We start from the raw sequence: 269,276 nt of genomic DNA on the forward strand, positions 1-269,276 counted from the left end.
ATTCCATGCAGGTTTATTTCTATAGTGCAAAATCACAAAAGTCACCTGGTGCTTTGTCCTCTAAGGCAAAATCCTTACAATGTTCTGGAGTAAACAGCAATCAAGTGAACCCACTTTGTGACAGTGGGAAGGAAAAAATCCCTTTTAACAGGAAGAAACCTGCAGAACCAGGCCCAAGGAGGGGCAGCCATCTGCCGTGACTGGTTGGAGGGTGACGGGACAAAACGCAGTCTAGCGGGGGGAGAAAACAACATTTGAATGACATGCTGCAGTGGTGCTTAAACACACGGGGAGTGCAACGAGATGAGTGGAGAAGAAGTGCTCAGTGCATCAGATGAAGTCTGAGTCTATTTTTCAGGTCTTATTGGAATCTGCACATTACAGCAGTTTCCAAGGGAATTGTGAACTCATAACCACTGAAGACTTTCACTCATTCAGTTGCTGAACCAGTTTCACCCGAGAGCATCAACAACAACAACGAAAAAAAAACTTGGAAAATAGGTGTTTTATCTTTCTTTTTTTACTGGAAGAAATATGAGTACCACTGTCCATGTTCCTTCCCAAAGTATATCATCATAACTGCAGGATAATAATACACAAAAAGTATATATTTTTTTGCAAAATGCAGAAAATATCACAATGTAAAGATTTTTTATGTAAGACCCCATTTTCCACCAAAACTAAGATTTCTGATCATTCCTTTTTCACAGCAGACTCTTGTCACCTCAGCACAATGTAGAACAATTATCATCATATCGCTTTATATTCTTGCTGTTAACGATAAAGAATTGGTGTTAAAAAAAAAAAACTTTTGCAAGATTGTGCTGAGATTAAGGTTTTTCCCTCAGAACAAGCTGCATAAAACAATGTTACCTCATGAGGTCACCACAGACTAAGGTGCACTACGAACTTCACTTGGCACACCAGACTATGGAAAACCTTACTCTGGATCTAATTGCAATAATCCAGTAACCTAATTTGACACATGTGCTGTAGTTCGTGAAATACTTTATATTTATTACTCTATGTAAAACTAGCATTTCGATCAAGCTGTAATATTAAAATGTTAAAGTCAACAGGTTTATGGTCAAACTATGATTCAGCAGTATGCACAAAGCTAATGAGCAACATCCTGCTTTCAGCAGCCACTAATACAGACCTAAACCAATTAGACTTCATTTACATAAAAGCTCTGACTCATGTTTCAACTTCCCTCCTTCTAATGCACATCGTCGAGGAGGAAATTACACAGCATACTTGCTAAGTTTGCAAACAGTGAGACAACTGGCAATTTAATGTATTTAGCTATCAGTTGACTATGAAAGTTTGGAGATTTTAAATTGCCTACATGTGCCCAGAGTGAATATTGTTGCTGAAAAAGGATGACCAGAAAGCATTAATGCAAAGCAGTGTGTTGGTGCAGCAGCCAGCCCATCTGGTGCCATGTTACTCTTTATGTTCTTGGAAGGATTAATGAGGCCATGCATATATTTTACAGACAGTTTAATGTTCACATGTAAAATCGACATCTGCAAAGTAGCACATAGCTGCAATCAGTTATCAGTGCAGAGTAAAACTCAATTTAGGATCTGAAACAAGTAAGTATGTTAATATAGTAATATATATATTAGTATATAAAATTGTCAGAAACTGTTAAAGACTGTATACAACATAGACCAAAGCATCCAATTATTGCTTTTCTTCCAATTATATGAAAATGAAAAGACCACCCTGAAGATGTCTAAAGCGTAGCTTGTAAGAATACAATAGCTATACACAATAACAGTGATTCGGCAAAACATTGTGGACAGTGAGGCAAGCTTCAGCTGATATTCACTGGACACTTTTGGCTTGATTGCAGCATTTTAGGTTCTGCAACTTTTGGTCCACCTAAATAAATAATGGATTCTTCAATATTCTACAACAGATTTATTCCTGGTAATGTGGAAAGAGCTTGGGCAGATTTTGTAAAACAAATACCTTTGTATGGAAAACTAATCTCAGTCCAAGGTCCATTCACTACCCTCGCTATGGTTCCAATAGCTTAAGTGAAATTAAATCACACGATTTAATTTCACTTAAGCACCTTAAAGTTTCATTTTAGAGTTCTCTTCTTTCTACATATATTCCCAGAAGGCTTCTGGAAGAAAACACAGACAGCTGATTCACTTCCTCTGGATTCATCTCCCATCCAAGACTGCAAGTTTCTCTAACCAATCATTAAACTGAGCTCAGGCCTCAGTGTTAGGCAGTGGTGCTAATTTTGGCATTGTGCAACTGTACTCTTTATAAGGATGGGAAAAACCTGTATCCAGCTGACTTAAGAAGGTACTTTTTAAGACTTTTCAGACAAAGTTAGAGAGGCAGAGCTTACGATGCAGAGGAGGGATGGTGGATATAGTAGACAAAGGATATTGAAGATAGAGCTGCTTGGCAGGAGGAAAACCTCAGAGGAGCGTGTATCTAGAGAAAGAGGATATGCACAAGTTTGGTGTGACAGAAGAGGACCCCATTGATAGGGTGAGATGGAGGCATATGATCCGCTGTGGCGACCTCTAAAGGGAGCATCCGGAAGAAGAAAAATTTGAAGTTTTAGAGAATTTCACACTCCTTAAACTAAATGCTTGCAGCTTGTATCTCTAGCATCCTGTCATGTCCATGAGGCATGCACACAGAAATGAGAGCAGAAGAAAAGAAGCGGAGGAGGAAGGAGGGGTAGATCTGGTTTGTTCTCCGCTGCTGATCCTTCCCACAGATGACCTCATGCGAGAGAAGGAGGAGTCCGACGTCCCGTAGCCTACCTTGGTGGAGCAAGTGGGGACTGAACTCGTGTGGAGATACGCTCAGAGTGCTGGTGAAACTTTTAGGACTTTAATATCCATGACATTTATCAGGTAAGATTTAGAGCGTAATCACAGATTGTTTGTGTGGTCGTTGTTGTTGTTAGTTTGTTCACCAGTTGGGAGAAGTAGTGTTAAAGCGTGAGAGTTTTAGTGGCAGTTTGTTGGGAGGAATGTCGGGACATGCCCATTGAGCAGTCTTCAAAACCAACGGGACTGACAGCAGTCATTGGGTTTTTATTTTCAGTTGCACAGACATATTCAGTCTCTTTGTTCGAGTTGGTTTCTCTGCTGCTTTTACTTTACGTTACTGAGATGCTAAATGAGGTCAACTTTAAGGGAAGTTATTCGGTTAGTAGGTTAAAAAAAACGCTTTTTTAGCATGTAAGGTTTCCATTCATTTGGATGTTAAAATCAAAGGAAGCAACTTTAAAGTAACTAAAGTAAATTTAATTAGAGTAATTAAAAAGATTTGTTTCATAAACACTTCGTACTGACTGAAGAGGTGGCCATTTAATCGATTAGTCGATGGCAATTTTTAAAATGGCCTCATCCTACAAAAATCTCTAAAAATACAATGACTCCTTTGCAAAATTCTGAGCACAGTTTTCAGTAAGTAGTAGTAGTTGTTGTTTATTCCTGTTTTCGTGTGGAGAGAATTATAGAAAGGTAGGAAAAGCATCACTTTCCAGGCAGGTTTTATCATGTCTAAGAATTTTAAACTTTTCTGGTGTCATTCTAAGGCTTTGAATGAAATACAGTATGAGTCAGGGATGGGATGGCCTTGGTCCACACCACATGGTGTGTTCAGTTGATATATGGGTGGATCCCTGGTATAATAATCCTTAAAGTCAGTCATGCAAATATATAAGAAACGGGAAACTAGATGTAAGGATTGCAAAATTAATCGGATACAGCAGATAAAATTCATCCACTGGGGGAAATCATCCAACTGCCCACATGTGTGTCAGAATAACTGGGAAAAACTCATTTCAGAGTTGGACTATTCATTGAAGGTGAAGAAAGACCAAAAGTGTCAAATGAAAATAAATATTTGGAATTTAAGATTTAATTGGTGCAGATTCGCATGCTACACAGTGTTGAAGTGACCTAAATTACTTTATCACCAGTAATCCGATAAGAAGTGAGGTGAGGGTAGCTATGGACCAGATGTGGCCATCAGTGTGTTGTGTAAACACTGTGAGCAATAAAATACAGCGCATCATCTTATGCACAGTCAATGTTATTTTCCTCTTTTAGAGGAAAGGGCTCGTGGGCATTAAAAAAAGATGGAGGGAGGAGGAAAACTTGAATTCAGGGTTCTATTCATAGAGATTTCCAGTGATAAGATCAACTCATATCAATGTTCAGTGGATTGTGTTTATTTTTTAGACTGCATGTCTGAAAGTTTCATATAGTGGTTAGTGTCTGTTATCAGCTTGCTAAGGAAGAACAGTGATAATTGTATTGTCCTCTCATTAGGACACAGATGATTTCCAGAAAGGTCATTACTTTTCTTATGACTGTGTGGTCTTGTTTGATGCTAATGCTCTGTATTCTCTGATTGGATGCGGTGGTTTTGAAAGCAAAACCAAATCCAGATATAGCTGTAGGCCTAAGGCTAAAGGACTGTAATCTTTTCCACCCACATAAATTGAGTCATTGAAGTTTGACCACTGGCTGGATATGAGTTCTGCTGCTTTCAGCATATTTCCAGTGGAGGAATCCTCCTGTAACTAAGCCAGGTGCTTTGAAAATCAAAGTTCCAGTTTTTTGTTTTCACCTCCTCGGAAATTGCTTGTAAATGTCAGGATGAAGCTTTGATCGTTGATCGCATGTGAAGTCATAGATTCAACATGCTCTCTGATCACCGTCTCTGATAAAGTCTTCATAACCTTAAAGCCTTCAGGCGTTCAGCCTTGAAAGAAGCTGCCACAACATTTGCTATTTCCTCCACTCAGCTGCTTGTTTCAATTTAGCTCTGAGGGCACTTTGCCTCTCTAGTGTTGATTTTTTTCCCCCCATTGCAGACTCAACAGGTGGGACAGGCTTTGCTGCTGACAATCATGCTGATGGTCAGTTAACGGGAATATGCTCTGTATTAACTTTCCAACATAATTTCAGGCAATTTTACGCTGATTATGAAACCATTAGAGAGGATTTGCATGCCTCTGTGCCAAGGCTAGAACTACCCCAATTGTCTGTTATGAGGTGTTTGAATTGCAGGGCAGTCATCTTATTGAAAGTCCCTCAAGAGTCTGCTTCCCACTCTCTGCAGAGCCTGGTTCCCATGGTCCTCAGCCAGTTGGCTTATAACAGATGCTGGCATCAGAGTCGTATTGTTATGGCTGAGGAGGGAAGGTTACTGGAGCCAGTGACCTGACAGACAGCACACACTGAGCTGGTGCTGATAATAAGGATAATGGTTTTGTCCTATTGAAAGGACCCAGTCCATGGTTCCAACAGGAAAGCCAGATTTTTAGCGGCTTGTAGGGTTCAGGACTCCGTATGTGAGCCTACCGGATGGATTCTGAAAGCCTTGGTGTGAGTAAGGGTCTTACTGCACATTAGCTTGTGTGTAGCCTTATGGGAGTGCTGTATTTTGTAACTACATTAGCAAAAAGTTTAAGAGTGCTACTGTGTTACATAGAAGTCTCCATGAAACTCCATCCGTTGTCATGATTAATTGCAACTTATTTTCTGTTTAGCTCTTCCCTCACGTGATTTACTTGCATGCTACCAAAACCTTCTGAAATGTGATTGCACAGATTTACTATCAGTGCAAATCAGAATGTTTCCTGTAGCAATAATCTTGTTTCTTGCTTTCAGAATCTGCATCTTCATATGCAGATATCTGATTTTAGAGATTACTTTATCCCTAACCTGTTACACATACTTGTCTGTTTTGGTTTGGTGTGTTAAGACGTGCCAAAGCTGTCACTCAAACTGCTGGACAGCTTCCAGTCGGCTTGTTTGCAGTTGAAAAACGAAGGCCAATTGCAGGATTTTGTGACCGTAGCCATATGATTTCCATCTACGTTTGAAAAGCTTAACGATGGTTTGTGTCTGATGAATGTGGAAACTTTCAAGGAAGGAATCTCCTCTGCATTATATATCAAGAGGAAGATTATGATGCGCATTGTGTGTGGAATTTACAGAAAACACATGCGAGACACTTTTGCATCTCAAAGCCATTAAAGTGGTTTTAGGGCATGTTGTGACATAATGACATAAAGCAGAAACGGTTACCCCCTTGAGCTCTTGGAACCTGAACAAAGCACAAATTGTTACAGGCTGTTATGGGGTTTCGTGCCACCCTGTGGGGTAGACGCTCTGTTGAAGTTATCATAAGAACCTGCGAGAGTATTATACTAGCCTATTTTATGTTTACTCCTTAAAAGATGTGCATGTGTCATAGACACAACATTATAACCATCAGGAAATATTCTGTCGCATTCTCAGTGCTGGGACGACAGATTATGTACACACCTTTTGGCAAAGTGGCAAAGCTGTGTAATTGCATTAGCTCAAGTTTCATAAAGGGTATGGCAGCTTGTGTATCAAATTACTTTCCTTACCATTTAATTGCCACATTTCCCCTCGGGTCATCTAATAAAACACTGCAGAATCACAGCCATTTATTTGGAGTTTGTCTTGTATTTCAGTAATGCTGTTGACATTTGCAGAATTTAATAGCCATAAAAAATGCCCGGCGTTTCCTGCAGTATAGGTTGAAAATCCAGGTGTGAGAGCGAGTATAGTGTGTATGTTTTCCCAGATCTGAGCATGTGGTTAGGCTGTGTGTCTAAATCACGTGATTGTTTGGAGGTGCTTCTTAGTACCAGCTGTTACTGATTTACATTTTCAAGCTATTTTTGAAAACTCCAGAGATGCAGTGATAAAGAGAGAGAGGGTCATATATATATAAACCAAAAGAACATGTGTAAAAACTGCACAACACATTATTTGGAGTATTCACTTTATTTGTAATTCAAGTGAATTGGATGATTATTTAGTTGACACTGGTTTAGAGTCTGTGGGAGGAATGTGCGATGACCTGTGTGCAATATCTCCTTTGCATGTGTGACTGGTGTCTGCAAATTGCACATAGTTGTGTGAGTTGTACTCTCATCTGTGTGCGGCTTGTTGCTCTCCTTCATTGTAGAGTGGGCTGGACCAGTCTGCAGCAAGCACCCGTGAAGGTTGCTGTAGACGAAGAAAGTAGGCAAAGCCAAACTTGATGGTTTGTTAACAGTTTTACTGTGGCCATATGTCGCCATTGTGGAACGTGTGCTGTTTTCCACTTGCTTTTATGTTCTCCTGGTCTACATAAATACATTGGTTATGTTTGGAAGTATGGAAGTGTTTGGGTTCCCACAAACCGATGAGCCAGTCGTCAACAAAGAGCTGCTGTGTGCAAATGTTTTGTACCCAGACCAATTGTATTCCTGTCATAACAAGGACTTAGGAAAACAAATCTTATTTGGATCAGTGAGATGTCAGCGTTTACCCATCTTTGCTAAAACGCACACCTGAAAAACCTCGTCATTTTGGAGCCATAAAGCCAACTTACAGAATGGTAACCTGTCTCAAGTAATGTGTGAAAAGTGTTTATTGATATTTGTTTGTTCATTATTACTTTTTTTATGAAATATGAATGGAAATACAAAAGTACAAAGACAGCGGTGAAGATCTATCATTTGTAATGCGCTTTTTTTTTTTTTTTTGGTGCACTGGCGCCTTGCTATAATTCTTTATGTGACTCACTGATTGATAAAACCTTAATAGAGTTGTGTTGCGTGGACTTCCTGTAGACTTTGCACACTGCTTGTTAATGTTTTACTCTTACTCAAATACCAGTCTCTCACAGAAGTGAATACCAAACTGAGTCTAAGTAGCAACGATTTGTCTTTATTTATTTTTACTGCAGATTTTTATTTCCACTTCACTGCTGCAGCAATTTAGTATCAGAGTGATAAGAGAGTTTAGTCATAGTTGATAAGAAGAGATGAGGACGGAAATTGACGCAACATTGTTACTCAGTGTGGAGTAACATCAGAGGTGGTCTAATGTGGGAGCGAAGAGCGGAGACCATGCCGGCTCATCCGTAAATTCATAGTACCTAGTGATCTGTTTATCTAAATTAGTGCTGTTTTATGCAAATTCACTGCATGGTCTTGCCTTATTCTGACATTCCCACGCCGGGTTTAGTTTCCAGACCCCGAAATGTAACTCTATATTCAGAGTACTCACTAGCCCATTAAACATGCCTTAACGCTTCTAGATCAATGGTTCATGGATAAAACCAAACAGGTTTACTCATTTTCACTGCTGACACAGGGATTAGGGGTATAACCGAACACAAAAGGCACTGTTTTTACTCCATTCTTACTAACTGTCCCACTTATTGACTGATGCTAAAGTCAGTTAAACACTGATTATTGCCATTATATAATCTCAGGTGATTGACAAAAGGACAAAAGGGGGTAAAACGCGCTCTTGAGTTTGAAGCCTAGCATGCACCTGAACTTTCTGTTAATGAATGGTTACTTCAGCTGCTGTAATAGATCAAGTTTCGCTTCTGCTAGTTTTTTTTTTTTTGCCTGTTGGGAATGATTTTCTTCTATTTTGAAGCTTCCCATGCCAGTCTTATAAGTAGATCAGATTTGTTATCTTTTTAAGTTTTGCACTAAGCCATTTGGCTCGTCATCCTCAATAAGAACCAAGCTTATTTTGCCCCAAGCTCGAACCTTGGATTTGCCACGGCCTTTGATGAAATGATGATTTTCTACTGCCTAAAAGTAAACAAACAAAGGAGTACTGACCTTTTTTCTCATCGTTCAGTTTTGAAATGTTTTCCCATGATATTTGTTAAATTTGCTCAAATGATCAAGCCACATGATATTACTTACAAGCCATGTAGTAGTTGATGTGATGGTATTACTTTGCCCTATTATTATTATTAGAAATGTAGTCCTTCATTTCCTGTAGAAATGCACGTTGCCGAGTTCTTCAAAGGCTTCTTTGTGTTCTGGGAAAGTTTATGCATCGGAAAGATGATACTATAAACCACTGCTTTTTCTGATGCTTAAAGGCATTTCTTGACTACAGAAACTTGAACATTAGCTCTTATAACAGGAACATGAGAGCATTTAAGTCCATTTCAGCTACAGAGAGGTAGCAGGTTTGGTTTCTAGTCCATTTCTTTGACACTGCTGTATCCTTAAGGCTGCTGCAACTTGTACACATGATTCATTCAGACTATGTAGACCTTTGAATCAAATGGTGACCAGAGAGTCCTCATTGGTTTTGCTTCTGCTCTTTCTTTTCTCACATAACTTGTTTGGCACAAATGATGTCGCCTCTTTCGGTTTCTCATTATTTTTGTATACTCATTTGTCATACTGGCTTTCAGAGTACCAAGATGCATACATGCATACTGATTTGTTGACATTTGTAAGTTGTTTGATACCACATGCCCATTACAGAGACATAACTTTGATTAACTTAGAACAGTTTTTGTTCATAGCAGAGTGATGCGGTGACTTTTACAGATAGAAAAGTAGATGATAACCTAAAAAGTAGACCACTTTTGGGGCTGAAAGGTGACACCAATACAGGAGTGTCCTAAACTGTAGTTCCTTGAATATCCACTTGAGCCTGGGTGCAGTAGTGAGGCAATTACTATAGACGTCCTGGTGAAAATGTTCAACCTTAGAACAGTAAGTATTTTTTTTTGAAACTTTAACTTTTTAAATCTCTTTAGTAGTTTACTGCTAAAAGCTGTCAGAGGGGTGACTTTTTCTTTAAATAACTCAGCTATTATAATGACAGTAATCCTTAATCCATGGCAGTTTTGGCCCTACTTGTCTGCTAGACACCATTTATGCTATTTCGAATCCCTGAACTAGATGGTTTTGACCATGTATTTGGTATCTTTTGGAGCATTTTTAATGCTATAATTTTTTAATGCTATAAAACAAACATAGCCAGCTCTATTTGTGACATCATTTCTGCATCATTTCTCACAAATTGCATGTGCTCATATATGCTTAATGGTACAGACCATCAGGCTAACAAAGCATGCTAGTATGTGCTTAGTACTCCATTTTCTTCTCCAAATATTATCACCTTTAGCTCAGAAAAACCTAGATGGCAGACCATATGATCACCTGTGTATTTTTTTTGTGTGGGTTAATCACAATGTTTAAGTCATCCATTAATATTTCAAGGTATTTCCCACTAATTACAAGATGAAGGCCTGCTTTCCATAGGCTGGTGCAGGGAAAAGGCTGAGCAGGAAACACTTGAGTCAAACCGGTAGAGAAGTGCCATAAAAATATCTGTTCTTTTGTTATTTCTCTTCCACTTGCATTAGTGTGAATAACAACCTTTTGTTTACAGTGGCTGACACTCAGACTGCGCTTTCCTCTCTACCTACTTCCAGCACTTCCTCTTTCAAAGGTTTGTTAGCTAACTTGCCCCATTGTTTATGGACCCTTGAACTCACAGGCCAGGCTAGGCCTGTTTCCTGCACCCAGCGAACGGACAGCAAATAAAAGAGATAATTATGGATTTCACATGAGAATTTTGAAGTCTCACTAGTTTGCTTCTAGGCTAGCTTGTTTGATAAACCAGCTTGAAGGTCAGCCCAAAGTGAGAATTTCCATGTTGCTATGACAACAGGGTGGAAAACTGAGAGCAGTCACTCATGTAGAATCAGTTGATGAAGAGAGCTGGCAGGGCATATCAACAGGAAAGAGATGAACGCATGGGGTGGAAAATAGCTGTTTGCTCCAATGCTGGAAGCTCATCTGAGCTTGAGGGTGCGCTCTCTATTGTTTGCCACTTAATAAAGTGCAAAGCAGGCTAACTCACCAGCATCAGTGTTTGTTAAATGCTCCCCCACCAGATGTAATCAGGACAAACAATCCCCTTTCTGTTCTCTATATAGGCATCTTCTCAGATGACTATGGTATAGTGAGCTGGCCCCATTAACCACATGTCACGTCGGCATTGTGCAGGTGTGGATCTTTCCTGTTTCGTAACCTGTCTGGATTTGAACTGTGTCACATTGAGAATGACCTGGAAAACAAATATATGGATAACCTGAGGCTCCTTTTAACCCACCCAGGCTCCAATTTCTTTTTTTTCTAAAAGGGAAGCTGCCTTGACATTACACCGCAGATTGGAGTCAGTTTTATTTTTGCCTTGAGCTTTTACAGAGTAACAGACAGATCTCATGTGAAGGTCTTCGTGCTGACATGTATGTTTGGTTAAAATGCTAGCAGTGGGAAAATCATGATGAGGTCTTTTGTGTGTATCCCTTTAGATGGTCTGTTGGAACTTTATGACAGTTTGCCTCAAATAAACAAGAGAAGCAGCAAATTAACTGCTTTTTCAATGGGTAAATGTGAAATATTCACATTTACCAAGTGTGTTTCTGCAAAGACCCTTGAGCCTTGATGGGACTTGCACTGCTCTGTTTTAATTTTGAGAGGCCCCAAGTAAGGGGCCATGCTAATATACAAACACAGCTTTGTGCACTGGGATGGACCAGACCTTGAAGGCTTAAAGAATATTGATTCCCATCGCTCTGCGTAGCATGCGGTTCGTGCTTCTTCTCTGAGGGGACTGTCTTACAAATGTCAAAGTTATAGCCCCACTATGCTGATCGAAGTACTTCTGCTGTTGTGGGGATTAAGCTTTGATTTCATTAACCTTTTTCAGGATTCCCCACAACCACTGCCAATAAAAACAATGCAAGGCTTAGGCGGCATTAACACAAAATGTTGTTCGTGATTATCCAGAAGACTTAATGAAGACACTTAGTTTGTCATGAAAATCATCCTACTTTTTTGTTTGTCTTTTTTTAAAAATTTTGATCACAGTGTATTCACCGGTCACTTTAGTGGGTACATCCCATTAGTACTAGGTTGGGCCTTCAGAGTAGCCTTAACTTTTCATGGCGTAGTGATAGTAGAGCACAGTTGCTGCACATCCATGATGAGAATCTCCTGTTCCACCGCATCCTAAAGGTGCTCTATTGGATTGAACTCTGCTGTCTGTGGAGGCTATTTGAGTCCAGTGAACTCATTGTCATGTTCAAGAAAACATTTGGAGATAATTAGAGCTTTGTGAAATGATGTGCTTTCCTGTTTGAAGCAACCTTCAGAACATGGGCACACTGTGTGGTCTTAAAGGGATGAGCATGGTCAGTAACAATATTCATTTACCCCACTACTCCTAACCAGGGCCAACACCAGCAGCAGCCTGAGCTGTTGATACAAGGCGGGATGGATCCGCGCTTTCTTGTTGCCAAATTCTGACTCTACCATCTGAATGCTGCAGTGGAAATTTAGACTAATCAGACAAGGCAATGTTTTCACTATCTTATGTTGTTCAATTCTTGTGAATATGTGTGAATTGTAGCCTCAGTTTCAGTGTTCTTAGCTGAACATTTGCTTTAAGATGTGGACTTCTGCTGCTTCAGGGTTTAAAGTGTTGTGCAGAGCTATGCTCTTCTGCATAGCTTAGTTGTAAAGACTGGTTAGTTGAGTTACTGTTGCCTTCCTATTAGCTCAAAGCTTTTTGTCCCTTTCTCCTTTAACCTCTGACATCAGTAAGGCATTTTTCTCCCAGAGAACTGCTTCTTTGTTTTTTTTTAGTGTTTTCGTTGAAAAAAATCCCAGTAGATGAGCAGTGTCTGAAATACTCACTCCACTCCATCTGGCACTGATATCATGTCACTTAAATCACCTTTCATCCAATGGTGCTCAATTTGAACTTCCCAGTAAATATGGTCATCTTGACTGTATTTATAGTTTGTATCAGTTTCATGGCAGCAAGTCAATTAATCGAGTTCTTGCCTCATGATTGGACGATTACCTGTCCACATTTATCAGTGAACATGTGAACTGGCCAATGAGTGTATATCTAATTGGCACCAATATAATTTTAAGGTTTTTCATTTTTGATGCTTTGGGGAGTTTAAACAAAGCAGTGTTTGTAACATAGTACTTTAGTTTACCAGATCTGGTTCCGTGGCTATTGCAACCTTGTGTCATAGTTGTGTTCTGTTGGTGAGAGTGTATCTATGCCAGTGTCTCGAATCACTCTCCATTACACTGTATGCAGCAATCTTTCTACGTTTTCCCTTCCCGGAGCTAAAATGCTCATGGACTTTTAATAATGCTGTCATCATTGTGCTTTTGTTAACCTGTCATTACGACAGTGATGACACATGGTTGGCTTTCTTTCAAGTAATATGTACATTGTAACTCCGCACCTGATGCAAACAGCTGATAGACGCATAGCTCAGAATTAGGAATGATGAACTGTATATGATGCCTGAAGAGGTGAAGCCTCATTCTCTCACTGGGTGCTGACTTTGTGTGTGTGTGTGTGTGTGTGTTTGTGTCCAGGCTGTGATGGGGGGGATGGAAGGAATTTGTCATGTTGGCTTTTAGAGTTTTAAGAGGGCGTTTCTCATTTCCTTTGGGTTCACCTGCGTAATGTTTATTGTTACTGTGGCGATGAGCAGCGAGCTCCCACACAGAAACTACCAACTCCTCCTAATTTTGCACTGTGATGTCATGAACTGCAATATCTCTGCCTCTACACATAAAAGCAGTGTGCACATGTTTTATACTATGACAAATCAGGTGCATTTCTTGTTAAGGTTTGGTTTTGGGTATAAAAAGGTAAAGGATTAAAAAAACAAAATAAAAAAAATGGTGTATACAGGGGGAAAAGGGTGATTCAGAAGCCTCTTTCAATAAGCAGTAAGAGGACCTAGATTTGTGAAGCCTGGCCTCTGGGTTAAGAACTATGTTTTGTTTGCACATGGCATATCCTTATTTGGTTGAAACCATTCTTTTCTCTTCATTGGAAAGATTGCTCTGCTGCTATTAATACAGTACTGTAGGAGCCTGTAATGTGTTCAGAGGGATGGTAACCAAAAATCCCACACAATTAACTGTTCTAGGCAACGCTGTGTTATGAATGTTTTTACTGTCGTCCAGCTACGTAAAGACTATAAATAATCCCAAAGTAAGCAAGAACATCCAGGCCAGACCTTGAGTTCATGTTATACCGTTTAACTCTAAGGTTTCAAAATGAACACAGGGTTGGGAGGAACCATGGATATCAGTTGTAAACACCCAAGTGCAGCCCCGTAGCGTCGATTGCATGTGGAATTCAGGGCATTCGACCGACTGTTTTCCTGCATAACAAGATAGCAGAACTTGTCCTTTTCTGTTTAAATATTAGAGCATTCTTTCCATGCTCCCCTCCACTGATGACCTGCAGGAGTGGGAGTGCTGTGGGAACACTCCCGGGCGAGTGCCAGCTAAACAGATAGAAATGCAGATATACAGTACACTGTTTTGCCATTGCTGTGTTCCAAGCTTGAGGACACATTTGGCCTGTTTTTTTGCTTAATTCTTGATTTAAAAACAACAAAAAAGGCCTCGTGTGTTCAATCTGTTTTCTTATTTGCGCGTGAATACAGAAAACGGCCTCTGTTTTGTTAGACTGACAATGGATGCATCTCAGTTATCCAGTTGTGACTGTGGGTTAATGAATATTTTTATTTGCTTTAACCCCAGGGGCTCTGCAGAAAGGATTCCAGGAATCTTGCCATGTTCAAGGCAGTGCTGAGGAAGAACAGAGATGGAGGCAAGGGGAGCAAGAAGGATTCAGGTATGTGTAAAATCTGGAAGAAAAACAGCTAGGATCCAGGAATCAGATACCCCAAACACCAAGACCCTAAAGCTACATTCAGAGTTTATAAATTCATTCCTGACTAAGCTTTATGAAGTACCCTTCACAGATGGCCTTCTAGTTAAAGATTGAGAATGTGATAACCGAAGTGAGTTAAGTGAGCTGAAGAGAACAGAAGAGAAAGCTAAATCTGAAGTGTGCTCTTGGCAAGTATACAAAACTGATGGTGGGGGGAAAAAATCACTTTTTCCATTTGACCTATAAAAAAAAACAAAAACAAACTAGTGCTTCATTTCTAGATATCTGTAAACACTGTTGCCATAACTAGAATGGTACTTGAGGAAAAACCTAAGATGTGCACTTGAACTATAAAGCTCTTCCTGTACTTGTCCTCTATGCAGGGAGTTTTCCAGTTTTGGTAAAAGATGGTGTGGGAAAAAATGACAGCTATATGATCTCACGCGTTGTAGGTCACTGGTGACACAGCGTGCCATAGACGGAAATCACGCAGCCATTGCTACATCTATAACTGTGAGATCAGAGCAGGATACCTTCTTTCTTTCTTTCTGTCTTTGATTTGACTGGAGATGCAATGTGACCGTTGTGTCATAACAGATGTTTCACTTTGGAAGCTTGCATCGGGCCTTTCCAAAATGACTAATCATGAGTCAGTCTCAGCAATACATTGTTTACTTGTACGTGCAATGGCCTTCTCCGAAGACGTGTCTTTAAATAGCAGGTTGACCATTTATGCTTATACTGCACCTACCAGCCTAGACCTGCTTTAGCACCTGAGGGCTTGCCTCAGAAGTCTGGTTCAAACAGTCTACAGTGTGCACGGTAGATGTCTCATAGCTCCATCTATCGTGCTCTATCATCCTTTGTCTGATGTGATTGTTTCACTCAACAACCGGTGGTAAAATTAAAGGGGAAACAGTGACTTTCTTTCCACAGACACACACACAATACTTCACCACATCACCTCGACTGCTTTCCAGTACAGTGAGATCTGAGCACTGCAGCTTTGTATACATTTTCCTTAATGAAGGTGTTGCAACCTGTCTAGCCTGTATGAATCACTCAGATAGCGTAATTTTCTTGTTATTCCACACTTAAACACAGAAGTTACTAGGTGTGTGAAAACCAAGAGCAGCAGAGTTTTATGGCGGGATACAAGTCTTTATCCCCAGCCTCACTTTCCCAGTTGGAACCCATCCATCAAGCTGAAGTGGCTCTGCCTCCTTTTCTCATGCTGGGACAATAAAAGTCTTGCCACTCCTTTCTGTTGTTTAGGGCTCTTACGGTTGAGAGGTCAGCTACAACTGCTACCTTTGCCCCACTGTTGTGCCTGCATGGGGCCTATATATCTGTTATATATCTTTATTTTCTGGGCTTTAACAGTTTATTTATTTACTTGACCTCAATGAAATGTAGGTAATGTCATAAAAATTTGCTGTCAGATCATCTCTTTATAATCTTGTCCTTCCTGGGACTTAAAATGTAGTTGGTAATACTTATGTATAACCTGATGATTGGATACACTACGCATTATGTACATGCATTTTTTAAATGATTATTTATTAGTCTTATAAGTCTGGGGGGGTTTTTCTGGCCCTCACAGCGTCCTTAGAGGCTGGACTCTACAGACTTTCCTTTCTCCAGAAGATCCAGAAGGACAAAATGTCTGTAAAATCTGCTCAGCAGCATATAATGGAAATAAGTGGGAGGAACGACCTTGATAATCGTATAATTGCACGAGAGCTCAGCATATGTTGGTCATGACTTGGTGGCTATGGACTGGAGGCGACTTTAAAACAGTAAAGGAAACTTGGCCCCCATGCCAGATACCACTACAGTCATTAGCTCTCCTTTGGGATCTCCCCATTGCCAAGACCACAAAAACACACAGCTTGCTAATTTAGTCTCTCCATCTTGTGCTCCTCCTAGGTCCTTCCTCCTTCGTTTCCTCCTCCTTCCCACTTGCCTCTCCTGTAGTCAATCTGCAAGGAATCTGTTTGAAATTGACCATGTGAATCCCTTTTAAGTACTTTTTTATGGTCTGCCATTCCATGAGTGGGCACTAGTTTGCTGTGGGTAGTTGCCTTTTGATGTTCTCATTTTCTGAGAGCTGGGTAATTGTAGCAGGGACATGCTGTGTATAGGAATCACTACAGTTGATATTTGGGAGGCTGGGAAAATTATTGCATTATAAAGATTAAAATGTTGTTGTAGCTGGTGTTTGCTGGGAGGGTGCATCCCTCTATTTAAAGATCAGGTTGGTAGAAATAATGATGCTGTCTCGCCATGACACGAGTTTATATGAAATTGCTCTGCTTTGTTCTTTAATTTTTAATATAACAGCAGTCGGACTTAACAAAAATTAAAAAGGAGAGTTATGTTCTCAAGATGCTGTTGCATGGTGGTGACTTTCCTTTGGGTGAGTTCCTTGGAGACAACTTTTTGTCTTAGTTGGAGTTCAGTCAAGTAATTAATCAGCTGGTTTTCTTTAGCAGCCTGTAAAGTACATAGTTTGTCACCATGTTTTTTAGATCATACCAAGGACCTTTGTTAAGACATGTGAGTCTACATTTTTCCACCAAGATTTAATGCTTTTTCTGGCAAACTGGCCTTAGTGGCCCATTTCTTTACCCTTCACAGAGGCCCCAGTAGCTTTCTCCTTTTGAAGCCTTACTGTACTGAGAGGAGTAAATAGTCGTGCTGTTTTTGTTGCTTTCTTCAGATCAGTTCGTGCTGATAAATCCAGGAAAATTGCATTTTTGGCTCGGCTTTAATTGCTGAGTGTGACCGTGTGTTACCGTAATACCTGAATGAGAGCCCACTTACTTAGGCTTACAGCTCCGTGTGCTGCTTGAAGCAGCTGTCACACAGTTGTCTGTCTGTTGTGGGTGATGTAGTGTTAATCTCACTAGCTGTCCACTCTTTGAGGTAACAGTTTCAGCTGTTTATTCCTCCGACTCCCGACACATTCACCAGCCTTGTACACACAACGGATATGCACTTACCAGCAGTTGCCAGGACTTTTCTCCCTTTGTTTGTCAGTATGGAGACAGAAGCCACACATGCACCTGGCTGGACCGGGAAGAGCTACTCTGTTGTTGACCTGAGACCTGGGGTCAATCCCTGCTTTATGTCCCCACAGATAATGGCCAGCCACTTGCCCTAGTTTGCAAATATTGGGAGGAATTGTGGGTCTAATCATTGAAATGTGAAGGAAAACACAAACCTCCAGATGTGGTTATATTTTCCAGTTAAACCAATCTACGAAAATGACTACGTCCCCTATAAAACGTGGCAACTTTGTTCTTTTTTTTTTTTTCTTTTTTTTTCAAGGGATATCAAGGGAATATTTGGTCACATTACTTTTATTATCATCAAGGTCTGATACGGCATAGAACGTGTTGGCTCTTCAAACACATGACGATAAGCAGCTTTACACAACAACAAAAATTTGTCACCGGTTCAGTGACTTGCAAAATTTCTAAGTCTTTTAATTCCATTTCAAAGCGATTCACGGCCTGAGCAGCCTCTTTGAATTTCAGGAAGATTAAGTGAAAAATTTATGGAATCTAAGTGATCTAAAAGACCCGCGTTCAAAGTACTGGTCATTCTATGTGTGTGTGTGTGTGTGTTTGAGAGAGAGAAAGAGAGGGCATTAAGAACTTTGTTGCCTCAGCTGTGGCGGAGAATGGTACGTGCTGTCTCTGCACTTTCTGTGCGCTTCTTGGGTGTTTTGACATAAAACAGTGATTTGTTGCTAAAGGTCAGACAACAGCAAATTGGTTAACAAAGCAGGATTTTTGTTTAGGTATCTTTCTGATTTTTAAATACTGCTGTGATGATGGAATAGATGAAATCTTTTAAGGCAGGCGCCAGAAAAGCGAGTCATATTTTAGGGGAAGAGTTTTTTGGTTTGTTATGTTGTAAAATTTCACATCTATTGTGAATTTTATTGTAAGCTCTGCTCTGCATACTCGTGTATCACCTCTCTGTTGAGGTACAGTGTTAGAAGAACAGCTGGCATTGCAGAGATTCCAGGGAGTTCTTTCTGTTACAGCTGCCGCATTAGGATTATTTTACGGTTAGGGGAAGACTTCCCTCTGTAAACAATAACCACAGGTGGCTGAGTTATTTGTCCAAACATAAAGGAGCTTTTGATATAAGGTTCTTCATTCAAACAAAGGCAGCTTTTTTTTTTTCATTACAGGGAAATGTAAAATCCCGCTTGGTTGTATGTTATCTTTGCTCTGAGATGGCGTCGGTTCAGAATGAAAACACTCAAACAGACTTGCTTTCGCCCCACAATTTTGTTTCATTGTCTGGTTGCAGAGGATGTGTGTGATGTCAATGCGTGAGGCCCAGGTTTTGAGGCCTTTGTTCTTTGCTGCTTTGGGTGCAGTCTTCATGTGCGAGTTTAGGATCACAGTAAATTCTTTCACCGTCTCGTGATGTCTAACACTCCACTCAGACATTAACAAACACCACTAGGTGCAGAATCTGCCACAAGTTCCAGTGCCTCACTGTCTGTATTTTTCTCACTGAACAGCTGGGTGGCAGGCTCTTCTCTATACATATTATCCGCAGACATTTGGAGAAACGCTACCTCCTTGGCCTGTGGTTGTGAGAAAACTTAAAGAAAACCTCTGTGAGTATATGTAAGGTTAATCTGTTGAACAAAAAAGGTTAGCTACAGGAAGTGTAGTTTCCAGAGCTCATTCGCTGTGTGACCATTACAGAACAACCACTTAACAACCAGAAAATAAATGAGTGTCAAACAATCTGAAAATACATTGTTAATATCCTTGGATTAACCCATCATCTGTAAAGCTCAGAACATTACCATTCTCTCTTTTGTCATAACCTCTTGATTTTACTGCTTAAAAAAAAATCCTCTTCCAGGTATGAGACTCTAGATTGCCTATAGTGATAACCTTCAGCTTTTGTCTGAATAATCTGTGATAAATAGGCTTTTAAAATCACCTCTACAGTTGTGTTTGAATTCCCCTGTAATGTCTTTTTTTTTTAATTTCAAATAGAACTGGTGATAGGTGTGAAATGGGTTTTTGTTTCCCATTTTGCTCCCAGTCATGTTTATGTAGTTTTTCATGTCCAGGCAGTTGCGGTAGGACCTGAAATGGTGGAGAAAGAATGCACCTGATTTACAAAGGAGACCATTCAGTGCACAGACCTACACGGCTATCAAAGCACTGCACAGCCAGCAGGCAACGATTAGCAGGGCGTAGCTCAAACCACATCTTTCACTTAGACACACACACACTCATGTGCAAATGCACAAACACTCAAACACACATGCAGACTTAGATGCCCACAAACCTCAGGTGTATCCACATTAGACACTCCCTGTCTTTCCTTCTGAAAAGCAAAATATGGACTCCAGGGAAAAGCAGTGAACCTGGTTGGCCCACCTCGAGGTTACTTTTTGCTACAACAAACATTAGGAGCAGGACATTTAGCGTCACATAATGAAGAACTTTTAAGAGTGATGGTTGTAATCATTTTTGATCACATTCCATATATATACATTTTGGACTGTCAAGCTATTTTTGATTGTTAAAGCTGTCTAACATTTTCCAGGAAAAGCACATATTAACAACCTGTACTTTGACAACCTCAAGTCTGTTGCTTCTCTTTTTTCCTTGCCCTAACACTGAAATGCACAAAATGTAACATTTTTTGAAAGAACAAAAAAAGAAAGCTCTCACCTGCTTCTCCTTTACAATAACATTTTCTCGTAGATCTTCATTAATCCTATCACCATTTAGTGGAAATTACTATAAGTAATAAACTGTTGTGGTGCACGTGTGATTGTGGTCAGAAGAAAGACTTCTAGGAACAGCTGGAAGACACAAACTAAGTTCAGGTCATATTAACAGCTAAACAACGTGCATAAGCAAATTATAGCACTTGAGCACAAAGAGTGATGATGTTCTTGAAATTTTGCATTTTTTATTTTTTGTTGCTTATGTTAGATTCATGTTGACACGTTGCCTTTTTTTGGAGAGATACTAAAAAAGTTTTTTTTCAGCATATAAAGATCCAGATCGGAGGCACAGACAGTCATAGTCCCATGGATGTCTACCCATGCTACTTGCGCCAAGTTTAAAGTGATAAGAGGTCATGGTAGTATGGCCTTTGTGACTTTTACATTCATTTGTTCACAGCTTTTCTCTGAAAGAGGATACAGATTCAGTCATTATCAAAAAACATGGTGACAATCTCCAGACCGCTCCACTCACGACTTCAAAATATGACTTCCCAAACTAGGAGGCGACGTCACAGTAACTTTGTTTAAATACAGTCTTTTGCAAAATCGGTGAGCGATGGCATGTACAGCATAGCAACAGTGTGTGGATAGCGCCCCCCCCTTTATCCCACTCTCTTTCTGCTCACTCCTCACCCTTCACCCATCAGTCGGCAAACAGTTTTTTCTACTTCAAAGACTAGAAAAAACAGTTTATCAGTTAACATGCCCGCGTGTTTTCACATGGTCTTTGAAGAGGTGATAGTGGCTGTCATGACAGTTCATTGGCTGGAGAGGTCAGCGGGCCACAGGTTTTTCTAATTACAGCGTGACCTTCCTGGGCAGACACATTCCTTCTGTCTGATTTTTTTTTTTTCCTCTCCTCTGTTTTGCTTTCATACCTTCCTCAGCCATTGTCTGTGATTTAAATAAGTACCTAAAGTGTTCCTTTTATGCAGTAGATGATCATGTCACCCATAGGAGATACTACAAAGTGCCAGCTGTTCGTTGCTTCGCTTTGATATTTTTCCAAGCGTTTTGAGGGTTGGGTTCCTTCTCATCTGCTGCCATCTCTTTGCAGACACCAGCCCATGCTGTCACAGTGTCTGACTCTCAGAAAAGTCTGTGTGGGTGTCTGTTGAGAACTCTGTTCAGTCCTGGGCTCGGGGCCCCCCTTTCTTTCTCTTTAAACCTACTTTGCTCTGCGCTGCTCTGTTCTGCATTTCTGAACACAGACTTTTTTTTTTTCTTTCCTTTTTTGTAATTGTGCCTGCAGATGAATGTCTTGCCATCCTTAGCTCAGGAGGGTTTGCAGCAGCCTGAACTAATGACCTTGGTTCCTTTGTGCCCACCCTCAAAGGAACAGAGGATAACTGCTTCAAGTAGGAGCAGTTTGCATTGAGTGCTTCCTTTTCACATTTAAAAAGTCTTCTAATAAATGTGTTATTTTTGGATCGGTTTTTATTTGAAAACTCTGTCTGCTCAGAGTTTGCTCAAAACTGACAAAAGCATAGAATTGAATTTGGAAGTATATGCAGTTGAAGATCTTCCTAAAAAAGACCTGCTTGGTGCCCGAATGGTTTATCTACTTTTAAATATATTATTAATCTTTAAAATAAATGTGCTTGTTGAAAAGTTCCTTCTGTTCTGAGAATGAATTGAGGCAAGATTGATTGAAGCTAAATTTGCACAGATTTCCCACTGACCATGAAGAGTACAAAGCTGCAAGCTTTTCGCTGGTCCTTGTTTGCTTATGGGATTAGGCTCTTTGCAAGGATTTGGTGAACAGCCTTTGTGCCGCATCCTTGTCCATTTAACATTACCGAACAGGCTGTTGTCCAGAGGTTACTGGTGTTCTCATGACCTCACCTGGCCCCAGATGAAGCTGTGCCTAATGGTCTGTGCTAATGGCAAGCTAAATCTGTTGTTAAACCACATCTCCATGGCAACCTAGGTCTCCAGACCACATTTTGCACTTGTGTCTGAAAATAAACCCCACTTTTGTCTCAGAGTAGCTTCTTAATATTTCTAACAGATAAAAGTGAGAAATTGTAGGTTTTTGCAGAAGTATCAAGGGGGAAAAAAAGATGCGGGACAGCTGTAAAGTCATGTCCATCCCTCATCAGACAGCATTGTAATTCATCCACATTGCAGCGGTGTGGCTCCCCGAGCTCTGTTCACAGTATTAAAATGATTGATCATAGCTTAGATGCGTGGGCTAGGCTTGTCCATCTGTCCTGTGTGACAGCTGTTTCCGTGAGTTGGAGAAGATGCCGTTGCAATTAACCCCTATGTAAAACCCATGCAAGAATTTTTTTATGGTATTACTGTGGAAAGATTAATGGGTCAGTTGCTCAGCAGCACCACAAATCAACCCTTTTTAATTGCATCAGTAAAAAAAATAAAATAAACTTCTTCTGTACCTAGACCATTGACCAGAGAGAAACATAAAAACACTAAAGTCCACCAGTGTTTCAGTAGACTGAAATTGTCTATAATCATTAACCAGTTAATTCTACATTTTGTTAGGTACACTATCTGCTTGCCTTGTTGGCCTAAATTGATATTAGACATTAAAAGCTTGTATTTTCAGCATTATAAATAATTTTTAAATTGTTGTTTGATGCTGAAATAATGTCAGCTTTGTTGGTTTTTCAAGTTCAAACACACCGATCTTCTTCTTTTATATAATGCCAATTAGTTTGAAGCCAATGCAATGTAAACTTAAACATTAAACTTAGGCTCTTAACAGAGTTTCTGAGTATGGTTGACTCCAAAGTTGCAAAAAGGCAGGGGAGTTTATAAAATGCCTTCTTTTTTCTTCTAAAGGTGGTCTTTTCCTACTACTGCCAAAGATATCGGTTCAGTCTTACACAGCTATCGATTTAGACCTTTTCTGACCACTGAGAATTTTTTTCAGGTGAGAGTCTATTGACCAAACAATTGACTGGTCGACCCTGACACTACAGCTATATTCTTTACAAGTCCTTTGCTGCACCTATAGAATATAAATAATTCATTAAGAATGCACCTCTTGCTGGGTTAGTGCCACTCAAGTTAAAAAATTTAAAGCACAGAAAACAACTTACTCCCTGATGTTCACTCAAAAGGCTGATTAGTGTCATACGAGGATGGATAGGAGGCGAGAGGGATATTTACCCTGTAGTCTGGCAGTGAACAGTGTCCCACTTGTCTAGTCTGGGTACTGAGGAGGCCTGCAGAGAGACATTCAAACATGATTCTACCAGCATGAATATCAATAACTCTCCAGCCAAGACTGTCAACAGTGGATGTGCCATAATTTATTCTAAAGCTCTGATGAAATGAGGTCAAACCCTCGACAACTCAGCATGGACACTGGGTTCATTTGGATTTCCATGGATGGTAAAACATTTGCATTTGTGTCATGTACATCTTTTGTTTTCTTTTTTTGTCTTTTGGCTGCATTATGCTAATCTGAAAGAGTGTAATAATTTTTTTTTTCTTTGTAGGAAACGCAACCAGCTGGAGCACCTGTGAAATAGATTGGTAGCATCCTTCTGCATTCTGTTTGTCTAATTAGAAAACTGCAAGTGGTTCTGTTGTTGTTCTTGGCAACACAATATGTTTCACATCGCAGGATTTAGGTTTGACTTAAATACCCTTTTATTTTCTATGTGCTACCAGAGGTCCTCAAAGATTTTCTGTCTGTTCTTTTTAACTCAAAAACACTTCTGCCCCACCCACCACACACACACACACACACACACACACACACACACACACACACACACACACACACACACACACACACACACACTTTGCAGAATCACACCATCATTAATCTGTCAGATGCATAAATCTATGTGGAGACCCAGACTTGTGCATTGTATTCATAAATTCTAGTATACCCATTGTCATCTTCTATAAATCTTCATTAATGTGAAATTGCCTGCACATGCGGAGGCTGATTTCCACCCCTTTTCATATATAGGCAGGTAGACACACATTGGGGAAAGGAATAAAGGGAAATGTGCTGTTTAATGGAACAAAAGCTTCTAAATTGGGGGGAAAAAGATAATCAAGACTGTGAAATAAGACCCGTGATCCCTGTAATGGGCATGTAACTCTTAGGGAATGTGTCAGAAGGTGGCAACTGTCTGACACTTGTCACGATAGCCATTGCTGCTTACACATACCAACCGCTACATGGTACAGGTTTTGGACCAGGCAGTCACAGGAAGATCACGTTCACCTGTAATTTGTTGACTTTAAACATGATTTCAGACATGCAAGTAGTGCACCATTATCCACTTAGTGTGGCCTCCCTACTCGTTGTTGCACTATATTTAGAATCACTACCACTTTTGTGTCCTTAACAGGCGCCTTTTTTCTTTATTGCATTAACTAACAGATAACACTTGGTAAGGAAAATATTTGGTCAAGGCAGGCCTACTGTCAGCACTATGAGTTCAGCTGCAGGTGCGGGCAACATGAGAGACTGGGACTGTTGTGGAGGGCCACACCAGTAAGCTAAACTCTGTTCTGCTCAATATTCATTTTATCTCTCTATAAGCTTCTTGGTGTGACCCTCCACAACAGTCCCAGTTTCTCCTGTGGCCACTTGGGTAAATTAATTTCACCTCCCTTGGTTCAGAGCAAAGATCCCTGGCAGAGGTGCAGAGCAGACCATGCACTCATGTACGTGCACGCACATAAGTGCACACTAAAGTAGGCAAATCTGTCTTAGATGATTAAGGATCTCTATAAGATACACCTCAATAGATATTTTTATTGCTAATTTCTTTGTGACAAATAACAGAGCAGTACAATCAGCTGCCTTCCTAGTGACCCTGCAGCGCCTCAGCCTTTAATTACCAGCTACAATCTAACTTCATGAACTTGTCCTGGTGGCACATGAAGAAGTCCTGCACCTGCTGAAGGTTCTAGTTAGTGTTCCCTTCATCCTCAGAGCAAATCAGAAGAGCAGAACAATGAATAAACGCTACAATTATAACTTTGTCCAAAATGGTAAGAGTTAAAGTTTGTCCAAAGACTCTTGACTGGTCAGCCTGTCTGTAGGAAAGCACAGGGTATGAAGGGCCAGAGTTACCCGGTGACTGCACTATCAAAATAAGAATGATTGAATTTTCCTTTAGTAAACTGACCAGAGGCTGTTTTTCTGTGGTTAGATGATTTAAAATTGAAAAAATGCTTAAAAAACTTGGCTGTTGTGTTTATGTCAAACATTGTTTGTATTTTTGATTTCCACTTCAGCATATCAGACAAGCTCTGAGGAAAAAAGTACATTGTTGGTATTTGGTAGATTTTGGTTATGGCTTTCCTATTCAGTGAGAAATGTATAATTTAATATCTACTTCATTTTAGTGTTTCTGCTAATATGTGGGTTGTTGTCTTTCTGCTCTGCTTCTCAGCCCCTTTATTGGCATTCTGGTTGCTTCCCTGTCACAAATCTTAAAATAAAACATGGCAAAGATATTGTCTGGTTCATATCTTTTTCCCATACCCACTTAAATTGGCAATTTGTGAAGAGGAATGGGAAATGTCATGGTGCCTGCCCAGTGCTACCCTTCACCTCCTCCTCCTCTTTTCCCCCAAGACCCACACATACTCCTCCCTTTCAGTCACACTTCCCCAGGGGCCAGTGGGGAAGGCATTCCAGAGCTCGGGCTACTGCAGAGCTGTGTTTCAGAGGAAAGAGAGCGAATCGCACAATCTTAGTGTTTCTAGCTCCAAAACCCTTTGCAGTCTTACTTTGCCTGCAGCATCTTAACATTGCATAAAGCACCTAATTACCAAGTACGTATGCATTTAAATCAAAGCTTTCCTGTTTCTAAAAAGCTAAAACTAAAGACACTTTCAGAGTTGCTTTCTCTCCTCAGGGACCACACGGATAGATAAGTAATCCTGTGAAAACAAGTAAGAGAAGAATATCTCTAGAGAGTTTGAAAACTTAATGAAATTTGATGGTTGCAGGCAAAATTAAAATCTTGCGGCATGGCCGTTGGGAGGATGTTAATGCCTTACTTTAATTGTAGCAAACAGGAAGTCATTGAAATGGGAAAAATCCTGCCAAGATGTCACACATGACACTATTTCAAGAATGAACCTGGGCTGAAACTGGAAAAGCCGAAACAAAAAAGCCATAGAAAGAGAGCTAACAAGTCGGTGGGATTTATTATTTATCACTTTATCAGTCTATGTTTTACAGCCTTTTCTCAGGCTGCCTTGTACAGTATTTTGACCGTTTCTATGGCTACCACTGACTGAGTAAAGTGGTCTGAAATGAGAAGGGCCTCATGGGGAAAGCAATGATGCCTCCTCAGTGTTTCCCAGATTGGTTGCATTACTTTGCCGCAACAAGTAATTTTTTTTTTTTTTTTTTTTGGTATTGGAAACCAGACAGCTTTGCGTCTTATTAACATATTACATCCAATTTGTCCTTCGTCACTATAGATGACTCGTACTGAGGACCCTCCCCCCACTCTGTATTCTTTATTGTCTGTCTCTCTCTCTCTCTCTCCTCTCTGCGGGTTTCTGTGTGTTAACCATGACAGCTTTTGTGAGACTGTCACCTTGGTCTCGGAAGTACACAGTAAATCCACATTGGCACTCAGTCTAGCGAAAGAATTCTCTTCTTTGGCGGATTGTTCCATGGTCATCGTGCTTTGTGTGCTGACTGAAAGAATCTGCATTAATTATAGTCTTTCTTCATTTTGTGTGTAGGGCTTAAAATTAACTGGTGAGAAGCTGATACTTGACTGAGTTTGTAGTTTGGTACAGTATGTGTGTGCAGAGGGGGGAAAAATATGTATTGTGGCTTGTTATCTCAACAGACTGCATTGAGTTATATCATAGTTTGCACTGTAAACTTTATATTTTGGGGGCAGGCAAGTTGATAAATTAATAGAGACAATGCTGTTTCTTTGGTAAATTGGTTATTTTGTGTGTAGCATATATAGTATACTAACTGTTCACTGAGATTTGTGTCAGTCATAACATAGTATCACAAGCCAATGAGTCAGTATGAATCCCTCCCTTCATTAGGGTTTAATCTAGTTCATTGTCTGTGAATGGTGACAAGGTTGCTGTGAAAATTTGAAGTGACTGGTGTGGAAATGTCATTTTATAGAAAGAGAGGTAGGTGTAGGTGACAGAATGTCCTGATATATTTGGGCATGCTTTTAATTTGGTGTAAGAGAAAGGGTGTTGGCACTTTGTTAGATAACTGTCCAGTTATTCTGTTTTAACAGTGAAGTGAACTACTGGATATTACAGAGTAGAGGCAAATAAGCTACATAAGCAGTATACCTTTGTAGGACAATGCAAAAGGCCCGTGTCTTTCACAAGGCAAATGCATTTGCTTACAAGGAGTGACGGATCCGATTTGTTTGCACAGATTTAAAAGGAGAAATGCACTACACAGACTCACTTCAGGCAATTACAAATGAGTCAGCAGTGAGATGGGACACACGGGGTGGGGGAGTATTAATTTGAAGTTGTAGTGATACGACTTTGTATGGATAATCACTTTGCATACTAGCCTTTGTGCATGACTATATAATGTAATCAGTTTGCAGCAGAAAGAAAAATGAAGGTTTAAATTATCCACATGCATAATTAAAATACTTTTGCCGTTTTAACCCATACTCATATCAGTATTTTATTTATTCTGTTTTAAGAGTTTCCTTTTATGAAGTTTTAATGAAAATGATAGTTTTTCCATCTTTATGGCATTCTTGCAAACTTAGGAGTCAGCCAGTTGGAACATTTGTTGGAATAAGCATTAATGGTTGTCATAGTTTGACCTGGTCAAATAATTGATTTGTATGCTAATGTATATTTATCTAAATCAGTATCTTGAAATAATATTGAACTGTTTTTATGGGTTGGGCATGTCCTCGTGGGCTCTGGACCTTCACTTTGATGAGGACGAAAGAACATGCAAGAGACTGTAATCATTTTTACATCATCCTGGGCCAGCATGGTATAATTAGAAAGGGCTGATTTCTTGAACCACAGCAGGGGCTGAAATTGCAGGCCTTGCCCCAACCAGGGTTTTGGAAAGTAACTGAAATAGCACTGGCGAGTTTCTGTCCTTGTGTCCTCCTGCGTTACTTGGTATCGCTCAGATGGCAGCGCAGTCACCATGACACGCTGCTGCTTATCCACCAGCACTGGGATGACACGCTTTTATGTGGCGCTTCTTGTTTTCAGAACCAACTACCAAAATTACAACTTTGTCATAATCTCTTTAACATGCATTATGGCTGAAATCTGTATCGGCCACGACCTGCTGGCAGCTTTTACTGCATAACCAGGAGCGGACTTTGTTGGAATAGGGCTTCCGTCTAAATAGGGGCGGGCGTGTGCCTTGCCCTGCTGCAGTTATCATTAACCAGCACAGAATCAGAAATGATAGTTCTTTCATTATTATTTAAAAAGTAAAGTTTTATTACATGCACTGCAACCCTAAGGTTTTCTAGACGTTATGTAATTGGCTGCACACAAGAACGCAAATGTTATGAAAAGTAGTTTCACATTAAAATCTTCTGATCACTCACATAGGGGCTTTTTTAAAATGCATCTTATGCTTTAACAGTCAAGTTGAAGTTGAAGATTTTTATGAGGAAAGACAATAAACGATAGCTCTGTGGTCATGTATGTGGTGGACATGGTCAGTGCCTTAACCCCAGGCACACTGGGGTAATTAATTGATGTAGGATTAGCAATAGAAATGCAAGGCTTGTCATATGGTTTGTGTTAAATGCTCCCCACTGGGGAGAAATCAACTTAGTTTCCTTGCATCGTCTCATCTCTGTTTGCATAACCCACAGTCACAGTTATATGCACAAACACACTCCCCTAAGGACCCTTTAAAGTGTCTCTATCAGTGTGCGTGCAGTGGGTCCCACTCAGGTCAAGGTAACGACAGGTCCTGGCCTTCACTGGGTGACCTTTGAATCATTCACAGGTTTTTTCCATGTCTGCAGGCATGCAGAGGTGTCATTGTGGCCTTTCTGCTTCCTGTCTCTGGGATTCTTCTTTGTTTAGGAGCCCTTTAAAAAACAAGACAGCTTTGTGTCCCCTCTGGTAAGGCAGAGGCGTGGAGAAAATGGGTCCCTGTTTCTGATTAGCCCAGCAGACCAGCGGAACTCATATCCCCAAAGAGAGACATGGGTTGCTAATAGTAGTTTCCCTCTCGCAATCGAGTCTTCTGTGATTTCTTCAAACCTCAGGCTACAGACAGGAGTCAGCGCTAATTTACTGAAGACTTGAAAACTTAACCAAAGCTAATTGACATTACTGTGGTTCACCACAACGGCAGTTACTATTTCGTTCGGTGTACTGACGTATGATCTGTATTGCTAGTTGGGTATTATCTTGAGGTTGATAAATTCATACATATTAATTTGTGGCAATGATGAGTGGGCGACTTTAAATCTGCAAAATAGATTACATGGCTATTAGCCGGCGCTGTGCCTAGATTGGTCTTTCCATGCAGGATTGGTTTTCACTGAAGCAAGACTTGTTTTTTTCCATTTAGGGATCAAACTCTTACTGAGGTACTGAGCAAAGTCATGGTAGAGATTGTGGGAAACAGTTTTTGTGTATGATGCACAGTATTACTGTGCTTTGATAGGTAAGGAAATATCTAGGCCTTCGTGTGAGTTAGAAAGCCGTAGGGAGAGCAGTGACATTGCAAACCAGCTAATATTAAGTTGTGGAGTTGTGTGGACTGCAAAAATTATAAAAATAATTAGATTATTCTTTAACTCAACAAAATCGTGCATGTTATTGAACTTTTTACAGGGGTTTTCCTTGATTTAAAAAAAAAAAGTTTTTATTTTTATCTTTTCAAAAGCTACTTCAATTGAAAAACTAATAGTAAAGTGTTGTGGGTGCAGGCAGTGGACAGATTAGGAAAGAGTCTTGCTTGGCAGCCACATGGAGAGTTGAAGCTCACGGCCAATCGTCACACGCCACTGAACGGGATTGCGAAGAGAGACCCTGAGCACGCAAACAGCAGCTGCAGGTGTTAATAATCTGCAAGCTGAACTAAACAGGCAGTGAGTTTGTGCTTGTGTGCCTCTGTACGTGAACTGAACGTTAACTGTTTTGATACCTTTGAGATCAATTTTAAATTGTGATACTTTGTTTTAAAGGGAAACAGAAAAATGTGCATAATGCACTTTCATCAAGATTAGAGGCAGCATAACATGTACAGTCATATATTTTCAACGAGGATCGTGTTTTTAATATTAGTCATCAAAGAGCAGCTCTGTTTTTGCACCTATGAGGGCCCACCTGTGCAGGCAGATGTACTCTGGTAAGAGTAAAAAAGCCTTATGAACGAGGCTGCGACACGGTAACTGAAGCTCTGTGGGTTAAGTAAAAAGTATCTGACAAGGCTGGATATTTTAAAACAAAGATGAAATACAATGAAATGCATAATGCACTAAAACCTTTTGAGAGCAGAGTTTTTCATTTCTTATGTTACCACAGCTTGAAATATAGTCCTTTTCTTCAGCCTTTATTCCCCTGTTTGTGCCCGTTGTGATTTAGTACAACTGTCTGCCTAAAAACAACATCAATAGATTCGGCTTCCAGTTTTAAACGTTTTATAGTCTTAGGTCAGAGACACTCAGCTGACATAGCTGGTTTGGGTGGTGGGCAACAAACAAACACTGTAACTAGCTGAGTGGCAAAATGAAAGGATCTCAGCAAGATGAGGGATGCAACCCTTGTTTTCAAAATAAACATATGAAAAATAATAAGGGCTTGTTGTTTTCCCAGCTTTGAATTCATCAGTGTTATAGTCTTGCAGAGAGAAAAAGGAAACAGTACAGATAACGAGCTGAAAATGAAACTCACCTCTTGAAGTCACAAGCTTTTTTCCACAAAATACCTAAAATACCTGCAAACAACAGACCGTTAGTGTAGTTGGTGAATTGCCTATTATCTCTACTCTGTGGTCAATGACACACAACAGTGTTTGCACCACTAACGTAATGTTCTCATCTGTACCGGGGTCGTGAGAAATTCTAACAGGCCCATGATCCCTGGTTTAAATATACATTCTATGACCTTGTTTTTCAGACATCCAGGTCTGTTTTGACTTTTTCCCCCACCTCTACCAGACATCCTTGTTTGTCGTTCCAGCAACCTTGTGAGAGACTTATCTATGATGTCCTTTTACTGAAAACCAACAGTTTTCACTCTTTTCCTTAATGTCTCCAAATTTCTGCAGTCATTTTTTTCACAGCTATTTCTCCTTCAGTCCTTACTATGGCCTGAATGGACCCCAGAAATCTCTTGACTGTAAGAGAAAATTGGGGCCAAGTTCGGCAAAACTTACTATTAGTGGGGATGTTGTTTGTCAGTGGAGAGAGAATTATCAGGAGCCTAACCAGCACATTTTCCGATAGGTTGTAACTGTACGTATATTTTTCCTGGACTGTTTGATATGTTCTATGCATTCTGTATCCTTGCCAGAGGCCTCTGAGATAGTTGAGTTTTACAGTTCCACAGAAAAAACGTGAATTCTTTTAGCCCTGAGATGCTGAAGCCTCTGCAGGTTGTTGGGATAGCTCAGCTGACACGACTCTTAAGTGTTGCTTGTAGGCTGGAGGCCGTGCCTATTGATTAACAGATGTGGTGGTTGTCAAAGAGAGGGCTCGAAGGTGGGCTACACTGCTCAGCTTCCTGGGTAAAGCACATTCCAGGGTGCTGGCATGGAAGGAACACTGCACGATGGTTGTGGAAGCTTGGACGTGCACTTCAACCTTGCAGTGTTTGTCCATCCATGCTACATGTGTCTTTCAGGTTTCCAACCTTGAGTTCCAAGGGAGGGTTTTTTGTTGTTGTTATGAAATATCCATTAGCATGTTATTGGTCTGTTTACAAGTGACAGTAAAATTTAGTGAAAGGCTGACAGCCGAATGGGTCATGAAAGCCTTTTAATGACCATGTTTTAGGCGTTTTTTGGCATTCCATTTCCATTCCTTTGATGTAATTTCTAACAGTATTTGAGTCTTTGAAACCTCATTCATGTTCAATATTTTAATTTCATAAAATATCAGTGAGAGACCAGAACATTTTCCTATTCAAACCTGTGGTGCTTACCTGTGTAACAAGGTTGCACAGCAGTAAAATGATTGCCCAGACACTAAATAGATGTAAAAGACTCTGTACTGTAAAGTGGAAACTCATTTGGTGAACTGAAAATTGTGCGGTCATGATTTTAAAAAAAGGGACTTTTGCTTTTCTTGTCAAAAGCTGAAGGATTTGGATGTCTTTTTTTTTTTTTTTTTTTTTTTTTTTTTTTTTTAAACCTGATAGCTGTATGTCTTTTTGACATTCAAAAATGCCATCCTGAGGGAACCAAACTGCTTTCTGCTGCAGGAAAGGTTGCCAAGGTTTCCTCTGAGGTTTTTCATTTCTGGCATTCAGAGTCAGGAAGGTAGTAAAAGAGATGTTTTGGTACATGATTTCATTTGTGTCAGCCCCAAGGTCTATTTTTTAATCTAAAGTTTACACTAAGGGTTTTTTTCATTCTAAGATGCTTTTTTTAAAATAGTAAATTATAACTAGAACTATAAAAAAAGCATTTATTGAGCTGTCCTTGTAAAATTTTGCAAAGTTGAGTCTTTAAAACCCAGGAGACATGTACTTTCTAATGGCAAGACACCATTTCACTGGCCCAAAATAAATTAAATAAGGGTGTTTCATGTTTTAGCAGTGAAACGGGGGTATATTGAAGCAGTATAGTTTAATCAGATGAATTTAAGAAGATCAAAAGTTCAGACATATTGAATATTCAGTGGATTCAGCATTTTTTCAGATCTAAGAGCAAGGTTTTGCCAGATTTGTTTAATGACCGTTAATTTAATTATGTGTATAGTTTAAAACAAAAACGACTACATCTACATGTGGTCAACCACAGCAACCTGTGGTTCTGAGTAAAGCCACCCAAGCTCAGAAAGTGTGAATTAGTGAGACAAGATGAAGCAAACCAATTAGTAAACACAGCTAATAGTCAGTGTTAAGAGTCATATTGCAATACATTGGTTGTTTAGTAGCCCTCAAAGCTTCAAATCTTTTCCTACACAAAAATCCAAAAGACACTAGCAGAGTAAGAAAATATGGTAAGCCTAAAGTCAGTGGGTCTATGTTAGGAGTGTCAAACATAAGGCTCAGGGGCCGGAATCGGTCCAGCAAAGAGTCCAGTCCTGCCTGCCTTTGAAAAACTTGAGGCAGGGCATAAATTTGAGCTTTTTAACTGTATTTCTTTTTCAACTTTTCTTATTGATACAGACGTCCCCCATGGCTGTGCATACTAAACCAAAGTTTAAAAACAAAAACCGAGCACTTTCTGTTAATTAACCAAATCTTTGTTTTATAGTTACAGGCAGTCTGGGCAACAAGCCAGCTGTAATTTTACACATTTATTTTTACAGTTTAATCGTGCTGACAGATTTCCTCCATTTACTACAGCAGCGTTTCTTTGTCTTGCAGAAAAACTGAGAGGTACAATTGAAATTGCTCTGCTTTTTCTTATATGAAGATATATCAGGGATGAAATGTGCAGCAAATCCTCTTTACACTGACAAAAAGGGCAGTTTCACTGGTCCATCCCACTCAAGATTAAGATTTGTGCTGATTAGGCTTGATGAATATTGAAAAGGGTTATCAGACTTTGCCTAGATCAAGTCGTTCTTTCTGTCTCATGGCATGCAGAAGTGGTCGTCCTTTGTAAACGCAGTAACAAGGTTGTGGTTCTCCTCAACAGGTGACGTTCATAGCCATAGTGTCCAAAGAAGATTCCCACCTGAGGGAAACCCCCAGCCCCAGGGGCCTGGCAGTGGTCTCCCTAATGCACAGGATGAAGTTTTCAGATTAAGCCTTGCCAAGGGAGTGTCCATGTCTCTCCCCTCCTCACCTCTGCTGCCTCGGCAGTCCTACATGATGCCCTTGCGCAGTAACAAGCGATCACCAGGTACTGCTTGATTAAATTTAGTGCTTGCTTTTCCCCCTCTACCGTCTAATTCTCTTTCCTAAAAGTTAACTGCATGATGCTTGCCATTTTTCATATTATGAATATTTTTTCAGATCTGTTGTAACCTTTATTGTTCCCAAGTTGAGTGATTTTGGTTATTTTTAGTCTTTCTATTTTTTGAAAACCCATCCAGTCACTTAAAATAGATCACACGTCAGGTTCCTTTGCATAACTGCTGACAGCCATCCAGGAGTGCTAGTACAGCTTTTAACATATTTATCTCAAAATATAGAAATTGTGAGCTTTGTCACTCTTGGAAAACTAAGTCACACTGTATCGAAAATAATGATAGCTGGACCACTCTGGATCCCAGCAGTTACTCTGTGGGCGCAGTCTGTTTACAGAGAGTTGTTTTTTCCACTTCACCCTTGTATTTGATCGCCTTGTGTCGAAGGGGAGGCCTCCTGCGACTTCACTGTGTGTTTACACTTTGCTGGCTGATAATAGGTGTGTGTTTACATTTGATCTAAATCCTCCAAAGCTGCTTCTGTCCATCGCGTTGAGGGCATCTTTGTCAGCAGTTGTGGAGAGCTTCAAAGCCAGGAATACCTAATTGTGGCGGAACTCGTTTTAACCTGAGTCTTTGTATTTTGGAGACTTTGCAAAAGGGAGAGAAATCCTTTAAGTGGCCATTGTGGGCCCCACTCGCATGTGGCACTCATCTGTGGGCTATCAAGCCATTGTTTAGAGTGGTTACAGCTTTGATCTATTTAGTGTAAAGATGAGGGGATAGGAAGTTTGTAGGTTTATAGGTTTTATCCAACGTCTCTGTGAAAAAATAATTGAATTAGTTCAACTGCAGTTTTAAGGATTGAAGATCGCATCGTATTTCTTTGCATTTCTTAGGGAATCCTGTTTGCTGTAGCATTTTTCACTGTTATGCACATTTTCTGCAATTCTCCCAAATCCCAGTACTGAAATAATCCTGAGACCGTGATGCAGTGCATTATGCAGATGTTCAGTGGAAACTGAAAACAATTGCAAATGTGCTTTCTTGTTTAAAAAACACAAATGCCATGCGAAGTAGAGTTTTGTTTGTTTAGCTGCCACTCAAGTTAAATGTGTTCATTTTCCTCAGATGACTCAGGATTTGCAATGAGTGCTTGAAATGAACGAGCACGAGGGGATGAAGAGAGCTATGAGGCTGGGTTTGTGAAGGAGAAAATGGCCCAGGGGACAGGGGAAAGGGGACACTCATTAAAAGCATATTCCCTCTTGGGGTGCTCTGAGGCATGAAAAAGGGGGGAAGAAAGTGGAGGGACAAGATAGGATTTTATGGAGGACCACCAGCAAGAGAGGGCTGGGGGAGGGTCTGTTGATTCTCCTCCACTGTCCTCGCAGATAACTGTGAAAACCAATGGACGGGAGTTATTAAACACGCTGCAGGAAGGGTCTCATTTGTGATGATAATGCTGAATTTACCTTTTTGCTGAGTCATCAAGGTGTACATTCATTTAGTACGGATCACTCTTGAAACTAGCACGCGTTCATCTGAGTTACAGTAATCCGTATGCAGATGTTTGTAACAGCGAAGCATGAATTATTGGTAAATTCTGACACAAACATAAAGTTTACAAGCGTCTGGTCCTGTTTAATCAGAGCCAGAGGATGTTTTCATCCAGCAAACACATGTGGAGATCAGTCACTTCACAACAAACGAACAGTGTTTTGGAAATGTATGCTTGACCTGCGAGTTCACTACAAGATACAATACACAATATACAGACATTTCTAGAAGGCGAGGGGTGTACTGCAAAGTGAGATTACTAATTTACAGCTGTCACCTTAGAAAAAACCAGCAGCACTCAGTGATAAAATTGTTCACTTGGATCAAAATGCTTATTTTAATACTCCCAAAAGTAAGAATTTTCTGTAGCATTAATCTTTTGTCTTATCTGTAAACTGTTGCTTTTTACTGTTGTATTTTTGTGTTATTTACATATTTTTATCACCAAGTTATAACTTCTCTCATTTAGGTAAGGGACACTCATAGGGATCGTTTTGTGCAGAGGAAGAGTCACATGACCCGAGAAACACCTATTTTTATATGAGAGTGCAAAGCACTGGAACACAAAGCCTGGCTTAATTGAAAAAGTTGCTAACCACCGTTGTGATCCCTGTTATCTCCAACTGGGGTTTAGGTTTTTTCAAGTTAGCTTGACAAAGAAAGGCAAAGAAAGCCTGACTGTGTTGAACTTCATTTGTAGCATGGAATATTTCCTGCAGCTTAACATCTCTTACAGCAGGGGTGGGCAATTCCAGGCCCCGAGGGCCGGTGTCCTGCAGGTTTCAGATCTCACCTTGGGTCAACACACCTGAATCACATGATTAGTTTGTTACCAGGCCTCTGGAGAACTTCAGGACATGTTGAGGAGCTAATTTAGCCATTTAAATCAGCTGTGTTGGTTCAAGGACACATCTAAAACCTGCAGGGACACCGGCCCTCGAGGCCTGGAGTTGCCCACCCCTGTCTTACAGAATAAACTGCTTATTATATCCAAACCTTGACAGTTCACATGCCACAGTTCAGCTTGTAATGGCTATAATCTTAGTTTTGAAGCTAGATATTAATTATTTTCCTCATCAGAAAGTAATAGAAACAATCCATGAAGCTTCTCTAAACAGAGAGAGTAGCTTTTATTCATGTGGCACAACAGTTGTAATTTCATATAACATGAATTATTCAGTGGGGAGAGACTGGACTCGATTAGATGTAATAGAAAACGATATAGCTTCAGACAGGTGAGCCAACACATTTGATCACCCCTTTAAAAAAAATTACAGTTTCATGTTTTCTGATCGATTTACTAAAAGAGAATAAAGATATGTTCCTATAACTACATAAAAGATGTTTAAATGGCTATCAACATGTAAGTGCCATGTTAAATAAAATAAAGCCCGACCTGTTATATTAGGTCCCTTTACATAGTTGACTTGATGCAAAATGTCCCCATTTATTCTTCCTTTTTCTGTCACTGTGGGATTGTTTGATTGAAGTCACGAGGAATATTTACCATATGTGTGGCCTATATCTGAATACAGAACGCTGCCATTTAACTGATTGATGAATCCAGCGATGTTACCTATTAGAAGACTGAAAAGGGCCAGTATATCTAATTTTATTGATATATACATGGTGTGTCTGATAGCAAGGGTTAGTTGCTTAATATGCTCCATCAAAGATCTTCTTGCTTTCCTCTGAGAAACATTTCTCTACAAAACAACAACTTGCCATTAGTGGAGAAAAGCAGTTTATTAATTTCTAAATGGTTTATTTATTTTTTTAATGATTTGAAACTACTCCTGTCAGCTAGTTCAGGTACACCGCATTCATTTATACATGCAATAAATCCTCAATTGCATTTTTTCACACATCTGTTTGGTCTCCCTCCCATGCTGCACATCAGCGTTGCATGGGCAGGGGAAGTGGTTTCACAGATTCAGAAAGCATTTTGTGGCTGGCCTTCATTTCCTGACACATTGGATAATCTACTGCAGTTTGGAAGGCCCCGGCTAAGTGGTTGTTCTTTTCATGAAAACTTCACAGGGGACAACAGAGAAACATTGAGTTAATTAGGAGTGTGACGGATGCCTGAGCCGCAAAGTCTGGTGGCGTTGAGTGGCACGGCTTTGATCAGCTAAGCCCAGAGCTTAGCCATGAAACACCGCGCTCTGACATGTGTTGTACAGCACCTAGACTTTACTGTCTGTTTAAAGAGCCACTCGCAGGCCCGTGAGGTGATTACGCTCTTTTGAATGTACCTGTCTTGCCTGTATCCCTCTTGCGCTACACGACTGTCTTCTTTTCATTTTTATTTTTTTAACTTGCTGGTTGAGATAGAAAATTGGGTTCAATTTTGTTCTTGGGTTTTCGGGGGAGTTTTTTGTTTGTTTTTGTTTTAGTAGTTATAAATTCTTTGTGCCCCACCTCGTGACATTCTCCTGGGTATCTCCACAGTGACCTCCTCTGGTTGTAGAAGGTTATTGTCCCATTTTTGGATTAAAAAGCCTAATGGGCTGCTGATTGAGTTACGGGGGAAACCCTGCACCCTTGTTGCATATGCAGCAGCTTGCAGCATCTCAGTGTTGGTCACAGGAAGTGTTTGAAAAATCATATAAAGCTCCTGAAATATTTTAGTCCCGATGATTTCCACTGAGAGGCTGAGGAATGATTGAGGCTGAGTTGATATGGACGCTCTTGTTGTACGTGCGGTAGCTGTGTGACCTTCCTGTAGGTAGATCCGTGCTTTACCTCTTTGTCAGCCTGCACTGGCTCATAAAACAGCTATTCGCATTATTGTATTGCTTTTATGGGCAGTGGATCATTTTAATTGCCAAATATGCACTGTGGTCCCATGGGGATTGGTCTCTGGTAGGCTCTCGTGTGTATCAAAATAGGTTAACAGTTCTGATGGAACGTTGCCTTTTGGGGGCTTAAGGGATGATTAATTTATTGATTAGCTGAGCAGGCCTGCAAATCAGCGCCAGAGAGTATGACATGCATTTGGCACAATCTCTCTACCTAGAAAAGCTTGGAGACTCGTTATTTTCTAACATCCATGTGCGAAGGTCACCTTGCTGATACCATTCCTGCTTAGACTCCTTTGTTTTCTCTTTCTCTACTGAGGAACAGTAGCTTTTGGCTTGCCAGACTTCGCCATGTTGCATGTGTGTGTGTGTGTGTGGGTGTGTGTTTGTGTAAACTGATGACTTCATTGCTAGTGGTCTGATCCCTTGGCCTCATTGTTGCTTATCTCCTCTTTATTTCTATTTTGTGGCAGTAGCTGTGCATCAACAGCATCCAGGCTGCTGTCTCTGAGTGGTGGCTAACCGTTTGAGTCATTGTGCAGTGTGTATTTTTGTTCCTGTTTTGGTTGGTCCCATAACTTTAGCTCTGGCTGTAAGCGATAATAGCTCTACAGGCCACATAAAAATGTTCTGAAGATTATCTTTAACGTCTTTTCCAGAAAGATCTCAAATACCGCAGACATTAGGTAATGGTAATTTTGTAAAAGACTTCAGGATGTCTACATAGATTTGCACGTTTTCGCAAAGCCTCATTGATAGGAAGCAGTCATTAACAAGATGTTCAAGTTCAATTTCTGGTTTAGCTAAAACCACCTCATCTAACAGGAGGCTGTTGTTTGCAGTTATACAGCTGCGGATTATTTTGAAACAGTTTTCACATTATTTTCAGCTTAACACAAATAATATTAAAGGAAACATGAAGGCGAGTACAGGTTTGATATATCAGTCTTCTGTCAAGAGGGTAGAAACTCTCTTCAAAGCCAGTTGTAGCCCTTTTGAGGTGAGCTCTCCTGAAGTCAACTCTGGGGTTTTGACAGTTACCAGACAGCCCTGGGGGAATATTGATGCCTTTCCGAGAGCTGAGCTGTAAAAGACCTTGTGAGGCTACAGGGATCCTTTGAAATGTTCTTCTGATGAGCACCCTATAAGAAGCACTATCCAGTCCTCCACCTGACTGCACTTGACTACACCACAGCTTTAGTTTCTTATCACATGCAGTCCCCTCTTTCTTTCATCTGCAGTGAAATCTCAGCTCACCTACTGCCCCAGAAACCAGTGCTGGATAAACTGTCATAGCTTCCTCTGCTGCTCAGTAGTGCTGAGATGTGTGCAAGATGTCGTTGTGTATTATGATAGATTGTGTAATGGTTGCTAAAAAGGAAAAGATATTTGAAAATGTATGCACAGTTGAGACTAATGTCTGATTTATACTTCTATATATACTTCTTTTTATTTTACTCATGTGGCAGACACTTTTATGCTGCCAGTATTTATATTTTTGCCTGCCGTGCCTTCGTTCCACTACAGATATGGCTCCAGAACACTAGTTGGCGGTAGAGTGTCTTTTCAAGTTTATCCGTTCTTGACAGATAGAAGTAGATAGACATGCAAAGGAAGAACTGATGGCACGACATGGCACACCAACCAGTTGTTGCCTGCTGCACTGATGCATTGATTACGCTGTTAAGATGAATACTGATTTAAAAAAAAAAAAAAAAAAAACTATTTAAAAATTCAACATAATCCGACATAAATTCGACTAATATCAGCCAGTATATCAGTTGGGCTCTAGTTTGTGGTGTAGATTTAGCACAGAGGCATAAATTCCAGTTAATGCATATTTAAAATCACTTTGTGAAACAGGATATCTGAGGGTGGTGATGATTAAACATGCAGTTGTGTAGTACAATACAAAAATCATATTAACCAGAGAGTACTAATATTTCTGACTGCTAAAAGAAAAAGGAATCATAAGTTTGTGATTTCAGTTCATAAAGCAAAATGCTTTTAATACTCTATCAGCTTTTTTGGTTGAGATTTTGGTACGAATATTAAAAATACTATATTATAAAAGACTGGGTGCATTAGACATGGAGTAAACATGCAGAATTCAGAATACCATCTAGCATCATCTTGCCAGCATATATTAGTTTTCGCTTTTGAGTTGAGCTTATCGTCACATTTGGAGCATAAAGACGAACGTTGTGGAACTGAGTTCATTCTCCTCGGCTGCACAAAGAAGACACACTGTCTCATTGATAAGTTGAAATGTGAAGAAGTCAGAGTCCATCTTGAAGAATGCTGGGAAAGCTTCTTGATCACTTCCTAGCTATGAACAATCCTCCCTTTCAGTGGTGTTGACTGGACATTGTAAGTTGTTGGTGATAGGTATTTGACAGGCTGGTATGTGTATAAATGTGTGCATGCGCCTGCTGACTGATAGCTTTCTGGTTATGGATTCCTGTGTCTGATAGTGAATACCAACCAGTGGGTGCTCTGCACTCACAGTCTGCAGTCTGTATACTTTTCCCTGCTTGTTTAACATTCATTTATGTCTGTGAAGGTTCTCAGTCATCCAGGTCATCGTTCGAACTGAAGAAGCTTCTCGGATGAGAGGTGAAACGCCTTCAATTAACTTAAAGAAGTCCAGACGCCTTTCTTTCCAGGCTCCTTAGACAACATTCATTTATATTTATTCAGAGGCATCAGTGTAACTTTGTGCTGAACATTGGGGGGGGTCAAGATCTCTGTGTAAATAAATAAATATGGTAATACCTGAAATGAGTAAACAAATGACTAAACAAAATCAACAGCCTATTTATGCAAGATAATTCATAATTTTATTGCGGGGGTTATATTGGTTGGGTCTGATTATTTGGGGGGGCAATTTCCAGGGGGGTTATGAACCCCCCTGGAAATTGCCCCCCTGTTGAGAGGTGAGCTAAACCTGGCCTGGCAATTTATATAATATAGCAAATTAAACTGACATAACATGTTTGCCAGTCAACAAATAAGCTTGAAGTAGGGAAATTTTGTCAGTGTGGTCGTATTTGTTCAATGAATAAATTGTTAAATTTATTCTTCAGATTTTTTTTTTCAGACTTCAATCATCCAAACAAATAAATGGCACCAACAGCAGAATGAGCTGTTTGGCATTGACAGAGAAGATTTAGCAAGTTTTTCATTAGCAAAAACTCAACTCTGCTGCTCAACCCACAAAGTAATTTTCTTTACAAATGTGGCACCATTAAGGGGAAATAAAAAGGCCAACGGTATAACATTTATTGGCTAGAAACAAATTTCCTTAGTTTTTGTGCTAGTTTTAAAGAAGTTTTAAAAAGGACTCTGTTCATGTGCGTGGGCTTACATTCATCAAAAGGAGACGCAGGCAAACTCGTTCTCTTCTTCTAATCAAATGAGACTTTTGTAAGATGCAAATACCTTAATAACCACATACTTTGTACTTGGATACACAGTTTTAAAAACAGTTAATAGAAGTATGTGTCTCATGAATATGCTCCAGCTCCATAGCCTTGGACTTATTGTGCAGATGAACCTGTTGTGGAGGTTCTTGTTGTTAAGAGCTTTGTTCACTGGTTGTAGACTGAATCACCTGTAACTTAATGGATTCAAATAAAGTATTGGTGTGAGATATTACCAAGTACCCTCAGAGGTCTTGTGTAGTCCATATCCTAATGGATCAGATTTATTTATTTCTTTTTGTAATGTGTAGGACTATTATGGTTTTAAGCAGGAATGCCTTTGTGTCAATGTCATAATAATCAACCGAGATACAAAGAAAAAGCACTTTTAACATGAAGAAATGAGGGTCAAATGTTGTCATCCTGCTTCTGTTTTATACATAGTTATATTTGGGTGCTGTTGGCCACATGCTACTTTCCACACCATTCCAGTTTCTTTTTTCTCTCCCTTAGTCGCAGCCTCCTTTTGCACCAGTCTGCTGGTTTTCCCTGCTGTTTTTCGAAGGCATCGGAATGAGATGGCTTCATTTTGTCCAGGGTTCATGAGGTGTTCTGGATTTGTTGTGTCTAGCTCTGAGATGTGATGTGGAGATATAGCGTAGTTGATAGCTCGGCGATATCGCTTCCTGGAAAAAATCATCACATCCTCCCTTGTTATGATTTCCTGTCCATTTCTTTTTACAATTAATAAATTTACATTTGTGATTAATCATATACCCTTTGAAATTGATGCAAGTAAGAGTGCAACTCATTTCTGCCTTTCTCTTGTTGTCCTTCATGAGGTCATATATCAAAGGGCTCAATTTCTGTGACCTTCTCACGCCTGTTATAAATGGCAATTGCTTCTTCATCAGTGCAGAGCGTTAATGGAAACCTGTTAAATCTTGAGATGAGATTTTGAACCGAGAGGAAATTCTTCTGTGCCTTGTCTGATGCTCAGACATCTGAGTCATGCCGGAAGACCTTTTGCCATTTCTCTGCATTATCAGCCCTTGGATGTGGCCTAAAATTATCCATGATGGCCAGCCACATGTTTGTCATTTCTCGTGTGGATCCTGTGCTCCTCTTGGCAGTTTGTGTAAACTGAATCTGAACTTGAGCATATGGTTTAGATTACTCAAACTATGCCCCTTGTTGTTTTATATGAAATACAGTCAGTGGAACATGTTAGCCAGTTCACTTTTCATCCAAGATATTTACCTGAACTAAGTGTGTGTCTCGCATACAACGCTCTCTGTCCCTGTAGTCCAATTTTAATTGGAGCCATGTGACTCCCGGGTAATAGGTTGTGCCTGACCATCTGCAGATGAATGGAGGTTTTCAGGATACTCTTTGGCTGTGTCTCCCAAATAACAGGCTGACTTTGATCGCTTTTGTAAATGCTTCACTAACCCAGTCCCTTCAGGCTTTAACCCATCTGTCTGCACAAATCTGTAACATCCCATTGCGTTTGAATGCCAATCCTTAGATTATAGTGCTTTTAAAAAAAAAAAATCATCACCTTTAAAACAGTTTCTTTGCTGCATGGGACAGCTTCTGCTCAGCTTCTCTGAATGGACGCTCCATTTGGTTTTGGGCTTTTACTTAGAGTTCTTTAACTCCTCTGTCATGGCTTCTAGTGACAGACGAGAACACCCAGATTGCACATACAGAAGCTCATGCGAGGTATCAAAACCCACCGTTTTTCCCTATGCATTTCAAGTTGCATATCCATAGATGGCACTGTGCATCAAGCAGAAGCGTTTTTATAAATTGCTCCATTTGATTCACAGGAATTGTTTGGGGTTGGGAGTGACTGAATGTGGTTATGTGGAAATCGCAGTCTCTGATCTCCTGTCTATTCTCTATATTATGACTGGGGTTACACATACAGTTATCTGATAAGAGCCTGGAGGAGGAGGAGGGGAGGGAGGAGGTTTTACTTGCAGGAGGTCAAGGCCAAAGTAGTTGCAAAGAGTGGGGGCATGCTGTTTTATGGATTTGCAGATCTAAATAACACAGTCACCTCCTGCTGTCAGATTTTTTTATTTTTTTTATTTATTTAGTTAGTTACATTTTTGATCTGCTCTTAAGAATCGGTAAAATGTGAGTTCCAAGTAGAGAACTTAAAAATGTGTTTAAACAAGTGAATTGGCACTTTTAGGAAAGATCAGTAGGCCTTTGCTGCAGTGCTGCTCCACCAAACAGCATGTTTATTCTCAGCAGGGCTGGTTAAACGGCAGCTTTTACTGAATATCTTTATTTTTTTTGTGCAAAAGTATAAATGTTGCACAAGCAGCTATGCATCTATGAGGATGGGTATGCCAGTGGTGTACAACATTTAAAATTGTTACATTAAATATTATAATAATTTAGTTATTTGCATTTCACACGTTGTCCTACCTTTTATGGGAAATGGGGTCGGAGTACTGTCATGGTGTGAGTGCAGGGAACAGTGCAGCTAGCCAAAGTCATCGCCTTGTGCTCACAATGACGTTCCTCTAAGGGCTGTACCATTGTCCCAGATACATCATTAGAGTTGGACACTTTGCGGTCAATCTAGCCAAAAGATGCAACTGTTGTTGCCACAATAGAAGGACACACTTTCAGATAAAATAATTGGGGGGGGGGGTGCTTTGTCTGTTTGGCAATTTTTTTCTCTTGCATTTCCAACAATGCACGTGTGCGCTTGAGCAAGGATCTTTAGTTCACTTAGAGGCTAATTGTTGTGGTTTCCTGCTGTAGTTTACATTCCCAGAGCCAGCTAGCCACTTTTTTACCGAGAGTCTCCAGCAATGCAGACAGCATTCTGAGTTGTCAGACAGACCAGATCTGCTATCAACGCAGGGAGCTGTCTGAGAGTGTGTGAGTGAGTTTTATGTAAGCTACGGAGTGCAGCTAAGCCTGTCCAACTAAGACACCACTACCTCTCATCTCCAGTGCCATCTGGAACATATTAATCCTGTGAGAACTCTCTCTCTGTTTTCCCTCGGTCTCTTTTGCATTTCTTTCCCTCTCTCTCTCTCTGTCGGATGCACGCGCTCTCTCACTTTCTCATTCTCCCTGTATCTTCTGTTCGTGCTGGCAGGTCCAGTTAGGAAGCCCAAATATGTAGAGAGCCCTCGCGTGCCTTCTGATGCCATCGTGTCAGCTCGGAGGAAAGCGACCGATAACAAGGAGTCGTCCCACAATGGTGAGTTTTACTTTTGTAAATTTTGTAAATGGCTGTTTTTGCTGGGGTTGAGGGGAAAAGTGCACTTAAAAACTGCCGTAAGAGAAAATTATGCATGTCGTTGCCTGGGGTCCTCATTGTTATCAGTGGCTTTTAAGAGCAGGGCTTTGTTATTTAAGGGTAGCATCAGTTACTGATGACTCAGTTTAAGTACACAGTACATGTGAGCCCCATGCAAACACTCGGTAGTGCCGTGTTTATTCTAAACTGTGTGTTTAGATTACAGAGGAGTCAGTTTTCCAGTTTGTGGGGACATATTGTCTGAGCAAAGCGCTGGATTTGCAGATTTCGGGGTATAATGGGGACAGGGGCTTTCATTTCTCAGGAACTATACATGAAAATTCTTGTGCTTCCACATGTTTGTGAGATGTGCTTTCAGCGTTATTACTGCCTATTCTCACTTGTGTTGGGCGTTGTGTTTGTGTTTAGGGGTAATGTTCCCCTAAGTGCTCGGTTTAGATTTCCAGCAGAGAAGACTGGGCTCAAATTCCTCCCATAGGCTTAAGTGGAGATGTAAGATGTGTTATCTTTAGCAAAAGGCAATGCACAAAGAGCGCTCTATTGTTATGCATGGCTCACATAACGTACATAGAATTTAGTAACTCAGCACAGCTGACTGTCGCATACTAAGGCACGAGGGTGTGTCTGACGTTCAACTAACACAGAGCTCAGAGTAGGCTACCAGCAGATAGCAGACAGTAAATAAATATGACCTCGTCAGTTTCCGTACCGTTACTTTTATTTACTAATTACAAAAGAGAGTCCTTGCTTGTGTGACTGAGCAGAAATATATTACTGGATAAGTCCTAAACCAATGTTTTTGAGCACAAATGCAAATGCCGTTCCAAAATCAACACCCTATTACTTTTCTCAACACCTTTCCACTATTCCCCACGCCTCCTTATCTAATCTTACCCTCCTTCCTCTTCATTGCTTAATGATGCAGTGAAAAAAAATGCTCAAGGGGAAGTGATGTTAAACTACTTCAGTTTACAGAAAGGACTTGTGTGTTTTGTATGGACTTGTCTCCAGTTTCATGGGAGAATAATATGACATTTATTTTAGCGCACTTTATGTTGTAGATGTGGAAGTTGGCCTTTTTCCTCTTAATAACCATTCAGTAACTTAAAAAGAGAGAGGAAAAAGTGAAAACTTGCTAAAAATTAAACAGTAAAATCTATTTTTCATAAAAGCATTAAGGCCCTTTGTTGTGGTTGTCAAAATTATGGTCATGTCCTTCCTTTTTTCTTCAGTTATTCATAAGTGTGTTTAGATCTTGGCTGTAGATTTCCTGGCCACAGCTTAAAGATGCACATGTGTATATGAACACCCCACACTTCACTTCATGCAAGAACAAAAACCTTTAATAAAGTCTAAGTATGTCTGTGGACGACTGTGAGAAAACTGCTTCCAGAGATCTGCATGTTTCCAGGAGCACAGTGAATCTCAATATGTTTTAAAAAGGACAAATTTTGGAGCCATCTGGACGCTTCCTTGAACGGGCTGTCCCACCAGCCTTGGACACTGAGCGTGAAGGGTCTTCTTCAGGTCATTTGGCAAAACCCACAGAGCTTCAGCAGTCCTCTGCAGAGATCGAGGGGGGAAAGGATGACCATCTTAGCCGCAGTTCATCAATCAGGCCTTTATTGTAGAGCAGCTGCACTTTGAGCAAAGGCATGACAGCCTATTTGGAGCTTGTCAAATGGCATTTAAAAGACTCTGAGAGCATGAGGAGAAAGATTCTCCCATCTGACAAAACAGACACTGAAATCGTTACGGAGAACTCTGAGCACTGCCTGCCGAACATAATCCACAATCAACACCCCATCGGGCACTGTTCATCAGCAGACAAATACCTTCCGTGTGGTTAAGCATGAAGGTGGCTGCATCAGATTAGATTGGGTGTTCCTGTTAGTGGCAGGGGCAAGAAGAGCTGAGGAAGGTATGAATGCCAGAAGCGGGCACCAGAGACTCAAAGTACATCCTTTCGGCACATCAATGAGACGAGATGAACCTTTTGATGCTTCCAGACCATAAACAGTATAAAAGATGGATGTGTTCTTGCAGTTCTTGAACTTATCAAAATCATCCACAGAGGACAAAACTGTTTTGGTGTAAAGAAATGGGGTCTATAGGAATTGACTCTCATTTGAAGCAGTGCTGGAGGAACTACACTTTCTTTCTCTTCCACAGCTTTTTAGCTCCAGAGGTTGCCCCTCATTCCAGATGCTGAGCTTTAATCTGTTTGTAATATCTCGTAATAGAGTTCTATCAGAAGTGGATGTGATGCTTGTGGAGTGAAACTATAGCATAATGCTAGGATTAGATTAGGAAGTTGGACATTTTGTTTATTGGCTTTAAACCTGTAGTTCTCTGCTTGTGCTGTATGGTTCAAGTCTAACTCAAATGCTAAGGGACCGCTCACTTTGTCCTCTAACAATTTAAAATAAAGTAGTATTAAAAAAATATGGCTGTGGCAAAATGAAAGAGAGATGGGATTCATTTGTGTAGTTGTAAAACTGATATTGCTCTGCTGTCTTAAAATGAATCAGAAATATGCTGAACTTTTTAAAGCCTTATTTTTTTTAAATTGTCTGTATATTATATACACCCTGGTATGCATTTGACACTTAGGGAATATGCCCATTAACATTAAAAAAATGTAGTTGTTTTCTGCAGCACAGAAAATATACTCAATACGAGTACTGAATAATGGTTTGAACACTTTCAAGAGTTTGTTGTTTTTTAGGACCCGGTTTTGATTTTAATTTGATTGAAATGTATATTAATGACAAAAATACACATTTTAACCATTAAAAAAATATCTGTGATGCAATAACAGAGGAAAACTGTGATAGGGCTTTCTCTACTGAAGCTGTTATCTCATGCATGTGGCAGATGTACATGTACAGGCCTCCAAACTATCTTTTTGCTACTAGATATGCATGTATAGAATCATTTTACTGCAAGAAATGAGGTACGACTATCTGATAATTTAACTGAATTTTGCATTATGTTATTTTTTGGGTCTGCTCCTAGTGATAGAGATCTGGTCAGTTTCTGACAAATTAGAAATGACTGCTTCTAGGACACTGCCCAGTTGTATGTAGTTTATTTTTATTGCACCACATACAACTGTTGGTATAAAAGCTCCCAGGCATTTAAGGCATTTCTGTCTTATTCTGTTCTCTGAGAGTGATATATATATATATTTTTTAAACATGTTTTTCAAATATTGACTCAGCTTTCAGGCAGCTGAAGAAATAACCACTCCATTTTTAAGGTCAGACATCTACTTACTTCTTCCCTTTATTTGTTCTGCGCAAAATTATTCAGTAAATGCTGCAGACAATCAGCTGATAGGAAAGAAGAAACTTTCCATCGGGTTCTTCTCGCAGCCGTAGTTGGCAGGTTAAAAAATGTTATAGCTGAGAAATTATAAGAATATAACAGCTCATCAACTAATCGTGCATAATCAGGCACTAATGGTGGCTAATTCTGATAGCCCAGATGCAGCAGAGTGAGGCCCACCTTACAGTCTTTTGAATACTTTCTCCCATGTGGACAGAATCATGCATATGCACCATGGGTCACATGTGACAAGGACATACCCACTATTGCTTTTTTTTTTTTTTTTTTTTTAAACAGAGCATCTTTCAGCTTGTGTTGTCCTCTACTTCAGACCGAGTAAACTGTTGAAGCAGGATGTGACAACTTTGCTGCTTTAATAACAAGGTCAGCATCACATTGTTGAGAGACTGCCGGAAGAATCTGAGTCAGAAAATCCATTCAGAGTTTTGCAGGATGAAGACTGTGTGTCATTTACGGCACAAATAAAGTGGGAGCTCTGAAGAGGGGCTTTTACTGAAGGACACCTGTCCTGAGTGTCCAGAACCATGTCCACATCTGTAGACAGAGACAAGTCTTTAGTGCAGCTGAGGCTGATTTTCAAAAAAGTTGAATATAATTTTCTTTTGACAGTTTTTAATGCAGTGTGAGTTTTGTCCCTGTGTTGCATGGTTACTTCACTTGTTCGTCTTTTGGGTCGGGCTCAAAGCATTGTCATTTTTCATGCTCTGCATTGTGGCTGAGCAGGATGGGCTGCAGGCTAAGAAAGGAAACATGCTTTTGACCTACTCAGGAGTCATCTCGCATGGCACTGTCTTTGAGAAAGGGTTATGTTTCCTGTGCCTGCGTGTAACTGCAGAGGGTATTTTTATTTTGCCCGAGTGTCCGCAGTTGCCTTTGTCTTTGTTTATGTATGTGTGTGTTTGCATGCTTGAGTGTGTTTGCAACAGGCAGCCAACAGTCTGGTTGACAGAATTGTTTCAGCTGTGCTCTCGGAGTCCCGTCTCTGTCTCCGTCAGTCAAGACTGAACCGCAGGTCCTGTCCTCTCCTACAATTATGTCTCTCTTCAAATCCCTCATTTTACAGCTCCAGTAAGACCAGTGTCTGAACACTTAACACCTGTTTGTTCATGTATTTATTATCTTGTCAGTGTTAAAACAATGGTCAGACTTATCAGGCTAAGCATTCTGTGAATTTGCACCTCCTAAACCATCTGGCTATAATATTAAGCTTGCTTAACCAGTAGTAATCTTAGTCTCATTTCATCTGCACTGTATGTGTTACTGATTTGTTAACACTTTCTGGAGGCCGTGTCACCCTTTGTGGTGCTCTTTGCACTCTATTATTACTAAACCAACAAATCCCAGCTTATGCAGTGGCTAAATTTAATCAATTATGAATACACTCGTGAAATTGTATAATCATGGCCAATTGTTCCCAGTTCATAATGATATTCAGCCTGTCTTTGTTCATAATTTGCTCTTCAGGAGAATAGTAACTTTGAGGCAGCAGAAATTAATGCGATGTGATTTTTGTTTTGGCTGGCACAGAGTGATAGTTCTGTGCCTTTCTGTAGCCGATCATGTTAATTGTTCATTCACTCTTTTTGATTAAAATCACCTTTTCACCGTATTTTTGTTTTTTGTTTTTCCTGCACTAAATCGTAAAGCTTGATTAGATTGGTCTGCTCATCACTGCAGGATCTTTACAGCACAATCTCTTTGGCCCAAGGGGCCGAATCGCCGCGTGAGGAAGCTTCGGCTCTGTTGGTCTAATAGTTAATGAAATGCCATCTGTATCTGCCATTGCAGCAACATTAATAACAGCTGGCGTATGGTGTCCAGCTGAGATGTCAGTCACACTATGATTACTACCTCTATGCCGTCTCCCGCCCCAGATACGTTGTTATCTATAGTCTTGACCTCATGTAATGTCTCGCTGGACGCTCCATCTGCGCCTGCAGCAGATTCTAACTCTGGAATGTGCAATAAGACCGCTCAACTTGCTTCAGGGGGGCACGTCACCTTGTACTCCTGAACTCAAATGGGGAAGCAGGATGCATGTTCTCATTGAGGGTTCATTAAACGGGCTCCACTGTTGTGGTAATGAAACTCCAGCTGCTAATGAGCACCGGCTGGATTGTTTTCTTGGCAGCGAGTGAGCTAAGGCAGCTCCGCAGATCCAGTCTGTTCTACTGATTCCCCCCCCATTCCTCTGCTTCTCCTCCTCCTCCTTCCGTCTTCATTCTTCTATCACGGAACCACACGGCTGCTATTTCACACCTGCTCATAAACTTCCTCCGGCAGCAGATAACGATGTTGTTTTGTTTTTGCCTCCATTTGCTGTACAGTTACCGGAATAACAAAGTGGTTCCAGCTACATCCCTGGTTTTCCATAACTCCAGGGTAGCGTAAAAAGTAAAGGACAAATCTGATGCTTTACCTAGAACAGGGAGGGTTTTCTTCGGCTAGCCATTTTACTTATTATCTGCCTTCCATTTAGATAAATAAAACTATTTCCCCTAATGTGTAACTGACAAAAATGTCAGCTGTCATATGACTGGAGAGCTAGTGTGGCTCCCCTTTCGTACATAAAATCATAAACTTAGATGAGGTCCATCTAGGTGGTACCAATTAATAAACTAGGTTAATCAAGGCGAGGAGTTAATAACAGTCTTGAGAGTAATGTTCCTGACTGACTACAGTCATCATTTGTGGATGTGATATTAGAGCCAGTGTGAAATTACAGGATATTTGCTATATTACAGCCAGTTTTATTCCGTCTTACCAACTATTTTACATCTAGGCACTCTATAGCCTTGTTAGAAAAGTTAGAACTTGGACTCTCCTAATAGCTTTTTATTTTCTTTGTATATACAGACTTCCAATTAGGACTGTAATGTAATGTAGTGTGAAGAGGTCCCATCCACTGGATTACCCCAAAGCCTTTTTAAATTCTCCCTTAAAGTACCGTAGAGTTGATGGAATAAATAAAATGTCCATATTTGAGGTGTGTGTGTGTGTGTGCGTGCGTGTGCGTGTGTGTATGTATGTATGAGTAATGATAATTGAATGTGAATAATTGGTTCCTGCTCTAATTATTTGTTATATTTTAAAGTTGTTGTTGTTTTTTTTAAAGCACATTTGTCACCCTAGGGTTTGACTGCTCCTGTAATGTGGGATTATTAGGGTGTTGCAGAGGTCTGCAAATTGTTTCACTCTTCTAGGATCTCATTATTGGAATATTATAGCACTCTGAAACAAAGTAGCTAATTATCATTTTGTTTACCTCTTTCGAAAGGTTTTTCTTGCCTTTGCACCTAAGTTATAATTGGCAGAGCTTAGTGATTATTAAAAGTGTCCTGATAGATAGATAACCTGTATTACTCTGGCACTTATCTTTAAAAATACATTTATTTGACCTTTCAATTACTGATTTATACCGATCAGACGTGACATTATGTCCACCAGCCTAACATTGTGTTGCTCCCCCTTGTACTGCCTAAACCACTGAGGGATGGACTGTGCGAAGGTGTTCTTTGGTATCTGGGACCCAGATGTTAGCAAAAGATCCTTTAAGTACTTTAAGTTGCGAGGTTTGGCCTCCATGGATCAGACTTGTTTGTCCAGCAAATCCCACAGATGCTCGATTGGATTGAGATCTGGGGAATTTAAAGGCCAAGTTAACACCTTAAACTTTGCTGTGCTCCTCAAACCATTCCTGAAGCATTTTTGCTTTGTGGCGGGGGCCCACAAAGGGGGCGGGGGCGGGGTCTGCCTCTCTTGGCTCGCCTTCTTCCCATAGTGCATCCTGGTGCCAGGTGTTCCCCAGGTAAATGGCGCAAATGGTCATCCACTTGCTGTAAAAGAAGACTTGATTCATCAGACCAGGTCACCTTCCTCAATTGCTCCATGGTCTATTTCTGATGCTCACATGCTCATTGCACACTGGGACCACTACAGACCATGAACAACCCACAAACACTGTTTTGGAGATGCTCTGACCCATTCTAGCGATGACAATGTGGCCCTTGTTAAACTCAAATCGAATCCTTACGCTTGCCCATGTTTCCTGCTTTTTACACATTAACTTTGACGACAGAATGTTCGTTTGCTCCCTGATATCTCCCACCCACTAACCACAACGAAGAGGTAATCTGTGTTATTCATTTCACCTGTCAGTGGTCATAATGCTATGTCTGATTGCGCCGTGTTGGCATATCTCTGTAAGGAGGAGGAGAAAAGAATAACTCCTCTATGCATTTGTACATCTTCAGTATGTATTTGGGATACATGTGTGGTTAACCTGGTGTACCCAAATAACAAAACCAAGCAAAAGAGCATTAACACGACACAAGACCATACATAACATTTGAAAATAGCAAAGAAGACCAGCAACAGTCCAGTTATCTTCTAATTATATCAACTTGACATGGAAATCAGAAGAACTCTGCTGCTGATAGCATTTAAATAATTAAGTCATAGCAGTATGTTTTCCTTGAGAATCTGCCAAACCACATTTTGACCTTCTAAACTAGTCAGTAAAAAGTCCTTTGTGAATTCAATAAGCTTCATGATATAATTAACAATGAGATACAAAAATTGTCTGTGTTTCACGGATTTTAAGTATCTCAAATTGAAAACCTTTGGCAGGGGTCACAGAGGATGTGAACCAGGAGTTATTTTGCTCTTCACTTGCTGTCAGACTAGAATGGAGTGGTTGTCAGATTTCTCACTACTGCCTGGGATCAGTTTCCTCAGGTGTGCCGTGCCACCAGTTTCTCATTATCTCATAACATTGCTTCAGCTTTTTGCATTCTTCCTCTCTTCATTATTTTACAGATACTACAGTAACACTCAAATGAGCTTAATTCTGGATTGTTACTGAACAGGAGATGTTAATTAACTTCAGCTAGTATCTAAGTGCATCCTACAGCTGTCACAACAATCCACTGCCTAAACTTTAAAGATATTTCATGTGAAATGAATGGGAAATAATCAGTAGTAACAGTGGTTATTTAAGTACTTATTATGCCTCCAATAACATTCCTTTCAGGTTTATTTATTTAGTGTCAGCTCATTGAGACTCTAGAGTATATCACGCTAAAGGAAACAGCTGTCCTGTAAGGCTTTAGTTGCTGTCACCTTAGAGCCATTGGAGAATGTAGTTTATAACTGAAAGGTGGCTCATTGCATCCATGAGCAGGCTTGACAAATCAGGAAGAAAAACCAGTGGCACAGCTGAGATGCCCTGCAGCAAGACACCCAGCAACAGATAGTACTTCCCTGTAGCTTATAGTTGAGCAAGTAAGGGCAAAACAGCACATACGCCGTTTTTTCTTTTCATGAGCTGCATCAAATTGTTTGTGGTTTTTTGCCTGCCTGTCACATTCGTTGACATTTTTTCGTGTATCCATGTATTCATCTGTCACTTTGTCAATGGTTAATTGACAAAATGGTGAGCATGATGAATAGGTGGTGATGACAACTATGAAAATGAAATGGAGCTGGGATTTCCTGTTTCGTATTTAGAATGAAAAGTGAGTAAAAGAGGCCATTCAACTAGAATCCATTTAGAAGTTGTTGACACGCTAGTATAATCAGCAAACCTTCAGCTTTATTAATGCAGTAAATGTGATATGTTTATGTTTATTCATAGATGCATGCACATGATGGACGATGTTAAAACTCGCTTGCAAAGTGAAGGTTTTGTGTCAAGCTATGGGTGAAGTTGGCTGTGCAAGTAAACAACTTTTTGGCACAGCGTATTGATTTTTCCAGAGAGACCACGGGTTAAAAGGGTGTTATTGATTTGGCCCGTGAAGTTTTTATTTGTATGTGCTATGTCGTATCATTATGTCAGTCTTTCTGTCTCTTATGATGTATTCATGTCAGGTCTTTAACAACCCCGGCGCCATTCTGGAGCTGCTGATTGGTCCTCAGAGGCGTGTGGTTTCAAGTGGCTTTGAAGAACCTGTGATGGAGTGGTCTTGTCAGGGCACAGTAATAAAGAGCTGGGTGATCGATTTAATCCAATGACGGAAAAGAAAAAGTTGCGAAGGAAAAACTGAGTCAACAAACTGGATTAGTTTCTGCACTATATTGCGGTTACGAGAAAACTTTGTAAACCCTTTGGAATTGCCGGAGTTTCAGCGTTGGTCACTCATAACATGTACTCTGTTCTTCATCTCACAGTTATGGACAAACAATCTCACTAAACTAAAAAGCACACACGCACTCTAACAGCTGTGCTTTTCATGTCTGTATTAAATACAGGAGAGTAATCATTCACAGTGCCGGGAAAAAGAGCACATGAAGGGACGATGTGCCGTGAACTAGGCAAAAGTCAAGATATTTGGCCAAAACAATGCTAAACATTTCATTTGGATTTGTTTCTACACACCAACAACCAAAACCTCATCTGAAGTGTTAAGCATGCTGGAGAGAACATTTTGGTTTGGGGCTGTTTTGCTACTTCGGGGCAGGAAACCTTTGGAGCGATTGAGGCAACAACAAATTTAAAATTGTATGAAGAAATTTTACAGGAGAATGTCGGGGGAGAAGTGTATGAGATATTGGATTATGCAACAAGTCAGTGACCCTAAGCATACAAGAAAATCAATAACAAGAAGGTTAGAAAAAATATATATTTTACAATAACAAAGTCAGGGTCTTGACCTTATCCCATGAGACAGATGAGTGCTGCATGACCTGAAGGCGGCTGATCAATAACAGCATATATTGAAAAACTGAACCATTTTTTGTTGGTAGCGATGATCCAAAATTGGTCATCGTTATTCATCTGGAAATTTCTGATGGAGGTTGTTGCTGCTCAGGGAGATCCTACAAGTTACTAAATTGACGAGTTTTTCTCAAGTTTAAGTCTCTGACTGATTGAATAAGCTGGTTTGACAGATGCATGTCTGTAATTATGAGTAAAAATCAAACCAGATTTTATGAGAAATTAATTAGATCCTATCAATTCCAAAAAGAAGCTACTTTCGGTTCCTACCTTAATCGCAAGAGGTTACCACAAGGGTTTGTATTTAAACAAAGGAATTTGTGTCTCCTCCTGGAATTGACCTGAGGATCTCTCCCAGTCCACAGCTTACATCATTAAAGCCAGAGCGCACAAAAATACAGTTTTGCCTCTTTTTTTTCAGCAGACAGACAATGTTGCACTTATCTCCAGAAGGCAAAGATTTCAACTATGTTTCACAGTTGTTTTCTCTGGCATGTTTCTAGTTTCCTCACATGGTTTGCACCTGTAAAGCTGTTAGTCTCATAGCATCTTATTCCTAGCTGTTGCAGATCTGTGTTGATAGCCACTATAAAAGCAAAAGACAAGACTCTGACAGGCTAATAATAAAAAAATCAACAACCTGTCACTGCCTGCTAATGTACAGTAGCCATAAATGTGTGATATGCAAGGTGCCCCCTTTTAAAGACCCCAGACCCATTACCATTTTATTGCCAAATGATTAATATCTGTAACCATCTACTAAAAGTTGATGAAGCGCATACAATATGTGGATGCATACTTGAAATTATTCGACCACAACAGGCACTCAGCATTGATGATACCCGTTCAGAGTGGGGTTATCAAGTTGAATTGTGGATGTTGTGGTAAGTGGGAAATGATCTTGTATGTTATTTTCTTTACACTTGATAATATTCCTGGGTGAAGGCTCAGAATTGACTTATATAATCATTGCGATGTGCATTCAGGACTGAGCGGCGTCTTTGCCTGAGCGATTCTAAAAGGCTCCCCTCAAGCATTTAAATGAGCTGGGTGACATTCCCTATTAACAATTGATTTTCAATGCATAGCGTTCCCACTTCATGGCATTTGCAATGGAGATGGGGTGATGCAAGTACAGCACGCATTAGGTTAGCATTCCTTGTCTGCTACTATGTGGACAAAAGCTTGAATTTATTCAGTATAGAACTTGTAGGCTTGTGGGATGAGAGAATTTTTATTTATATTCATTTATTTATTTATTTTAAGGCTTGTAGAATATTTAAGTTTTTCTAAATTCAAAGTAGTTCTAAAGGACAGAGCAACTTCTCCTGAAGGCAGTGCCAATAAATAAATATATAATAAAATAAATAAATTGATAAAAGATAGATACACTTTAAAAAAGACAACCCGGTGGGCAGATGTGTCAAGGAGGGTAACATAAATCTTCTGCACAGCCTAAAGTTATGGATACTGTATGAACTCGTCTGGCAGTACTTGCGATGCATATATCTTGTTTAACACGTTTTGTTCTTGGCTGAAGGAGGCAGGCACACGACTAAAGTGCCAGGCCATAAGGGCTAATTCGGTTTCGTACCGAAGCCTTTGATAAATTGCTGGCATGGGGTGTTCTTTGACTAAATCCTTCTTGTAGTTACAGTAACACCAGCTGCTTGCATTTTAATTATGATTACATTTCCAGGGAAATTCAAGAAACTTTAGTGTTTATTAAATCTGTATTCGATCTGTTGCCGCGGTTTGTGCATTTTCCTTAATTGGGCACGCTTGGCATGTCTGGATTAAAAGGTTAGCCTCTTCTCAATGATAAAAAGCCAATCCAGCTAATGAATTAGAAGTAGTCATTACTTACATTATTGATTAATCTACTGATGATTTAAAAAGAAAAAAAGTGAATGGTTTAACATGTCAAAAACAGTGAAAACTGTCACAAATTTGCAGAATTCGGGTTCATTTCTTCAGGAAACTTATTTTGTTTCACTGAGCTGAAGCAGGATCATGACATCATTGAGTTTTTAGGAAAACAATGAACTCTCACTGAGGGAGCTGATTATTTTTCTGTCGATCGACTAAGCAGTAAAGAGTTCCTCTAGTTAAGTATGTAGTGGGTATGACTTCAGGATTGTGTGACTGTTTATAAGGCTCAGTGCTTGAACTTCAAATGAGATAGAGAGAGAGTGAATTTAGGGTGTTTATTGCCATCTTCAAAGCGGATTTGTCAGCCCCACATTTCACTGATTAGGCCTTTTTCCAGTTTTATTTTGGGTTGCATGACCCAGTAATTTCACCAGGTTGGAGAACTGTATGACCTTTTGATTGCAAGACTGGCAATTATGACAATTTATTTACTTTAACAGGTAATGCATTATCTGTGTATTGGCATTTGTATGCTATTTGCATGCCAATGATGTTTGTCTGGTGGTCTGATTTTGAATTGACTCGGGCTTGGCAGCACATTATGCCACTGGACTTGTTTGTATTTAATCAGATTTACGGTCAACATTATTAATAGCTTCGGAAGAATGAAGGTAAAGGAGAAAATGAAGGCGAGGAGGAGGAAGAGGTGCTGCCAGAGAGATGAATAATAGGCTTTTTGTACCTCGGACATTCTCTCTCTTTCCCACCATCTCCATCATCAGAGTATGCTTGCCTTTTTGACATCACTAAATTGCAGCATCCACATTTGAGTTGCTATCCACAATGGATTTTGACGATAAACCCAGTATTTTGCATACACTATTATTATTTGTCTGCTTTGTTTTTGGTTTAATATGTAAAAAAAAAATGGTCGGTTTGTGTAAACAGAAAATAGATTACAAGTTGTCTCTTCCTTGTTGATGGCACCCCAAGCTTGAAATTGCAATCTAAAGTAATTTTAAGGCTTGAGAATAAAGACCACAGACAGTTCAAGTTGTGTTGCAGGAAGCCGAGGTTCACTCATTGATATTCAGAGGCTCTATGAGTGAGAGCTGTAAACAACCCGAAAGCCCTGGAATTGGCACTCGAGGCATGTTGTAGGGCGCGTACTCACTCACTCACTCACTCACTCACTCACTCACTCACACCCAGTCTCCGCTTTCTTACAATGCTGGATATTCACATGTATTCACTTTCTTTTAGAACACTCACACACCAGCCGTGGCCGCACACGCTCACTCTCTCTTTTCTCTCTTTCTCTTTCTTGCACTCTTGCTCTCTTTCCTCACCTTCTCTGGGTCTGCACCACATCAGCAGCAGCTGGGAGAGTGCAGCATAGCATTTCAGAGCCGTTCCGAGGAGGGTAGGGCCAGCAGCGTGGCCCTGTGTGGGGCATCCAGTGTAGAGAGGGAATCAGCCTGCTAGTGTTAAGCATTTCTCTCTCTCTCTCTCTCTCTCTCTCTCTCTCTCTCTCTCTCTCTCTCTCTCTCTCTCTCTCTCTCTCTCTCTCTCTCTCTCTCTCTCTCTCTCTCTCTCTCTCTCTCTCTCTCTCTCTCTCTCTCTCTCTCTCTCTCTCTCTCTCTCTCTCTCTCTCTCTCTCTCTCTCTCTCTCTCTCTCTCATCTGTAGATCTGCAAGCGGAGAAACAGCCAAGCTCCTCCTCCCCTGCCACTCAGGAACTGATGACAAGACTGGGCTTTTTACTGGGAGAAGGGATCCCGGGTACGACACGCATACCTATGGACGACAAGAATGAAAAGAAGGTATTTCATTTTCTCCCTCCCCTCCAGCTCCCCACCGCACTACCAACAGCAGCTGCTGCCATCGCTGCAGCACACACAGAGAGATAGAGGACAGAGAGAAAGCACAAGGGGAGAAGTTGTGACAGTGTTTCACTTGAATGGATTTTTTTTCTTTTTCTTTTCTTCTTCTTTTTTTTTTTTTTTTTTGCAGCTTGATTTTTTTTTTTTTTTTCGTGTTGATTATGGATGGGGTTTTAAGAGGCACCTCTGGAACTTGTTTTCTTGGGACCTCAAGCAACGGTAACTGTCACACTGTTTTGTTTGAACTGTTCAATCTGTCCTGAAGAAAAGTAACTGCCTATTCAAAATTGGCTGCATGTGATTTTATTCCTGTGCATGCTTTTCAGCGCGGCATGCTAGTCTCCCAGTAACTTGAGTGCTATTCCAGGGGCTCTTGAGTGTGTAACAAGAGTGTCTGAGTCCGGGTACAGAAATAGAGTTGTGTTAGGTCTGAGCCTCAGTTTGTTTGGCTTTACTAATTAAGCTGGGCTGTGTGAAGAGCAGAACCCAACACGTTATGTTTTCATCTCGTGCCTTGGACCGTTTTTGACACTGAAGTAGCAATTCTAGGAATGCAAAGACTTAGAAAGCATTTTATAAATTGTGTTCAGTAGTTGGGATGTGAAAAGAGGAGACGGGCGGTCTGACTCTATGTAGATCTGTGTTCTCAGAGTTCATGTGAAGAGCAGCATGTTATTGTCATCTGTCAGCAATTGTCTTTTCCACCATACTGCTGTTTTACAATGTGCCTTTAACTGTGTTTGTTTTTAGTTTTGCCTCACAGAAAATCAAATGTCAGTCAGGTGTTAGACTTACTGTGTTTATTGGGTGGGACACAGCCTGGAGACTGGAAGTTGACTTAGAAAATTTTATATAGTTATATTAGCATTCCTCAAGATATTAGTCATGCTGCTAGTCATTCTCCATATTCTTCATCCCTATCAGCTTGCCTTTGCACTAGCCTATGGTCTAGAATGAATCAGTCACACTTGGATAAGCATAGGTGAGCTTACTTTTTTGTGAACTCATGTTCATGTTTGACAGCACTGGTTTTTTTGGGGTTGCCAGTCTGCCACACCCAATCTTTTCAGTAGTGCAGGAACATGTATAAAAAACCTGTTGTGCTGTACCAGTACTGATGTTAACCAAATATTAACATTATGTTAATGATAAACATATGATATTATAAATGATTGCTCTTTTTGTATGGTTTTTACAGATCTGGTTACATTGCCTTTACATTGCCAAGTCATTAATTTGCCAAAAAGACAGAAAGTAAAGAGTTAGTTGTGAATTTGACCAATAGCATTATTCTGCTGTCAACAGATATCAGGAAAATACTATTATAGTAAATATTTTGGCCACAATAATTGTGTTGTGTATAAATATTGTGACAACCCTAGTTGGGGAAATGCACATGTTATTAGCACCTACTTGCAGTAGCATAACGGTAACATAACTACAAGTAGTATAAAAGTCGACTAGCAGTCTATTATGCTTGCGAAACCAACTATGGCTGAAAGCCACCCCACCCCCCCAGGCAACAAATAAATCTCCAAAAAAAGGGTTTGGTTTATTCTACATGGGGAATAAACCAAATTTAATTGTATTATTTAATTCGAGCAGTGAATGATAAAATGTCTGCATGTAATTATTTCTCCGATTTGGCTTAGAACCCAACAAACTTTGGAGCTCTACTAAGCTGTATTAGGGACCATCTTTTGTGTGTTTTCAATTGTAAAGTCAGTGCTTTTGTATGCTAAATTAATGGGCCTGTGGTGAGAAAAGTTCAATTTTTGTAATTTTGTTATGAGACTAGGGCAAAAATTGCTTTAAAACCTACTAAGTCATAATCAGTTGTTGGAAGGTGTTGCTTTGCATCTCATTGGGGCAATGATAGGCTGCACTGTATTGTGTTTGGATCCAGTTAAAGGAAGATGGGGAAACTGGACAAACCAGCTTTAATTTGGATTTCTACGGTTGTCGGTTATTTCAGACAAAGATTTAGCTGTTGTATGGTTGTCAGACAGGCTGGATGACCTAAAAAAAAAAAAAGGGTGTCTATTGTGTTCACACAAACTAAAGACTACTTCCCTTGTGAAATACTCTTCAGACTTATTTTGGTTCCTCTAGACATATGAGTGTGTAATTTTTAAGCCTTGCTCCATTTATAGTGCTTATGGCCTTCGGCTTGTGTGTCATGCTCACATGTAAAGTGCTTGTTTATTTGCAAAGGAATTTTTTGCATTGCTTTCACATGATCCAGGTCAAAGTAGACAGTGATTTTTCTCAATACTCCTTCCAAATAAGGTTGGAAAATTATTTTTTGTTGCTTTTTTTTTCTTGTCTTTTCTTGTTCGGGCTACAAAAAAATGTGAACTTGTTGCCAGCTGACTTCATTCTTCATTGACATATTTGATTAGTAAAGTACATTCTTGGTGTACCTTAACCCCCTTTTTTCATCTCTCTTCTCCGCAGTGCTCTCTGACTAGCCAGGGCATCAGCCCCTGCTCCACACTAACAAGCAGCACGGCGTCTCCCAGCACTGACAGCCCATGTTCCACCCTAAACAGCACCACGAGCCGTCCCCCACTCAGCCGCTCCAGCCCCTGTGGGACCATCACCAGCCCCAGTTCCACGCTAGAGAGCAAGGACAGTGGGATCATAGGTGAGGAAGAAAAGACTGTTTAATAGCTCCCACATTATTCTCAGATTTCAACTTTTATGGTACAAGAAAAAGGTTTAGTTTTTAATAACAATGCACACCATGCATGTCATCTAGAAATATAGTTCAGTTTATTTAAACTAATTACATTTTATTTAAGTAAAATGTAAGTCTCATTTTTGCATTTTTGATTTTTCTATCATCTTGGGATATTTAGACTTTAGATTAGCTGTTTATGTTGTCAATGGCGAAAATGCTGAGTGTCCATGTTTCTGTGCTCTGTAGTGAACAATGGGTAACCCACCATTAGTAGATCCAGTCAATCATTTCTAAACTGCTTGTTTGAAAAGAACCCCTCGTGCTGTTTATCCTGCAGTCGCATTACCACAGCTAACTTTTCCCCTTCCCGTGGAGCAATGACATCTTGTTCAAGTTGATTGAATTACTTGTTTCTTTCACTGTTTAGTTTGAGAAGATTCACTGAATTCTTAAAAAAAATACATAACTTTGTTTAAAAATAAAAGAAAGAGTGTTTCTTTGGTGAAATGCTCTAATGGAGTGCAGTACTGGATAATACTGAAAGTACATGTTCATCACCTGTGTTCCCCCTTAAGCAATGTTAGTTTAATGTGAACTTTCTTTTTAAAAGATGACTGCTGCTTGTGGGTGTTTGCCGTTCCTACCTACTGACACAGCTCAGGTCCTCAAAGGTGGCCTGTAGAGTTTTGACCTGATGCTGATCTGTGAAGCAATGTTTACATAAGTGGTATTGCACTGATGCCTGGCTGCACTAATGTACAAATTAATATAACATTGCTCCAAAATGTGTATGCCAGCTAAAAATGTAACACCATTGTAGTTATTGAAGATGACTGTTTTTTTAAGGAAGCAAAAGAAGATCAGATCAGATGAGCATGATGTGTCTACTGGAAACAAGTTCAAAGAATTGTCTAATAATGAGTTGCTGTGCATCCACACTGCCTGACATATTTTACCTTTACAAATAAAGCAGGTACAACAGATTCATATACCAAAACAAATGTCAGGAACTTCACCAGATCACAGGGCATTGATCCTTTTTCTCTTTTTTACTCATCTCTGGAATTTTCCTTTTGTGTTGATCTTTGCTCATACCAAGGCTGCTGGCTTGGGGCTGGCTATGAGCTCTGGATAGCTTTAACATTAACAACATCTTCTTCTTCCTTACCTTCTTTAAAATATTCAATGTTCAGCTGGGTGAGGGTGATTTAAGGGTCTGTGGAGTTTGATGTTGGAAACACAGTGAGGCGGTTTGCCTCTAACAACATGTTAGTGTGTGTCTGTGAGTGTGTGTGCCTATATGTCTGTGGCACTGTGCACATATATGAAACTAGCTGGCTTGTAATCAGACATACTGGAAGCTGATCAGCCAGTCACTACTCCATGTCGAGAAGTTGAATATCGTCTGATTCCGATCCCTGGCCAGTTGATCGGTCCATTTGTACTTTGTACTAAGGATCTGACAGATTAAACAACATTTAATGTCGGCTTTGAAGGATATTTGAATACTCCTTACGGGGTAATGTCTATAGAAGATCAGGGTTGCGCTGTATGTATTTAAAAAATGTCTTACTTTGTTCATAATCTAGCAGCTATACACGGGTCAGAGGTGGAAGTAGGTGGCACTTAAATTTCATTTAAATTAATGGTCTTAAATCATTTTTCCTAGCTATGATTAAACTGCTACTTTTCTTATCTATTTTAATCCAAATTACATAAATCTAAAAAAGAAATTTTCAGTGAAAATAATTTCTTTTGTGCATAGCTCAGAAATATGGCCTCACCATTGCCTCCTCATTTAGTTTGCATGGATCTGTGCAAATTAGTCCCCACCTCACCCTTTCAGCCATGTGCCCTGCATGACTGAGCAGCTTGGTGCTAGATGCACTAGTAGCACAGCTCATAGCAATGACAAAAATGTAACACCAGCCTCCGATTTATCACTTGTAGCTTACCAGTGCCTGCACTGGTTTCTGGGTTTGATGAGAACATAAATAATACCAACAGCTCTGCTGATTCCTTAGTAGTCTATTAGTTTGCACTTTAGCATGGACACCCAGTCCCCTTTGCAGCATTGCTTATAATCACTAATCACTTCCTGTGAAGCTCTTCTAATTTTAATTTGCAATCTGACTTGCTTCATCTGCACTACGAGTTAGAACAAAGAAAACACACCTGTGCAGTGTCAGTAACTACTCATTTTGTGAAACCTTTTGGGATCGAATACCATCTGTGTCACATTATATTCATCCTTCACCATGTACGTCATTGGGTTTAGACAGAGCTGTTTCGGTATGAGACGGCGTTAAGGTGACAGTTGCCACAGTGTGACGTTGTGCTGTATCTGTAGTAATAGCCCTGTAAGACGTCAGGGGATTTACTCAAGCTGACAGGAAGATGGCATAGTCTATTGATGCATTAATTCAACCACCGTTTCTACTCACAAAGCCTCCAGTGCCTATAAAAATGCTGGGATTCCGTTCTGAGTGAGGAATGAATAGCAAATTGTAACTCTATGATGCTGTATTTATCCATTGTTGACACCCCCCCCTTTAGTTTTTTTCCCTGACTGCACTGCTAGACTAGAGGACAGGGTGCCAGAGTTTTAAACTTTTCCCTTGCCCTGATATTTGTCTGATATTCTTGAACTAATAAGAATATCAGACTTGCTGATGAAAATGATAGTTATGCAGGAGAAAGTAATGCATGCCAAAGCAAGATCCAACACAACAGTTTGGATTTCCAATACTCCAGAGTTGACATAAATGATTACCATGATTCAGTCATTCTGCCCCCCAAAGCAATATCATTGCTAACGTGCTGAATAATTTATGTAAGCTGCGATATAGTATCTTCCAGCTTGCAGCTTTGACACCACCCAGGATAAGACGTGCATTGGTGCCAAATGTGTTGCTGTCAGTTGCACGCAATTACGTTACTTTAGTTAACTCAAAATTAGTTTTGTGAGAGAATGCCATCTCTGCAAGTGTGGTTGTTAACTTCAGTAAGCAGGTTTCAGGAAAGTTAGTGAAACGAGATAGTATGAAGTAAAGTCATGCTGCATAAAACCCAGTTCTTAATGGAAATCGGTGCCTCTGTCTCTCTCAGCTCTTTGCTGTGGTCACAGACAGATTGCTGGGAGGGTGCATTAGCTGCTCAAACCCACAGACCCACACAGACATGCAGAAAGTAACACTAGTTGTGCATCAAAATCTGTCAGTAATGAAGACGTTATGAGCAGCTATCAAACACCTCAACTTTTAAACAGACAGAACACAGTTTTGCAGAAATGCAGCATGTGCTATAACTATGGTCAGCTTGTTTTCCTTTCTTGATCCCTAATTCTACGACCCCTTTATTGCACACCCATTACAAACTATGAAATGCCATGTGCATGTAATTTTCGAGTCTAATTAGCTGTGTATAGCTATCCTTTGAAGCTGTGACTGACTGGCTGCTTCACTGCTAACAGCAGATTCTTGAGCTGTATCTGCAACAGAGGGCTTTTAAATCTGCAGCAGAGCGATGTTAAATTAAATTGTTACATCGGTGACTATGGCATGCTAGTCTGCTATGTACTTGAGTGGGCGGGTGGAGTGTTTTTGGGAAGGGGGTGTAAAGTACCACTGGTCTACAACATCCCACCCACACTCCTTAATAAAATTGTGCAGGAAGGAAAAGAAAGAACAAAGTCACAGTGCGTCCACAAGTCAGACTGATGCCTGTGATTAATGTTCTCTGTTCTTTGAAGTTTCACTTTGACTCTGATTTCAGAAGCACATTAATTTGGCTTTGTTTTGCATTAAAAGCTCCTTGATGGAATTAGTGAGACTTTGCAATGTCTTAACATTTACAAAACAGCTCCCTCAGAAGGTCCTTCATGAGGGGCCTGGACTTGACTGCATGTAGTTGTTTATAAAATAAAAATTCAAATTTTCACTAAGCTTAAATAAATAATTACATATTCTTCTTAGCAAGGTCCTGCAGTTTAGCCAGTTAAGCAATAACTAGAACTTCGTAGAGATCATGATGACTTTTAATGCCGTGGTCCGAGCAGGGTTTGTCGTGACTTCTGCCATGAGAGGACTTCATGTTTGCCCAGGAAACCAGCGCAGGAGTCACAAGGTCCAAGATGTGTTTGTTGTATTAATATTAGTGGTGATGCAACGTGCTGCGGCATTATGAAATCCAGATTAGCAGTGTGTGATGCAAACATGGCCAGCTGGCTGGCCAGCTCCAGTCCACTAACAGTGCTGATGTTCCTGTATCCAGCTGCCTGTCATCATGGAGAGTTAGCCCATTCCTCAGCTTTTAAGATTGTGGTAGGTTGCTGTGTTGGCTCGAGGGGAGATTAAAGGATTTCTTCTTCTAGAAGAGACACCTGTCTAAACTGAAGGGGTAAAAAAATGTCCATGTTTTGTTTTATATTGTTATTCCTGCTCTTTTGCATTTTCCCCTCCGACTAGTTGTTGCAGTTGCTGTTTGCACTGGGTGATTCCAAATCATTCAAACGCTGATTCTTAACAATAACAATATATTACGTTCTACAAATCTGTGCAATATTACTTTCCGAGTTTCACGAGTATAGGAAGACGATCGCTGTAAATATAAAATGAGCTTCTGAGCACTGTTGATAGGGCAATCAGCAAAACCACCAAGCCACTCAAAGCTGAAAGTTCCATTACAGCTCGGTGTCTCACTAGAGATTAAGACGGATAAATGTTCATCGCACATAAAGACCATTACTCAGATATATCTTGTGCCTCTTCCCCTCATTTCACCTCCCTCACTTGCTGAAAATCCCTTCTCTCTCTCTCTCTCTTTGTTTTTTTTAAATTTAAATCTGCTCTCAGCCACCATCACTAGTTCTTCAGAGAATGATGACCGCAGCGGCTCCAGCCTGGAGTGGAGTAAAGATGGCAGTCTAAGAGGCAGCGGTCGCCATGGCCTGGCACAGAGCGTGCGGGCGGACACCTGCTCTCCTGTGGCCGAAGAAGACTCCAGCAGTGCCACAGCAACACCTGCAGACACCCCATCCAGGACAGACCAGCAGCACCCTAACATATCTGCGGGTGCTCCAGGGCCACCACACCCTCCGAGTCACTCACCTGAGGGACCCATTGCATACCCACCACAGACATCAGCTTCCCTCATGATGCCGAGGCCAAACTCTGTAGCAGGTAAGACTCCTTGGTTTTTGAGGTCTTGACATCTGGAGCTCAAGAAGTATACAGGAAATGCTTTGTATACTTTTCATCTGTGACTGCATTGTGTTGCCTGTCAAGATTGTAACCCTGAGATACGACCTGTGCCAGAGGCTGACATGTGGCATGTCAGTTTAATCCAAGCGAGTGACAGACACCGAAGGGTGAGAGCATCTGTAGTAGATGTAGAAGAAATAAGAAGTCAATAGTTCAAAGAACAGACTGTGCTTTTCAGAACAGGAGTATCAAGGCAGAAGTTTGGGATTAGACAGCTGCTGTGTGGTGTGGCTCGGCACTGCCTCGCCATGTCAAACCTAAGCACACGCTCCGGTCTGGCTGATCTGTTCTGCATTCCTGCCCTGGAACCTCCCTGTTGTGGTTCAGCTTACCATATCCACACAGCTGTCACAGTTGTTGATATTTCCCCCTTCACCCCCTTTTCCCTTATGTCTTTTCACCCATTCTATTCCCAGGTCTCCTCATACCTTATTGCTTTTGACCTTGGCCTATTTTTGGTGAATCAAACAGCAGTACGTTTGGTATTTTCCTATATATAATTTTGCCTAAATGCAGTTTGTAGCTAAGCTGACAGTATGAGTCATGTACAGCTTTTATCATCCACTCACTCACCCACCTCCCTTCTTTACTCCTTATCCCATTCAGGGTTGGAGGCATTGTCTGGAGTTTATCCTAGTGGGGTACACCCTGGACAGGTTTGACTAGAGATGCGCAGATTCTCCCCCCCCCCCCCCAAAAAAAAATTACCTTTCAAATGCGAAATATTATTTTTATTACAAAAGAGATGATCAAACTTTCCCTCAAGCTGCAGTAAGTTGCAAGATCTTTTCACACTGAGTTGAAAATAAAGTGCTCTGCTATTGCAAAGAAGCACAAAGAATTATACCCAACTTTCCCTGACATACTTCACACTAGCAACATATTAGCATGTAGCTATAAGTTTGATTGCGACTATTTGCCTGCACCGCTGTGTACATGTTACGCATGGACATAGTGGAGACTGACGTTTAAAAAAAAAAAGATTTGCAAGACTGGGTGCATCTGTATTTTGACATGTAAGTGAATCTTGAACTAATCAGGAGTATATTTTATGGCTCAAATGTTAATGCAAGCTTATGCTAATGATTTTACTCCATAATCAGCAGGACTGCCCATGCTTATTGATATAATGAATGTACACTTGAATAAGCATTGATGGACCAGAGTGGTATGTTAACTGTAGGGCCGTAGAAACAAAAGCTGTCTTCTTGGGAAGACTGAGACTGCATTAGAGTCCCACTCAAAGGAGCAAACAGAAAGAGAGGAAGAGACAAACAGTTTAGAGCACAGATGAAATGTTTGTTACATTGAATTTTGAAAGCAGACAGTTCTGCCAGTGAGGGAAAATCACAGCAGGGGTAACCTGTGCTGAGCTGTGAAAAGAAGCATAAAACCACAAGTGACTCAGGTCAAACACCTGGCCTAGACAGAGATGACTCAAAGTTTTAAAAAAAAGACCTCATAAGACTTTTTCCTCTAAAATCTTCCTTGAATATGTTGTTTTGCTTTACCTCTTTAGTCTGTATGTAGCAGCTGCCAATATTTTGAAGTTCAGATACTTGACTCCTGCCTCCCTTGCGTTTATTCTTGATGAAATATAGTAACAGTTCCCGTGTGTCTACTTCTAGACTGTTTTCTCTCTTTGATAAAATCTAGTCCCAGTTCCTATTCAACATACCAGAGAAATGCAACTGTGTAATGTCCATTCTAGGCCCTTACAATTAGAAGCAGGTAAGCAATTTAACTTGTGAAGGTAGTAATAGAGTAAGACAAGCTATAGAAGAAGTAAGGAGTAGTACATGGTAGGCTCACGGTACTGATATTTCCTTGCATACCATAGCTTGCGCATGTATTTTACACAGTGGCCACTGCTTTGATATTTTCTGCAGCCCACAGTTGAATCTGTTGTTCCCTGATGATTCTATTGTTCCAAGAGTCCGTACCATTTTTACATCTCATCATTATTGTGTGTGACATAAACCTGGATGGTCCAGGCGCACAGTGGCTCATAAAGCTTAACAGACCAGAAAATGTTTGGCTGTTTATGTGTGTTGGTTTGCGCGTGAGCACCGGTGTGCTTGTGTCTGTCTGTTCTCCCAGAGTTTATGGGCTGATGTCATAGTTATGCAGTATTGCCCTCTGAGACCGGCAGAACACACACCTTAGATTGGTTCAGGCCATAAATGAAGTTGTCTCATCGCGTCCTTGATGCTCTCTCCCAGGGTTTCGTCACACAGTGTAAAATCTTTCTTGGGGTCACAGCATAGCAGAGACGGCGCTTCTGTTCAAGGAAATTGTATTCAGTAAAAAACCCCAAAAAGTAACGAGTCTAAAGAAGCAATGAGAGAAAAGAAGCTACCACGGTGAAACATAATATGTATTCATCATTAGTGCATTCATTCTGTGTGCCAGAACCTTGGTGACTATTGTTTGTCCTGTGTTTGTGAAACAGCATATGAAATAATGAGCTGTCTGGTTAATCTATAAATTTCTCTTTATTTTATTGATAGATATTAAATAGGAGCACGGAGATTAAAGGCAGAAGCAAACAAATAATCATTTAGGGCATAATTGCTTCATGCTACAGTATTGCTATTAGTTTTTAATTTTATCTTATGATTATCTCCACCAAAAAGACATGGTGCTGGAAACATTCCTCAGAGTGATTGAAATTATGGCATGACACAGTTGCTAAAGAATTGTCAGCTGCACATCCATGATGTGAATCTCCTGTTTCACTACATCCCATAGGTGCTCTATTGGATTGAGATCGGGTGACTGTGGAGGTAGAGTGAGTACTGTAAACTCGTTTTTATAGATAGAAGATGAGCACACTTTGGACACAAGGGATCGACATGGTTAGCAACAATACCCAGGTGGCCTGTGGCATTTAAAACCATGTTCAGTTGGTACTAACAGGCTAAAAAGTGCAGAGAACCACCACCAAGAATGGATCAATGCTTTCATGTTGTTTAAGCTAAATTCTCACCTTAAGCATTCAAGTGTCACAGCAGAAATCAAGACTCACCAGACAGTTGTTTGTAAAATTGCTCGTCGTTGGACAAAGGTCACACTTTCTTAGTGTCAGAGTGTATTTTGGCCATCTGTCTGATGCCAATCAACAGATGCATTGCTGGGCCTCTTGAAGTCTCCGTATTCATGTAGAAGGAATGTCTGCATATTGCTGAGAACTGTCGTTTGCACTGCCTTGATGTAGCATGTAGCGTGGGTGTCCCTAGGTTTTGGTGGGAGCACCACTTTTTGGTGCCAACATGTTCTGTGAAAAATTGCACAAATGTTACAAGAACAACATGAATTCATTTAGATTTGTCTTTAGCAGAGCTTTATATTAGGGATTGTATATTACTGTCCACCTCCTAAAGGAAACTGTTTGCTGCTGAGGCAGATTTAAAAGGTTGTTAAAATTGTTACTGATTTTCATCTGGCATCAAAATATTGCATTTAAAGATCAGAATATATCACATCTTTCACTAATACATGAAATAATCTACGTGTAATCATGTTTTCAACAGCTGTTCATTAAATCTAACAAACGTGGCAGGTGCATTGGATGTAAGATGCACTAAGAGCCTGAAATAAATGGGAACAGCTTTTTCCCAGGCTTCCAGGTGCTTTGTGAACTTCTGTATTTCAGCTCCTGTGAAAGTGAAGCCAGTCCTCTTTTCAGAGTCAACCATTAATAGTCTGCTGAGACGGCTTAAAACCAACAACCAGCATTTTCTCCTAACTTGCTCCTTAACAATGATGCTAATTTGTACTTGTGGTTTTCGAGTTGTTGATATTGAATTTTGGGCTAAATCTTATTTCTCGTCATTTTGGTGCAGGATTATAAGTTACATGGTATTACCGTCAGTAGCAGATGCCAGATGAGGGGAAACATAGCGGTTACTTTAACACATTTTTTGATAAACTGCCCTGTTTCCCCCAAATAGTTCCATCAAACCAAAAAGCAGTGCTGTGGTAAATTAAACTTGATGTTAAATTTCAGCATCAGAAGTAGTAATAAGCAAACTTGTAAATTAACTCTAAATTGCTCTGGTGTTTTCTTTGTTTAATTATTTGCAGTCCACTATTTACATCTATCTGTCGCCTCTATTGTAAGATCTACTAAACTAGAGTTGTTGATGGAATTTCACCTCATCTCTGAGGTGATATACTCAGCTTATAAGAATCCTAATTTTGAGTAACTGGAGTTGAGCTTTTTTCTTTTTTTCTCTGTAAAGGCTTACAGAGTCAAAGGGCCATATTAGTGTTGGCCACTTGAATTCCATGGTTTGAAATCTTAGCCTGAGCCGCTTGTGGTTGGGTTTCTCAGACAGGGAGATTTGAGTGAGGGTCACTGTGGCGGAGGAATGGTGCTACAATGCTTGTGTGGTGTTTAGCTATTCAGCAGAGCTTTGTGGTTTGAGACAAAGTCAGGTATGGCGCACTCATTGCTCGCTTGTACTCCAAAGTCATACATTCCTCTGGCAAAGCTCGTGCGCCAGGCTCTCTTCACGAATGATAACAGAGCCAAGACTGTGGACTGCTGACAATCAAATTCGAGGATATGTTGTTTGTCTACTAAAACACTGATGAGGTAACATCTGAATGCTTTTGTGTTTTATTAGAAAGGCTAAAATCATCTTAACCTTTTCCACATAAATACAACCTATGATTTAAAGATGTTTGCAAAGGTCACACAGTAATTACAAACTCATAAAGTGGCGTAGCCCTTAAATTTAATAATCTCACACTGATTTATCTCATTTGCTGTCTTTTCCGGTAGTTTCTGAGACCATGTGGTCTATTGTAATGTTTTAGGCTGTGTTATCATGTTTAAAGACATGCCAACAGTGTGTGCGATGTCTCCAGGTAGACACGGGAGTCACTTCTGCTTCCGGCTTTATGTATATATTGATCTGTTTAGTGCAGAGTCTAAAATGAAAACAAAAAGAGGAAAGAAAGCCCATTCACTTTCTCGAGCATTCTGAAAAGGTCACAGAGACATCTTCTAACGTGCCCTTTTTTCAGAGAATTGTTTGGTCCAGCTGTCACAGCAGGAGAAAAATAAAATCTGTTACAGATCAATCAGTTTGAAAGCCCCTTTTAAAATTGTGCTCGGTGGCACTCCATAGACAGATTAGGGCTTATCAAATGCCCAATCTTAAAAGGAACAGAGCATTAGCTAACCACAGAGGCATTTATACATATGAAATAGCTTATGGAGCAGTTACAGTGGTGGTAGTACCACTAGTAGTAGTTGGTAGTTGTTTGTTTTTTTTAAAGTAAATGTTGTTGATCTTAGCATAAGGCTATGCAATTATTACAATAATAACTAGAAAGTGCATTTTCTGAAGAAACTGCAGTGTGAATGCTTGAATCTGAATGTATGCACTGAAATGAATTAATTACTGAATAATAAGCTAAAAATGTTGAATGAGCTGGAAAATACAGAGTTTTTAACCTGAAAACAAAAGTGCTGAACTGCTAAAAGCTGACAATCACACAGAAGAAGTTGGAAAATAGCTGAAAAGTTTTTAAATAAAAATTAGAAAAACCTAAGAAATGAGAAAAGAAAATTTAGAGCCAGAAAACCTCTGAATGAATATTAAAAGTTCATATTCGTTGAATCACTGAATGACTAAAATGTGAACCCTCCACTTGGATCCACACAGTTTAAAAAGTTTGTATCTATGAGTTTTGAAAGACACGGTGTTGGAAAGAGAAGAACGATGGCGACGTTTTGAGGGTAAAATGATGGCTGTAGAGCAAACACTGTGGAAACAGCAGCAGTTGAAAGAGAAGTGTTTAAGATGAATCTTGGCACAGTGAGAGACAGAGCTCGTTAGGCAGGCAGGTGTGAGCCTGGTTGCTATAGTGACTGCACCCAATGGCTCCATACACACACACGGACAGACATGCACCTCACTTTTGCTGCTTAAAATGAACAGAAAAGTCAGGCCGAAACAAATCGTTCCCAAATGAAAAGTACAAGTCGTATTGACAAAATTCTTTCACCGTGAGCGACGGCAACGTCTAGTCTACCTAATTCTCGGTTTTCATGGCGGTGGAGTTTATTATATGGACGTGGTGACAGTGGAAAGACACCATGCTCTTCTGATTTTCAAACGAACCTTCTGAGCCATTTTAACATTGGAGTCTATGGAGCAGTTGGAGGGAGTAGGCTGCGCATTGGTGACATTTATGAAAGAACCATAACACCTAGTACAATAGTAAACACATTGGATGAAAGAGGACAGCGATGGCTACGTTTTGAGGGTAAAATCATACCTGTAGAGCAAACGCTGCAGACACAGCAGCAGTTTTAAAAAACATTTTAAGATTAATCTTTTTGCTTCTCTCACTGTAGCAGTTGAGCTGTCTCACTCTAGCCCCAACATTCCGTCCCATACACACCCATTATAAACTCTGAAACGGGTGAAAAAACATCATGAAACTTAAACTGGAACTGAAGAAAAAGTATAATAGATATTGAAAAGATAAATACAAGTTGAATAGTTGAATGTCTTGTCTTCGTTTTAAAGTTTGAATGGTGGCTCTATGTCAACGTATGTGGAAGTAGTAAGAGTTTAAAAATGAGTGAGTTGAAGGAGAATTTGAAGGGTCTCCCCATTGAAATACATGGGAAATTTTTGTTGAAAAAAGTTAAATAAAATTAAAAATATAAATGTTAAAAATGAGAAAAATAGAAGCACACCATTCCAAAAGAAGAGGAATCTAACGGTGTTTGAATGGTTTTTCTAAGTTGAACGGTTTTGAAGGAGTAGGAGTACAAAAAACGTACGGAATAGATAATAAAATAGAATAATAAAGATTACAACAACAATACTGTGAATGCTTTTACAAGCATTCACACTAATTATCCCTTAATATTTACCACAGTGGGAAGCAGATACTGTGTAATAAAATAGTAACCAAATATTTTGCTTTAGACTAAATGTGCAGAATTAGTCTCCATAGCGCTGTCCTTAAACTAGCCTCTTTGCAAATAAAACAACGTTTACCGATATGAGTGATCCGGTTTTCTCTTTTGTGCCACATAAATGCTGTCTGAATGTTCAAACGTTTGTCATGAAAAGCTATTAAGGCGTGTTTATACCAGCAAAATCAAACCAAATAAAAAGAAAATGGGTATTTGCATTGGCTATCAGCCGAGAACAGCCAAGAACTGATTTATTCATACAAAATCACAAAATGGGTAAAGTGTAACTGGCTACTATAAAAACAGGAAGATATGTGAAGGGAGTATTTGACTCCCTTCTCCTCTTTAGTAGATTCACCTTGTAAGGAGGCGAGAGGGAGTCAAGTTGGGGAGGGAGGGTGGGGGTGGTTAGAGCAAAGGAGCTCAGTCCTCTTCTCTGTTCTGTCATGGGAAACACAGAACAGGAGGTTTTCAAAGGGCAGATCTGCCCGAGGAAAAAAGAATCCCATTTTCATCAGAATACAGTCTTGACACATTTGTGCAGCTTCAAAGTGACTGCAAGTGCAGACTTCAAGGTATCATATGTATGTTTTATCAATGAGTAGAGGTGAGGAAGAATAGGAGGGAACTCGGGAGTAAAAGGAGGAGAAGAAATGAAGGGGAGGATTTGAGGGATGAGGAGGAATCGTGTGGGAATTCTTGGCCTTGGGAAAAAATGTTGATAACAGGCAATACGACTCAACAAAAGGGAAATGTAGTTATGGTGCTGGGTGCGCTGTCTGCCACGGACGCGAATCAAGGAGTCTATGCAGCTATGCAGCTCCTTTAGCAAGTCAAATTTGGTATTACGTGTCTGTTGAATAAAGCTCTACTGTGCTATTTCTTTTATTCCATGCAAAACAAAGAAGGAAAGGGAAGGGGGAAAAATAGACTGACATCTTGCGGCCCTCCTATGTCAGTATGAGGATTTAGTGGCGATTTGTTGCATAGAGCTGGTTTTTCTCTTTATTCTTTTGAGTCTTGTCCATACCTCCCACAAAATCCACGTGATGCTCTTTGTTGCACTCATTTATGAGTCTGCTGCTTTTTCGCCTTCATTTTTTTCCACATTCCCCTCTTTTAACCCCATCTCTGTGCAGTCTGGATTGTTGATTAATACTGCAGCCGTTAGATAACAAACTTTAATCAACCACTACGAAGTGAATCTCTTGGTTTTCCGTTTATATTTCCTCTAATATTCTCAATTTCCCCCTCTGCTGCTTGCATACCAAGTTATTTATGTGTGTGTGTGTGTACGTGCAGCATGTGGACAGAGATGATGTACGCATACGTGTTAAAATTGTAGGGAGGGTGATTCTCTGTTGGAAAGCATTGCATTCATTTAGCAAGTGCCTAATGCTGTGGGTGCTGTGACTGACTGAACACTAGAGAGGAAGCAGCCAAGCACTCTGCTCGGCTGCCAGAGTGCCGGCATGGGAGCACCGGGGTAGAGGAATCGCTTTTGTGCCCTCATCCACTGGGAACTCTCTCCAGAGATTTAGCTGCGAGTTTACACCCTGCCTACTTGACTGTATGCCTGCCCAAGTATCTCGTCACTGGGGAGAAGGAGAGGGCTTTGAGAATTCCCACCATCCTTTCTGGCTTTGGTCTTAGATGTAAGTAGTTGTAGCTGATGAAAAGTGGCATTTGCTTTACAGAAAAAGGTCTTCCAGGTCATGCGCGTTTGCTTTTATTGTTTTCTTTTCTCTTTGTTTCCAATTCCTTAAGCTTTATCCAGTGTAGATGTTTGTGTATGCACAATGCACTGCAGTAAAAGTAACATCAGGCCCTTCGCCTGTTCCAGTCAAAGTTGCGTTGATGGCAGCTTCCTCAGTTCCCGTTGCCAGCAGACCAGTTTTAATTAGTGGGACATTCCGGAGAGTAAGTTAGCGACCGAGTGAGGGAGTGAAGTGAGCGCTGTGAGTGTTAGTGACAGTCTTTCCCAGCTGATGTTGATAAAGAAGAAGAAGAGAGGCTTTGATTCTGCTCTTCACTAAGCCCAGGAGAGCGTGGATCGCAATGGCGATAGCATAGTTGAAAAACGAGCAGCAGTTGGAGGAGAGGCCTCGCCGCACTAATGCACATTTTTATTATGTTAACAGACCGTGTCTTAGACTTCAAATTAAAAGCTGAGTTGTAATCACTGGCTCATCAAGTGGTTTTAATCTGTAGACTGTAGTTTCAGGAGATATCCTGTGTTTGGGGATGGAAATCATTGCCTGCTTTGAGACTTGTGCTCTCTCTGCTTCAAAATGAAGCTAAATCCTAATGAAATCTCAGTAGATTTTAACTCCATAACAACTCAAGTTGTGATCTGGTTTTAATTAATTTTATTTTTTCATTTCAAGTCAAATGATTTACAGATATTGTAGTTTGTAGTACACAAAAGTCCTGAGATTACACCTGTACGTCCTGTAGATTGACAGCGATAAGTGCCAAACCCGCGGTGAAGCATTTCTATAACTCGTTGCAATTTTATGAAAGGTAAAGGTAATCTGCCCTCTCCGTACAGCCTAGCAGGCGTGCTTGTGGGGATGGACCTCTCATTGCTATATCGTGTCCAGCTGTCAGCTCAAATCAAAGAGAAATGGTGCATATTGCTCTTGACTTTAGAATACTGCTATTCTTCCTGCCACAGTATATGCTGGTAGCTGCTCACAGTGCCCCTGCAAATGTCAGAGGGCACTGGCTTTGTTCTTTCCTCACTCATCCACCCTCAGACATGGCATAAGTGCCACAAGGTTTTACTCTAGTGTGTGTTTCTGTCTTTCTCTTTATAGTTGTTATGACAAATGTACTCGAGAGGTACCAGACTGTCAGCTTCACTCTTTGTGTGTGTGTGTGTGTGTGTGTATGTCTTCTCTCTTGTCTACAGCCACCAGTTCCACAAAGCTTGAAGACCTGAGCTTTCTTGATGAACAGCGCAATACCCCCCTCCGGACATCCATTCGCCTACCCTGGCATAATACAGGAGGAAGACCCCCTCAGGACGCTAAAGGTGACTGGGCTATTCATACTACTGCTGTAGGCACTCAGGGGAGATATTTGTAAAATAAACGTGTAAAATATCGCGGTACATAGGATAGTGTTATCTGGTACGACTCTGAAAAACCCTGAAATTAATAGGCAGCCTATCAGTAGTTCTGAAGATTCCAAAGTACCACGTCTGAGTGCAGAGCCAACAACAAAACTGTGCAAATACTTGAACACTGCAATGTAAACAATGCAGCACTTATGGGTATTAACATTATCCTCAAAAGCCTTTTTCTGGCTTTTAAATCATGCCTTTTTTCCCCCAGCTAACTTTTATCCTGGTTATGTGTTTTGAATCCTCCGTGTGACTGAGAGAGATCCTGCAGATTAAATATTTCATGGGAACATGAATTACTGAATAAGTCATCACTGGATATATACTCAGACTATTTAGTCTTCCTTTTGAAAATGTCCTCTTCCATTTTCACTCGGTCTCAAACATTAAGTTGATACATAAGCATATGGTTCTGAGCAGGTTTTTTCAATATGAATTCGTACATACGGAACAATCTTAAACAATTGGATTCTTTTCTATAAATTTAATATTAACATATGGGAGAGTCAGTTCAACTCAATTCAGTATTATTTATGCAGCACCAAATCACAACAACAGTCGCATCAAGGCACTTTATATTGTAAGGTAGACCCTACAATAACGCATACAGATGAAAACCCAACAATCATATGACCCCCTATGAGCAAGCAATTTGGCAACAGTGGGAAGGAAAACTCCCTTTTAACAGGAACAAACCTCCGGCAGAACCAGGCTCAAGGAGGGGCGGCCATCTGTAGCAACCGGTTGGGGAGAGAGAAGGAAGACGGGATAACATACATGCTGTTGAAGAGAGCCAGAGATTAATAACAAGTATGATTCAGTGGAGAGAGGTCTATTAACACATAGTGAGGGAGAAAGGTGACTGAAGAATAAATACTCAATGCATCATGGGAATCTCCCAGCAGCCTACACCTATTGCAGCATAACTAAGGGAGGATTCAGGGTCACCTGATGATTTATGATTTATGGTATTTGTTTTTCAGATTTGGGTGTGATGGCACCACCTTTACCTAAACTTTGCAGCAGTAGGCCAACATTTCAGTGCAGTTTATTGCAATTGTATTCACATATTGCAAAAATCCCAACATGTGCCATCTTAGGAAACTCTACCTAGTACGCTGAGGACCTTACAGTTCTGTTTTGAGCAACATTTAGTGACCTCCTTTTTGACTGGGCGAACCCTCCGACAGAACTAGACTCGGGATGAGCAGCATTCGTTTGATTGCCATGAGAGGAGAGTGAAAAGAAAGGAAAAAAAGATGAGAAGGAGAAAAGCTTAAACTGTGGGAGAGAGAATACACAAACTGACATGCATGAACAATGAAATGGAGAAGAGGTGAGGATGTCGGTGCACCATGTGAGGCCTCTTGAAAGCAAAGGCCTGTCGCAGCATAATAAGTAAGGGGTGATTCAGACGTTAGCTGAGTGAGCTTTAACTATAAATCTATGAAAGGTTTTGAGGCTAATCTTAAAATTAGAGATTGGGTTTGGCTCCCAACCCTAAACAGCCAGCTGGTTCCACAGGAGCGAAGCAGCTTTAGCCTCTGCTTGTCATTCCGGCTTAGGATACTGAGAAAGCAAGTCATGGTCATTAGGGGCTTTATATGCTAGAAGATGGATTTGAAATCTAAGGGGATCCAATAAAGAGAGGTTAATAAAAGACAACTCTTTTTCTAGTTCCCGTCGATACTCGAGCTGGCGCTCCTTTTGCTCAAGTTAGAGTTTTTCAAACACTGTACTTATTTTGCTGGTATAGTAGAAGGTGGTTATCATTTCAAGTGTCTCTGAACCAGCTCGTTCGCTTTTCGGTTTCATTGTAGGGCACTAGAAACATAAACAGACTACACCTGCCAATATAAACACTCAGAACTGCCCCTCCAATTACAATAGGCGTTTGTGAACACAGGCAAACTCACAAGGTGAAAAAAATAGCAACAAACAGCAGTGATAGTTGTAGGGTTGAAAGGCGCATTAGCACTGGAGGTAGCAGTAATTTAGTGATGTTAGTTAACAAGTGTTATGAGATCTAATTAGTGCTGAAGTAGACCAGATAAGAGTCCTCTTTCAAGTCTTCACTCTGATTCCACTTAAATGAAAATGTATCCTCTACAGTGTTCAGGGTTTTTCATGTATGTGGCTCCTTCTGTGAAGAAGAATGCAGGAGATGCTCAAAGCATTTCTTACAAAATCAATCAACAGGGTTGCATGGCGATGTTTGTAGGTTAACTGCAAGGGAAAACGATTTATTACAGTAAAGTTGCCAGCATTTAAAAGAAGTAATAATTTGTTAACTTCCTGGAGACATGGAAAAAAAAATAGAAGTAGTGTAAACAATTTTAATCTGTTTAATTTCTTTTCCTTTTTCCTTCAGCGCGTTTTGCTCCCTACAAACCCGTGGACATCATGCTTAAACCTTTGCTGTTCGAGGTTCCCAGCATCACCACAGATTCTGTGTTTGTGGGCCGAGATTGGCTCTTTCAGCATCTGGAAGATGTCCTGAAGGCCGGCGAGTCCACAGAGAACCACGGTGCTGTGGTGGTGGGCAGCGTGGGTTATGGGAAGACGGCCATCATCTCCCGACTTGTGGCTCTGAGCTGCCATGGAGGACGCATGCGTCAGATCGCCTCCAACAGTCCCAGCGCCTCCCCGAAAAGTAATTAGTTTTAGTATTTGCCTTTGGATGTGAGCACTATATTAACTGCTTGTGTTTAGCTAATGTTATTATAATTTCATTTCAACATTAGCTTGCAAAGTGTGGGTGGGAAGTAATTATATATTCGTTGGCAAAAATCAAGTTGACTAATATTAAATTTACCTTACAAAAGAATGCCCTCACACACACACAACTAATGTTGTTAATGCTAGCATATACATATATATCTATATATAGATGTTAGTTTATATTAATGTAATAACTTTATATATTGGTGACCACGTGCACATCTTCCAGCTGGCCCAGGACAAAGCACAGAGCTTCCTCTCAGCCAACCTCCACAGCCCACTCCACCATCCAGTGCTGCCAACACACTGAGGACCAGCAGTTGCCCAGGAACTCCCGAGATGCAGCGGCACAGGGAGGAGGCTGTCAAACGCCTGGCTGCAAAGGTACGCCTTTCAACATTCAAGAGAGCTCACAGTAACAAAGAAGCAGGAATCAAAGAAACTGAAAAAAGATTGCACTAGTTATGGTGGTGTTTACTCAGGGAAAAAATGTTTGGTGTGTGCACTGGATCAAAAAAGTAATTTTAACAATTTTCAACAGTGAGTAGATTTTTTTTTTTTTTTGATGGATGGATTTGTTGTTTCTTTGTTTCTTTCTTCTTTTTTTTTCCTTCTTTTTTTTAAAAAGGAAAAAGAAGGAAAATCGACCAAAAAGCATCTCAGGCTTTGTGGCACCAAGTGCTTCTACAACAGCTTCAGTCTGACTTCTGAAAACTCCTCTTTAATAGTGACTACAGATAAGTGTGATATATTCTGTTGAATGATGCATAAAATTATACATAACAGTAAGATAAGATAAGATAAGATAACCTTTATTAGTCCCACACGTGGGAAATTTGTTTTGTCACAGCAGGAAGTGGACAGTGCAAAAGTTATGAAGCAAAAATTAGAATAAAATAAAATAAGAATAAATACAGTATACAACTGTACAGAATAGAATAAAATAAAATACTATATACAGTAGAATAAAATAGAATAAAATATGAAATAAGATAAAAATAGAATACAAGTGCTATATACAACTCAGTAAAAATACAACGATGCCAGAAAAGATTATTGCACATTAGTGTTATTGCACATGTGTGAATGTGTGTGTTGATCAGTTAATAATATAGGTTGCAGGTTGCAGTTTACTAGTCAGTGATTAGAACCTCCTCAGGGAGGAACAACCCACAGCGAGCCCTCGCTTTGGAATATTTTGCCCTGTCAGCCATGACCTGAGAGCACAGAATGTAAACACACACCAACGTCAAACAGAGCCAGCTTCATCAATATTACACGTCATTTAGGAATTTGCAAACATCAACACACGTTTCAAATAGCAACACCATTTATCTAGGCGGCTATCAGTTATACCGACATGTATGGCACTACTACTGCTTAATTACTGGTTGGTATCCGTTCCTGTGTCAACTTCAAATAGGTGCTTAAAGATATTGTAAGGCCGCCTGTTCAAGTGTTGAACTGGGATGTTTGAACATGATAAGGATCCTCAAAATGAAGCGGAGCAACACTGACTACTGAGGACAGTGCTTACTTTTTTGACAGATGAATATTCCATCTGTTGATTTTTCTGCCGTTACAAGGATCGCAAAATAAATTCTAAATACTGCCTCTCTGGGAAATTTACATGTCAGCGCTGTTGAGCAGAAGATTAAGTGTTTTCTTGTATAAGAGTGTCAACATTTTTCACAAGATATAAAGTACTGCACGGTAACAGCTTTACATGTGTTCTGTTACTCCCCCACACCGTCAGTAATATTGTTAACCACTTGTCTGTGACCAAAAAACCCCCAAACATGCATACCAGACACTGAGCATATTTCTGCACATCTTTCTCTTTCAGACTTGTGAAGTGGACAGACAAGTCCTCGATGTTCCACTTTAAAATGTTCCACTCTCGATGCACGCCGACTAGCAGTGTGCGGTTTTTGCCCACGGCTCTTTTATTTTAGTTTTGGAATTAGTTATTTTAGTTCGCTCTGTTTCCGCTGAAATTTCTCTGTCGATTTTTCACTCCCTTTACTCGCACCACCTCTTCTTGTGTTGCTGAGGGTTCAGTCACATAGCTGGTGCGCGTTCACGACATTTTGGAAGTACTGTTTGCTAAAAGCATCAACACATTTGATGACTTTGGCACTGCTATTGCCTTATAGCAGGTCTAATAAAGATGACTGGGGGCCACCGGGATTCAGTGAAGATTTGTGATCCACTATAGTATTTAGTTGAGTTTGAATAGTGCTGTGATGGTAGGTTGTAAGGTAATTTAATGGGTGGCAGCTTTGTGAAGGACTTTCTCAGTGGATGTGACTTCTCCTACTGATTCTGCTGCGTTTAATGGCACTGATTACAACCTGTTGTCCTTCTAACACCTTTAGAATTTAATACTCTTATCCTGTCAGGGAGGCCTCCTAATTAGTGACCCTGTCAAAGGGGACAGTTCATGCACCAGACAGCTAGGGTAATGCAGTGAGCTTCATTTAAATGTCTGCGAAACTCAAGCAGTATCTCTTGAGCCAATTATGGTGAAAAGTGTTTCCAATAGGCGCCTTCACAGGGGCTCTGTTCCTGTGATGTGTGATGCAACGCTGAGCAGCTTCTGTCAGATTCTGCCAGTGCTTTTTAATCATTGATTTAAAAGTGGTCTCATAACAGGAGCACTGAGGCTATTACACTTTCTGCTTTATTCTTATTATCGAGACGTGCCTTTAGGTAACATTTCTGAAAATGCATTTATTGTTTTGCCAGCAGATGAGCTACCGAGGTTTGACTGCAGAGCGTTGCATCATCGTGTGTCGAGATTCGTATTGCTCATTGATGAGGCGGTAGTCTGCGTGACTTGTATGCTAAATTAAATCATCACTGCAGTAGGGGGCTTATTAAGAGTTGTGTTCATGCACACAGCAGGTTACTTGACTTTGATATATTGAATGCCTATTATTGTACAGTTTCCCTCTGTTGCTTTGTTATGTCACATTTATGATGAAGCTCAAAAAACATGTGACGCAAAAATGACCGAAAGGAGTGTTCGGACTTCTCTCAGACGTTTGCTGCTTTTAGGGTAAAGCATAACATCAGAGAAAAATTCTGGTGGTCGTGATTTCTGACAGTTTCTGGAGAAGATGTGAATCAGTGGTTGTGTTATTGTTTCAGTTGGTCCATCTTCTGACTGAATGTCACATGTTTTCTTTACTAAAGATTGGTTATATACATCCAGGGAGTTCAGCTATAATTTTTAAAATCTTACCTCCCTCTTTTCTAATTTGCGCTAGCTTTAATTGTGCCTTTATTGGCATGTGAGTTATATGTCATTATTGGAAAAAGAAAGAACCATAAATATGCATTTAGATCTGTCCTCTGTGGAGAAGTCTGGGTCCAAAACATTTATTGATGCTAAATGTAAAAAAAAAAGAAAAAGTCTCATACCTTGAGGCTTTAGTCATTTTTCTAGAAGCTGGTTATCGGTTTTCTGTGGAGAACTAAACGGCAACAGCTGAGGTTGAGCCGTCAGAGGAACCGATCACCTGCTCCTCCTCCTGTGGCCCTGGAAGTGTGTCAGCTCCTCCAGGTTGGACTGTAATTAGTACAGTCATCTTCCTTCTTCTCCACCTCTGTCCCTGCATTTTCCTTTTAAATCAGACCTCCTTTGAATGCTGCGGAAACCTGCTCAGGTACAGAAGATTCTACCTTTAGATATCCACCTGGGATCTACTCACTTCTTTTTATAGCTTTTCACTCGTTGCCCAATCTCTTCATCATCCCTTCTGTGTGAAATAATGAAAGGATAAAATCATGTCTTCAACATTGTAGAGATAGTATGTAGTTTTATGGAGGCTTGTTGGTATCAAAAGCCTCACTTACTTACTTTGTCATGGTAGTTTTTCAGTCACCAGAGATGTTGGTGTTTGTAAACGCTTTAAAGTTATCAAATGTACCCATCAGTTAGTGAATCATATTTTTAATTCTTCCTGATTCTCAAAAAGCAATGGGTTCACTCGCGTTTGTTCTCGTTCCTTTGTCTTCCAGGTGGTGGCTTATCATTATTGCCAGGCAGATAACACGTACACTTGCTTGGTCCCAGAATTTGTGCACAGCATCGCAGCCCTTCTGTGCAGAGCACATCAACTGAGTGCGTACCGGGAGCTGTTGCTGAAAGAGCCCCACCTCCAGAGCATGCTCAGTCTGCGCTCCTGTGTCCAAGACCCCATGGCTGCTTTCCGGAGAGGAGTCCTGGAACCGTTGGCCAACCTTCGGAAAGGTAAAACACTGTAGTTGTGTATTGCACTATTTCATTTTCGTCGTGTATGAGACCTCTATTCTCATTTCATAGTATTTTAATATTTAGTTTATTTGTAAATGTCTTTGCAGAGCGAAGGATTCCAGAGGAAGATTACATAATCTTAATAGATGGGCTGAATGAAGCGGAGTTCCACAAACCAGACTATGGAGACACCATTGCATCCTTCATCACAAAAATCATTGCCAAGTTCCCCTCCTGGCTAAAACTGGTGGTCACTGTTCGAATCAACTTGGTGGTAAGCAAGAACTTATAAAGCATGGCTCTGAGTTCACTCAGATGACAAAATATTCACTGTTATAATCACCTCGAGTCAGAATTACAGATGTCACATTATACTGGTGATGAGTTTTAGTTTTAAAAAGTTTAACACTCTTTCTTCCCTCTCGGTAAATACTCGGCTTATCCGCGCACTTTACGGCTGATTAAAGTAACTACTGCTAATGGCATTCACTCTTCTGTTGCTGCAGCTGCTTCTCTCACACACTCAGAGACTCGCTTCCCACAATGAACTCACACAGGTGCAGTTTGGCTGTTAAGCTGTTGAGTGAAGCACTGGATACGGGCAAGCTGTTGAGGGCTTGATTCTTAACTTAATTACCAGTTTCTTGTCTGCTCTTATCCTCTCCTATCTGCTTTCGAAGCGCTCTGAGCTGAAGCTTATCAAAAAGTTTGAACACTCAAGACTTCTGTCGTTATATTTTTTATACAAATTGAATGAAATTTGCACAGGCTGGTTTAACTAAGCATCTTTAACTAAGTGCTTTTACAGTCTTACCTTTTAATATATTTTAATGTTATTAGTGCTAGTTTTCACTTATTTAATATACTGTATTTTTCGGACCATAAGGCGCACTGGATTATAAGGCGCATTAAGTGAAACAAAACAGTCAGATAAGTCAAACTTTACTCAACTCATTTTTCTTGCTTCCTCCACTCCACATTGATTCATAAATGCTGAATTCTCTTGCAGCTGCTCCCATGTTGTTGCAGTATATTAATGACTAACCTGGTATTGTCGATGGATTACCTCAGTTGTTCTCCTGATTGAAGTTTGGTCCGTTTACAGCATCCTGCCATGCGATTGCATTTGTCCCTAACCCTCGGGAACCCTCACATTAACTTTTATGAGTGAAAAAAAGTTAGCATTCATCCTCTAGCTTCACTGTGTTTATGTTATGCTAACATAGCTGTGTCGCTAGCGATCACGTAGCATATCATTTTATACCAGCTAGCCCAGCTTCAGTAACCCTATAAATGTCACTGCTGTTTAGTTTTCTGTCTTCATTTATGTCGAAAGGGACGGCAGAGCTGTACATTTTAATTTTTTCAGAAATCTCTTAGTCATGTATATCATGTTTAGGTGGAACTAGCGAGCTAACTTCTAACTCCGTTAAATTTAATAAATTTTGTTTTCATGGATGCCTGGATGTTGAACTTAATTGTTACACCTGGTAAAGCAGCAACGCTGATCATTTTATTAAAGATGAAAGAATTTAGACGGTTTTTAACTTTCAGTGATGCCGCAGTGTTCATTTGACTTTGGGACCTGAAGAGAACGGAGTTTTGGACCCAGATTACTCCGAGTCCGCGAGGCTCCTGATTACAGTAGCTGTATTGCTCCAACAATCCATCAAGCTGTGCGGCTTCGTAGCTTACAAAAGTCATACTAAAACATTTTTTGACAGATTTTTGAGCGCCGTGTACCACATAAAATCGATTCGAGGTCAGTAAGGACAACCAGAATTCATACATAAGGCGCACCAGTTTATAAGGCGCACTGTCGATTTTTCAGAAAATTAAAGGATTTTAAGTGTGGCTTATAGTGCGGGAAAAAAAAGTATGCCGGTTGTAGCCAACAGTCCTCCTGCACTTACAGTTCACACTGACCCTCCATAAAACACTGTAAAACACATTTATTGATGACTTTGACCGGAACATTTCATATCCTAAATCTGAAAATCTAACACTGTGGCAACCCTAGAAATGAAATGAAATGAATCAAAATTCTCTCAATGCCATTTTAACAAATGTCTAGCTGGATATGCCGTCACCAATCTAGGCACTCACTCACTGTCACCAGACCCTGCACATTTTTACATTTTGACAAGTGTTTCCTGAGCTACTCCCGCTTGTTATTCTACTCTTTACAGAGTCAGGCATATCCAGCAACATTCAGGAAAGAATTGAGACACATGACCTGCAGGGCAGGAGAGAGATGAGTCAGTCACTTTGAGCTGACACTAGGTTGACCTGTTTCAGAAATGCTATGGACTTGGATTAAATTCACGCTGCTGACAGCTGAGGCTTTGACACTACTGATGAACTACATGACAACTTATTTTCCTTGCTGGGGGAAAAAAAGAAAGCACTAAGCCTTGGATAATAATGTGGTTTTTGATTGACGTCTGGAATTTGAGTTATTATTGCTCAGTCAGAAGCCAGGCCTCGAGTGTTGTCCATCAGTGTGGGCTGTACTATATAGTGAATTCAGCCTAGCTATTAAGAATTCAGGCAAGGCCCTGTCAGTGTGGTGAATCAATATATTGTAGCGCTGATATTTTGTATTCACCTCTTATGCTCTTCTATTAATGCATTAGAATTGGTTTTTTGACATGGAAAGATGTTCCAGGTGACTGCACTTAAAGTAATACATTTCGACTACACTGCAACATATGTGTTGTAATGTCTTCTGACAAAGCAAAACCGTGTTTAATGAGAGGGAGTTACTGTTTGTGTGAATTTGCTAGGGTGACATTTTTAGCCACCTGGAGGCTGGCAAAGCAAGAACAGCAACAACAACAAGGTTGCAGTCGGTTATCGGAGATCTGTTTTTGTTGTCCGTGTGGTAGATTTCATAGTAACAACTGTGCTGGAAAGGAAACGTGTGGTTTAAGGCATATGTAACACAACATTTACAGTAGCTATTTTTTTTATAACCTCTGTTAGTGAATCCTGTGCACATGCTGGTCTGTGGCAAAGGATAGCACATTGTTAACCATGCCATATGTGTCTTTTACATTCTTGTAATCTTATTTTTCTCGTTATATTTCTGTTTTTGTTCACATTCCCACTGTAACCAGTTAGCAGTAATGAATCGAATGGCACTGTTGTTTTAATGGGAGCTATATGACGACTTCACATGCGAAAACCTCGGAGTCGACTTGACAATGTTTTCGTAAATCAGGCTCCTATGATGTTCAGTAAGTTCCCTTGAAGTGCAATGGAAAGGCTATTAGTCACTGACTGAAAATGTCTCATTTTCCAAAAATGTAACAGAAGTCAGTTTAAATAGTTTTTAAGAGAGTTGGCTGTCTTTTGCAGAAAAACCCTGTATGTCCTCCCTTTTTATTGTTTATTTTTGGGGGGGTAAAGTCTACGAGTCCACATATTTGGGTAAGACGCAGGAAATGGTTGCAAAATCACAAAAAAATTCCAAAATTGAATTCTCTATGTCCGGTGGGACGTGATGAGAAATATTACAAATGGTGAAAGCAGAATTCAAAATGAAAACAATGAACAAACAGGGCTGCATACAACCACATGCAATGACACAAAACGACAGCACAATGCCAAATAACAGAATAAATGATAAACTGAAGATATTCTACGATAACTGGACCATGCACAGCATTCAAAATACAGTAAATAGAGAAATAAATAAAGAAAATGAATAGAAAATGTTGTTTTGACATGATGGTTGTCAGTCCTGCTCCATGCAATAGACTATAATGACCATACACTTGCATTACTCAAAGGTTCTTGAAATTGAAATATGAGCTAATGATGATGGTTCCTACTTCCTTCAAAAGTTTTTAGAGCAAAAAAAAAAAGTTCCTACAAAAGATCAAAAGCACAAACTGTGTACGCTCCATGCTGTATTCTCATACTGTTTCCCCTAACATTAAAGCTCTGGACACAGCAGTCAGCAGCATTGCCATTCAGTGCAGACAGTGGTTACATTCGGCTTTGTAAGTTATCTGAACCGTTTGGCCATCATTAATATGCAAAAGCCATCAGTAAACCTGCGTCTGTGTGTGTAGGGCTTTGCTATCTAAGCTTTCGGATACAAGTTCAGTAACTCTGCAGCTTACTGTTTGTATAAGCTGCAATTTAGCTTGAAATTAGAAGCACTAAATGATCGACTTTAAAGCATTATCACTTCATACTTGTAATATTATGCGTGTACATTTGTACTTGTCGCTTGTACTCAGGTGTCTCTTGCAAAAAAAAACCCTCAGTGAATAAATAAAGCTTATCTGCTTTACTGCCTGACTAACTCGGGGCATAGCAAAAATGAATCATGGAAGAATAATCAAGATAGCATTGTTGAGGCAAGAAAATATGAAGGCATGAAATGTTTCTTATTTGCAGACAGAATCCGAGTTGTGCATAGAGATGAAATTGTCACGGTATTGTTTTGTGCTTTGAACAGACAAATAGGATCTCACCTCAGAGGAAGGGTTCGATATATTGGCCCTTGCCTGCTAGACTAATATCTGGACAATCTCTGAGGTGTTGTTTGCACCCCCCTCCCCCCAATCTTGTGGATTATGTTCAGTATGTTTTATTGAGCGTGTGCATACATGTGCTTGTGTGTATTTGTCTGTTTGTGCTGCCTTCTCATGATGAGGAAGAGGAAAAATGTTATCTTGCTGAGGCAATGTTTCTCTAGCCTCAGACAGGCAGAGGATTGGCGGATTAAGGTGCATTGATTTCGCCAACCCCTGGGACATAGATTGAAATGTGAGCTCTAGTTCAGACCTCTGCTTGCCCGCTAGCTACCATCCCATCCATCCCCTGCCTCTTAATACTCAGCTTCCCCACTCCTGTTTTCCTCACAGCCACATTTCGAACAGTAACAAGTGTCTGCTTTGGCCTGATAGCTCAGCATGCTTGCTTCCCCACTGCTCAAAGAAACTCCTCTGATAATACACGTACACAGGCAGATTTTTTTTTTTTTAATGGCAGCTCAGGATGCAAAGAATATTTTTGCTTTTAAGTAATTAAATTATTTATTTATTGACTGTGGTAATGAGTAATACAGCTGTGTCTGTAATGCAAACACTGCACAAAATTACTTTTTTTTCATGCATTGACACTTTAATAGTACATTGAAGCTAAGATGTATGTTTTTATGTCACGGTCTGTCTTTATCTTGTCTTCAATAGGAGATCACCAGCCTCCTGCCCTTCTCCAAAATCTCCCTGGATGACTTTTCTGACAACAAAGAGATCAGCAATGACCTCAACGCATATATCCAGTATCGTATCAACGGCAGCAAGGACATTATGAACAATATTAGCCTGAATGGCAAGGCCGATCCTATCACAGTCGGCAAGCTAAGTAGCCACCTGATCTCTCGCAGCCAAGGGTCCTACCTGTATCTCAAACTCACCCTGGATCTGTTTGAAAGAGGCCACCTCGTGATCAAAAGTGCCAGTTACAAAGTCGTGCCTGTTTCACTGGCAGAACTGTACCAGTTACAGTGTAACATGAAATTCATGACCAATTCAGCCTTTGAGCGCTCACTGCCGATCCTCAACGTATCGCTCGCCTCGCTGCACCCCTTGACTGACGAGCAGCTGTTCAACGCCATCAACGCAGGGTTTGTCCAGGGGGAGCTACAATGGGAGGACTTTCAGCAACGCATGGAGCTGCTCTCGTGCTTTCTCATCAAACGGAGGGACAAGACGCGCATGTTTTGTCACCCTTCCTTCAGAGAGTGGCTGGTGTGGAGAGCTGATGGAGAGAGTACGGACTTCCTTTGTGACCCCAGGTCAGTTTTCTGCTAATGCAATAACTTTGCAGCTCTCAATTTGGTTTGCAGGCTTCTGTAATGCATTTAGAGTTTGCGTATGTTTCTGTAATGCATTTAGAAAAGGTTCTTGAATTGCACAAATAGGCATGTAGGGCAGTAAGAAAAATACAACTAATGTTGCAGAATAATATGATAAATGTGTCTTCATGTGAATGAAGTTTTGCATCTCAGAGTGCTTCTGAATTAGTTGTTTTAGGTCTCTGACAGCTTTAATCATGCCTAAATTTGGTGTCCATCCTGTCGGTTGTCGCAAAGTTCTTACCTAAAATGTTTAAAGCAGTGTCCTGCTTATTTCCGGTCCTCAATTTTAATGCAGGAGAGCAGAATTTAACATGGGATATGTCTGCAGAAGGGGAGAATAGTTGGCTCTGGATGTATTAGAGGCAGTAATTCAGTGTTTTCCTTCACATATCTGTGCAGAAGTCGGTCCATAATAAACACTGCAGACTGCACCAAAGCTTCCATTTGTAAATAAATGCCTTTAGTCAGCAGTTTGCATACGCAGCCCTGCAACATCATAGATCAGATTTCAAGCAGGCTGTTTCACTTCTTTGAGTCGTCTTCTCTTGCATAATGACTCCATTGCATAACATTTTGAAATGTGAGAATACAGCTGTGGAAGTGAAGCATGTTAGATTAATGCTCAAATCTTGCAACAATGACATTCAGGCTTCACTGAATGTAATTTGAGATTTTGCAGAAACATTAGAGTCCCTGAAGTCCTGTTTGTTGGTGTCAGCTTGTTGCATGCCAGAGTCTTTCCTTTGTCTCGGAAAAAATACACACGGCATGCAGAAAAAAAAATGAGTGTGAGGTGATGTGATGATGTGAGCATTTACAGACACATCACAGCACTAAATTCATTAGCACAAGGCCTGGTTGCGACGTACAGCACTACACATTCAAAAGGTCATCTCTTACAAACAGAATGCACCTTTTATACAGTGAAGCTGTTTGTAATAAAGCAGCACCTCTGCAGATAAATCCTGTGCTCTTTTGGAGTTGTCGGGATTCATCCGAGTTCAGATGCCTGACTGCAGACTTCACCCTCATATCAAACACATCGATTCTCCTTCCACTGCCTCTCCCCGGTCTGAATTGTTCACATGTGCTTGTACCGCATTATAATTGTCAAATTTCAAATAACAAGCCGCACCAGCGTTGTTAGTGGATTACTCGCTCCCTCATCTGCTTGTTTGCGACCCACTAATTTGCGCTGCTGTTGGCAGCTTCCATTGGTCATCGGTAAAATGAACTGCTGCGTCTGTGCTCATGAATTTGTGCTTTGTTAGTAGATCACCCGTATAACTTTTGACTCCCGATCAGTGCTTTTTTTCTTTCTTTTTTTTGTCTTGCAACCTCACACTGATTTGCCCTGTTTTAATAAATAGTGCTTTTTGTGAGGGAGGGGGGATACTGACCTATGCATTTTGTAGATATTGCATGTTGCTATGCGAGGCAGGCTTATCTCTTTTAGCAGTACTTGCAGTGCTTACCTAATTGAAATGCTGGAGCCGCACGTAAATGAGAGATTTCAGTCATTCACACTTCATAAATTGAATGATGTCACTTTTTCCCTCCCTGTTGCTCACCTCTGCTCACACAGCGATGCCTCCAAATGGACGAGAGCTGAGCTTCGTATTCTGGTCATTCACAGCCTTCCAGCTCCATCATTAAAAAAACAAAGGCTTGTAGTCTGGCGCAGGAGATGCACAGAGAGACAAAAGCCTCCTGCACTGCCTCTCTGTTTGTGCCTGGGCACAACTAGAGAGGATTTTTATCCAGATCAAAGTGATTCGCAATCATGCATGCCTTTTTAATGAAGTTCTGCATTAATTAGTGCCTCAGTGACACTCTTCCCCCCTGTTGTTCAGAGGGTCATTGCCAAACATTTTTAGCTTATTCACACTAGCACCAGAATACAATAGTTCTCCATGACAGTGCCAGGCTCCTCATCATCAGCAGAATGAATCAGTACTTTCATGTTGTTTGAAGCAAAGGAACAATCATTCCTAGTGTTGACGACTGAGTATCCTATCTGTTCCCTTGTTTTCTAACCCAGGACCGGTCACGCTCTCATGGCTTTCATGTTATCGCGCCAAGAGGGGAAACTGAATCGGCAGCAGACAATGGAGCTGGGACACCACATACTCAAAGCACACATCTTCAAGGTATAGATGTGGAACCTACGTGGTCTATGCATTCATCTTTATTTGAAATCCATCCCTTGCAGGAATTTCTTGGTGTTCACTTTCTCTTGATTTATGCACTGTGACAATGGTTCACCAGAGGATAAGCCATGGGATGTGGAGAGCAACATTGACAGCTTATGCCCCTCAGATTCGCTGGTTTTACACATGTGTGTTTGTGTATTTACTCATGCATTTATGCATCGGCGTGCGTGCAGGGTCTGAGCAAGAAGACAGGCGTGTCATCCAGTGTCCTTCAGGCTCTGTGGATAAACTGCAGCACTGACGGCCTTTCTGCAGCCCTGGCCTCCCTGAGGAACCTCTACACACCTAATGTCAAGGTAAGCCTTTGCTTCAGGTTTGCTCCTGCGCGTCTGTTGAATGCAGAACAATCGGCTTATTAGCTAACGATGAAAAAAACAGAAATACATTATTGATAACCTGAAATGCCTAAATGCAACAGGTTGCTTTTGTAGAAATGCAAAGCAGAAGCTTCTTGAGGGGATATAGGAAACCTTTAAACACTATTTTATTAGTTATGCTATGTAGTATGTATGTATCCAATTTTTCTGCATTTTCATAACACTTTTATTACATTGGAGTAATATAATCATATACACTGGTTAGATCATTTTAAAGCAAATGCATCTCTAACTGCAACTTTTTTTAGATTTTAGTTACACTTTTAATCCCCGACTGTTGCTCCACGCAGAGAATGTTTTATTATTAACCGCTGTCCTTTTATATTGTTAATGTGTCCAATTATAATTTGACAGGTAAATGTTAATAAGCTTTGCTCACGAGCCAACTTCCTGTGTACTGCTTTTCAGTCGTGTTTCGAAGGGCGATAATCATTTGGCCTTTCCTGGAAAGGCTGTTCTGCCAGCATGATGCATTCTGGCTCGAAGAAAAATTATCCTCCGTATTTCTTTGCCGTTAGTGTTATTGTTTCAGAGGGAGTTCCATCACCTGGTGTCTGTTTGTGAGTTATTGTATAAATGTGTAGTATTAGTCAAACAGACATTTACAAAATGACCTTATTCTGTCCTCTGGGGGAGGGGTGGGGGGGTTAATTTATGCCACAGAGGATCCAGGAAATAACACACACTTTCATCTCCTGTCGTCAAACACTCATTTCACTCTTTGGTTCTGTTTGACTAGGCCTTTATTGTTGATTTACTCGTAATGAAAGTGAATACCACACTTGATAATTGCATTCGCTAGAATGTGGCCGTTTCATTTGCCGTCTGAAAAATCTGAAGATGAGAATAAGAAGTTTGATCTCTGTATGAGCCATAAAATGAGTAATGGAAACAATTCTGCTGCTGCCTGAATCAGTCTGTTTAAATGGAGATGGGTCAAACATGGGTGGTAATTCACATTTTTAAGTGTATAATTTAGCCAATAAAGAGTAAAATAGTTAAACAGTCATCTCTTCTTAAGGGAACAACATTTATTTTTAATTCAGATTTCTTTCACCTTTAAGTACATGCAATAAAAAATTCACTTCTTTGCAAAGACCTTGAAATAAACATTCAAACGTGAATGCTTTCTGCATTTTATTTTTTGCTTGTATGATCAGGTAAGCCGTCTCCTGATGCTGGGAGGGGCAAACGTGAATTACCGCACAGAAGTCCTGAACAACGCACCAGTGCTTTGCGTTCAGTGTCACCTCGGTCACCAGGAAATTGTCTCGCTGCTGCTCGAGTTCGGCGCCAGCGTGGATGTTGTTTCGGAAAACGGCATGAGCCCCCTCTGCTTCTCAGCTGCTGCAGGACACTTGGGACAAGTCATGCTGCTCTGTAAAAAGGGGGCCAAGGTGAGGACTTTTCATATTTTGACTACTTGACAACTCTGCTGATGTAGTTTTCTTGTGATCATAGACATTTGGTTTCATTTGGCCATCTTTCTGGATATCTGGCTTTTGCATACACAGGGTTCGTACGGGTGCTTGAAATCCTTGAAACGGCTTGAATTTAAATATTGTCTTTTTAAGGTTTGAAAACTGCTTGAATTTTAGATGTGGTGCTTAAACGTGCTTGAAACCGTATTTCATTCACCACAAATAACCATTTGACCGAATAGTTTTCTTATCAGATAACAAAATAAAATGAGTCACAAAGTGTAATAGCAAAATTTCTCCGTCTGGTCTGCCTTGCACCTCTACATGTCAGTCTGTTTGAATGTGTGACCCCGCCCCTCCCCTATCACAGATGATAGACTAAATAAATAGATTTTACTTAGATGCTTGTTCATTCTGAGTATGTCATCTGTTCAAAGCTTCTCCCAGTCAGTGCTGTTCTCCATGCCTGTCTTACTGTACATGATGTTATTAGCACAAACACTTTAAAAGTTACTGTGACTCAAACATAGAAAACATTTTTTTTTTTTATTTCCCTCACCTAATATATTAAGTAAGTATTTTATAGCATATAACACCTTTGAAAATATGCTTCGGGTTACATTTAACTCCAGAAAATCATAAATCAAAATATGGATGTTACCTGTCCACAGATTCATGGTGACGTAACTGCTCTTTTAACTGTTTGGTGTCTTTGCTTTGTTTGGTGTTTGTAGAAATGGTTTATATGAGATTTTAGCTGAGATTCAGAGGTTTCTGTGGACACTACTCATGTCGACACTTATATTTCTGACCTCTTAATTTAAACTGATTAAACGTGATCTCCTCCCTTTTGCCCCCATTTTTGGTGGTGTGGATACAAATGATCAGGCATGACATTCTCATAATAAATCAGATAAAATACTGCAAATACATATTTCTGCATTTGTGCGATTGAAATGAATTGAAAATTTGTATGCAATGACACCGTTTTAAAGATTTGGCCTAAATAATTCTGGAGTGAATGAGCCTAAACATGATGACCTGACTAATGACACCGTATCACCTGTGACACACACACGCGCGCACACACACACGTATGACTTTGCCAGTTTCAGCTGAAACAATTTCAGTGTTTCAAACTATGTTCCAGGGTTTTTAGTTCACCATTCATGAGGTTTCAAGAAGAAAATAAAAGACAGATCTGAATGTTTGAAAGTGTTTTGGAAAGATTAGATGAACAATACTCAAAGGATAAATTTAATTAGTTTATTTTGTTCGATAAGTTGAAAAAAAAAGTTAACAAGTAAATAAGGAAACAAGGTAAAATGAAGTAAGAACAAAAAGTTAACAAGTAAATAAGGAAACAAGGTAAAATGAAGTAAGAACAAAAAGTCAACAAGTAAATAAGGAAACAAGGTAAAATGAAGTAAGAACAAAAAGTTAACAAGTAAATAAGGAAAAAAGGTAAAATGAGGTAAGAACAAAAAGTTAAACAAATAAGTGAATAAAGAAACAAGGTAGAGGAGAGAACCCCAACAATCCCCTCTGAGCAAGCACTAGGCGACAGTGGGGAGGAAAAACTGCCTTTAAACGGCCAGAAACCTCCGGCAGAACCAGGCTCAGGAGGGGACAGTCAACTGCCGGGACTGGTTGGGGGGGTGAACAGAGGTGGAGCAAGACGAGGCTACATCGGTTGAGAACGCAGTATTGTCCCTCTTCCGGAACAAGCGGAAGAATTTTTTCTTCTTTTTCATGGACTTTTCCACGAGCGCCTTCTTCTCCAGGATGAGGGTTCTCAACTCATCGATTGTTTCTGTGTTTTGCTTCTCTAGTTTCTTGCATGTTTGTTCCACCTGTTCTAATGTTGCTTGTTTTTCTTCAAGCTTTTCTATGAGGTCTTTGGATGTTGCCTCCTGTGTTAGCTTTGCCTTCTGCAGGTCTGCATTTCTCAGTTGATCTTCTTTGTGCATGCCTTCTAGCTGCTCATTTCTTTTCTGGATATCGTGGAGCGTACACTGCAGGTCTTCATGCGTTTTATCTTGTTGTTGCTTTTGGGCCTGCATTTCTGTGTTTTCCCGCTTCAAGTTGTTGAATTCCAACAATATCCCCTTAATGAGCTCTGAGTTGTTTTTCGCCATTTGATCAATCCTTTTCTGCATCTGTGAGCATCGTTTTTCCAATGTTTCCCTTTCTCCTTCCAGCTCACTTGTTTTGACCTTCAGTTCATTACAGAATTCTTGCATTTTTTGATTTTTACTCTCAAAGTCCTTGATAATGCACTTTTCTTCTGCCAGTCTTTCTTGCTGTTGCTCTTTCTCTTGAAGGAGGTCTTTATTTTGACGCAGTGTTTGATCCAACCTTACCTTCACCATTCTGTAATTTTCCTGCATGCCTTGGAGTTTGCGCTGCATGTCTTTATGCTTTGTTTCCTGTTCTTCCTTCTGTTGGAGAACTTCTTTATTTTTTTCTTCAGCTTCATCAAGCTTTCTTTGGAGCAGCTGATTCTTTTGGTCCATGTATTGGAGATCCCACTCTATCTTATCAATCGTCGCTTTCCTGCCTTGAAGCTGCTCGGACATTTCTTTAAGTTCAGCACTCTTTTGCTTGTTTTCCTTGATGAGGAATACAATCTGCTCTCTGGCTTGAGCAAACTTGATCCCCCAGCCCTCATTAATAATGTTGATGTCGGGCTGGCGCTGTAGTGTTTCTTGCAGGTGTTTATTTTGTGCTTCCATTTGTAAGCACTTCTTCTCCAGGTGAAGTTTTTCTTCTTCAATTTGTTGAATTTTGTTCTGGAGATGCTTGTTTTCATTCTTACTCTCCTGTAATGCCCTTTGGATGGATAAGAGGCCATTTGGAGAAACTGGCCGGCCACGGCAGGAAGGAGAGACGGCATAATCTTTTTGTCTTGGTTGCCGTAATCTTGGATACATGTTGGTGTTTGTATACGATGACTCTGAGAGGTTTCCAAATGTTTCTGTAGTGAACGTTTGAAGGCTGCAAACACAAAGGCTGCGAAGAAACGAACTAAAAATTGCTGTTTCTCACCCCTATTTAAGGAAAAACTTCAAAGGATCAAAGATCCTTGTGACATCATCACTCCTAAGCCAATCAGATTGCCAGATGACTTTTTGGAATGGGGATATTTTTTTTTAAACCGTTTTCAAATTTAACTTAACACTTGAGTGTTTCTTACTTGACCCGCTTAGTTGATTAAAAAGTTAATTGCCATGAACACCCCTAATGTTATATAACAGACCACAGAAAAAAGACAGGTTTTTTTCTACGTGATAGAGCTATAATAAATGTTTAATTTTTTTTAATTATCCTACTTTTTTATAAAAGGGAACATTATTTAAAGAATATGTATTTAATTAAAAAAACTCTGTATTCATCTAAAGGGTATAACAAAAAGGGTGACCTTCCTGCTCGAAAATGAAATGACCAAAATAAATGTATTTCTCTGCAATTACAAACTCTGTGTAAACAGTCTTGGTATCAAAATAAAGCTAACACTGGTGAGATGTCATCAGAGCGGTAAATATTACTGCAGATGTTACTATCTCAAAGTTACTGTGACTCAAACATAGAAAAATTGATTTTTTATTTCCCTCACCTAATTTTATAGCATATAACACCTTTGAAAATATGCTTTGGTTCCCATTTAACTCCAGAAAATCATCACTCAAAATCAAAATCATTATTACCTGTCCACAGATTCATGGTGACGTGTTGTTTTTTTGTCAAGTGGAGATGATTTTCTCTAAGAAGTTGATTTGTTCATATCTGCACAACTTACTTTTTTAAGAGAAATGTGTTTTTTGAGTTTGTACACTATATGCATATAAAGCAACCATTTCCCTTTTCAGTATTTTCGTGTGGTGCATTTTTCTCTGTTTTAACAAAAGGGGAACAAAGGACATTTAAGTCGATCTAAGATGATTTGTTTCAATTTTTACATGGTCTTACTGAGGTAATGCAAAGTGAAACATGCACTCTTTTTTTTTGTTAATGTGCTTGGACCTTGAAAGTGCGTAAAAAGTACTTAAATTTGAAAAATGCGCATGAACCCTGCATACGGTACATTTACCTCACAGGTTTTTGCTGTTTCTGTTTATTGAAACCAAGAATCTTTTGTTTTTGCCAGGTTGATCATGTAGATAAGAGTGGCCAGTGTGCTCTGGTCCATGCTGCCCTACGAGGACACCTTGAGATTATCCAGTACCTGCTGGAGCTAGAATGGAGTGCTGAGGGTCAGCAGCAGGACTGCTCTCTGAAGAGCAAAGCTCTGCAGCAGGCTTTGATTGCAGCCTCGAGCATGGGGCACACACAGGTCTGACTGACACACATGCATATATTTTACCAGATCCATAGACACAAATGCCCTTTTTTTTTGTACTGTTTCTCGCTACAAAAGAAATGTATTTGAAAGAAAACATGGGCATACAAAAACCATACGTTAAACCACACAGGATCCTGGTTTTTCCAGTTTTAATAGTGAGACAAAACCTTTTCTTTCTTGCATGGTTTCACAACAGCCTTCCACAAAGAATTTCTGATTTATTTTTTTTAAAGATCAGAAGGAACTATAGATATAAAAAATAAAAATGAGCACACAGTGTTCTCTGTAAATATGACTCAAAGCTAGAAGTACTGTTCAGAATTGCATGTAGATTCACAATCGATAACAGTGCAGCGCCTTCAGCTGCCCAGGTGAGACGTAGACTCAAGGTTTAGTTTGGCTCCCTCGTTAGCTGGAATTGGCTCCCAAGGCCTAGATTAGAATAACATAACTGGGCCAAGTGAAGTCAACCTGCATGCAGAAAAGACCCTGTTGAAGTTCAACTATTTGAACCCGCGTTTTTGTTAATGTTTTTTAAGATTAGCATTTTGTATACTGTAACCTCTCAAAGGTTTATTTGATTTTTTTTTTCTGCTGAAACAGCATGTCATTAATCTAAGTTTCTTTTTTGGCAGGTTGTGAGAGGCTTGCTGGCGTTGAATAATGAGCATGCTGTGCAAATTGATAGTCATGACACACTGTGGGGAGAGACAGGTATGTTCTCATCAATCTTTTTGCATTACACGGCTCTTTTGTACTATCACCAGCTGTTTTTGCATTCTGAACCACACCGCTGTAATTGAATGCTGCAGTGGAAAGTCCTGTATCTGTGCTCTCCACAGTAATGCTCTCTGTTTGATGCAGAGGTCGCTCAACCCAAATGTGGGTGCATTTTAATGGCTGTTGTAAGTCCTCCTGTGCTGTACTTTCTGGTAAAAGCATTACTTACTCTTGTCGTGTAGCTTTCTGCTTGGAATTCAGTCCACACAGTATTTTCTTTTTTTTAGAAAAATTGTCCCACTGAATTTTAGGAACAGTATTCCCTCGGTGCTTTATGTTAAAACAACAGCTTCGACCCCACAGTTGGTTTTATACGCTGCTAGTCCCACTCGGATTTAGAATGAGTAGTAGTTTCTGTTTTGTTTTTCCTGAAAGGATTATTTTGGACTTTTTAAAAGTTTGTCCTTCCCTCTGTGGGACAGTTTGTTTTCATTTGAAAGTGATTGAGGAGTCAAAGCAAAAAGCCATGTGGTGCTGCAGGAAACTGCATAAAGTCGGAAAAGCAGAAGGTGGCTGTCAGATTTAAGACGGGTTACTTGAAGGTTGTCTGACAGAAATGATACAGCAGACTGCAAGGCTGCATCGGCCGGGAAGCGTTCATGCATCATAATTTTTAGCCATTAAAGCATTACTACTTTGTCTCTAATGCAGTATTTTAACGGTAACTCATTACTTTTGCTGAACTCAGTAATCGCATTAGAGTGAGTACTTAATCGTGTTATTACTTGTGTTCCATGAGTCTTCAATCTGAATAATGGCAGGGAAAAAAAATCATTAAACATACAATTTCATCACGTGCACAGAAACCACCTGACGCCATGTTTAAAATACGAGACAGAAACGAGGCAAAACAGATTGTCTTCAGTTTTTAAGTGTTTGACTTTTTTTCGAATATCTATAATCTGTGATGGAGAAAGGGAAAGATTTTATGTACTACATAAGATTTCTATTTTTATGTCACAGTGCATTTCAGGCAATGTCACTGTCAAAAGTCATGTCATAAGCAGTGTAACTAATTACTTTTTTGTTCACAGGTGAAAAGTAATATATTACTTTAAATTGAAACTGTAATATCTAAAAGTATATTTTCCGGAGATCCAAATGTTCAATACAGATGGTTAAAAAGCACAGCTACGCTTTATTTTTCATTGATCCTAAAAATACTTGTGATGCATTATGTAAGAATGAGACACATGTGGTGTTAGAGCTTCAATATCCATCACAATTATTAGTGCAGGTTGTGTTAAAACATTGGCCACATTTTTGTCATCATCATTATGAACATCTACCCTGAGTGTCCAGATAACATTAGACAACAGTATTAGATGTTGCTGCAGGCACAGTAGAATATGTATAAAGAAGAATTCTCTTTGTGTGTCTCTCAGTTCTAACCCAGCAGGATTTAGCATTCAAAGTTGGCTGCTTTAAGAATGTAGGTCAGCTTCTTAGTGGAGAGGTTGTCCAAAGTGTGGCTAACTGCTGCTTGTTCTCTGTTACATGACTGCTCGACTTCAGATGATTTTGCAGTGCTGGCCTGGGACAAAGATCTTTCCCTCTGAAATATAGATTAGATCCGCTTCGAGCAAAGTAAAATCCAATAGTACATGTGGCTTTCCGGTATTTGACTCTCAGCTCTTTTTAACAAAGTGGATGTTTAATCATTGCTATCACCTCACCTCTTCCTTCTAAAGTAATAACATAGTGGGTCACAGGTGGCAGTAGTCAGAGCTGTGGCTCCGCTGACCTGAAACACAGTGAGTCTTAACCCCTTGACATGACCTTGAATTAACATATTTTTGCGCCCACCTGGCACTCATTAAAAATGTGGTTCTGGCTCATCTGTATTCAAGGGGATTAAATCAGTAAACAACAGTAAACACAATTATGACCACAATGTAGATTTGTCTGCACTCAGTCATGCTTGGGGGAAAAATAAATAAATAAAAAAAGCTGGAATTTTGCTGCAGACATAAATTGAATATTTAGTGGTGGAGTGGCTGCACTGTCTAGAAATGACTAGATACAAACACCAGAAATTATTAGCGATGAAGTAATATTTGAAATCCCTTTGCTGCTATTCAGCTGCAGGTTTATTAATCCAATTGTTGTGCTGTGATGCAGAGAAGATCGAAAGCGAAAAAGAAAATTCAGAAATATCCCCTTGAAAACCAGCCTTTTGTCGTTGCCTCAGAAACGCTCCTCTCATAACGATGTGTGAAATGTTATAGCGTGTTTAAAATTCATCGGAGTATTAAATCTCACTGCAAATAGACCTGCTGTCTCTTGTGTTTAAATAGAAGAAGATTTGATTGTACATCTGTGCAAACTCTATCTTTTAAAGTCCCCTCTTAGGATGCAAGACACCTCCCTGTTATGCAAAGAAAGGCAATTTACCTGCAGAGAGTCATTCTAGTTGTTGTAAGTAGGACTGGCTTATGGCAAAGAGCCAAAGCATTGTTGTTTTGCATAAAAGCAATTTTGTTACATATTTTTGGTCTTTTTCTATAATTGCAAATGAAGTAGATGCTACTGTTTATTTGAGAAGTGAACCCCAGTTCCTTGGGTGAAAGTCTTGCGAGATCCACCATGACGTTGACCCTATGTCGACTTTATTCAAATACTTTTTTGTCTAGCACAAGCTTTAGTATTTTGTGGTCTTAGTCCCTGAATTGCAAAGCTATGATCAAACAGCAGGATTGTTGACCCCAGAGGAAGATGTTGTAGGGGCAAAGAGACCAGGACAATATCAGTTATCCAAGAATCAGGAAGTTCGGTTTACTTAAAGAAATACAGCCAGGAATTAAGCTACACTTTCAAGCTTGGTCTTCATGAAGAAATTGTAATCATTTATTTTCTCTAAATTATGAGTAAATTTAAATACAGTCACTGGAGTAAAGTGAATTCATTTTCATTCTTCAAGAATTTGAAAATAATTGAGCTTTGTGACACAGCATGTCATCCTGCTGGAAGCACTGTGATCATAAGGGGATGGTCAATAGCAATACTCATGTTTGCTGTGTTGTTACTCTTGTACGCTGGGTTGGGTCTCACCATTACACCACCAGCAGCTTAAACTGTTGATACAAGAATGGATGCATTCTTGTTGTTTATGCCAAATTGTGACCCTGTCATCTGAACGTTGCGGCAGAAATCAAGACTCCTCAAACCAATTTTAGTGAGCATCTTGAACCTCGGTTTCCTGTTCTTAGCTGGCACCTAGTGTGGTCTTCTGCTGCTGTAGCCCATCTGCTTCAAGGTTTGACACCGTGTGTGTTTAAAGATGCTCTTCTGCATACCTTGGTTTTAAGGGGTGGTTATTTGAGTTGCAGCTGCCTTCCTATTAGCTTGAAGCAGAAGTGCATCAGCAGTGTCCGGTTTGAACTTCAGCAGGTCAACTTGACCACATCTGTATGCCTAAATGGATCGAGTTGTCATGTGATTGACAGATTAGACATGTGCATTAAGAAGCTGTTGAACAGGCAAAACCAAGTGATAACTGTTCAAAACCATTGTCTGGATTGTCTTTCATCATTTTCCTGCAACCATGTTTTTTTCTTAAATTGACAGTCTGTCAGTTTTTTTTAATGAAACTCTGAACACTTCTTGTTCTGAAACTATTACAGGCACAAGCATGGACAAACTGAAATATTCCTTACTGTGGTTAGAAAGGCATTTGGCATTTTTTGGGAAAAAAAAGAAAGAAAAAAAAAAGAGTTCCAGCTTTTTTCTTTCTTTTTTTTTTATCTGCAATGCTTTGCTTAAAATGTCAGGTCACGACCTCTCTGTTGTTGGTGTGTCTTGAGCTCCGCCAGCCTGGTTGCAGAATAGGGCTATTATACGTTTACCTAGTCTATCAAAGTGATTTAAAGACACTTTGAAGGTGGCTTGTAGGTGGTCTGCACGAAAAGGAAGAGGAGAGGTGAAATGCAGGAGAGCTGAGATGAATAGCTTTCAAAACACAAGATAAGGAAGGATATCTTTGCAAGTCGCACTAAAACAATAAAAGTTAGAAAAGGAGCTCCTTATTCTGTAAGTAGGAATGTTGATAATCTTCTGTAGAAGCTCTTACTTTGAAGGTTCGAATAAATACCCTCATCAATATATGGAAAGGTCTCTGAGGATGAAGAACTTCTAAGAATAACGTGTAAAAACATGAAGAGTACAGCTCTTGAGCTGCTGATTATATGTTCATTGTAGGCCACTACCATCCCCACTCTGGCTAACGCCGCTCCCTTGAGAACAAGCACAGCCTAAGTTTAGTTCCTTAGAGTCATTGTTCTGCTCTGTGCCGTGTGAGAGGATATCCATATTTTGAGCAGATGGAGGCTGGGATTGGTTGGCTCTGATGACTGTTCATCCAGATGGATGATGTCAGAGAGACAAGAAGGCTTAGCGGCACCTTAAATCTTTGCGAGAGCAAAGCTGCTCCGATTCTTAATGTTGGATCCCTCTTTGTTTGGATAACCAGCACTCATTTAAGACCAGTCCATCTGCTGACGAACTGTAAGCATCCAACACTTGAAGAATCTCTTTTCTTTACAAGCACCAATTAATACAGCATTTGAGTTCCTTTTCTTTAAAATTAATTGGCTAATTCCAGTTAATCTCGGTTTGAGGAAGATACAAAACGTAAACAAGAACGGGTATTTAACACAGTTGCTTGATTTTTCTTGTCTAATGTTTGTCTGCTGATGCATGAAATGACTGAATTCTCATCTCTTTGTACAAGGCCGGGGGAACTTGAGGCAGGAATTTAATGAGTTTAATAAGCATAAACATAATTATCTGATTTAAAGTCAATTAGTAGCACACTGCAGCTTACACTTCTCGGCTGCTCCTTATTTTTCCAGAGATTCTGGAGTCACTGTTTCTATCTGAGCCGTACACAGTACTTCAAGGGTACTAAAGACATTGGATGCCTCTTTATTAGCAGCAAACATACACTGTGTATTGGACACATTTTGTTCACTTTCAAAGTGTTTCTTGTACAATATATTAATAAGTAAATGTGTCTGAAGAAGTGCCTATGTCCCCTTTTCTCACTTTAGCCTTGACGGCTGCAGCCGGCCGTGGCAAGATGGAGGTATGCAGCTTTCTGTTGGAGCAGGGGGCGGTGGTGCAGCAGGTCAACAGGCGGGGGGTGTCTCCTCTCTTCTGCGCGGTCAGACAGGGACACTGGCAGGTGAGAGTTTCTGAGCGGTTACAAATAACAACACTGCTTCCAACTACAGTTACACAGTGGCATCTTTCTCCAAACGTGTGGCATTTGATTGCACTATGTGTCCTGCCCTCACAGTCTCCTGCTTTCTTAAATAACGCTGTGCGTGAGCTCTGTATAGCTGAACCTTATTCGCCTGTGTGTTAGATTGCAGAGCTGCTGCTACAGAATGGTGCTGACATTAACATCAGTGACAAGCAGGGCAGGACCCTGCTCATGGTGGCTGCTTGTGAGGGTCACCTGAGTACTGTGGAGTTTCTGCTTTCTAAAGGTGAGCTAAATCCACCACTCAGTGCACCAAAGCATCATATGCCAGTTAGCTAGTTGTAATCAACAGTGTGTTCATATGAAAAAACTGTTTTTTTCCATTGGTCTTAAAGGTGCATCTTTAACGTCGATGGACAAGGAGGGACTGACGCCCCTGAGCTGGGCATGTTTAAAAGGACATAAGAATGTGGTGCAGTTTTTGGTAGAGAAGGGTGCGGTCATCGACCACACGGACAAAAACGGACGAACTCCACTGGACCTCGCTGCCTTCTATGGAGACGCAGAGATTGTGAGTGAAATTGTTTTAAATTTGCTGAAACACACACACACCCTCCAATATCCTTAGAGACACAAAAACACCACACGCCCCAGTCTTTATTTAGTCTTAATTAACATTCCACTAAGGTTATTGAACACATACTGTTGTGAGTTAGCTGCACTCTTGACTGTGGATGCATTGTTCATGTTTTCTTAACCATCCGTGGCCTCCTATAGGTCCAGTATTTGGTGGAAAGAGGAGCAGTGATAGAGCATGTGGACCACAGTGGGATGAGGCCTCTGGACCGGGCCATAGGTTGTAGGAACACGTCGGTGGTGGTGACTCTATTAAAGAAAGGAGCAAAGCTGGGTAAGAACTCTTAAAAAATGCCTTGACTAAGGGTGAAACTGCTAAAAACTGTATTTTGTATATTTATTACCAACATGTCAAATTGAGACTAGTAAGGGAAACCAGTACCAGTTTGTACAACACCCTTTGGACAGCTTTGCGCCTGTGGTTTCTAAAAAGTGCCCGCAGAGTACTGTCACATCTCAGTAAACACAGAAAGACAGAGTATTTTGTTACGTTTCTGTGTCGGGTTTGTTTCTGCCCTCTTCTGTATCTCATGGTACTAAAAATACGATCAGACAAAATTTGTGGAATGTCGTGGAAAAACTGTTTCCATTCCTGCTTTTCACTCACTGTGTGCGTGCGTGTGTGTGTACCCTAACTATAAAGAGTATGTCGGTCCCATTTCTCCCTGATGAGCTGCTTGGCTAATTTAAGAATGTGACTTATCACCCAAATGACATTCATAAAGCTACGTGTCTGCAGCTTATCTTCAGCGCACTCTGCTGTCTTAGAGAAAAAAATAGAGCTGAACCTTTAAATTTTCCTCGGCGCAGTCAGCATGCATTTACTGATGAGAATGTGACATCATTTCAACTTAAGTGAGCCATAATTGTATATTGTCACACTGCACTTTGTAACACAATTTCCTTTCGCTTCAAATAACAACCCTTCCTGTCGCATGACCTCTCTTCTCTTCGCTCTCTCTTCCTCCTAACTGTTAACTGGCCTCAATAAACTTAAGGCTACAGAACGTCTCCTTATGATCGATCAGGTACAATCTTTAGGTAACTTTACCTTGTACCAAATTAAAGAGAATACGATGTCCGTCTGTTCAAGCTGAAAACGGCACCATGAATTGCCTTCTGCTTCCACAGGGAACGCTGCTTGGGCCATGGCTACTTCAAAGCCTGACATCCTCATCATCCTCCTTCAGAAGCTGATGGAGGAAGGAAACCTGCTTTACAAGGTATCTGAAATAGAAACTGTTTCCTCTCTACAGTAAAGATGATTTTCCTGTTTTAATGAAATGCTTAAAAAAACACAAACATGGCTCCTGCTATTTGTTTTATAAAAAGGAGTTGAAGGATGTTTTTCTTCTGCACAGTAATGTTCTTTTTTCTTGCTTAGATAAATGTAGACAATGAATCGATGTGCATGTTTCATAGCACTCAACAAAGGTGCCATGATCGATGTCTGACATTTAACAGATTGAGTTTGCAGCAGAAAGGACAAACCTGTCATGTGTAACTTGTTAGTGTGTGTGTGTGTGTGTGCGTCTTATCTGAGCTTGTCTGTTTGTTGTATGTGTGATTGATGAGAAGGGAGGACTTGAGCCAGAGAACAGCTATTGTGGGAGTATCTGGTGGATGCCTTGGCCTGCTTCTCTCCCCTACATTTTTCCGCTTTTCCTTCTGGTTCTCTCCTCTTCCTCACCACGTGTTTGCCCTTCATGTGTCCTGCAGAAAGGGAAGATGAAAGAGGCAGCCCAGAGGTACCAGTACGCCCTGAGGAAGTTTCCCAGAGAAGGCTTCGGTGATGAACTGAAGGCATTTAAAGACCTGAGGGTCTCCCTGTACCTCAATCTCTCCCGCTGTCGCAGGAAAACCAATGTAGGTCTCTCAAGAGACTTTGATTTCTTCTTCATTCATATTTATTTATGAATGTGTAATAATATTGTTATTGATATACTGTGCAAATGTCGTGAACCCTTAATCGATATTTCAATTTTGGGCTCAAATCAATGTAAAGATATCTGTGGGAGGTCAGGATAAAGGTACATTAGTATCTAGAGTCTAGTGTCGAGAGCTATTTGTAAAACACAGCGAAAGCTGGGTCGTGGTTTAGGGCTGGATTTCAGTCAGTATTTTCTTGTCACAACAAGTTTTCATCCACTATGTAAACCATGGCAGCACCTTGATTTTTCTAGCATGACAATGATCCCAAACACCTTACTAGTGCAGTAAAAGCATGCCTAGACAGAAAAAAACACCCAGTGGAACTCAATCAGTCGTGGATTGGCCTCCCCAGAGCCCAGACCTCAACAATACTGAAGCAGCGTGGGATCATCTTGAGAATGGACCAAAAGTCAACCAACATCCAAAGAAGAGCTTTGAATGATCTTCAGGAAGCCTGGAAACTGCATTCTTCAACACAACTTGAACCTAAGAAAGTTCAGGCTGTGTTAAAGAATAAAGGTGGTCATACCAAATGTTGACTTCAGTGCTTGTTTCCTTGTGTAGTTGCACATGTTTCAATCAATGTGCACATTTCTCTATTAAAATATTTTTAAAAAAAATAAGGCCCCACTCAAGACCTTTGCACAGTATTGTGTGCATATATTACTGTATAAGTATTTCACTGACATGAAATGTTATAGAAAGGAGGAAATCTGTGACTCTGCTGTGGTTTGAGTATGTGCAGACACAAAAAGGCTTGTTAGTGTTTAGCTGGTAACATGGGTGGTAGGGTGGGAGAAGGCTGCAGATGTGCTCAGTAGGTGACTCAGACCCAGACAGTTCTAATGTCAGCTTCTCTGCTCACTCATGTTTTACAGAATGATGGAGTAATATTTAAGCTGGGATGTGCATTTTGAAAATGACATCAAAGAAAGCCTCATGAAAATGTGAACATATGAAAGGTTTTGGGTTATTTTCCCCCCAGATAATAGTTTCTGCAGATTTAGTTTTGTTTACAGTCCAAAGCTCAAGTCTAGCAGGAAGACGTTTGTAGTGAGCCAGCTGTTTGTGCAATTACATGCCGCAAGCAAGAAGATATGAGGGAAACAGGCGGCACAAGGTTGTGTGTTTTCTACAATAAACTCTAACTACCTGGGGTGCCTGCCAGGCATTTTATCACTTCACATAGGGAGTATAAAGTGTGAGAGAGATGTTGAGAAGATCGCAGTCAGCCGTCATATAGTGTTTGAAAATATTGCTTGTGTGTGTGATACAAAACAGACTTAGAAATGTGTGGTGAGAAAAAAAGGGGAAAAAATGCACTCAAAGCAAGAAAACGGTGACATAAAATGAAATAAGTCACAGATGTTTTACACTGTGACAGAAACTAAGTTGTGTATACTGGTTTCCATTATCACTATAGCAAGAAGAGAATAACAAGTGGTTCAAAATCATTTATCTGTTTTGTTTTTTGCCTCGGCTGTAGGATTTTGGGATGGCTGAGGAGTTTGCAACAAAAGCACTGGAGCTGAAACCCAAATCCTATGAGGCCTACTATGCCCGTGCCAGAGCTAAAAGAAGCAGCAGGTAAGCGGTTCAGTAACTCCAGACCAGCGTTGTGTTGATGTTTTTATTTTATTTATGCCTCTGGTTACAATGCCTCTCTCCATTCACAGGCAGTTTACAGCAGCCTTAGCTGACTTACATGAAGCAGCCAAGCTGTGTCCCAATAACCGGGAAATCCGCCGTCTGCTGGCTCGAGTGGAGGACGAATGTAAACAGATGCAGCGAACTCAGACCAAAGGAGGCCTCGGTGGGGCTGCAGCTGCATCCAGCCAGGCATCAGGAGGCCACGAGTCTGACCAGGAGCAAGACGAAGGGCAGGACGATCCCTCAGAGCACAGCCTTGCTAGGAGTGTAGAAGGCCAAAGAGATATTCTTGAAGAGGAGGAAGAGGAGGAGGATGCCATGCAGCATGACAGGACAGGTGAAGCCTGCTGGTCCCAGAGCAGTCACTCTTTTAACAAAGTCTTACCCTCTGAGTCAGCGACCGCCAGCAACAGTGTGGGACACCAGAATCAGAGTCTGAGCCCCAGCTCACCCCCAGGCCCCAGCAGGCTTCCTCCTCACAGGTACCCTCGTGAGCACCGGGATGCCCTGCCTCAACAGGGGCTGGTCCTGCAGCCAACCAAGCAAGCCCAAATTGTCAAGACCAATCAGCACATGAGTTCCATGCAGACCGGGGGAGGAGCCGTGGGGGGTCGCTCGGCAGGGACCAAATCTCAGTACGCTCCTTCCAGTCCGTTACCCAGCCGACACATGTCCAGCATGCTGAAGCCGGGCCCAGGTATCGACATCGGCCCTCTGCCCCCCCCAGCTGACGAGCCCATGTATGGGAACCGCATGCTGCTGGCAGCTGCCTCCTCTTCCATAGGTCACAGTTGTGAAAGTGAGAGTCTCCACTCCTCTCAAGCCTCTTACTCATCCTGCAGCAACTCTAAAGGTCTGGGCCAAGACAGGCTGTCTGCCCACTCTGCATCGTCCTTGGATGGCTTGGCCTGCTCTGGTCCTGGATTCCAGGGGAATCACTCTGAGTCTGGAAAGGAAGGCATGTGCGCTGCAGCGGGATCTCAGGGAGGCGGCAGCAGCAGCAGCATGCGTGTGTCTAGTTCCACCAGCAGCCTGGCATCAAGCAGCAGCCTGTCAGACAGCGGCAAGCTAGGTCCTGACGTTCGCACCAAGATCACTGACAAAACAAAGCACAGCCAACAGGGCAGCGCCGCAGCAGAGTACAAACCCAGGCCCTTCATGGGTATAACCGACAAGACAGCCCGCTTTCAGCAACAGCAGCAGCAGCAGATTCAACAGCAGCAGCACCACGGCTTGCAGAGTCACCCGAGCCTGCAGTCTATCGGTCGCAGCTGGCTGAACCACTCCTCCGACGGCCTCGTGTGTCACAACATGTCGACAATGGGCCTGCAGTCTGTCGACGGCAAAACGGCGAGCTCATACCAGGAGCAGCACAAACCTCCACCACCTCAGGGTGGTATGGCGATGAGTAGCTTACAAAATGGCATGCATGCCAAGGAATTTGCAGAGAAGTTCTGCCAAGCTGCCAACTGTTACAAAGAGTCCAAGCCAGCCCTGGCTATGCCACACACGTTAATGGACAGTAAGCCCAAGCAGCCTGGCCTAGCTCGAGATAATCCTGCCATTCACGTAGCTTCAATGAAACCAAAGCGATCATTTATAGAGTCGAATGTGTAGACAAGCGTCTTTTATCTCTCTTACAGTCCTCAACGCACACGTGCACAGACACAAGGAAAAGTCTGAAGTGAGAGGGACTTGTTTCATATTTTTTAACCAACCCCAAACAGAGTGCAGTCTGACGTTAAGTCTTATAAGGAGAACAGTTTGCAAGCTGTTTGTTTTCCCGGGAATTCAGGCACCAAGCAGTGTGCAGAAGGCTCCAAATTTTTACTCGTCCCAATCTGCCGCTTCTGGCTGTCAGCTTTTGTTACATGACATGTCCATCGTCGTTCAGCCAGGCTGGAGACAAAGCACTGAAGGAAGTATCCGGACATGTACTCTACAGTCCTGATCAACAAAACGGTGGCAATGAGCACTTTACACAGTTAGCAAGTGCTTAAACAACATATTCAGTCACAGCTTAATGTTATTACAGAGTAGTTCATTACGTCCATGGTGCTGAGAGCAAAGAAATACGGTCTCTTTAAAAATGATTGAGAACCCTTTGTTTTCTGCACACTTTGCTGCAATTGCTTTTAATTCAATTTGAATAAAATTGTCATTTTACACTCAGTAGCCCAAAAATGACAAAGTGCAAACACATTTGCTGAGTTCTTTGTAATTTCATTGAAAATCAGACACTGAAGCCTCTCATTCATCTGTTTAAATTTGCAAAAGAGCAAAGTGTGCACAAAATAAATGGATGTGAAGGAAGACGTAGTCCCCGGTGAAACGTTCAGAGGGTTTAAGGGACGGGCATTCCTGTGTTTTACGAAGGACGTTATAGATCCTCATGTTGTGTATATTATATAAATATGTACTTTTCCTTCTTTTCAGTGAAGGTCCATGTTAAGTGTATTGACAAGTTCCGACTTGTGTATCTCGAGTTTTAGGCACAATGTTGTTCAAATGGTGTTAAAGGTTCTAAAACAAAAAACAAAAAAGCATTTGTTAAATATGTTTGTACATTATATAAAATCACCATTAACACTGAATTGAATTCCTTTCTGTATCTGCTTGTTGTTGCTGTCTAGTTTAATTTATTTACAGCGCCAATGGCTTGGTTAATTGTAAAAGCAATATATTTTATATAGTTATTTTTGCACAGCTACTAAGACATTTTATGATTCTCAATGTTGAGATTTAAGTGCATGCTTCAATTGCAGTTTATATTACAGAGTGGAAAAAAAGTCTATAAAAGCAGAAAAATGGTTTGGGGGCTCAGTGCCATCAGTTCTATTTTATTATGTACATTAAATGCAATTGTTGCCATGTTTTCAGTATTGTGAGCTTTATTAGCTGTGATCACATACTGTAATTGAACATTTTTGCCATAGCTACCATGGGAGAGAGAAATAAAGACCCACTGAGGAAAAAAAATTGCTCTGTTCACTTTTATCCTTTTTGCTGATTTGGTGAAGTATCTGTCATAAAGATCTACAGGAGTGTAAACATAACTCTACCATGTGGTCACAGTTGAAAGCAGCTCAGCAGATTAACATAGCTCGACTTGTCCTGGTTGCACTATACACGTCATTTTCCACATACATTAGCCAAAAAATTAAAAGCTACTAGAGCCAGTGAGACTATTTCCATAGAAGCTGGAGATTTTTCCTCTTCTGAATTTCTGCGGTATTTGCTTTAGAAGCTCCACACTTTATCAGCCTAATCAAAGACTGAAGCTGCACACGGGAAATACGCAGTGTACGGTTTTGTATGACGATACTGAATTTAAAGATAACGTATAGAAGACGTTTGCAAAAAAAGATTCTTCAGGACGGTAAGTTTCTTCTTCTTCATGCATTCTTTTATTGCAGCATGTAAGATTTTAGCAGTGCTCTAATTGGAAGCTACTGTACACAAAGGGTAATTGCACATTCATGTATTCATTTCAAAGTATTTCTTTTTATATGTTGAGTAAATTTAGTGAAATATCTCTGAAATGCAATGTAATAAATGGAGCTAGGATTAGCTTAGCTTTACCTGTAATGTGTCACAGTGTCCATCAAGTGTTTCATAGATGCGTGCGTAGGGCTGGTGTGTAATGTTAGAATAAAAAAGAATTTTTAAAAGACAGGATGGGAACCTAACTAGAAAAAATTCCCGGTTTCCCAGTGATGGTCTTAAATTGCAAGCAACTGGCAACCAGCCGGTCGTCCAGAGATTGAGAGTGTTGCATGCTTAACTTGAGTGACCAAGGCGATCGCACAGGTTTCCTGGTGGGAGACCAATTATCTCCAAACAATTATGGTCCGACTCAGACTGATTGCAATCTCTTCAGACAGACTGGCAAAAGTTTGCAAATAACTGCAGTCTAATTTATAAACGCTGACAGATTGCCAACACTCAGTTGCTTGTAATCTGGTTATTTTCCTATGTAATAGCAAGGTTGCTCAGTGAGTGTCATTTTGCAGTAAATCACCATCCTGAAACAGCTAAGTCAATATTTGTGCAGGAATTCCTGTTTTAGCTCAATTAGGTTCTCGTTGGACTCTGAATTTAACCGTTCATGAGAGTTTTTGTCCATGTAGAGGGCAAAAGATTGATAATTTTTGCTGATTTATCACACTTGTGGACACTCTGTGATCACAAACATATCGCATACAAATGCCAACTTGGCCCTACTACGTTGCAAACTGATAACAGGCTGCTACTAACTTTTGATGGCCGTTTTATCACCTTCTTGAAATCACTTTGAGGACGTCAACTGACTGCAAGTGGGTGTAGACCTGGCTCCTGAATCCAAACAACCATTTCAAACTCAAAAGATTTTTAAGTTTGTTGCACACAATTGCAATAAATTTTGGTCATGCCACGGCCTCCAGTGGCTGTTTTCCCTATGGTGACCTAAGCTTGTAAAAGTACAGACATTCTGTACAGATAGTAGTGTTTAAAAGCCTAAGTACTTACATGTAAGGTTTAAATTTCCAGTTTATCAGATACCATTGAGCAATCTTTACCTTTAAAAAGAAAATGTAGAGAGTAAATGTGAAAAGACGCCAGAAAAAGAACTAGTCAAGTAAAATACAGATACCTGAAAATTGGGCATTACAACTATTGCATGTTTAAGATGCACCATCTTCACCACTGAAACCAAGAAGCTAAGTCTATGGTTGTTAGTGTGGGGTGAGCTATTGGTTTACCCTCGTGGGAGTTTCATTATGACCCAAAAATGATTTTTAAACAGTATCGTTCAGTTTTACATGGCATCTTCCAGGATTACTGAGCAAGAATAAACCACTGCAAGCTGTTAGTAACAGACCATGTTGGGCTGTAGCTACAAACAGAGTAAAGCTACAGTAGGTTTTAAAATGTCACACTATAGTACTTAGTAAGTAATTAATAACTGGAGTAAGATTATATAAAGGTTGCTGAATATTAGCCAAATAATGACCGATTTTTGATAATGTTAACTGCTAAGTCACGGTCAAAAACACATGATGCCAGTTGCACAGATAAATGCTGTAAATCTAAAGTTCTAGCATCAGCCTCCATTAGCGATATGCTAATAGTCATGCCAGTCCAAATAAGGCTGTGAAAGCAAACCCATTTTATTCAATTTAAATGGGGATAAAAAAAAAAAGTGGATTTTGAGTTGTACTTCACTTTATTTTTTTAAAGGCACATTAAAATTGCACAGTTACAGTGTTGCTTTAGAGATTCTCTCTTTAAATACAAGTATATTTGACAGTTATGTAAAATATAGCTAAAAAAATAGTTATTTACCGTATAAATATCAGTCAACTTCTCTGGGATCTCAGATTCTGATCATTTCGCCAGATGTGACTCTTGAATGGCACCCTGAACAAATTCATAATTACTTCAATCAGCTTTTGTTATCAGATGTTGAGCTACTCTGAGCTGCTGTCTCCTGGTTCGACTTCCACCGCGTTATAGCCATCTTCAGAGACCTGTTGGGGGTGAGGAGTGTTGTCTGCAGAGGTAGGTTTGTCATGGGGCTGGTTTTATTCTTGCCTCTGATCCAGCTCTCAATAGATTCCCGCTCATAGGAATAGCCATCTGTGGAGCACACATACAGTGAAATCCCAAATACACTGAGATAATGCAAGTAAAAATCTTTATAGTGAAGCTGTCCCCATCTTTGGCTCAGTTTAAGACGCTAGGGACCAAGTGCTTTTAATTTGTAAACTAACCTGCAGCAATGACTGGATCCTTCATCAGCTCTCTGGTGATTGGGCACAGGAATTCATCTGGGGCTTCTGAACCATTCTGCTCTGCCTTCAGGGCCTCGATTTTCCTCAGGAGACGACCACGAAGGCCCACCGACTCTAAAAAACCAAAACGCCGTTCAGTGTCCTTTTTAGCCATGATGGTGATATATATCGAGTACAGTGCACCTTTTGTTAATTTTCAAATGTAGTGAAAAGGCTGGTCTCAACATTTCATTTAGCATTATTTAAACCTCATTATCATTACCTTACAAAGACCAACCAAAGACTGTTGTACGTTAATGGTATTCAATAGCGATTTCAATGAATTTGGGTTGACGCAGCGAGGCAGCAGGCACTGAACACACTGACTTTGTTCTCTCTCAGAACAAAAGGGAGGATAAATCTGAACCTGCAGATGATCACTCTGTACTGAGACACAAAGAGCCAGACACCTCGCTGTGTCATGATGGCTGCTTAGCTAACGTCTCTCATTATCCTACTCGGAAATAAAACTCCAACAGGTCCAAAAAGAGGAAAAATCACTCTGCACGCAGCTGCATGTCTCTGCCCATTGACAGCACCCAGTGAATTTATCATCAGCTGCAAATTTCACCACCAGCTAAAATGGAGTGATGACCTATACAGCCGCACTTGATTAGTGGTGTGTCGGCGTATAATGGCAGTGCCATGGAGGTGTAGGTCTCATTCAGACAGAGAGAGCAGCTGCAGTGACATTTTCTTTCACAAGTCCTGAAGATTTTATTCGCATATGGTGGCAGCCACAACAAAAAGAGAGGAAAGCTCATTTATTCCTTCCTATAGCTATAGGTGACTGCTAAATCATAGGATGCATCCAAAACAACTTAACCTAACGTCACAAAAAATACATTTTCAGGAAATTTTATGCAGCCTTTATGGTTTAACTTACACCAAATTTATTCAGTTATTATTTTGTATTGTATAGACTAATTCCTTTTTAATGTGGTACGGTGGTTAGCACTGTTGCTTCACAGCAAGAAGGTCCTGAGTTCAATTCCACTGGGGTCTTTCTGTGTGAAGTGTGCATGTTCTCCCCGTGTTTGCGTGGGTTCTCTCCAGGTACTCTGGCTTCCTCCCACAGTCCAAAGACATGCAGTTAGTGGGGATAGGTTAATTGGAAACTCTAAATTGCCCATAAGTGTGAATGTGAGTGCGAATGGTTGTCTGTGTCTATGTGTTAGCCCTGTGACAGACTGACGACATGTCCAGGGTGTACCCAGACAGCTGGGATAGGCTCCAGCGACCCTCAAAAGGATAGGCAGCAGAGAATGGATAGATAATTCCTTTTTATATTAATGCTTAATGTGAATTTTTAGGGAAATTACAGTTTTAAGTGACTGGTAGCTGCAGACTACCACACTCTCTGCTAATCTGAGCCATTGCACAAGACCACTCGGTCATGTTTGTGTTTCTTTAATCCAGTTGTTTTACAGACAATATTGCCATTGTGTGGCACAGACAATCCAAGAAGTGTAGCATTTTATTTGTATGTTATGTAGCACAAATTATAAATAATATTCATCTGTGTGATTTAAGTCTAGAGATGAACATTACTAACTAAAACAAACAAACAAAAAGTAACTCCAAAACCCATTGCTGCGTTGGTTTTGTCCATCTTTGATATACAGTCTATAATAAAACTCACTTTCAAACAAGTTGGTGCACTGTGTGAAATGGAAATAAAACAGATTTTAGTGATATGCAAATCACATACACCTTGTATGAAAATGAACCAGTATGAAGACAACATACCAGACATATTGTTTCAGCAAATTTGGAGAATATTTTTTGTTGCCATCAATTCCGCACACTGGAATAAGGTTCTGTTTGGAAAGTAAGATTTTTTTATTCATATAATTCAATTCAATTCAATTTTATTTATATAGCGCCAAATCACAACAAATGTCGCCTCAAGGCGCTTTATATTGTACAATAGATCGCACAATAATAAATACAGAGAAAAACCCAACAATCATATACTGGCCTGAACTAAATATATATACTATTTTTTATAACCTATGCAGAGTGTTCTCTTACTTAAGAAAAAAATTCAATGACTTGACCTTAGTGTCTTCACAGGGAGATACAGGCCTGGATGAGTGAATAAATGTTTTCATGAGCTGTACTGAGGTTTATCATTGATTGATGTGCCAAGGTCATGTAATACTGAGTTTCGATGGCAAAAATGCAAAGTTGCAAGGATTTTTGCAACTTTTATACAACTGTGGCTTAAAGTTGTTTCTAATGATTGCACTTCTAGATAGTTTGTGTGTAGTTTGGTTTGCAAATAGCGGCGTGTGCAATAGTTGAAATTGAGTTCATACTGATATACAGTATGCGCTCTAAATTTTTCTATCATACATCATGATGTACTGGTGAATATTTGATCCATTTATAGGATGCAATCAGCCTCCAACAAACTGGAGAGGTCTTCACAATCAGCTAATGCTCACAGGGGACCAGTCACTTCACTTACTGGGGAAATTAAATGTTGTGAGTATGTCTTAATTTTGCACTCATTCACTGAGCAGGAAGCAGAGATGGAGGGAGGAAAGAATTCACACTCACATTATACAGACTGACTCGCCTTTACCATTAAGTCTGTGCCTTGAAAACGTTGCATTTAAGTTGAAACGCAGACGAAACAGGGAAGACGTGCTGTCGGAACTACAAGTAGTTCAGATCCTATTGGAAAAATTGCAGCGTCCAATCAAACGCCTTCTCACAATGAAACCCCCCGAACCAATCTGAGTCATCCAATAAACGACTCTTAGATGGAAAAACTACACTTAACAGGGTAATGCTTCATTTAAGATTTCCATAAGTTCCCACACATCTTTTTCATGGAGACATAAGCCATTAGAACTATAGCGTCCACTTTACATTTAGATAGATAATTTGATGCAGGGCTACAATAAAAGTGCAGAATGAGGCTGTCTCCACAGAGATATGCCGAATTATATTGGAGGAACTTTTTTCCCCTCCCCTTACTCAAAGATTCATGAATATTTCATCGAGTAAAGTGCGCTGGAATCCAATTTGCTCTGTGTGTGTCTGCAGCATGTGTGAGCGGCTGTTTGTCTATGCATGTGCACACATTTACACAAGCAGCATGGATGGAAAATGATAGTTCTTGGTTGTGCAGCACAAAAAGGCCAGGAAATGTGGCAATCTGCCGTTTCCTCTGTCCTCATTCGTTGGTAATGATGAGAGCTGTCCTCCATACCAAACACATGGAAAAGACATAAGGCATGCTTTGCATTACTGAACAGCAAGCAGGGGGAAAGTTGGCTTTAACGCTGCTGCTACTGTCCAATTAAAGCAAACCCAACAATAGGCAAGAGGGTGCTTTTACTGTGATTAAGGGAGAGATTGTGATTCAGCTGATTACAATTGGCACAACAAAGTACTCGCAATTAGGCAAGAGGCAGGATTTCTGGGCATCATGGCTCCAATGCAGCATGCAAACTGCAAATTTCCTTTAAAACTGTGTGTTTACAAAAAGAACTCAAGATAGGACTTTACTAAGCTGACATACACCCCCTCCTGTAGCTTAGGAGGGAAAAGGGGAAACAGGTAGCCTGACTCTGTCTGGCTACCTATTCTAAAATATTGTATTAACCTTACAGTGTGTGAAAAAGTATTTGCCCCCTTCCTGATTTCTTATTTTTTGCACATTTGTCACACTTACATGTTTAAGATCATCAATCCAATTTCAATATTAGGCTAAAATAACTTCAGTTAGTACAAAATACTGTTGTTTAATGATGACAACCAAACCTACCTAGTCCAAAATTAAAAAGTAATCACCCCCTAAACCTAATGAATGGCTGTGCAACACTTGGCAGCAAGAACTACAATCAAGTGTTTGAGATAACTGGCAGCCTTTCACATTGCTGTGGAGGAATCTTGGTCCACTTTTCCTTGCAGAACTGTTTTAATTCAACCACACGTGGAGGGTTTTGAGCATGAACGGCTCATTTCAATTCAAGTCTAGACTTTAATTGGGCCAAAACCTTAATTTGGGGTTTTGGTTTGTTTTGGTTATTTTCAGTTTGGATCATTGACCTGCTGCACAATGCTTGACCTTCATAGCATGGATATTCTCCTTCAGGATTTTCTGATACAATGCAGAACTCAAGGTTTTATCAATTACAGCAAGTCGTCCAGGCCCCAAAGCAGCAAAGCAGCCCTACACCATTGACTACCACCATCATGGTATGATATTCTTTTTACTAAATTCTGTGTTAGTATTACACGTGTAACTGGACTCAGACTTTCACCTTGAAACTCTCCCAAGGATCCTATTTTTCTTTTGAGTTGTCCATACATTGCTGGAGTAATTTTGGAAGGCTGGCCACTCCTGGGAAGGCTCGCTGCTGTTCCAAGTTTTCTCCATGTGTGGCTCTCCCTGTGGTTCGCTGATAACACAAAGCCTTAGAAATGGTGCTGTAACCATTTCCAGACTGATAGATGTCAATGACCGTGTTTCTCATCTCTTCTAAAGTTTCTTTTGTTTGTGGCATGATGTGTTGTTTTTTAAAATCCTTTAGCGAGAAAGCAGAATTATTTTGGGTGATTTCTTGATTCAACAGATCTGACAGTAATGAGATCGGTGGCTAGTGAACTGGGGCAGGGTGACAACTACTTTATCGCAAAGGGCCAGATAACTTTTTTTCTCTTAATAAATTGAAATTGTTCACAAACTGCATTTTGTATTTACTCATTTGGGTTATCTTCGACTGATATTCAAATTTCTTTGATGATCTGAAACATTTAAGTTTGACAAATATGCCAAAAAAAAAAGAAAAAAGAAATAAGAAAGGCACTATAAATGTCATTTTTGAATTTGTATGAATGTTCAATTGCTTCAGTGGAGATAGAAATGCTGACATTTGCACATATTTGCAGCTCTACTGTGATACTGCTGCCTACATGTGTTGTGATTTCTTTTTTTCTGGCCACAGTTTGTACGGAGCCTTTCTGCACTGTGACCTTGGATGACCCTGAGGGGACTAATCTTGTTGTCAGCAGGATTATCATTGTTCCCGAGGTAAAGGTCATCCAGCAGGGTACTGTCATCCCAGCGTGATTTGTGATTGTATAAGCAGACAGACATGCTGCTGCTTCACGCCCTTAAATCACATCACTATTTGGGAGGAGTTTTTGGAGGGGAAAAAATAAATCAGAGCATCAATAAAAGGAGCTTACATCATGCTTTCTAATTCAGTCTTGTTATGTGTTAGGATCAGGGAGTAAATCCTCACAAAAACACAGAATCCCAATGTGTGTCAGTGAAGTGTACACTAATGTTAGTGGTTGCTTTAAATTCCATCCTCACCAATTCCAAGCTCAGCTGCTGTTTCCTTGTTCAGCTGGCTAAGCTCTGGTCCATCAATGTTGTTGGCTTTAAAGATACCGACGAGCTCCACTAGTCCCTCGTCACGCAGCCAAGTCTGCACATCGTCCTCTGACCAATCAGTGAGCAGCAACCCGGAGTGACCTGGCAACTTCCTTCCTGCAAAACACACAACAGGGAGCCAGGAAGTGCTCTGTGATTATTCCCCTGACTCCTGCAACAAAACATACCCGTTGTCAAACAAACAGATTCCATTCGCACTCCACAGTAAAAGGACATGTCCCCTCTGCGGTGATATGGGAGTGATAATTACTTTGATGCACACTCAAACATGCTGAGGACATTTACATTAATCCTATGCTAACCTTACACTGAGTCGTCATGCTGTAGTTGAGTGGGGACTTGCTTTTTCCCCACAGTGTTGCTTAACAGTAGCCCCACATTATGAGTATTCCAAGCACACACACCTGACCTCACACACAAGTATGTGATCTCCCAAAGGAAAGAAAATGAAACCCAGGAGTGTGTTATTTCAGGCTCTGCCAGCATGTAGCTCGTCAACCTTCACGACACTATGTGGCTATCATTCATCATACAACGTGGCAACAAACTGGCCTGTTGTGCGTTGGCCCCATTAATGAAACCTCACAGCAGCTTCATAGTTCACATTGGCAGTCATTAGCCAGGATAAGCCTGAAGACTTGAGATGTGTAGCTCATTACTACCTTAACCATGTGTTAGGTTTTCCCCCCACCTCTTGCTGTCTCTACTACCCTCTCTTTCCACATAAAATTCTGCTCTTTAATACCCACCTGAAAACATGTCTGTTGCTTATGTTATGTTTAACTAATCTAATCAAAACCTAGACATTTAAAAAAAAAAAAGTAGTTAGTTACCCGCTCTGGTAACTAACTACACCAAACGGAAGATTAATTAAAATGAACAAATGATAAATAAATAAAAATATTAAATTACTTCAGCTGTGTTTTCTGTCTGACTGTGGGAAAAAAGAGGGCTTTCTCCTGGAAACTGAATTTTAAAATCTGAGGTGATGCAAAACCTTCCATAGACCTTTTTCAAAGCTGAATTCTTGACTCGTCACAGTAGTGAAAGCACAGGTGGAATTAATGATAGCTGAGCTCCATTAAATTCCGAGTAACCCATGACGGTCAACCAGCGTGCACAAAAGCAGGAGCTCCTCTCTGCAGCCCTGGCAGCAGCACCTCGAGTCTCCAAGTCTAAGGAGCTGGTAACACTGTGTCAAAGCATGGCAGCTGACTGAAACAGCTCAGAATGCTGTGTTTGATTACTCAGACAGATTCACATATGAAGACTTCTTCATCATTTCCATTCTCTACACCTTAAAGATTGGTGAGCTTCATTTCTTCTTCTTGTCAACAAATCCCAACAATAAATCAGTCCTACATAAGCCTGCAAAACCATATCCCGAAGGCACGTTTTTCTGCAAAAGAGTCTCATTGTTACTCAAAAAAAACCCAAACTATCTACACTTGGTGACACATTTCTTCGCTTCCAAAAACCTATTGGTTTATTTTCAGGTCAGTTCTCTAAAGACCTTCCTGTTCATTCATTCATAATGCTCATTAACCAAGAGATGAGACAAACACAGACTAATTACTCTAGGAGCAAGTTTTAATTTTTGACCACTACTATAGTTTTAGAAAGTATGCAACACCATACACTTCACTCCAGGCCACTATAGTCAAAACAACAGTTCTGTAGTTTTAGCATTATGGCTCTGTTTTGTATCCGACTGTGAAAAAAAAAAACACTCGGGAAAATAAGCTGAGCCCAGCTGCAGTGAGAGCAACACAACAGAGCAGGCATCAGTGATAACAATGAAAAGGTCAGAAAGAAAAGAAAAGGTGAAGGTGGGTTGCAAAGCAGCTTGCAGATGCACGGAAACAGTGGTTATGTTAAACCACCTTAATAAGCATACAATATCTGAATGCATACAAAAGGTATCAGTTGAACTATCAGGTGATTTGGGCTAATAATGTAATCAGGGATCGCATGTTCATTTTATAATCAACTGCTACATAATCCACTAAAATCACATGTCCAGACACGCTTCACTTATTTTATTATTTAATTTGATCTTTCATTTATTTATAATGTTGTCTAAACCTCAGCCTGCAGTGGCTGTGTGTGTACATGATTATTTTATTACATTATAATGATCTTTCAAAATCACAGTTCAATGTTTTTGTTTTCTGAACTACAGTATATCAGAGTGATTAGCGTTAGATATGTGATGTCCATGATTCGTTTTTTATCGTTTTGTTTGTGTTTTATATTCTTCATCGTATCTAAGCTCGTCTTACTGCCTTTTAGGTCTTTTATAAAAACACTGCTCTGTTTAAAAAAATGCTAACACCATGACGATAACCTTAAATTATGTGCTTAGCATTAAATGCACCAGACATACTAACATAGTCACAGTGATAGCACTGTTTACCATCTGAGTTAAGAAGAGTTAGCATGCTAACATTGGCTAATACACAGCAGAGGCTGATGGGATTGGCATTATTTTGCAAGTATTTGCTCAAAAACCAAACTATCTCAATCTTCAAGGCCCAGACATCTGCACCAAATTTCAGCACAGGGATATTTCAGTCTAGCATGGCTAAATACTACGGAAGCTATTTGTTCTCATGAATTACTTAGTCTCTTGTGAAAATTAAACAATATTTTTATTTCTATAACTCAGTGGGATGAAATGAGCTGCAAACATTAGGAAAAACACTGAATAATGTCACGCTTATTCCTTCACACAAGACAGCCATTACTGAATTATATTCTTGCTTTTGGATTCCAGTTACATGCATGTGTTTTGGGGCACAAAATATAAAATACAGTACTGTGTAAAAGTCTTGAGCCACTTATTTCTTTGTACAGTATTTTGTTTAGAAAAAGGCAGACTTTAATTTTTAAAAATTATCTTCAGAAATAGTTCTCTGGGCTTTCTGAAGGGTTTTCAAAGATTTTCTTGGGAGATTTTTTTGGTTAATTTTCAGTCCAGTCCTTGTATCTGACCATTTTCAAGAGGAATGCTCTGGTTTTTGTTTGGTGTTTTTTATCAATCATTCAAGCGTTTTTAAAAAAGCACCTAATTCAAGCAACGGATCAATGTTGTATCTATACCTAACAAAGGACACATTTTAAAATGCATTTTTAATCTTTCCCATTTCTTTGGTTGAATATATGAAAACTGTCAAAGATAACACCATTTGATAGGCATAACGTAGCATTTTTGCACCAACAAGGTGATCCCCAAAAAGCTATTAGCCAAAAATTGGGCAAATCTCAGCTTGGTGCAAAGTTTGTCCTTAAACAGTGGAGGACAAAGGAAGTGACATGGCTAAAAAAAACTTTCGACAGCAAATGAACAGTATCTGAAAGTCATGTCCTTAAGAGACAGGAAAATGACCTGACATAGTACCTGAGAGATCAAACTTGTCCTGTAAGGGCGATCGTGGCTCAAGAGTTGGCAGTTTGTCTTGTAATCGGAAGGTTGCCGGTTCGAGCCCCGGCTCAGACAGTCTCGGTCGTTGTGTCCTTGGGCAAGACGCTTCACCTACTGCCTACTGGTGTTGGCCAGAGGGGCCTCGCTTCTGTCAGTCTGCCCTGTGGCTACAGCTGTAGCTTGCCTCCACCAGTGTGTGAATGTGAGAGTGAATGAATAGTGGAATTGTAAAGTGCTTTGAGGGTCTCCAAAAGCGCTATATAAATGCAATCTATTATTATTAGTTGAGCTGTCTCCTGTTCACTCATCAAAAATGGTCTCAGCTGGCTGTCATGAATTCACCCTTAAAGAAGGGGAAAAGGGGCGACATTACACAAGAAATGGACTAAAAATCAGTGGCAACAGGTCTTATGGAGTGATGAATCCAAAAATGACATTTTTGGTTCAAACCATTGTCAATTTGTACAGAGGAGGTCGGGAGAGACAACAATCAGTGTCTAGAGCCACCAAAACAACAGTGGAGGCTCTTTCTTGGTTCTGGGCTGCATTTGAGCCTGTGTTGTTGGAGATCTTGTGAAAATCGATGGATTTTCGATGGAATTATGAACAAAAAGAAAAGAACCATCAGATTTTGATTCACCATGCAATACTATCTGGGAAGTGTGATTGAAAAGAGATTCATTTTTGGCATGACAATGATCCCAAACACACCGCCAATGCAGTAAAAGCATACCTAGATATAAAACACACACACAATGGGACACTATCAGTCAGAACAAAAGGCAGCCAGCATCCAGAGAACTTTGAAAGTCCTTTGCATATGTTTAATAATTCTAAGTTTGGGTTTACTAGCAAAATATGGAAAAATGAGGGTCGGCTCGAGACTTTTGTACAGCGCTGCACAATAAACGACAAACAAAAAATCACAAAAAACCATCACAAGTTAAAAAAAAACAAAACAGTAGATCCACAAATTGAATTATCCAAGCAGCTGTACTAGATGCTGAGACCTGGACCATCCATAAAGCATGTGAAGCATTAAAATAAATCAGCACTGGTTTAAGCTGAAAGAGTAGCTGAATAACTGAAGATTTCTAAGGGCAAAACAGTGTGATGCATTTATTTACCTTGGCACTGTGTCTCCTTTGATTCAGCTGCTGCCGAAAAACATAAAAGGGAATAGGTTCAATGTGTGAAACGAGAGAAAGAAACAAGATTAAAGGGGAGATAGAGAGAGGCATAAAAAAAAAAGGCAGATCTTCATGGAGATGGAATTTACTTTGTCAACATCAGCCTGACTAATGGCAGATAGGGAAGCTGCAATGATGAAGCTTCAAGGCTTCCAGATGTCTAACGATTGCACCTTTTCATTTAGTATTCCAAATATTTTCTTTCATGTTGTGGTATAACCTTTTTTTTGGTTTTAAGCAGTGTTTGCCTCCATAGGAACAGCCTTCCAAGGCTCAGTGGTACTTTGCCCTGCTGCACTAATAAACATCAATCACAATTCCTCCTCTAGACACTGCAGCCAGACAGGAGTACACATGTAATAGGAGCTTCTCTGGCTGGACAACTCCCAAAACACTCTTTTGGGAATCTTTGGCGCTGCAAATGGCTTCTGGGCTTTGTACCACTGCTAACATTTTGTTTTAAAAAGAGGAGTGATTGTGCATTTGCTGGTGCCAACTTAAACAATTCTCTGCTGAGTATTTACCAGTGCTGTCATCCCCATCTCCAATTCTCCACACGTTTACCGATCTGTCCATAGAGCCGGTTGCAATCCAGGGAAAGGTGGGAGATAGCGCAATGGCGGTTACATACCTGCAGGAAGGAGCAAGAGGAACGGGAATGTGAAAGGTGTACGTGTGTAATTGACTGAAACTGGCACAGGGAGAGAGCGGCCTTAAAAATCTGGTTCCCTCGACACTTACGAAAGGAAAAAAAAAAACTAGCCTTAGATCGTGCAGCATCTTAAATCCTTTCAAGGACATCAAAGCGGTGTGCTGCTTCTTACCTGTGGTGCCACATCAATGACGGTGCAAAAGCAGTGCCGGGGAATATACTTTTGCACCACTGCACCCGGTGCTTCTGGGAAAAACTAATCAAGCAAAAATCACACTTTTTGATCTGAAACACCAGGACTCCTATTCTGCTGTTTGTCTAATAGCTGCAGAGATTGCATTGCGGTGGGAGGTCAGGCCGGGTCATTTACCTGTCGTGTTGTTTCAAAGTTTGGAGCACGGTTCCCAGGCTCTGTACACAAAGTCCAAACACACGGAACGGGAATGTTTGACATCTGTGTTTATGGAGGCTGTGATTTATTGTTTAGAAGTCCTCGACCACAGTTAACTATAGCAGCAAACAACAACAAACCTTCCCCCAACCCCATATTATGTGTGGCGTGTTTGCGCTTTACTTACCGCATCATATACTGCGACACTTTTATCCACGGAGCTGTTGAATATTTAGAGTAAACAAAGTCAACTTCATTTGCGGCGCGCATATGCGTGCATTCACATTATAGAATAATGAGCAGAAAAAAGGGATTCTTTTCTAAAATAAACACACACACACACACACACACGAAAACCCACCACGCTGAGCACAGATTAACCTTCAGCGTGTTTGAATTTCAGCCAGGAACAACAGAAGGACCGAGCAGAAGCTATATGATAACAAAATGCACTCCTCCTGTGGTCGACTGAGAGAACAGCACGATCAGTGCTCACCATGGCACGGCCGTTTAAAGCACAGAAAAAAAAATACAGACAGAAAAAAATGAATTTGAATATGAATTGTATCAAATTATGAAGCAACTTCAAAGGAACTAATACCACAAATAGAATATTAAACGTGACCTGAAAGGTACAAATATCAATAATTAGTTGCTGAAGCAGAGGGAATTATGGGATGAAAACACTGGAGGAAGTGATTTTCATGTGTGTGTATGTTTGTGACAGAGAGTGTGATTAGCGTCTTACCCTGAGACAACCAATTCTCCATCAGAGGAGAAGGCACAAGACACAACTGGGGCCGTCTGGCTGGTGAGAGTCTGAAGCAGCTTCATGGTACAGGCTGGGGTTCAACACATACAAGCAAGATGAGACCAAAGTTAAACTGTGTCTGTATTCGATCTCAGCAGTTGACTGAAGTCCAGAAAAAGAAGTAGAGGTAGATGACTTTTTCCCCCCTTGTAGCTGTGCCCCCTGCTGACAACTCCTTGGAAACAAATGATTTTTATTTTTGCCAATAAACTCACATCCACTGTGCATTAATTCTTCGTGCCAAAACCAACTGATCTGCAGCAGCATTTATATAATCATCCTGCAAATACACATGTATTAAATAAAACCTTCCCCCCTTTTTCTCTTCAGCAATAAAACATAAACACACCATTTTCTCTGGGAGGTTAATGTGTTATTTCCAGGCATATTCCTGATTGATGTGAAACACCACAGTGGAGTAGAAAACCGTAACGCCTGATTAAACCTGACAATTTAACTATACAAGTGAGACCAAAATAAACTAAACAAATGTGACGTGTGGATTGGAGATGTCAGCAAGTGTTGATAGGTGACTTGAAGGGAATGCTTCAGATCTGACAGCATTAAAGGCTTGACCCATGGAGCTAATACGCAAAGCTGGAATGAGAGATTTTTCCGTGAACATATGGGGCTTGTACACACTCACACGCAAAAAAAGCAGGGACTAGAAAAAATGTTCCATTTCGACAGCAATCTCAGCTTTGAAATGTGCCCCTTGCTTCCCTAAATCACCTACACTTGAGTCTCTTTTTCATAAAATAGTGGAAGAGAGGTTCAAGCGCATAGTCCTCATGCCAAGACAAGATAAGTGCACATTTCAGAAAAGGCCAAGCTCAACCTCCTTCACATCTGAGGGCAAAAAAAAAAAACTAAAGCATAATGAAATGAGGACAGACATTGTCTGGTGTCCCTCGGAGATAAAAGAAAAAAAAAATCTCCACGGACTTGGGTCACCACGTGGGACACATCAAATCCTCCCAAGAAATGGCTGTTACCATAGCAACACACCTTGGAACCTAACAACATGGTGTGTTCACATACATAACGAAAAATACAGTCTGTAGCCGGGGTACGTACGTGTGAACATACACAAATGTTCCTCTTCTGCTGCTGCTTGTACAAGATGTAAATGTCATCATGGATACATGCACCTGATTTCCTTCCAACTCTTACACACACACACACACACACACACACAGTCATCTGCTGCTGCTTCTGTATTTCAGCAGAATGTCTTAAAGTGATCCATTATTAATGAGTCAGTCTGCAGCTGATTTACTCCACACACTAATAAAATTCTTCTATTCTGCAGAGAGGTTTCAAGGTTGAAGCAGTCAGCACACTCTCCCTCCCTGTCTCTCCCACTCGGCAATCGAGTGAGGGAGCACTCAGGTGGGGAAGCTGGGGCAGAGGGGTCGGCCTACCTGCTCCTTCACGCTGGGAAACAATCCATATTTTCAGCTGGCTGTCCTGTCCGCAGGAGGCCAGTCGAAACTCCACACAGCAGCCATCTGCAGAGCGAGAGAAGCCACATCCCCTTTTTGTTAAGATTCATGCTTGAATGGGTCTGAAAGCAGAGGGCAGCAAATATCATCTGACGGCCTGTTTTTTAGGTGTAACCCATTCATTACAGCACATACAGCAGTAACACTAACATAACGAGTGTCTTTATTGGAGCCAGGTACTTTGCTTCTAGGAGTACATGTAAGTTGCTTTTAAACTGAAAACTGATGACGGATTCAGTTTTACTTGTGCAAGATGAACCTAATGCAAAAGGAACTAAGGAAGGAGAGCAAAAGCCATAAAATTGCAAAAGAGTTTTGATGAGGGAAAAAGCCCCACAGAAAATGAGGTGAGTAACTGAGATGCTCAACTTTTATTTTGAATAGGAATCTGTGTTCTAAAGATTATTTGACTCAATTTACCAGCACCATTTAGATGAAAAATGTGAGACGATAGCATAAAGAAATCCCATTTAACCCTGACGTAAAACCAATAAACGCAGCTGATGTCTGAATTTCTACACCAGTAGTAATAAATGAAGAGAACTTACTAACTATGAACTGGGGTGCAAAGCAGCAACAGGTGACTCCCAGGTCGTGGGCGTCCTTCTCAGCGTGCAGAAGGCTGGTGTGAGCATCCCAGAGTTTGAGGTCTCCACGGGTGCAGCCAGTCACAAACATCTGGGCACACGGAGAGAAGCAGCAAGCCACGACGCTGGCCTCGCTTACGGTGGCACATCTGCGAGGGGGGAGGGGGATGTTAGCACTAACTTGAGTGTGACTCGTTTTAGACTTCAAGGTTTATCAGGAAGTGTGTAAAATTCGAAGGAGGGAAATTTAATTTGTTTAGGCTGTGGAGTCCCGCACTGAGTTTAATGATTTAAACCACCTGTGGGTTTTAATCAGAGACACACAGCAGGCCTCGGGGTGCTCAGAAAAGCTGTTCCAGAGCACAAAAGTGAAAAATCAGAGGATTAAAAGACAAAATAATCCTGATAAAATGCTTTTTTAATTGGCTTATTTAATCAGAATTATTGAGTTGGCTGCTTCCGTGTTTGTCTAGCTGGTTCCTCTGTGATTTCGTTCCATCTGTCTGTGATGACAGAGCTGTAACCTGAAGACGAACCTGCAATAACTTTAAGACAATTACTCCAGTCTGTTGAAGATTAACAAAGCAAGTTTCGAAACTTTATTAGAGCTCAGTTACTTAAAGATCCCGTAGAAAGATGTTTTATGTATTAAGAGATCATTTCCTTTATGTCAAGATCATTTTTTTAGTCTATTTTCTATTCCCTTCTTATCGTTTTGATTTGTGTGTCTAATAGAAAATTCAAGTTACATTTTGTGCAACATGAAGTAAGAGAATCTGAAGAGACACTGATGTGTGCGATGACTCCATCTGCTGATAATGGCTGAGAGATGTTTCTAAAGGTGGAAAGAGTGATTCAGACTTTCCAAGTTCAATTATTAACCTCCAGTCTCAACTTGTACAACTGTTATGTCAAGACGGCAGACAGAAGGGTTAAGAAAGCACTCCATGTTCAGATAGCTGACATTTATCAGTAAACAAATATTTTATTGACTCTGTTGTTGCTTTTGAACAAAATACTGAAAATCAGTTTTCACGTGTGAAGATGCAGTTTGTTTATTGTTCGAGTCACGTGGACAAAAAATTATTTGGAAACACAGAGAAAAATGACCTCGGATTGGATAAGAGTCTGACTACTTAGCTCTTAATAAATATTAACTAAGGCTCATGTTGACATTCATATTTGGAGAAGATTACATTAATAATACTAAAACTGTCACTGTGACCCTGTGTGATGCTTATTATGCCGTACCTGCGTAGCGTTTTGGAGCGGAAGTCCCAGAGGGCCGCGGTGCCATCGCAGGCTCCTGCCAGGAGGAGAGAGGAGTCTGGCGCCAGTGCGCAAACTCGGAGAGGACTGCGGCCGGGGTGCTCGAGCGTAGTCTTCACCTCACCTGTTTCGGCGCTCCACACGATGACAGAGCCGTCTGTGGAGCAGCTGAGCAGGAAGCTGCCGCAGGAGCTGAAGCAACAGCAGTGGACCCCGTAGCCGTGACCCCTAAGAGGAGAAAAGGGAAGCTCCGAGAAGTCGGCCGTGGTATAAACACGGATCGTTTTATCACCGGAGGAGGTCGCCAGGAGGGATGGAGAGAAGGCACAGCAGGTGACCTCATCTGTATGGTGTCGGAGAGTGCAAATTAAATACACCATTTTGTGACAGATGTGCTGTTGGCTTGGAAGAGGTTCGCTCACAAGGTGGCGCAAAATACTCAGATATTCCTGCACGAAACCAGCTGATTTCGCCTCTTCTCCCTGCTGTCCTACCCGCTTCGCCCAAAGAGAGCAAAGCCACAAAGCTGTCACCACAACCTGTTGCTCCTTATGGCTCAGCAACTGCTTCTCGACTTCCTCTTTCTACTCGGCTGTAAATCTGTGTTATCTCTCGCTGTTATCGGTCATGTGATACAGAGTTACACAATGTTTACAGTCAAGTGTTTTCATTTTGTATGATTGACTATAACCTGAGATTTTATATACATGTATATAAATAACATTTGCATATAATATGTATGCAGTGAGGTAAGTTAGCATTTACTTGAGTACCTCCAATAATAAAATAAAATGAACATGTAAACACTAGTATTTGGATGCATCTAAATCCATTTACATTTAGTTTAAGCACTTTTCCTCTGCCCTGTAGTGCTGTTTATATGACTGAAAGATTCCATACTTTTGACTCAAAATAGTATATATATTTAAACATATACACATATTTATGTATGTTTACATATCTCCTGTCCTCTGTTGCCACATAAAGGAGTGTAGAGATGTCTTCTTTGTCCTGGACTAGAAATAGCACATGCATTGTGGTGCTCAAAGTGCACAGAAAAAAGAAAAAAATCCTGCAGCTTCCTTCCAGAAATGACCACGTCACTTAAATAAATCTGCAAACCTTGGGAGGATTTTCTTCCTACCAAGTGACACTTGCCAAACAGTATGACTCTACAGAGATAGTCCTCCCAAGTCCTCCTCATGCTGGTGACAGCCAGGTAATATAAATTGCAGGTATATAGATAGCCTTCTCAGTGATCGATTTATCTCCTTGTGTTCTATTGAAGCCTTATCTTTATTGTTTGTTTGTTTTTATCAATGGAGAGGAAGTAAAGCTGAACATATAAAGTTTCTTCTCTTTTTTGTGAAAAAGGAGTAGGTCTCAATATGTGTTAAACTTCCACCTACTCCTGTTTGGGTAGAGTTTGTACATAATATGTAACATTTAAAATGATTTCATGTTGTTTCTCACACACACTGTACATTGAGTGTAAGCATTTTCACGAAAGACACTTAGATTTTCCTTTGTTTTCTTGATATGAAAGCATCCAGCTATGCATACTATACACAGAACAAACCAGCTGCAGATGTAACTACCTACAGGTTTAACAGATTTTTGGGGGTTTCTTTTGTGTTTTTAAGTGAGTAATAAGGTCATGACTTCAGACTGCATTATATAAAATGACATCACTGCACTGTAAACATTGTCCACCTCCTCATCACATGACTGATAACAACAGCGAGCGATACAGAGATTTATAACTATGTAGAATGGGGTCACTTATGTAACAACTTTTGCTGGTTTAATAACAATGGGGAAATATATAGCCATTTTAACAACAAAATATCGACGAACTTTCATATTTGTAACAACAATTAAAACATATCTTGTCATTAACACATTTCATTGTAACTTTGGACATCAGGTATAAGGCTCAATGACTCTACAGCACTAAATCTTGCTTATCTACCCCATCCATCTATAATCATTTTTTAAAAATGTAATTTTTTTCCTCCCTTTCTTTATAATATAAATATACAGCTGAAGTCATAAATTACCCCACAGTCACTTGAACATAAAGTTGCAGGTACATAAAGAAAAGAACACTCTTTATTTGCCTGTACCTCTTGTTTCCTGCTCTGTCAAAGACATGATAATCCTCAATTCATATCTATCTGCCTCTGTGATATTCAATGTGGCTCCACAGTCTTCTGTGTGTTCTTTCAATCAGGAAAGCGGTCAATACCCTCACAGCAGGGAAGCAACAGAGCTGAACAGCTGGAGGAGGGAAGGAAAGCAGCGAGGGAAAATGAAGTATTAAGCCATCTGTGATAGGAGAACTCATCAGTGAGGAGGATGCCAGCAGCAACAGCGCGCCAAACAAACGTACCAAGGAGGTCAAAAAGAGGAAAAGGAGAGGACAGCCTACCCAGCTCCCAGGCAAAGTTTGACAGCCCCATCTACTGTGCAAAAAAAGCCAAAACCTACAAAGATGACAAAAATGTGCTGGCAATATGCCGGTACAGATGTGTGTATTCAGTGCATGCATATGACTTTTTATTATAGCTGTAGCAAACTGATGTAAATAAACAATTAAAATATCATGAGATATTAATAAAAGAAAAATGTACCTAAGAAAAATATTAACAGCAGCAGCAGTGAGGGCTTAGTGTTGCTATTTTGAAAAACAGGTTTATTTAATCCATCCACACCAGTGTTCAAAAATAATATTCCTACAAAAGTCACTACTCATTTCACAATTTTCATAATAAAATGCAGTTACTTCAAGTCTTCTGACTTCAGCTGTTTTGAGATGCCTCCAGCGGTCCGTGACACTGACTCCCCGATGGATTAAAGCTCCAATGCAGGTTTCACGTCAGTCCACGGGATGTCTGACAAGGCTCTGTTTGAAGGAAACGCTTGGAGATGAAACACTATGCACCACATTTAAAAGGAGGAAAGCTCCTATTACAGCTCCTGCAAATGTTTCCTACGATATACTGTGCAGGACACATACAGTACACACACTGCATATAGAAAAAGAAAAACATCCTCCTCAGAGTCAGGCACTATAATTCTGAGGAGTGCTTTGAGTGGATATTCAGATTAAGTGCTACGACCATCCTTATGCAACGATATCATCTTCATCAAGACCGTGCAGTAAAAATACACTTAACATGTAATAACTATGACTTGAGTGAAAGAATTAACACTTCATGTGTCAGTGATCCCTCTTTGCATTACTCAGTGAACTCGCGAATGCATTTAGACAGAGGAACTGTTGGTACTGTTAGTAATGCTTTTCTCATTTATTCAACAGTTGATACATTTTAAGTCTCGTGCCTCTGCTTTGAAAAGATTGCAATGTAAAGTAGTTGAGAAAATAAATACACATACAGCACACACAGAGATATAACTTAGTACCGATGATAAAAAAGTAAAGTCCCTGCTCAATATTGTATTTCGCACAAACAACATTGAGCCGAACAGTCAGTGTGTTTCAATAAACAAAACAGTATTGCACTTGAAGATACAAATCCGTTAAGTGTTTTGCCTACACTTGCAGACAGACCACAGTCCTGTCCTTCAAACTGCACATTGATTTATTATAACCGTGTAGTCACTTGGGGTCAGAGGTGAAGAGAAGGCCTCCAACACCCGTGAGAAAGTTGGACATGTCCACTTTGGAATGTGTTCACTGCAAGAGTTCAGTCCATCGCTTGTCGAAGAATCTCCTCATCCTGTGGCCGGCTCGTCCGATTTCAGAGTCATCTTCGTTAAATCTCTCACAGTTATCGAAAACCAGGTTCACGTCAATGATGAACGTCTCCAAGTTTAAATACCTGTAACAATTAGAAATGCGTTTAATTTCAACTCATGAGCACTGTCCAAGTCATAAAATGTAAAATTAAGAATAAGATATGGTATGAAAACATCCTAAAAATCTTTAAAAAAAAAAACAAACTACAACAACACATACTGGTTACTGGTTAGCTTCTCCTTGATGGTGGAGAAGTCCATCGGTTTCTTGATGACTTTTCTGTATCCAGGAACAGCTCTGTGGTTGACTGGGGTGAGAAAAGGCCAGGCATCCTGATGGGCCTCCAGCTCAGCCAGCAGCACTCTGCAGGGAACAAAGAGCAGACACAGCTGAGCTTTTTGCATTGCAAATATATGACTTTTTAAACACACTTTCACTACAACGGTCTGATTTGTTTACCCTTTAGCGATTTAAAATGTGAATTCTATTTTAAAAATGTGTCACAGGAGCCTAATAATTTTAAACAATGACATAAGCTATATTAACAAGCTTCTAGGATCTAATTGCACAGTAAGTATATGCATGTGCGTACCGGCATATTCCCAGCTCATCTTTGTGGGTTTTGACTTTTTTTGCACAGTAGATGGGGCTGTCAAACTTGGCCTGGGAGCTGGGTGGGCTGTTGTCTGCTTTCCTCTTTTTGACCTCCTTGGTACCTTTCTTTGGCACGCTGTTCCTTCTGGCATCCTCCTCACTGATGAGCTCTCCTTCCACAGATGGCTTAATGCTTCGTTTTCCCTCGCCACTTTCCTTCCCTCCTCCAGCTGTTCGGCTCTGCTGCTTCCTACTATGAGGGTATTGACCGCTTTCCTGTATGAAAGAACACACAGAGGACTGTGGAGCCACATTAAACATCACACAGGTAGATAGATATGAACAGAGAGCTGAAAAATGAATAGCAAAAAAGTCCAGAACAACAACACACACACAAAATAGAATATTGGCTCTATGATCAATCCCCCAGGGGACGCCGATGTACCTTTGACTCACAAGCTGGACAAAACCAGTCCCCATCAGGCACTGTATTGATCTTGGGTTTATGGCAGTAAGTGTGGCAGCCTCTATCACAGCCATCACAGAGTAAGAGCAGCTCCTCATTATCTCCTTTTTGACAGAACTGGCAGTGCTGGAAACAACAGCAACAAACGGTGCAGGCAAATGAGCATCCCGCTTTAAAAATTGTAATAGATTACCCCAACTGGTTTAATTAAAGCTAAAACAGATTAGTGAGATACTGAAAAAGATTATAAAAAATAGTGATTTATTGTGAATGAGGTATATAACTGCTACCAAATCTTTCCTGCATTTAAACCTTCTCCAGAGCTTTAACCAGCTATCTGTGCCATCCTGCGTTGATATCCTTGACTGTTTTTAAGAAGGCTTGTATATTTTTAAATTAGTTTTCTTGAAACTGAATGAGAAGCTATGCAGCTTATAAGACTGGTATTCACAAGATGGTCACCTTTAGCATGGTGACTCTTATTATATGTGATCAAATAAGGTAAACAAATCTGTGATGAAGAGAGAGAGAGAGAGAGACGGGCAGTGAAATCAGGTGACACTAACCACTTTCATGATGGCTCGTTCCCAGGCAATGGATTTCTGCAGCTGCTGAATGCAGAGTGACAGCTGAGCTGAGCTGCGGACTTGACCGAGGGATTTGCGCCACAGTCTCATCCCAGGAGCCACCTCCTCCTCACTGCTTAAAAGGTCATGGAAAGTAAGACCACTTGTAAAATTAACTTAGAAACATGAGAACAAGTCAACTGTACAAAAAAAAAGTTGCAAGTTCTTCTTTCTGGTGTCCTGAATCTTGCATTGTTATTTTCTACTTCTAATACAAAGACAGGCAAGGTGGCCTGTGTCTGACAGGTGGTATTTTAAGATCTCGTAAAGTACCTTCGCTCAATGTTCCTCTCAAGTTCTGCCAGCCTGGTGACCGCTATGTCAAGGGGATTGTTGGGCCGCCGCGCCATAGAGCCAGGAACATCTTCTTGACTGGCGTCTCTCTCTCTTTTGTTTTCCTGAGCCAGGGAAGAGAAGGGCTTGTGCTCATGATAGACCAGATCCTTACTGTCAGACTGGGGCTCAGGGTGCATCCAACCCTGACAGAGACATCAGGGAAATATGGCCATCACAACACCTTATTTTAATCACACAGGTATATATTAAAGAAAATTGAAATGGCCTTTCCGAGCAAATAATTAGAATAAACACTGAGGTTTTCTCAAAGGCTCGTCACTACCTTGACCTGCAGGCTGGCGGAGATGACTTTCCTCTCCAGAGCTTCAACCTGTCGCAGCAGGCGAATGTCCACCTCCATGGCCTTCTCCTCAACACACCAGCTCTCCACTGCCTCCTTGCTTACCTCCTGCTTTTCCATCCCTGTCACACCAATAGCTGCCACCAAATATGTATTAAAACATTAAAGCAAACTGCTTTCTAAGGAACGCTTAAAAAAAAGAAATTCCATAGCCAAATGTGTCACATCACATTAAAAACTCAAATAACAATACTTTTAAAAATCATTAAACTCTGAATGTCTGCTGAATCTCGAAGGAAATGTGAACCCACCATCTTTGCTGTTCTCACAGAGCTTGGTCATATGCTCCATATGTTTTTGGATCTGTTTCTGCAAGGCCTTCTCTCTGATGCCCCGGCAATGGAGGGTCTTGACCAGACTGTGCAGGTTCTCCGTGTCAGACACACTCCACCAGCCATGCAGCATTTCTGGAAACACACACAAATTGGAGAAGTGACTGTGCTTTTCAATTTTAGCAAAATTTGTTTGTTCGACTGACAATCGCCACGGCATATTCTGTTGCTGTCTGGGCAATAGATATGTTCAGTCCAGCATATCTGATTTGTGCATACTGGCAGCGTGCCGTTCTTACCCTCTGGGATGGGCCGAGGATAAGGGTAGTCTTGAGTTTTGGCCCCCTCTATAGCAGCATATGAGGCACAAGTGGACTTGTCACTTGGGGACTCTGAGGTCTCGCTCTTGTTGATAGAGTTATTTTCCAGAAAAGAAGCCTCGTTTCCATGACCCTCTGCATGCTGCGAAGCTAGATCCACCATAGGGGGTAGAGGTGTGCCAGAGAAGGGCAGGCTGGGACTTGCCACTGAGCTAGACATGTCATGCTGTGTCAGTCTGCCTTCATGAATGCCAGACTTTACTTGCTGAGAATAAAAATGCATACACTCAGAATTATGATCAGATTACAGTTTTATTCCAATGCCACATGCATGGTCCAACAAAGGAAAAATTGTGATGAAATATGGAATACTTTTATCAGTGCTCTAAAAACACATGAACTGATCCTTCTATCTGAGATGGAGATGCATTATTGTTATCCACCAACCTGAAAGATAGGCAATTCTGTGTTACTGATCCCGGGAGTAGTGTTGTAGCTATCTGTAGCTGAGGGATTAGTGGAGAGGAAAGAGGGGGATTTGGTTCTGATGGGTTGTGGAGAAGAGGAGGAAACTGGTGGACTGGAACCAGAGGTCACTGAAGACTCGTCGCAAGGAGAGCGAGGAAAGAGGCTAAACCACTGGCTGCTTTTTTCAGTCAGTGTCTTGGACAGCTGGTCATAATGAAGGCTGGACTGAGGACTCTGGGTAACCCAGTGAATGCTTTTCAGCTGAGTAGCACTGAGCAGAAATGGCACCGCAGTGTCCAATTTATCCATCAGACCCTGCTGAGTAGGGACTACCTGTGAGGCAGGATACGAAGGATAAGAAGCAGTGGTGGGAACTTTAACAGAATGACTGTTCTGTGTATTGATGCCTGAATCTTGACCCATTTTGCCTACTTCTAGAAGTTTGCCGAGCTTAGATAAAGAGCCAGGTTTTTGAAGGAAGAGATTGTCTTTGTCCTGCTGGCTCTCTGGCATGGTTGTATCATTGTCTGTGCTGTGTGTGGAGCTGGAGATCACCGGCTTTGTCTGTTCCAACTGCTCCTCTTTTACTCTGATCACCTCAGTAGCCCACTGTCTTCTTCTCTCCTCCTCCTCCACTTCACAGCCTAAGTAACATGAAATGAAAATAATGTCAAAAATAAAGAAGAAATCAGTAAGGATTTTGATCCTAAACACTAAAGGAGACATCGGTTTTGTTTTGCACCTTCACTGCTCTCAGTGCCTTCAACAAAAATGCCACCGCACTGTGAAAGGACCCAGTAGCGCCGCTCGTATCTGTCCTGGCCAATCATCACAGAGCGCAGTAAGTGGGAGGAGTCAAACAGCTTCTGTCTAATTTGACTCTGTTGCTAGAGAGACACAAAGTTCAGGAAGTTATTAACCCACTCACACAGAGCCTGGGAGTGGTAACAGAGAGAAAAAACATTATGAAGGCCACATTTTACTACACTAAGCACACAAATTCCAATTGCATGTGTGAATTTCAACAGGACTCTTCTAATTTGTAACCACAAACCAAGTGTACAAGGAGACCCATGTTCTAATAGGAAACTAAAGGCTAATTTATGAAAATTGTTTTGTCGCTCAGTACTTATCTTACTAACAGAGTTTTGCTTATGTTGCTTATGAGTCATTGCTGTGTTAAGTTTGAATCACTGAACATGTTTGAAGTTCAGTGGTCGATGCTGTGCACTTCATGCTGGTTTGTTATAATAGATCCTCATATTACATCTTATTTCTGGCAAACAAATCAGTCAAAATATGAGAATAAAATGCATCATGTGACTGTTAAGTACTCAAAATATTAATCTGTAAATTGTAACCAATTATTTCCTGGGTTCACCTAGTAGCATTTCAATCACTCAGTGTAGTTAAATGCTACCTTGATGTGTGCATATCTTTTTATTATTATTTTTTTACCACTCCTGGGCTTTACGTTCATGAGTAATTCTTGAGATTGGGGTTTCATTTACCTTGTATGTTTTCTCAATCTGTTTCTCAAGTTCCTCGATGCTGGCAGAGCGTACACTGTCATCCTACATGAAAAAAAGCAGACAATTGCCATAATCAGCACAGATTTAGTCAGAGGCTCAAGTTAACAGCATTATGTTTCCACTGACCTCCTCTTCACATATGTCTGTTTTCTTTCCTCTTTTTCCACCTGCTTCTTCTTCCTCCTCCTCCTCGTCATCTCTTTGGTCTTCACTGTCATCGTCCTCATCTTCCTCTTCTTCACTGTCCCCTTCTTTCCTCTTGGATTTGTTTTGAACACTGGGGAGCACAAAGGCATGGTTGTTCTCTCCTGCCCAACTGTTGTCTTTCTTCCCCGTCTTCTTGGTGTGGATACTCCTCAGTCTTTCAAAAAAAAAAAAAAAAAACAACAACATAGGAAAAAAGTAAGTGCTGGTCACAAAATGTCCAAGTGCATGCACAAGAATCTTTGAACAACAGCCGAAATCATGTATACTTACTTCCGAAGCTTTCCCTCAACAACCCACTTATCCTTCCTCAGGTTGTTCATATAATCTATGTTTTTGTCGATCTCGCTGAAAAACATAAAAAAAAAATGTCGAAACCGACATTTCGGTGACCTTTTTGTGCAAGAGGATGAGGCATTTTCAATGCATTGCAGTGTGCACCAGATGTGCTTCAAAGTGTAGAGCTAATAAAAAATTGATGCCACGTAGTTTGATGCAACCTTGTGAAACTGTCAATCAGGCCACGATTTGTCATATTCCTTTTAATACTTCAGCTATTCCATTAAAACTGAAGACTCCATGAATAAAACAAGCCTGAATGTTCCACTCTCAGGCACAGAAAGAAAATTAACACACAACTATATAAGATGCAAACCCTTAAAGGAAGCATTTACTTCAGTGGTTATTAAGGTTACCATTTATGATTATTATTATTTTTTTTTAGGTGTGGTGAAATGAAAACACTGACATGATGAATATTAGTTGGAGGCAGGGCACTCACCTGATCACAGCCTTACTGCAGCAAAGCTCATTTACCAGGAATGCTAAAACAGAGGCCTTCTGTGATGGACTGTGGGCTTGGAAAGGCTTAGTCCTGAGGCTAAAAGCCAGTATGGCCACCTCTTTCTGTTCAGAGTGACCCTCCATGTAGATCTGCAGAATCTCAGACACATTGTCCCGGTTGATCTCCACATTAGTCAAGTGGTCCCCCAAGATGGTTTTGCTCTTAAAAAAAAAACAAAAAAACAAAACAAAATAGTAAGCTTACATGAGACTTCCTTTTTATGTTCTGTAGCCTTACACAAAAAAGTCACAATATTGTAGGTGTCTGATAGAGAACAGTCCTTTCAAGCAATTATCTCTTCCTGATGTTAAGTGCTTAAGTGTCTCACAGGATGTGTCACATCTGGGATGTGCAGATTATTAAGACACACTCTGTATATCTCTCTTGGCATGCACACAACAGCTTCTTAGGAGAACATTTAAGTACAGTCAATCAAAGAAATGTTTATATCCAACTACACAATAATGTGGAATGGTCTGGGGAGGAATTAAAAATGTGATTTAAAACTAAAATGGGGCATAAGTACAATAATTAACCACCTAAAGACTTTAGATCTCTGAAGTTAGCTGAAGTTAAAAACACATATGGAGCAAACAGCTTGGGTCTTGTTTACAAGGTAAGCCGCTGCCAACATTTCCTTATACATTTATACGTGTCTACTGTCACTGCTGTCAATTCTTTAGTTATTACAGCTCACTCAGCATTGTAATAACCAAATCAGTGAGAATGCAATATTTAAAAATCAGAAACACCACATTTTAAAGGGACAAAGTAGCATGTCTGTGCTGTATGTCTGTGTGTGTTATTTACACCACAGGAAGCGTTTACACTTCCAAAAATCCAAACTGCAATCACAACAACAGATTCACCTTGTGACCTGCAGGTACCCCAGGATCACACACAGCTGCAGAGAGCATGGTCACCAGCAGGTCCTGCACCTTTTCCATATTTTCCCCAATGTTCAGTAACCCTTCTTGAAGGTCACCTATAGTGAGCGGGTCTGAATTTAAATCCAGTCCCAGCACCTTTCCAAAGCTGTGCAGAAACTGCAAAACCATCAGGCAGTTAGAGAAGGTGCTTCCTGCTAATACCAGACCAGGGATACGGGACAACTCTGGAAGAGGCTGTAAAGAAATGCAAATAAAAATTTAAAGTATGATAAAACCTACACAGAAATTATACACAAAACTATACAACTATAATAGTTACTGGATTGCAGTTTATAAAACATTATTGCAAACTGTTCTTATTTTGAAATTAAAAATGGGGTGCATGTTCCAAGACATTTCAGTGAAGGACTAGTTTGAACACTTGGTCAGTGTTATAACACGAGGAGCCACACGGTGGCACTGTTTTAACCCTTTTCATGAATTCCAGATGCTTTAAATTATCTTAAACATCTGTTTTGTTACAGATTGTGAAACAATTATACCATAAATCACCAAAAGCAGTTCTAATCTTTAAGGATGTGCACAGCTCCAATAATGATTATACTGGTTGATAACTATATCAAAATAATCACTGGACTGGTGGGAAATCTGATCTTTCAGACAGATGGACACTATTCAAGACGGATATATGAACTCTTATTTCTATTTGCCAACATCTCAGCCAACATTAACACAGAGTGTATATACCTTATGATCCACTAAACACATGTCCTCATTTGGCTTCTTCAGCTCCTTTGCTTTTTCCAGTTCTAGTCTTCTGAGCTCCAGTTTCCTCTCCTTGTTCAACTGTTTCTCATCTTTCTTTTCTTTTTTCAGACGTTCCTTCTCCTAAAGGAAAGTTAAATCCTTACAAACAATATACTTATATTTACACTGATTTACAAAGTGAAGAACAAAAAATAAAATAAAAAAGAAATGCTTTTAGGATCACCATGTGCTTTCTTGTACTGTATTACTGAATGAATGAATTTGTAAGTTTATTTTCACGTCTGGTCATTTACATGGCCAGTTCCTCATGAAATTATTCAGTCATAAACAGACCGCACATGATGTTCTACGAGATGCTCAAGAAAACAACAAGCACAAACACAATACACAAATCCATCTTACAATCCAACAAACACATGAGTCTAAGAATGAAATTTATTTTATTCTTCACCTCTTATATTCAGTCACACCTCATGTTATGTGCACATAGAGGTACCACAACACCATATTCAACAGATTTCCTCAACCCATCTTTGTGTGCAGTTAGTTTAACACAGCATTTACACTTCTCCACATCCTTCTTCTTAAGAACATGTCTATTCTGACAGGAGTGGTCTCTTCCAGGATGATAACACTCTCAGCCATAAGTCAAAAAGGGGTTACTAAATAATTTAACCATGATGTAGACCACATGGTAAGGCCTTCAACAGATCTCAAAATAACGGGACACCTGTGAGAGATTGTGCACTATTATTTGAAACGATCAGAAGAAACTGGAAATAAAGGATTTTTTTTTGATTTCTCTAAAAGAAGAACAGATTTTGGGAATCAGTTGCAAAACTAACTTTTGTTTTAAAGCCCTTCTGGCGTTATGTGATACCCCAACACGTTATGTTGGTTTTTCCTTTAATTTGTCACCCCTGTACATATGGTACTATGTCCCATCATAGCAGACTGCTGAACTTTCCTTGTTTCACTCATCCTTCCTTCAGCAAGTCTGCAAAAACAAGCTGTGATACATCAGCAGTTACTCACCTCCGCCTTCTTGCGGGCCTCGACAGCCTTCATGAGTATCATGTGCTGCCTGCGTCTTTCCCTCTCCTGGTAGAACACAGACGCGCAGATTATATCATTTTCAAAGAAAGACATTTGTTCACAGATGTCATTCCTCATGACATGCAGAAAGACATCACAGTCGGCGCGTGTTGCACATTGTACATTGTATGGAACGGTTAAACAAAATGGGACACGGCGATAAACAAAAAGCAAATGAGGGCAGTGATGCATACACAAAGCATAAGCTCAGTGTTAGACACAGCCATTACAAAATTAATCTGAGCGTGTTGGCGAGAAGCAGGCTGAGAGTTTTAACCGCAAGCAGCAGATATTGTTTTGCAGCGACGAGCAAAATAATGAATGCATCTTCACTAAACTGATGAACCACATCATATTAAAGTACCAAGACATCATGGAGATTATATATTATTATTGCTGCATATCTATACAAACATATACGCATAAAAAGGACGAACGCAGACACATGACATAGTTTCAAAACAAACAGTGCAATAGAAATATTTATTAGAGTGCGTTGCATTCATTCGTGATCATTCTGGGCAGATAATGGATGTGTGCATCTGAGAGATCAATAGTGCAGACATAAGCGGTGCACTGTACTGGAAAAGCCATGCAGACGGATGTTGTTTGACTACAGCAAAAACTAGGAGTTAACCATTGTTGCGATGGCAGCCATATAACACAACACATTCACAATACGTTGTCAAAACACACAGAAGCATACTCATACCATATCTAGTCTATGTCTCTCCAACTCCTGGCAGAAAGAGTTGTCAAAATATTAAGAAACAGAAAAATTACACATTACAAAAAAATTAAAACTAATATAAGAAATTTCCAACGCATGTGACTTAGGCAACAATACCTGGTGCTTCAGTATGACGGCTTGTAGTCTTCGCATCTCCCTCTCCTTTACAAACAACATTAGTTCAAGTGGAAAGGAAACATAACACACATGTAATCATGTGTTCATTTATACATGCGTGTGGAATGCAGTGCTTTTTAAACTACAAGGCAAAGACCAAAAACATTACGTAACTAGCAACAGACGATCAAATGAAAACAAAGGTTAGCTCATTAACCTCATCTCACCTTGTTACGTTTCTCAGCTTCCAGTATCCTGGCACTCGCCGCCGCTTCCCTTTTTTTTCTTTTTTCCTGCAAGCGCAAAACAGACCCGGTGCACTCATTCAAGCACAAACAAACAATTGTATTAACTGAAGCAAACCTCTGAGATATCTATCAAATGCTTTTGACTAATATATTGACTAATTTTCAACGAAGTCATCACACAGAGAAAACTTTAAAACTGAGTGATTTCCTTGTTACATCCAAGATTGGTGTTTGCAAGATTGCTGTTTGTCAGTCTACTTAAAGCCAGCGGCTCCCTGATAATATCAAATCTAACAGACTGAAATCTTGAGCAATGAGATAATTATTTCCTCCCATTAAGACTGAAAGACAAAATGGCAGTGGTTATTATTAAACACCAGCAGGCAGTGAGAATAAATTAAGCAAAATTTCTATCAGTAATTATAGCCCCAATGAAATCCTGTTAAGAGCCACTTGCCAAGCGTGTCAACTGAAATTTGATTTATGAAGGCTAAAATATTCACAGCTTCTATTAGTGAGGGAATGCAAAGTAGGTATTTCACCTAGCCACGGTAAACTCTGGTCCACCTCTTTCTTAATGAAATACTGTATTTTGCATTAAGCTCCAGCATGGTCTGAGGAGATTTTCATATTCAATGGCACTTTTTGCAAAAAACCAATTAAGCATTAGTCACATGTACTGACTAAAAGTAGGAGCACATAATTTAGGAATAGCCTTTGGTTGCTTTTTTTTCTTCCTATAAATCCTATCAACAGCAGAGAGGAAGTGTTTAAGAATGTTTCTGCAATAACTTTCAGGACAAACCTCAAGAATTTGCTGTGCACGGAGTTCTTTCTCCATACGAATTTGCTGAATGCGCTTGATCTTCTCCTGGTAAAAGGATGAGGGCGAGATCAAATGAATTAACTATTAAGTCATGCATGTTATAGAGCGGTGGAGGGGAGCACGGTGTGGGGGTGAAGACGTACAGTGGCTCTATGCAGATGAGAAAGGTGCAGCATTGTGGAGAACAGCAACTTTCTTGTACGGTTTCAAAGCTATTCAAGTGTGCTTAAAACCTTTTCACCTTGGAGTGTGTAAAGAGCAGAGTGGCTCAAGCTCTGCGTGGAAAATTAAACATAAATCCTTACTTGCTGTTTAAGAATCTTCAGCTGTTCCCTCTTTTTCCTCCTCTCCTCAGCAGCCATTATTGCTGAAAAACACACGAAAATCTGGTCTGCACAAAGCACGTTATCTAGTGTTACAAATGAGTCTGATTTGACAACAGAAGTTTACCTTGTTGTTTCTTTGCCTCCTTTGCAGCTTGCGCTATAGCCTGTTTCTCTAGTTTTCTCATCATTTTGATCTGAGCTGCCTGTCGTGCTATTTCTGCAACATGATGAAATATAAAATATGAAGCATGAAATCACACATGCCGTAAGGTCCTCAAAATATTAGAAAAACCTGACCCACACATACCTGCCAAATCACTCTAAACAACCTACAGAGACAGTGCCTGTTTTTTTGTGACAAGCTAACTGGAGAATTTAAACACTGCCATAAATGCAAACAACAGAGTAGGCTGATTTTAAAGGTGTAATCACAACTGGAAGTTTAGGTCGGAGACTAAGAGTCAAAGCCATTTGTGGCTGTCCAATAAGACGACAAATCTTGTTGGCAGCAAATCAAACAGCAAAACACTCGATATGTTTTTAAGCATTAAGTAGGAACAGTTAACAGGTTTATAAAGGCATATAAATACTGACAAAGCCTACTCTTTTCAAACAAAATTTTTGATGTGAAGCCTGCCTCGATCACAAGATTTTCAAGCATTTTTAAAGACCTGAATTTTTAATCTGTCAAATATAAGACAAATGGTCCAAAAAGATGAACAAATTGAGGAAATGCAGGACTGTTGCCATCCATCCCAGGCATGAGAGCCTTGCGAAGATCACACCAAGATCAAAACACGCAATCCCTGAAAGCAGTAAAAAGTAAAAAGCAGTCGAAGGGTAACAGACAATACCAGCAGAAAACCACAAATGAAACCACTGGACACCAATAAAAACAGCAGTGCAAAAAGCTTAACTGGATGCTTCACATTTCTTTGTGTACATTCTGTGTAGAAAAGGCACAACTGAGACAAAAATGTGTTTTTGGACAAAAAAATATTGCACATTCCCATGTTTGGAGGACAAAATGCCATTGTACACTCCCAAATGTGAAACATGGTGAAGGGAGCAATGTAGTTTGAAAGCTGTTCTGCTACCTCAACTGGAAAAAGGAAGATCAAGGCACTTAGGTAAATCAACCAGAGACTGAATGGAAAAGAACCATGTCAGAGTCCTGATCTCAACCCAACTGAGAGGTTGTGACATGAACTGATCAATCAGAAAATGCTGATGAACTCTAACAGTTCTGCAGGCAGGAATGGTCCAAACTTCATCCTCACTGTTCTGGAACTAAGCTATAAGAAAACGTGATGGGGGCCTTTGCACCTAAAGGACATTTTCCAAATTAAGACGTTCAAAGTTTACCCACTTCTTCCAGCTTGCACTGACTTTAAAACAACTTCTAATGCTGATAGTTATTATCAGTAACATGGAAAGCTGCATGAAAACTGATAATTTAGTTAGACTGTTTAACTATAATTTTAACTCTGAAGTTAATTAAAATTACTGTGAAGAAATTTCTGATAAGAATTCTGGGTTCCCAAAAGGTTAACAATGATTTCTGAGTCTCCTGGCAGTCTAACAGGTGCCATGGAAACATTTTTCCATGTTAACTGACCTTGAGCTTCCAGCTTACGAAGTAACTTGGCATCAGAGACATCTTGGAAGTTATTTTCACCACCATTTAGAGGATAAGGTTTCCACTGTATAGCCCCAGTGCTATCACCTGTCGGCTGGTGCTCAGACTTTGTGCGCCGGCTGCGCCTCCCATCCATCGCTATGATGCTGGGAGCAATCTCATCCTCAGCCAGTAGGAACCACTGTAAACCCTGGGTAATTTGAAGTAGATACAAGCAGAAGGATAAAAATGGCTAGCTTAGCGCTATAAAATCCATATACAGGGTCATTTTGATTTTAGTCCATTTCTATAACCTTCCAAAGATGCTGCGTTTAAAAATGTGACTTTCACATAAATTTATTTGTAATTTTCTGATTAGCTGAAATGTTCTGCAAAATCAGGACTGAGAGGCTAAAATGAACAAAAGCTACTAACTGTACACCAAAGATTGCACATATAATAATCACTGTTGTCACTGTGAGCTCACGTCTGTATGAAACGAACATGAAAAGGTAGAAGCCTTTACCTCAGGCCCTTCTCTGGCTTCATAGAAATCCCCAACTTTAATTTTTGTACTAAAGCTGAAGTTGTCTCGAGAGATTTCAGTTATTCCATTCCTGATTAAGTACTGCAGACAAAAGAATAACACACACTAATTAATCCATAGGTAGGAACCACCAAACATTACATAATCCTTCAACAGTCTGATTAGTACATGCAATCATTAAAAGCTCTAAATCCACTTCTCAGAAAATACCACTACCTTCACTACATCAGGATACTGACGGAGCTTTTTCCCACACGGTGCAAAGTAAGCCACCTCGCCTTGGAGACGTCCCGCTACGGTTCTGATGCGTGTCTCTCTCTGCCACCTGAATGGAAAAAACAAAACAAAAAGACAAGTAAAACATAGTTAACATAAAATTGATGCTCACAGTGTAGTCTGTGGCCTTGTTGTTCACCAGAGTGTAAATAAATGGTCACTGGCTAGCCCAGCAGTTCCCATGAGCTCCACTGGACTACAGCTTACAGAAAACACATGTAGGATCGTATCCCAGACAGCAAAACTAGGCTGAAATATAGCTTTGCGGCCTCTGCTTCCTGTGAACCTGGTAATGAAAAACATCCCTACAAGATGAAAGGCTGTCCTCGTTCAAGCCTGCAGAATTTGTGGGCAGGGAGCTGCTAATGTTGCATGTCTTTTTTTTTTGAGGCTGGATGCAATTAAACCCCAACTGCTGTCCAGCTGACAGGCCTCATTTAATTTCCATCCCACTATGATGTATTACTCACAAAGTCCCCAAAGGAGAGAAGGTATATTTTTGTGGTCTGCTTCTATTTGGACATTGATGAAGATGTCACTGCATTCAAATCTGGAAGGGTTTCTTTGAGTACCAGCTGCAGTCTTTACCCCACGATTACCACTTTAATCTCCAGGGTGTCTTGTTTACACAAGTCAGCAAAATCTTAAAAGCGAATTAGACAAACAACATGGTAAAGGAGAGAATGATTTGTTAAAAGAATAAATACGTCATATTAATTTAGGTTTAACTGAAAACTCTAATATTTAACCGATGTGGCAGACCTGCAAATATAACTGCACTGTCTGTTGGTGCCCATACTGTGCGTTTTAAGCTTCTCCACCAAGAAAAAGTTAGCTGCAGCTGATGTGCGAAAGGTCACTTTTCAGCCATCAGTGAGCTGACATTTTACTTTAACACCTACAGCCTAAACACCAACACTACAGCAAATATGACAGTGAGAACAAATTGGGCATGGTCAGAATATCAAACCTTTATCTGGCTCTTTTGATACAAAGTGCAGGCTCAATCTCTCACCCAAACTCAAGAGGCAATCGCAGAACTCTCTCATCTGTAACCCTCCTCCTCCTCCCCGATCCTAGAAAACAGGAGAAATGACTCAGCGCTTTTCTCGCCTTCTGAGGGACCTGAGCAGACCTGCAAACCCGCCATCCGTTAAAATATAAATCCTGCTTCAAGGAGACATATTTGGTGCCTGTTGTGGCTAACGGTTTTCAGTATTAAACTACAGTCCGCATGTGGGTATCGATACGTAACACCACGCAAAACAGCATTTTAATGTTTTGTAGGAGGGTGCAAACCTTACAGATGCCCCAGTGGTTCAGCAGTACAAGTAGCATATGCAGTATTGAGTAAAATATGCTAATAATACTTTTACTTTACAAGTTTGTTGACAAGATCGTTAATTATATTTTACTTCAAAATGCGTCATCTCCTCTCACTGAAGCCTGAATTGTAGCTGAGTTTCATATCAAATTGATATTTCATCTGGATTATGGATTTATCATTTATTACCTGGCTGCGAAGCAAATGTGAAGGGTGGTGATGGTGCACTTTGTTTGCCCATTGCTCCGGTGCTGGTGGTGGGGCTGAAAAAACTACTATGTAGACTTGGAGGTTTGGTAATCTGGATGTTGAGCAGGGAGGGGGTGGCTGAGAGGCTCGAGGAGGACTTTTGAGTAGACAATGAGGTTTGAGCTAGTTTCAGAGGACTTCTTTCTGCATCACTATCTGCTTCTGTCTCAACGGACTCCTTGACATCATCCTCAAAGGCATCAGAGTCGCTCCCAAGGATGCTCTCTGACTCTGTGGGGGATTCCAGTGTGCCACATACAGAGAGAGATAAATTATTTCCTAATTAACAGTCCACACACATTCAAACCACACTGAGCACAGCTAATTTCCAGGACCTACCTCATATTTCACAGCTTCTATCAGCAATAAAGTATGATCATGTTATTCTTTATTTAATTAAAAGACAGGTCTAATTAATCTAACCTGAAAAACTGCTCCCAGAATCTTCATCCTCATCATCATCGTAATCGTCCCCTAAAGAGTCGTTCGAGTTTTTGCTGCTGTGGATATCAGGCTCACTGCCTCTGACCAAATCTACAGGCAGACAGGATGTGTTGGTTCTGGTGAGGCTCTTTCCCGAATGCACAGTCTTGGTAGTTTTCCTTGATCTGGGTTCCGATGAAGCAGAAGTCTTAAGTGGGGAGGCGGAGCTGTCCAACATTTCCTTGGTGCCAGTGCTCAAGTTGATAGGCATGGAGCAGGGAGGACTGGTGGCTGCTAAGAGTGGCTTGCTGTTGGGGGTGCTGCTCTGGATGCGGGGCTTAGTGATGAGGGCCAGAGGGGCATCCTGAACTGCACCGTTGATCGCTCCGTTAGGATAAAGGTTCAGGAACATGTTGCTACTGCTGATGTGGAGAGAAAACAGCTCACTGATACGACTATAATTCAGGTGGTGTCAGCAACAGTGAAGTGGACGCTTAATTGTGATTTTCTGTTTTTGTTTTCTTTTTGTTTTTACCAGCTTTGGCTCTTTGGTCGCTGAGAGAAAACTTGCTTCACAGAATCCGTGGAATTGAGGGGCTTTATAAAAAAATAAATAAAAAGGAACACACAAAAAAGGAGGAAATAATTACACCAACTGTCACTCACATTACACTGCTGTGGGCTGTAAATTAAGGAATTTAAGGTGTAATAAGTGACAGTAACAATGAAGAGATGGCTCGAGCCTGTCAGAAACAATGAAGAAACCCAGGCGGCTATGGGAAAAATATTTTCAAATTGTTTGGCTTACAGCCATCATGAGACATTAGCTGTCATCTTCTATTTGTTGCCATTGTCAAAATCTGGCAATCAAAAGCATGCATTTAATGTACAGCCATCATCCGAATTAAAACCCCTCTTGTTACAGATTGCTACATTTCCCTCCTTCTTAGGATAGTGACAATAACAGAGTCCTGCAAAAGAGGCCAATTTCTCTCTTTTGATAATAAACAGCCCAAAGCATAACAGAGCTAATTGCTTGTCAGTTTTGTGAAGTATTCCCACAAGAGCTAAACACACTGTCACTTCTAGTGATGTAGTGGTCAGATGCTCACCAAGTATGATAAAAGCCCAGATAAAGGCGCGTGAGCATTTATTCTCTGTTGTGAAAGAACAAAATCATTTCATGACAGAAACCATGATGGCTGATAAACAAATAAAAACAGGATTATGTGTGCATGGATGCGGAGGAGGAAACGCTTTAGGCTTCGTTGCTGTCATTTATTTCAAGTGCTTCGATACTGTAACTCACCTGTTTCAATTTAGAAGTGTGTAAGAGTAACACGCTTTGATCTGGGAAGTTTCCACTGCTGTCCTTCATGTTATTGATGGGATGTCTGTGTTTGCTAGAGGGCATCAAAAATTTGGGCATATGGGACTCTCCTTTTGAGGCCAGCAGTGTTTGTGGTTTGGGTAAAGACGATGGGAAAGGGGGTTTGGGCGAACAAAGACGTTTCAGTGGGGAACACTGAGGGAGGGACTTTTTAGTGGAGCAGAGGGCAAGAGGTTTAGGAGAAGAGGAGACAGAAGCATGCTTTGGTGAGGATGAAGGATGGAAGCGCTTTGCTGATGTTAAAGCGGCCAAATGCTTTGATGAGTTGGAGAAGGAGATGGGGCTGGGAGAAGATCTAAAAGGCAGAGGACAAGCCTCTCTCTGGGATTGTGGTAAGGGACTGTTGCTAACTGCCAGTCCTGTGGCCTGTATGACACTGGTGTGCTGCTGGCATTCCTCTTCTGAAGTCCTGGGCCTCTGGAGAAACAGTGCTGCAGACCGAAGCAGGCCAGCAGGACTGGAATAAGACTGGGGGTGATAAAAGGAAGTCAAACGAACACTGTTACAATGTCCGTCTTGAGTTGAGCTGCCATCAACAGTGCAAGGTCTCTTCTTTTTACTCTGGGGAGTGTTGTGTGTCAGCCGCTGAGTAGGAGGATGAGGCAAACAGAGAAGACAGAATGTCATTTCAGCTCCTACTGAGAGAGCCTCATGGTGGCAGCTCTGTCAGCTAGCACAAAGCCCAGTTTGACACCCACCAAAGAGGCTGCTATTGACAAACCAACTACCATCTAATCAACAGAGAGCATTTTTTATTTTTCAAATACAAATTAACCTTTATTTGTTCTTACCCTAGAAAGAAACTGAATCAAGCTTTTTCACATTAATCTACTATTAGACTAAAAGGAAAATATTTTGAGAATGTTTTCAGCAAAAACTGATCTTAACGCATTTTCAGAGCTTAGCTAAACACACTGTTTACAGAGCAGTTCAAGAGACACACTTACTTTGACTTTCCGCTTAACTGGACTCTGTTTTTCATAATCGGATTCTTCACTGTCGCTGCTCTGATCATCATCATCATCTTCCTCTTCCATATCGTCAGGGTCGCTGCTGCTTTCCTCAACATCGCTGGAGCTTTCTGATTGAGACTCTGATTGGCTGCCACTCATGCTCGATGTCTCTAGTGGTCTTTTGTTGGGTTTCTTAATGGTAATAATACAAAGTCAACATTTTTTTCATTAGGTTATAGAGGAGGGACTAAGCAATAAACTTTCAATAGATGAAAACACTAAAGTGAGTTTGCATGGAGTGGAATACACCGCTATCAAAGGCTCTTAAGTGTTTGACCAAATATTAACCTTTTGGTTTGCTTTCTCAACGGCTTTCTGATGTAGCTGGCCCGGCTCATGACTGTTGGCTTGAGGTGTCTCCTTCTTTCCCTTTGCTAGTAATGAACTAGTGTTCATAGCAGGAGCGTTCCCAGCAGGAGAGGAAGCACTCCTGCCATTCACTGTTCCATTAACACCTAAAGAAACTGGCATTGCACATTTATTTTAGTGGACACTTATGAGAACAAGTAATATGACTCATATTACTATCAACATGTTAAGAGGACAATTAAAAGGAACAAGAAAAGTATATGAGGTTAACGACCACACAGTAATTGCACTTAACAAGGCAAGTTTTATATTAAAAGCAGTATGTAATTTTGTGCATACGCTTTCCTTGTTAATCACTTTTAATTTACACGTCCTTTTTATTGCCTAATAGGGCACAAAAGTAAGACTAGGGAATAATTTCTCAAGAGATCTTTTACCTGAAGGCCGTGACTGTAAATCAACAGGATCGTGGCTCTTGAAGGTTGATAAAACGAAGGGATGCAGACCTAAAAAAGGGGGGAAGAAGGCTGCAGCTGCTCTGGTTTGTGTCTCAGATGTCCGCCACCAATCTGAATGCGAGAGCAAGACATTGTACAGTTAGGCATTAATAATCTGTTAGTGAACTAGTGGAGAACTGCATTTAACTTAATAACAGCCCTATTTCACAGTATTCACTAGACTCACATCCATTATCAAAATGAGAAAAATATGAAATATATAAGTATCTTAAGCATCATAACCTGGAAAAGTACCAAGCTGTGATGGAGCAGCCAAGGCAGACAAACCGAGACATCCTAGGCCTCCAAACTCAGAGCAGCTTGAACTTGATGCGTTGAGCGAGTTGGCTAAATTCAAACCATTGGGGCTGACAGACATATTTAAACATTCATCCTCCATTATTCGCAGCGAATGACCTGGAGAGCAAAGGACACAGTTATAAGAGTCACTGAATCTACTGATCACCATCCAGCTTCCTATCAAATCTTTACACGCCTACATGTTGATACAATATATTCCCAATACAGCGACTATATTGTTAAATAAAGAATGTATTATCACACATCACAATGGGCTTCATGATGACATTTAAAAGAAAAATATCCAATAGACACAGATCGTATTAAATAAAAGAAAAAAAATAACTTGAATTTACTTTTGAATTTTAGCCACTGACTTACTAAAACGAGTGACTAGAGAGTTAAAATAAAAGGATGACTAATCACCATCTCTGCTTGCGTTGCAACAGACCTAAGCTGGAAAAAGCAGGATCAAATTAAACACAGGAGCTGCTGGTCCAGAGTCTGTATCTGGTCACAAGCGATTTAAAGAAATCACAAAGCCTTAGAAAATGAACTAGGGCTTTGTGCACCTTTGGGACTGACACAAGCATGAATAACAAACTCCCTTTTTCTTAAATCAGAATTAGCCTCTCAGTATTTAGTTAAGTGTAGACTGAAAATAAATAAATAAATAAATAAATAAGAGGACAAAGAACAGAACCTTGTAGTACAGTGAATACTGACAGTGGCCTAATAAGTGTTATCAGAGACAGGAACAAACTTCCATTAATCAAGAGAGAGAAATTTTATTTCTGGATAGTTGAATAACATTAAAAAAAAAACTTTATTCTTTGGTCTTAAGCTTTGGACTTCATATGTCAACAAAGTAACAAAGTGATAAAATATTTCACCAGATTAAAAATGTAAAAAATTACCAAAAAGAGGGCAATTTTCTTAGATATCAGTATTGAATCAGACACTTGCTCTTCCACTGTTAAATATAATAGGTGGTGCTGAATAAAACAGTTCAGAGATAAGCTCACAAACTTAGGAATGCTCCACTATAATTCTGTTCAAAGGAGTGTTGTCATCAGTGGGCTTGTGATACATACCTCTCAAAGGGGATGAGAAATCTTTGAAAGAACTCAATTTAGTTAATACTCTTAACAATGATGTGACTACAGAGGTGCGAGTGCGCTTTCAGCATTTACTGCTCAGTGCAAAATAAATTATCTGGGAAATTTCTATGCACGTTGAGTGTAAGGATGTAAAAATGAATTATTTATGAGAGTGTCTGTTCTTCATTGTGATAGCATGGTGATAGCATGACACACACACACGCACAAAAAACCCCCCAAAACCCACAACTGGTTTTGCGGGCATCTTATCATGAAGGAAAAAATAATTACAAACCAGGATATGTAAATTTGCACATTATTTTGTGGTCACGGGGCATCTGACAGCTTACGCATCACTGTTGCTTAATGCATAATAGCTTTGGCCACAATTAGTATTCAGAGAAACCAAGAGATGTTTGTGGCTGCACGCACAGTGTGAGGCCGACAGACGTGTCAAATCACACAAAATAAACGGGAGCTAAAAGTTGTCAAAAGAAATCCGCAAGGACACACACAGCTTTTTAACTGTTGACATTCATTAATTCAACGTCCTTTTCATTTCTATCAAAACTATAACATGTTAAAGACTGGAGGAAAGGTGCCTTAAATCCTCGACTGCATTGTGAAATTTGAATTCAGTTCTTCTGGAGAATTTAGCTGGATGGCTCCTTTAAATAAATTTGCATTTATAATTTGTGGACCGTCTGAAAAGTCAGTCAGAATGATGGATACATTTAAAATTTATATTCATAGCTAGTGAACTGAAGACTGCAGGTTCTGCGTGCAGCACTGCACTATTGAACTTCAACCTCCCTATTATATTTTTTTACTGTCTGAAATATGAGTAGAATAACTGAATAAATAATTAATTAAGATCTGAGAGTGATCTAATTAAGATCTACGCTCCAGTCTGTAAGCCTTTAACCTTTAATTCAAGGGGGTTAACTAAAGTACTGCATTGACAATTTCAGAAATTTTTATACATAGTTGAAATAAAAATAAACAGATTCAGAAGGAATTACACAAACTAACAATTTTAAACATAAGAATTGTTTTCAGTACTTGGATGAAAATCCTTTGCAGTCAATTACTGCCTGATGCCATCTTTTTCCTCCCTTGAAATCTTCTGCCTTTGGCTACCACGATTGTGGATGTCTTAGCCTTCAGTTTTGTCCTCAGTAACTGAAAAGGATCTTCTATTAGATTAATATTGGGTGATTGACTTGGTCATTGAAGAATATTCCATTTATTTGCCTTAAGAAACATTTGCATTGCTTTCGTAGTTTACATTGGGTCCGTTTGCCCTGTGAAATGTTGTTCGTTCAATTTTGCAGGATCTGACTGGATCTGAGCAGAGAGTATAGCCCTGTACATTTCATAATTTATCCTGGTACTTCTATCAGCAGTCACATCATTAACAAAGATTAGTAATTCTGTTCCACTGGTAGCCAAACATGCCCATGCCATAACATTGCTTCCATCATGTTTGACCATGTTTTAAGTCTATGCTGTTATGCTTCGGATCAGGAGCAGTTTCTCTCCTTCTCCGTACTTTTTATACTTCCATCTGGTTTCATCTAGCCAAAGTTTTCTTTTCTTGCTGTTAACTGGGTAAGATGTTTTACATGCTTTAGATGTTTATAATTTTGTCTTTCTGTATAACCAGCGGTTTGTTTCTATGGTTTTTCTTAACCATGGAAATAATTCTGTGATCATGTACTTTAGTTATCTTCTATGGCCTTTTGGTATTGCTAAGCCAGCAAATGCTTCCTTTCTTTTCTGATCTGGTCACTTGAAAATTTGCTATCTCTTTGATTTATCTGGTTTATTTTGGTCTTCCTGCTTAATGATGGTTTCCTTCACATGCAGTGACATCTTTTTGGATATGATAAAGAGAGTTTCAGTGAACGTCTACCAAATGCAAAATCAACTCCACATGTTTTATCTCCGTAATTTGTCGTAGAACTGCAAGGGAACAGGCCTCATCTGGCCATGAAACTGTCCTGTAAGGCAATTGTTTAATTTAAGCCTCTGAAAATGGGACTATGTATAAAACTGTCAGTAATTTTGTTTTTTACACAGCTAATGCAATACTTTTCCTAAACCACTTGAATGAATGTTGAAAGTCTTACTAACTGTAACCTTGTGCTCTCACTTTGAGCACATCTAACTAAGTCTAATTTAAAGTTTTCTCTATACTGTCTATACATACCAGAAATGGTGATGGGAGAGCTGACTATAGGACTAGGGGTTGCTCTGGACTTGGTGTGGAGTTTCTGGGGTGGAGCAGGGGATGGGCTGGTTGAAGATGAGGCTATATGAAGGGAGAACGGTGCAGGTGATGAAGCCAGGGGTCTACCAGACTCCATATCTGTCAAAAACAAATTTAGTCAACACAAGATACAAAAGAAAAACAAAGGAGAAAAACCTACTCATGGCCAACATACCACTGAGACTCTTATAAGACTTTACAGACAGAATTGCCACATCACCTTAAATAAATCAGAACAACACTGGACTAAAATTATTACTATACACGTTTTAGAGTTTTGTCCCATGCCATACATTAAAATTGAACATAATTCCTTACATCAGTAAAGAATTTGCATTTTGATACCTTAACAGTGACGTATCATTAACTTAAATCTTGGCACATAATCCACTTGCAAACAGGCACAGGCCTAGGACTATACTTGTGACAAGTCATTCATATCGAAAAGGTCTTCCAAGCTCTTTAATGTGAAACTAGTGCAATATAAACTGTGATCATGAGAGAAAATTGAATTTTTTAGCCTCTTAGGAAACCCATTTTCAGTTTTCCTTCTATAACCTTAACATCAAGTCCATACAGATGAATAAAAGAGTGGTAAAGTAATCTCTACAATTTTCTCTCATGACCCATAGACTTTTGTTACCCCCCCCCCCCTCCCTGCCTATCATCCAAATCACTCCACAGAGATTCACAAAGAGCATGGATTTTCCATTAAAATCTTTTTAATACATACTTGCATATTGTGTTTTACAGCCAGCCTTTGTTACGGTATTTTACATTACACCAACGATTTCTCCCTGGTGGTTCTCAGGCGCATCTGATTAATTTGAGGAGACAAAGCGACCCTCTGAATATCAAGTATCATCCGTCACCAGGAACAGCACTGATGAGAGATAAATGACAAGAAAGCTTCAGCCATGCTTCATTGGAAAGGACGACGCTCGCTATAATGGCTGGCTGCGAGTTTGTGTAGAACAAAGGCGCTTCCATATTTATAAACCATTATTAGGGGGGAAAAAACATTTACTTTGACCTCGCTACATTATACTTTTCCCTTCATTCTATGATGTTTAGTATGCTAATGAAAACAATTCTCTCCATCAGTTACCTATGAATCGCTTTTTTAAGTAAAATATAAAATTCAACATCATAGTTGATTTTGAGCAGTTTTACTATAAATACTGAACAGATTTTAATTACTTTGTTTCTTCATGTTACTGCAACATGCTGCAGATACTGTTTGCTACTAGGAATTTTTGTAGTGCAGAATTAACCTGCGTTTTCCCTCAATACAGCAGCGAGTACAATATTCTGGTTTTTTTTTTATGACATACCTTCCATCCAGTGAATTTGGTTTAAGTGTGAGTGCCAGAGATGACACGCAGTACCAAAAATGGATAGATAAATAAAAACACCAAGTTCCATGGATGCAGATAATTTGAATTGGTTCACTAATGCAAATAGCAAAGAAAACATAAAAGCAAATATAAAACATATATATGCATATATATATTACATAAATATATATTAAAGCATTTACTTCATGTACTCCTTATTTACATGTTACTTTTGCACAACAGATGGCTGCTGCTAACAATTACAAATCAGTAACAGTCAACAGCATGGATCAGCAGTAATCTAACTGCAGAGACAGTGTCGTTTTCAGCTAATGGCAGGCACACTCTAGAGACAAAAAAGGTAACCAACAACCCGAACACCATTTAACCAGAGACAGAGCTGAACAAAACAAAGGTGCTCTACATTTTCTTTACCCATCTATGAAGAATGTGGAATGAGTATGTAAAAGAAAACAAAACATTTCTGGTCCCTTTCTAATTAGCATCAGCTCACAATGTTAAATCCATGTTCTAAGACATTAACGTGCCATCCTTTGCTTCAGCACAATACATTTCTTGTGAATGTTTATTTTTTTTTGGGGGGGGGGGTTAACATGGGGATATAGGGAAATGTAAAAGCCAAGAGTGATTGAAACCTTCACAGTGGCTGAAATTAGTAGAGAATAAGTTAAAGCCAGTTATGTGAAGCTTTTCTTAGCCTACCCCAAGTATATGTACACACATAAAATGTGGAGATGCTGTGCAGACCTTTATGTGAGAATGTCAGCAGTCACTGTAGGTACATAACAAGTGCAGTGGTACACCCACAGGTCAGTTGGAAGTCCATACTCCTATTAGTTTCAGTCAGTTCCTCATTCCACCCATGTCGTCTAAATACAAGTTATGGTTCCCTGCCTCGACTCCCACTCCACCCGAAGAATGATAAAGTGCCATGTGTGACCAATACCACCAGCTAAGACGGAAACTTCAGCCTAACCTACATCAGGTGCACATGGCACCATCTCCAGTATATTACTCATACAGTAAGGCAGATAAGTATTTGAGGCAAAATATTGCCTGCTTGGTCTGATAATCATACAGTACAAAATATATCAACCATCTGAAAAAACACTTCTTGGCTTCCACAGAAGCTTTTCTCCTTGAAAAGTAATAGAAATAAATCAGCTGTGACTGATTATTTAATTTAACTGACACTACAGTGACAAAATTATATTTTGCATAAATGACAGTACTGAGCAATTTTTTGCTTGTGATAGGTGTGAAGCAATGAAAATAGTACATGTGCGACACCACTCATTTGGCTGCAGTCTAGACATCGGAATAAGGTGATTATTATAATTAACTAAATCACTATGATGCCCAATCTAAAATATTCTATATATAAACCTGCTAAAACATCACTGGTATATGTTATATGTTAAGCATGGCATCATGACAGAGGAACTGTGCCATCGGTACATAAAAAAACAAAAAACAAAACACTGCACTGCTACATTATCAATAGTCTGCAAGAGCAGGGTTACTATTCACCTCAGGTTTGCAATGACCCCTTTTTTTTTATTGGCATAGTGAGAGACAAAAGAATCCATGTGCTCTCCAGATGTTGTGTTCATCAGTATGGGTCAAGTTGGCATAAAGAACAAACAGCTCATATAAAACTTGTGGGTGTGGATAAATAAGACAATTATGGAGAAACTTGTTGACAAAACTGGCCAGCGGAGACAGACCCAGAACAGACTCTGTGATGCTCTGTGACACTGCAGCACTTGTCATTACGATGACACACCTCAAACCACCATCACCACCACCAGAAAGTCTGTGTGGTCAGCAAAAAGATCCACCTGAGCTCCTACTAACGGCATAATAATCCACTTTTTGCTCTTGAGAAATGCATGAGGGGGAAAAAAAAAAGAAAAGAAAAAAAAAGGCACAGGGATTTTATTATAATTTTGCTTGGAACAGGCAAAACAAGAAGCCCTTGTTTTACCTGTGCCAAAAAAGAGGAAAAAAGGTAATTTCTTCTAGTCTTGACTGTTTTTAACAAGTATAGAATGCTACACGGGAAACAGTCATAGTTAAGGTGGCAAATTGACTCTGACGAATGGCATGAGGCCTTAGCATGACAAATGATTCAAATGATACATTTGTCCTTCACACTGTGCATGCGGATCATTATCGTGAGGAGTGATCTAGCGCTGGGACGTGAAGCCGGGAAACAGGAGTCCCACATGTTCTACACAGTCTGACATCCATCAAAAACACATTCCCTGAGCTCCTGCCTTCTGCTGCCCCATCAACAGCAAGCACTGGCAATAAACTGTGTAGCTGTGCCTGCAGTTTTTAATTAGACGCATACAGAGAAGGAGGAAGAGAGGGGGTAAAGAGAGAGAAAAGAACAAATAATTTCATGCACCTCAGATGCTATTAATCTGTTGTTGGCTAGGACAGGGAGAATGCCATCCAATTACTTATTTTTTTCCATTGTGAATTGATTGTTAAAGCAGTATATTTTACAACATTAACTTACAATTAATGAGGGCAACTGTAAAAATTAAAGATACAGTATGCCTATTCATTGCCTAATTATCCTTAACCTTCCAGCCATATGCATGTCTTTATTTTGTAAGGTAAGCCAGCTCTTATTACAAACAGTCACATGTACACCGTTGTTTTGTTATTGAAAACTACATCCTCTATACTTAATCGTTGTAATAATTCCTTCAGCAAATAATGGTGCAAAATGATTATTAGTTTATGATAAACTGAAGATATGATATTGTGAGCATATAACAAAAAAGATGTAAAAATTGTTGATACTTTGCAGTTTTTTTGCACACTTTGCAGAACACGCATTTAAAATAGCATTTGAACTAAGTCTTTCCTATGCATTTTCACTTTGCTTTAGACTGACACACAAGTCTTACAGGAATTCAGCAACTCAGTCCGTCAGTTAATTTTATTAAAAGGTGCGTAAGCCATATAAAGAGTGGGAAAAAATACTTAGAATATAAATCAGGTTCAATTATCCAACAGGAAACAACTGTAAAAATCAAACATGAGCACACTGCTGCTACAAAGCTTGCTAAAATAATTGCTTCAGAGTAACAGATATCTTTTTTATTCCACTGAACAAAAGACTCCCCTGCTATTATGATTATTGCTTATTTACTCAGTAATCAACTGTAAAGAGATCACGTAGTGGATTATTAGAAAGAACTTGCAAAATCTGTCTGTATATGTAAAAAGGTTTTGAGAGTCTTTATGGTTTGGCATTGCATTTGCAACAACCTGCATTTTCTAAATAATAAACAGCATTTATAAATGTGAAAATATGAGGCCTAAGAGAGTTTTTAAAGCCTTTGCTCCTTGCTGTCAATGTCCAAGAAGAAATAAAAGGCAGTCAAGATCAAGGTAAACAAAGCTATCACAGTATTTTCACTCCCAGCTCCCGTCTGTCTCACTCTCCAAAGAGCAGAACATAAATCACATGGCAACCGTAATGGGAGGTGGGACTGTAGTGTGCCAAATGAAGCAATAAAAAAACATCCTGAGTGTGCCTTTCAAGGCATTAGTGACACTGTGTCCATATGTCCACTGTTTTATTGAAGCAGATGATTCTGGTTACATTCAAACCAACATCTGTGCACATGCTGAATGCCCTATATGAAGGTCACAAAAAGGGATCCGAGATTTTAACCTTAGAATGTGACACTGCGATAATTAAATTTCAGGCTGTAAAATGAAAACATTAATTTTAATAGCTGATCTTCTAAATCACCATTCTAATGGACATGTGGACACATCTCTGCATTAGAGTGATGCAGAGAAACCAAAGAGCCCTCAATGTCGCAATGTCAGAGAGCGCATGATTAAGATGTTTATAACAGAGCACTGATCTTCCAGCTTTCACACATTCAAAAGACACTGCAGTGGGCAGATGAAAGACAGAAATACAAGATTATAAACATATAAAACAGTTTCTCCATTTAGTAGAGTTTTGAAATTTCTGAACAGCCAACTGCCTAAAGTGTAGCGGAGCTAATCTACGGTGTTCAAAGCGGCAACCTTTTAAAAACCAGGCTTCTTATTTTTAAAGGACCTTGACTAAAGGTTAATGCTTACTTTATTTTAGTTAGTTATAGTCTTCCTCTTTTCAGTCCATCTAAAACCAAGTTTGGTGGTGAGCCACAATTTTTCGAGCACTTATCTTGCTTAAACACCTCTGAGGTAATTAAAGTCCTGGGGTTTTAAATTCGATTCATATCTCCACAGCCAGCAATGTCTGGTGCGATGTTTATGACGATGTGAACACTGTACTGGTGTGGTGTGGTGAAGAGAGAGTGTGAAAGTGAAATTGTCGAGCTACGTTCCCACCCTCACCTGTGGTCATGAACTCTGGCTAATGGCTGCAAGAATCAGATAGTGAGCACAAGCAGCGGAAATGAGCTTGCTCTGAAGGGTGTCTGGGCTCAGCCTTGTAGCCAGGTTGAGGAGCTTAGTTATTCAGGAGGAGCTCAAAGTAGAGTTGCTACTCTTTTACATTGAAGGGAAGCTACTTGAGCTGGTTCAGTGATCTGACTAGACTGGACATCTCCTGTGTGAGGTGTTCAAGGTACGTCCAAACAAGATGACCCAGAGCAAACCCAAGACACACTGGAGAGATTGCAGTTGACTTGGGAAGGAGGTAGACGAGGAGAGGGAGGTCCGGACACCTCTACTTAGACTACTGGCCCTGAAAGCCAGCCCAGAATAAGCAGTAGATAATGGACAGACAGACAGATAGAAGGACAGATGCAGCAAAAACAACTAGTTCCTCAAACCAGAACACAAAAGCAGCCTGAAATTGGGCGGAAATGTCAAACTGTTACACTCATGACGCTCATGTCTGGTTGTGAGGCAAACACGAAAGGGGACAGGATCATCTTTGTTTACGTGTTGACTCAGCAGTGACGATATTATTAAATTTGAAAGCGATACAGAATTCCAGATCACCTCGCTGTGTTTTATTACACTTAATGCTGAGCTGTGGCTCTGGTCCCATTTCTGTGTTTTTTTTCCCCATTAATAAAAACATTTCTTCCACAAAGTGATGCAGAAAAGAGTACAGATTAAAAATTCTAAAATTCCCCACGCCTGTGGTGGGAGCGTTTCAAAACCAAATACACACTTTGATTACAGGGTAGTGCAGGATTAATAGATTCTGCTCAGAGACTTGGCTCACACAACATACATCTCAGTGACTGGTGAGGTCATCTTTTCTAAGACAGTTTGGCACAATTTATGATGTCATTTATTGCAGAACATGCTTAACAACACTTGTGTTTTTGCTCTGTATAATGCAAAGCAAAAAACACAAGGGACAATTAAAACCCACTAACAGCTATGTTATGAATTAGATTACTTTTAAAAATAATAAACCAAAAATATGTGCAGTTAAATCACATAATATGAACTCACATGGCTAAAGACCCTCAGGTAGCTAAACTGGTTGTGCTTAGAGTAATGAATGAGCATCTAACTTGAATTTCATCAATGAAATGTGTTTATATAGACTAAGTATATTTTGCTGTAGCCAAGTCCAGGAGCATAATAAGCACATGAGTTCTGACTTATTGCTAGGTATGAAGGAAAAGAGTAAAGACTTATAGTTTTATTTAGTTCACTCAAAATGGGACTAGCACTGTTTTCCCCTAATGTAGAATAAAACGAAGCCAAAGAAATCATAATTGTGAAAAGATGGGACATGGAATTAACAAATTAAATGAATGCTGACATTTGAGTTAAGCCTCTTTATATATTAGATTGATTATTTAAGCAAAATATTATTGTAATCCAAATTCCAAGGTACAGTCCCGTGACAAGTATTTTCCTACTTCCAGATTTCTTATTTTATTGCATATTTGTCATGCTGGGATGATGTTCTCTTTCAGTAATGCTGTCTTAGTTTTACACCAGATGTAAAGGGATACAACTTTTGTCTTGTTAGTCCACTTTCTCCCAAAAGATGGTTATTTTGGCAAATGTAAGATGAGCCTTTGTGTTCTTTTTGGTGAACAGTGTTTTTTGCAGGAACGCTCACCTTAACTGACATAAATGAGGTCTATAGTTCTTTACATTTTTTTCTGGCTTCTTTTGCGACCTCCTGGATGAATCGTCAACACGCTATTAGAGTAATTTTGGTAGGCTGGCCACTCTTGGAACAATGGTTAACCTTCCCAAGTCCTCCACTTTTGGATAACCCTTTTCAGACTAGTCAATGACTTTCTTTCTCAGCAGTATTTGAGCTTCTTTAGATCACTACATGATACGTTGACTTTTGAGATCTTTTGGTCTACTTCACTTTGTCAGGGGTTTTATTAATTTTATTATTTATTATTTAATGGGTCTGGCAGTAATCAGGCCTGGGTGTGGCTAGGGAAACTGAGTACAGCTTTCCAAATGAAAAAACAAAACAAAACAAAACAAAAAAAAGAGAGAGGGGAAATATTAGCACTGAAAAATGGTATAATTCTTGTCTAATATTAAAATTTGCTTGATTATCTGAAGCATGTGAGTTGTGAAAAATATGGAAAAAATAAATCTGCAGATATATGTGCAAATATTCTTACACGACACTGTACATTCTATATATATACGCCAACATGCACTTTATTCCCTAATGCTCTACCAATTCTGCATGTCACTGTCTGGGGCTCCACAAGAGCAACAGACTGAACACAGACAATCCCTGTTGACATTCCACTGCTGTGAGCCATTAAAGCAAAGGTTATCAGAGAAATGGTGAAGGAAAATATCAAACAGTTTTTCCATTCAGAGTTCTTTGTTCTCGGCACCAGGATGTGCCTGGCTTTTAACATCATAATTTTAGGAAAAATATCAGGGAGAGGTTACAAAATTAAAAAGGGCATTTTATTCTTTTAAATATGGTACTTGTAGTGAAATGAAGCAAGATAATGGCTGTAAGATGAGGAAAAAGAAAAACATTTGGCTTCTTTTATTAGCACTCAAAACACCTGAAATTCATTGGAGAGTTAATACTAAGCTCGCGGTACATGCAGCTGTGCCTTCAATAGATCCACGAGAGTCACTTGGGATACTCAGACTATTTTTATTTTGATGAATGTGCAGCAAAAAATAACTAATTTCCTGTCTGCCTCAGAGCCATCTTCACAGAAAGAGCTTCTCCTCTGGAGCTGACTGCACATTTCCATCACCTGCTTGCACTGCTTCAGACTGCCATAGAACACCAGCATTGACTTTGGTACTCAAAACTAATAGGTTAACATTTAATAACTCTGAATTATTACCATCCCAGCAATCGTGCCAACAACCAGTGGCTAATTTCTATAACTAACAAATATGACAAGTATATAATTGAATATGGGCTTAAACATGCTCTTGGTTTAGAAGCACTGTTGCTTTCATTGAGTTAAGCCTCGCTGTGACAACAGCTTGTCAGTCCTTCTACTGTTTGAGCTGAAAAAGGTTAAAAAAGGCCTTTAAACTACTATACATGTGCAAAGTTTCACAACATCGTTACTTCATTAGCAGCTGAATCCAGTGAGCCTATGACAGCGCTTAACAAATGACATGCTAATTCACGTTACAAACAGAGTAAGCACAGTTAGCTACTTCTTTACTATGGGAAGGAGCAGAGGTATATGCTTGCCACCACACAGCTAAAACTGTCAAAAACCTCTACTAGGTGCACGTGCCGTAACAACAACAACATGACTGACATTTCCCATTTGGTTTTCTGGCTCATTAGGGTAAGCTCTGATTTGCCCCACAGATTTTTGATTCAGGATTCTTTGCTTTGAGTCAACAGTGACACTGTATGCAAAATTAGAATGACACCTTGCGATAGTGTGCGAGTCAAGTTCCCGCTCACCATGTTTGTCCAGACTTACTTTAATATAAGCTTTGAAGAAATGCAATAGATGGGCACCAAAGATTTGTATCCAACCAAACGAGAGTGTTATAGTTCTGAAAAATGTCAAAAAAGTGTTTTTGCAGAACATTACAATATAACTGTAATTATGACCTTTGATCTTTTGGTCAGGAAGTCTCATGACATCATCACTTTATACACCAATTATAACAAAATTTTGGACGATAATTAAGAGATAAAGTTTTCAGATATGGCAGAAAAGCTCTTCGTGCAGCCTCGGTGACCCTGACCTTTGACCACCAAAATCTAATCAGTTCTTTCTCGAATGCAAGTGATGGTTTTGTGTCAAATGTGAAGAAATTCCCCTTAGGCACTCCTGAGATATCGTGTTTCTGGGAATTGGATGTGGAGGATCAGACAACGTGAAAACATAATGCCTCTGGCCACAGCTGTCACTGGTGTGGAATCATAATGAAACTAATTGACGCCTACAAAGCAGGACAAAGATATAAAAAGATACCAGTGCCTTCCACTGTCACATAAGAAGAACTGTGGAAGTGAAGAGAAGACAAGTTCCGAAAATCTTTAGATAAAAGTGCACTCCTGCAGGTAAGCAGGCAAAGCAAAAACAACGATATGACTACACACAAGTGCTGCAGGAGGGTTGATGTTTGGTGCTCTTTTCCCCTGAAACAGCATTAATGCACATACAATCTCTACATGACAAAAAACATTATTATGGTTTAAGTAACACTAAAACTAAATAATTTGAATTTGCTCTTATCACACACAAAAATCCACTAAATTTAGGACTCCATGAAAACACCGAAAGCCTTTTTGCACCACAGCTCAAAAAATCCACACAGATGTTTTATTTGTCTTTGATATTTGATTCTGATTTTACATTTTCAGAATACGAAATCAAAAACTGTTGAAGAAAGATCAGTTTGATGTATGAATATCAAATAATAAATAATTACCATGAGAGCAATGGACCCTTTGCTTTTTTTCCCCCCCTGAAGCATGCCACTTATCCAAAAATTTCCTCCTGGACATTCAGGCTACATGAATATAATATTCATTTTACCGCAGGAGGACAGTCAATGCATAACAATGAGATCTGCTAATGAAATCAACCATCAAGCTGAAATCCATACATATTAAACTAGTGTCTCAATGTCATTTGCTTTTTGCATTGTTTGCTCATTTTCCTCATTTTTCCCCAGGTTCACCCGATATTTTATGGCGATTTGTTTACAGTCAAGAACAATACGCGTGTAGCGCAGTTTTATTCTGTGCATGTGTGTTATCCAAGTAATGAGAGGAGCCATTACCACATTAATATAATTTGCATAAACATTCTAATCATTACAAACCCTTCCACCTTAGCAAATTGTTTATTTTGTGTCACATAATGTTAATGAAAACCATCCGCCAAATAGATGCCATTCATACCCCTGAGTAATCACTGCCCATTAACTGTCAAAATATTTTCAGTAATTCTATAACAACAATGGTCTTCTATCCCCTCCCGCACATTTATATAAATGCTATAGGGCTGTACACAAATAATTAGGTATTCATTTGCTGAATAGTTATTAGGTTTTCAATTTTGGGTATTTACTGTAAATATTCTTTAAAATGTCAAAATTGTATATTGCAAATTAAGCTTGGACCTGGCCTGACATCCCTCATATTCAGCGCAGTGATCCTTTAGGCTTCATTTAGCCTTACTTTTGCCAGCTTATCAACTTTGATTCAAGAGCTTCACACAGCACCAAGTTAAAAACACTAACAAACAAACAAAATAATTTCTTGACAACCAAATCTTTCCATCTGCTCAGACAGGCATACCTCTAACTGTACTGTTCGGTGAGCTGCAGCATCAAGACTGAGTCTGAGCAATGTGTAAGAGAGGAACAACAAATTAAGCCTTTTCTTTTTTTCTCCCAATCATTTTACATGAAAATAAAGCTGAAATCACAACCCTTTCATAAGCCTTAACTTATGTGTTCTGTGATTTTTTTCAGCCATTGTCTCAATTTTGCTGCCAAAGCTTTGGTTGCCAAGACAAACAGGTTGCATACAGGACAGCTCTAAAATACAGTCCATTTTAAATATTTCAAGGATGTAAGTGCTTGCTTGTTCACTGCCTACAATTTCCCTCATTATGCACATACACCCTGCTTAATGATTACACATTTAATCCCCCTTTAAATATGACATTTAAATCCTTTCCCACTAGCTTAGAGGAGAGATAACTGATCAAGTGCTAGGGGATCTCCGTGAGCGACAGAAGGTCACCGCCGCCAGCAGAGCTGATAGGGAGCATCAACGCCATTTTCCCTAACTGCCATTTTTCTTCCCTGACAAAGACTCCATCTGCCACCAAGCCATTTGCAGCCTCGGAGTTTGAATTTCAATGATTTCCTACCATTCTACAACTCAGCATTCACCTTGATGTCCCCTCTAAACCTTCCTGAGCGCTGACACCACAGATCCTGTCCAGGCCCTGGAGGATGCCGACAAGACTCTCACTCTGCTAAGTGGTATTTGTGCTATTCAGGAATGGTAAGCATTTCATTACCACTACTTATAAACAGAAATAAGCGAAGAACGGACAGAGCATGCTGTTTTTCGCTATCACGTCACATTACGTAACGACAGCAAACTTCTGCTTGGTTCCCTCTAAAAGTTACAAATTATAACTTTCTACATAGAGGGAAATTACACACTTAATTGCTGCATATGAAACTAAAAAAAAAAAGCTTGGATAAACCTGACTTAGAGCTTCCATTTACAACATATGCCACTTGCCAGCACTCAGGATCAATAATGTAAATGGAAAACATGACACACTTGGATAAACAACATTACATACTTCACACTAACCCAGAAAAAGCCTGACCTCACCTCCTCACAACCCACAAATGAATCACACGGATCACACCTGATGTGATGTAGCATAAACAGAAGAAATAATGATACAAAACACATTTCAGTATTTTCAAAACATCTTAATTTATATCAGCCGTTCTGTCTGGCAACAATACAAGAAATTTACTGCTGGGCCTTTTAGGTACACTGAAGCTTATTGGTAACTGTTACAATAAATCCTTGAGGGATTCTACCATATACACAGATGAAAGGGAGAGAGATCAGCTTTAGATGAAGATGGGATTCCTGCGGTGAGGCTCATTTTGCTATTGCCATTTCAGCTCAGCTTGTCTGCCGTGCCTCAGTGACCCGTGTCTTTCTAGGGTCATCCACAAAAAGTCAGTCATTTCCTCTATATCAACAAGGGGACTGTGTACATGTCATGAATTTCATGACAAAGATAGGTCTGTGCAGTATGTTGACTTTCTCAGTATATAGATATTTTGACTCATAAATATTCGAAGAAGATGAAGTCAGAGCCATAGATGTTGGGACAGTGATTTATTTTTTTCTGTGCAATTGCAACTAGACTTTCAGTTTTAATTCATGAGGTTTGGCAAAAATATTGCATTAAATGTTTAAGATTTAGTCTTTTTTTTCTCTAACTTGTTTTACACAGTTTTTCAATTCATACAGCTAGTTGTTGTATTTGTAGCATTCCATACACGCCGCCAGCAAGAAAGTTGCAGAGTGCCCTCTGGCAAACAACTATGCAACATCAACACTCATAACATGGTTGAAGGGTGTTTTTTCTAGCGCTTCTTTACTTTTTAAATTTTCATTTATTAGCCATTATCAGCCACCTGAAATACCCACACTACTAAATTAGCAAACAACTAATATCGGGCTCTACAGATGACCAATCAGACATTTAAAAAAACAAAACAAAACAACAACAACAAGACAAAAAACCCATTCAAATGTGTTGCTTAAAGATGCTCTTGGATTGTTTTCCATGGCCCGTTACTAATGTGTTCTACTGTGATGCACCATCCTATCAGTTTGCAGCATCTGTCTAAATCTAAGGAGGCCGTATATTTCTATATGCTGCTTTTTTAGTCACGTCATCAATAAACAACAATGACCCAGTTTAACTGAGAGCTATACATGGCTATGCTATTACATTGCCTCAATCATTTTTAAACAGGCTAGTGTGTAAGCCTTTGCATTATGAGACACTATTTTCCTTTTCCATACTTTCCTTTTGTCATCATTTAGAACAAGTTAATCTTGGTTTCATCTATCAGTATGGGGGACACATTTTTCAGATGTTTACTAGCAAAGACTAAGCTGCCTGTGTATTTACTTAATGAAGACAGAATTGTAGACGTTTGCTAAAAGCCTAATAGGTATCACTAAGAAAGAGATTCAATGATCATCCACTTTTGTTGTCTTATGAAGTTATCTGGACAATTTTTGTTGTTGTCAGTACTTTTTTTAAAGAATGGACCAAATTTTTTTTATTTTGCCCAATACTCAGGTTTTTTTTTTTTTACTAATTCTATGACTGGTCTCATTTGCTTTAGTTATTCATCATGTCTTTGGATGACCTACTGAACGACTGTCCACACATAGGAAGCGACTAGCAGTAATATAGGAGCTGAGACCTAGAAATCAACAGCATTCAACAACGTCCTGTGACTACAAGCAAAATGACCACTGGCGAAGCAAAGTAGGAATGTCATGAGTTTTCCTTTTCTCAACTTAGAAGCAAGCAATTGAAGCGACTACCGATGAGATCAAAGGATACAGCACTGCTACAATTTTATGACTGTCACTGACATTCCATCTTTTTAGGTCACAATACCGCTGCAAATCTCTTCCTGTATTGACCCTACTTCAATCAATCAGTCAATAATCCATTTATTGTGTTAGTATACAGAAACAAAATTGCAGGACATCTGTCACTGTCCAAATACCTGACTGTAGAATGAGACAAGAGGTTTGTTTAGAGAAAGGATTTTTGGGCCATATCACCCTGTTGTAATTGGAGGCTAAACTAAATTCACACCACTGTAAATGAAACATCACATCTTTCAGGAAAGGTTTGCATTGATCACTGAACTACATCTGATTAATTAATTCAAAACTACAATAAAAAAAAAAGCCTGAAATATACACTATATGAAGTATTAGGCCACCTACACATTACACCTACAGGAGTCTTCATGGAATTTGCCTCTAAATAGGCATTATTATGGAGCTGGTCTTCTCTGAAGGCTTTCTGCAAGATTTTGGAGAGTGTCAGTGGAAAATTTTGCCCACATATCCAAAAGAATGTTCATGAGGGCAGACACAAATGCCATTCTATTTCAACTAGAGCTGGGCGATATAAGATTTTTTCATATCACGATATGTTTTTTTCATTTCAGGCGATAACGATATATATCACGATATAAGCCAAATAACTATATTTGTAAGATTTAAATGTGCCGTTGCTCACAAGTAAAATGTGAAATAATCTGCAGCTTGTTTTGATTTAAATATTTATTTCCCATAATAAGTTCAACAGGGTAGATGTACTTAAGGAACATGAGACTTCAGTTTCAGATAAATAAAGGCAAATATTGCAAACTACACAAAAGGCAGCCGCTAAAGCGTTTAAATTTCAAAATAGAACAAACAAAACAGACTACTAAATTGTCAATTCCACTTAGAAACAAAATATTAATTCTAAAAATAAATCTTAGTTCGTTTTACAGAAGAACAGGCAAAATTGACTAACTTTTGTCAATATCAAATAAACTGAGAACTAAAAGGAAATTCTCAATCTCTCCTTGTTGTATAGCTTAGCTTTTCAAACAGTTTTAACAGTGACTTTAGTCTGACAAAAGCCAAATGACGAATTAGCGCTTTCAGTCAGAGATTGAGCATGCACCAGTTTATTGTATTTCCAGACTTGCTTTCGGCACAATTTACAGTGTGCGTTACTCTGTTTTTTGTCAGACTTGAAATAGCCGAAATACCTTCACACTACGGAACTTCTATGGCCCTTCCGTTCGATAAGCTCTCTGGCATTGGAACCATCATCGGTTTTTTCTTCGGTAACCTTCGCTCACGCTCTCGGTTGATTTTTCTCTAGTCGGCAAACTCATTTCCTTCATTACCCGGGCAGCCCGGCTGCAAAAACAAATACACGTGTGCCTTGGCACTTGTGCTGTACATAACAAGTCACGTGACGTGACGCTGCGGCTGTGATTGGTTCGGCTCTGCGCTACTTAATTTGGATTGGCTGGTTTTTTTTTTTGGTTTTTTTTTTAAGAGGACAAGAGAGATGAGGCCTATCGCAATAGTTTAATTTTTCTATCGAGAAAAAGTTATTTTGCAATACATATCGTTATCGTTCTATCGCCCAGCTCTAATTTCAACCCAAAAGTGAACATGGCTCTGTGCAGGCCAGTCACGTTCTCCCACACCCAAAACCATAAAACTGTTCTCACAAAGTTAGAAGGTGAAATTTGTCCAAAATGGTAAGCTGAAGTATTAAGACTTCCCATCATTGAAATCCATAGCTTTTATCCTTTCTCCACTGAACTTCCCAGCACAATGCAGACGTGCAAATAATGCTCTCCTAGCATTCACTCGTCTCAATACTCAGACTATCGGAAATGCACGATTAGTAATTTCACAGAACACTTTTCCACTGCTCCAGAGTTGATTGGCAGCAGGGTTTGCACCACTCCATCCAATGCTTTGCATTGTGCTGGGTGATGTAATGTGAGGTTTGCAGATATTACAGCCATGGAAACCTGAGAAGCTCACAGTACACAGTTTGGGTGCTGATGTACGGAGTGATTTTGATGATAGCGACTTTTACACATTATGCACTTCAACCCTCTGTGACTAAGCTCAGTGACTTTACTTGATCAGACACTGTGGCTGAGTTGTGATAATTCTAAAATTCTTCTAATCTGCCATAACACCAATTACAGTTGATTGTGGAATATCTAGGAGAGAAGAAATTTCACGAAATGACTTGTTGCAGCAGTTGAATTACAGTGCCACATTTCACTGAGCTCTTCAGAATAATCCATCCTTTCATAAATGTTTCTAAAAAGCAAACTGCATGGCTAGAGGCTTGATTTTATACACCTGCGGCCTGCTTTAAAAGATGGCCTCATGAAACACTGCTGCACAACAGAGAAAAACTGAAGTACCTGCAAGCTTGTAATAACTCTTATAAATTACCATCAGGCATTGCGGTCAAAGAAAAAAAAACCCCCAACATTTTCTTATTGTACCTCTAATTAGTACTAAGTGATATACTTGCTATCTGATGTACTTTCCAGCTTGCTGTGAAGGCAGCAATTTCAATTTCTACAGGAGCTCAAAAAAAAAAAAAAAAAAGGATATAAAGCTACTATATGTGAATCCCAAATTAAATTTTAAAACAAAGGCAAACAATAGCTCCAATAACACCAATTACCCCTATTTGGACCATAGTCATTTAAATATACCCCATAGTCAAAAAAGTTTTTTTCCTCCCCCAAGAGATTTAAATATGCTCTAAAGCCGTAACACTTTAACTCAAAGACAGATAGGAATTAATTAGATACACACAAAAAATGAGAGCAAAGCATAAAGCAGCACAGACTAATTTCATAAAGGAGGACTTTGTTATATTTCAACCTAATTGGAAAAATCTTAATCCCATCCCCAAATAAGACTTGAAAATGAGGCGATCCACATAGTTCAGCATGTCCATTCATCAGTTACATGTTCCAGTTTTACAAAGCACAGGCTTGCTTTTCTAATTTAAAAATATAGAAATAAAAATAAGCATTTCAAAGAGCCTAACAGTGGACATTAACAATGGGCAGTCAATGCAACAAAATACTGTATAAGACTTTCCTCACTGCTGTGACATCACCACTCGCCGCCTTAAATACAAGACAACAACAGTCATTTATTGCTTGATTTTATCGACTTACCCATTCAGCATTCTTCCTATCTGGCAGCCACATGAAAATGTAATAAAAATGATAATATGGACCCCTGGGGAAATTTTAGCATCAGTAGAAAAATCAAGCTTCTACTCCTAGAGACAACAGAGGGCAATGGGACATGACAAAAACACTTAAGATATTGGATTATGGCCTACTGTGTAACAAGAGTGGCTTTGGAGCTATGGTGCCAACATTTGGATTTTACAGTGAGTCAATAATTATAATAAGGAATGTATTAGATCAAATCAATGTCATTAATTTAAGCACACTAAAACTCCTCTGGCAAAGCAGCGAAAATGATGAGATTTACTTTCCAACTCTTCTATTGATATTTCTGTTCAGAAACTGAGACACAGCCACTCCCTTGGTCCAAAGATGTTTTAAAACATGTATGTTAGGAACTGCAAATATTTCTAACCAGTCAGCACATGTATCCTATTCATGCATTACCATCTGGCTTCATTTTGTTTGGAATGTACAGGAAATGAAGACCTAAACCTGCCTGAGTCTGAATCATTTAAATCCTTTCAAGTCTTAGTGTGGCAAGTGTTAAAACCACTAACATTTCTAGAACTCTTAAGTAACCATTTAAACCAAGCCTAATCATTAACAAAACCATGGAAAAAATCAAAATAATCGCTGAGGGATCTAATACTATCCTCATTTAGCAGGAGTATGATATATTGGGGGTTGGCGACCCCTTGGAAATCGCCGGTTGCTTGGGAAAAATATGAATTCTCAACTGAGTTAAATTGACTTTGAAGAGGTTCCACGTCAAAAACATCCTTATGATTGCTTTGATTGTTAGTAGATCACAGCAGTCACCCTGAGGTTTTGAGTTAAAGACGCTGACTTTTTAGCAAATATTTAAGAACTACTCGCCGAGTGGTAGTAAACGTGAAAAAGTGCAACGCAAATAAGAAAAAAGAATGCTCTTCTACCTTACCGTCTTACCGTTGCAACCAACACATTTCCAGGTTGCAACCAGTTTCCCCAGGCAACTTATGATTATAGACTGGAGATAGCTTAATGTGCCCTGTCAGCATTTCATGTTGAAAAGTTTACACAACTTGAAATGTAGTCATGTTCTGCTACACAATACTTTACAAGTAAAGCAGCCATCATATTGAACCTCAACACCTTTTCAGTTGTAAATCTCTATCAGTAGGCCAAACTTTATAATTGTGGGTCCAAAAGTCAACTTTTCAGAGTTTTAATCTATACTTTTTTTCTCTCTCTCTTTCTTTCTTTCTTTTTTTTTTTAAATGTCACAGTCCAAACTGGCCAACACTTCAATAACAATTTGACGAAAAGAAACACTCTGCACAATTTACCTGTTGCCATGGTGAATTCTGGTATTGAAGGCCTACTATTTTTAAATTACCCAGCCAAACTTAACCCAAGATAAACATAATTAACTCTAATTATCTGTAACAGAAAACAAGTAAAAAAAGTTATCAGTTTGTTAAATCTGCTTTCTGAAGCAGACTCTACCTGAACAATCAAGCAGACCAGACTAGCGTGCTTTAACCACAGCTCAATTGGCTAATTAGCATACGTAACATGGGATTAATTAGCATGTTTCACAACCTATATTAACACATAAACTTTCTCTGCAAAACAGGAAGATGTAACAGGAGCTATAACACCAGATACAGATGTTGGTGAGATATCTTTTTTTACCCAAAGATGTTTTTAGTTTGTTTGTACTTAAATTTTAATGGCTAATCTTAATAAAAATGGAAGACATGTTCTTAAAGCTGACACTTTATTTACTTTATATCTGAGTGGACTCCTACTGGAGACGGCTACCTCCCTGCTCTGTTTTTGAAGATCAGCTGTTACAGGTATATCGGGTCCATAATGCAAAAATTTTAAACATTCATTAAAACACAGAAAAAGCTTCAAAATAAAGCTGGTGAGGTAAAGATCTAGAATGAAAGAGCTAATATGTCACTTTCATCCACCACATTTTCAGATATACAGATGCTGTTACCCTCCAATTCTATTCGCTGCCAATAAAAATGAACTGTATTCAGCAGATCTCTCATCACCTGCACTTGACTGTACATCACGTACTGCACATCATCTCACCAGCTGTGCCACTGTGTGTTGTGAATACTAGTGGACAGACAGAGGTGACTTTATTCAACAGCTTCTGCAGGAACTATGTGAACTACTCCAAGCCTGAGGGTACTTGGGTTACTCAGCTGTTCACCGATTTAGCTTCATATGATTCATTAAAAAAAAACACAACAACAAAGAGCTGCTTACTAAGTCATGGAAATAACAGTCACAGGTACCCTCTGTAACAACAGACTCCTTAACTGCCCTGCACTGAACCATGCTACTGAGCGTGCGCCCTCTTGGCTCTAAAACACTAAAATCTCCTTGTCATCATTTTCTCCTTTAAATACTTATAACATGAAGTTATATTATCATTATGTTTGCAATATTCATGTAGTGCAGCATGAGCGTTTGCCTCACCCTACACTGAATGTGCAGCTTATTTGGATTATCATGGCGTGTATCCACTCTTTTTAGTGGTTACACTTGCAGTGCATGTTCTACACAGTGCTGTGTGACTGACGGGCAAAACATGAAGCTGGCCTTTTGTTTTGGGATTGCTTTGTGTCTTTATGTTTAGGACCTAGAACAGTGCTGTCAAAATGAAGGTATTTCACAGATGTTTTTTGTAAAATGGGTAAGTAAAATATCTACATACTCCAGCCATAATAGCAAAAAAAAAAAAAATTCTGATGCCATTTCCATGTTTATTTAAAGAATCCTGAGCACTTTCTAAACTGTGCATGTTTAAAATGACTGTGCCCACCTCCATGTGAAAAAGAAAATACAGAAAACAGAACAGGTGGGGGTTTTTTTAACGTTAAAGGAGCAGCCCTCTGCAGCATGCATGCACCAATTACTCGCTGCCCTCATGCCTGCTGAGCACGCTTTTATTAATTATAGTGGAAGCAGGATCTGCTCTGCAAATGGTGCGCATATGTTATTCTTCTGTTTGTGTCACTACTCTGTCAGTATAGATGTTTGTGTCTGAATATCACAACTCTTAAAGAAATGCTGCTGGTATAACCTCTGGTACTATACCTTTATTATTAAGCATTGTTGTGTATTAAGCACATATATTATCCTTTTCAGCTACGCTGAGAAAATGTCATTAGTGTAAAATACTGCTATTGTGTTAGCACCTATTATTAGAAAATACCAGAAGCAACCACCAAAGTAAATAAAGTTATATAATTACATATAAGTATTTACATATAATTAATTAATTACATATAATTATCCATCTGATAATTTCTTAGCTGATGTTATCTAATGATAAACTTTTTGACAATTTAAACAAAGAGTACACTGATGATTAAATATTTGCTTGCTGAAATGTGGCATTTGGTCTTGGTTTATCTTCATAGTGTTTTTTTTTTCTTGAAAAGTATTCATTTTCATTCTGTCAGTAGGAAATGCCTGTTAAGTTCAAAATTTTAACAACCCCATTACTTAATTTTTTTTCTCAACGACGTCAGATTGTGTATTGCACATCTGCTGTAACTCATTCAGTGCTTCCCTTTAGTTGGGTGGTCCAATCAACTCTGGAGCAGTGGAAAAGTGTTCTGTGAAATTACTAATCGTGCATTTCCGATAGTCTGAGTATTGAGACGAGTGAATGCTAGGAGAGCATTATTTGCACGTCTGCATTGTGCTGGCAGTTTATTTATTGTATTAATCTCAGAATGCCTTCATCCGTGATCAGTTAACTAGCAGGAAATTCCCTTGCTTTTATTTTGCGAGTTCAGTCAATGCTAGTCAAGTTGCCCCAGGCCTTCCCAGCTTATATTTTTCCTTTTGTATCACTCGTTAGCCAAGGCGTGTTTGATTGTGGCAGTCCAGAATATCAACTCACACCAGCTTCTCCCTTTAGAGAATCTCATCTCGAGGTCATATGAACTTCCAACTCTACTGTCTTGGACTGCAGCTGTGATTGCTCTTATTCTGCTCTACAGGTCAATGCCAAACTGAAAAACAGCTCGAATCAGATTCTGCAATCCATCAAGAAGAGACTTCTGTGTTGTTATGCCAAACTTACTTAGGTTGCAGTGTCACGCCTTGTAATCTAAGATTGCGTCCATAGGTTAAGAGTATTATTAGAGAGGTAGCTGATTACATTGCTCGTGTATTTGTTACAAAAAGCCTGGCAGATAAAATCTTTGATGAGAAGAAACTTAGAAATAGTCCTCCTTAATAATTATAAACAATAAACTACCCCGCCCCCTCTTCACAACACCACAAACAGACTTTAAATCTGTTTGAAACACTGCATGGCTTACTTCAACAAAATCTACTGCACCTGATCTATAGGAACAGCATAAGCTTTAATTCACACCTGTTAATAATAACAAATAATCACTGGTTATGCCTAAAGCTGAATGGTATTTTAATTTAATGTTGCAGCATACACTCAGTGGACACTATTTTAGTTACACCTGTTCTATTGCTTGTTAACACTAATATCTAATTAGCCAATCACATGACAGCCATTCAATTAATTTATGATAGTAGACATGGTCAAGACAACTTGAGGCTCAAACCAAGCATTATAATTATGGTGATTTAAGCAACTGTGAACGTGGCAGAGTTGGACTGGTCTGAGTTTTTCAGAAATTAGTGATCAACTGGGATTTACACACACAGGCATCTTTAGGGTTTCCAGAGAATGGTCAGAAAAAGAACAACAACAAAAAAAAAGACAAAAAGAGCAAAAATGCTTGTTGATGTCAGGTCAGAGGAGAATGGCTAGACTGCTTGGAGATGATAGGAAGGCAAGAGTAACTCAAATAAAGACTTGTTACAACCAAGAAATACAGAAGAGCATCTCTGAATGCACAAGCTGTCTAAACTTAAAGCAGACGGGCAGAAGCAGAAGACCAGACTAGGCCCCACTCCTGTTAGGCTAAGAACAGCAAACTGAGGCTGCAGTTTACACAGGCTGACCAAAATTAGACAACAGAGGATTGGAAAAACGCTGCCTATTCTCACCTTCTTGGCACACTTAAGACCTATTACTATCAACTGAAAATTGGTTAAATACCACAGCATACTTAGTATTGTTTAAATGACCATATTCATCCCTCTATCACCACATCTTCCTCTCATCATCCTATGGCAGCTTCCGGCCACAAAACTGATCTGAAACTGGTTTCTTGAACATGACGACAAGTTCACTGTACTCAAATGACCTCCACGGTCACCATATCTCAGTCCGGTAGAGCTTTAGGATGTGGTGCAACGGATGCACAGCTGACAAATCTCAACATGGATGAAAATCACTAAGGGCTGTTTCCAGCACCCTGTTGAATAACATAGAATTAAAACAGCTCTGAAAACAAAACAAGATTCACACAAGTGCTAATAAATGTACCTAATAAAGTGTCCAGTGAGTGTAGTTTCCTTAGCAGTGTCATTTAAAGAAGGCAGTTATGTTTACTAACCTTTTCACTTTGGCCTCTGCTGAGCCAAACGTTTTCAGGAATGCATTTCTTTTTACAAGTTTCTAATAAGACCAGACAACGATAAGGGGAAAAAAACTGTGAGTGCTGCAGCATGCTTAGGACAGCTAAAGGGGGAAATATTTGTGGCAGCAGTGAGCAGATTTTAAATGCATGAGGATCAATAAAAAAGGTGGCTGCTGAAGCAGTCTTTGCATAAGAGTGGAACAGTTCACAACAGCAGTGATCTAAAGGTCTATATTAATTTGTAATACTGCACCTACCTGACCAAGAAGTATGAATATGGAGTCAAATCATTCATTCTCAGCTGACCTATTTTTGATTTTATTTTTTGCTGCAAAGGGGGTAAATAAATACTAAACAGCCATCAGCCAATTAACACAGAAAGCAGACATCAAATGCAGAAGCGTCAGTGGTTCAAATTAAGCACTGCGACAAGCATCTCCAGGCGCAGAAAAAAAAAAAACAGACCAGGAAGATGAGTGAAAAAGAGTAATCTCCCCGACATATTCCTAATAATCCACCTCCCCTGTGCCGCTCCCCTCGAGCTCACCCAATCATAAAGTGTCAACACTGACCTACAAAAAGGGACTCCTGTCAAGGCTTACATGCTTGAAAACATCAATCACAGCAGACAAAGAGGGTACATTGAATTATGCAGCATTAACCTTCGGGGCTTGCATATAAAGACCACAGATTTATTTATGCTTGTGTGTTAAGAGCCTCTGCACTGTTCCTTACAAAGTGCTGCCTGCCAAATTGATGAACCTGCACCTCAGCCCTCAGCTGGAGTCCAGCATCTTTGATTAATGAGTGCAAACTTGTGGAAAGGCCAAGAATAGGAGAGACAGGGTGAAAATGGGTGCAACACAATTATTATAAGACCCTGGTTGTTGTTTTTTCTCCACACTTGCTTTTAAAAGGCCATTGAAACAGAAACGGAAGATAAAACTATATATGCGTTTTTAAATCATACATAGTACACCTAGTAGTCTAGGAAAAGAAATAAATTATACAAAAACTCACTCTGCACCTTGCACTAATGTATATTGCTAATGGCAATTTAAGTGTGCTAAGCAGTTCTTTTAGACAACTTGTAATTAAGTGAATGATTGAGTTGAAAATCACGAGCTAAATTTGCCTTTGGAGCCCAGACAGCAAAGCCCTACAGTCTTCGTAGCACCCAAATGCCAAGTTGCTGACTCTATTGTTTTCTCTGTGTTAAAGGCTCATATTAGGAGCTTAACAACACTGCTCTGTGTGCAGAGCTCTTCAAGGGCATGTGAACTGAATAAATATGAGCCAAATGAGTGACCTTCTACCTGTGTTTTGATTCACTGGCAGTTACTGGATGCATGCATAACACATCAAGGCTGTGATCTGATTTATCTCGCTGCCTTGGCTACTGAAGCCATTTAAATGATGAACTTTAGCAGATCTAACGCTCGCTGCCATTTCACTGAGACTGTAAACCGAAGGTCACATCCTTGTTTATTAATATCAATTATATCTGTGAAGGCAAATCTACTCAAGTGTGCGGCAAACAAAAGATGTGCAGTGACAGGATAAGCTCTATGGATTGCATTGAGGGTTTTTTTTTTTGTTTTTTGTTTTTTTTAAAGAAGTGGGATAAATATTATCATGATAAAGTCTGAAGGGAAAGATCTGCAACAGTTGATCATGTTTTCCTAAATTTCTGCTGTGATTGATGTGTAGTTTTTCCAGATAGGCTACATTTGTGTTTACTCACAAGAGGACAAGATTTTCCGAATTAAAAGCAAGCTAAGTGTGTTTAAAAGTGTGCTGCAGGAAACAAATGGGGACAATGTTATAATGTCCTGATTTCTGCGATGGAAGTTAGGCCAAGTTTTTGCTTGTGCCACCCGATTCATAACATTCTGCAAGGTTAAAAAAAATCATAATAATAATTTAAATTAATTTAAAAATAAACAAAAACAAGCAAGAACAAACTGAATTTCTATGACTTCCCACATATATGAAACTGTTTATTAAATGTCATTAACAAAAATCTAACTCACCTTAACTCCAAAAAAAGCACTGTTTTAATCTCACTCAAAACAGGTAGTTTTTTCTTTTTCTAAGACTCGTTTACTATCATTACTGTAATTAACACACAGCGTCTAAATAGAGGGTGCTATTTTAATAGCCCAACATGGCGAATGTCTTGTGGTTAATATGAAAGCTGGCACAAAAATGGAGGGTATTGTCATAATCTCAAAGGTTACATTTCAGCTCAGACCACAGCTGCAGCGTTAGCTGTGCTTTTCCTTTTAAGAGGAAGCAACAAAAAGAGAAGACAAGAGGCGGAGGCGAAAGCAGCGAGCAGCCCGTCTGCCACATTAATGCAGAATCATTTATTATTAGCTAAACATTACGGAAGCTCATTTGTGTTATATCCAGCTGTTGGACAATTTCATGACACGCCACGAGCTTAAACCCACGACAAATACCACACAAGTGGGCAGTCAGACGTTACTTTTAAACATGACACACTCCTACAAGAAGCGTAAAGTAAGCTATAAATTTAATAGCTAACTTTCCAGTAACGTTTGCGGACTCACGGAGTGAGAGCAACACCGCCGCCAGGTACTGAACATCACTGTTAGCATTAACCGCTTACCGAAGTCTTCTTTTTACACACAAGTTCCAGTGTAAACATGACAGCAGTTATATCCTTAACAAAGTTTACCGCAGCAGCATTCATAACCGCTCTACATACTTTTAATACCAACTTTTTCATGTTTTTTTTTATAACTCACCGAGCGGACACAGCTTCACTGAAGGCAAGTGTACGGTAAAAGGATGCTGCTGGTGAAGTTAGCTTAGCCATCCCAGACGAGTGAAAGAGTGAAATAATACATGACATGCGTGAACCTAACCTAACGAGCGAAGGTCGTCAACTCACCTGATTATCGTCTTGTATTCCTTAAAAAAAGGAGAAGCGGAAAGGAAAAGGTGTTCATTTACGTCCCGGTCAGTTTAAGGGCTTTTGAAAGAGATGAGTGGCGAAGTGGTCAGTGATTGAGTCCGGCTGGTCGGTAACGCGCTGCTGAACGTGTTGATCTCTGATCGCAGATTGAAGAGCCTCTCCTCCTGATTCACTCTCCAAGCAACTCGAGCGAAGTGACGTCAGCTCCAGGGTTCGGAGAGGCTACCATGCAAAGTTGTGTGGCATCGTAGTCTCTAAGATGGCAGCATTGCAAACATATACATCTAAACATTATGCAACAGCAAGCTCAGTAAAGATCACATATCGTGGACCTTGAGCATCAGTACTAGCAAGGATACAAATTATAGTAATAAACAAATAAATACACATTCAAAGTAAGGTACCCAGTAAAACAGTTCATTTAAGGTGGTTGCAATTGTATGAATGCCAGTAGTTACATGTGCATCTTGTCAAACTTTCCAAAAGTCTGGACTCCTATAAAGAAAATATCAGCGTACTATTGCTTTGATGGTTCCTGGAATAAAATGTATAGAAAAGCGATATTGTCATTCAATAAAGTGCTGCATTTGGTCAAGTATGTGGCCATCTGCTCACATCTCAGTGCATTTAGGCTTGTTTAGACATGACTAAAAACATCCTGCTAAAGTTCAAACTGAGCATCATCACGAGGTAGAAAGGTGATTTTAGTAACTTTGAACATGGCATACTGGTTGGTGCCAGACGGGCTGGTCTGAGTATTTCAGAAACTGCTGATCTACTGGGATTTTCCCACACATCCATCTCTAGGGTTTACAGAGACTATTCATTGAGTGGCAGTATCTCCATCTGCCTCTGTTTCTAGTTTTTCTGATCACAGCGCACAACTGGCAACAGGAAACAAAGTGTTACACTCCCTAGAAAGAATGTAACTATAGGGAAATGTGCTGTCTACTAGTACTGTAGATTAAGGTTATAAAAATAAGGATAAAACCATGTGATTTGAAATTCCAGCTTGTTTCACACACACACAAAAAATGGATAGTTATCTTTTCATTTGTTTGTTTATTAAAAAGAAAAAAGAAGACACATTGTTTCAGTTTCTGCAAGCCTGGCCAAAGCATGCTGCATATGAGTTCCAGTTAAACGCAATAATTAAGGCACAAGGGCATGTTTGAATTAAAGATGTAGAGAAACAAACCCCCTCATCAGCATTTGTAATCTATAACATGTTTCTTTACCTGTTCCACGTCCCTTGCGGCCATTGATTTTCCTCCTTTTAATTCTGCCATTATGCAGCCGTCACAGAAAGCACCAAATGGACAAACACGCTGAAAAGATTTCATACATTTGTCCACCGAGCCACAGCATAGCTGGGCTTTTTACTTTTACAACGACGATAAAGGAATGTCTTTTTCTGGCCACAGTTTTTCATATTATAAAATTAAAATGTCATCCTAATTGTTAAAATAAAAATCCCAGTCAGTGCCTGCGGTGCAAAGCAGCAAGCGGGGGGAAGGGCAAGTAGTCAGTCCCCTTTACAGAGTCTTGATTAGAAAGTATAATTAGATATCAAAGACGCAGCAAAGATGATGTCTCAAAAGATTGATAGAAAACAAGATGTGCGTTTGTTTTGTTCTTATTATTAGCACTTCACAGAAAACACAGAGTGCCCTCAAGATACAAGAATTGGACTCACTGCCACTGTTGTTTTTCTGTCATATTTAAATAATTTAAATTATGTCAGTGCACAATGTTGTGATCCTTTTCACACCTAAGCCTTCCAGCACATACATTTGATTTAGCATATTGCGCAGTGTCTGGGCTAAACCTTTACATTAATCTCTTAAGTTTGCAGCTATGTGTGTAAACTAAAACTGCATTGTGATCCTTTTCATTCATGTTTTAGCATTTAGTTTGTCTCTCACAACAAATCAAATCATAAGGTATGTGGTACTGCATTAAATTTATATAAGAGTAAAGACATGCAAAATGTAATATAATTTACATCAGTCCCGTGGGGTGCAAATAAGTGAAGTGACTGGTCAGAAAGCAGTCATTTGCATAGTAGTCTTTGTTTTCTTCTGTTAATTGGAGCATGTTCCAGGATAGTAAATGGAGGAGAAACATGAGATGACCAGGATGAAGGACAAGAGAAACAGATGCTCTGTATACAGGCACCTTTCCCAGGAAGGACAGGCACATGAATAGAAAACGAGCACAGACAGAAATAACTGATATCCAACACAATCGTGAGAAAGAGACAAAAGGTTCAACCAAAACCTGTAAGGCAGGAAACGGCCTTAATGCATAAAGAGTCAGTGCTCCGCTGTGTGTATTTGTATTACTAAGCCTATGAGCAAGTCATGGATTTCATTTCTGTTCCATATTTTATTGATACATAAGTTCACTCAGTGCATGATGCGGATATTTCTTGGCTTCAAGTGTTTTTCTGTCACATTACTGTATGGCGTATTTCATTCACACGTACAAGTGTTCATTTTAATTAATCATTCTGGGTTGACCTCTTCCTGCTCTGAGCAGTGTTGTGGCAGAAGTGTGAATTCAATTTGTTTCCTGTTGTAAGAGAGAAAATCAGACAGTGCTGCTTTTGTGATGAGAAAACAGAGCAGTATATGACAGTAAAATATCTACAGTGTTTCTAGAAAGATGGATTCTGAGGATATAGCAGTATGACTAAGCTAAGTTTGGAACTGTAACTGCAAAAATTAGATTAGTGATCAGTGATCCTTCTGTAATAATTGTTTAAAAAATTAGGACACTGATTGAGATCACATTTCCAGCTGAATCCTTGCATTATAGTTATATATCTAATAAATGATCTTATACTGCATGCTTTTAACTCACTACTTGATTGTAGGATAACTAATAAATGTGAATTATGGAAATAGAGATATACAGGACTGTAACTTTGAAAGACCTGAACTATAAATTTATGATGCTGTTTAACACTGCAGTAACACATCTGAAACCAAAACATGACTATGCAGTTAATGCTGTCACATTGTTATCTAGTGCACTCATGTTATAGATTTGACACACCCTTCAATGTGGACTTGCATATGTTGGTAAAGCCATTAAAAAACAAAATCACAGATTAAGTTCATTCTACTGACAAAATATGAATTATCCAATAGCTAAATACGTCACTGGCCTGAAACAGTACATGGCCTCCCCTTGCTTTTGTAATAATGAACTAGTTCAGTATTCGACATCCTAGCCGGCATGGCTAGGATGTCGCCCAGATTAACGAGGTTTGCGTCAGGTGTTGAGGAACCAGGACACACTGATGAGAAGAGGGCTACTGGAACAAGGAGGCATAAGTGGGCAACAGACGAGAACAGGGCGCTGATGGAATGCTACTAGATAAGTAACCCCAGAAGAAGCGGAATCTTCGATACCCAGCATCCAAACAGACGTCAAAATAACTAGTAGCTCAGTGTTCCAACATTCGGAAGAAGGAAGTGCTTGATGAGGTACAACACAAATGCTACGGCAAGGGGGGTGATACCATCACCCAGACCATGCAACCTCCCTGAACAGGATCCAGTAACTATCACAGGGTCTCCAGTATGAAGAATGGGACAGCACGAGGAAGAAGCATGAAGAAACATGAGCATCTGGCTGCACAAATGAACCAGCTGCTAATGGACGAGAGGCTGAACTGAAGGCCGGACCAGTTTGATCCAACTACCAACCAATAACCTGCCTCAGTACCACGTGGAAGCGAATAAGATACATGAGTGGGGCACAGAAAGAAATTGGCAGGTAGATAGAGCACCAGAAGGCAACATTGCAAACACCTGTGAATCCTACAGGCAAATGGGAACCATGAACAGGCCGCTAGGAAAGCCGCAAGCTTCAGAGGGTAAGGTAAATCCTGAGGACTCAGCTGAATGGAAAGAACAAGATCCAGTGATCAGCTGGGACCCAGCTGGGATAATAAAGAGGAGGAGACATGTCAATGGCTTGTATGTCCTCCAAAAGGTGTCAACACCACCAACAAATGCAGAAGAGCATCTCTGAACACACAACATGTTGATGTAGCCACTGCTGTAATATAAGGAAACTTTGGATACAGTTTGCAGAAGCTGACTAACATTGGGCAACAGAAGATTGGAAAAATGTTGCCTGTTCTGAGAATTCTTGATTTCTGCTGCAATATTTGGGCATTAAGTTGACAATTTAACATAAAAAAACCCCTGAAGCCATTGATCCATCCTATTTATAACAGACTTTAAGCTGATAGTGGTGTAATGGTGTGGGGGATATTTTCTTGGCACAAATTGAGACCTTTAGTACCAACTGAACATGGTTTAAAGCTTACCCCAGTAGTTTTGTTGATCATTCAGTCCATTTATAACTACAGTGTATATCTGCTTCCAGCAGGATAATGAAAAATGATTTCTTCAGCATGACAATAAGGTCCTTGTACTCAAATGGCCTCCACAGTCACCAGATCTCAATCCAGTAGAACACCTTTGGTATGTGGTTGAATAGATGATTCTCATTCTGGACGTGCAGTCTATAAATCTGCAGCAACTGTCTGATACTATAATGTCAATATGAATCAAAATGTCTGAGGAATGTTTCCATCACCTCTTTGAATCTGCCACAAAGAGTTAAGGCAGTTCATAAAGCAAAAGTAGGTCCTGCCTGATACTAGCAACGTGTACGTCATAAAGTCTCCATTGAGTTTTTTGATCAAAATGTATTCAGATTTAACATTTATTAAATTAATAATCCTTTAATTTCTCAGTGTTTTGTTACTACAACAGTTTAAAATCAAGAACCACACATAACCTGTGCTGAGCAATACTTTATTCTAATAGAAATCTTAAGAGACATGCTAGAAATCATTCTTATTAATTACTAACACAAACAAGCTGTTTAAAAGTAATTGTTTTCTATGTTTCTAGACCTTTTTTTTTTAAATTTGTGGAAGAAATGTTCTATTTCCAGTGACCGTAATAAACAGACTCAACATACATTTGTTCCACTATCCCACCTTGTGGCCAAATCTAGAAATTACCTTGACCGCCAGGAAGAAAAGAAGGTGTTTACAAAGATTCTCTATCAATGTGCTGCATCAGTAAATGCTGGTTCACAACTGCTTTTAATCATTCATTGTAAAATGTTAAAAAACATATCAAGAAAGTGTACTTGCCCAGCAAAGAGGCATCCGTTGACAATTTCTGAAGAAACTTTGATGGATTGCAGGCTTCTTGGAAATCTGAAATTAGATGTGCATGAAAGTGAAGGATATCCTGCTGACTTCTTTCAATTCTGTTTCATCTCAGCTTCACACTAAAATGTCAACAGAACCGATGGACTCTTACAGGGACAGACACTCTTCAGCTGACAGTGATTAAGAATGATTTTCACAGACTCTGATTTTGGTATTCCAGGTCATTCTTCCAGTCTAATTTATGCAGTGACATGTAGATATTATATATCTAGTGTAAATGGGAAATATAAGACTGACTAGAAAGTATTCCTATTTTCTGAAATGGCATTGCTAAAAAAGCAATAGGGTTACTTGTGGCATACTATTAAAAATCATACCAAATGAATCTTATATATTATGCATTAGTGCTTTAAAAAGAATGTGCTGTGTATTTGAGTGGACTTTTCCATATTCCCCTGATTACCCATTATTACAAAGACAAAATATGGTTTTAATAAATTTGTGCAAATTTATTGGAGAAAACAAAATCAGCATCATACAAAGGTTCCTGCCATTCTTCTGCAATATACTCATTCCATATTCACATCATGCTTTAATCCCCTATAATCATTCACATTCGGTTCTCTTCTAAAAATTCTAATAGTAAGATTGTCTTTTCCACAGGGCAGCAAGTAAACATTTAATCCCACAGTCTTTTAACCCTTTAAACTAAAAAGTGTGATACCCATTGAAATCCTGGAATGAATTAACAGTTTAAATATTTACTGGCTGTATAGTCAGGACAGAAAGGATTCCATGTGCTTTCCATAAACGAGAAACAGCAGAGGGAAACAAATATAAAAGCATTCTGCCAGAAAATCTCATAAAGTTACCTTAAAGTCTTATAAAGTTACAGTCATTTAGGACAAGTTTTTATTTTTGTGGATTTTTGTTCACCTAAATTGCAACATCATTGTGCATGAAATAACAAGGTGGCTGCTCATGCTTTCTTGTTTGGATGAAGCAATTAAAAGAGTCCTCTAACTATTGGAAGAAATACTGGACTATTTTTTTTTTGTGTTTTTTTTTTTTTTTTTAAAGGCAAGTTTAAGCTTTTTATTTGTTATATTCCAGTATGGCTCATACGGAGCTCTGTTAACACTTAAATGTATAAAACGTAACCCTGACCGGGTTACAAGGTTGTCTTAGCTTTGGCTTGAAGATTACAGGAGTTTAATTACAGCCTATCTTACACTGTAGAGTTTGAATAATCTGAACAATTACAACAGAGACAAGGTATTCAAAAAAAAGGAGGAAAAAACAAAAACATTATTGATTGCATTTTTTAAAAAAACACATGAGATACATAAATCTCTTGTGTATAAAGTGGCAAAAATCCCCCCAAAAACTTGTTAATATCCCTTCTTGTTCACCCTCAAGTTTGTGGGACTCCACACCAAGCTGAATTAACTCTGTAACACAAATTCCTGCATGCACACAAAACACGTGAAAGTCACACTCCTCATATAATCTTGCACACCACTTAAGGAAACCATTAGTGCATTTGTTTCAATATGCAAAATAGGAACAGCTATTGACCATTCTGTAGTGCCTGACGTGTAACCTGACGTTAACGCCCAGTGGTAGCTGAGGAAAATGCACCAATCAGAGATATTTACAAATGATCTGTTGTTAGTGCAGGTGACTAAAAAGCATGTAGATGTAAAAGAGAAATGCTTAGCATCACATTTCTCCCAAACACACATTATTCTGAGTCATGCCACTGACATGCGTTAATCCCAAACTGCTTGAGTAACAATTTTAAGAGTGGACTTCTCATTGAATGGGAAGAAAAAAAAGAAAGAAGAAAAAACAGCCACCCATGGGGAAGGGTTTGGTGTTTCTTATTTAGGAAGAGAGAGAACGTTCTCCTATGGTGTGCTATCAGTCTCCTCAGCCTCCACCAGGCACGACTGGTCTGTGTCAGGGACTCGGAAAGGAGGGTGGTACTCGAACGCCGTGACGATGCCGGAGCCAAAGTTGTGCTTCTGGTGCAGAAACCAAACAACAGCTGAGACTCCCACGATAGCCACCACGCTGAGAATGACGAGGGCAGAGAGCACTGCGCTAGGTTCTGAGGGAGACGATTAACAATGCAAGGGAGGTCACAATTAGTACCAAAAACCACAGGAATAAGCACAGAAACCGTGAGGAAATAAAGCTCAAAGGTTGACTTACTCCGCTTGGCTTTCTCTTTATCTGAAAAGCAAATAAAGACAGAAAACACAATGTGAGGCACCAATCGCAGCCCTGTTTTCTGAAGTGACAGATTCAAATTCCAGTGCAACATAAAAAAAAGAAAAAAAAGAAATCTCACCCTGGGCGGCTTCACAGATTACCCCATTCTCCAGGTCATCACTGCAACTGACAATTTCCCACTTTCCTGTGTTTGTGTGCAGAGCTGCACATTTATCCATGGCCGCGAGGTCTGACGTCAAAGAGCCGTCCTCCCAGTTAGAGAAATTCACCGCGTTGTCGTGAAGCCACGTCATGTTTTGAGCTGACCAGACACATGAATTGTTATTCCACATATTTAGATGTTTTAGGGCAACTATAGTTAAAGAGTATATTTTCATTAAGCTTCTGCATTCCTCTAGCATTCACACAAAAAACCCCCACAGGATTTCCTGAAACTTTGCTAGGATGTAAAGAAAAGAATGAGTCAATGCTGCACTGTAATGCAAGCTTTTAAAAGTAGCTGGCACAAGCAGAAAATTTAGGTCACTTTAACAATGTTTCATAGTCCACGTCAAACTTGTCAAATGGGAAAAAAGCAGTCAGTTTTAGCTGATACAACATATTCTACAACTGCTTAGAAAAAAAAAAGAGGTAAAGTTGTTGTTATATTTATTCTGATTCAGTAAAAGGACTAGATGTTACAATCCCTGATATTTATGTATAATCCTTACTGAAAAGGCAAATTATAGCTACTAAAATATAATGGACTTCGATCCAGCGCTCTTTAAAAACCTCAAACACACAAAATTCTGCAAGATTCGTTGTCAGTTTTCCACCTAGTGACCTCCAAACAACGCTGTTAATTAGTTATGAAACTAGCCAAGGGGTTTTCAGGACACTTACTGTTTGAGTCGTAATACATTCCAAGCCACACGATGACCGGCGGGCTGTTTTTCCACACTTCGGGGCTATAGTCGATGACAAAGTTATTCTCCTCCTCACTCTGGATCGTCAAAAGTTCTAGAAAAACAATCACAGTAAATATGAACGCGTAATCACACGCGTTGATGATGCAGTCGATTTGACTTATTGTTTTTAACACAGGAAACATTTGAACGTAACATGGCTCGGTCATCTACCAAAGCCTTTGCAGTGAGTTTTTGCATCTTCGAAGCTGTAGCTTTTGATTTTGTCTTCGTCTCCATGGACAAAGTGGTAACATCTGTCCTTAAAGGGCACCCAGGTTCGTCCATCTGCAGGGCAGCCTGAAAGAAACAATGGAGAGCCACCCTGAAACCTACAGTTCAGGACAATTTAAACCAACACTGTCGATGAAGTGTGTCGGAGAAGTGCCCTAAGTTTGTAGGGTTAAAACTACCTGAGGTTCTGGATCTTCTTTAGCATTCTTTGCCAGGACATTCACTAATACAGCCCACTGTGTGGTGTACACAGCCAGACTTAGATTAGTTGACCAACTAATCTCAGTCTTCATGATATTCCACTTTGTGTCACTGTCATGAATCATCATGTGACCTATACTCCAGCAAACCTCTGTTTTCAATCTGTTGCTCCTGTCTGCAGTGAAATCAATGAATGCCAGGGTGACACGCTATTGCTAGTTATACATGTTCCACCATGTTTGATGCTGCTTTACAACTTTCATCTGTTCACCATTTTGATGCCATTTGTTTGGTCTTACCCACTACAACTTTGTTTTTCAAGGTTTTGAGAGCAACAACCTCACATTTTTGCTTTTGTGCATCTCAAACCATTTGCATCTGGTGCAGAGCCTCTGAGGATTGTGGTTATGAAGATGACTGAAAAGGAAACATGTACTTCTATCTCCTTGCTGTTCAGTCACAAAAAGCCTTGTGCCTTTCCACAGCCCCCTAATCAGGGGTGGGCAATTAATTTACCCAAGGGGTCATGTGAGAAACTGGGCCCCCTGGGTAAATTAATTGCCCACCTCTGCTATAAACACACTAATGCTTTACTTGAGTCTGATTATTATCCTGCAGTGAGAGATAACTTCACCTCAATGTAAATGACAATCTATTTTAAGCCACACGGGCTCCTCTTTGTCCATGTGGCTTAGAATAGATTGTTATAGATGTCAAACAATCATTTAGGTACCAGGTGTCCAATTACTTTACTATTCCATTTAAAGAAAAGTGCAAGCAAGCACAATTGTTTTGGCATCGTCATAACCTCATCAAACTAAAACTGAGGGCTGTAAAGCTATGTCCATTATTTCATTTCAAACCGATGCCCTTATAGCACATTAATAAGAACAAAAATGGGAAATCAGCAGTCAAATTCATAAAACTTGAGACGCTTTGCGTCATAACCCAGTTGGTTGCTTCCAACTTGTGACCACAGTTCCTCTTTTATTAGTGTCTCTATTCTGTGTCTGGCAAATGGTGGCGTGATTTTATTTATCAATTTATTTTTGGAAATAAAGTTATGTGCTAATATGGAGTTCTAGTACAGCATAGGCGCAAAAACTTGTTGTGTTTTCACTTCAAATCTGCCGTGATTAGCCACCCTGAGGCGAAATACAAAGATTGCTAATGCAGTAAGCACTCAGACGAGGTTAAAAAAAGAGGTGAAGCCCTGATTCTTTCTTTTAAAGAGCTTTTCGAAACAAACGACAGGCGTGCACTTTCACTCGGATACGTGCACGTACGCAGTGTGCTAACGTTAGTTCGCAAGTTACGTGATACAAGCAAAATACACAGTGTCGACATTCAGGAAAGTTGGTTAGGTAACATTAATAAATGTATTTACATTTCTACCCGCAGTCTAAATACACGAACCCCCCCAAACCCGAAGTAAACACACACCAGAGAGCGCAAAATAACACAGGCCTACGCACTGTTCAACCCAGCGGTGTAACGACGGACAAACCATAGCATGCCTTTAAAACATATCGCTTCCTTTTAGCTTAGAGCTGAGGTTCAGTTTTAAACCCTTACCTCCCGTCAAAGGCAGCTGAACACACAGCACGAAGACACAACACAACAACGAGCGGTGACTTTTCTTCAGCGACTCCATGTCTGAAATCTTGTAGCACCAAACTTGTTTTCTGACTGTTGCTCGGTCCAGTCAGCCGCAGCGTGAGCGAAATCCCACCCACCCACACACCCACAGCAAAAGCACAGCACACGAGTCACAGCACGGCCTGAACACGAGTAAACACCGCGGTTATCAGTGGGAGATGGTGAAAGCAGCATTTATTTGGGGTTGTTATTGCTTATTTCAATGGCTTGAACAACACGGAGAACGATATAAATATAATCTCCTGCGCATTGTAATGACAAAATACGGCACGTCGGCAATTAATGCAAACGGATGCAAATTAATGGAAAAGTTTCATCTTCCGTGTTTCTGTGAATATAATTCGTTTATGTTGTCACAAACAAACAGGTGTAGTCCACTCGGAAGAGCTTTTGCAGCACGATTTGCACATACTAGCCTTTAGATGGCGCTGTAGGTCCAGTTTCCACAACAGTTTGGGCAATGTACTGCTATCGCTACTCACAAACACACGATAAAAGGGTCTCTCTGAGTTAACATTGCTGTAATTGTAGACTTCCCTTACTCTTTTTGCTGATGTGGTGAAGTATTTCAGATAATGTTGTTAATTACTGTATTCAAATTGTCCTTTGAAAAAGGATAATTAGTAATTATTAGTAACAGTAACCCACCATGTGACAAAATGTGTCAAAATTTAAATGTCAAAAGGTTGTTGGTTCCTATTTTACATACTTTTATTTTAATTATCAGCTCACATATAGGCAAAGGTGTATTTATTCAGACATGCTTATCGATTTGTTGTCCCCTCCCTGCATCTGAAAAATTGTTTACTGCTTATAAACTGTTTATATCATGCTTATATTATTCCTCTGTATTTAACCACTTAGTAACCAGATTAAATTAAATATAAATATTTTTTATTAATTTTTAAAATTGCTAATTGTATATTTAATTGAGGAACTGAGAAGAATTCATCACCATTATTTTTGTCAAAAGCAAAACAAAACAAGTTTTTGAAGACTGAGCCTTTGCAATTGTTTTGTTATGTAAAGATGAACAATTCACTGTCTGTCTGTCCTCTTAAAGAGGTTTAAATTAATTTCCTAGTCAATTTAACATCCTAGTCACTCCAGACATACACATATAAAATTGTATTGTATTTAATTTTTTTAATAAGTGGTTTCGTTTCATAAATATTTGTACTGTTAACTTCAGAACTTTCTGTGTGATACCTGAACCCTTGTTTATCACAGGGTTCAGAAGATTTCAAAGTTACTGCTTGTAACCACTTGGCTTGAACATGCTACATGAGTTTACTGATCCATGGCTTTTTCAAAATATAACACACACAAACACACTATATGGTCTCACTCTTCTTGTAATTTTAACACCCTGAGCTGGTATAAGAAAACAATGCACTGCATCAAAATGGGTATGAATATAGGATGCCTCCAATGTAAGCAAAGGAGGGAATGGATATGAGGGCCTCATTTAGGCAAAGAGTGGTTGTTGTTCGGGGGGAAAATGAGGTTTCAACTCCATTGCTTGTAGGCGCATGTGGCACAAACACAGACAGCTGGAGCGTGAGTTTTGTTCCTCGTCTGGAGCCGGTGGCTTCCCGTAGGGTGGCTCAGCACTCTGCAGGAGACTGCGGGGACCCATCTGCCATGGCAAGGCCTGCTCACAGACAGTCACATCCAAGCTTCTAGAGCGCCCCAGTGCACCCACTCACCCCGTCCAGGCCATGCATGTTGTCAGAAATACCATGTGACAGAGTTAATATCTTTCCTACCAGGTCCTCACCTTCTGGGCTCAAAGCATAGCAATTCATAAATATTGGTAGACCATCTCAACAAGAAGCCTATTGTCTTCCTCTTATATTAGTGTCAGAAAGTCAGAGCTTCAGTTTAGCCTGGATATTTAATATAATAAAAAACTGAACTGTCTTATAGTTACCTTATACAGGATATATTTCACATTACACCACATCTTGGAGGCCTAAATGATCACCATTGATACATGACTTTTTTATATATATAGTCCAAGACATAATATTTTGAGCCAGCTGCATGAGATAATAATGTCTCATTAATTCAGTGAGTGGATATCTGAAAGACTGATTAATGTGGAAGGAAGGAGATGTGCATGGTCACATTAGTTAAGTGTGTTTTCTGGGAGAAAACTGACAGCAAAGTGACCTTTATCAGCTGCTGTGTTGACGGGGGAACTAAACAGATGTTCGTTTTCTTGCATTTTGTGCGTGCGTGTTTTTTTTATTTTATATGGCTGCTGAAAAATGTCAATCCACCAATAATTTATAAATGACTATAAAGATAATTTTAGGATATTTATGCATATGCTTCTTTTGGCATGTATATTTTTTTGTTTGCCAATTTGAGCTAGATTTTCTTTTTCTTTTTTTTCCAAGCTGTCTGAGAAAAGGTAACTCGTTAACGCATATATATTTTCCAAATTCTAATAAGGCCAGTTTCCTTATAAAACCTCAATTGGAAGTGAGAGACTAAGTGAGAGACGCTTTGGATTTCAGCCCTCTGAAGCTGCAGCCAAGCTCCAATAACAACCATCATATTAAAATTTATTGTTTGAGTGTTTTAAAAAAAATATTGTGCTGGCAAACCGCACAAATTACGTATTTTACATAATTAACTAATGCAAGGTTACCAACCAGTAAACTCAATTAAGATTTGTATTCAAGATTCACTATTAAAAAAAGAAAAAAAGAAAAAAAAAAAAGATCAGGTCTCCTTGGAAATAATGAGGCAGAGTAAAAGTAGATTTCTTTTTTAATCCAAAAAAGTCAAAGAAATTAACAGAATAAAATTTGGGCAACAATCTACTAGGGTGGAAAAACAAAAGGAAGTTTGGGGCTTAACAAACACGATAAAACAGCACAATAAAACAGAAGTAAAGAGGAGAGATCCCTTAAACTGTACAAACAAGTTAAGTCTGGCAATTGTGGCACAAGTTAAAAAAACAAAACATGTAACTCATATAGCTCTAGAAAATCTCTTATTACCTAAAGCCGTCTGTACAAAAATCTTCATAAATTAGAACTTTTTCATATAACTTAATGTCTGTTCACTACGGTGGTTGCTTATACAAGCAATTTTTTTTATTGATGCACCTCTTCGACTCTTGACCCAGATACTATGGCACTTGGTTCAGACACCGCTAGCAGCATTAACCTCACAGGACAGTATTACTCGTCAGTCTCAGGCATTACACAAGAATCTCAAGTAGAATTGGCCCTTTGTATCTGTTGCACAACCTAGCTAACTACAGAGGAAATGCTGCTCTTTGTAGATCCAACACAAAGCACCAAGCATGTTTGTATAAACGAGCACAGATTGAGTGAACACCACAAAAGCTATGCTGTCAGTGATAATCTGAAAAGCCTTTACATTTGCCTGTGGAATCTACTGCCATAAAGGCTATGAAACTGAGTGAGTGAACGCAAGTAGAGCTGTCCCCAATAGTGATTATGTTATTCCATCATAATAATATTAAAAAAAGGAAACAGGTTTGAGGAAAATCAAAAAGTATTAAAAAAAAAAAAAAAAAACCTAAAGGGAAACAGCTGTTTCCTTTCAGGTTGACAGGCTCCTGAGTGTGGGATTTGGTCTGGAAGGACGGGCTGGACCTGCTAACCCGGCCTAACACAGAGGAGAAAGAAAACTGAGGTAGATAACTGCTCTGACTGACAACCAGGTCGAATCACAGGCTTACTAGAGGACACCTTAGTTAAAATGGTTCAATCAACTATTTAACAAATTGCCACTTATTTTTAAAGCACTATTTCATATCAGATTGCTTCCGTAGCACTCCATCAGTTTTTTTCCTTTTAAATGAATCTTTATTATAGTGTTGCACCATCCCATTTTTCCTGTTACCATGAAAGTCATCTGTGGCACTTGCTGGAGCCTTCCTTCATACTTGTGTGTCTGTACTGAACTAAATGTAAATGTACAAAAAAAAAAAAAAAGGCACACTGTCCAAACTACACTCTTTTTTTACATGGTCACCTTTGTTAAAGAGACAAATGATGGCATTTCCTCACAAGCTTTGGTGACGTAAACTACAACTGAAAGTGCCAAGTCTGATTGTTTCCTATCAAAGAGTGAGGCGCAATAAAATACACATATTCATCAAATTTTTACCCTTCGACTCTTGCAACATTTGGCCAAGTTCTATTTTAAGGCTTTGATTAATTAATTTTCCACAATCATACGTCCATGTTTCCCGTTTTTGCAAAGTGAAAAATACCTACCTCATCAAAATGACAATTACCAATACCACCTTTAAAAAGTGAAAGCACAGCCAACAAAACAAAATTACACCCAACCCACCAAGCTTAATTTTAGCTATTCTAAAAAACACATTTCAACATCCACACGAATGCACAGCCTTCTTTCTAAATAAATATTCCATCCAATAAAATCATCTTTGGAAAATTTCTTTTGCTGCTCTAGTAGGTTTTGGAGGAAGGGAGCAAAAACACATGTTCCATTAAAAAAAAAAAGAAAAGAAAAAAAAAAAGACCGCCTGCAGGTGAGAGCTCTTATCAAATTTTTTTTTTGGCTTATTGCTGCTTTGTGGTGGTCTGTTCAAGAAATGTATCAAAACTATTAAGGCAGATTTTCAGACAGCAAGACTGAGTTCTAAGAAAAAAATAAATCACTTTACAAGAAAAAAAAAAACAACAACACTAAACACATCACCATATCAACACTCACACAGCAAGCACAAAAAAGTCATTTTCAAATATTTGGCAAAAAAAAAAAAAATCCTTAGGAAAAAAGTGAACAGAAAACATCTTTGCACAACTGGACACATGATTCTTTCTTGTGTCCTGTGCGACTCCTAGTAAAAAATAAACGTTCTAGTATGAAAATAAAACTTCTTTAAATAAACTTTGAATCATTTGATGAACTTAGGTGTATGCTCTGAAAACGATACCCGAAATAGTATCACTTTAAACATTTGAGCAAAACAGTGAAAGATCCTTAGCGTCCGCTGCGTTTGTAGATATTGTTGTGTGGGCTGTTGTCCAAAGGTTACCTCAGCACTACTTGGTTTGTTGATAGGAATAGGGGGAATGATTGCCGGATGAGTCCACATGTGACTGTGCACTGTTTTCCTGAAAGAAAGAGTAATAACTTAGTTTTTTTTTTTGGGGGGGGGGCGCAAAATATTTTTCTAAAAGTGAGGCTGCAATTTTGTTGCTGCACATACTTCCACAGGAACAGTGGCTGTCGGCAGATGTGGATACTGTGGGATATATGCTCCTTGCATAGCTGTATTGGGAGCCATAAACTGCAAGAAAATGGAAAATGAGACTATTCACAAACCAAAATAAGCATATCTTAATAGTTTTTTTTCTCTAAGACAAAAGTATAATGAGCCAATCTCTCAGTTAATCTCATGCAGGTTTCTCTCACCGTTCCTGCACTACCCAAGGAGAGGTGACCCATCTGCTGAGTGAGAGGCGCCATCATGGAAGGAGGCTGCAGTGACAGAGATGGGTCGATAGAGGGCGATATCACTGTACCCTGCAGAAGTAGCAGAAGGTGAAATTTACAAGTTGAGCAAGTTGGCTATAAACATCTCGACTGGCCTGATGCATCAGACACTGTTTTTATATTGTTGCCAACTCATTTCAAACTAAGACTATCATATTTTAAATCTGTTAGAAATCATTTAGCCAATGTCATTAAATACACAGCTTCATACAGTCCATTCAAAACAGTCATTTAGACACCCATGGACAAACACCTTGCTCAGTCCTCAAAAATAAATAAATAAATAAAAGAATAAATTAAAAAAAAAAAATAAAAATCAGCGTCACCTGTGTGTAACTACTACTTTATGTGTCCGTCTGTTTACACTAAACCAAAGACATATTTGGTGACTAACACATTATGATTAAAAGAGAAACAACAGAACAAAATATGGAGAACTCTTGTTCTTACTGGGTGCTGCATGATGTAAGGTTGATGAGGCATCCAGGATGGGTTCTGCATCTGGAACATCAACAAACACTCTCTGTAAACAGTCTGGCTCAGAGCAAATGCTATTTCCAGAGATCACGTCCTACTGTGATTGGCACATAAACAAGCATAAAAGGCTATACCGGCATTTGTCACATACTTGACCTACATCTCCAACCCCCCCCAAACTATTTCAAATCTCAAAGACACATGTTTTACAAATATTTTTGAAACTAAATCACATATTTCTATTACAATGTTCATGTATTTTACATACATATGTTTTAAAGTGCATATTTATCAATAGAAAAAGTATTCAAACCTGATATGTGGAAAGCGGAGACATGTAGGGAGACATGGAAGTTTGAGTAATCATCCTGTTTGACATACTGTATGGTGCTGGAAAAAATCTGTCAAAGTATAATTGAGAATATTATATTATATGATGTAAATATATTGAAACAACAACAGTGCATTATATATGTTAATCTAGTTTACCCATTTTGCATAGCAGCTGAACTGGGATCATACGTGAGTGTCATTCCAGCCTGAGGGAAAAGAAGACAGGACTTTAGCAACTTAGATGAAGTCTGCAACTTTAAATAACATAAAACCATAATCTGTGGTTTGACACTGGGTCTATATACACTTCTGTTTGTTGGGAACAGAAGATGTTCATCATCTTCTTCTTCTTTTTTTTTTTTTTTTTTTTTTTTTTTTTAAATAAACACTGTTTGTACTGACTGACCAAACACAGTCAGCTGATGGTGGTTTGTTTTGTTTTCTCAAAGTGTAAAGCACTAGACCTAGCCAGAAATTATTACCACGCACTAGAAATGCAGTGCCTTGAACAGCACATGCTGTAATGCTAATAATGTTACAACGGTTATAGCTATAACTTGTGCTCCGTGAAGTGGGGCGCACATTGCATGAGGTATCAAGGAATCAATTGACACTTCTATCCCAGGATTTAAGAACCTGTGGTGATGAGTGTGCTCCAACCTTCACAAACCAGATGTTAGATGGCTTCTTTTTGCAGATGAAACCGCTTTGCCATTAAGAAACAGACCAACAGTGGTGTTGTACTTTGTTCCTCTTTTTTGGGAACAGAAGTTGCAGTCATTACTTATAATTCCCTTTTAGTTCATTCATTTGGTATAGCACACACTGTATGACACATACCTTCATGCCCTGTAGAACAGGAACTAAAACTACAGTCGGACCTTTAGCGCAAGTTAATGTTGAGCCTAGGAACGAAGACAGGATAATCTGCTGACAGGAGTGTTACACCCATACGATAAAACAAATGAGTTCAGCGGTGATCAGCGACATGGAAATTGCTCTTTAAAAAGAGCTTATTTATATAGCGCTGACTGAATGCAGACTGTACAGTCTATGTACAATGAGTAGTACCCACAGTAGAGACAGCAGAAATATGCAATCTTTCTTGCTCTGCAGCTGAAATACCATGGAGTTGCAAGAAACGGATTATTCTAACCAGCTGTAGCATTTTGAGTCAGTCAGTGCTTGTTCCGACAGTTAATGAGAAAAGCCTAGCTGGTACCCCCGCCCCCCAAAACAAACAAACAAACACACACCCCAGTTTTCTCAGAACCAGAAAGCTTTTCTGCAACGTCACCAAGAAGTCCTGAGCTTGAATGACAGAACTAGCATGCTTGTACATTTGCATTTCTCTGGAGCTTGCCCAAGGAATCCGATTATCTTCACAGCGTAATATATAAATACATTCATCTTGAAGGGGTGCTAATGCTCAATTGACACATTTTGTGACTGTGCAAAGGGTGAATGACAGAGCAAACAAGTTCACCATGTTTGAGTATGCAGTGTGGTCATGTGCATTATTAGTATCTGTGAAACTGATTGAGGGAATCTATCTCCTAGCCTACTATATACATTTTTAACTTCTGACATTTTTAATGCTTACAGTTCTAAAATAAGACACAACCAAGCTTTCTCTTTCTTCTCTAAATAACAAAATACTAAATGCCCCAGCATTTGCTTGCTTTAAAAGCAATGCAATAATGCAATGAACACTCCCTCACTCAAGGAGTGTTTATTATACTGCTGCAGGTTTCTCTGAAAGGACTGTGTGATAATAGTCACAAAGCAAAGTGGTTTAATGATGATCTATGAAGGTACTTCAGCTACTAGTTCACCTGGTGTACTGACCAAGGGTACTACTTTTTAGCTTTCCTCCATAGAACAGTGCCATTGAGATTAGACTCCACAGATTTGTCCTCTACCAGCTCCGCCTAAAGCATCATCTGATTTGTCTGAAGCACTGTCAGAGAACTGAGAGAACTATGACATAGGTGGACTTTGAATATGAGCAGACAATTTTACAGGCATTAATGATTTGGAGGGGAATACAAAAACCTCGGCTGGCAGTGATGAGGGCTACTAACAGGCTTAAAACAAACAAACAAAAAAGTCAGTCAGTCAGTACATGCAACAAAAAGAAGTGGCTCCATAGTGTAGTGATTTACACATTTCTCTAACAAGCAAATCCCAAGTTTGATCCTGGGAGGAGACAGAATTCCCTTTAGGGTTGCGTCAGGAAGGGCATCCGGCATTTAAAAAAAAAGTCTGCCAAATCAAACATGCGGAGCTCCCTGCTGTGATGACCCCTCGTGAATTACGGAGCAGCCAAACGTTTCTTTTCTGAATAAGCTGAACACAACATTGTGAAATGTGACAGCTTTTACTGCATGCTTTTATCTTACTCAGTGCCATCTCCATAATTAAACCCAGGACTTCCCAAATCTAGTGATCAGTGAACTGATGGGCACAACATCACAAAAGCTTACAGACCTGTAAACTGCATTTAAAAAAAACAAACAAACAAAAAAAACAAAACAAAACAAAAAAAAGGCGCAAAATGTAATCTCAAGCAAATGAGCAGCTAAAGCAAGGAAGAATACCATTAAGGCAGAAATAATGAATAATGTGTTGTTTAGATGTATTTTTATAGTGTATCACAGATTTTGTCTTATTCTTTGACCCGCCCCCCTAGCTGGTATACTATCCAAATTTCATGGTAGCAAAAGAAAAAGAATGTAACATTTAAACTGGCGAGTAGGTTTATCTGCAAATCTTATGACGTTAATGAATACAAGACTTTAGTGTTTTAAATGTGTCATTTAATTATACAAAGACCCATAGAACAATAGGCCTCAGTCTTTCCACTGAGAATCTGATTTCTTATATAGATACCCAAGATTGACTCTAAAACCTCTCTCTTAAGAGACCCTCTAAGGAATCTTTGCACCAAAATCCACGGGATTTTCTAGGAATAGTGACGCTATTTTCTGGAGCAGATGAGGTTTTCAAGATAAATTGTTATGGCAACGTAACCCTTTAAAAACCAAACTATTGTCATGAAACAAAAAACAAGCTACCAAGTAAATCTGAAGTTACCATTGCTGAGCTTCAAATCCTGCTTCATAGCACAGGCCTCAGATGTTTGCCCTTTATTATTATTCCTATCTGCCCATGGATTAGTAGCTGAGACTCATTCCATCAACTTACCAGTCTAGAGTCACCATCCCTTCCCCAGTATCGACCATTCTGGCCAAATTTATTCTGGCTTTGTCTCTTTTTCTGTCCACCATCAGCAAACTTGCAGAGCAAAGGTTCAGTTGGCGCTAAAATGAAAAAAAGAAAAAAAAAGAAAGAGGCATGGCAAGAGAATGAAATATGAGATTTGTGTTTAACAAACACTATTGCACAGACTCATTGTTCGCCATTATTTTCTGTGTAGTCAGTCACTCCCTGAAGCCTAGGAGTACACATTTACTAGCCAGCCTGGGAACACAGACATCTAATTTGGCAGCTGTGGAGCTTTAATCCCCTCCCCTTCCTGACCGAGGCACGGCCAGCAGAGACTACTTCAGTCTAATAATCCAATTAAAACGCTTAGAGAGGGAGTGAAAGCCACACAGAGCAGCTCTTTCGTTTTCTTTGTCTATGCTCTGCCTCTTAGGGCTGAGTGTATATGAGCTCTTTACCAGCAGACTCACTGACTCCTGTTAGAAGAATGAACCACTGAGCCAGTCACTTCATCTTGCCCATACAACTCCACCCAATCTTATGCAGACTAGCCCTAATAGACAGACTTTATTTTCTATCACATCTTTTTGTTAATGACATTGTTGTTAAACCTTAAATGTAGTATTTTGTACAATACACACCACCAAATATAGTATAGGTATAGTGTATGTTCTTACCTGGTATACCTGGAGGTGTCTTAATGAACTTTCCATTGAAGTGTGAAATGACTGCATCACATTTTTCCGTTGACTCCATCCTGAAGCCCAAAAACAGAGTGAAAAACATCAGAAGTGACATTTGCAGCAACAAGGCGTCAGGTGCTTTCCTAAAATGACTTCTTTATCAGTTGGTGGAAGACGGTGGTTTGTCATAAAAGATTTTTATCTACAAGTTCACAGCGTGCATCTCTTGTAGAATCAACTTGAACAGTTTTGGACATGCACAAAAAGATTCCCGTGATGAAATATGATATTTTCTGTTTTGCCAGTCGTGACCATGGCTTTGACTGTCAGGTATTTTAGTTAAATGTCAGGTTATGCAAGTACGACTGGCGGAAGCGAGTATTACCACTGCAATTAAATAAACCAGTCATTGTGAAACTATTTTTAAAGGCGTTTCCATTTGTCCATACATGAACAGTTTCTTTGTTAATCGACAACAGCCCCAGTGTATGTGTTTTTTAGGTATTATTTTTAAGAAGTGAAACAAATTCTGAAAAGGGCATTGAGATTTTTACAACAAGAACCATCTTTTTTTAGTGATATAAAGATTTATTTTTACTTTATGACTGGTAAAAATCAAGTAGAACATAGCAAATGTGATTAACCCTGGAGAACCCATGGGGTCAAATTTGACCCCATGGGTTCCCTAGAAAACCAATGGGGTCGGCTCTGACCCCATGGGTTCTCCAGGGTTAAGACTGTGGCATTGTTAATAATAAGTTAATATCAGACTTCCTGTTGATTTTCTTGCCTGTCTGGAAAGGCCCATGCCACATGTTTCTATTCCTGGCCTTGACAACACTTATGTTTTAGTGGCCAAAAGTAGTCTCTTCCTGTTTATAGTTGTAAAGATACCTCTTTTGGCCAGGAAGCAATCCAACAATTTTTTAACAAACAATATACAATGCTAGGTAGAGGCCAGAGAAGTTTTTCAATTCTTTCACATGCCTATTTGATTTAGTCATACCAGAGCGGTATGCACAGGGGGGAAACCCCCCCCCCCCAACAACCTCTCAATACTATTTCAAGTTCTATATCTGACAGTAAATTACAAAAGAATCCAACCTTGCAAAGCCCACTCCTCTGCTGACTCCACTGGAGTCCCTCAAGATGCGAGTTGATATGACCTGGCCAAAATGCTTTAACATGTTCTCCAGTTCCTGCTCATCCACAGACACAGGCAAGTTGGAGATGTACAAGTTTGTTGGGTCTTGTTCTTGTTGCTAAGAAGAAGAAGAAGAAGAAGAAGAGCAAAAAGAAGAAGAGCAAAAAGAAGAAGGAGAAGAAAAACAAAACAAAACGCACATATATCAAAACATTGTAATTGCAATACCAGAAATGCCTTAAACACACCTGGAAAAATATTCCTTTGTAATGTCACATCCACACGGACCTTTTAGTAATGTGTAGACGGAAGAGGAAAGGAGCCACTTCCTTAGGAATTCCATATTATTTATCCTCAGTAATGGGTTTATCTGTGTCTCTTTTGGGAGTTTTCAGTAATAAGGGGTTGGCTAAGAGCACTGATAAGAAGATATTTGCATGCGGCTCATGGTGGCTTAAGGCTCGCAGCTGGTTTCTTGATGTATTTTAAGAGCATCAGCAGAAATGCAAGAGATAGCTATGAATCCCTGGGGAGAGGCCTATCACTATAGGCATCTGTGTTGTGTTTTTCATAAGCAGCAACAATAACAGAAAATGGAATGACAACAAATTAGCTGCAGCTTAGGCAACGCCAAACAATAGCAATGTGTTCAAACATAGGATTTAACCCTCAAAATTGAATGGTTGCTGGTGCCAGATGGGCTGGTCTGAGTATTTCAGAAACTGTTGTGTGGGAAAATCCCAGCAGATCAGCAATCTTTAGGGTTTACAGAGAATAGTTTGAAAAGGAGAAAATATCCAACATACTGTTGATGCCAGAAGTCAGAGGAAAACGGTCAAATTGCTTTAAACTGACAGCAAGACCAACTCCAATTACAATCAACATATGCAGAAGAGCATCTCTAAACACACATCAGCAGCAGAAGCAAACAGTGGGTTGTACTCCTTTCAGCTAAGAACAGGAAGTGAAGCTAAAGTTCACACAGGCTCTGCTTAAACTGTTAGATCTTTGCCGGCAGAGTGGACACCTATAAATCAATCAATAAATAAGTGAGCTTCTTTTTATGGTTGTTAGACATGACTTAATTGTAAATATTCACGGGGAATTTTGACCCAGTACTTACCGGTACTTCTGACTTATGTAAACAGAAGTTAGATTGAGGTGAATGACCTCATTTTAAAGATCCAGTAAGTCAACTTCAATAGCTTATCTATTTCTATCTGGATTCAGTTTTGCCTTAATGATCCAGATCGAAGTAACAATGACAAAGGGACGCACATAACGAAGTATCTAAAACCTTAAGTAACATTTATTTTTAATGTTAACCTTTCATATTTGTTCCTTATGGTATTGTTCAGAACTTTGTAACATAAAATCCTCACTTTTTATAATTGCATTTACCTTTCTCAACAGCATTTAACTTAAATATTTTAAATACTAAAGGCCACGCTTAAGTATTTAAAAAAAAAAAAAAAAAAAAAAAAAAAAAAGCATACTGGTTGGGGCAAGATCCCATTGGACCGCAGACACAGAAATGACAGAGGACACTTGCTCCTTGCTCAGTGTTGTGTGGGAAGGTGAACCATTTTTTCCCAGACAAACCACTGTTACCAAAACAGCTCTCAATTATTCATTTCCTTTTCTGAAAGATATAAAGCCACAAGTAAAATAACATGACTTCAGAGCCCACCATCGAACCATCTGTTATTTTATATTCCTGTATATTCATTTAACAATATTCAAAACTCTAACTTGAACTGCTGTACAAATATACGATTATATTGGGAGATTTAATGAAAAGTCTTTGAAGTGGGTAGAATATTATCAGCCTGGGCAGACATACCATAGGAGCACATCAACATGGATATACATGAAGTGATGAAAAATAATCGAGCTGTGTCACCATCACCAATTTTCCTCGCAGTAGCAATTTCAAATAAAACATTAAATATTAAAATATTGTTTAGAGCTGTAATATAATCTGCTTTGTTTTGCTCAAATTTAACATGAATTTATGGTCTGTTCTCTAATTTTCCACAAACTTCAGTTCCCTTTTAAGTGTTTCATTCACGTTAACAGACAGAGTTACTTCTGCTTCATGTATTATTGAGTGGAGCCTTTTCTAATAAACTAATCTAACATCATTTATAAAAGCTGAAAATAATGTTTGTTATAAACAGACCACCAAAGAATTTTATTTTAGTATTTGGTATGACCCCCTAGTGGTTTTAATGATAACATGTACGTGATCTGATATATACTCTACAAAGCCTGATGATCCATGTCATCCCACTACAGTTTGAAAAAACGTCCTACGATACGAGGAATGTATTAGATTTCTCTCATTAATTAAGTGTCCCCATAAATATTCAGACGGGTTAAGGTCATGTAATTGTGGAGTGAAGTCCTCCGTGGTCTTCTTTGGTGTTAAAATGGTTCTTGCAAAGTGTTGACTATATTTTGGAACATTGTCCTGCTGTAGAATAACTTCTTGAATACTGCCAAAACAATGTGTCACAAAGTATTTGATACACAGTAGTACCCTTGACTCCTTATATGAAGCCCTCATTTACATGAGAATTTGGCTTCTCCTCTTTTTAAATGCAGTTTAGATATCACTACTCACATTCTGAGAGCCTTCTTTTGGTTTTTGGAATCTTTGACTTTTTATTTTGCTAATCATGCATCTGTGAAAAAAGCTTTATGTATCGATTTCGTAATGATGTAGTAACTTCTGGTCTGCGTCACTGCGATTTTAGTATAACTGATACTGTTTCTCCAAAGTGCACTGGAGTTTCATGCACCTTTAAAACTTTCAGTCAAGCCCTGAGAATTTGACACAGAACAATTTGAGTCACTTTGTCCTGATGTCATGTTTCCCATCATCACAGCGCTACTTAACAGCCATATTTATAGGAGCTGAGCAACAACTGCAACTTGATCTACTTGAACAAGCTTCTGATGAGTAGATCCAATCCAGCTGAGCATCAACTGATTGCAAGAAGAAAAACAAGTCAAGGAAATACTGACCAATCCAAGCAAACATGTCACAGTGTTGTTGTTTTTTTAAATGTTTAAAATCCTTAAACTTTCAGATTATTTTTAAGTTCAGATACAAATTACTTTTTTGGAATGCTCTGTGTTCATCCATATATGAGAACATGAGCACTTTGACTCAAAAGCAGAAATGTACTAAACAATGATAACAAATGCAACAGAAGTCCAACTAGTTTTGTACAAATGAGAACCAAAATGGAAACTGATAGAACACAAGTGAAGAAGACTATTAATGACAGCAAAAAAGACACCAGGTAGAAAGCTGCAGGAAGAGGTTGGAGATTCAGGAAATGTCTTGGTAGAGTCCTTTTGACAGCAGTCAAGTACAAGTACTTACTACTTTCTTTTGACAAGACATTAACTATGACCTCCCAGCTCACTGAACATCAACTCCTAAATCACGTTTAAAGCACACACACACCAGAAATACCTGTTACACATTAACCTACCATTTTGTTCATTAATAATTACTGCAAATGGAACAACTGCAATCCAGCAGAGTACATATTCAGCCTGTATTAGTGTACAGTACCGTTTCTTATTATTCCACTAATCTTGTTTGCAAAGCATCACCGTACAAGCCAGGGACGTTTAAAACTCATTTTACATTGAGGGCCACATACAGCCCACTTTGATCTTGGCCAGACAAGCGAAACTTCCCTTTCTGACAGTGTAAAGACATTTAACTGCACATTTAATCCCAGAGATATGACAATAAAAGCTAGTGTTTCTACATAATAAATGTATAAAACTACAGAAAAAAAGTTCTGGTAGCTCACTGCACATTGTCTCCCATATTCCTGTTTCTGTTTTTCCTGTTCCTGTCCAGTGGCCCAGACTGGAGTCTTTGGCGGGCCAATTCTGGCCTTTGGCCCTTATGTTTGACAACCCTGCTACAAGTACTTGTATAATTCACATGCAGCAACCTAGAGGCTGCCACAAACTGGTGCATGGGTTACTTTTGTCACACATACAGTAATTACACAAATAGAGACTGTTCTCAGCACACACTTCCTGTATGATTCAATTCAGTGATCAGAGCCATTGAGCATACTGGTTGTGGAACGTATATCATGCAATCCTGCTATGTAATACCTTAAGGATTAGTTTTAAGTTGATCAACTAGCCAGAAGGAGGACAAAGAGTGAAGCTGAGTGATTTGTATTGATGTGATATCAGGATTAGTCTGCAATGAATCCTTACCTTTGCCATCTGAGCCTGGACACCGCTTGTCTTCAAGGCAGCCACAGCTTTCTGAGCTGCAGCGGGGCTATCAAAGTCAACAAAGCCATATCCTGAGGGGATAAAACACATAATTAGGATGACATTCTAGACCAGAGACATTACATGAGGAGAAGACATGGCTCTCAACAAATTTTGAATAAATCTACAGGGGGCCCTCTGAGCCACTCAGCAGACAAACTGAGAAACATGTTGTTGACAGTTTAAACTGTGTGACATACAAAAAGTGTTTGCCCCCTTTCTGATTTCCATTTTTTTTTGTATGTTTGTCACACTTAAATGTTTCAGATCATCAAGCAAGTTGAAATATTACACAAAGATGATGCAGGTAAACAAAATGCAGTTTCTAAATAAAGGCGTTTTATTATTAAGGTGGGAAAAAATACAAACCTACATGGCTCTGTGTGAGAATGTAATTGCCCCCTAAACCTAATAATTGGTTGGGCCACCTTAGCAGCAACAACTGCAATCGAACATTTGTGATAATTGGCAATGAATCTTTTACAGCACCGTGGAGGAATTTTGGCTCACTCTTTTTTGCAGAATTGCTGTAATTCAGCCACATTGGGGGGTTTTTGAGCATGAACCACCTTTTTAAGGTCATGCCGCAGCATCTCAGTTGGATTCAGGTCAGGACTTTGACTAGGCCACTCCAAAGTGTTCATTTTGTTTTTCTTAAGCCATTCAGAGGTGGATTTGCTGGTGTGTTCTGGATCATTGTCCTGCTGCAGAACCCAAATGTGCTTCAGCGTGAGATCACGAGCAGAATTCATGGTTCCATTTACCACAGCAAGTCTTCCAGGTCCTGTGGCAGCAAAACAGCCCCAAACCATCACATTACCACCACCATATTTCACTGTTGGAATGATGTTCCCTTTCTGAAATGCTGTGTTAGCCTTCCACACCTTCCAAAAAGTTCAGCTTTTGTCTCGTCAGTCCACAGAGCATTTTCCCAAACGTCTTCAGGATCATCAGGATATTTTTTGGCAAATGTGAGACGAGCCTTTATGTTCCTTTTGCTCAGCAGTGATTTTCTACATGAACTCTGCTATCCACAGAGTTCATGTGGATAGTTAACAAGAGGGGCAATTACTTTTTCCATACAGGACCAGGTAGGTTTGGATAACTTTTCTACGTTAATCAATGATTGATTAAAAATGGCATTTTGTGTCAACTTGTGTTACCTTTGTGTAATATTAAAATATGTTTGCTGACCTGAAACATGTAAGTGTGACAAATATGTGAAACACTAGGAAATCGGGAAGGGGCAAACACTTTCACACCAATGTATCCCCTCACTCATTGACCAGACATATAGGAAAGTGCACTTATTTCAAAATGCATTTTAAATTATAGGTAAATTAAATTGTAGACCTGAATCGTTTTGGCTTTCTGAATTGAGCCATTAATAAAGCTCCAATGCTGTGAAATTATAGACTTGCAAAGTTGGAAGTTTAACTATAAAAGTTTAACTTATGCCAAAAGTTTTTTAATAGTTTATACTGGATTTGACTGGAAGGTCTGCAGTTTTTATGCCCCAGTAACCACTGAAATTAAACCTACAGCCCTCTCCTCATTCATTTAGAAGGGGTCATCACAATAACTGCCCAAATAACTACTCAGAGGCATTTCAAAGATCGATGTCAAGTGATGGGACTTGCTCTTACAAGGAATTTCTCTATACCAGGAACAGCTAATGATAGAACCACCAATAGCTATCCTTGAGATAACTATTCATTCTGTATTTTAAGATGTAACTTTAAAATGTGTATGTTTGTATATTACATAATATAGTTCTTTCTGTTTGTACATATAAATATGCTTTATTTGTGCGCGTATGTGCGTGTGACAGCATGTTTTTTAAAAGTAGGGGGGAAAAAAAGTGCTGAGGCTGCAGATACCAGTGGGTCAGTTCAGCTCTTTGTAATGGGGGTACAAACAGGGTGTATACATAGTTTATAGCTTCTACTGCTCTTGATATATAGAACACATTTAAAATGAGTCATGATGAATGTATCAGAACAGTTCCAGCTAAAAAAATGGGTCACACTGTTTTATGTGAATCCGGTCTGACAGTTTATGAAAACAGTAAAAAAGCCAAATAAGGCAGTTTTTAAAGTGGATAAGTAAGGTCATCGCAAAAGCCTGTTCTATTTAAAATTCAGTCAGAGCCTCGCAAGGTCTTTAATGGTTTCTCATTTCACTGAAGGCCTTTGATTTACTGGCATCTCTATAATCCAGTAGAGAGTGACAAAGCGATCTCTTAATCCCATTACCCCTAGAGATTCAGCAAGCCCTGCTTTAGTCAGGTGGGCAATCTACTAGAACTGGAATAAGACCAACAGTGTCACTCAGCAAGAAGAGGAAGAGTTGGGCGCGTCTTCCTCCTAGGCAGCGTGCATGACAGCGACAAACCAGCGACAAGAGCCGCTGCTTAAAATAACACAAGCTGAGAGGCAGCTTTAAACAGCCTGACTGTCTGTTTCCTGAAATGATCTGAAACTACATGTCTGCTTGATTTTTTTTAATGACAGAAGTCACACCCTGGATGCTGCAGTTTTTTGGGAATTTTAGGAATGTGTAGGTGCTATATATCTTGCGTGGCAGTTTCCTTTCATGCATATTGAATCTCAAGAGAGATAAAAGAGGGCAGTGCTGGTAAGACAAAAAAAAGAACATGACACACCTTTGCACTTATTTGTAGTCTTGTCCAGGATAGCTTTTGTTGATACAATTTTGCCATACCTATGGGAGGAGCAGAAAGGCGAGGTATTGTTAGCAGATTTATGCACCAGACAAAGCCAGTTATAAAACACTTTGACTGAGAGAAGGTTGAGCAACAATCCATGACATCACTATAAAAACATGAGAAACAGGAAGTGGTTTCCATGCGGTGCTGAAAACCCCACAGTGCTGCAAACAAGTAATCTCCAATTTCAAATAGTCCCTTTACCTTGGACCAAACTAAACAAGCGTTTTAAACTTTTAACAGTCTCATTGTCTCTTACAAGAAGGAGGGTCGCTGAAGGGCAACATCCTTGCAAAGTCTATGTGTCACAGGCTGTTTCAAGATTATATTTAGGCTTGCTAGTGAACTATATACACATTAAAACTGTCTTCACAGAAGACTTTTTCACTGACAGATTTCTCTAAAGTACTGACAGACCCATGCCTCATGAAATGCAAGGATTATCGCATTCAAATTATTCTTTCTTGCCATTAGCCGCCTTTCCAATCCATCGCTTGAAAGTTTAAATTAGTTTAATAAATGCAAAGTGGTGTACTTGACCATTTTGCATTGCACGTCATGCTTACAGGTCACCACAGTTTCCATTCACTACATTGCTCCTACGCGTTCCCTTTTAATCAGGACACCCTTTTAAATTTCCATGTTACTTAAGACAAAACCCTAAATTGCTCTGTCACAAATATTATGTAATAGTGTTAAAACGTGCTTTTGTAGGTACAACGTTTAGTCCTCTTCAAACTAGAAAAGGGTTAGTAATAAAATCTGTGACCAAAATGGGAAAAAAAAGAAAAAAGGAAAATCTCCAGAATCTTTATTTAGTTTTGTTTTTTTATTTTATATTTTTTAAATTGTACAATCTGAAGGGTTTATATAGCCTTGCGTCAGGACACAATGTAACCTGAAACAAACTGCAGGATATATAAGCTACAGATGCTAAACTGGGTGAAAGAGCATGAACTTATGACCCCGCTTTCTTTGAACATTAATTTTAAATTACTCAACTACAAATCCTGTTACTTCTCTTACAGTACCATCAAAATGCAAAACATTTGCATGTACCTAACACCTAACCGCTTATCACAACGTTCAGATCATTCACTGTGATCCAGTGAGGTATTCTGAATGCACAAGTCAAGTCTTGTTTGCTCCCATATTTACAAAGGAAGTGGTAAGCAGCATGTTTGATGTGATCTCTGTGATGCACCTATATACACCACGACAAATAAAATGATTCCAACTACATCCTCACAAGATTCGGAAAAAAAAATCCCCAGGGTCAAAACTTTTCTTTTGGACCCGAAATTTACCTATAAGCCTCTGCATACAAATGAACCGCACATTTTTCCTTCTTATTCACTGTCATATTTTTAAGATGGGGCCTCAGAGAAAAAAGGAAATGAAATTTCTGAAGCGCCATGGTCTGTCTCCTTGGTATATAAAAAGCAATCAGGACGCAAAGAGGGCTGTGAATGAGCTCAGTGCATACCTTTTTTTTTTTCCCCACACATACGATATATGAAATCTTTGACTCTGTGCCCTGTATGCTGTCAAGTTGAGTTATGTTCTATTTATCTCTTTCCATGTATAGTCCTTGAGATAACTATTAAATCAGTATTGAAGTGTAGCCTTGAATATTGCTGTTATATTGCTAAAATGACACATTTACCTCTTACATCAACCTGTTTGCATTCTCATAAATTTACAGTATATGAACAAAAGTACTGGGCCACACCTCTTAATCTTTGAATTCAGCTGTATAAAAATAAAGCAACAAGCCACGCAGTCTACCTTTACAAGCAATTGTAAAAGAACTGGTTATTCGATACCACCCCTGCAACAGGTTTGTGAAATTTATTTCCTCCTGGATATTCTACAATTAACTGTAAGTGTAAGCACAGCAACTCAGCCATGAAGTGGCAGACCACGTAAAGTTAGAGAGCCAGGTTGCTGAGTGCTGAAGTGCACAGTGTGTAAAAGTCGTCAACGCTCTGCTGACTCAGCAACGGCAGAGTTTTAAACCTCCCCTGCATAAACATCAGGACAAAAATTGTGCACTGGGGGCTTTCATGGTGTGATATTCCAGAGTCATATTCAAGTGACCCCGTGCTTTTGTCCATATAGTGTATTTCATTAGTCACAACCAGTGCAAACTAAAATAAATCAATGAATGATCAATGGCAGATAATAAAGGACAACGCAGGACGGTGGTACTCACGGCTGACAGAGCTTGACCAAGTCATGATCTGTAGTTGAAGGGGACAGGCCTCGGATGTAGAGGTTTGTTTTGCTGAGCTGCTCCCAGCCTGCAGTGCTACTGCTGCTGCTGTTGTTGGTGCTGCTGTTGGTGCTCGGGCTGGGTGGAGCCATGGGATGTGACAATAGAGCAGGTTGCTGTTGTACGTCAGGGAAACAATAGGTTAGACTTGTTTCTAGGGTTCATCAAAATCAAACAGGGTTTATTATCCATTCATATATGTTGTTACAATAGTCACGTACAAGGGGAAAAACCAAGGATCTGTCTGAAACCTGGAAACCATCATGGAAACATGTAATGTCCAGTGTGAGAATTATTATTATTATTTTTTGCATACCACTGATTCATAGATACAGGGCAATCCCCAACATACCTCTGCAGTCAGCATAATCAGCCCACACAGCCACCTGTAGCTTTGACATCAGCATCACACTAACGTCACAATGCCTCAGGGTGTCGAATAAGCTATCTGCAGCCATCTAAGGTGTAGCTCTAAACCCTTTAACCTAAATATTCTGCTGTAACATGCTTTACTTATTTAGGGATGGCTTTTCAGACTTCAATATATATGTACGACAGTCTTTTCACAAAGTGAACCAACGCTTTCAGTCTCAGCATTGTGTTTGTTAGCTACTGAGCCTCTTTATCGAAGGGGGGGAATATAAAAAAAGAAAAAGTAAAAGTCCTCTGGCGACTGAGCAACTTTGAGCTTTGTGTTTACAAGACACAGATGTCCCAGTCTGACAGAACTTCTCCCCTTGGGGATTTGTCTCCCTCCTCACTATCTGACAGTGATTACCCCCGACCTCCAATCCCTCCCCCCATCTCCCTCTTTGAAGAATCACACGCTGAGAGGAAGCTGATGGCATCCCAAGCACGAAGTGGTGACAGGATTGAGCAATCCAAATCTGGACGTCAGCCTAGAGGATCTTCTCTTGTGACCAACTGGTCGCCTGCCTCACATGCCTTCACCATGAAACAAGCCTGACCTACTGTTTTCCCACTGACTGGGGGCAAAAGTCTCTATCTCCCTTACCCTTAACCACCAGTCACCTACTCTTTGAAGCATGGTGAGATTGCTACACAATTTGAACAGAAAGAGATTAATGGGAAACAAATGATAAAAGTCAAATTAATTGCCTAAGATGGTGTTTCTCTTGATAACAGCAAACACAGATTTTTCACATATTGTCAGGCCAAAAGATGTAAACAATAATTACCTTACTGGGATTCAAGAAGAAAAACTGCAAGGACCGTATCATCCACGTTCAATCTTAACGAGCTGCTACACCTCCTGTATCTTTTTTATCTTCACAGTTTCATTAAAATACACTATACGTAATCCTTTTATATTCTTGTGGATGGTTATGGGAGGACTTAAGCCTGTGGGTGGCTACACCCTGAACCAGTCACCACTCCATCACAGAGCCAACACGGCCAACGCTTACGGTCAATTTAGCATCACCAATTAACCTAACAAGTATATTTTTGGACTCTGGGAGGAAGTATCGAGAGAGGCACAGGGAGAGCATTCAAACTCCACACAGTCAGCAGACACAAAGCAAGAACTCTCTTGCTGTGATACAACAGTCCAATGTGCCACCCAAAAACAAGAATAACAAATAAGACAAGTCTTATTAAAGCTAAATTCTTGGTCTCTCAAAAGACAGACTCTTAAGCAGACATGAATCACATCCTGGAAAAAAAAGAATAGCTGATGCTATCTCTGGGTACATAATTAACAAATAGATTTGTCATATTAAGAACTTAAACAGCAGGAAAGGAGATGAAGAAAAACAACCAAAAGCTCCAAGTTATATCTTTAAAACTTATATCTTTAAACTCGGCAGAGTCACTGCCGAATAATAGTTTTGTTTAAAAAAAAAAAAACTTTTTTCAACTCTAAAAAATGCCACATAATACAAAGTGAGACATGCCCTACATGCCCTATATGCATGCATCTCGGTGACTGTTTATAACACCAACACACAAGGCAAGGCGATCTTAAAAGAGGATTCCGGCCACAAAGACCACAGCTTCATGTTTCAAAGCCTGGGACTCAGGTGGCTGTAACCTCCCTTTTTCTGTGGGGCTGAAAGTGAATTTGGCTTTCAGACAACTGGCTGATGCAGGAGTGCGAGAGACTGAGATGGGGGAGAGGACGACATCTTATCAGCCAGCTACAGACCAGCGGAGCCCGTCATATCCTAGCCGGAAATATACACAGGGTTTCCAGTAACAGGCCTCACCCATGGAGCTCTAGCCACAGGATAACAGCATGAGCAGCGCAAAGTAAATATGCTTATTCAAACCTTTGGCTCAAGGGGTGTTTTCGACATCTATATGTAACTGGCACAAAGTGAATCCATCAGCGGGCAATGAGGCATCCATACTGTGTAATTATACGCTATAGAGGGGAAGATCTGTAGCCTTCAGCAAGTAAACTCAGTGGATGCATTTACTCTCGAATAGATAAAGCAGCCAGTGGCTTACTGCGCTGACAGAGAGCGTAATGAAACAGAAACCAAACAAAATAGAGACTGGTGCAAGTAAACATGCACCCTAGAAGTTGTTATGCAGGGTTTAGTTTATGTAAAGTGGTGTTGATGGCCAGTTCATGTTGTCCCTACTACAGGACCTGGATCGCAGCCCAGGAGCAGCAGGTATTCTCATTATTCATAAGTAGCCTATGTGGCGATTACATCACAAAACGTGAACGCTGCCACTTTAAATAACACGTAAAAAAGTTTTCTCGGTTCACATTCGGTTTATGTGCGCTGTGCGATTCTGTCATACAGGCTTATTCCATAAGGCTGCCAACGAGCCAACTTTACGCCGTAAGCCTGGTCTTTAGTAAATATTTGTTTATTTACCTGTTTGCGATGAGGAGTCCTTATCGGGTTTCCAGTATTGGCAAAAATCATCCTCAACTGGACAGTGGGTGTTAGTTGTTGCTAAAGCTACAGATTTCAGGTGAAATGCACCAAACTCCACGTACAAGTAGAATATATGTTGATAGATATCCTCCTTACTCCGCTAAAAGACAAGAAAACTGGTTTCTGCGCATATTCGCTGTATACATATCCTTGTTGTCGTCGACTATCCGGCAACAGAAACCTCCGCAAATTGTCCCAACTTCAGTCGCCCAGCCCCGTCTCTTTTCTACTCAGCGACTATACGGGCTTCATTGATTTGCAGTCAGCGCCGCACAGGACAGACGCCGCTACGGTGGGAGAGACCATTTATGCTTTTGGGCGTAGGGGGGTTGGCGTTCATGAAAAGTAGCCACAATTAATTCCAGCTACCACATCTTTTGTTTAATGAGTATTAAATATATGTCAAGTATTATAACTTAACTGTTCTTCATGTGTGCGAGACTATCTGCAATGTCCTCGTTATCTAAACACATAAAACCAAGGCGCTGTTTCTCCCTCTGTTGTCGTTATACGTATTCAAGGCTACATACCAAACGTTCCACTGTGCACATCCACCGTCCTGGATGTGTTACCTTGGTGTTGTTCTACGTGAAAAACAAAAGGGCAAAACAAGATCTGTGCTATTAATTGCATTCAGTTTAGGTGCAGCCATCTGTGATCAAAGTGAAATCCAGTGTTAAAGGGTCATCCGTCACCCTACCTTAAGCAGCACATTTATTAGCCATTAGCCAACTCTACAAGTCACAGTGAGAAAATTGGGATACACTAATTAAAACCTGAAAACAAAATACTGTGTCTACCTAGAATCATAGCTTATAAGGTCTTTCAAACACTGTAGCTACATATCTGGCTTGGAAATACTAAAGATAATATGCTTTCCCTCATGTTGGTAAACTGACCCTTTAACCCTCAACCTAACCACATTTTTTGCATACATGGAATACCACTCCCAGATAGCAAGGAAACATTGAAACAATGTTGAGTCAATATCAGGCGACATCATTGAATCAACGTTGAAGTGTGACGTTGACCCAACGTCACTCTTGCACCCATTTTTAACATTGAAACAACGTCAGGTTTTGATGTTGAATCAATGTTGAAACTTGACATTGATTCAACGTTATATTTTCTAACACTGTTGACATTGAAACAATGTCAGATTCTGATATTGAAACACTGTTGAGCTATGGTGTTGATTTTCCACCTCTTTCGCACAGTTGCTTTTTATTGGAAAAAAAACAAAAAAGGTCAATAGACATGTATCATTTGCAAAATACTTTATTAAAAGACAAAGTTTCCTATTTACATTTCTATGTTTCACGTCACTTTTTATCATTTACTCCGGGATGGGGATGGATGATGTGTGTCCTGCGCGCCACCCGTACGACCTGGAGTATATCTGAGCCATTTCTGGACTGCTTGAGCAAAGACCAACTCAGACATAGAGTTCGCCCCTACCTGCTGCGCCAGGCCATCTAGGACAAAAATAGACACACACACAAAAAAACAAAGACAAAAAAAGGGAATTAGAGCACATGAATAAGCTCTTGTTAATTGTCTTCAGCAGGGAGAAAGTATGTAAACTCCTAGGCTGATAAACATGAAAGTCACCAGGCGGAAATCAGCAAACTGCTGCATTTGATTCCCAAAGAGCTATAAGCTGAAAATGTGATATGTCTTAGCATGGTGTGCCGTGTATCCTTTAAAAAAAAGAAAACATGGGGTCGTCGGGCTGTACAAAGTGTACAACCCGAGGACAAAACAAGCCGAAGACCAAAGACTCCATCTCCAGATTAACCGGACATGAAAGTCTTGTTATTAAGAAAGACAAAGTAATATAGCAAAAAACAGACATAGGAAATGTGAAATGCACCCAGCACATCAATTGATCCCTTTATTGTTCACTTTAGGCTCATAAAACTACAATAAATGTTAAAACTTACCAAATATGCATCTGCACAGCGCTGTCTCTTTAAATGCCCTTTTTTGCTTTGTCTGGCCCTTGGTATTTTTTCCCTGCCCAGTTGAGTACAGAGGCCAGCTCCTTTGTAATGGCATAAACCATTACACAGCGGACTCGCACCTCCAGTGTGGTCCAGCAGCACCAATCAACGCAAAGCGTCTCACCTATAGACACATTTTAAGAGATGGAATTAGCGTGTCTCATGTCTTAAATGTGTATGCAAGTGCTTGTGTGTTTACTTCATGTAATTGATGATAGAAACATGTCATTTGGTTTTCCCTAAAGCCTGATTTTCAAGTCATACAAAGAATAAACCAAAGTATTGGAGGTGCAATGTATTTCTATTCACTTTTGTTGGATATTCATTTGTTAGTTCTTGTAACTGCTAAAAGTGTTTACTAGTTTTTGCCTGTCACATATATTTGTTATACCATGTAAACTGTGAAATTCCAAGATTTTCAAACTTGCCTTGCAATAGTGGCCTCACAGAGTCTCTGGAATCTACAGAAAAAAAAATCACAACAAGATGACATTCAGGAGTATAAACTGGTGTTTTGAAGATAAGAGTACAATGACATTGTGATGCAGCTTTAAAGCTTTTTTAAAAGCATACCATCTATAGGGAAGACATCAGACTCTGCATGCTGGCGAGATCGCAAAGCTGTGTCGGTTTGTGCCGGAGTGGCGAAAGGTGCCGGAAGCTGGGTGGGGCATTATGATGGTTGCTATCAGTGGGCTGGGGGGCAGACTGCGGAGTGATGAGGGCTGTTTAGAAAAAGATAATTTTTTAAGTATTTAAGAATACAGACAACTTGTCAAAAAAGTCTCCTTGTGTCAGACACAGATATGTACAAAGACACTAGACAGTATTTTATTACCTGGTATTTTCACTCGAGGGGCCTGGGGAAACCGTTTTTTTGTAGGCTGCTCATCCTCTGAGTCCGTATATGTGTACAGGGGATTTGGTCTAAAGAAAAGAAATTAAAAACGGTCTTAAGTAATTGTAAATATGCTTTTGGCATATTGTTTCCTAAAGTTAGTTTGATTTCTAACAACACACACAGGAAACAGAGACGTGCAAGAAGGTACAGTATACAATGAATTTTTGAAGTGCACAAGTGTACACGGCTTTGCATTTTTAAAAAGTTTACAAACTTCCACTTTTTGGACTATATTATGTGGCGATATTGCAGTATGCAAGCACCACAGATATGTATAAAAGACAAGATCATAAATTCTTAACAATCAAAGATATGTTTGTGAATATAAAGGTTTTACTTGTGCTTTCTTTTAAGACTGGTCTGGGTTTCTTCTTCGGACTAAAGGTCAGACGTATCACAGCGTTCACGTGGATATCTCTGAAGACTGCGTTCTGCTTCGTGAAATGTGCCTGGAAATACAAACACAATGTACGGCCAGACATACATTACGTGTGGACAAAAGGTGCAAACGCATAGAAAAATCAGCGGTTTCAAAAATACGCTGGTACGTGTGGACGTAGCCTTATTCATTATTCAAGGCACAAACGGAAAGTCATGTACGCGTGCAACGTAAAGTTAGTTGAGCGTGCAACGTACAGTCACGCATGCTGCGTGAGCTTTCAAACTGAGTCTAAAGTTTTCGTGTGCACATTGAAGCGAGTGCTCTCCAATCATCAAAAGTAACAAAGTCATTGAACACGTTTATACAGTTAACTTTACGTTTATCAATCATATATCACAGATTTAGAATTTTTTGTAGTACTAAGCAACTACAGAGCGAAAGTCTGGGTCAAGCGCCGAGGCGACGGCAAGAACAAAGGAAACCTCGAAGCGTTAAAGCTAGCTTTGTAAGGGAATATAACGAAGAAATTATGAAACGAAAATGTTTTCTTTGTTGATATACTTTGTTCGCAGTGCAATTTATTTGTTGCCAGATTGTAAGAAGTAGACACAATTTAAAAAACTTGTTAATGTACAACATTAACAAGTTTTTTTTTACTGTTATTCAAATGCAAACATGGAAATACCGAGTAGGAAAAAAAAATCATTCATTCTTACCTTATACTAATCGTGGTGCGGGCCAGTGCGGTGCATGAACTGATGCCTTCTCCGGTCAATTCCGCTGAGAGTAAATCAAATGTCCCGCTCTACTGTACAAGACAATGAATACCGGGGGAGGGGGGGGGGGGTGTACCCCTGGGGACCCAAGAATAATTTACTATTAAAACCAAATTATAAGAGCAAAAAATTAAAAACAAAAAAAATGCAAACAAAACTAACAAAAAAAAGAAATAATCAAAGTATTATCACATATGCAAATAATGAAATCTAAAGAAAAAAAATTATTTTTTTTTTTACAAGTACAATTAATTTGCAAGTTTCTTAAAACTAAAATCTGTACTTTTTAAGTTTTTTATACAGCTTGCAGCTTTTATCCAAAGTGCAAGCCATACTACTAAATAAAAGCTTATTTGCCATTCTTTGATTCTGGCATCACTTTTGATTCTGGTATTAATTAGTTTTCAGTAATTTCAAGTGTCGTATTTAAAGGGGGAAATCAATCCATCTTTTTTGACCTCAGTGTAATTTAAATAAACATGCAACCAGCCCGCCCAGAGATGTAATCTCTACCGCATGTTCCCGGTCTGCTCCGGGGCCTCCATTATGCTTAATTTATGCTACCGTGGTAGTGTCCATTTGGAGAAGTATTCGCCTACGGAAAGGAGTTTTCAGCCACCACAAAAATGCTCCTCTGCAGTTCTCCAAAGTCCCAGCAAGCATAAAAAATATACCGTACAAAAAGGATCAACAGTGGCTGCAGTGGACACTTTTCATTGTTTAACACTTGGTTTCAGAACAAACAACAGCAAAGCAGGAGTAGCCCACAGACTGTTTGTACCACATATTTTTGATATTTTAGCCCATCTGGCAACAGACATTTTCTGCAGGTCGATGGACAGTATGAAGCTGCAGATGGACTGTCATAATTTTCATAATTTGCATGAAACACCTCATTTAGGAGGCATCCAGGTCAGATGTCGGTACTACCCCAGCTAGTTTGCTTCACTATGGAGGCATAGCATCTTTCCTCTGCTTGGGTCCCTCCCAAATAATGATTTGTATCATGCTATGCTGGAATATGACAGCAGGAGCAAACAGTTAATACTTTCCTGTCTGTGATTCAGGACCAAAGGTAGCAACTTTTTCCAGCAGATCATCCAGCTGAGCATTGGACAGTCACACCAGCAGGTGGTTTTCCTCACTTCCAGGAGGGCCATTGCTGTGCAGATTGAGGTGTGTGTTGTAGCACTATCAGCTCTCCTTTTCGTGTGCGACGTAACCAGGTCATGTCTCAGCTCTCAAAGGTACAGTATATCCAGCAACATCTCCAACGTTCTGATAACACTGAGCCTGGGAAGGTCCCCATTCAGATGATGAAAGCAGCAATGGCATCTGAGTATTTCTTTAATGAAAGAGTGGACCTACAACTCCTGGATACTATGTTTATGTTTATGTTTAGAAAGTGTTATGCTACAGCCGCTGTACAGTTATGCCTTTATAGGCTGCTTAAACAGCTTTCTTTCATGCTCTGGATTTCAGTTGGGTTAAGCTAGCAGCTGTTTTGTATTAGGTGCGCATGGTATTCTTTACCAGTATCTCATCAAAATGCAAATGTGCAACAACTAGAGAGATACTGTGGTGGAGTATATTGCAAAAGGTCCCCAGGGCCTGAAGTCACTGAAGTGATCCTGAATCCATGATATCACTGTCCTTTTAATGAAGGCATCTATATTGATAAATGTAATGTGCGGTAAATATTCCTTAATGAGACCGACCAAAGGTCACCGGTAATGTAGAGAGGTTCGCCAGGCCAACAGAAGTCAATGGTTCAGCAGTAAAAGAAACAGAGAGAGAGGTCTGATTCAGCAGTCTACTCAGGACACTGGAGGGGGGTGGGGTGGACAGAGAGTCAACTGAATTACCACTTTTTATGAAACGGTGAAAGGAAAGGTTAATGCAGCTTCCTCCATGTGTGTAGCACTAAAAAAACAAAACAAAACAAAAACCTAAATTAACTCTGTATCTTCAACTCCATTATTTATAAGAAAACTATTCTTTAACTGAATTTATTTATACCAATCTATCAGTTAAAGACGGCTAGAGTAGGGTAACAGTTGCCCAGAGTGCATGTCACACCATTAGCCATGGTGCAGTCTAGACTGCACATGCAGATTCACTCAAACAGGCTCAAACTTGCATACGGGGAAAGATTAAAAGATCACATACAAACCTTTATACGCACAGATAGACAAGCTCAAACTCTCTCTCTCTCTCTCTCTCTCTGACTCGTTCTCTCTCTCATACACACGCAAAGACACACACTCACACTCACTCTGGGTATTTCCAAGGGAAATAAGAGAGTGAGGTTATTTTAGGACATTGTGCTACTTGGCTACTTGTTCTCGCTCTTCCCTGAACTCATGAAAACAGTCTGTACCAGCAAACAAGGGGGATATAAGAAAAAGTGTTTTGCCCTCACAAATTATAACAATAATTACAGCCTCACAACTCGACCTGTGAAAGCCAGAGACACGTTTGTCCTCACTTCCCCCTCGGCGTTAGACTCCTGACAAGTGGCACTGCACAAATCAGGGTTGCATGGAGTTTTAGCAGCTCCAGGAAGCTGTTAGTAACAGCTCTGTACCTTCCTGCCTGGATGCACGGCTTGGGTTGAGGTGGGGGTGCACAAACTCTCTTTGGTAGCAACAGAGTCATTTCCCCTGACTCTTGGCTATAAATTAGGCACAGGAAAAAAAAAGAAAAGCTGACAATGCCTATGTGTGTTTGTCTTTAATTCAGGTGCTGGTAGGGGTGGCATTCCTGACAACTCCTATCAGTTATCCCAAAATGACTGAGTCACCCGCTCCGTAATGAAAAATTGAGGATGATCCTTTTTAGTGGCTAAGAATGACATCATACATTATGGTTCAGTAGATCATACATTAAGATGTTTGAAATGTCTTCCCCACTCCTCAGTGACCCTCACCATATGGTACATATCTGTGTTTGACATACAGCATTATAAAGGACTTGGATTATTACACAGTTTGCAGCAGTGCCATTATTCGTCTTGTCCTTTGGTTAGGTGATCCTTTAGCTATCATAGAACATATCTGTTTATGTATGAAAGAAACAGATTAAGGACACAGTTGTTTAACATTTATTGCATATTTTGTCGAGACCTGCATGCATTCACTGTACAATGCATTCAATTGATGAATCAAGAATCCAGAATTTTAAAAAAAATCACTGCAACTATTTCTCAGGGAAATATTCAGTGTTAAATCTAAAGTACTAATAGGTCATGATAGCTTAAAAACGATAGCATAAAAATGATAGCGTTTGCAAATAAATTATAGTTTAGTTGAAATTTTTTCTGGCGTGACCTTTTCCTTAGAAGCCACAATGAAGTGATGTAAAAGCATCATAAAGATAGAATTATAAATACATGCCTCCTAAAGATCACACATTATCTCTTTATACGTGTCGTCACATAAAGGGTTTGTGTGTTCACGTCTGCCACATTTCCATATATATGTGAAGCTTTTCTTAATGCTTAAAAATTTCTAAGAGGAAGTAACTGCAAGTGAGGTTAAATCGTGGAGTTTGACCTTCATTTTGTTATTGTCAAATGTCCTGCAGTAGTAAGCATGCAAAAGGAAGTTCTTTCACGCCTGATACTCAAATAACCATTGGGCTGCTCCATTGCGTGCATTCTGCTGCCAGGCAACTCTCAAAACTATATTGTAAACATTGTGTGGTGCTGTTCAGTCTTTGCATAATACTATTGTCTGCGGTTCCACTGCTGCACCTCATGCATTCACCTTGACAATAAAGTTTGATAATTAAAATTTAGGCTGGTGGAGTCTAAGAGACATTTACAATAATTATGTAACAATGAAAAATGAGAAGCAACAAATGAAATTTAGGGAAATTCAAAGACTTGGATACAGATGACAGGTGCAGTTCTATCAAGATCACAATAAGAGATTGTTTTGCACATCAACTGCATGTCACCATAGCCTTTTCACTCTTTACACACTCATTGTTCTTTGTTTTATTAAACACTCTGGTGATCTCAGATACCAGTCCTACCAGCCATCCATCTGTTTGAGGATGTACAAATACACCTAAAAGCATGATTTTCACTGCTTTCATAATATGATAACTAGCAGAGTGAATACATGCTGTGTTTCCTCTTGCTCGTAGATATCCATCTGGAATCTAAGTCTCTGATAAAATTTTCATGAGCCTGAGTAATGAGGAGCACTAGAGGGCTCTTTATGTGAGCCGAGATGCCCACAGGTCAACAAGGGACTTTCCTAGCCATTCTAACCTCATATACCCTTTCATTTATTTAGTTTTGCTCCATGCACACTGACTCTTTGTACTATTTTATGCTACAAGCTGTATGCTTCCCACCAGGATTCTTAATATTCAGTCGGTTTCTTTAATGTTTTCACTTCTGAAAATGAATCATACCGATTTGTGCCTTTGAAGATGTTATGAAAGGACAAACTATATTTATATCACAGCTGTAACATCAAAACCCAGCTTTTTGAATTCATGCAGATAGTTTTCAGGGATGTTCCACATGCCTCATCAGAGCCAAAAAAATCCTTTGAAAACATACAGTACATGCAACCAAATACTCTGACCAGAAATCCCAGAAATTTGAGAATGTTTTCCCATGAAGAAAGTTATTCAAATATTCCCACTGCATCAATATCATTCACAGCTCCCTCTCACAAACCAAAGTGACTCTTCCTTTCCACGTGATTATTGATTGTGGGTTTCCAGATTGCCTTATCTCAACCTGACAAATTAGAAATCAATGCACATGTCTGAGCACAGCCAACAATAAGTTATTGGCTCATCTTGACTGTTCAGGATCACTTATTTTAGGATAAAGTTAAATAAAAAGGTAAAAGTAATAGATAAAAGTAAAATATGATAATTGTTTGGGTTTACCACAGTGGTGTCAAAATCTATCATCCAAAGTAAAACAAAACTCCAGATCTAACAGATTGAGGGATATTTGGAGAAAATAGATATAAAGTTGGTAAAGTCTCTAAAATGAAAATATTCAGGGATGGCGGGACTTGCCCATAATGCAAACTGCATTTTGTTCAATGAGAGCTTTGCGGTTTTGCTCTGAAGTATACAGGAACAAGGAGAGAACTTCCTCTCACTATCAATCAGGAAATTCTATCAGCATACAGGAAAGTATTGTTGCAGCATTTCTGCATGGTGCCAACGTCTTCTATACTATACTGTGCAAAAGGTCTCGAGCCACCTGTCATTTCCTTATTTGCTCAAGAGTTTTGCTCTGTTCTTTGGATCACAGTGTGTGCAGAAATAAGTACTGTGATTTTTACATAAATTAGATCACATTCCTAGGTTAGTCCAGGACGTTTTGGACATCTCATATTTTCAGCACTTGCAGTGTCATGTTAAATAGCAAGGACCCACCTGGAGTTAGAAGAGTACTGCCTGCAGAGTTTCATCATTGTTATTATTATTGTTATTTTAATGTTGTGGTTTTCTTAAAAGACAGGGTTTTTTTTCTCTTCACCTCTTCTCGGACTTCTGAAATCTGATCTGTGTGTTTCTCCCCACCCCCCTTTTCCCAACCTCCTGCATGCCAGAGTACTTGGCTCTGCCCTCAGTCTGGTCTCACGTTTCTGCAGACCTACAGCAGATTGTTTATTTTGCTGGACATGGAGGAAACACGGATGGACCCTTCACTGGCTCAAGATTTACTGTTAAGCCAGGCTCCCGTGTGATCTGTATTTAGAACAAGACTCCCTTTAACAGCAAGCTCTTTATCCTTTGCAAAAATGGCACATTACTAAGGACAATGGGATTGTCTGCTTGGGTAATGTAATGCTAGGGGATTACATCATTTGATACAACATAGCACTGGGTAGACAACAGTCTACTAATCCTGCTCGCTGAGGTCATTTATAATTCATTGAAGCACACATACCATCATCCTATTTTGGACAAAGGGCAGAAAAATCTATATACCCTAGTGATGGTGGAGAAGGACAAAACATTTCCCCGGAGATCATTTCTGCTAAAATTTATGAGGTTACTCTTCACCACTGACACCACAGTGTAAGTGCTGAGGTCAGGGTATTAGGTAAAAATAGCCTTGGGAAGGACATGCATTGTATGTCTGTATTAAATAGCTGCATGCAATTAAAATGGATTACAGATATGAAGGTAGCAACACTAGCGTTTTCCTCTTTTACTTCTTTTAAAACTTTTCCATCAGTAGCTGTGGGGTTAGTGAAGTACGTGCAAATACTGTGGTCTCACCATCCAGGAAATGCACATCTTGTTGACGGAAATTCTTCCTGTGAAATTTGAAATAAATTATGGTGCACACGCCTTTCATCCTAGCCATCAGTAATGCACAGTGAAGCTCCTTTAGAGGCAATTATGATTTATGGGACACACAAGGGAGAGAGAAGAATGTGCATTCAGTACTTTGGAGGAACAGAGAAGCAAAGAGAGCAAATTGCAATGTGAAAGAGAACTGACTGCTCACGAACCGGCGTCTACAGTTTTCTCACTTTAAGCATGGTTTACTTTCACCCCCAGACAGGTCACGTAGAGTACAAATGCTTCGTTCATACTTAATTTCATTTTGTGATGTTTTTGGTATCATGTCCTGAGCAGCCAATCAAGTAATACAATTTCCTCAACGGGAATTATGAACAAAGAGTGAATTGAGGCCTGAACAGAAAGAGAAAATGGTACTTGAGGTGAATGATTGTGTGGTCAATGAAATGAGTCATATGCTTTTTTCAGTATTTCGTTGTAGCTACACTGCTTATCAGTATACCACAGTCTCAGTGAAAAATTTCTTTACCAGAACCACAAGACTAGGGTTATGTCAGATTACTATGAGTTCAAAGCAACCATGAAAAAAAATATGTGAAAACCAAAAAGACATGATGTTTTCTTAGAGGAAGTCGGTGCTATGAATTGAGGTTGTTTGTGGCCGTCTGGGTCTGTAAGGCGACTCAGCAGGAGCAAAGGTTGAGGTTGGAATGTCAGTGAGGGTCAGAGAAGGTCATGGGGAAATGACCTTTTGGATGAGTCAGGAGTCCATTCACTGGAACCCCAGCTGTGATGGACAGGTCACGTGGAGGTCTCCACCAGTTCATACTCAGACATGCTCATACAGTCACCCTGCTTTGTCATTTGTAGACATTACAGACCAAGATGGAGAAAACTTTGACGGCTCATTTAGGACAAGATATACCTCCCTTTGTCAAATAACATATAACTTTGAGTAAAACAGTTAGACCTATGGCAAAACTTGAGAGAGTTAAGATAAAATATCTGAAGAGACACTTCAGTAGATTCAAAAAAGGTCAACCTGAGAATTGACTCCAGCCCAAACCACACTGTTCAACTAACAACAGACTGCTTAGTTTTATTGGCTAAAATTATATCAGAACTCCCCCCCAAAATAAATAAATAAAATAAAATAAAATAAAATAAATATTTTTTTAAAAATGACCGGCTATGTTTTCTATCACTCTGGCCAATGAAATACACCCAAAATACAAGTAAGGCGAGATGAAGAGAGTCATCCTTCACTTTATGAAAACTAAAAGGAAATAAAAATTGTACAATTTTTAAGACCTCATGTGTGCTATTAGCATGATATGTTATGTGTAAATATCATGGTTATCTTCAGTGTTGACAACAAACCTGTTTACTATTTTAAAAAGAGATTATTACTACTACTATTATTATTAGTAGTATCACTATTAGAAAAGGAAACAAAATCTGCCTGTTCTGAACCAGTTTTCAAGGTAACGTTATAAGTGTTCCTTCAAAACGATAGTAATACAAAGACTGAAAGCATACAAATGCACCAGGCCAGATTGACAACACAATTAGCCTTATCTTTATATTAACTCATTAAAAAGCAAAAAACAAACAGAAAAAACAAGCAAACAAACAAAAAAACTATCCGACTTCACTGGCACATGTATTTCTGTATTTATCTTATTTATTCTCTCTCTTTCCCTGCTTCACCTTTCATTTGACAGAGGAAGGCTGCGTGCGTCTTTGGGGAGAGTACCTGCGCACCACAGGCATATATAGTTTGTAGGCGACGAGTGCGTGACTTCTGAGAGCCCTGCTAACTAAATTGCTGTGTTTTTTTTTTTTTTCATAGTATCGCTGCTTAAATGAATTGTTCACTGTGGGCCACGGCGATAATCAGAATAACGGGAAATGCCTTGTGCTCCCGGCGGACAGTTTACGGACTTGTATCCATTGGTATAGAAGAAAAACTGTACGTATACAGCTTCACTGGGTTACAAAATATACTGAACTTTCATCTCCCGAGAATTTTCACTTACTTTATATTAAAGTCAGAGTAAGAAATCAAGAGCGTCATCTCAGTAATTCACTCTCAGCTGCCATCTACTGGTTGTTCTTGTATTTGTTTGGCTTCACTTTCCTTTGGCCAGTCTGGGAGCATTTTGTCAAGGCTAGAAGTAATGTAGGTCAGAACTTTTACTCCAAAAATATGTCACTGCAGTCATATGCAGTTTACACAAAACAATAGGAAATGTTATAGGATGTACTTTCTTCAAACAGGAGGGACTTTAAGACAACAGGAAGTACTATAAATAGTATAGCTACAGTCTTTTGCTGAGAACCTACTTGAAAATATGTCATATATACATATTGAATTGAATTTGATAGTTTTAGTGACTGTTAAAATAGCAATGAGCTTGAAATTTGACTCATGATTGAATAACTCTTATCCCAGGCTCAACAATGTGTTAATGATTTTGCTATAATTTGATTACACTGCATCACATTACACTGTAATTTAATTAGAAAATAACCAGCATGCATTCATTTTGGGCCTGCTGAAGGATCAGAAGGTCTTTACATATCTCATAGCACATCCAATTTATGTATTTTCTCACAAGCACTGCTGCTTGAACATTGTTTAAACCCAGGTAGTACTCCAGGACTATTATAATGTGCATTTTTTGTTGTTGTTGTTGCAATGTCTCATTTCCTTCTCAGTCTTATGCAATGCATTTTGAAACAGCCTGTAGTTTGAAGTGGTACACACATGCATTGCATGTTTTCAGGCCAGAATAACCAACTAAGCAGGCCGAGCAGACAACTGCTCAGGATTCCCAGAGGTCAACCAAACCCTAAACCCACTGCTTCCCAGTTTACTGAATCAATTATGTACTCATTTTTTAAAGGACTGGGGTCTCTAAATGTTTTATTTAATCCATATCCTGCTTACAGTGTCATTTGACACTGTAGCCTATAAAGAAAATGGAAGCTTACAATAGAGGCCCATCAGTATTTGTTGCAAGCAGTCCCCTCAGAACTTTGTTCTAGTTATAGACTTAAAAACAAAACAAAACATGCTCGGTTCATGTGACAGAACCTGCTGAATATTCAGTAATATATATATATATATGAAAAGCAAAATGAGCACAACTTAACTCGAGTTTGGGCACAGTTTTCACATGCACAACAGTCGGTTTGCAGACGCGTAGGCTGGAAGAACCCTCAACCAGCTAACCACCCAGCTCTCCCGTGAGCTCCGCGCTGATTGGCTAAAATCGAGTAAAGGCGGAAGTCTACAGTATGAGGGGATTCCCCGAGGGAAGTTCCCAACTCAACTAGGCTATGTAAAACATACATTGCCATATCCTCTCCAGCGCTTGGTAACTTTGCATCTCAAGATTAGGCGACGACGCTGCGGTAGTGTCAAAACAATAAATTCGACTTCAACAGTTACTCGAATGAAGGTAAGAGGACACTCACACTGGCAGCGAGGTAAACTCATCTCAGGACTTCTCGCTCAGTCGCTTTATCCGACGCCGGCTGAAGCTACGGCTTGTCAGACACTTACACTTTAAAGAATACGGAACCGTTTAAAGAAGATTTTGAGCGACTCTTTTAAAATGACCCACGGCTGTGTCCCGGTAGGCTTCAGCATTAGCGTTACTCTCCTTTTACTTACTGAGTCTGTGGCTACAGGCTGCTACTTATCCAGGAGCTGTTGGAGTGTAGTATCGCTAACAGGTACTGCGTTACTATGGTATTTATTAGGAAGGCTGTTCCGTAATTGAGCGGCTCTTTATGAGACTACTATCAGGAGTTAAGATAATGATAGGCATCACTTTAGCTTTCTGACAGAAGTGCAGTTGTCCCAGAATTGCTTAATGCTGTATGATGATCAGTACTAACAAGAAGGAGTGTCTGTTTCACCAGTGTTATACTCATATATTACACATGCACTGAGTAACTTTATTTGTCATTACTTTACAATACTTGATCTTCATCTTCAGCTCTTATAATTCCTTACAGAGCTAGAACAAGGCTTTAATGGTTGAAATATGAAGGGAATTTTGAATTCTACCAGACCTGCCAACATTCATTGGTAATAAGCAAATATTTTGAAGATTGTTTACTCAGTTTTGGCATGGTTTTGTCATTTGGATCAGTAGCTCATTTAAAGCAGCCAAAACTATTTGGCAGCACTTTAAGGATTTCTTGACTTTTTCAAAAAATATTTTTAAAGTGCACGAAGACTAGTTGACAGTTGTTTGTAGAAATGTTATAAAAATGGCCGGGATGGGGGAAAAAAAGAAATCTTTTTAGTTTTATAACCGGTCTAATAGTGTTCACGGGGTCTTTTGAGAGTGTTTTTCCTTTTGTTGGCATGTTTTACAACATTTTGTAGTTTCACTCGTAGGGCTCATGTGTGCTGTGTCAGTGATGATTGTGGAGCACAAGGCATGGAAAGGAACATCGGAGACCAGCTCAATAAAGCATTTGAAGCTTATCGTCAGGTCTCCATTGAAAAGGACATTGCTAAAAAGGAGCTGCAGAAAGTGGTAATGATGAAGAGCAACTTTTTTAAAACTTTGTGCAAAATGGACCAAGAATTAACAATATACCACAACACATCCCAGAGCAAATTACATTGCTAGCTTTCCAAACAAATAATGTTTATTCTAATTATGTTATTAAATGCCATATATAGAATAGCATTATTATTAGTTAGGCTGTTTCCAGATATGAAACTACAACACAGTGCTTAGACCACAGTGGATATGCTGGTTCTAGACAAATAACAGTACCTCCATTTTACAGACTGAGTATTATGAGCAATATACTCGAGACCTTCAAAAGCAGATAGAAGATCAACAGCAACTGATTTCAGAACTTGAAGCAAAGTTGTCAGCAACAAGGCAACCATCAGGTTAGTGATGTGTTAGTTTGTTATTGATATGTTAGTTTTACTGCTTTTTTTCCCAGCCGGTGTACTGAGTAGGGATTTACTTTACACATTGCTTTCAATTCTGTGGATTGAGATGTAAACAAAGAGCGATGGACTATCAGACTATATTGAGAATTCATTTGAATTTCCTCTTTTATAAACTGGTCATTTTCATTGTTTTCATTTTCAGGAGAAATGAAATGCGAGCCATGTAGTCATCTTCTTGACGGGGCCAGCACTTATAGGAAATTACAGTACCCGGTATGTTTATAGTGATAACATGCTCTTTCTGCATTTAGGCTTTATGAAAACTACAATATTGTATTTCCAAAACAGCTTTCCCGTTAGGAAATCATAAACATGATCGCATACGGCTTCCTCTCGCATATGTAGAAGTTGATGGTACTTCTGCTTTACTATGTTGCATGTGTGTTAAGGTAAAGGGATGTTAAAAGAACACTTTGTGCTAGTACTCAGTGAATACAGTATTAACTGTAAAGCTTAAACTATTGCTTATTCAGATTTGTCACACAACTCTAGTTGTGTGACAGTGTTTATGTGTCAAGTTTACATGTACTTTAAAGAAAGCTAAGAGATATTCTATAAACCCTATCAAAATGATGTTTTAGTAATTTTACATAGTTCTGATTATTTATTTTCCTGTCGTTCAGGCATTCAGGCCTGCTTTGCTACTGTAATAGTATCTACTCTCTGTTGCTCTCCTCACTCAGTGTATCCACTTTTACTTCACCAGATGGTGCTAGAGGATAATATCGCTGCACAGTTCAGCAGCTTGAGTTTTACAGTTATTATTATTTTTCACTAGGAAATATAAATGTATGATGTTTAAATAAAGCTGCAGATGTATGAACATTATGCCCTTGCGTAATTGCTGTAAATGATCACTATAAATTTAATGTGTCTTTTTCAGGAGAATATGGGCTCTGTTGCCGTTGCTCCTAATATGCCAATCAACAGCAGCGTTGACTAGTATGTGTCAATCTTTTTTTAAAGCCATGAACATTATGGTAAAAGAATGGATTTTTTTTGTTCCTTACTCCTGCTTTATCTGTTTGCCAGTCAGGAAATGCGGGAAGCATTTGAAGCCATTGAAGGGAAATTTCGACAGATCCGGTCTTTAACCAAAAGACAAAAAGATTACTTAAAAAGATTCCATGGAGGAAGTGATACATCAAATGGTAATATTAATATTTACTGACTATTACCTTCTTTTTTTCAGTGTCTGAATCTGAAAGCAATTGTTTTCTCTAATTGGTCACATAAAAAGCGTGTTTAATTTAAATAGGCTTGTGTAGTTTATAACAGCTTACGAGTTTACTAGCTTTTTGTCTTGTTGTTTAATTGGATAGCGACACCATGACACGGACTGTACATGAATGCCTGGTTGCCCTACGAACCTTAGCTGGCCACCTCTGAAAAAAGGTGGATAAACACATTTAATAATTCCACTGACAAAATGCTTAATGCCAGTTCTGCATAATGCTACATAAAAAAAATATAATGTGGTTATATTAAACATATACCTCTAAGTACTGAAAGGCCAACTTGGAAATGGGAATGCAAAAACAAACTAGGCATTTTTTAAAATGTGTGTAACTTGTGAAATCGTTGCCAATTTCAAATGTCCTTAAACCACATCTATGTCCGCGAGTTGACTCGGAAATAAAAAATAATCTTTATTTTTCTGCCTTCTCAACAGATCAGCGGTTCTCCATGCCCATCCAATGCACAGACCGTACCGCAGATTCAGAGGGACCCTTTTCCTCAGCTCTAAGGACAGTGGATATCTCTCCCATGTCTACCTCTCTGGCATCCCGTGGCGCCAGCCAGGAGGACAAGGACTTGGTAGAATCTCTCACCAAACTGAGCGTCAAATTCCCGCCCTCTGCGGACAGTGAATATGACTTCCTGAACAGTGCTCCAGATAGACAGATTGGTCTACCCATGGCTGTCCCGCGACCTCTCAGTAATGTCTCCTCCACATTGACAGAGAAGGAGTCCGTGCCTTTTGTCTACCCTAACTCCCCCTCCCACACAACATCATCTACACTCTCCCAGGAGAGCGTGCGGGGACCCCAGCAGGTGAGAATCACAGGAGAAGGTCTGAGAAAACTAGTAGCAAATTATCAGTTTCTGATTGGTCTTTACTAATGGAGGAGTGAAACAGTGTGAAGTCCAAAAATATCCCCTTGGCTAAACTTGAAACGTATTACTGTGTAATGTGTGCTGATTCTTTTTTTACTTAAGCATGGATGCTCTAGTTATATTTGGCATCTTTGCTGGAAAGTGTGAGCCAGATGGAAGCACATTACAGTGTCTGAATGTGATTTGAAACAAGTATGATGGTTAAGTGGGATTTTATTGCTGATGTGTCTAAATGCCTAATAGGGGAAAAAAAGTGAATGACGTGCATTAACGGCTGCAAGTTGGTCCAGTTTTCATTATATGATTCAGTCGCTGGATTACACCAACACAGGCATTAATAATAGGTATGACTATTTGGATAGTTTGAACACAGTATTCATAAATAGTAAGTTAATTAAACACTTGAGAATAGCATTTTGCCTTTACTTTTCTGCCTAGTATTTGTTCTAACTATTGGGTTAACAGGGGACATGTGTTCTTTAAAGCAACAGATACCGCAATTTTGAGGCCAAGTGGTCCAGCCTACTTTAGTAGTAGGCTGCGTAGAGTGACTGTAAGGACAGTTTAGAGCATAAATAATACATTTTTTCCCTTTGATTCATCCTGCTCTGCAGTCTGTCTGGATACCGGATCTGTGTGATACAGCTGCTGTGGGGACAGAGCTGGAGACACCTCAGAGCAGCACTCCTGAATGTGCTTTCTGCAATGCTGTGGTTCCTCCAGACCAAATGAACAGCCACCTCTACTTGCATTTCTCTCATAAGAATGAAGCCGACAAGTGACAGTAGAAGCAGAGACTGATGGGAAGAAGCCACAACTATTTCAAGACTTTACTGTTTTCATGGTGTAGCCGTGCCTGCCATGAAGTACAAGCGCTGTACTGGACTTCAAATGACACTGCAATAAGACTTGAATTCATTTATTTAATACTGAAGAATTAAATGGTACATTTCTTTGCCCATTATATTTTTCTAAAATCCCACTGAGATTTTACAGTGATGCGTATGGTATATGTGAGCAAATAAACACATTTAGACTCGTAACATTTTTTATTACTTGATTTGTTTTCAACTTGCAAATATATAATACAGTATGAATATATAATATATAGATTGGTATATGCATCCATACATAACAAAGAGTGCATATGATATTACTTCCTATTATATCTTTAGCACGTTTATACATTTTTATTTTAAAAATAATGAACTTTCAAAGATATATCACATTTCTAAAGCTATAATATTTCATACACACACAAACACACACACACACAAACACACACACACACACACACACACACACACACACACACACACACACACACACACACACTTTTTTTTTCTGAAACAAGACACCTTTCTCACTTTATGGTGGGTTTTGGATCTCAAGGAATAATAATATATTATGTATTAGAAATGCCCATCATATGTATTAAATTAATCAAACATAAATTATATCTGGAATGATTAACGTAGTAATTCTTATCATTCCCCCCCATTTTACACTTAAGCCAGAATAATATGAAGCAGCTGTTTATCTCGGTGTAGAAACATTTCCAACTTTCAGATACTTTTATGACCATATGTTCATTAAGATTGTCCACAGAGATACTCTCGCTCATTAGATGGCAAATTACCCTGCTATCTGCATACTTATTGTTTTATCACAGGCAATATTTAACTGTTTATATGGGCGCATTTATTTTAATGATTATAGGAACGTGATATGAGTCTTCTTTCATTTCAGCTGTGCTATTCAAAGTAATAAAGTGACTGAAGATGTGCCAGTTTTAAATTACGTTACACTGCTACACCGCTACGCTGTCATGTGACTGGAAAACAACGGCAGTTTTTTTTTCCCTTTGATACGTTAAAAGAGACCGAACAAGGAAACACAGGTGTTTTGTAAATACCACGTTCATATTTTACACTGTGTAGCGATCATTTGACTAAACCTGAATCATTTTTAAACAGCAGCATCATCTCATGACTACCGCAGCATTTATTCACACCTTTGCAAAGATTGCAGTGATTTTCACCATTCAGTGTGATGATGTTTGAGAAAACGGGGACACTGTGTTGGAACACTTTGTTGTGCAGTGAGGCCCTTGCAGACCTTCAGCTTTGGGTTGGTAACACTTGTGCTGGATAGATGAGCTGGTGTGAAGACTGCAAACAACATTTTTTTCTCTTTTTACAAGTGCTGAATATTAGAACTCACTTACAACAATCAAGTACCCCTAACAGACTGACTGATTTGTTAGTTCAGATTTAAATGATATCTGCTGCTGAGCCTGTCTTTGTATTATATAAATAGCTCCAAAGGGTGTAAGGAAGTGATGTTATAATGCTATCAACTACTCTGAACTAATGAGTCATTAGACTAATGCAATATTCTTACACAATGCAACCTCTCTGTAGAGGGAAATAATGAAAAGACCCGCCAACTGGAGTATTACAAACGTGAATATTACCTACATATTGATCTGACGTAATGTGTCAGACATAATGCATGTTTCTTTTGGAGTGATATAAACCGCATAATTCTTCTCACATCACATCATGAGAGCCGAGAAGAGAATTTATTCTCTCCTTTTTTTGGCAAATACATATCCCTAATGATCCTCTCTGGTTAATCTGTGAACAGTCGAACATTGTGCTGCCTGCATGCTTTTCTCTCTGGGATCATGAACAGCTGCTTGCTCATAATTATGTTGTCATTCATTGTTATTTGGAAGAGGAAACTCGTACTGACAGCTATAATTTTTTATTTTATTTTTTGTATATTTCCATACACTATTTACTCACGGGTGTATACAGCAATGCGAACTGTTTGTGAAAAGTTCGCTTTAGCTGTAATGACTGTTGTTGTCATCATTTTCAGAAAAATATGAGATCCATCTTTCTCCTTGGGGCATTTGCTACCGGAGCTGGTAGATCTGAAATATATTTAAGAGCTATAAAAAAAATGGAAGAGGATAAAAAAAAAAGAGAGAAGGATATGGATTGAGACGGAGAAGTAGCAGGCTGATTACAAGGTGTCAAAATTGCCAGGAGCAAGAAGGTGAAAGCAATCAGGGGTGAGAAGAGTGCAGCATTCGTGAGGGGCAACTAATTATCCATCTCATTTGTGGAGAGAAGCATTTGAGGCAGCTCTAGCCCACTGAATGGTGACAGATTGGTGCGGAGGAGAGGGGAGGTGTTAGAACAATGGAGCCCAGCTCACCATCATTACTGCATGCTAATCAGCAGTGCTTCTGCACCATCAGTCGGTGCTGCAGCAAGTTCGGGGAGACAGGGAAGTCACCAGCTTCAGGGGACTATAGTCATTCCTAAGTAGAGAAGAGGGGGAAGATGCATGCACAGTATAGCTGTGTGAAATTTGTTATTGTCTTTTTTAGGCTATCTTACATTTATTCAAGTTGAAATAATTATACAATGAGTGTTTCACATGCATTTAAGAGTAATAGTTATGTAGGGAATATACTAGGCAGTTTAATGGCTATATTCATGCCGATGCCATTAAAAGTCTGAGTTATAGTTTGAGTGTTATGAAACTGTTATGAAATTAATGCACCACCTCTCTTGAGATGGATATAAGTTTAAAAATTCATAAATCACTGTGTGAATATTTATTATATAACTAACTAACTAGATACCTGATTCTTCTGTGACCAATATTTGAAGAAGACCAGTCAGGTGCAAATGAGTGCAAAGGGAGATTTTCATTTGTGGTTTTTCAGTCATATAGTAAAACTACTTTAATAAAAAATAAATCAAAAATTGTAAAAATTTATTTTAATCAGCCTTTAAAAAAAGAAGAAAAAAGAAGTAAATATCTATGACATTTCCTTTTCTTCCAGTTTTGTTGTTACACTTGACTATATGTAATATTTGACTCGAATATTACAAATCATGCATTCACACTTCAGCTCCTTATAGATATAACATTTGTTTATGTTTGGTTTCTGACATTAATTGATACAAAGCAATTAGTGTTGTAATACGTTCAAACAACAATAATGATTAAAATATCTCAACTCTATAAAAGAAACATACTCTTTTCTTTATTGGCCATTAATTGGATTATAACTGCAATAGACAATAGAGAGAAGAGTCACCATTGCCCTAAATCATTATTTTCAACAATTACTCTTTTAAATATTTAAACAATGTTTATTAAATTGTGCCATTGCTAAGGAAATATAACACAAATGGAAAAAATAGATTGTTAAAGGGTTTAATCAAATGGAAACAAAACAGAGAGATAGCAAGTGGATTAAGGTCACATGGCTAGAGTGCCCTCTTCACATCAATGTCATTTAGATAATTAACAACTTAGGAGAGAAGCATATTCAACTGTCTGTGCACTGGTCACCGTTGGCATGAGAGACTGCCAACTCTCATGGCGTTGTGAGCTGAGAGTATCACCTCACAGTTGTCTTGCCATGCGTTGGGCTCCTTGTGCTCCCTGTGCAGAAGTGGTGGAGCTGACTTTGTGTTCGATTAAATGTGTTGAAGCCATCGCTGCCTGTGCAAAGTCTCAGAACGGCCCCTCTCCATTGTGTTTGTTTCAGTGCTGGTCTGAGAGCCCTGATTTCTGGAGCAGAGATTTGGCAGTCACAGCAAGTGATGACAGAGGCAGTGGTGAGATCGCACCCGGAACCCCAAAGGAGGCTCACATTTCAGGCGGATGAGAGGTCCATTCAATACACAGAACACAAAAGCACTGATCAGTGGAGTTTGATGATGCTATTGTTCTGAAAACCACACTGTTCAGCCACTGCAGTAAAGACAACTTTTATTTTTTCTTTTTATTTGGGGAGGGCTGAAGTGTTGGATATTTGCAAACTTCTGAACTTTTTGAAGACATTTAGCTGCCAACTTGAAAAAAAAAATTACAACTGAAAGTCTGGCTCTCAAGATGTCATCCTCCTGTTATTTTATTGTCGCCGTTAAATCAGTGTAGGTTGTTTTTCTTCTTGACACATGGGGGTGGGATTGAGCATGGGGATGTTTGCGGAATGGTAACTTGCAATTCAAGGGTTAAGGCAGCATGAAAGAATCCATTCTCGGTTTAATGACCTAGCCTTGCTGGGCGAGGACGACAGGGAACATGCTCTTGACTTGTACTGAATTTGCCAATTAACACCTCCAATAACAGGCTGCCTCTGAACATCACTAGTGTAGAGAAAGGAGGAGCAACTCTCATGCTTTGTTTTTCAGCCTCTGATCTCGTAATGATAAGGTCTGTGATTTCTTCATATGCAGAAAATTATTTTGCCTTATACACCATTTGGTTAAACCTATCATAGCAGAATTCTCTATTGTTCCAATAGCTCTGAGAGAAACCCTTAGTTCAAGAGCTGTGTTTTCACTAACTATCAGGCTGGCAAAGTTGGAAATATTTTATTTTTCCTCATGCTACTTGAATCCTTACGTAGTTATTGGGCATTCTATTTTTCGCACACAGCCATATGGCCATGTAGAGCTTCAGTTAGACACATGGCTGGTATCTAAGATACACCGTGCTTGATTAGCTTTTTCCCTTCTTATTGTTGCACATGAAAATACGAGACAACAGTGCTGTCCTTGATAGATGTATCAGGAAAAGATCTTTCCCTTCAAATAAGGTCCCCATCCTAGTCACCCCTCTGGTTTCACACATGCTTATCAGACTCCCAAACAACACCTAGTACAGGTGTGAATATCAAAATCCCCAGTGAAAATCACAGTAGATTCTCTCATGTGGTCTTCGGAGTCCTATTACATACAGCAGTGGCTATGCATCGGGGCCGGGATGCTGCTGGCTAACAGCAACTGCAAAAACACCTTTGGCTAAGTGTAAGGTGGACCTCCTTACACCAAATGTGCTTAATGACTAAAAGAAAAAAAAAAAAACCACCACACTTATCTAATTGAAAAAAGGTGCCTAAGTGTACAGTAGCTGGTTGTTGCCCGGTACAATCACACCATAACACAGTTGTTTCGCAATTCATTAGCAGGTACTTTCACAATATACAATAATTGAAAGATGGCTGCATAATTGATAGCAGTTCACACCATAGGGAAAGTGCAGTGATCCATCTAATGATAGTAATAAAGTGTAGAAAGATGGGATGAAGATAATACCGCTTGAGGTGTGAGCTATGTACATTTGTGATGAGAAAGGCCTTGCACTGACACTTTGTCAACATAACAGACACCAACACCGTGAAGATGTTAGTCATATTCATGCCAGTAGCACCGACGAGATTCACAATGTACCTCCTTGAGGTTAGCAGATCATAGCTCTTATTTTCATTCTGACCACCTTTGTGTCATGTGTAGAAGAATATGAACCTTGTTAGAGATGCTACATACAAATCAATTCATTTATTCAGTGTTAAGAAACCATCTGGCTTGATCAGAACTGAAAGTCATCCTGGCAGGCCACTTTACTGACTGACACCTCATAGAATTAGTGGGAGGACGGCTTAATTTACCGTCTTCGCTCAGCTCAGACAACACGGTTTATCATCTTGCTGCATTCTAAGCTCAGATATGAACTGAAAAGTCCTCCAGTTACCTTGAGTCTTTGTTACAGCAATGAACAGATTCAGCATATCTTGTTGTTTATTAGTCTTAGATAGTGAGATATAACACTTTTTGTGTTCTCTTTGTGGAAGCTGTGAAAATGGCACGCCATATGTAATACACTTGCTTGCTGTTGGTCTTGCCAATTCCCCCAAGATTGGTAATTCCTGTGCCAATGCTCGCACTCTCTCTTTGTCCTTGTGATTTGATTGAGCTTGTTGGATTGGATTGGTTTCTTTTGATGCTGTGTCTGGTGTTTAGTTGTTGATTTGATGTCACTTGCAGTCCGTTTAAAATAACCATTTGAACCAGAACATACGTGTTCGGTTGTACCTCCGAGCTACTGATAAAACGGAAATAATAATACTAAAAAAAAAAAATTTCCTGAATTGCACATAGTAAATAGGCGTCCAAAGCAAATGGGAAACAGATAAACCAAAATATAATCCTGTGATGTTTTTTTTTCCTCTTCTAATTCTGCACAAAACAAATTGGCTGCATATTTTGTTCACACCTTGTGTAACTGGGGGATAGCAAGCGCAATCCTCCCTCGTCATACCTGTGACAACAACCTGCAAAGTGCTCCCAGTGCCCTAATCTGCAAGGTAGAGACCTGCTGCTGCTGCATGTAGATGTTGTTTTCTTTTTCCGTAGATTCTTGTCCCTGTGGTTTTTACATTTACACACCCACGAGAATCACACAAGGTAAAAGAGAATATGCGAGTGTCTCACAAGCTAACATTTTTTTTCCTCAAAAACATGTTCACGTTCAGCAGAAAGCAATAAAGGCATACTGATGGTGTTTGATTTGGAAATGGCAGTCAGACCGTGATTTTAGCATCAACAGATGGCCAGTAGATTGGTTTAAATGAGTAACACCACTGCCTGCTTTAGAGTTGGCTCAAGTAGTAGAGTAGTGTACTACTGTCTTATCATATCTCCTTGTGTGAATGATGATGTCACCATGATAGATGCTACTCAAGTGGGATCAGACCTGCTCAGTGATGCCTGTAGAGACCAGCTCAGGGAGATCCCTGTCTGGCTGCATTATTCAACAATACTCCGTACCTCTCCCAGGGAAAAAAAAAGGACTGTTGAATATTTGAAAAATGGATTTGATTTTTTATTTAAGTGTATAGATGTGGAAGGGAGAAGGGGGAAAAATAGAAATAGTGCCAGTCGGTGCAGCCTGGAAGGCCACCAAGGCAAATTGCCGAGTTTTTCTTACTGATCTACGGGACTTCTTGGCTGTATCACTTGGGGACGTTTTGGAAAAGTGCGCTACTTCGAGGGCCTTTTGACTGCAACTACGAGTTGACAGATCATTGATCATTTTAGTTTCACAAATATGTCTACTAGTTAGTTGAGAATTTCATATATCTGTTTTGTGGCTGTGCTCGTGGCTTCTGTCGTCGCACCTTGCAAAGCAGTTTTGAAGTCCTAAAATTTGAAAGCGAAAAAAGGCTCCTGGTCTCCCCTGGAATTCTGGGCTGTTTTGATAAATTGAATGAATCAATATTTCAGTTGTAACATAAGAAAGGAAATCTGCTCATTGATAACGTACCAGACATTGTGCCAGACAGTGATAGCCTATTTTCAAAACGGCAGCGTAAAGGAAAAAAAAAAAAAAAACAACCAAAAAAAAACCAACATGGCTGCAGAACCACTGCTCAGATCCTGACGAGCCAAGCTGAGTATTGATCCATCTGGCTCTGAAGACACTGTCATGTCACCTTTGCATTTAAGTGTTATCTTGTCAGCTTCAAATGATCTAGCTGTCAGATCTGGAGAAAGCTGGCCTGCGTGATGTTGCTTTGTCTCTAATGTCCAGCTGTTGCTGTGCCAGTCTGTGCCAGGAAAGAATATTTGAATCCCGTGTTTATTCTGTTTTTAAATGTTGATTTGCCTAATCTGCTCATATGCAACGACTTAGTCACGTCTTTATAATTTTCCAGGTTGTGTGTCTGTGCACCTGTGTCACCGTGCAACGTGCGTTTGTGTAATGCCATCAAATTCCACATAATGTGTGACAGTTGATTCTTACAGCCACCGTTTCATTCAGTTTCCATTTCCTTTCCTAGCGTCACCCATTCTCTCAGATAATTAAACAGACAACTTACAGTGAATGTTATAAGAAGCTCCCTAGCAGCAAAAACTAAGTGTAAATTGCTTCAAAATTGATTCCCCTTTTCCCCCCAGCAGATGTAACTGATAGTTAAAGGGTGGGAGCCTAGCTTCTTGGTGAAAGGGCACAAACTCTTTCAACCAAGGTGTGGTAACAGGGTGAAAATTTGAAAGTAAATTCCCTCACTGGTAATGTATCCTACATCCCACTAATGATAACACACCCACTATATTGTGCTCACAGCACTAATTTCCGTGTTTTCACTCACATACGCTGCAAATGTTTTTCCTCTGTTCTATGATTTATCTTTTCCTCCCCCCCTCCTCATATATGAATCGGTGTTCAGTGTCCAATTTCTAATTTAGTCCCTGTGTAGTGGCTTAGTTTGCCGGTCATTTAAGGAGTGGATCAGTTCCTAAAAAGCTTTTGGAGATGCTGCAGGCCAGTGAGTGTGTTGGGCTGCTATAAAGGCAACAGTAGGACATCGGCCAGTAGTTCACACTTGTTGGAGCACACTGGTGAGGCTGTGAAGATGGATTCGGTCTTGATTATAAGGTACTGTTTGTATTTCTCATTTTTTAATCAGTGTGAAATATTCACGCTACATCCTTTTCTTTTCTCTACATACCATTCCTGCACCATGCAGTGATCTGTGGAGATGCAGGTGTATGGTGTAAACAACAAAGGGAAAATCTAATTGATCACTACAGTTCTTTCTTTCTGAACATCGGCAAAGTTTGACAAGAAAACCAACTGGTTTCCATGTGTTTGTTTGTGACAGCCTAGATGTGAGTGGTGGAGACATAAATCATGTCGGATTTATTTTTCCTCTCAACTTGGAACATAGTTCTCTTCCCCGTAGAATTCAGAACTGATCATTAACCTTTCCTTTAGTTCCTTCCCTTGCCTGGTCACATTTCCTCTTTATTTGGTTCCTGGCCCCATATGCCACTTTCCTATTTCCTGCCTGTAGACAGCAGGGAGTAGCTCTATTATCACCTTCCTAGAGCTGTCTTTGAATGTGAGAGGCAATTCCATTTCACTCAGCCATGGGGAGGAGGAGGAGGATGAGGAGGAGGAGGAGGAAGAAAAAAAAAACACGCCATAGAGCACAGAGAAATTGGTTTAGGTTACTTCTCGTAGCTGAATGTAAGACTATTTTGCTTTTTCTTGTTGGATTTCTTAGATTTAGAGACCCTACCATGACGAGCCCGCGGTGAATGTGCAGGGTTTTTGTTGGATAGTTTTAAATCAGAGCAAAGGTTAAGTGCTGGCTATCATGTCAGGTTATTGTGTGAACAATTTATCGTCAACTCCATTGAGAAGTCATCTTTTGAAATATTAACAATCCCGAAGCATTTATATTCCACTACTGTGAAGCTGTGCTAAAGATATCGAAGATGTCTCTAATGCTTTCACTCTCAAGTGTGTTCGCTACATTTTGCAGCATTTTACTCGAAGCCTGTGTTATTTTTGGGCTTCCCTAAGTCTTATTCCAGCTTTTATCTGTGCCTAGTTCTTTGGAATGGTAGGGCTCTTGACAATATTGCTCCTGGATAAATTAAACATGAGTTACGTAGAGTGATAATCTGTGGGCCTCTCTTTTCACACTGCATTCCCAATGAGCTGTGTGTTGGCCTGGTGTTGTTGCCTGTGATTTTAATGAAGATTATTCTTGTAACACGACAGTCGCCTGTTTGCTCCTAGTCCTCCCCAAATATTTTCTCTTCAAACCGAGAATTTTGCTTTCTTTCAAGTGATCTGTGCAACATTTGCGCTTTATTTTAAAAGTATTTATGTTGCGGGTCAAAATCACCAGTTTGTCACGGATGTAATTAAAATATTTAGGCACCAAATCACATACCTGGCTGTTGTTTTTGGATTAAACATTCATCATCATGTCAGCGCACTTATCGATTAAACAATACACTGGCAGACACAGCTGTGACTGGGTAATTAGTAGGTATTTTCTTCCTGTCTAAGCAGAACTGTACTGTAAAAAGCCAAAGCTTAAGCTGGATTGAAGCCCTCTGTTTTCTTTTGTTCAGATGTAGGTTTATAGTGCTCGAAAAAACCTCAGAGTATTCTCTGAGGAGCAAGTGCACACTTCATGGCATGGCCACTCTTAAGATGGAACTGCTGTTTTATAAATAATTTCAAAGTTACAAACATCAGCCTCACAATCACAGCGATTCAATGATATTCATTTGGCATAAGTCAGTTTCATTTCTCTGTTCTCTTCATCAGAAATGGCTTAAAAAGTAGAGTTAGTGTGAATTTTTTATGCCATGGGCTTAGTGGGGACAGTGGCCATGTTCTTCACTTGCAGACGTCTGACAGTGCATGGCAGCAGAAATAACAAAATGGTCACAAACCCCAACTGCACTCCCTGGGTCACACCGGCTCTTTAAAATTTAAAGAGACTAGCAGGAAACCAAACAGTTGATAACAGGTCAGTAGCAGGTGATAAAAGAAGTTTTGGTAGGGACATTAGCCCTTCCGCTAACTTTTAGTTTCCCAACATTAGACCCATGCAATTTGCTAAGCCAAATAATACACATCCGAGAGCATGAAGGAGCTGTGGGCATTACTCTCAGGGATTGCAGTACCCTGAGGAGTGCAGTGTTTCACAAGTGCTACTTTGCTGCAGAATTGGTATTAGACGAAATTCACACATTTATAATTAAGCATATTATTATGACATACTTTCTTCTGTATAGGTTTTGTAAAGGGGAAGCTCAGTTTATGAATCAGATTGTTATTTCAGTGGTGTGCCACACTGTCATTGTCCTGTGACACACACACAAAAATGAAAGTAATAAATAAATAAATAAATAAATAAATACAAACTCATGCCAAAGACTGAAATATAGAAGTTAGGAAAAATTCACAAAAAATGTGTGCCTTTAAGACATGAGTAAATGGTAAGTAACTGTGTGAGATGACATATTAATTGTCTGCCACATGGGACAGTTCATATTCTTATGACCTTGCAAAATATACATGTTAAATAATAAATCTGGATTAGTTTTTTGCAATAAAAAAATTTAAACTGCAAAATAACAACTATAAATAAATACACTGTATTAAATAGTATTAAATTTAAGAAATTGGATAACAAACATTGAAGCTGAAGGAATAAACGGTGTAACCCAATAACAAAATGGGCATTTAAAATGGGAAATGCTGCTGCAGGATTTTAATAAGTTAGAACGATAGAAGGATATATGCATTTGGTTTAAGGTGAAAAATCCCTATAGTGCAGTTCTGGTATGGTATTATTACTCCACACTGAACATCCTGATCACCTGTCCTGAGGTTAATTTGCTGTGAGCTTTGCGGTAAAGAATCGCGTTTGAGTCTGGTCTGACTGGGCGACCCTTAAAGGACATCAATAATGAGCAGGTGTAGGAGTGCACTTCTGCGTAGACGCGTGTCTCTGTGTGTCCAGGGAGGACGACTAATAAGGGTTTAAAAGCCACAACTGTCCACTCCGCCCCTCAGCAGGCCCCCCAGCTGTCTTTTCTGCCAGAAAGCACCCTGATTCCCTCTGACAGAGCAGATCACTGATGGCAAGAAACCACAGGGGGCAATAGTTATGTTAGCATAGCACAAAGCACCGCCACACTTGATCGGGTTAGTGGCGCTGGTTAATTAAAGAGTTAAGGTAAATGCACGTTTCCTGGTTAAACAAACAAAGATAAACCCGCCAAAAAACCACAGTAAAAATAATAAACGAAGTCTTTGACTTTGATTTATTGATGGAAACTGCAACGTGACGTCTAGCAAACAACATATAAATAACTTAAAGTCCATCTTAAATGCATTCCCATGAAATTTTTAGTGCTGCTGTAATATAAGCCACTACCTGTCATGAATCCCAAATAACCTTGGCTCTATCCTCTTAGTTCATCCCAGTGTGCCTCATTCCTTATTACTGGCCTGACAAGGAAATGTTTACCCATCCGACAAGAGACAAGCCATTTCATAGTCAGAAAAAGCAATTTCACCTGACTGGAGTAGCACACTATGTCCCCATATCCTTGCTGGCTATAATTTTGTTGTCATTTTGTGTGCTGTGATCATATCATTGAAGTGACAGTGCTGGGCATTAGGTAAAGTCCCTAAGCTGGTGCTCACTTTCAGGCTTTTTCTCTCCTTGTCATTCACATTGATTGGATTAGACCCAGGTGGCAAGCAGATTCTTTTGGCACAACAATAAAAAAATGGTGATGTAGTGGCTGAAAAACACACACATATTGTTTTTTTTTTTATTTTGCTGAAATTAATATTGTTATGTGGAAAACATATGCTCTTTAGAATTAAATGGATATATACTTTTTTTTTTTTTTTAATTTTTCAGAGTATTGAAGGCAGTTTGTGTTTGAGGGGTTTTTTTTGTCTTTGATTTGTTTTATATGGGTGATATAATACAGATACAGCCGTTATAATATTATTTGAAAATTGAAAAGGCATAACTGCTGTTCACACTAGATTATGCTCAGCTGGTCAATGGAGGGTGTGTACAAGGCAGGGAGCCGAGATCCTAACCTGCTCTACATCTCCCTGAGGGACAATGCTGGCTATGGGCATGACAAATCAGCCCCCTCCTCTTTGGTTATGTCCACTAGCTAGCTGAGCCAATAAATAGATGACTTAATCTGATAAACAGGCAGTGCATCACCTAGGGAAACACAGAGTTGCTGCATGGGTGATTCAACAATTGGCTTGTTGAGGGGGGGAAAAAAAGGAAGCCCACTTTGCCTATTAAAGATCAGCGATGGAAGTGAACCATAATCCTGTAATGAGTAGAGCAGAGAGTGGCCTCTTTTCCTTGGGCACAGACAAGCCCGTGCTTGCATGTTTCACAGGAATAGATTGTTGGAACCAGTAGCCTTTCTGTAATGACCCCTCTTGTTAGCTTCAGAAATTCATAGCTCTTCATTAGAGATACAAACTGGTGGCTGTGTTCACCGTTCACCAATGCAATGGGCCTTTATTGGTCTTCTCTTTAGCTTCCACACAACACTGCAGTGTAACTAAACCAGAAGTTACTCAGTGAAGTAGAAATGATCAACTGAGGCAGTTAGTGATATTGTAATGGGCTCCTTGATAGTTAGTGGTGTTTCTTATCATCTATGAGAATCACCTGGTAATAATAATGCGATTAAACGGAAGTGTAAAAGTTGCCACAGTGTTGAATCGATGCCTTTCGGACAGAGGATAACCTTCACAATGACACACCGTGGCTCTGGTGAACAGTGAAGTGGAAAGTTTGAAATTCAGGACAATCTACAAAGGCCTCACAATCATAGAGAGGACTGCGAGGAAATGTATATCAAACCACTCCCTTTGAACAGCGGTAGTGTTAACTTGGTAATAACCTTGTTAGTAAGTTAAGCTGGGAGCAATGCTGCAGCTGCTCTCTTTGCACTGGGGACTGAGCCACTGTAACTTGCGGCTATCCTAACACTTAGTTCCATCTTCTCAATCAGGACTGATTTATTTTACTGCAACGGGGGGCTTGGTGTATTTTCGAAGTGGTCTGATTAACAATCATTTCTATTTTAGAGTTTATTTATTCTCTATCTGCTGTCGATATTCTCAAACTTACTGTCAGTTAGCTCAGAGACCTGCACCCTCCTGAGATCAAATTTATTCTGCCTTTAAATATATTTTCCGAGTAATTCGATTTTACAACTCGGACTTAATGTTTCTCCCATCTCCTTCTTACGCTTGCTTTCTCAAACGGACAAAAATTTAATTAACTAAACTGCATAATGCTAATTTCTACTCAAAACTCCGAGTCCTACTTTGTGTCTCTCTGGCAGTGAGCTGTGTTTGGCACAGCAGCCCCTGTTACCAGTGCACGGGTTCATAACTTTAGTGCATAAAATATTTACCAGGACTGGGACTCATAAACACATCTTCAGTGGGACGCCATGATTTCACGCTATATCACAAACATTTTAAGGCATCAGATGCACCGCCTGTCATGGACTGTCATTTTTGGCGTGTTAATAATATATCTTGGTTTCTTCGGCAGACATACTTTGGCACTCATGGCACATAAATAGGTAAATAACGTGGATAAAGGTAAATAACGCCGCTGTCGTCACAGCTGACAGCAAAAAACAATCTTCATAACTATGATATATCTTTTTTTCTATTTTTTTGGTTTATTTTTTGTTTATTTCATATACTGCTAAAAAGAGTCTGTCTCCATATGTTTTATTCAAATATAGGCCCATGTCACACTACAAACAAATCACTTTGCTCATAGCGCTCTTCTTATCGTCCTAATTAAGAGCTGTCTAATTAAATTACAGCCCTGAGTTAACCAATCGCAGTACTTGTTTCATTAGCAAAGCAGCGAGAGTGATGGAAAGAAAATCCTTCCTGATTGCAGGATGGTGTCAATTGGCTAATTTGCTGCCTTCCGTACCTCAAGTCATCGTAAGGCGTTTCGTAGTGTTAGATTAGGAAAGGCGTGTGCAAAAGCTTGTGATATAGGTTGAGCTAATAGTAGCTTCCTATTGAGCTATGCAGGTCGAGAATTGCATCTCGCCGGCGAGTGATCTCTCCAAGAAATTTATGAATGTGGGCAGTGGCTTTTCGAGCTCCAATGGATCAGAGCTTTCGTTGCAGGACCATCCTATTATATCTGCAAGTGACAACCTGGAGAGAAGTTCACCTCTGAAAAAAAACTCCAGGGAGATGACGAATCAGTCAGAGGCAGACAATTTTCCCGACTCCAAGGACGCATCAGGGGACGTCCAGAGGGGCAAACTCTCTCCTGATCTTCACGGAGTCTCTGACATCCGTCATAATTTCGATGGATCTGCAGGAGAAAGGTGCATCTTTTCTCCATCTACCCAGCCGCAGTCAGTCTCAGCAGCTCCCAGTGCCATGTTCCCTTACCCGAGCCAGCATGGACCAGCGCACCCGGCTTTTTCTATTGGAAGTCCCAGCCGATACATGGCACATCATCCGGTCATAACCAATGGAGCTTACAACAGCCTTTTAACCAACACTTCTCCTCAAGGCTACCCGACAGCGGGTTACCCTTACGCGCAACAGTATGGACACACATACCAAGGAGGTGCTTTTTACCAGTTCTCCTCAGCGCAAGCAGGACTGGTTCCGGGGAAAGCGCAGGTATATCTGTGCAACAGGGCCCTGTGGCTGAAGTTTCACAGACACCAAACAGAGATGATCATCACAAAGCAAGGACGGTAAGTACGCGCACTCGCTTATTTTTTAGAGGCATGCAACAATATTCGATATTTGTTTGTGTCACTGGAACAGTTTTAGATCGAAGTTTAAATGGGCGCGTATTAAGATCATTTAATTTTATTTCCCTGAAAAAACTAAAAAATAATAAAAGGGATAATGAACTTTGTATCACACCAAGGCAAGCTCATTAATAACAAACAAAGAAATAAAACAAAAACTAAATAAAGACGCAAAATGAAAAATGAGAAAAAAATAGAGACATTTTCTAAGCCTGTGTTTCTTTTTTCCCCGCAGACGAATGTTTCCATTTTTAAGCTTCAACATTTCTGGCCTTGACCCAACTGCCCACTACAATATATTTGTGGATGTAATACTCGCCGATCCAAATCACTGGCGATTTCAAGGAGGAAAGTGGGTGCCTTGCGGAAAAGCAGACACGAATGTCATAGGTATCACATCTGCGCTTTGTAACGATTACATTTACTCGACAGTTTGATTTTGAGAACATGGTAAAAAAAGTGTTTTGTTTTGTTTTGTTTTTATACATATAACTAAAATATGTGGTAAAAATTGTGAATGAAAATGTGTAAGGAATTTGTTTCTAAATAGTGACATATATTTTTATTTGCCTATTTTTTTTCTTATTTTTATTAGGCAATAGGGTTTACATGCACCCGGATTCGCCAAATACCGGTGCGCACTGGATGCGTCAAGAAATATCATTTGGAAAGCTAAAGCTCACAAACAACAAAGGTGCCTCCAACAACACGGGGCAGGTAACAATGTGATAAGAAATGTCTGAATGATATAAATATATATTTATATTTAGTACGAGCTGGAAACTGAAATGTTTATCTTTTCTTTTTTATTCATCTCATCCCCTGATTATTATTTTTAGATGTGTCGTTTTGCTTTGTCTGTGTCATTTAATTCGAAACAATAGTCGTGTGTGTCATTATAATAAACACGAAATATGAATACACAATGGTGCTAAATTAGTTTATTTTTCTTCCAAACTTTGAAATTCAAAGTCTGACAAACGTCTTTAATTGGATCTCCAGATGGTGGTTCTCCAGTCTCTCCACAAGTACCAGCCCAGGCTCCATGTGGTGGAAGTAAACGAGGATGGGACAGAAGACACCAACCAGCCAGGAAGAGTCCAGACTTTCACCTTCTCGGAAACGCAATTCATCGCTGTCACAGCTTACCAGAATACCGATGTAAGACCACTTAATATCTGACACAACACTGGAAATGTCACCAGACACCAATCGCACAGCAGCATTTACACTTTGAACATTAGCCTGTTGAAAGACGATTCAAAATATCGGGAATTCTGCAATTTATATATATATATATACTTAAAAAAAATCTCTAAACAAAGTAGTACAGTAAAGTTTTAATACAAATACAATTTTTTTAACCTAAATCTTAAAGCAAGACGCACACTGGGATAAATCATTTCCTGTTGACAAAGAAATTTTCGCGTAAAAACAAAGAACAAAATTAAACGAATTGTTAATATTATTTGCATTTATGCTGCACTGCGCTAAACGTCTGGAACACACCTTATGGATCCTTCTATGCATTTTCCCCCACAGATTACGCAACTGAAAATTGATCACAATCCGTTCGCTAAAGGATTTCGGGACAACTATGACACGTAAGATCGTCTCTCTTTCTCTCTTTTTCCTTCCTTCAAAAATATCTTCTTTGTATTTGGTTGTAATTTATGTGTGTGTGTGTGTGTGTGTGTGTATCTTTTTATGCTTCTGTAGTTTTAATTAGAAACTATAATAGCCACTTAGCTTGGGTTTTTTCTTTGCAAAAATTTAATTTATGTATTGATAATTCTGCTGAAAATTCGTTGTATTGCTTTTGAAGTTGGAAGGAGTTCGCATGATAAATAAAATATGTACTTTTACTGGGAAAATTAAGCGAACATTGGATTAATAATAACATTTCTGACTGCAAATGAAGCAATGCGGGTTTTTTTTTATCATAACAAACACATATGCACTTGTTCGCGTGTAATAAATGTGCGCAATTGCGTCCAGAGCTCGTAACTGTACCGATTCATTGTATGTATGACAAGGTTCCTCCTTTATTTGATTCGAGCTTGTTTTTCATTGTAAATGAAATGCGTACTAATGAGTGACGAGAAAATGAAACTGAAAATCATACTCGAAACAACGGAAATAACTACACGATAACTGAGAAAGCAAGTCTGATCTATTTGACGACGTTTTCTTTGTACTGTGTAAGGTAGCCGGCGTATTTCGAGCTTGGATCTAGACTGGGATGGTTTTGCAGATGTTTTCGAACCCTGCAGTTATCTCACCTTCAGAAAGAATAGTAATGAAAAAAAAACCTTTCCTCCTGTCTACTAAACTGCTACATTACTGAAACAGAGAGGCCCCGTTGACCTTAATTTGTTTAATGTTCTGAGAACAGACTACAACACACTGTTTAGTTTCTGAATTGTTTCTCTGTTTTTCTCTCCATCTTTTCAGTGTCTACACAGGCTGCGACATTGACCGCCTAACTCCATCACCGGGTGACTCTCCGCGTTCACAGATCGTGCCGGGTGCGAGATATGCCATGCCTAGCTCTTTCCTGCAGGACCAATTTGTCAGCACTTATGCCAAATCTCGCTTTCACCCTGGCGTGGGGACTGGGCCTGGCACGGAGCGCAGCGTCCCACTCGGCAACAGCTTGCTATCCCCGCAGCAAACCGAGGAGCCCAGTGTTGCTACCCCCCCGCAGCGATGGTTTGTCACCCCTGCCAACAACCGACTGGACTTTGCTGCCTCGGCATACGACGCCGCTGATTTTGCCGGTAACGCGGCCACCTTACTGTCCTACGCAGCGGCCGGAGTGAAGGCTCTTCCCCTGCCGACTGCAGGCTGCTCCAACCGGCCTCTTGGCTATTACGCAGACCCGTCTGGCTGGGGAGGACGCACGCCGCCGCAGTATTGTGGTGTAAATAGTAAATCCAGCTCGGTCTTTTCCTGCTGGCCCACTAACACCATCGGTGGCAGAACAGGCACTAGCTACCTGTCCGAGGAGGGAGACTCCATCACCACAGAGAGATCACCCATCGGCGGCTCAGAGGAGACCAAACCTAAAGACATGACGTCTGAGTCGAGCTGGATTGAGACGCCGTCCTCCATCAAATCCATCGATTCGAGCGATTCTGGTATCTTTGAACAGGCCAAGCGGAGAAGGATCTCACCTTCTGCAACACCGGTTTCAGAGACAGTGTCCCCGTTAAAGTCTGAGCTGCTGACACCGAGAGAGTGTGAGAAAAACTGCACAAAGGACATTGGTTATTACAGTTTCTATCCTCACAGTTAAAACAAAGCACAGTCTATCTATCTATCTATCTATCTATCTATCTATCTATCTATCTATCTATCTATCTATCTATCTATCTATCTATCTATCTATCTATCTATCTATCTATCTACAGGTTAATCAATAAAAAGTATAAAAGGACTGACATTCACAGTTAATGGCCAAAGTGTAAATTCTTCAACTACAGTTTTGCCATAATTCTGGCGCCTTGTTTCCACACTGTTAAGTCAGAAAACACTGTAATTATGAATATAATGTACATAATACTGAACATTTTGGTGATAGTGACTGAATGTACACAGAACAGATAAATGATTCAAAAGTAGTTGTTTAAAAAAAAGAAAGAAAAGCGGAGCCTCTTCTGTTAAGTAGCCTACACTGTTAGAATTAAAGATATTGAGCATCTGTACATAAATAATGTTCTTGTGTAGCATATACTGGCACAATAATCCTTGTCAGTGACAAAAAATATGTATTTTGTACTTTATCAAAGCAGTAGGCTACCAGAGGTTTAAATGACGTTACCGATCACTGCTACATTCATAATACATGTGGTGAAAGAAATCATAAATGTTGATAATGTAGACTTAGGGTCTTTTATTTACGTATGTTTTATTTGTACTTAATTTAGCCGGTCATTTTTTTTTCATAGCCTCCATGCTATGCTGTTGTGAAATTCTTCGTATCTGCTGTAATGTGACTGAAACGTAATAAATGATGATATCATCAAGACATGTTTTATTTCATCACAGAATGCGTTTGAAATATACGAAAGGGTTTATTATAATCTGCTATTTTCCACAAAGGCGTCATGTGGATCATTTTTTCAGAATTTCAAAGCGCAGTGCACCGTGAGGTATCTCGTCGCTGAGAGGGCTTCAAACAACAGTCAACGCAATTCTCGAATATTTAAATCTCACTGTGATCAGCCAGAACACCTACCAATTACATCAGGCTTTAGGTAGGCAGTCCTTTCCCTCATCGGCATTCCCTCCCCAGGATGGAAGCCACAGGAAGCTTCCAAAGATATTTATATTCAGATGGACATCTTGTCCTCTTTTGGATCCATTGATCGGCTCGGGATATGATGAGACTTTCACGGCACAAACTTTACAGCCAAGTAAAATGATAAAAAAAAAAGAATAATAAATTAAAATTAAATACAACGGAACAAAATGTGAGTCTTTGATTGGCGCTATAGACTTCATCGGTATTCATTTGTTTCGTTGGCCTATTCATTTTCTGACTCAACAATAAGAGTTGTTCCTACAACATTTGGTTGGATTCGTTTTGCAGTATGTTTGCCAAAGATTGTAGAGTGAAAACTTTTGTTGTTTTTTGGTCATAGTTTCAAACACTGAAAAACTGTGAGGTTGACAAATTCTCTGTTTGGCACCCAAAGGAAATGACACGTTAAAAGAGTCTTGACTATATGTGAAAGTGTGCAGAGGAGCAGAAGACACCAAGAGAAAACAGAAGACAGGCAAACAGGCTTAATAATGAGGTAACATTTTTCTATTTATTGTTTTTTTCCCCCTCTAGCACAGTAGCACATTTTTCGTTAAATTCCCGTGTAAATGACCTACCCTCTATTCATGCTCTGCTTAATCATGGGATTTTATTGGAATTATTAAACATTAATATCCAGTTTATCAAATTTATATAAGAACAGATACTAATTAAAACGGATGCTGAACAAACTCAGTGTGCACTTAATTGGAATTTGTCGTGTGAAGGAGACGCTCACAGCTGTCAATATGAGATGTGGCATTTAGCTCCTCATACTGTCAGCTATAGGCCTTCCCTGGGATAAACAGCAGATGGCGATAACTGAATACAGGTTTTGTAATCAAACAACTCCTCCAATATGTGGTCCAGAGCTTTTAGGTCACCACAGAGGCAACAAAACCTGTAAGAAAACTCTCTCTTTTTTTCCTCTTCATTTTTTTTTTCATTAAAAAAAAAAAGATTGATTCGTTATTTATGAGTTAAGTAAGGGCATCCTGTGAGTTTCCCCTGGATTCAACTACACGTGGATGGTGATCTACACCAGATGGTGGTGCTTTACTATTTTTTGTATCAGTTAAAAGAACCCATGCTGTTCAAAAGACTCAAATGTTTTCTGCAAGCTCTGACAAACTTGACAAACAGTCTTGTAAACACTGGCCCCGAACACAAGCTGAAGAAAGTACAACAAAAATCACATGCAAACTGTATCTGTTGGCAGTGGAGAAAACGCGCTCTCTGCGAAGGCCTGTTCATCTTCACATGTAGTCTACTTTAATACAAAACAGCAGTTTTGTTTCTTTTAAATCGTTTACTCTGTTGGAGGATGACCCACGGCTGAGATGACCCCGTCCTCTAAGAAGGGGTGGGGCATGATGGGTACTTTTATGCCAAAAATCGATTTTCAGTATTTGCCAAAAGGTGATTGCTTGGGTTTAAACTGCTGTAAATGACTTATTGGCTTAAATATGCGAAATATATGTGAAATGTATCCCTCATGAATGATATCAAGTCATCTTGAGCCACAAACAATATTCTTGTCGCAAAGTAGAAAGTGCAAATAGTTTTTTTTTTTTTTTTGCAAAGTGACTTTTACATATCCTTTATTTATCCTATTAAAAAGTGTCATGGACATTACAAATGTCTTTCTCTCTCTCTCTCTCTCTCTCTCTCTCTCTCTCTCTCTTTTTTTTTTTACAGTGATCTGGCCAAGAAGGTAGCAGAAATTGAAACAAATATGACATATTAAAAAAGAAGATATTTCAAGTGACCAAAAAGGACTGGATTGGTTTTAACAGTAACACAACAACACAAGTAATTTCTTTATTTTACATGTAACTCCTCTGTATATCGTGTTCACTAAAGTCTATTCGCCAACATAAGTAAAACGAATATGAAAAAGCGGAGAAACATCGGAAATCCCTTTTTGGCACAACACCGGGCGCAAAACCACACGCCCCAATGGAAACTATCGTGTATGTTTTTGTTGCTCTTCCACTTGTCCTAGCAGCATATGGACAAACATATTAAATTACAAAATAACATAACATCTTGTATTTATCAAGGTAGGACTTTGACCCGAGTTTTAACAGACCTAAACAGACTCACAGCTTTTCCTTTTCTTACGCATATTTCAGGATCCCCCAGAAGACACGACTGCTTGTACAACGATCTCTCCGGCGAGAAGTAAAAGTAACTCACAAAATGTTAAATATAAATTATTATCAACGTTATTTTAAATATTTAAATCCTGAAACAACCTGACGTTGTTTCAACGTTAAAAATGGGTGCAAGAGTGACGTTGGGTCAACGTCACACTTCAACGTTGCTTCAATGACGTCGCCTGATATTGACTCAACATTGTTTCAATGTTTCCTTGCTATCTGGGTAGTTTCAATGTGTAGGCCTAAATCAGTCTCATGCCTGTTTTTTGGTCTTAAGTAAGATATTGTGTAGCGCATGGGGGGAGGGGGCCAGACAGAGCTCAGAGTTCTGCTGTAGCCTAAAAATGAAGCTATTCGTATTTATCCATAAAGTACTGGAAGCCACACTGAAACAAGAATACGCAGCCTGATAATTGGGGACATAAACTGGAAACAAACTGGAGGGAAACAGTTTTATACCTCCTGATAATTGGTGTCTTTCCTCTGTGCCTGAAAAAAAAAAAGACAAAACATATTAAGAGTGACGTGTCCGCGTCAGCTGGCAGAGATGCGCGTGGTTTGTATGAACAGGCAGCGCATCAGAGAAGCGCTAATCATCAGCGAGCTGCAGAGCGGCGATGATATAAACATGTGATAGTAGCTCAGTTACCGCTGCACCTGACAGGATTACACGCACCGGAGGTCTCTGCTCCGTCTCTCTGATACGCTGCTCTGCTGAGAGAGGAACATGGATACCGCGGATCAGGGTGCTCAGATAGAGCCGCTGCTGCCATCGGTAAACAGAAACTGATGTCTTGGGACAAATATTTACTAATGTACATTAATATTTCAGGACTAGTGTCAAGTTTAGTGCGTGTACTGCGTGGAGTACTGGTAAAAAAAAAAAGATGTTGCTAAAAGAGGCAGAAAAAAAAAGAAATCGGGAAGCAGATTCAAAACGTTTGGCTCTCAGATGGTTAAATAATTAAGTTAACTGCGGAGTTTTGAGCAGCTGTGGTTCACCTGCAGGGATCTACTGAAAGCACGCTGCCACTCCAATCAAGAGGAATGGCAGTATGTCAGCTCGTAATATTTTATTGAATCCATCCTTTTAGTGAGCCAAAATGTAACTTCATCTCCAGAGGCATGATGGTAAAATTTCTGAATTGAAACAGACATTGGGAGGCTTTCATTGCTACTCCTTTAAATTTCAGTATGATGCTGTGTTAATTCAGTGATGCTGTAACATGCTATAACATTTTGCAAATGTAAGGTAAATCCCTGCTGTGACAGCTGTGTTGCTATTAATACATCATAATTCTGACAGAAGTGACTTTTTATCATCATATTATGTAAATATATTGTTACTTCCATCTTGTTAATGTAAAATCAGGCATAGCTACAAGTTGCACTAATAAAAGCAGGTAGCCTTCACACATTCAAATTCTGCTTGAGCATGGCATTTGGAGAAATCATCTCATAGAGGACTTTCACAGAGGGAGGCGGACCCGTGCTCATTGGTCTCTTCCGACTGTTTTAGAGGAGATTTGTTGTCATTATCTGATGGCTGTTATTATGAAAACAGATTTTTCCATTTCTCTGAATGCTGGGAGTTGCATTCCTCTAATACGACTTTTAGAGCCAAGTATAGATTTGGCTTTGAAACATAAGGTCACAACCTCACCTTAAAAGTCACTCAGCAGTTAAGAATTGAACAGAACTTTCAGGTCATGCTCAGTGAGTTTTAAGAATTTAAGGACTGAGTTGAGCTTTTGGAAATGTTCAACTTAAAAAATTTGATTTGGTGTTTTATTAAATAAACTTTATTTGCAACTTTATGTCTTTTCAGGCCAGTTCTCCCATTGGATCCTCAGTTGGGCGAAGAAGTCTGGTGAGTTGTTCCTTGGGTTTTACACCTTAGGTGGATGCTGTTAGGGTGAACTTGCCAATAAAAGTTACATTGAAGCATTTGATTATCACTGTATCAGAATGTAAATGTAACAAGTGAAAGAAGATAACAGGTTCTTTCTTGGATCAGCAGAACGCTCCAAGAGGATTGAGTGTAACACAATGACCTTGTGGTTTTACTTTATATACATACAAGGCAGACAGGAGACACTATATAAACCAAGGTTTATCTGCTGTGCAGCACCGATGATGTCACAGCGATAATCTCATGATGACAGAGTGGCGGCACTGTCGATAGATGCTCGATCACAAATTACAGTTGTTTGACACAGCAGAAGGGCATCAGCATCTATCAGACATGGTGTGAAGCTGGGCAGCAGGAGCTCAGCTTCTACACTGTCTTTCATTCAGTCACTACTGATTAAATAGCAGAGGACACTAAGGGAGAGCTCATGCAGTCTGAAAACGAAGAGGCACCTTGGTTTTTCAACAATCAGGTAGGCTACAGCTCACGACGTCAGGCATTTATGTTGATGATGTGAACTGTTTTATTGATGTGAAGTTTCTCTCTGGTGAAAACCCAAGTTTGCTGCATGTTTAACAGGGGGGAAAAAGTGTTTGGTTAGCAAAGAGATTTTTCAGTGTGTCCAGAATCAGTGGAAAAGCCCGATTAAAAACTGGCAAGTGCAACATTTTTTGCAGCTGGGGGATGGATGCAGACCTAAAGTCTGCCAAAATAAGGGGTCAGAGCTGCAAAACACCTTACGTAGCAGCTCTGGTTAAAAAGTGATTTGGCGCTAATGTTTCCTCTTACAGGATGTTGAAGTTCGAAGCAGAAACATTTAAGGATTACAGTACATTTTGTGCCACATGAAAGCCTGTGCGGTTAATGATATCGCTGCCACTGATGGATTCAAAATTGCCACAGCCATCTGTAGGGATCAGATCCAAGTATGTGCCACATCCTGTGGTATCACTTCAGCTGTGTGGTGTGCCAGCAGCCTTTAACATGATTTTACTGGGTGGATGCTGATCATTAGTCTTAAAAGTAGCTGTCTTTGTGCATGCATTGGGTGTGGTTTCTGGAAAGTAATCAGACTACTATACAACATTGTAACTATTTTTGTTCTTTTTAATATTTGCATCTGTTCTTAAGTGCTAAATGCTTCAGGTATAAAATGTGCTTATAGGAACCAGTCTGTTTATAACTGAAATTGAAGTGATAACAATAGTAATAATATGAATAATAATCTTTAGTTATATAAGACTTTTTAACCTTATTTTACAAGGTGCTTCACATAAGAAACAAAGCAAGCTCAAATAGCCACCTTTAAAACTTCAGATTGTCACACTGACACAGTATTTATTGATCAGATCTTTTTCTCATGTGAGTCCAGCTTCCTTAAAAGGTGACAACAGTATATCAGTGGTTTTTGTGTTTATAGTTTAGCAGCTTTTTAGTCAGAAACCCATACAAACCACACAAAATAGAGGTTATAGACACACCATAGTGCACTGCTTCAGTGTACACAATATTCCTACAATGAATAACATATATTGCCATTTATCATTAACATGAAGCACATTAATACCATCTCACAGACTAATGTGGCTGGTGTTTTAGTAATAAATGCTGGCTTTTAATCTGAGCAGGATGTTGATCCGTAGCTGTGCATTTGTAGACAGATTAACAGCATCAGCCTCGTGGCTTGGCATGCCCATGTGGCACTGCAGCTGTAAACAGCAGTGCCCTTCATTATCATAATGCTCTGACGGTCTACTGGAGGTTAAGATGGCTCACGGAAAAGCTGGTATTAAGCTTTCAAGACAAAAATATTGACTGTGTTAATATTGGTGTTTTTTTTTTAATCAAGAGATTCAAAGCATGTAAAGGAGTTTCAATATTGTGGTAAATACTGTGACAGGACTAAGAAACACCAATGAAGCAAAGTGCCCAGTTCTGATAAGTCAGCATATTTAAATATCAGCTTCATTTAGAGAGGTCACAGATTTGCCAGATCCATGAATGGCAGTGAAATTGTGGCATTCCTCATTATTTTATGTATAAATATATTCTTTTTTAAGTGTTTCAATCAAAAAAATTGCTTTAAAGAAATCTGTCTATTTAAAATTTAGTTTAATGTGTCTAAGCCCATTGAATGAATAACCTGCAAAAAACCTTTGTGCTAAACTTTGGCCTTTATGCTTATAAACACAATAATTATTGAGTTTTTAGGGTGTTATAGACTTCTGTTACCTGTTACATGGCTCTATTGATTCTGGTATTTTGTTAAGATACCTATTCTTTTAATTGCAAAATTCATTTTTTTAAGATTCCTTACAATACTTCACAGATTTGTGCATGTATTTAGTTTATTTGGCACATTGACACATGTCAGGAAATATGTGTACTGCCAACTTCCTGTACAAATCTGCATGAAGCACAGGGACCGAAATACCGTTTTATCTCTCCACCCACCATGAAGCTGGAGTGAGCGGGCTTTGTGTTTTGTTGTAGTCAGTGACCTCAGCCCACTCTACAGCAAACTTGTCCTTTCTGTCCTGTGCCTTGTTTATGTTGTACCGTGGTTATGCATCCATCAGATGAGCACACAGAGTTCAGCTGTAAGTGCTCACGCTGTTGGTGTTCTTAGTCAGAGTTCATCTGTAATCTTTCAGAGCTTTGAATTTTTTTATAAATCCAAATTCAAATAATATTTTTTAAAGAAAAGGTAAAAGCACTGGGTTTCTATCTGTTCTCAAATGACAAATAATGATTTTTGAAGGTTTTCTGAATCCCTTTTACCACCTCCTCACTTCCATTATCTTTCACAAGTATTACATAAGCTTTCACACCACAGGCTGCCGGTTTTCTCTGAGATCTGAATCTAATCATCTAAATCCATGTCCAGTATGAATGGTTTTAAACCTGCAGGTTATAAGACAGGAGGATGTAGGAAATGCTCAGTCTTGAAAGGGTCTTATTATGCTATTTTGTGTTTTCTTTCATAATTTTAATATTTAAATTGTTGCTAAGGTTTTTGCTCATATTAAAAGTTTGAAATAATAATGGATATTCAAGTAGTCACAGTGAGGTAAATTCTTGGGTTTCAGACTGCTCTAAATGCTCAGTTGCAGCATTTTCTGTCTACTTTTAACTCTGTATGATGTCAGGAAGAGGCAATATTTCTAAAACAGTCATCTGAAGCACTCAGCTATGGCAGAAACATCCCTACCCATCTGCTGTTCAAGCCTTAAATTTTCAAGTGGCAGCCAATTACAAGAAAAGCCAGATTGAAGGGAAAGGTGAGGGAGAGTGTAGCTTGATTCAGGCAGAGGATGAACTAAGGGTCAACAGGGAACTATGTAAAGCTACTTTAGTAAGGTATAAGACTGAAAGTGTAATCGAGCATAATTTAATTTTTGAGCAGTCCTTAAGTTACCTAACCTCCTCATTTGTAATTGTTATTGCAGGACTCGGGGTTTAAATTTGTATCTAGGCATAAAAGTGTTCTTGCTGCAATAAAAAAACAAACAAATATAATATCTTAACAAAGAGAGGGTAATTTATTTGGAATGTGTGACGTATTGTTATAAGACATTGAACAACAGATAAACTATGAACTGTAATGTGCTTAGTTAACATAAACAACCAGTTAGGAGGAATGCTTACTTGATCAAATTAAATCAAACAGTGATTCTACCTTTGAACTCAGTTCCAAGTCACCACAAAGGAGACATCTTGAACAGAAGTAAAACTTTCTTTGTGGGTGGGTAAATTATTGTTCGCATTGTGAAAAGCTTTCTGTTTGGACTAAGATCATACTCTTTCCTTTCCAAGATAAAAAGTGCAATTAGTTTCCATGGCAGCTGCACTGTTCAGTTGGATAATGTGTTTGTTCATAATGTTCTGCAAGGGAGCACAAGTCAACAAACATTTTATTTCATGCTATGTTGAGTCGGGATACGCTGGTATATTGCAGGATGATGTTTCTTCCAGTTGTTGGTGTAATACTGTATGAGTGTGCTTTAGAATGATGTTCATAATGCTGAATTTGTATTTGTGCATGCATTTGCGTGTCTAACAGAGAAATGACGATGAAGCGGTGGTGGACAGAGGAGGAACGCGGTCCGAGCAGAGAACCAACTTTGAGCAAGAAGATCTTGAAGGTACGTGGATGGACACAATGTGCTGGGAAATACTAAAAGTGTCAAAGAGTGAAAAGGCTTCTGCAGCTGAGACCGCCTACTCTGTCCTCCCAACTGCTGCTTTCCTCTTGACAGCTTTTTTACAGTTAAAAGATAAGAGCAGAGTGGGAGGCAGAAACTGTGGGTGAGCTGAGTTTGCATCAGAAATTTCATAATTGCCCAAAAACACGGACAATCGAAACAAAGACAAAAAATGTGGGATCTCAGGGCCACTAAAGGCCAGGAGCAAGCACCGTCTACATCTACAGAAACAGATGATCAAAATGTTACAGAGTCTCTATTCTGTGAAAGTAAATTACAATTAGCAGGTTGGAGCTTAAAAATCTATTTTGTTTTGCACATTATCACAGTTATTTTCGACATATGTATATATATATATATACATATATATATATATATATATATATATATATATATATATATATATATATATATATATAAGTAAACAGGGGTATTCTCTTTTATTTGTGTTTTATGTTAAAACAGCACATAAATACTTAATGTAGAAGTATTTTTTCAATATATAAATAATAGTAAAAAAAATTACCCTATTTCTTTAAATATACATTTCTATGAAACCAAAGTGGAATATAAAATCAAAAATAAACTGAACTGAAAAACAGTTTGATGTTACTGTAAAGTGCTTCAGAACAACAATATTCATAACAGAATAGCTTAATTAATTACTTGTGTTCTTCATATATGTAGCATCTAGGAATAGCTTCAACAGTCATTCTAGAGCACACTGTATATATATGCAACCCTGTGTTGTTCTGCAGTGAACTGAGTGGGCTGACTCGAGTACAAACACAGACTCTCTCTATCTCTATCTCTTTCTCTCCTCTACTGTCTCGCTCTCCGTGATTGCTGTTTTATACTTCCACAAGGAGATACAACATTTACTGCATTTACACTTATTTTCAGTGCTTATGCCTGACAGTTTTCAGAAACATTAAAAAAAGGAACCTAAGTAAAATAGGTACTTAACTCTGGGGGTGAACCAATGTTGTGTCTACACATAATAGACAAAGAACCAGTTTGAAATAGTATCTTTAGGCATTTTGTTACTACAGCCTGTCACAAAAACAAATCAGTTGTTTAAATTTCTTTAGCTGAATCTATAGCTGAATCTTTATGTGACGAACGTTGAGTTTTAATCAAAACTTTTTAGTTTTGATTAAGATAACAAAGTTTGACATATAAAATAGTGTTTTTGTGCACCAGGAAGATGATTCCCCAAACGCTAGAAAAGCTATAAAACATAAAAAAAACTTGGCATATCTTGGGATAGTGTGCAGTGTTTCTTTAAAAAATCTGAATAAACTGGAGAAATGGAAGACAACAGGGGGAAGCCTAAAAATGATCTAGAGCCGTATCTGAGAATCATGACCAAAAAATCCAGCAAAGACTGACAACAGACCTTAGAGACTGATCTGGCCTTTCAGTTGGTCCATTTAATGTTCAGAAGTGGTCTCACTGGAAGGGTAGCTGTCAAGAATTCATTCTTAAGGAAGAGAAACAGGCTGTTAAATTACACAAGAATTGGTTAAATTACACAAGAATTGGTTAAATTACACAAGAATTGGTCTTAAAATCAGTGTAACAGGTCTTGTGAATCTGAATTTTTGGTTCAAATCATGGTAAATGGGAAAATGGGTTGTATTTGTATAGCGCTTTACTAGTCCCTAAGGACCCCAAAGCGCTTTACACATCCAGTCATCCACCCATTCACACACTGGTGATGGCAAGCTACATTGTAGCCACAGCCACCCTGGGGCGCACTGACAGAGGCGAGGCTGCTGGACACTGGCGCCACCAGGCCCTCTGACCACCACCAGTAGGCAACGGGTGAAGTGTCTTGCCCAAGGACACAATGAGCTAGAATGTCCAAGCCGGGGCTCAAACCGGCAACCTTCCGATTACAAGGCGAACTCCCAACTCTTGAGCCACGATCGCCCCATTAGTATGTGCAGGGGAGGTCATAATCGGCATCTGTAAAACGTGTTGAAGGTACTCTCAAAGTTTAGAGCATTTTCAGCCAGTTGAGTTGGGGATCTTGTTAAAAATACTGAAATTATAAATGCGGAAAAGTGCCGTCAGACTTTGATCCACCATGCAGCACCATCAGGAAAGCATCTGATTAACAGCATGAAAATGATGGCAAACGCACTGCCAGTACAGTAAAAGCATACCTGGACTGAAAAACACAGTGGAACACCATTAGTCATGGATTGGCCTCCCCAGAGCCTGAACCTCAATATTGCTGAAGCAGTGTAGGATCATCTTGACAGAGAACAGAACCAATGGCAATCAACATTGAAAGAAAAGCTTTGAAATGTCGGTTGAAATACTTCACACTTAAACACCTGTAAGAGTTCTGAGGTGATCTAACCAGTTGCTCTTAAGCTTAAAACTAGATTAAAACAGAGAGGTGATCAAGCTTTTGCAGCACAGCACTACATCTATGAAATAATCTACCACTACACTACACATCTGCACTGCTTAGACATATTTAAATCTTTTTTATTTATTATTTTATTTAACATTTGTGCCTTTATTGGATAGTGTAGCAGTGAAAATAGACAGGACTCTGGGGAAAGGCACACCACGAAGGGCCATGGGTCGGACATGACTCCCTGCGGCTGCACTCCGGACATATAGCATGCAACCTGCGCACCCACTGAACTAAACTGGCACCCACATGTAAATCTTATTATTATTTTAATTTATTATCTTTTATTTAAATTGGATTTCACCAACTTTAAAAAAAAATTAAATGTGCTATATAAATACATTTGACCTACAGGTAGCTTGAAGAACTATTCCTGAAGACTATTTAAATAAAATACAACAAAGGTGGCTGTAAAATGATTGAACTTCAAGCTTGTTAGAAAAAAAATTCTGTTTATGTCTTATATACTGTCCATTTATGGTTACATGGTACAATAAGTCACTGTATTTCTTTATATTTTCACAGCAAACTATAAAGAAAAGAGGTGTAGCTGTAGGCAGTACTGTACATGTACTGTACAGTACAATCATTGGATTACTTTGAAATGTACTGTTGTAATTTTATCGCAAAATAAATAATGAAATATATTGCGCCCTATACTAAAATGGACCAGGTCACAATATTTATAGGCATCAATATTCATCAGTGGAATTAATACGCATTTTACGTACTAGAGTATTACAAATCCACCAACCAAAAAAGCTGTTCCATCAATTTGTTACAGTTTTATTGTTTGTTTTTTTAAAATTGTCATTATTAATATTATTATTATTATTATTATTATTATTATTATTATTATTATTATTATTATTGTTATTGTTATTATTATTATTATTATTATTATTATTATTATTATTATTATTATTATTATTATCATTTTAATGTAACCCTTGTTTCTTCTTCCTTTGTTTAACTAAGAAAATTGGCAACCTGGCAAATTGTTTCCATAATGAACATGTAACTGAATAATTTTTGACAGTGTAGTTATAATTTTGATGCACATTTTTCCCTCTCAAATCTAAGAAGGGCTTATTATTACTTAAAAATAATCTGATTATATAATCCTGTCTAGTTTGAAATCTGATTATATAACCTGCTACCACTCAGGCTTGGTTAGCATTTAGCATTTAAAAGATAAAAAAGAAAGCCGACATGAATCAACAGTGAGGCATCACAAATTCACAGAGGGCCCAGTATCACCAGGTATTACCTCATTACTAGGTAACTGCAAGAAAACATATAACACAAAGTCAGAAAGTTATAGAAATACATTTAACTGATTTAGAAGACTCTCATACTACCTCATGCTCCCTGTGTTCCCTGATAATTAACTGTAAGTAACAAATATATAAACAAAATAATAATAACGACAGCCTAACATTTCTTCTTAAAGTATTCTCAGTTATATAATTAATGCCATTTAAATAATTTTTAGTATTTATTTTTGTTATTGTTTTGCAAAGTTACAATTAATTTGTGCATTTTACAAAATGAAAGTGAAAAAGGCAAAACCTGCAGCTTTTATCCAAAGTACAGTCTACATTATTGTTTGACTAACTTGAAATGGGCACTCCACCCTTTTCCAACTGAGAACCATTGCCTCAGACATCGACTCAGGTGCTAATTCTCATCCCATCTGCTTCACACCCAGCTTCAAATCACGCCATTGCAAGCTGGAAGTCATCACTCATTGAAGTCAACAAAACCAGATCCTGAGGCCGCCAAACCTTTAACCCTCCACGCCTCGACTCAATGCAAACCAAAATCTTACTGCAGTTATACAGATACTAGAAACCACTAAAAACAGGTGAAGCTAATCAGACACAAGATTCAGTTCTAGCACTCAATTTGCCTCCTGCTATGATCAGGGCATGCTGGCATGTTACAGGAGGAGCAAATAGTCTATACCTTCCCATCTGTCATTAAGGAGTAAAGGGAATACATTTTTCCAGTACACCTGGAAAAAATATATGCTAAAGCAGAAGAAATGAGAAGTAACAGGCATACAGTATACTCGCTTTAATATTCACAACTCTGTTTAAGCTAATTTGAACACAGATTCATTCTGGTTCATGTATCATTAATGACTTAACTGCTTGTCGAGTTAGGTAACGTTTTTATGTACCAAGTATGACATTAGCGCATTACATAATAGTTACACAGAAATCTGCAGGCGCCTGAAGAGATCATGATGAACTGGGCTGAAATGATGATTAATAATACATCACATAAAGAAGGCTTTTCCATTTAAGTGTCACTGGATTATTGTGGCTTTTTCTGCAATCTGTGGATGAAAAGAACTATCTGCTGTTAAATATCTGATGACTAAATGTTTGAGCAAAAAGGTCAAAGCAAAATAATCTTCTCAAACCACAGTTTCTTTTTAAAAATTGTTAAACACAAACAGACACTGCTGATAACAGTTTTACACCAATGTAGCGATTGTGTCCAATCTGTGGAAGTGTGTCTGGTTGTGCTGGGAAGTGTAACCGAACGTTTTTTTAAAAAAATATTCTGGTAGTCAACCGGCTGTGTGCAGGCAGGAGAAGGACCCAAAAGCAAAACGGGGCTTAAACTCAAAATACAGCTTTATTTGCGGAGTAGGAAAAAGGCGATACACAACAATACAAAACTAAACTGGGAAATACTAATTCACACAGGAAACACAGTGAGAGTCACACAGCTATGAGGGAGGACACAACCAGGCACTGAGGGAGACTCTGACATAAATACACAGAAAGATAAAGAGGGACGTGGGAGCACACGGGGAACACAGCTGACACGAATAATCATAACGAGACAGGGGAAGCTATACTGAACAGAATGAACATGAAAACATGGGACCTTCACAATAAAACAGGAAAGATGATGTGGGAGTGGAGGAGAGGCAGACAAGAGGGAGCGAGGGAACACGAGAAAGCACAGACGTGACGGGCTGGGGAAACATGATGGAATAAAACACAATGAGGGGAAACAAAACACAAGGACTCACACAACTAAATAAACACAGACACACAGAGGGAGACACAGGGGGCCCCTGAAGACAATTGTGGATAATTATCAACTTATATTATTTTTAAGAACTTCATTTCTATGATTAGAACCTTAAGTCCCATCCCAACGCGCTCCACAATATTCCTGATAGACAAAAGAATTATGCACTGACACCAAAAACTGTAATTTTCCCACTCACTCTGTTGCTGTATTTATAATATTGACACCAAACATGCACAGTTACAGATATCTGCTAATTAATGGCAAATAAAGGAATGATCAAATGCAACCTGAAGTGAAGCACAAATTTGTTGGTTCGTGTCACGCAGCAGTCCATATTATTGTCAGATGATTCTATTAAAAAGCACAAACACCACAAACATGTCGGCAACATGAATTTTAGTGACTTTACAGCTGCAGGGCCCCTGACAATAGGTTATAAAAAAAAGAAAAAATCTACCACCATACAGGTGTTTTGGATGGGGGAAATTATAGATCAAAACATCAGACTGTAAACATGCTCTTATATTCTGCCAAGTTAAACTATTTAGGATGTCTCCAAAAGTTGATTTTCTTCATCTGGACGTAACGTTTTCAGTGGGAGAAACATTTCGCTTCGTCACTCATCCAAGTGGAGATTTACTTACCTGGATGATTGAGAATGCATCAAGACTATTTAGGATGGAAGCCACAAGTCGCCCGTTAGCCTTTTTGGTGCTTCATTTTTAATTTTTCAGGCTTGGAAGTTGCCCCTTGCTGACCCCGAGTTAATGCTCAGTGTGGTCTGGCGGCAGTAGCCATTACGTGATTACATCTTATCTGTCTGAGCCATGTGTTCGAATAAAATAAAAATACGCAGGATGAATGGATTAACACACAGAAGTAGCATTTAACCCAGGCAGAGTGAGTGTATTTTATTGTCTTTAATCCTGTTTGTCCCCAGGTCACAGGACTCTCTACATTGGGGTCCACGTCCCTTTGGGCAGTACCAGACACCGCAGCCATCGCCGGCACCGCCATCATGGAAACAAGTACAGCAGGAGGCGAAGCAAGGAGCGAGTCCGCACCTTGGTGGAGGGTAGAGAGTCTCCGATTTATGGTACAGACATTATTGTTTTAAAGCAGCTAGTTCTGCTCTCGTTTATTACTTTGTAATAACCATAGGATCTTGGGTACAGTTAATCTCAGTTTGTACCAATTATTTGAATCCACTGCATTTCTAGATACTCCATCCCAGAGAGTGCAGTTCTTGCTGGGTGCAGAAGATGATGATGAGGAGCACATTCCTCATGATCTCTTCACGGAGATGGATGAGATCTGTGTGAGGGAAGGAGAGGATTCGGAGTGGAGGGAAAGTGCCAGGTACTGTCAACATGGACACATTATCTACAAGGTCCTCGCTGAAAGCTCTGATTAAAAATATCCACTTACACTGATGTTTTTGTGTTCACTAAATTAAGTAACTGCAATTCATAGCTGCAATTGTGGTGCATTTTTAAATTCATTTATGTCTGCAATGGTTGTTGATGTTAAGATGTCTTTTCCTGTATGTATCAAAGATTATGGATCTCTGTTGACATGGTAAATCTGACATGTTATTTAAAGAGATATACACTGAAGAAAAGCAGTAAAAAAGGAGACTAAAAAAGTACATTTTAGAGAGAAATATATGACTTATACGTGAGCAGAGAGGGACCTAGAATGAATAAGTGTTGTTACTGCAGCTAGAACAGATGGCCTGCCAGTTTGTGGTCTGTTGGCCTCTCCTGACAGGAACTCAAATTCCTGTTGCAGGTGGCTGAAGTTTGAGGAGGATGTTGAGGATGGAGGGGAACGATGGAGCAAGCCCTACGTAGCAACGCTGTCTCTTCACAGTTTGTTTGAGCTGCGCTGCTGCATTATCAACAGCACTGTGCTGCTCGATATGAGGGCAAGTACCATTGAAGAGATTGCAGGTAATAACTTGAATTTTGTTTTCAAGAAATTTTTCTTTTTGGGAAAATTTGTAACTATTTTCAATGTATAAATATGGGTTTTTTAATCAGTTGCTCAAGATTTAAGTGTAAGAAACTGAATGCATCAGCTTGCGTTTGTCTATTTTAGACATGGTCTTAGACCACCAGGAGTTATACTCACCACTGGGAGATGAGCTCAGAAAGAAAGTGCGTGAAACACTACTGAAGCAGCAC

General features: G+C 39.6%; 8 protein-coding genes and 1 long non-coding RNA gene across 22 annotated transcripts in view; 4 read left to right on the top strand and 5 right to left on the bottom strand.

Annotated features, from left to right (window-relative positions):
- Positions 1–2,800: 2,800 nt before the first annotated feature.
- On the top strand, positions 2,801–111,645 carry tanc1b (tetratricopeptide repeat, ankyrin repeat and coiled-coil containing 1b). 9 transcript variants are annotated; one of them, XM_063497185.1, is made up of 27 exons: positions 2,801–2,894; positions 14,450–14,543; positions 34,136–34,342; positions 45,260–45,364; positions 59,054–59,187; positions 61,705–61,894; positions 66,784–67,110; positions 77,052–77,174; positions 79,636–79,917; positions 80,215–80,369; positions 84,012–84,243; positions 84,354–84,520; positions 89,454–90,061; positions 92,166–92,274; positions 92,511–92,633; positions 93,875–94,111; positions 98,283–98,468; positions 99,113–99,191; positions 104,306–104,439; positions 104,623–104,746; positions 104,856–105,031; positions 105,238–105,370; positions 106,095–106,124; positions 106,228–106,319; positions 106,816–106,962; positions 108,515–108,615; positions 108,705–111,645. In XM_063497185.1, the coding sequence occupies exons 2-27, from the start codon at positions 14,483–14,485 to the stop codon at positions 110,293–110,295; spliced, it is 5,853 nt and encodes a 1,950-aa protein (XP_063353255.1). In that variant the 5' UTR covers positions 2,801–2,894; positions 14,450–14,482; the 3' UTR covers positions 110,296–111,645. The 9 variants fall into 9 exon arrangements, 8 of the variants coding, with proteins under 8 accessions (XP_063353255.1, XP_063353256.1, XP_063353257.1 ...); XM_063497186.1 differs by lacking the exon at positions 106,095–106,124; XM_063497187.1 differs by lacking the exon at positions 45,260–45,364.
- Positions 111,646–113,880: 2,235 nt separating this feature from the next.
- On the bottom strand, positions 113,881–130,427 carry LOC134645503 (WD repeat, SAM and U-box domain-containing protein 1-like). 2 transcript variants are annotated; one of them, XM_063498963.1, is made up of 11 exons: positions 129,722–130,427; positions 128,432–128,619; positions 127,803–127,889; positions 126,316–126,409; positions 125,755–125,788; positions 125,547–125,587; positions 125,049–125,155; positions 124,462–124,488; positions 119,830–120,006; positions 114,432–114,566; positions 113,881–114,297 (listed from the first exon to the last, which is right to left on the bottom strand). In XM_063498963.1, exons 1-11 carry the CDS (start codon positions 130,117–130,119, stop codon positions 114,104–114,106), a joined length of 1,482 nt encoding a protein of 493 aa, XP_063355033.1. In that variant the 5' UTR covers positions 130,120–130,427; the 3' UTR covers positions 113,881–114,103. The 2 variants fall into 2 exon arrangements, with proteins under 2 accessions (XP_063355033.1, XP_063355032.1); XM_063498962.1 differs by having other exon boundaries at positions 124,462–124,491; positions 129,722–130,425.
- Positions 130,428–132,422: 1,995 nt separating this feature from the next.
- On the bottom strand, positions 132,423–181,593 carry LOC134645535 (bromodomain adjacent to zinc finger domain protein 2B). Of its 2 annotated transcripts, none has more exons than XM_063499008.1 (38): positions 181,427–181,593; positions 155,784–155,942; positions 152,415–152,588; positions 152,112–152,243; positions 151,654–151,829; positions 151,300–151,497; positions 150,272–150,937; positions 149,498–149,559; positions 148,963–149,384; positions 148,480–148,770; positions 147,982–148,042; positions 146,907–147,015; positions 146,670–146,771; positions 146,144–146,354; positions 144,650–144,742; positions 144,505–144,566; positions 144,179–144,244; positions 143,353–143,418; positions 143,126–143,170; positions 142,991–143,017; positions 142,219–142,284; positions 141,163–141,303; positions 140,395–140,649; positions 139,463–139,686; positions 138,955–139,029; positions 138,604–138,838; positions 138,457–138,519; positions 137,688–137,832; positions 136,925–137,589; positions 136,457–136,742; positions 136,137–136,292; positions 135,808–135,962; positions 135,462–135,667; positions 135,129–135,261; positions 134,542–134,688; positions 134,095–134,372; positions 133,722–133,865; positions 132,423–133,584 (listed from the first exon to the last, which is right to left on the bottom strand). In XM_063499008.1, the coding sequence occupies exons 2-38, from the start codon at positions 155,938–155,940 to the stop codon at positions 133,437–133,439; spliced, it is 6,642 nt and encodes a 2,213-aa protein (XP_063355078.1). In that variant the 5' UTR covers positions 155,941–155,942; positions 181,427–181,593; the 3' UTR covers positions 132,423–133,436. The 2 variants fall into 2 exon arrangements, with proteins under 2 accessions (XP_063355078.1, XP_063355077.1); XM_063499007.1 differs by having other exon boundaries at positions 135,129–135,264.
- Positions 181,594–187,147: 5,554 nt separating this feature from the next.
- On the bottom strand, positions 187,148–191,977 carry cd302 (CD302 molecule). Its single transcript, XM_063498269.1, has 6 exons — positions 191,849–191,977; positions 190,013–190,138; positions 189,777–189,893; positions 189,013–189,195; positions 188,874–188,894; positions 187,148–188,769 (listed from the first exon to the last, which is right to left on the bottom strand). The coding sequence occupies exons 1-6, from the start codon at positions 191,925–191,927 to the stop codon at positions 188,567–188,569; spliced, it is 729 nt and encodes a 242-aa protein (XP_063354339.1). The 5' UTR covers positions 191,928–191,977; the 3' UTR covers positions 187,148–188,566.
- A 2,718-nt stretch (positions 191,978–194,695) lies between these two features.
- On the bottom strand, positions 194,696–215,858 carry LOC134645190 (RNA-binding motif, single-stranded-interacting protein 1). The gene is made up of 13 exons (XM_063498527.1): positions 215,490–215,858; positions 212,578–212,753; positions 210,300–210,358; positions 207,575–207,666; positions 203,275–203,432; positions 202,165–202,244; positions 201,467–201,582; positions 198,416–198,465; positions 198,240–198,327; positions 197,900–197,950; positions 197,369–197,479; positions 197,163–197,243; positions 194,696–197,067 (listed from the first exon to the last, which is right to left on the bottom strand). The coding sequence occupies exons 1-13, from the start codon at positions 215,538–215,540 to the stop codon at positions 196,996–196,998; spliced, it is 1,185 nt and encodes a 394-aa protein (XP_063354597.1). The 5' UTR covers positions 215,541–215,858; the 3' UTR covers positions 194,696–196,995.
- Positions 215,859–216,832: 974 nt separating this feature from the next.
- Positions 216,833–219,657, bottom strand: LOC134645929 (uncharacterized). Its single transcript, XR_010096604.2, has 7 exons — positions 219,555–219,657; positions 218,794–218,905; positions 218,394–218,482; positions 218,129–218,280; positions 217,984–218,016; positions 217,496–217,679; positions 216,833–217,027 (listed from the first exon to the last, which is right to left on the bottom strand). It is a non-coding gene; the product is annotated as an uncharacterized LOC134645929 (long non-coding RNA).
- Positions 219,658–229,207: 9,550 nt separating this feature from the next.
- On the top strand, positions 229,208–234,053 carry tank (TRAF family member-associated NFKB activator). 3 transcript variants are annotated; one of them, XM_063498766.1, is made up of 8 exons: positions 229,208–229,375; positions 230,314–230,467; positions 230,727–230,835; positions 231,044–231,114; positions 231,785–231,843; positions 231,934–232,052; positions 232,574–232,956; positions 233,634–234,053. In XM_063498766.1, exons 2-8 carry the CDS (start codon positions 230,369–230,371, stop codon positions 233,799–233,801), a joined length of 1,008 nt encoding a protein of 335 aa, XP_063354836.1. In that variant the 5' UTR covers positions 229,208–229,375; positions 230,314–230,368; the 3' UTR covers positions 233,802–234,053. The 3 variants fall into 3 exon arrangements, with proteins under 3 accessions (XP_063354836.1, XP_063354835.1, XP_063354838.1); XM_063498765.1 differs by having other exon boundaries at positions 230,326–230,467; XM_063498768.1 differs by lacking the exon at positions 229,208–229,375 and adding an exon at positions 229,542–229,552 and having other exon boundaries at positions 230,326–230,467.
- Positions 234,054–248,265: 14,212 nt separating this feature from the next.
- tbr1b (T-box brain transcription factor 1b) lies at positions 248,266–253,018 on the top strand. The gene is made up of 6 exons (XM_063498723.1): positions 248,266–248,957; positions 249,253–249,407; positions 249,613–249,734; positions 250,020–250,178; positions 250,560–250,621; positions 251,472–253,018. The coding sequence occupies exons 1-6, from the start codon at positions 248,266–248,268 to the stop codon at positions 252,313–252,315; spliced, it is 2,034 nt and encodes a 677-aa protein (XP_063354793.1). The 3' UTR covers positions 252,316–253,018.
- Positions 253,019–256,038: 3,020 nt separating this feature from the next.
- The window catches only part of slc4a10b (solute carrier family 4 member 10b), a 29,281-nt gene continuing 16,043 nt past the window's right edge, over positions 256,039–269,276 (top strand). The window contains exons 1-7 of one of the 2 annotated variants that reach the window (XM_063498720.1): positions 256,039–256,260; positions 257,314–257,355; positions 261,461–261,542; positions 268,031–268,186; positions 268,311–268,449; positions 268,882–269,042; positions 269,191–269,276. The exon at positions 269,191–269,276 is cut by the window's right edge and continues 100 nt beyond it. In XM_063498720.1, coding sequence (XP_063354790.1) covers positions 256,213–256,260; positions 257,314–257,355; positions 261,461–261,542; positions 268,031–268,186; positions 268,311–268,449; positions 268,882–269,042; positions 269,191–269,276 — 714 coding nt within the window. In that variant the 5' untranslated portion in view covers positions 256,039–256,212. Of the gene's footprint in view, positions 256,261–257,313; positions 257,356–257,679; positions 257,870–261,460; positions 261,543–268,030; positions 268,187–268,310; positions 268,450–268,881; positions 269,043–269,190 lie in introns of those variants that run through there. The other variant, XM_063498721.1, reaches the window with a different exon arrangement.

Source organism: Pelmatolapia mariae, linkage group LG16_19 (assembly GCF_036321145.2).
Source record: "Pelmatolapia mariae isolate MD_Pm_ZW linkage group LG16_19, Pm_UMD_F_2, whole genome shotgun sequence".
Taxonomy (NCBI): Eukaryota; Metazoa; Chordata; class Actinopteri; order Cichliformes; family Cichlidae; genus Pelmatolapia; species Pelmatolapia mariae.

What these genes read in the sequence shown, in the direction of transcription:
- tanc1b (XM_063497185.1), top strand. Translation starts at nt 14,483, where the DNA reads ATGTTCAAGGCAGTGCTGAGGAAGAACAGAGATGGAGGCAAGGGGAGC. An exon ending in TCTGTAAAAAGGGGGCCAAG is followed by an intron (nt 94,112 to 98,282) that starts GTGAGGACTTTT and finishes TGTTTTTGCCAG; the next exon opens with GTTGATCATGTAGATAAGAG. An exon ending in GTCTCCTTATGATCGATCAG is followed by an intron (nt 106,125 to 106,227) that starts GTACAATCTTTA and finishes CTGCTTCCACAG; the next exon opens with GGAACGCTGCTTGGGCCATG.
- LOC134645503 (XM_063498962.1), bottom strand. Translation starts at nt 130,119, where the DNA reads ATGGTGTATTTAATTTGCACTCTCCGACACCATACAGATGAGGTCACC. An exon ending in TGCACCCCAGTTCATAGTTA is followed by an intron (nt 127,890 to 128,431) that starts GTAAGTTCTCTT and finishes CTCGCTCTGCAG; the next exon opens with ATGGCTGCTGTGTGGAGTTT. An exon ending in AGATGGGGATGACAGCACTG is followed by an intron (nt 124,492 to 125,048) that starts GTAAATACTCAG and finishes GTTTTTCGGCAG; the next exon opens with CAGCTGAATCAAAGGAGACA.
- LOC134645535 (XM_063499007.1), bottom strand. Translation starts at nt 155,940, where the DNA reads ATGGAGTCTGGTAGACCCCTGGCTTCATCACCTGCACCGTTCTCCCTT. An exon ending in ACAGCTTGGTACTTTTCCAG is followed by an intron (nt 152,244 to 152,414) that starts GTTATGATGCTT and finishes TCTCGCATTCAG; the next exon opens with ATTGGTGGCGGACATCTGAG. An exon ending in TGAAGATTCTTAAACAGCAA is followed by an intron (nt 144,245 to 144,504) that starts GTAAGGATTTAT and finishes TCCTTTTACCAG; the next exon opens with GAGAAGATCAAGCGCATTCA.
- cd302 (XM_063498269.1), bottom strand. Translation starts at nt 191,927, where the DNA reads ATGGAGTCGCTGAAGAAAAGTCACCGCTCGTTGTTGTGTTGTGTCTTC. An exon ending in AATGTATTACGACTCAAACA is followed by an intron (nt 189,196 to 189,776) that starts GTAAGTGTCCTG and finishes GTGTCTGGTCAG; the next exon opens with CTCAAAACATGACGTGGCTT. An exon ending in AATCTGTGAAGCCGCCCAGG is followed by an intron (nt 188,895 to 189,012) that starts GTGAGATTTCTT and finishes TTTGCTTTTCAG; the next exon opens with ATAAAGAGAAAGCCAAGCGG.
- LOC134645190 (XM_063498527.1), bottom strand. Translation starts at nt 215,540, where the DNA reads ATGATTTTTGCCAATACTGGAAACCCGATAAGGACTCCTCATCGCAAA. An exon ending in CTTACATCATGCAGCACCCA is followed by an intron (nt 197,480 to 197,899) that starts GTAAGAACAAGA and finishes CTACTTCTGCAG; the next exon opens with GGTACAGTGATATCGCCCTC. An exon ending in CAGCCACTGTTCCTGTGGAA is followed by an intron (nt 197,068 to 197,162) that starts GTATGTGCAGCA and finishes TCTTTCTTTCAG; the next exon opens with GAAAACAGTGCACAGTCACA.
- tank (XM_063498766.1), top strand. Translation starts at nt 230,369, where the DNA reads ATGGAAAGGAACATCGGAGACCAGCTCAATAAAGCATTTGAAGCTTAT. An exon ending in AGCAACAAGGCAACCATCAG is followed by an intron (nt 230,836 to 231,043) that starts GTTAGTGATGTG and finishes TTTCATTTTCAG; the next exon opens with GAGAAATGAAATGCGAGCCA. An exon ending in AGGAAGTGATACATCAAATG is followed by an intron (nt 232,053 to 232,573) that starts GTAATATTAATA and finishes CCTTCTCAACAG; the next exon opens with ATCAGCGGTTCTCCATGCCC.
- tbr1b (XM_063498723.1), top strand. Translation starts at nt 248,266, where the DNA reads ATGCAGGTCGAGAATTGCATCTCGCCGGCGAGTGATCTCTCCAAGAAA. An exon ending in ATCATCACAAAGCAAGGACG is followed by an intron (nt 248,958 to 249,252) that starts GTAAGTACGCGC and finishes TTTTCCCCGCAG; the next exon opens with ACGAATGTTTCCATTTTTAA. An exon ending in CAGCTTACCAGAATACCGAT is followed by an intron (nt 250,179 to 250,559) that starts GTAAGACCACTT and finishes TTTCCCCCACAG; the next exon opens with ATTACGCAACTGAAAATTGA.